The sequence below is a fragment of the Scyliorhinus torazame genome, chromosome 11 (assembly GCF_047496885.1).
Source record: "Scyliorhinus torazame isolate Kashiwa2021f chromosome 11, sScyTor2.1, whole genome shotgun sequence".
Taxonomy (NCBI): Eukaryota; Metazoa; Chordata; class Chondrichthyes; order Carcharhiniformes; family Scyliorhinidae; genus Scyliorhinus; species Scyliorhinus torazame.
The window spans coordinates 171,317,993-171,606,350 of record NC_092717.1 but is presented as its reverse complement, the minus strand read 5'-3'; positions in this window follow the sequence as shown (position 1 = coordinate 171,606,350).

Here is a 288,358-nt window from a genome sequence, read left to right as displayed (position 1 = left end):
ATGACTTGCCAATTTTTATACTCAATAAGTATAGCACCCTTCCATTGCTACAATCTGCCTTCAATGACTTAGCCAGTTCTGTATCCATCTTGCCAGCTCACATCTGATCCCATGTGACTTCACCTTTTGTACCAGTTTGCCATGAGGGACCTTGTCAAAGACCTTACTGAAGTCCATATAGACAACATCCACTGCTCCACCTGCATCAATCATCTTTGTGACCTCCTCGTAAAACTCTATCAAGTTAGTGAGACACAACCTCCCCTTCACCGAACCGTCGCTAATACGCCACTTGCTTCCAAATGGGAGTAGATCCTGTCTCAAAGAATTCTCTCCAGTAATTTCCCTACCACTGATGTAAGGCTCACCAGCCTGTAGTTCCCTGGATTATCCTTGCTACCCTTCTTAAACAAATAAACAATATTGGCTATTCTCCAGTCCTCCAGGACATCACCTGAAGACAGTGAGGATCCAAAGATTTCTGTCAAGGCCTCAGCAATTTCCTCTCTTGCCTCCTTCAGTATTCTGGGGTAGATCCCATCAGGCCCTGGGGACATATCCACCTTGATATTTTTCAAGACGCTCATCACTTCATCTTTTTGAATCTCAATGTGACCCAGGCTATCTGCACACCCTTCTCCAGACTCAACATCCACCACTTCCTTCTCTTTGGTGAATAATGGTGCAAAATATTCATTTAGTATCTTGCCCATTTCCTCTGGCTCCACACATAGATTCCCTCCCCTGTCCTTCAGTGGGCCAACCCTTTCCCTGGCTACCCTCTTGCTTTTTATGTATGTGTAAAAAGCCTTGGGATTTTCCTTAACCCGATTTGCCAATGGCTTTACGTGGCCCCTTTCGCTCTCCTGACTCCTTGCTTAAGTTCCTTCCTAACTTCCTTATATTCCTGTAGCCATCTGGCTATAAAATTGACACTTGCAAAGAATGCAGGGAAAATTGGACAATACCGAAAAAGCAAGCAGATGCAAGGTCTGTCTGTTGATTAGAGCTGTGTCTCTCAGACAGGACCGGTACTGCAGAACCATCTACATACTAATGAGCCATTCCCGGGAAAAAAAGGCAACATTTACGTAAACAATGCTAAGACAGACATCCCGGCGCCAGAGGAGACTAAAACAAAGCAGGCCAACGGCCACATAGGATACGCCCAGAAACTAGGGAACCCACCCCTCTATTGGAGGAAAATCGATAAGGACAATTGGGAAATGGACCAATTAATTGGGGCCAAGTTCAAGGCCCACCCAAAAGCGCGCAAAGCCCTTTTGGGGTACAAAAAGGATTCCCCAAGAGAGAATCGCTCTCTTGGCCTTGGCTCTCAGCGAGTAGAGTCCCGCCAAAGCTACACCAGACCAAGTAAGTTCCAAGTCAATGCATGCTACAAGATAGACGCTCCTAGTTGCTACCCTGTAAACAGCTCGACCCAGCAGCCTCAGAACCGAGCAACGGCCATTGTTCTTCTGACTGAGTGGGCACCCGAAGCGAAGTATAGGCTTTTAGTAATAGTGATAGTTTAGGTTGTAGAGTTTTTTGCATGAGTAGATTTGACTGTGTGTAAATAAATGTGCATTGCTTTTGAAATTACTAACTGGTGTATCGAGTCTTTGATCAGTATTCGGTTTTGAACCTTGTGGTAGTATCAAAAGATACCTGGCGACTCTTGAGCAAACGTAATTAAGCAGAGCCAAATTAAGGGACAACAGCAAGTTAGCAACATTTACTGGCGACATCTGATGGGACTCGATTTAGAAGTGGCCTAACCACTCCGAGAGAACCCAAAATTTGAATTGAGAATCCAACTGGAAACAGAAAAACCACAAGCGTAAGAACAGGACTGATCAAACCTCCGAGATTCGGAAGTGTGTTGATACATGCGTACTAACAGAGATATAAGGTAAACCTGAGAGATTTGGTTGCTTAAACTGTCGGGTGTTTTGTAGGCCGGAAATTAGCGTAAGCCGTACCCGTGTTTACATCACCACTTTATCACCCCCTGTTTCAAATTCAGTAGAGAACCTAGATAGAGAACATGGCAATGAAGGAAATAGAACGCCTTATGAACCCCCAGGAATTCGAGGTCTCAGCGACCAGTAGAGTAGGACAGTGTCCCGTTTGGGAAGATGAGATCAGGAAATATCTCAAAAGGAAAGGATGGCCCCTTTGGAGTGAATTTTGCGCCAATGACGAAACAGGTCCCGGGAGTATAGGACATACTTGGTGGGAGAACCTGTCAGAGCTCCACAAGAAGAGCTTAGGGAAAGCTCGCAAGCCGATGGCAATCGTTTCCTGTTTGGCACAATTGCGAGGCACAGAGGAGGTCGTTAGGACGCTCCATAGAGAGATAGAGGAGAGAGACAGAAGTAGTGAGGTAGACGTGAGCGAAGTAGAGAAGTAGAGAATAGAGATTTAAAAGAGCAGTTAGCAGCAAGAGACAGAGAGGTGGATGATGCCAAGGGGGCACACCAGTCTTGTATCGCGCATTTGAGTAGTTTCCAAACGCAATACGATAAGGCCTACCAGGACACGCAACGTGCGGTCTTGGTAAGACAAGCGACCGAGCAACAAGTTCAGAAATTGCAGAAACAGTGCAATGATCTTAAAGCAGCCTACGAGCACTCCATACTTCCACAACGGAACAAAGGCAGAGCTCCGTAGACCACGTAAAGTGCCGGAATCAAATTGCAGAATTCCAATCTCTGCTTTCCGTTCAAAATGGGTTTCAAAGCACATTTGGACCCCAATTAGATCAAGAAAACGGCCCCGATTGGCAGGAATTGAACGAGACTGCCCATAGATACATACATGGGACGTGTACACAGGAAAAACCCCAGAAAAGGAAAGCGCCCCAACCCCCAACCGAACAGGCAGAACACACCCCCATGAACCCTGTAACCACACACCGCAGGGCCACAGCAGAAGGAGATACATATTTCCTTTATACAACCCCGTTAACCATGACCTAATTACGGGAGGCGTGTGGAAAAATTACACCGTTCCTTCCCACATCAGACCCCCACCTATTTTTCGCGAAAGTCAAACAGCACTGGGGCTGTTTAGCACAGGGCTAAATCGCTGGCCTTGAAAGCAGACCGAGGCAGGCCAGCAGCATGGTTCGGTTCCCGTAACAGCCTCCCCGAACAGGCGCCGGAATGTGGCGACTAGGGGCTTTTCACAGTAACTTCATTTGAAGCCTACTTGTGACAATAAGCAATTTTCATTTCATTTCATTCATTTCAACCATGCACGGCCTGGACGAAAAGGAGCAAGTGAAGCTTACAGTTTTAAGCCTCGACCCTTCAGTCGTGGCAGCCCTTCCCGGCCCACAGAATGTAGGAGGAGGCACACTCCAAGAGATGCACACAGCGATCCTTGATGCGATCGGCTATAACAGAGGAGACCCCGTAGAAGGCCTAAATAAGTGTAGGCAAAAGAAAACAGAGCACCCCACAGCGTTTGCTGGACACTTGTGGATACACTTCAAAGCAGTTTTTGGAGAGTTAGCCCGCGCCCATTTGTCCCCAGATAATGCGGCCAAATGGACTCAAATCCTATTCTCTCACGCGACAGACGCAGGACAGAAAGCTTGCGCAAATTATGACCCCTCAGATGAGGCCGACAATGAAAAATGGGTTTTGAAGAGAATGTCCTGCGCTTGGGAGCAATCAGTCAAAAGCAAAACCGCATTTATAAAACCTGATGAAGAGCGGGCAGGTATGAATCCAGTTAAAGCGCACCAGAACCCTGCATGGGTAAATGAGGGCAGGAACAGCCCACCCCAGCCCAAAGCGCAAGAATGTTACAACTGTGGACAGTTAGGACACTTTGCACGAGAGTGCAACGTGTCCCAAAAGCAGCAGAGAAACCAACAGACAGGCACCCTTAACAGGAATAGGGCAAAGCCGATCCATAGCATTAGCGCCCGTTCAGTGAATGCAGACATGAACGGCACTGACTGACGGTGTTCGGGCTCCCCAACTTGGGTCTGCGACACCCTTTGGTACAAGTCCGGTAGACCGGTAGTGGCAGGCAAAGTTCGGGGACACCCCGTAGAATTTCTTTGGGACACAGGAGGGTCCCGCACCACACTCAATTCCTCCACAATGTTTCAGCGAGACACGTGGCCCACAACAGACACCATCACACTCAGCGGTTTTACAGGTCATTTACAACAGGGACACATCATAGCCCCTGTAACGATACAAATATGGAACGTCACAACTATGCACCCCGTAGTTTTGGTTGATCTGCCCCAGACAGCAGAACATATCCTTGGGATCGATTTCATGAGTCCCATAACCTTTCTTTTGACCCAGTTAACAAATGTGTTTGGAAAATGGCAAAGGCAGCACCAGCCCCCGCCACACTCACAGTAGGAGAGTACGTAAACAGGATTAGCTCAGTAGGAGACTTCTGGTTCGACTCTCGAGCCATTAGTGCAGACAAACAGGTTAGGGCAATCCTGCAGGAACACAAAGCGGCATTTTCACAGCACAAGCACGAGTGTGGCAAATTGGCTGGCTTTGGGAACATTACAGGTCTCAACCCTAAATCCCAGAAGCAGTATGGATTTCCCCAGGAAGCAGAGGGAGAAATCTCCAAAGTAATAGAGAGTTTGTTGGATCAAGGCGTACTCAGATCAGTAGCCTCCACAAACAACGCACCAAATTGGCCCGTCAGGAAACCGGATGGACCATGGCGACTGACCATTGATTACCGGGAACTGAACAAAGTAACCCCAGTAGCAGCCCACACTGTAGCCTCGAGTCCCGAGACCATGCTCAAACAGGGACTCCAGTCAAACTTATTTTCGGTTTTGGACATTAGTAACGACTTTTGGTCCATTCCATTGGCTAAAGTGTGCCAGTACAAATTCGCCTTTACATTCCAAGAGCAACAGTACACGTGGACGTGCCTTCCACAAGACTTCCACAACTCCCCCTCCATTTTCTACCGACAGCTAGCAAATGGATTAGCAAAATCTTCCCGCCCCGATTGTCTGGTCCAGTACGTAGACAAATTGTTACTACAGCCAGATACAAAGGGAGAGCACATTTCGCTTCTCGACGAACTCTTAGGACTCCTCAAAGAAATTAGTTGTAAAGTCAACCCCAAGAAGGCTCAGATTTTGAAAGAGAAAGTGATTTATTTGGGAACAGTGATCACACATGGTAAACGCGAGATCGAGCAAAAGAGAATTGACTCGATCGTCAAATTGTCCCTTCCCCACAATGTCTCAGCCCTCTGGTAATTTTTAGGACTGGTTGGCTACTGCCGAAACCATATTGGTTTCGCCACTAAGCAGCGCCCCTTTCTGAACTTCTCAAGAAGCAGGCACCTTGGGAATGGCTTCCACAGATGCCGTGGATGCTTTAAAAAGAGCACTCAGCACAGCCCCCGCATTACAGGTCCCAGATCCACTTTCCCCATACGCTATCGAAGTAGCAAGCACCGACCGAACCCTTTCGGCCGTGCTCCTCCAGGAACGCCATGACCAATTACGCCCCGTAGCATACGCCTCACGCGTGTTAGACCCAGTAGAGCAAGGATTTTCTGCCTGTGAAAGACACCTGCTCGCAGTTTTTGGGCAATACAATACTTCGCCTACATTACAGGACTCAACCCCATCACCATCCTCACAGAACACACCCCCAACACAGATATTGTTAGACGGCCGACTTAAGAACGGCACAGTCAGCCAAATCCGCGCAGCCCGTTGGACCCTTCTTTTACAGGGATGGGACATTGCAGTAAAAAGAACCAAAACCCACACCTTCCTTGCCGATAATTTGCAGTATGCAGGCACCCCTCATGAGTGTGAGATCATCACCACAAAACAGAACACAGGCTCATTTATTCCTAAAACACCTCCCAGGAATGCAGGTAGTACACCCCAGAGACCCCAGCCCACAGACACGTGCGCACCCCTGAAGATTTATGTGGATTTCTCCTCCACAGTGTTAAATGGAAAGAGAATTACCGGTTGCGGTATTTACGTAGAGAACGCGCAGGGACGCGCCCTAGATGAAATTGTATTAAAGTTGCCAGGACACTTAGTCTCACTGGCAGCAGAACTGGCAGCGATCGCATATATTGTAGACCACCCCGACTCGTTCCCGACCACAGCAGACATCTATTCGGACAGCTTGTATATATGCAATAGTTTGACAGAATTCCTACCCCTGTGGGAAACAAGAGGATTTGTTTCTGCGGACGGTAAATCCCTACCCTCAGCCCCATTACTCCGCCATATCTTAGAGACAGCGAAGGATAGAAAATACGGAATAATTAAGGTTCGCAGTCATCACCGTTCTTCCCCCCCATGTAATGTTAAAGCAAACGCCCTAGCGAAGGCAGACTCCAGGCATGGTTATTTTTGGAATCCCCCCGAAAGTACCCCAGCACACGCAGTTCAGGTCTCACAGACCAATCTTCAGGATCTAGCGAAGTCACAGAAAGAGGACGAGAAACTCAGGGAAGTTTTAAAGGGTACCTCCCCAGCCCCGTGTGATAAATACAAGAATGCAATAACCACACATGACGGTGTGATTTTAAAGGATGGCATTTATATAGTTCCCAGCCAGGACAGGAACCAGATCATTTGTCAGTTCCATGACAGTCATGGACAGAAAGGTATTGAACCCACCCTAGCCCACCTCAGACCGCTCTGCTGGTGGCCTGATTTAAAAGTCAATGTGACGCACTACATAGAGAATTGCTTGATCTGTGCCCAGAACAATCCGGACAGATACGCGAAAAAGGCTCAACTTAGTCATACCCGCCCCGTTAATGGACCCTGGACAAATCTCCAGATTGATTATATAGGACCCCTACCCCCATGCAGAAATGGTTACAAGTATGTGTTGCTGGTCATAGACACCTTCACAAAATGGGTGGAAGCTTTTCCATCGCGAACTAATACGGCCAAGACAACGGCTAAAATATTACCACACCACAGCTTTACCAGGTGGGGATTCCTCCGCAGTACAGAGTCCGATCAAGGCTCCCATTTCACAGGACGTGTAATGAAAAACGTCCTCATGATTTTCGTCATTCGACAAAAGTTTCACATTGCATACCACCCCCAGTCGAGTGGTATTGTAGAGAGGATGAATAGGACATTAAAAGCCATCTGCAGGAAAATGGTTCAACAGAATAACAGCACCTGGGATTCAGTTCTCCCATTTGCTTCAATGTTTATGAGGAACACGGTATCCACGTCCACAGGATACACCACCCACACCCTCATGACCGGACGCCCCATGAAAGGCACTGAGTATTTATTAGGACTGGATTTGGCCAGCCCTGCAGTCACAGCCCTCACACATAAAAATGCGGTTCAACAATTGATACAGAACATAAAGGCAGCCCAACTCGCAGCAGCTGTGAGACTTGGGACCAGGAAGAAACAGAGCAAGGCTTGTTTTGACAAAACAGTACACGCCACTGAGTTTGCAGTAGGGCGGCAAGTGATGCTTTCCCTATACAACCCCAGTTCATTCCTTCCCCTAAATTTTCCGGACCGTACTCCATTTCGGACAAAGTCAGCCCCTCGGTACATATCCCAGTGGTACATCTGCGTGGTTTCACATAAACCAGCTCAAGGCTTATGGCTCGCAGAATAGCCACATACACTACATCCTGCTCGCAGCAGCAGAGGATCACGCCCCGCCCACAGATGACGTTTTCCTACCCTCCCCCAACCAGCCCAGCCCGCCCTCAGACACGACTTCAACTCCACCCCCAGAGGCACGACTCCGCCTCTCCCTTCCTTCAACCAGCAGCGACAGTGACAGTGATAGCAATCACGATGACGATAGCCACAGCACATCATGTTACGATTATCCCCCTGTACCAGGCCCCACTCCCAGCGAATCCGAGCACGATTCCACTGACCCCTTCGAGATTACATATATCAAAGCCCCTGACCCAGACCCACCGCCCGACGATTACGGATTGAAACCTAGTAGCTCCAACCTTGACACACGATTCTGGCACCGAGACAATTTGTTCAGGCTCATCCGGAATGATGAGATGGACCCCAATTTGCCCCAAGCAGCTTTAACACGGTTACTACTGTCAAGAGTTTGGCAGCCGGGAGAAGATGATGACACAGAGTCTGACTCCCACCAAACAAATCCCTTTGCGACCCTGTTCGCTATTGAGCAGTGAGGTGTCCAGATGATGAAAAAAAAGGAACCGATGGAGAGACAAAGTGTCCTTTCTGATGGAACCTGCACCATGTTTGTTGAATGTTAGTGTTAATGCTAAGCGTTGTTTGTTAACTTGAAACTTTTCACGGCCCCACGTCACCACTCCTTTAACGCCCCCCGGCTGTTAATGGAACAAGTTTGTCCCCAGACAACAGTTCAGAGGAACTAGTTTGTCAACAGAAACCAGTTTAGAGGTACAAGTTTGTCGACAGACAACCATTCAGAGGAACTAGTTTGTCGACAGAACACTATTCACAGCTACTCTCCTGATTCGATCACAAGAGGCAGCCCCCCACGATGACCACATTCTTACCCATTCTTGCCGGTTGCTCAGGCAGTGTAGAAACAGCATTGGTCCCCGCCCTGCCTGAGGACCCCCCCCCCCCCCCCCCCCGGTCAGCTATGCTCGGATAGAGCATAAACGGCATTGACCACCGTCCTACCCGGGAATTCCACCCATTTCTTACCCGCCGTGGCCCATACGCACCCCATTTTGCCACTTTCAGTTCAAAATTCTTTTGTTTGGTTTTGGCAACCCTTCATTTACATCCTAAAACACTAGGATGTTAGATCGCACAGGCTGCGAGACAGCCCGCACTATGTCAGTATTTTTCTCGGATGTCATGTCCCAAATATTTGGTTTTTAAAAAAATGAGGGAGTCACAGATGGTGACCAATTATAAAGGGAAATTGGCAACAAAGGACAGACAGACAGACATATGAGATCTTAAGCAAGATAATAACAGATATTATGCTTGTGTTCACAGAACTCTGGAACCTCAGGAACCCCAGAGGAAGACAAAGAAGAGGACAGAAAGGCGGAAAGCTGAAGACGACCTCTATCATGTTCACCTAGATCTTAGCGGGATCCCTTCAGTTGCGCGCGGACGCTACCCCCCTGACCCCTACCATACAAGCCGTGAATGATTCCCACCCCTGCAATACACAGAACCCCGAGATAGCTAGCCCCGTGACAGCTAACAATACCCCAACCTGGTGTGATACGTTTATCACCTGGTACTCACTATCGTATGCAGTAGAAGTCCTCTTAGTACTGGCGATACTTTGCAGTGTCGTGCAGACACTTAGAGTCAGGAAAAGGCGAAAGAGAGCCTACCGCTCTCGCACCCCGGTATACAGGATTAGGTCCCCTATTTTCGGATTTCACCCGAACCCCTTGACATGAATTAAAGCGCATCCATTTCTCTTTACATGTATTCCGTTAAATAAAGAGATGTAAACCTCTGTGCCTGACTGCCAGGCCAGAGAAATTTGTGTGCTGCTATTTTGTACAGTTTGAGAGGTTATAGATTATTTTTGGATAGTTAATTGAGGATAGTTAGAGGTTCCAGTTTTTTATTTTTCTGTAATGCATGCATTAATGTCATAGCGCCCCGTAGAGTTTTATAAAAATGTATGTATTTTAAATGATTTAGGTAAAATTGTGTTTCATAGGATAGGCAGAGTAGAGCCTGATTCTGGGTGCCCCGTTTGGTCAGAGGACGAAGACGACGCAGTAATGTGATCCTTCATGCTTCGCGTTGAGGATCACAAGGAGGGTGTGTAGCCACCTGGGATGGCCATGTCCCGATTAAAAAATGGACACTTGCAAAGAATGCAGGGAAAATTGGACAATACCGAAAAATCAAGCAGATGCAAGGTCTGTCTGTTGATTAGAGCTGTGGCTCTCAGACAGGACCGGTACTGCAGAACCATTAATTGGAAACGGCCCAATTAATTGGGGCCATGTTCAAGGCCCACCCAAAAGTGCGCGAAGCCCTTTTGTGGTATAAAAAGGATTCCCCAAGAGAGAATCGCTCTCTTGGCCTTGGCTCTCAGCGAGGAGAGACCCGCCAAAGCTGCTCCAGACCAAGTAAGTTCCAAGTCAACGCACGCTACAAGATAGACGCTCCTAGTTGCTATCCTGTAAACAGCTCGACCCAGCAGCCTCAGAACCGAGCAACGGCCATTGTTCCTCTGACTGAGTGGGCACCCGAAGCTAAGTATAGGCTTTTAGTAATAGTGATAGTTTAGGTTGTAGAGTTTTATGCATGAGCAGATTTGACTGTGTGTAAATAAATGAGCATTGCTTTTGAACTTACTAACTGGTGTATCGAGTCTTTGATCAGTATTCGGTTTTGAACCTTGTGGCGGTATCAAAAGATACCTGGTGACTCTTGAGCAAACGTAATTAAACAGAGCCAAATTAAGAGACAACAGCAAGTTAGCAACATTCCACACAGGCGTTGTCTGTCCCCAGCCTTCTAGCCCTGATAAATGCCTCCTTTTTCTTTTTGACGAGGCCTACAATATCTCTTGTTATCCAAGGCTCCCGAAATTTGCCATATTTGTCCTTCTTCCACATAGGAAAATGCGAGTCCTGAATTCCTTTCAACTGACATTTGAAAGCTTCCCACATGTCAGATGTTGATTAACCTCCAAACATCCGCCCCCAATCTAGGTTCTTCAGTTCCCGCCTAATATTGTTATAATTAGCCTTCCCCCAATTTAGCTCATTCATCCTAGGACCACACTTATCCCTGTCCACCAGTACTTTACTTCAAAACGTACTGAATTGTGGTCACTGTTCCTGAAATGCTCCCCTACTGAAGCTTCTACCACCTGGCCGGGCTCATTCCCCAATACCAGGTTCAGTACAGCCCCTTCCCTAGTTGAATTATCTACATATTGTTTTAAGAAGCCCCCCTGGATGCTCCTTATAAACTTTGCCCCATCCAAGCCCTTAGCACTAAATGAGTCCCAGTCAATATTGGGGAAGTTAAAGTCTCCCATCACAACAATCCTGTTGCTTTTACTCCTTTCCAAATTCTGTCTACCTATTTGCTCCTCTATCTCCCGCGAGAGAAAGTATAGCCCTTTGACAATGTAATAGTGTGGGCATTGGTTAAGACAATCAGCAAATCACCTGGACCACCAAAGCATGGGCCTCTCCCGCTATTCACCCGGTGGGTTCACCACGGTGGGAAAATCATGCCCATGGTGTTCTGGTCAATACTGTCCCTCAATAAAAATCATAAAAAACTAATTTTCTGGTCATTATTTGTGGCAGCTTGTTGTGTACAAATTTGCTGTGGCATATCCTATGTTAACAGTGAGTACATTTCAGTCAGTATTTCGTTGGCTGGAGTGCACTTTGAGAGCTCTGGTGGTAATGAGTGGTGCTAAATGCAAATCTTCCTTCCTTCACCACTTCATGGCACTTGGCACACACTCCCAACTCCCGCTCATATTCTTTATCTTCTTCCAAGACAAATTGGCACCTAATACCTGCGAGAGGCAGGCAGCCATTGGAATTATTCCTACCTTTAAACTCTGATTTCTGTTTTTTACCCGAGAATTGGCAAAGCCAGTGTCATGTTGCCAGTGTCAGGTTAGTGATTGAACACTGACACTGTCTCTGCGTGAATAAACACACGGACACAACCTTCTACCTTCATTTTAATCTCAAGAGAGTAATGCCTGCCCACTCTTAGCTTCTGATATCTTTCCTCTAGATCCATTGCCCCAAAGCGGTTTGTCATCATTCTTCTACTCCTATACCTCCCACTGTTGTAGAGGGAACCAAAGTATCCACACTAACTGCACTTGTCAGTAAGCCACCAACCAGCAGGGCTTGGCACTCTATCGGTCAGTGACCAAGAAAACCACATATATCAGCATCAGGTCAGCAAAGTGTCAGTTGAAGAGTTTTGCCACCTGCTGGATGTTGGCTCAGTTGGCAGCACTTTCACACTGAATGAGAAGATTGCAGGTTTAAGTCTCAGTCTGGATGAGACATTAAACTAAGGCCCGATCTATCCTCTCAGGTACATGCAAAAGATCCCATGACATCCTGTTGAAGAAGAGCAGGGGAGTTGTCCCTGCTGTCCTGCCTAATATTTATCTCTCAATCAACATTACAGAAAGCGGGTTATCTGCTTGGTATTAAGTACCTGTTTGTAGGAGCATGCTGTGTACAAAATGGCTGCCAGGTTTCCTGTGTTACAACTGGGACCACACTTCAACCATTCTTCATTGGCTGTCACATGCTTTGGGATCTCCTGAGGACATGAAATTCACTTTGTAAATGCAAGTCTTTCTTTTTTTCACTTGCTAACAGTCCGTAGTATAGGCATAGTACTGCCTGTGCTAAGTAAGGTCACTATCACCCTCAACATTGCTGCTTCAAACTAGAACTTCTACCTCAGCCATTGTGCTGGCCACACATGTTTCAAACAGGACTGATGTATCAGTCAACGCTTTCTTCTAATTTTCTGTTAAAGAGCACGACTGGGTAGACTGTATTGGTTCAGTTTAAGCACACTACCAGATTTGAGGAAGTACAGAAAGTAGTTAATGTGATCAACATTAGGCGTTGTTCTCCATCTCTGTCACTACTACTTGGTACTCTCCATCTGTGTGCTGGAACTCACTTTGTCCTAACCCCTCAAGCCCATTCACTGCATCCTCTAGGATATACGATACCTGCAAACTCTGATGAGCAGGACGCAGTGTACTGTGATATGTTTCAAGTTGAGTGCCACTGACAGTGCACTCTGCTGCTGTCCCAGGCCGATCATGACAGGAAAGTGACAAACATTCAAATGCTACCTGCATTAGATGTGAATTGTATAGTAATTGAGTAATTGATTGTTTTCAGGTGGTGGATATTAGCTGGGAATTGCTTTTGGCTCCTATGTATAACATGGAAAGATGTATTAGCTATTAGCCATTGTACACATGCTGCCCCAGAAAGAGCTGTCCAGTCTAATCTCCCTCTGCAGTTCTTGGTCTGAAGCACTGTATGTTACGGGATCCCAAGAGCATACACAATTATTTTTATAACTGCAATGAGGGTTTGTGTCTCTGCTACATTTTCAGGCAGTGAATTGAAGACCTCCAGCATCCTCTAGGTTAGTGTTCCTCAAACTTTTTTTCCGGGGACCCATTTTTACCAACCCGGCTGAACTTCGCGACCCTTGCCGGCCGACCTTCGCGACCCACGCCGGCCGACCTTCGCGACCCACGCCAGCCGACCTTCACGACCTGTGGTATTATCAGGTATTGCAGTACCCAAGAGGCTGAAGACCATTGGTTAAACCTAGGAGATTACCATTGGCTGTTTGGTATGTAGCTCCGCCCTGACAGGCAGGGTATAAGAACCGGTGCCGTCCCAGCCGCCCTCATTCTGTACCGAAGCTGCTGGGGAACAGTTCTAGTCTATTAAAGCCATCAGTTATGTTATTACCTCGTCTTTAGTCGTAATTGATCGTGCATCAATTTAATAGACGACACTTAAGCTGAAAGGATGGATCTCCGAATCAAGCCGGAGTGTCTACAACTCAGCCCCCACACAGAGAACTCGGCGGCGATATTTAAGCACTGGCTGGCGTGCTTTAAAGGCTACCTCGAGACGGCCGTAGGCACACCCTCAGGAGAACAGAATCTGCATCTCCTGCACTCAAGGGTAAGCCCTGGGATCTACACCCTCATCGAGGAGGTGGAGGACTTCGATGCTGCGATCGAACTGTTAAAAGGACATTACATACGCCCTGTAAATCAGGTCTATGCACGACACCTGCTTGCAACTAGACTGCAAAGCCCCGGGGAATCGTTGGAGGAGTTCTACCGTGCACTACTGGTGCTGGGCAGAAACTGTGGCTGCCCGCAAGTTTCGGGGAGCGAGCACACGGAACTCCTGATCCGGGATGCCTTTGGTGCAGGTATTGAGCTCCACAGAGATCCGCCAAAGACTCTTAGAAAAAGACAACCTGGGACTTAGAGAGGCATGGGCCCTGGCAGGGTCCATGGATGTTGCCTCCAGAAACGGGCAGTCCAAGCGCCCGACCGCGCGGCGTCCCACTGGGCTGCGTAGCATCCCGCAGCAGCAGCCCCTCAGACCTTCCCTGTGTCTCTGCAGGCCTGCGCTGTAAGACGGCCCGCTAACTCAGTCGGGCCCCGCTGTTTCTTCTGCGGGCAGACGAAGCACCCCAGCCAGCGCTGCCCGGACTGCACCTCCACCTGCAAAGGGTGCGGCACGAAGGGCCATTTTGTGGGGTCTGCCAGGCTCGAGCCGTGGCCGCGGTCTCCAGCGACTCCGGATCGCCGCGGCAACCTTCCCTTCAGGCCCCAGGTGGCCAGCACTCACCGCCACCCCCCTATCCTATGGCCACGTGCAACCCACAGGCACGGCCATCTTGCCCCTCGGACACCACGATGGACGGATGGGCGCCGCCATTTTGTCCATCCCCGCCGCCATTTTGTCCATCCCCAACCACCATGTGCGACCCATGGGAGACGCCATCTTGGATGGGGCCCCAGGCCCCCAGCGCGGCCGACTACACACTGCCTGATCAGAACCCGCAACTACTTCATCTGGCCTCGGTGACTCTGGACCAAAATCGACCTCGGACACTCGCAACAGCAACGACGACGGTGTTCATCAACGGCCACGAGACGTCTTGCCTGATTGACTCTGGGAGCACGGAAAGCTTTATACATCCTGATACGGTAAGGCGCTGTTCACTTGTTACCCACCCTGTAAACCAAAGAATCTCCCTGGCCTCCTGGTCACACTCGGTGGAGATAAAGGGGTTCTGCCGAGAAAACCTCACTGTCCAAGGCAGGAAATTCAACAAGTTTCGCCTTTATGTCCTGCCGCATCTCTGCGCGGCTACACTCCTGGGGTTGGACTTCCAATGTAACTTGCAAAGCCTGACCTTCAAATTCGGCGGCCCTATACCCCCCTTTACTGTCTGCGGCCTTGTGACCCTTAAGGTCGACCCGCCTTCCCTGTTTGCGAACCTCACCCCGGATTGCAAACCCGTCGCCACCAGGCGCAGACGGTACAGTGCCCAGGACCGGACCTTTATCAGGTCAGAGGTCCAAAGGCTACTGAGGGAAGGGGTCATTGAGGCTAGCAACAGTCCCTGGAGAGCTCAGGTAGTGGTGGTAAAGACCGGGGAGAAACATAGGATGGTCATTGACTCCACTCAGACCATCAACAGGTTTACGCAGCTGGATGCGTACCCTCTCCCCCGCATATCCGACCTGGTAAACAGGATCGCGCAATACAAGGTCTTCTCCACGGTGGATCTCAAGTCTGCCTACCATCAGCTACCCCTCCGTACTAGTGACCGCAAATACACTGCCTTCGAAGCAGATGGGTGGCTCTATCAATTATTAAGGGTTCCCTTTGGTGTCACTAATGGGGTCTTGGTCTTCCAACGCGAGATGGACCGAATGGTTGACCGGTACGGTTTACGCGCAATGTTCCCGTATCTTGATAACGTCACCATCTGCGGCCATGACCAGCAGGACCACGACACCAACCTCCGAAAATTCCTCCAGACCGCGAAAATCCTTAACTTAACGTATAATAAGGATAAATGCGTGTTTAGCACCAACCGCCTAGCCATCCTCGGCTACGTAGTGCGAAACGGAGTTATAGGCCCCGACCCTGAACACATGCGCCCCCTCATGGAGTTTCCCCTCCCTCACTGCCCGAAGGCCCTGAAGCGCTGCCTCGCATTTTTCAGTTATTACGCCCAGTGGGTCCCTAACTACGCAGACAAAGCCCGACCCCGAATCCAGTCCACAACCTTCCCCCTGTCGACGGTGGCCTGCCAGGCCTTCAGCCGCATCGAAGTAGACATTGCAAAGGCCACGATGCGCACCATTGACGAGTCCCTCCTCTTCCAGGTCGAGAGCGATGCGTCCGACGTAGCTCTGGCCGCCACCCTTAACCAAGCGGGCAGACCCGTGGCCTTCTTCTCCCGTACCCTCCATGCTTCTGAAATTCGCCATTCCCCGGTTGAAAAAGAGGCACAAGCCATAGTAGAAGCTGTGTGACATTGGCGGCATTACCTGGCCGGCAGGAGATTCACTCTCCTCACTGACCAACGGTCGGTGGGGTTCATGTTCGATAATGCACAGCGGGGCAAGATAAAAAACGACAAGATCTTGCGGTGGAGGATAGAACTCTCCACCTACAACTACGAGATCTTGTATCGTCCCGGGAAGCTAAACGAGCCTCCTGATGCCCTGTCCCGCGGCACATGTGCCACCGCACAAGTGGACCGCCACCGAGTCCTCCACGAGGACCTCTGCCACCCGGGGGTCACTCGTTTCTTCCACTTCATTAAGACCTACAACCTGCCCTACTCCATCGAGGAGGTCAGGACAGTCACCAGGGACTGCCAAATCTGCGCGGAGTGCAAACCGCACTTCTACCGGCCAGAGGGGGCGCACCTGATAAAGGCTTCCCATCCCTTTGAACGCCTCAGCGTGGACTTCAAAGGCCCCCTCCCCTCCACCGACCACAACACGTACTTTCTTAACGTGATTGACGAGTACTCCCGGTTCCCATTCGCCATCCCCTGCTCAGACATGACCGCATCCACCGTCAGATACCCTCCAGGGTATCTTTACATTGTTCGGTTTCCCCGCGTAAATACACTATGATAGGGGGTCCTCCTTTATGAGCGACGAACTGCGTCAATTCCTGCTCAACAGGGGTATTGCCTCAAGCAGGATGACCAGTTACAACCCCCAGGGAAATGGGCAGGTAGAGAGGGAGAACGGGACGGTCTGGAAGACCATTCTACTGACCCTACGATCCAGAAATCTCCCAGTCTCCCGCTGGCAAGAAGTCCTCTCGGAGGCCCTCCACGCCATCCGGGCTCTGCTCTGTACCACTACCAACCAGACACCTCATGAATGTCTCCTTGTCTTCCCCAGCAAGTCCTCCTCCGGGACCTCGCTCCCAACCTGGCTAGCAACAACCGGACCCATCCTGCTTCGGAAGCACGTGCGGGCGCACAAGTCGGACCCGTTGGTCGAGAGGGTCCACCTGCTGCATGCCAACCCCCAGTACGCCTACGTGGCGTTCCCTGACGGCAGGCAAGATATGGTCTCCCCTTAGGCTCATCTGTTCCAAAGAAAATTATCCTAACCTATACAATCTTTGCTCATGGTTGAAATTCACCTTTCCTGGCAACTTTCTCGTGAACCTCTTCAGTGCCCTCTATGGTGTGATCACACCCTACTTATAATGTAGTACAGATCTTTACACAATACACCAGCTATGGACCGGGATTCTCCCTTTTGGCGACTAAGTACCCACGCCCGCCAGAAAACGGGCGAGAATCACTCCGGACTTTTTCTTTGAAAGTCCGGGGTGATTCTCCGTTTTCCAGAGGGCCAGCAGAGCCCCGGCGTGCGCCCCGCAGCTCTGGGTGACGGCGGAGCCCTGCTGTCCAGACCTCGCGGCTGTGCATGCGCATGGCGGCTGCAAGCGGGTCCACGCATGCGCGCAGCGACCCACCTCAGCACGGGCGCCGCCCACCTGGCGGAGCCACATAGCCGGCCCACGCGGAGTAAGGTATGTCCCCCACAGATCACAATCGGGGGCCACCGATCGGCGGGCCTGGCCACCCCTGAGGCCCCCCCCGGAGTCAGATACCCCCCGCCCCTCACTAGGACCGCCACCGCGGCCGTGGGTCCGAGCTCCCGCCCGGTGATACCAGATGTAAACCACGCTGGCAGGAGTTCGGCTGGTCGACCGCGGAGAATTGCTGCGGGGGCCTGTTCCAATGGCCCCCGACCGGCGCCGTGTCGACCGTGCATGCGCGACTGGCAGGTCCGCGGAGAATCGCGGAAGCGCCGTTGTGCCTGATTTCCAGCGTGAATGGCTATTCTCCACCCCCGCGCCAGGCGCGATTCCGGTGTGGAGGGTCGGAGAACCCTTCCCAGGATCTAACTAGTGCTTTACACAGTCCTCGTATAACTTATGAGCTAGACCTCTGACAATAAAGAAAGCATTCCACATGCCTACTGAACCACCTTCCCAATTATCCTGCTAACGTCAGGGAGCTGCTGGCATACACTGCAAGGTCCCTCTGTTCCTCGATTCTTCTCAGAATCCTACCATTTATTGCCTATTCCCTTGCCTTGTTCGTCTTCCCAAATGCATTATCTCACTTCCCTGGATTGAATTTGATTTGCCATTTTTCATCTCTATGAACCACATGGTCAATTTACATAATATCTGCAAGCTTGTTATTTATTTTCTCCACATTTAAGTCTGATTTAGAGCATGGAAGACACAAGAGCCTGTACTGCGCAGTGCAGAATCCCACTGGAAACAACCTTTCAGTCACAAAAAATACCTGTCAACATTACCCTTTGCTTCCTGTCAGCAAGCCAATTTTGGATCCAATTTGCCACTTTCCCTTGGATCTCATGAGCTTTCTATTTGCTGATGAGTCTGCCACATGGGACTTTGTCAAAAGCTTTGTCAAGATCCACATAGACTATATCAAATGCTGTACCCTCATTGATCTTCCCTGTTACTTAAAAAAAATCAATCAAGTGAGTCAGACACAACCTTCCCTTAAACAGATGTTGACTGTTTTTGATTAATCCTTACCCCTATAAATGACAATTTATACTATCGCTCACAATTTCTTCTGATAATTTGTCCACCGCTGATGTTAGGCTAACAGGCTTGTAATTATTCAGGCTATTCCTGCCTCACTTTATAAACAATGGTGTACAATGCTAGCTGTCCTCCAGTTGTCTGGCACCTCCCCTGTCGTCAAAGAGTGTTTTGAAAATAATGGTCAGAGCTTTGGCTATTTCCTCCCTTATTCCGATTAGCAGCATGGGATATATTTCATCCAAGCCTGGCGATTTATCAACTTTGACGGGTGCTAAGCACCTTAATCATAGATCATAGAATGTACAGTGCAGAAGGAGGCCATTCGGCCCATCGAGTCTGCACCGGCTCTTGGAAAGAGCACCCCACCCAAGGTCAACACCTCCACCCTATCCCCATAACCCAGTAACCCCACCCAACACTAAGGACAATTTTGGAAACTAAGGGCAATTTATCATGGCCAATCCACCTAACCTGCACATCTTTGGACTGTGGGAGGAAACCGGAGCACCCGGAGGAAACCCATGCACACACGGGGAGGATGTGCAGACTCCGCACAGACAGTGACCCAAGCCGGAATCGAACCTGGGACCCTGGAGCTGTGAAGCAATTGTGCTACCCACAATGCTACCGTGCTGCCCACGTTTCCTCCCTCTCTGTTTATCCCATTCAATATTTCACACTCCTTAACTACAGTGTCTGCTGTGTCTCTCTCTTTTGTGAAAATAGATGTAAAGTATTTATTAAGAACCATGGCCATAATTAAAAATCTTGCACCTTTTTGGTCTCTAATTGTCCTGACTTAATTCCTTGGCTGTTCTATTTTGCTTCAAGTTCCCTGGTTGTTCCTCAAATTAATTTTTAAAAATAAATTTAGAGTACCCAATTCTTTTTTCCCAATTAAGGGGCAATTTAGTGTGGCCAATCCACCTACCATGCACATTTTTTTGAGACCTACACAGAAATGGGGAGAATGTGAAAACTCCACACGGACAGTGACCAGGGACTGGGATTAAACCCAGGTCCTCGGTGCTGCGAGATAGCAGTGCTAACCACTGCACCACCGTGCTGCCCTGTTCCTCAATTTACGAGCCAATGATTTTCATGCTCTTTCTTGAATTGTAAGATTTTATATGTGACATGCAAGAAAGTTAAGTTTTTTAACTGTAAGTTGCTTATTTAGCTGACCTCTGTCATCTTCTGAAATCTTTCGCCATTATCACACACAAAGGGTTGATATTTGAGCACGCGATAACCGTCAGTGTAAACGGAGTGTGAGTTGTGGGGAGGGGAGAGGTGGGCGTGAAGGGGAGGAGGGTTTTGCTGCTCGTAGGCCCTAGAGGGCCTTCATTATTGTGGACCACAAGGCCTCCCAGGAGTCGGGTCCCTGGTGTGGTGTTTGCACTTCTCGAGTCCCCCTGGGGTTTACACAATGTTTCCTCGGAAGGTTTGCCTTCCTGAGTGGAACTGGAAGTGGGTGGGAGGAGGTGAAACCACAAGGTTAGCATAGTGGCAAGCCTTCCCCTGAGAGTAGAGGTTCCACCCTTCCCTGAGATCTGCCAGTGATTCAGAGGTTGCTTTGCTGGCAGTGCCAGTGGAAGCTATATCAGCTGCCAATAATGCACCCAGGATTGCCAAGGGACTGCAGGCTAAAGGTGAGTGTGGACACTATGGAGGTCATGGGGGTGGGGGAGTGGGGGGAGAGGGGTTTGTAGTGAGGGCAGGGCGAAGCCTTTTAGCAGGCCCTCTCTTCTCGATACCTGATCTCTCAATCCTGCAGGGCTTGCCTTTTGGCCTTCCTACATGGCAACTCCCTTAACGCCACAATGGAATACCCATGACAGCAGGATTAGGCACTTCCACCACCTGGGAGCTTTCCCATAGGCAGACAGAGAGGCTGATCTGTCTCAATTAGGGCTGATTTTTCAGGGTTGCTGGCCTATTACCAGTGGCATAGCAGTCCACCATGTTAGCTGCCATTCCAATTAAAGTGGCATCTCTGCAACAGGCCGATGGGGTGGCAGCATCATTGGAATTGGGGATGCCCAAAGAGTGGTCCTCAAGCCTGAAAGGCAGCCGCTGGGGACCCAGTGATCGAACCGGAAGGCTTTTCCTCAGATCCAAGCGGCTTACCGCCTTCACCACTTCGATTATTAATTTAATTTAATGTCTCCAAGGGCATGCCAATGTTGAGATGCTGTTGAGGTTTCCTACCTGCCTCACCCATGCCCACCTCACCCAATGGTTCTGCTGAAGTTTCACAGTTCTGGTGTTCTGATTGGTCTGGTAGCATTAGGAACCAGCACCCACTCCTTAATAAGATGGTGAGCACAGAGGCAGCCAATTAGGAAGCAATCTGCAGCAATGTAACAAAGCTGGTCTTGGTTCTGGCAAATGCAAGCTTGGAACCCAAAGCACACGGAAAGTTTCTGCCCAAGTAACCTGCAGAGGGATGTAGATAGGTAAAGTGCATGGGCATGAAGTTGGCGAATGGATTATAATCTGGGAACATGGGAGGTTATTCATTTTGGTATGAAGAATGCAAAAGCAAAATGCTGTTTATATTGAGATAAACTACAGAATGCTGCAGGTGAGTGGGATCTGGGCACCCTCATACATGAAATACAAAATGACAGCAGGTCAGTAGGAAGACAAATAGAATAATGACCTTTTCTTGCAAGGGAGATTGAGTATAAAAGCAAAGAAGTCTTGCGACAACTGTGCAGGGCATTGGTGAGACCACACAGAGAACTGCTGACAGTTTTGGCTCTTTATTTAAGGAGGGATATACTTGCTTGGAGGCAGATCAGACAAGATTCGCTTCATTCATTCCAGGGATGAAGAAGTTTTCTTATGAGGAAAGCGTGAGCAGACTGGGCCTACACTCATTTGGTGATCTCATTAAAATATATAAGGGCCTGAATTCTCCAGCTATTGGGATTCACTTTTCCCACTGACAGTGCATCCCCGCCCACGGGTTTTCCAGCGGCGTGAGGTGGCTTCAATGGGAAATCCCATTGACAAGCAGTGGGAAGATAGAATCCTGCCACCAGCGAACGGTGCACTATCGAGAAACACACGGCTGGGGGACCGGAGTATCCAGCGCACAAGATTCCGAAGGAACTTTATAGAATAGTGCCGAGCGGATTGTTCCTCTTTGAGGGGAATCTAGAACTAGAGAGCATAGTTTCAGAATAAGGGGAAAACCATTTGAAACAGAGGTGAGGGAGGAGGAATTTCTTCTCAGAGTAAAATGAATTTTTTGAATTCTTTGCCAAACGAGCAGTGGAAATTCAGCCATTGAATATATTTAAGGCTGAGTTGGACAGTTTATTTATTTACAAGTCAAAGGCCATGGGGGTGTAGACAGAAAAGTGTGGAACTGAGGCCAAGACTCAAGAGGCCGTATGGCCTACTCCTCCACATATTTTTTATGTTACATTCTTATGTTCTTATCTGTTTCAATATCCTGCGGGTAATGCACGCAGCATTGAACCTGAGCACCACAACACTATCCAAGCATTTACCTTCAATGGTTAAATCACATTAAAATTCTTTCAGCATCCCACAAGGGCTCAGCCACATTGGATAATCCATTCACACATCAATCATGTTCCTTATGCCTGGGTCAATGTTTGCAAGGAGCATATTGAATTTATTAAAATAAGCTGGCATAAAACTTCAACAAGGTCAGTTGTTTGCATTCAATGTATTCTATGCACAATTTACTTATTACAATGCTATAGCAGTAATACTTTTAATGTCAATAATATATATTGGAACTATTGTGAAGGTTGCCTCCCCTGAGCAACACCACCCACTTCAAATGTAAGGCATCCCTTTCCATCTATAAGTAGTTAGTGGTTGGGCCAAATTGTATGTCTCCATGTTGTATCTTCTATGCACATGAGTAAAACATATCCCAGTGAGTACTAATAAAACCATTGTAGAGTTGGCATTACTGAGGCAGGCAGTGCTTTGCTTCTCCATTCAATACTTTCGATGTTGCCATTGTTTTTAAGGGCTACAGTGAAGTCTGAAGGTACCTCCTCTCCCTGGAACTTTGGCAAATGCACCAAAAAAATAAGGTTTAATTTAATGTGAGCTTGGAACTTATGCTATTTATATTGTCAAACCAAAGCAAAATTATGCTGGTAGCTTTATGGTTAATAAATATTATGCAATAACTAAGCTCCCTTACAGTTCAGACTCAATGGACAGAATTGGGCAGCATGATAGCATAGCGGTTAGCACTATGGCTTCACAGTGCTAGGGTCCCAAGTTTGATTCCTGGCTTGGGTCGCTGGCTGCGCAGATTCTGCACGTTCTCCCCGTGCTTGATTGGGTTTCCTCCGGATGCTCCGGTTTCCTTCCCCAAGTCCTGAAAGACGGGCTTGTTAGGTGAATTGGACATTCTGAATTCTCCTTCTGTGTGCCTGAACTGGCGCCGGAATGTGGTGACTAGTAGCTTTTCACAGTAACTTCATTGCACTGTTAATGTAAGCCTACTTGTGGTAATAAAGATTATTATTATTATTAATTCAATGGGCTCCCATTGATGGGTTTGCGGGTGAGGTGACCAGTAAAATCCCCCCTAAACTGTCTGCAATTTTTTTCTATTTATTCGTGGGATTTGGGTGTCTTTGGCTAGCATTTATTGCCCATCCCTAATTGCCCTTGAGAAGGTCGTGGTTAACTGCCTTCTTGAACCCTGTCATACACGACACCTGTCCGGAGGGAGTTCCAGGATTTTGACGCAGCAACTTTGAGCCAGGGAAACCTCCAGGCGATGGTGTTCCCATGTTCCCATGGTGATGTTCCCTGCTGCCCTTGTCCAACTAAATGGTAGCAGTTAGGTTGCTACCTAAGGAGCCTTGGTGAGTTCCTGCAGTGCATCTTGTAGATGGTACACACTGCTGCCATTGTTCATCAGTGGTGGAGGGGTTGAATGTCTGTGGAAGGAGTGGCAATCAATGTGGCTGCTTTGTCCTGGATGTCAAGAAGATGTCAAGCTTCTTGAATGTTGTTTGAGCTGAACTCATCCAGGCAAATGGGGAGTATTCCATCACACTCCTGACTTGTGCCTTGTGGGCAGACGTTGGGAGTCAGGAGGTGAATTACTCACAACAGGATTTCTAGCCTCGGACCTGTTCTTGTAGACACAGTATTTTTATAGGTATTGCAGTTCAGTTTCTGGTCAATGATAACCCCCAAGATGTTGATAGTGGCGGACTGAGCCATGGTAATGCCATTGAATGTCAAGGGGCGGTAGTTAGATTCCCTAATTCTCTCTTATTGGAGATGGTCATTGTCTGGCACTTGCGTGACACTGACACTGACACTGATATGGCACTGACATGTTACTTGTCTTGCTGCATTTGGACATGGACTGCTTCAGTGTCTGAGGAGTTGTGAATCGTGCTGAATATTGTGCAGTCATCAATAGACATCCCCACTTCTGACCGTATGGTGGAGGGAGGGTCATTGATAATGGTTGGGTCTCGGACACTTGCAAGTAGAAGTGTTTCACTACCAGCAATCTTACGGGGAGTAGCTAAGGTCTAGGTTGGCCAAACCTCTCTTGCTCTGTTAAAGCCTTTAAGTGGCTAATGAATGAGCTGCTTCCCACCCTGGCAGCAATTGTGAGACTGGAGAGAAGAGTTCAGCGATGGCTGGGAAGCCTGGCGGATTAACTAATTAAACATAGGGCTCGATTTAATGGAAAGAAAACAGTCCCGTTTTGGGCCCGTTTAGCGAGGTCTTTCTCAGCACCTGCAAACCAGAGAACGCCCCTGCTATTAAATGGGACTCTGTTTTTTGGGGGCTTTGGCGAGGAATGCCCTGCCAAGACCAAAATTACATTAATTTCCTGCAATTTAAAAATGCTGTCCCAGTCTCTCGACCCCCCCATCATGGCCTCCGGATCCCCTCAATGCCCCAACTTACCGATTCGGGGGCCTTAGGCATGGGCATCCTGACATCTAGGCACCTTGGAACTGCCAGAGGCAACTGAAAGTGCCCCTGTGAGCCTGAAAGTGCCACCTGAGCACCCTGGCAGTGCCAACTTGGCACTGTCAGGATGCCAGGCTGGCGATACCAGGATGCCCAGGTGGCAGTGCCAAGGTGCCAGGCTGGCAATACCAGCCTCTGTTCACCAGGGAGACTCTCTCATGTACTGTTACACCCGGTCGACTTTTGTGGACACTGGTGCTAAATGGTGCCATTATATGGTCTCCCAGGACCGGGTATTTGATCCTGGGCCTTGGGAGACTCCAGCGTAGACACATTTAAGTGAAGTTAACTGCTCACCTAAATATGCAAATCTGGATCCTGAGCAGTGAGGGCGAGATCCAGATCGCGACATCTTGTGAGATCGTTAGATATCGTGAGGCCTCCCAAGTGGTGTAAATGTCACGATATTTAATGACTCCATTGCATCACCGAGCGGGCACGACAAGGCCGCACGATTACGGCCATAAAATCTACCAGAAAAGTGAATGCCAATAATAATCTTTTGTAGCTAATTCATTTTGGGCAGCACGGTAGCACAGTGTTTGCACTATTGCTTCACAGTTCCAGGGTCCCAGCTTCAATTCCTGACTTGGGTCACTGTCTGTGCAGAGTCTGCACGTTCTCCCCGTGTCTGTGTGGGTTTCCTCCGAGTGCTCTGGTTTCCTCCCACAGTCCAAAGATGTGCAGGTTACGTGGATTGGCCATGCTAAATTGCCCCTTAGTGCCCTAAAGGATGCGGGTTATGGGGATAGGGTGGAGGGGTAAGTAGGGTGCTCTTTCCAAGGGTCAGTGCAGTCTTGATAGGTCGAATGGCCTCCTTCTGCACTGACGATTCAATGAAGATTTTAAAGAAGTTACTTGCCTTTCTAGTATTATGCTATAATTTTTTTCAATATTATAAACTGTAGCAAATATAAGTTAATTGATCGGTCGTTGACCTTCGTGATATGCATCAATGCTCATTACAGATTAAAATCATCTGTTTTGATTCAGTAGCCAGATACAGGATGACAGCAATTAGAAACTTGGTGCAGTCTTTTCATCAGATTACTCCAGACTTCCTTGTCAACTTGATTGATCAGAGCCTTGCAACCAGTCATATACTGGTTGACAGAGGACTAATAATCTTTTGTCTTTTTGAATGGTTCATTTTGAATTGTTGCACGATATGAATCAGCATTCTACATTCCCACTAAGCATTCAATCCATGCAGATTGTTAAGAAAATATGCAGAGAAAGCTTTCAGAAGCACCAAGAAATTTAAATCAATGGAAGAAGGTGCTGTTGTGTCATGTGACCAGCGCACCTCAAACACAATACACCCAAACTTTCAAAAGATATTATTTTTCCATGGGGCTTTTTTACTTCTATCTGACCCCCCTCATGCAGCAAAGGCAAGTAATTCAACCTTGAGAATTGTCTGCTACTGTTAACACAACTGTTGGATGACTCGCCAAGAGGAGGTATGATCGGTGAAGGGTAAGGCAGTTAATGTCCATTTTTATCTTCATTGAGATGAATTACTTCCACAACACACACCTGCTGATTTCTGGCTGAAAATCGAGTGAAACATATTGAAACTACAGCAGAAGGATCCAATTCATATCTTTGAAGAGGAATGTGCATGGGATGGAGTTACAGGACTGACTGCAAAGAAAATCCAACATCTTTCAATTTTTCCAAAAAGATTCAAAAATGAAAGATATGGACGCATTTTCACAATCGTTTCAGAAAAGCATCTTCTTATTGACATTGTGGGGAAGGTAAATGAAAGAATGGCTGATGACAATATCATCATGAATTCTAATTTGAAGCTTGGCTCTGCAGCCGTTTGCACTGAACTTTGCTACCTTCCTTTGTACTGTATAAGCATTACTGTTTTACTAACGTTTGTGGTTTTAGCTTTTGTTACACACAGAGTTCAGTTATAGGACATTTATTATGCAAATATTCTGCCTACAACAAGTCCCAGTGTTCGTTTAGCATGAAAAAGTCAATAATGTGATTGCTTGCACAGTACCATCCATTAAAAATGCTAGTGTTTTTTTTAAACAATTCTTTGATGACTTTATCTGATAGAGTCTTGGCACCAGTCAAGTTACAGTACCATCCTGAATCCCAGAGGCCCTCAGATTAATGGTTGTAGCTTTCTGTTGTCGTGAGCTAATACTGTTTTACAGAATGTACTCACACATCTGGTGTGCCACTGTTCCCCACTTGGCTCTCATGCCAAGCTTTCAGTCTGCAGCAGCAAAATCTCTCACCAGTGCCTAGTTAACTGTTTCCATCAAGGGAACAAGAGAGAGCTGGCTACTAAAACCCGAAGTGCCCGCTGGATGTCACTGTAGTCGTCCTTATTTTTGCTTCTCTGGAGTAATCCCATTTTACACGGAAACATTAAACTTGAGCAATAACTGTAAAATACTCACAGTTCTTAAATACAGGGCTATTTGCATAGGTCTTCTCTCAACTACTTTAATTACACTTTCTGCTATAACTTTAACTTGAGAGCTTTAAATGCCAAATAGTAAAGCAAGCAAGGCAACAGTCTTGAAACTCTGGCCTAGACCAAAGGAAAGAAGGCCGCTGGATTTTGTGGTCAGCAGAGAAGCAACTGTTTTGTCACTGACCTCCAAGAAAAGCAGTACAGAAAAATCGAGTGATCCCTGTGACATACGGAGTTCCCCTCCCAAAATTACTTTGAAGCTGGCCCAGTGTAAGAGGATTTCTGGGCCTCATCGTGATGTTATCAAGCAAAGCAAACAGCCAATCATATTGAGGTATTCTTACAGGTAGTTCTTAGCACTGATGATCCTTCACTTCGTATTAAATTTTACAGACAGGAAGATAAATATTTGAGGGTTACATTATTAGATACAATCTAAAACATGTTGGGCACGATTCTCTGCTCCCGCGCCATTTCAGAGAATCGCCTGGGTCGCCAAATTTTCCCGTGACGCCGGTCCGACGCCCTCCTGCGATTCACGGAAGCGGCCAGATCGGCACAATCGCGTTTTGCGCGGCGCGGTCCAGTGAATCGCCCAAGACAGCCAAAATGGCGATTCACCGGTACCCCCGCGATTCTCAGTGCCGGATGGCCTGCCCAAAACGGCGGGTTCCCCCTGGCGCCGTCCACACCTGGTCGCTGCCGACGGGAACAGCGTGGAAACGCTGGGGGGGGGGGCCTGCGCAGGGGGGGGGGGGGGGGGATGAGGGATCCTGCACCGGGAGGGTGGCTCAAATGGGTCTGGCCCGCGATCAGTGCCAACCGATCGTCAGGCCGGCCTCTCTGAAGGAGGACCTCCTTTCTTCCACAGCCCCGCAAGATCCGTCGGACATCTTCTTGCAGGGCTGACTCGGGGAGGACGGCAACCAAGCATGCGCGGGTGAAACCAGTTATGTGGCGCCGGCCGCGTTCTGTATATGGCGCCGCATTTACGGGGCGCCAAGGCCTGGCACGCGTAAATGACGCGGCGCCACTCCTAGCCCATTGTCAGGCCCTGAATCGGTCGGGATAGGGGCCGTTTCACGCTGTCGTGAACCTCGACGGCGTTCACGACGCCGCAAACACTCTGTCTCCATTTCAGAGAATCGCGCCCGTTGACTTTTTTTAAAATCATGGAATTAAACAGATTGGAAAAAATTGGCATTACACAAGTTTAAAAATTAGTTATCAGTGCCTTGAGTAGGGCCTTCAGCGGTAGTCATGACTCAGTATGTTGTTAAAATCTCAGTTACACCTCATTAACAAGGTATAACATTTTAAAGGATTCTTAACAATGAGAGTACAAGGGCAGCATGGTGGCGCAGTGGGTTAGCCCTGCTGCCTCACAACGCCAAGGTCCCAGGTTCAGTCCCGGCTCTGGGTCACTGTCTGTGTGGAGTTTGCACATTCGCCCCGTGTTTGCATGGGTTTCGCCCCCACAACCCAAAGATGTGCAGGGTAGGTGGATTGGCCACGCTAAATTGTCCCTTAATTGGAAAAAATGAATTGGGTACTCTAAATTTTAAAAAAACAATGAGAGTACTGCATGAAAAGGGACGTTCCTGTCAGTTCAGTGATTCTAATTGTTTGCAGTCTGCAGGGGCTTCAACCGCAAACCTATGGAGAAGCATCGAATCAGTGGCAGCAACGTTCGGATTCCACTTGTGGAATCTTTAGAGGCTCCTGTCAGTTTCAGGTGAGTAATGATGGCAAATGTTGACAGTTTCACCATCATTACCCACTTCAACATTCAGGACCAAAAACTTAGATCTATATAGCCCATTTCATAACCTCAGGATATCCCACAGCACTTCACAGCAACTGAAGTTGTTTTGAAGTATAGTTGCTGTTTCGTAATGTAAGGAATGCAGCTGCCAATTTATGCACAGTGCTAATAGCAATGTGAACATGAGCAGACAATCTGTTTGTGTGGTGTTGATTGAGGGATAAATATTGGTCAGAACTCCAGGGATATCTCTCTTGCTCTTCTACAAAAGAGTGGCTGAGGACCTTTAATATCCACTCCAGTGGGCAGCTGAGGCCTCAGTCTAACATCTCATCTCAAAGGTGACACCGTCTGATAGCGCAGCGCTCCTTCATTACTGCTCTGTATGGAACATCAGCGACTTTTCAAACAATTCATTTATGGGATGTGGGCGTTGCTGGTTAGGCCAGCATTTATTGTCCATCCCTAGTTATTAAAGCATGGCTGCCATACAGGGAGGAGAATGGAGAGTTGGTCACCTGTAGCCCGAAGTTTGGTCAAAACCTGGTTCCATTTGGATTTCCTCCATTTTTCTTTTGCCTGTAGTGTAACTCCCACATCCAGGGAGCGCGAGTCCTGCTGGGACCAGTATAAAACCTTCAAAACTTCAACAGGGAAAAGTAATTGACCCCAGAGGGAATCGGTTATCTTTCTCAAGACATCTGCTTGCTCCATTGGGAACAAGAGACTAGAGAGGCCACTTCCCCTCAGGATCGTTTTGGTGTGCACGCTGGTATCGCAGAACCATGGCACCACTACAAATTCTGGCCTGTGGTTCAGGATGTTCCACAGATATGCAGATGATCCTCCTCTGGAGTGGCTGGAACTCTGCTCCACCTTATTTGCTCTGGAGGGCCAGGCCATCAGGAATTTCAGCACTGTTGCTTGGTGCTCAGCCCTGCCATATCTGTATTTTAAGAACGTAAGCTGGAGCGAGTCAAATTTGTGAACGTCAGATTGGATTTTGGAACACTTTGTGTCTGGCCATCAATATTGCAGACATTGTAAGGGATCTCTTTTGACATCAAATTAAATTTTGCTTCAGACCCCATTTCAAACGGATATTTATAATAAGAAGCAAAGTATGAAAAATTATGTTTAAAAAAAACTACAGAACATGAAGAACAATCTTTTTGTTGTGGTGATTGATCACTGAAGCATGTTGTATTAGTGTGCTTCTATTTTACATTTCTTAAAAGTATCCAGATCACTACACTATTGCATGCATGGGTACCTCTAAATATTTTGTCATACAAGCTGGGGTAAGCCTGCAATATCTTTGGAATAGTAAATTTCATGTCTTGCCTCCCTAATGCCTCATTCTGTACACGGTCTGGAACATTTGTTCCCATTTCCAATTAGTAAAATATCCATGTGGTTTATGATTGGGGTGATGGATCTGTCGGTGAGCAATGGAGGCGATTTCTCATCTCCTCTGCATTCCCATAGGCATGCAGCATTTGACAGATTGGACATAAGTACCACGGAGGAGTCTGACACAGATGGTGTAATTAGAAAATGCGAAGTGAGGGTGTGAAATGTATCTTTGATCAGCACCTTCTTGCCAGATTGTCATCTTTGTTAATATTAAGCAGTTTCTCAGATATTAAAAAAAAACAGCCTTGAGGTAGAATATGTACAATTGTGATATGCTTTTGAGACTTGTGTTCATTATGACAGCTGATTATTTTAACGAGTCTAAAAAAAGTTAGTAATTAATCTTATGCTTTCTGGTAAATATTACGGCACGAATACCATAGATGTCAATGTACAAGTTTACCTTTGAAGCCTCCAAAATATTTTTAAAAATCAAGGGGGTGACCGAGTGCAACACGTGAATGGTTGGTGTGGGTGGTCGCTGATTGAAATATGAAAAGAAAAACAGTGGTAATTCATATTAAATGAATGTAGTATAATCTATTGAATAAACAAATTGTGCCAAGATACCTTTAACCGCAGTGAAAGCATTTAAAAACTTGTCAAGTTCATTTTCTTTGGGATCCGACACAAAGAGTTAAACAAATTCATTCTGAGTCACTTTGACTATGGCAGCATCATAAAGATGTTTCAGAATCATCTTTCCACAACAAATCATCTTCCTCTCTATGTGTTGAATTAGATATTCTACATCATATGACAGTTTTTGCTCTAACACCATCCCAAAATTTTATGACAGACCTCACAAATCATCAAGTGGGACAACACACATATATCCATTAATTCTGAATTTCTTTGGAAATGAACTACCTATTCCATCTGGTGCAAACATGACCCTTCAATGGTTTGTTGAGGGACACCACTGAGATTGAAGTATAGACATTAGACCACATAACTGCAATGTGGGTGTTATTTCTTCACAGGCACCTCTTAATCTAATCTGGTCAATGGGATTTGAACACCTCTCATACTGATAATTTGCATTTTTTACATAGGCCATTTTTTTCCTAGTCCACAAATTACTGATCCATAACTTCACTCCATCGTCATCCACAGAACCGTAGAATTTCTACAATGCAGAAGGAGGCCTTTCGGCCCATCAAATCTGCACCGACACTCTGAAAGAGCACCCTACACAAGCTCACTCCCCTGTCCTATCCCCATAACCCCACCTAACCTGCACATCTTTGGACACTAAGGAGTAATTTAACATGACCAATCCACCTAACCTGCACAACATTTTGATTGTGGGTGGAAGCCGGAGCATCCGGAGGAAACCCACACAGACACAGGGAAAACGTGCAAACTCCACACAGATGGTCATCCAAGGCCAAAATTGAACCATCTGTTTGCACGAAAGGTCTTGTTGGAAATTTGATTTTCAGTATGGTTTTATGTTTGAAAATTACAATAAGCTTTGATTTCATTCTGATGGCCATGAAAGTTAGTACCACCATGAAAGTTGTCTTCTCATGCTCTATTGTTTTCACTAGAACTGCTTTCAAATCTTTCCATGTCAGTCGGTTAGCTGCACATGTTGAAATTTAACCATGTTGCCCAGTTGGTATAATGAATACCTATGTTTTTGCCATAGTCTGATGATGAACTGCTGGAAACTGGTAAATTACGGGCTTTCGGCAGTCACTGAGCGATCTTGGTCTTCTGCCTTACCACTAGGCACATTGTAGCTGAAAAGCCGAGTATATACGACTTATAAATTGAGTATTTACAAAAACATTAAATTTGGGGCCAGGAAAATAGGGTTGTCTTATTTGCTGGATCAACTTATGCTCCGCAATCTATACTAATTGAAATAGAAGTTAGGGAATACATTAGTGAATATATTTCAGACCAAATCCACAGCATATAAAACTGGAAATGTATATTAATGTTCCCGCCCCCTTGAAATCTATATATTTCCTTTGGCTTGTCACTTCCAGCACTTGGCAATCACGTTTTAATATTTACTTCCTCCAAATATTTTTGAAAAATAAATGGCGGGCCACATTTTTAGATATTTCAGTATGTAATTAACATTATAACATTCTGATTTGGCTCTTCTCTCTTGTAATTGCTTAAGGGTGGGGAAGATGCATGAGGATGTTTTTCCCTCTGCTGTACTGGGTAGTGAGCAGCTTTTTGTCAAAATAAGCCATTAGCTATAATGGCATGTAGGTGTAATGGAATGTGCTTTAAACATCTGTGCTGAGAGCAGGGGAGAAATTGCCGCATGCAGACCTGGGCCTTTGGGGAGCATGATTAAGGACTGCTTCAGAGAACTTGAGATCTGGCATGGGATGCAAAAAAATGAAGAAAGAAAATAGTGCTAATAGAATTATAGGCACTCTGCAGGGAGAAGATAAAATGTAGCATTTTTGCTGTGAATGTGATGTTGTTTCCACTGCAAAAATCTTTTGCGAAGTAGATGATCTTTCTCATTTCAACATAGTATGTTGAAGTCCACATGATGCTGAATAGTGTTTAATAAAGAAAATAAATTGATCAAATTGTGAATCCTATATTCGTAATACTAATGTACCTGCATTGTCAGTAATTTATTATAGAATTTTATTCGGAAACAATGCATGTATTCTTTGTTGAATACCACAATCTAAAGTACAATTACCTCATCAAATCTTCTAGACATGAAACGGAGGATTGATTAATTCGTAATTTCCATACTGTAGAATATGGTATGCCAACTGCTGTATGTATTCTTTAATGCACAATCATTTTTCATTAATAGATTTACAAAACAGTGATAGCAATGAGAAGAATAGAATATTGTTTACAAACATAGGGAAGGGATATAAATTGCTGAGCAGAATTTTTAAATGATCTGATCTAAGCTTATAAGTAATATCGATATGAGCGAGACAGAGAGAGACAGAGACAGAAAGAAAGAGATGGAAGGCATTGTTGCATACATCCTATGGGTGTGGAGATAGCCATTTCATTATTTAATTAATGCCAGATGCTTTATTATTGCTTTTTATTTTTTTAAATATAAATGTAGGCTACCCAATTATTTTTTTTTCCCAATTAAGGGACAATTTAGCGTGGCCAATCCACCTAAGCTGCACATCTTTGGGTTGTGGGGGTGAAACCCACGCAGACACGGGGAGAATGTGCAAACTCCACATGGACAGTTACGCAGAGCCGGGATTCAAACCCAGGTCCTCAGCGTTGCAGTCCCTGTGCTAACCACTGCGCCACGTGCCTCCCCTACTATTGCTTTTTATTTGTTGTCAAAATAATTCTGCTACCGAGAGCCAGAATTATTGTCAGAAAATTAAAAAGAAAATGTTTTGTCACAAAAGATAACAATAGCGCATAGTTTTCAGATCAAATCTACCTGCCCATTTTAATTTATTTTTCACTTTGCCTGTATTTGATCAAATCTGTAATTATTTATTTGCTATATGGCTGATTACTATGCAATGTCAGCAATAATAAAATAAATCTGTCCAACAAGTTGTTTTGGTTATTTGATAAAACTGTAGCACTATTTTAAGCATCAATATAAAATATATGTCCCATTTATAATAATCTCAGTTTCAACAATGTATTAAGGGAATGTGTGAAGTTTCTGTTATTATAAATCCCATTTCTCTTTTATTACCAACAGCAGCACAGGGAACGGTAACATTTGAGCCTGTCAGCGGATTCTCCGTCCCTGAGACGAAGTGTTGACGCTGGGGTAGAATTTGTGGATGACTATGACAGCAAAATTGGCACTGCACTTGGACCAATTACATGACCGTTGAGGGGCTACCGCCGGCGGCGCCATGTAGAACACAATCGATTCCAATGAGAAACGGTGCTGGATTCGCCGGGTCCTGGATTGACACTCCGGAGGCTGACAAGCTGCAGCCACATATGAAAATCGCTTATTGTCACAAGTAGGCTTCAAATTAAGTTACTCTGAAAAGCCCCTAGTCGCCACATTCCGGTGCCTGTTCGGGGAGGCTGTTACAGGAATTGAACCGTGCTGCTGGCCTGCCTTGGTCTGCTTTCAAAGCCAGCGATTTAGCCCTGTGCCAAACAGCCCCTTACACACTTAACTCTCCACACACACTCATACCAGCCAACAAGATGGCGGCAAGATGCTTCTGTTGTCTCCCTCCCCCCCGCCTCTGACCTCAGCCACAACCAGAACCACGAGTGTCAACCAGCGATGAGGACAAAACCGACATTGAGACACTCTGGAACGCGAGTACGGGGATGACATTGACTTTCCGTCACAGCTGGCTCCTACACCCTCCACCATCCCAGAAACACTCACCTTGGTTGGGGACTTTAGTGAAGAAACTCCTGGGACACAATTTGATGTGCATTACACACATGCTTCAGCATAGCAAGTGGAGGTAAGAAGTCCCAGGGGGGTGGATTGTCAGAGGGTAGGCCGGACCCAGGGATTAGCTGCCGTCCAGACTGGTTTTAGGCTTCTGGAACAGATAGTCCTATCAATTGTGAAGATGCAGTCAGAGCCAGGGACTACATGAGGGGTTGTCAACGAGTCCTGGCACCTGCAATTGCAGTTGGAGGAGTCCAACCGCATCCAGAAGCTGGAGCTGGTGCCGGCCATGTTTGGATTGGATTGGATTTGTTTATTGTCACGCGTACCGAGGTACAGTGAAAAGTATTTTTCTGTGAGCAGCGCAACAGATCATTAAGTACATGGGAAGAAAAGGGAATAAAAGAAAATCCATAACGGCAACACAACATATACAATACAGAGGGAGATTGCGCAGTCACTGGCTGATGTAACACAGAACCAAATGGTGGTGGGACAGTTGCAGCGTGATGTGGCACAATCCCAGACAGAGGTGGTCCACTCCCTGTTCTCCATGGCCACGACCCTGGTTGCGATGACAGCGGGCCTCCAGGACTGACAGCAGTAGATGACAGGGAGCCTTAAGGGTTAGCTCCGCTAGCATCACAACCCGATGAAGTAGCCAGGGGGCCATCGAACACCCCGAGGGCGGAGGAGGAAATGGGGCCTGTGCCTGTGACCCCCGCAGAGAAGGTGCCTGAACATCGCAGCACCTCAGACTCCCCTCTCCTGTCCCTGGTGCATCATATGGGGAGTGGGCAGAACAGGGCGTCACCACTCCATCTGGGGCACCTGAGCAACAGCCGGGCCCATCCAGGCTCTGTCGCCCCAGAGGGCGGCCGCCAAAGGGGACCCAGGTCACATGGCAGGAATCACAGCACGCCGCCTCCACTCCTGATGTACTGCCTAGGGATCCACCTAGACATAGCCTGAGGATCCATGAGGTCAGAAAAGTAGACACCAGTTAAGTTGGCACGGGTGCAGGGCATGGTACAGCGTTAGGGGCTAGGGTACAAACCAATATATATTTGTTCACATTAAACAACTGTGCACAACATTATAACCTGCCCTGAGTCCACGTGGAGTCATATCGATTCAGCTTTAATCAGATAGAACTGTATCCAGCAGCGAAGTTACAGAAGTGAAGACTGCTGGGGACGGCACTGGTTCTTATACCCTGCCTCTCATGTCGGGGCTATGTACATTGCCCAATGGTAGACCCCGCGGTCTAGCCAATGGTTATTCCTCTCTCTGGTACCGAAATAACTGGTATTACCACATTCACCCCCTGTTTAAAAAAATGAGCCAGTGGGGTGATGGCCAGTATTGCTGTTGCCTTTTTCTGGTAGGACCAGGTATAGAACATAGAACATAGAACAATACAGCGCAGTACAGGCCCTTCGGCCCACGATGTTGCACCGAAACAAAAGCCATCTAACCTACACTATGCCATTATCATCCAGATGTTTATCCAATAAACTTTTAAATGCCCTCAATGTTGGCGAGTTCACTACTGTAGCAGGTAGGGCATTCCACGGCCTCTTTGCATAAAGAACCTACCTCTGACCTCTGTCCTATATCTATTACCCCTCAGTTTAAAGTTATGTCCCCTCGTGCCAGCCATTTCCATCCGCGGGAGAAGGCTCTCACTGTCCACCCTATCCAACCCCTGATCATTTTGTATGCCTCTATTAATTCTCCTCTTAACCTTCTTCTCTCTAACGAAAACAACCTCAAGTCCATTAGCTTTTCCTCATAAGATTTTCCCTCCATACCAGGCAACATCCTGGTAAATCTCCTCTGCACCCGCTCCAAAGCTTCCACGTCCTTCCTATAATGAGGTGACCAGAACTGTACGCAATACTCCAAACGCGGCCGTACCAGAGTTTTGTACAGCTGCAACATGACCTCATGACTCCGGAACTCAATCCTTCTACCAATAAAGGCCAATACTCCATAGGCCTTCTTCACAACCCTATCAACCTGGGTGGCAACTTTCAGGGATCTATGTACATGGACACCGAGATCCCTCTGCTCATCCACACTTCCAAGAACTTTACCATTAGCCAAATATTCCGCATTCCTGTTATTCCTTCCAAAGTGAATCACCTCACACGTCTTTACATTAAATTCCATTTGCCACCTCTCAGCCCAGCTCTGCAGCTTATCTATGTCCCTCTGTAACCTGCAACATCCTTCCGCACTGTCGGCAACACCACCGACTTTAGTGTCGTCTGCAAATTTACTCACCCACCCTTCTGCGCCCACCTCTAGGTCATCTATAAAAATGACAAACAGCAACGGCCCCAGAACAGGGGCGTCATTCTCCGCCGGCGGGGGTCTCCGTTTTGCCGGCACCGGGGGTTTCCCGACGGCGTGGGGCTGCCCCACAATGGGAAACCCCATTGACCGGCCGGTGTTACGGAGACTCCTGCCGGCCGGTCGGCGCAGAAATGTGGCGGGGCGGGTAGGAGAATTTCGCCCATGATCCTTGTGGTACGCCACTTGTAACTGAACTCCATCTTGAACATTTCCCATCAACCACCACCCTCTGTCTTCTTTCAGCTAGCCAATTTCTGATCCACATGTCTCTGCTCCCCTTTTTGAACAAAGGGACCACATTTGCTGTCCTCCAGTCCTCCGGCACTATTCCTGTAGCCAATGATGACATAAAAATCAAAGCCAAAGGTCCAGCAATCTCTTCCCTGGCCTCCCAGAGAATCCTAGGATAAATCCCATCAGGTCCCGGGGACTTATCTATTTTCAGCCTGTCCAGAATTGCCAACACCTCTTCCCTACATACCTCAATGCCATCTATTCTATTAGCCTGGGGCTCAGCATTCTCCTCCACAACATTATCTTTTTCCTGAGTGAATACTGACGAAAAATATTCATTTAGTATCTCGCCTATCTCTTCAGACTCCACACACAATTTCCCATCCCTGTCCTTGACTGGTCCTACTCTTTCCCTAGTCATTCGCTTATTCCTGACATACCTATTGAAAGCTTTTGGGTTTTCCTTGATCCTTCCTGCCAAATACTTCTCATGTCCCCTCCTTGCTCGTCTTAGCTCTCTCTTTAGATCCTTCCTCGCTACCTTGTAACTATCCATCGCCCCAACTGAAACTTCACACCTCATCTTCACATAGGCCTCCTTCTTCCTCTTAACAAGAGATTCCACTTCCTTGGTAAACCACGGTTCCCTCGCTCGACGCCTTCCTCCCTGCCTGACCGGTACATACTTATCAAGAACACGCAGTCGCTGATCCTTGAACAAGCCCCACTTATCCAGTGTGCCCAACACTTGCAGCCTACTTCTCCACCTTATCCCCCCCCCCAAGTCACGTCTAATGGCATCATAATTGCCCTTCCCCCAGCTATAACTCTTGCCCTGCGGTGTATACTTATCCCTTTCCATCATTAACGTAAACGTCACCGAATTGTGGTCACTGTCCCCAAAGTGCTCTCCTACCTCCAAATCCAACACCTGGCCTGGTTCATTACCCAAAACCAAATCCAACGTGGCCTCTCCTCTTGTTGGCCTGTCAACATATTGTTTCAGGAAACCCTCCTGCACACACTGTACAAAAAACGACCCATCTATTGTACTCGAACTATATCTTTTCCAGTCAATATTTGAAAAGTTAAAGTCTCCCATAATAACTACCCTGTTACTTTCGCTCTTATCCAGAATCATCTTCGCCATCCTTTCCCCTACATCCCTAGAACTATTAGGAGGCCTATAAAAAACTCCCAACAGGGTGACCTCTCCTTTCCTGTTTCTAACTTCAGCCCATACTACCTCGGAAGAAGAGTCCCCATCTAGTTTCCTCTCCGCCACCGTAATACTGCTCTTGACTAGCAGCGCCACACCACCCCCTCTTTTGCCTCCTTCTCTGAGCTTACTAAAACACCTAAACCCCGGAACCTGCAACATCCATTCCTGTCCCTGCTCTATCCATGTCTCCGAAATGGCCACAACATCGAAGTCCCAGGTACCAACCCATGCTGCCAGTTCCCAGGTACCATGCTATCGAGGGTTGCGGAGAAAGTTCTTGCGTTGTTAATTCTTCTTCATGGTGCTGCAATCAGACGATCGGGCGGCCTGGTCATCCTACTGGAGCGTTTAAGTTTCGGCGGCGATCCTGGTGAGGGCCCCGGCAGTAGTGACTCCGGGAACGTGGTGTCTTCCTCCCAGGCAGTTTCGTCACCCCTAGTCGGCGCTGTAAGTTCGAAAGATGGGCAGAAGGAAGGGGTGCCTGGTCCCGGAGGGAGACCATATCTTGGCGTCCGTCGGGGAATGCTATGTAGGCGTACTGGGGGTTGGCATGCAGCAGGTGGACCCTTTTGACCAGCGGGTCCGACTTGTGCGCCCTTTCATGTTTCCGCAGCAGAACAGTTCCAGGTGTTGCTAGCCAGGTTGGGAGCGACGTCCCCGAGGAGGACTTCCTGGGGAAAACAAGGAGACGTTCATGAGGTGCCTGGTTCGTGGTAGTACACAGCAGTGACCAGATGGAGTGCAGGGCCACTGGGAGGACTTCTTGCCAGTGGGAGACTGGGAGGTTCCTGGACCGAAGGGCCAGCAGGACGGTCTTCCAGACCGTTCCGTTCTCTCTTTCTACCTGCCCGTTTCCCCGGGGGTTGTAGCTGGTCGTCCTGCTCGAGGCGATGCCTTTGCTAAGCAAGAACTGGCTCAGCTCGTCGCTCACAAAGAGGACCCCCTATCACTGTGTATGTATGCGGGGAAACCGAACAGTGTAAAAATAGTTTGGAGTGCCTTGAGGACGGTGGTTGTGGTCATATCCGGGCAGGTGATGGCGAATGGGAACCGGGAGTACTCATCAATCACATTAAGGAAGTACGTGTTGCGGTCGGTGGAGGGGAGGGGGCCTTTGAAGTCCATGCTGAGGCGTTCAAAGGGATGGGAAGCCTTGATCAGATGCGCCCTCTCTGGTCGGTAGAAGTGCGGTTTGCACTCCACGCAGATTTGGCAATTCCTGGTCGCTGTCCTGACCTCCTTGATGGAGTAAGGCAGGTTCTGGGACTTAACGAAATAGAAGAACCGGGTGACTCCCGGGTGGCAGAGGTCCTCGTGGAGGGCTCTGAGGCGGTCTACTTGCGCGGTGGCACAAGTGCCGCGGGATAGGGCATCAGGAGGCTCGTTCAGCTTCCCGGGACGATACAAGATCTCGTAATTGAAGGTGGAGAGTTCGATCCTCCACCGCAAGATCTTGTCGTTCGTGATCTTGCCCCGCTGTGCATTATCGAACATGAAGGCCACCGACCGTTGGTCCATGAGGAGAGTGAATCTCCTGCCGGCCAGGTAATGCCTCCAGTGCCGCACAGCTTCCACTATGGCCTGGGCCTCCTTTTCGACCGAGGAGTGGCGAATTTCGGAAGCATGGAGAGTGCGGGGAAGAAAGCCATGGGCCTGCCTGCTTGGTTGAGGGTGGCGGCCAGAGCTATGTCAGACGCGTCGCTCTCGACCTGGAAGGGGAGGGACTCGTCGATGGCGCGCATCGTGGCATTTGCGATGTCCACTTTGATGCGGCAGAAGGCATGGCGGGCCTCCGTCGACAGGGGGAAGGTCGTGGATTGGATTAGGGGTCGGGCCTTGTCGGCGTAATTAGGGACCCATTGTGCATAGTAGCTAAAGAAGCCGAGGCAGCGCTTTAGGGCCTTGGGGCAGTGAGGGAGTGGGAACTCCATGAGGGGGCGCATGCGTTCGGGGTCGGGGCCGATGACTCCATTTCGCACTACGTAGCCGAGGATGGCGAGACGGTCGGTGCTAAACACGCACTTCTCCTTATTGTAGGTCAGATTCAGGAGGTGCGCGGTCTGGAGAAATTTACGGAGGTTGGTGTCGTGGTCCTGCTGGTCATGGCCGCAGATGGTGACGTTGTCAAGATACGGGAACATTGCGTGTAAGCCGTACCGGTCAACCATTCGGTCCATCTCACGCTGGAAGACCGAGACCCCGTTTGTGACACCGAAGGGAACCCTTAAAAAGTGGTAGAGCCGCCCATCTGCTTCGAAGGCAGTGTACTGGCGGTCACTAGTACGGAGGGGTAGCTGGTGGTAGGCAGACTTGAGATCCACCGTGGAGAAGACCTTGTATTGCGCAATCCTGTTTACCAGGTCGGCTATACGGGGGAGAGGGTACGCGTCCAGCTGCGTAAATCTGTTGATGGTCTGGCTGTAGTCTATGACCATCCTATGCTTCTCCCCGGTCTTTACCACCACTACTTGAGCCCTCCAGGGGCTGTTGCTCGCTTCGATGACCCCTTCCTTCAGCAGCCTTTGGACCTCGGACCTGATGAAGGTCCTGTCCTGGGCACTGTACCGTCTGCTCCTGGTGGCGACGGGTTTGCAATCCGGGGTGAGGTTCGCAAATAGGGAAGGCGGGTCGACCTTAAGGGTCGCGAGGCCGCAAACAGTAAGGGGGGTATAGGGCCGCCAAATTTAAAAGTAAGGCTTTGTAGGTGGCACTGGAAATCCAGTCCCAGAAGGATGTCTGCGCAGAGTTGCGGCAGCAGTATAGGCGGAAATTGTGGAATTCCCTGCCTTGGACGGTGAGGTTCGTGAGGCAGAACCAGTTTATCTACACCGCATGTGACCCGGAGGCCAGGGAGATCCTCTGTTGGGTGGTGTAGGTGACCAGAGAACAGCGCCTTACCATGTCGGGGTGGACAAAACTCTCCGTGCTCCCGGAGTCGATGAGGCATGACATCACGTGGCCGTTGATGCTGATCGTCGTGGTGGCCTTTGCTAGTGTTCGGGGCCGACTCTGGTCCAGGGTGACGGAGGCCAGCTGCAGCAAGGAGTGAAGGTCGGGCAGCGCATTGTCAGCCGTGTTGGGGGCTTGAGGCCCCATCCAAGATGATGCTGTCCATGGCTCGCACATTGGGTCCGGGGACTCCAAGGATGGTGGCGGGGAGGGACAAAATGGCGGCGCACTCTGCTCCCACGAGGCGGAGGCCAGCTGCAACAAAGGGTTTTGGTCGGGCAGCGCGTAGCCAGCCGCGCTAGGGGCTTGAGGCCCTATCCAAGATGGCGCGGCCATGGATCGCACGTGGAGTCCAGGGACTCGGAAGATGGCGGCGGGGAGGAGCAAACTGGCGGAGGTGGGCCTTGGACGGCCGGGACCCGCCAGAAAGACTGCGCCCGTGGGTCGGCCGTGGCCCTAGGGCAGGGGGTGGAGGTGAGCGCTGGAGTGGGGCGTGCCGCTGCGTTTTGGGAGGTGGGCGCTGGCCGGTCGGGGCCTGGAGCGGGGCGTGCTGCGTCGTTCCGGGTGCGCAGAAGACCGCGGCCACGGGGCGGGGTGGGGAGAGGTGGGCGGTCGGGGCCTGGAGCTGCGGCGTTTTGGGCGGGGAGGAGTAAACTAGCGGCGAATGCTGCTCCAGTGTGACGGAGGCCAGCTGCAGCGAGGGGTTTTGGCCCGGCAGCGCATAGCCAGCCGCGCTGGGGGCTTGAGGCCCCGTCCAGGATGGCGCCGGCCAGGGGTCGCCCGTGGAGTTCGGGGACGGAGACCCCGACGATTGGGTCGGCGAGGGACCAAATGGCTGCGCGTACTCCTCCAGCGTGATTGCCGTGGAGAAGAAAGGCTGTGGCAGCAACGCTGCCTGGCAGGGCAAAAACTGCGGTGCGCGTTGGGCCGGCGGGGCTGGGAAAAGGGAGTGCGGCGGTGGGCCTGGAACGGTCGGGGCGTGGAGGAATGGCTGTGGTTCTGCGGCGGGCGGCTGGAGGAATGGCTGAGGGTAGTCGCTGGACACCGCGTTCACCGCGCGGGCGCAGCAGACTGCAGCATAGTGGCCTTTCTTGCCGCACCCTTTGCAGGTGACAGTGCGGGCCGGGCAGCGCGCGCGCGGGTGATTCGCCAGGCTGCAGAAGAAGCAGCGTTGGCCGGCGGCGGTAGCGGGGCGCCTTGCCGCGCAGGCCTGCAGAGTTTGCGGGTAAGTCTGGGGGTTAGGCGGGTAATTCGGGGGGGCTGCCGCGGCGGGGTGCCACGCAGCCCAGGGGGCGTACTCCAGGGCGTTTCTGTACGCCACGTCCATAGACCCTGCCAGGGCCCGGGCCTCGGCAGGGCCCAGCGTCTCCATTTCGAGCAGCCTTCGGCGAATATCGGGGGATATCATACCTGCCACAAAGGCGTCTCGAATTAAAGGTTTGGAGTGCTCGTTCGCCGTCACCGCTGGGCAGCCGCAGTTTTGGCCCAGCACGATCAGCGCCCTGTAGAAATCTTCTAGTGTCTCATCTGGGCTCTGCCATCTCGTTGCCAGCAGGTGACGGGCGTAGACCTGATTAAGTGGACGAATGTAGTGTCCTTCCAGCAGTTCCATGGCTTTATCATAGTTCGCCGCTCCTTCGATCAGGGGGTAGATCGCCGGGCTGACCCGCGAGCATAGGAGGTGTATTTTCTGCCTTTCCATGGGGGTGTCGGCAGCCGTCTCGAGGTAGCTCTGGAAGCATGCCAGCCAATGCTTAAAAATCTCGGTGGAGTTTTCCGCGTGCGGGCTGAGCTGAAGGCACGCCGGCTTGATGCGGAGATCCATCCTTCAAAAGTACTTATCTGATTAAATTGATGCACAATCAATACGCTTGCGTCCACGTGGAGTCATATCTATTCAGCTTTAATCAGAAAGAACTGTTCCCAGCAGCGAAGTTACAGAGGTGAAGGCTGCTGGGGACGGCACTGGTTCTTATACCCCGCCTCTCAGGACGGGGCTATGTACATTGCCCAATGGTAGACCCTGCGGTCTAGCCAATGGTTATTCCTCTCTCTGGTACCGCAATACCTGGTATTACCACAATGGAGCCTGTGCCTGTGACCCCCCCGCAGGGAAGGAGCAACAGCCGGGCCCATCCAGGCTCTGTCGCCCCAGAGGTCGGCCGCCAAAGGGGACCCAGGTCACATGGCAGGAATCACAGCACACCGCCTCCACTCCTGATGTACTGCCTAGGGATCCACCTAGACATAGCCTGAGGATCCATGAGGTCAGAAAAGTAGACACCAGTTAAGTTGGCACGGGTGCAGGGCATGGTACAGCGTTAGGGGCTAGGGTACAAACCGATATATATTTGTTCACATTAAACAACTGTGCACAACATTATAACCTGCCCTGGTGCTCTGTGAGAAGGGTGTGAGGGATGGGCTGCGCTGGGCCGGCCAGAGAGCGGGGCGCAGGGTGGGAGGAGGAGGAATTGATGGATATTGTGTGTGGGATTGGCCCGGGGACAACAGTTCAGCCAGGGCACACCGCTCCGGTGTCCCTCCATCCCCCCCTCCCCCCTGTTCTCCGTCCCCGGTCCCCTTTCCCCCTCCTCCGTCCCCCGTCCCCATCCACCATCCCCCACCTCTGCCGCTCCAGGGATTCAATGGGATGTGTGATGGAATGGCCAGCTCGCATGCAGGAATCACCCAGGTGGACGGTGGAAAGTGCCACCATGGGCAGGAGACAGACGTTGTCAAATGATGCGGAGCACTGGAGCTCATCACCGAGCGGGTTACCATTATCCTCCATCCCATGGGTCAGACCCGCTGTTACTGCCAATCCAGGGGCTGCACCCCTGATTGAGGCGAGTAGGAATCACGGAGGGGGTTGCAAGCAGAGGAGGGGGTAGCCAGGGGTTGGGCAGGGTGGGGTGCTGGAGGTGGGATGTGGTGTCCGTGCCCCTGGCCAGTCCCCACCCCCCCGCCCTCAGTCGGTGAACCTGGAGGCGATTAGAATGTATTGTGCGTGTTGGCTCAGGCGCACATGTTAAGAAGCCTCCTGTGTCTGCTCGGGCCCCATGTCATACCCGCCCTTGCCCTTCCCTGCATTCTCTTTGTCAGATGAGGACTGGCATTCATTCTCCTCCTCCATCTGCTGCGCGATGTTGTGGAGGACGCAGCAGGCCACCACAATGTGGAAGACTCTCATCGCGTTATAATGGAGGGCCCCTCCAGAGCAGTCCAGGCACCTGAACCGTACCTTCAGGATGCCGACGCATTGCTCGATCACACCCCTGTTGGGGCATGAATGTCATTGTATGAATTTCCACGTCGGTCTGTGGCCTCCGGATAGGCATCATCGGCCACAACCACAGCAGTTAACCCTTGTCACTCAAGAGCCACCCACTCCAGCCAATGCAGGGTGGGGGGGAGCAAGCCTCAAAGATGTCAGGAACTGTCGAGTGTGCCAGGATGAAGCCGTCGTGCGCACTGCCGGGTATCGGGCACAGATGTATATGACGCGCATGATGGTCACGCACCAGCTGCGCGCTGATCGAGGGAACCCCTTTTGGTTTGTGAGGAGCGACCTGTCATCTGCAGGTGCTTGTAGGGAGACATGTATCCCATCAATCACCGCCTGGACCGGCGCATCTCAGCGATGGCAGCAAACCCCACTGTTCGGCCATTCTGGTGGGCTAGGTCCACATTGAAATGGATGTATTGTGCCAACTGGACATATAGGGCCTCCGTGATGGCGTGGATTCACCTGTGCACCAAGCTCTGTGAGATTCTGGACAGTTCCCCACTCAGCGCCTGGAAGGACCACGTGGTGTAAACGTTCAGGGTGACCGCCACTTGACAGCCACTGGGAGTGGGTGTCCTCCCCATTCGCCCACGGTGCCAGTGCGCCATGATCTGGCAGATATGTCGCATTGTTCTCCTGCTCAGCTACAGCCTTCGACAGCATGCCCGGTCTGGCAGGTCCTAGAATGACAGGCATTGCTGGTACATGTGAGTCCTCACGCGGCGCCTCCTTTGCACCTCCTCCCCGGCCTGTCGGATGGCCGACTCTTTATCCTCACCGGCTGGCTCCTGTTTCTCTGGGACATGCTCTGCTGCTGCAGCATCCACCCCCTGGAGCAGCTCCAACTCGTAGTACATCACCCAAGGCTGCAGTGACTGGGAGGAAGACCACTATTGCTGGTTGAATTTCAATTTCTTATATAAGCAGGGGGTGAAGGGCAGACATGTTCGCATGGTGTGTACCCCGTGCTCAACCAAGTCCAACGGGTTACATGGTGGTCCCAGTTGGCACTGCGGACCCTGACCCTGCATGTCCCCCCTCCTCCCCCATTTCTGCACCCCGGGCCCCATCGTGAGTGGGGGCTGGGTGTGGGGATGGTGAGTGGGGGATGGTGTGCGGTGATGGTGAGGTGAGTGGGGCTGTGGTGCGGGGTGGTGAGGTGAGTAGGGCTGGGGTGTAGAGGTAGTGAGGTGAGAGGGGGCTGGGTATGGGGGTGCTGAGGTGAGTGGGGGCTGGGTATGAGGGTGGTGAGGTGAGTGGGGGCTGTGGTGCGGGGTGGTGAGGTGAGTGGGGGCTGGGTATGGGGGTGGTGAGGTGAATGGCGACTGGGTGTGGGGTGGTGAGGTGAGTGGGGGCTGGGGTGTAGAGGTAGTGAGGTGAGTGGGGGCTGGGTATGGGGGTGGTGAGGTGAGTGGGGGCTGTGGTGCGGGGTGGTGAGGTGAGTGGGGGCTGGGGTGTAGAGATGGTGAGGTGAGTGGGGGCTGGGTATGGGGGTGGTGAGGTGAGTGGGGGCTGGGTGCGGGGTGGTGAGGTGAGTGGGGGCTGGGTGCGGGGGTGGTGAGTGGGGGCTGGGTGCGGGGGTGGTGAGGTGAGTGGGGGCTGGGTATGGGGGTGGTGAGGTGAGTGGGGGCTGGGTGCGGGGTGGTGAGGTGAGTGGGGACTGGGTACGGGGGTAGTGAGGTGAGTGGGGGCTGGGTGCGGGGGTGGTGAGTGGGGGCTGGATATGGGGGTGGTGAGGTGAATGGCGACTGGGTGTGGGGTGGTGAGGTGAGTGGCGGCTGGTTGCGGGAGTGGTGAGGTGAGTGGGGGCTGGGGTGTAGAGGTAGTGAGGTGAGTGGGGGCTGGGTACGGGGGTGGTGGGGGCTGGGTATGGGGGTGGTGAGGTGAGTGGGGGCTGTGGTACGGGGTGGTGAGGTGAGTGGGGGCTGGGGTGTAGAGATGGTGAGGTGAGTGGGGGCTGGGCGCGGGGGTGGTGAGGTGAGTGGGGGCTGGGTGCGGGGGTGGTGAGGTTAGTGGGGGCTGGGTACGGGGTGGTGAGGTGAGTGGGGGCTGGGTATGGGGTGGTGAGGTGAGTGGGGACTGTGGTGCGGGGTGGTGAGGTGAGTGGGGGCTGTGGTGCGAGGTGGTGAGGTGAGTGGGGGCTGGGTACGGGGGTGGTGGGGTGAATGGGGGCTGGGTGCGGGGTGGTGAGGTGAGTGGGGGCTGGGTACTGGAGTGGTAGGGTGAGTGGGGGCTGGGTTGTAGAGGTGATGAGGTGAGTGGGGGCTGTGGTGCGGGGTAGTGAGGTGAGTGGGGGCTGTGGTGCGGGGTGGTGAGGTGAGTGGGGGCTGTGGGGCGGGGTGGTGAGGTGAGTGGGGGCTGTGGTGCGGGGGTGGTGAGGTGAGTGGGTGCTGGGTACGGGGGTGGTGAGGTGATTGGGGACTGTGGTGCGGGGGTGGTGAGGTGAGTGGGGGCTGGGTACGGGGGTGGTGAGGTGATTGGGGACTGTGGTGCGGGGTGGTGAGGTGAGTGGGGGCTGTGGTGCGGGGTGGTGAGGTGAGTGGGGGCTGCGGTGCGGGGGTGGTGAGGTGAGTGGGGGCTGTGGTGCGGGGGTGGTGAGGTGCGTGGGGACTGTGGTGCGGGGTGGTGAGGTGAGTGGGGGCTGTGGTGCGGGGTGGTGAGGTGAGTGGGGGCTGTGGTGCGGGGTGGTGAGGTGAGTGGGGGCTGTGGTGCAGGGTGGTGACGTGCGTGGGGGCTGGGTACTGGAGTGGTAGGGTGAGTGGGGGCTGGGTTGTAGAGGTGATGAGGTGAGTGGGGGCTGTGGTGCGGGGTAGTGAGGTGAGTGGGGGCTGTGGTGCGGGGTGGTGAGGTGAGTGGGGGCTGTGGTGCGGGGGTGGTGAGGTGCGTGGGGGCTGTGGTGCGGGGTGGTGAGGTGCGTGGGGGCTGGGTACTGGAGTGGTAGGGTGAGTGGGGGCTGGGTTGTAGAGGTGATGAGGCGAGTGGGGGCTGTGGTGCGGGGTAGTGAGGTGAGTGGGGGCTGTGGTGCGGGGTGGTGAGGTGAGTGGGGGCTGTGGTGCGGGGTGGTGAGGTGAGTGGGGGCTGTGGTGCGGGGGTAGTGAGGTGCGTGGGGGCTGTGGTGCGGGGTAGTGAGGTGAGTGGGGGCTGTGGTGCGGGGTGGTGAGGTGAGTGGGGGCTGTGGTGCGGGGTGGTGAGGTGAGTGGGGGCTGTGGTGCGGGGGTGGTGAGGTGCGTGGGGGCTGGGTACTGGAGTGGTAGGGTGAGTGGGGGCTGGGTTGTAGAGGTGATGAGTTGAGTGGGGGCTGGGTATGGGGGTGTTGAGGTGAGTGGGGGCTGGGTATGGGGGTGGTGAGGTGAGTGGGGACAGTGGTGCGGGGTGGTTAGGTGAGCGGGGACTGTGGTGCGGGGTGGTGAGGTGAGTGGCGACTGGGTGCGGGGTGGTGAGGTGAGTGGGGACTGTGGTGCGGGGTGGTGAGGTGAGTGGCGACTGGGTGCGGGGTGGTGAGGTGAGCGGGGACTGTGGTGCAGGGTGGTGAGGTGAGTGGGGGCTGGGTATGGGGGTGGTTAGGTGAGCGGGGACTGTGGTGCAGGGTGGTGAGGTGAGTGGCGACTGGGTGCGGGGTGGTGAGGTGAGTGGGGACTGTGGTACGGGGTGGTGAGGTGAGTCGGGGCTGTGGTGTGGGGTGGTGAGGTGAGTGGGGGCTGGGTATGGGGGTGTTGAGGTCAGTGGGGGCTGGGTGCGGGGTGGTGAGGTGAGTGGGGACTGGGTACAGGGGTGGTGAAGTGAGTGGGGGCTGGGTGCGGGGGTGGTGAGTTGAGTGGGCGCTGTGGTGCGGGGTGGTGATGTGAGTGGGGGCTGGGTACGGGGTGGTGAGGTGAGTGGGGGCTGGGTATGGGGGTGGTGAGGTGAGTGGGGGCTGTGGTGCGGGGTGGTGAGGTGAGTGGGGGCTGTGGTGCGGGGGTGGTGAGGTGAGTGGGGGATGTGATGCGGGGGTGGTGAGGTGAGTGGGTTCTGGGGTATAGAGGTGGTGAGGTGAGTGGGGGCTGTGGTGCAGGGTGGTGAGGTGAGTGGGGGCTGTGGTGCGGGGGTGGTGAGGTGAGTGGGGGCTGGATACGGGTTGGTGAGGTGAGTGGGGGCTGGGTACTGGGGTGGTGAGGTGATTGGGGACTGTGGTGCGGGGGTGGTGAGGTGAGTGGGGGCTGTGGTGCGGGGTGGTGAGGTGAGTGGGGGCTGGGTACGGGGGTGGTGAGGTGAGTGGGGGCTGTGGTGCGGGGTGGTGAGGTGAGTGGGGGCTGGGTACGGGGGTGGTGAGGTGAGTGGGGGCTGTGGTGCGGGGTGGTGAGGTGAGTGGGGGCTCTGGTGCGGGGTGGTGAGGTGAGTGGGGGCTCTGGTGCGGGGTGGTGAGGTGAGTGGGGGCTGGGTGCGGGGTGGTGAGGTGAGTGGGGGCTGTGGTGCGGGGGTGGTGAGGTGAGTGGGGGCTGGGTGCGGGGGTGGTGAGGTGAGTGGGGGCTGGGTGCGGGGTGGTGAGGTGAGTGGAGGCTGGGTGCGGGGTGGTGAGGTGAGTGGGGGCTGTGGTGCGGGGTGGTGAGTGGGGACTTGGAGCTTCGTAGTGCTCGGAGAAGTTACAGAGGTAGATCGGGATGAGAGCAATTTGGAAACAAGGATGAGAATTTTAATAGTAGGCGTTGCCCAATCGGGGACCAATGTGGGTCAGCAAGCATCGTGATGAAGGATGAACAGAAAATGGGTTGAATTATGATACAAGTTGTGGATGTCTTTAAGTTTGTGCAGAGAGAAATTAATAATAAATAAATAAAATAATAAAATTTGGGAGTTAACCAGGTGTGTTGGAATACTCAGGTTCTACAAAGACATAGAACATAGAACGATACAGCGCAGTACAGGCCCTTCGGCCCACGATTTTGCACCGACATGGGAAGTCAAAAAACAAAAGCCATCTAACCTACACTATGCCATTAGCATCCATATGCTTATCCAATAAACTTTTAAATGCCCTCAATGTTGGCGAGTTCACTACTGTAGCAGGTAGGGCATTCCACGGCCTCTTTGCATAAAGAACCTACCTCTGACCTCTGTCCTATATCTATTACCCCTCAGTTTAAAGTTATGTCCCCTCGTGCCAGCCATTTCCATCCGCGGGAGAAGGCTCTCACTGTCCACCCTATCCAACCCCTGATCATTTTGTATGCCTCTATTAATTCTCCTCTTAACCTTCTTCTCTCTAACGAAAACAACCTCAAGTCCATTAGCTTTTCCTCATAAGATTTTCCCTCCATACCAGGCAACATCCTGGTAAATCTCCTCTGCACCCGCTCCAAAGCTTCCACGTCCTTCCTATAATGAGGTGACCAGAACTGTACGCAATACTCCAAACGCGGCCGTACCAGAGTTTTGTACAGCTGCAACATGACCTCATGACTCCGGAACTCAATCCTTCTACCAATAAAGGCCAACACTCCATAGGCCTTCTTCACAACCCTATCAACCTGGGTGGCAACTTTCAGGGATCTATGTACATGGACACCGAGATCCCTCTGCTCATCCACACTTCCAAGAACTTTACCATTAGCCAAATATTCCGCATTCCTGTTATTCCTTCCAAAGTGAATCACCTCACACGTCTTTACATTAAATTCCATTTGCCACCTCTCAGCCCAGCTCTGCAGCTTATCTATGTCCCTCTGTAACCTGCAACATCCTTCCGCACTGTCGGCAACACCACCGACTTTAGTGTCGTCTGCAAATTTACTCACCCACCCTTCTGCGCCCACCTCTAGGTCATCTATAAAAATGACAAACAGCAACGGCCCCAGAACAGGGGCGTCATTCTCCGCCGGCGGGAGTCTCCGTTTTGCCGGCACCGGGGGGTTTCCCGACGGCGTGGGGCTGCCCCACAATGGGAAACCCCATTGACCGGCCGGTGTTACGGAGACTCCTGCCGGCCGGTCGGCGCAGAAATGTGGCGGGGCGGGTAGGAGAATTTCGCCCATGATCCTTGTGGTACGCCACTTGTAACTGAACTCCATCTTGAACATTTCCCATCAACCACCACCCTCTGTCTTCTTTCAGCTAGCCAATTTCTGATCCACATCTCTAAATCACCCTCAATCCCCAGCCTCCGTATTTTCTGCAATAGCCTACCGTGGGGAACCTTATCAAACGCTTTACTGAAATCCATATACACCACATCAACTGCTCTACCCTCGTCTACCTGTTCAGTCACCTTCTCAAAGAACTCGATAAGGTTTGTGAGGCATGACCTACCCTTCACAAAGCATTCTGACTATCCCTAATCATATTATTCCTATCTAGATGCTTATAAATCTTGTCTCTTATAATCCCCTCCAAGACTTTACCCACACCAGACGTGAGGCTCACCGGTCTATAATTGCCGGGGTTGTCTCTTCTCCCCTTCTTGAACAAAGGGACCACATTTGCTATCCTCCAGTCCTCTGGCACTATTCCTGTAGCCAATGATGACATAAAAATCAAGGCCAAAGGCTCAGCAATCTCTTCCCTGGCTTCCCAGAGAATCCTAGGATAAATCCCATCAGGCCCCGGGGACTTATCTATTTTCAGCCTGCCCAGAATTGCCAACACCTCTTCCCTTCGTACCTCAATGCCATCTATTCTCATAGCCTGGGTCTCAGCATTCTCCTCCACAACATTCTCTTTTTCCTGAGTGAATACTGACGAAAAATATTAATTTAGTATCTCGCCTATCTCTTCAGACTCCACACACAACTTCCAATCCCTGTCCTTGACTGGCCCTACTCTTACCCTAGTCATTCTTTTATTCCTGACATACCTATTGAAAGCTTTTGGGTTTTCCTTGATTCTACCTGCCAAATACTTCTCATGTCCCCTCCTTGCTCGTCTTAGCTCTCTCTTTAGATCCTTCCTCACTACCTTGTAACTATCAAGCGCCCCAGCTGAAACTTCACACCTCACCTTCACATAGGCCTCCTTCTTCCTCTTAACAAGAGATTCCACTTCTTTGGTAAACCACGGTTCCCTCGCTCGACGCCTTCCTCCCTGCCTGACCGTACTTATCAAGAACACGCAATAGCTGTTCCTTGAACAAGCTCCACATATCCAGTGTGCCCAACACTTGCAGCCTACTTCTCCAACCTATCCCCCCCAAGTCATGTCTAATGGCATCATAATTGCCCTTCCCCCAGCTATAACTCTTGCCCTGCGGGGTATACTTATCCCTTTCCATCACAAACGTAAACGTCACCGAATTGTGGTCACTGTCCCCAAAGTGCTCACCTACCTCCAAATCTAACACCTGGCCTGGTTCATTACCCAAAACCAAATCCAATGTGGCCTCTCCTCTTGTTGGCCTGTCAACATATTGTGGCAGGAAGCCCTCCTGCACACATTGTACAAAAAACGACCCATCTAATGTACTCGAACTATATCTTTTCCAGTCAATATTTGGAAAGTTAAAGTCTCCCATAATAACTACCCTGTTACTTTCGCTCTTATCCAGAATCATCTTCGCCATCCTTTCCTCTACATCCCTAGAACTATTTGGAGGCCTATAGAAAACTCCCAACAGGGTGACCTCTCCTTTCCTGTTTCTAACCTCAGCCCATACTACCTCGGAAGAAGAGTCCCCATCTAGCATCCTCTCCGCCATCGTAATACTGTTCTTGACTAGCAGCGCCACACCTCCCCCTCTTTTGCCTCCTTCTCTGAGCTTACTAAAACACCTAAACCCCGGAACCTGCAACAACCATTCCTGTCCCTGCTCTATCCATGTCTCCGAAATGGCCACAACATCGAAGTCCCAGGTACCAACCCATGCTGCCAGTTCCCCTACCTTATTTCGTATACTCCTGGCATTGAAGTAGACACACTTCAAACCACCTACCTGAACACTGGCCCCCTCCTGCGACGTCAAATCTGTGCTCCTGACCTCTGTACTCTCAATCTCTCGTACCCTAAAACTACAATCCAGGTTCCCATGCCCCTGCTGCATTAGTTTAAACCCCCCCAAAGAGCACTAACAAATCTTCCCCCCAGGATATTTTTGCCCCTCAGCTTCAGATGTAGACCATCCTGTGTGTAGAGGTCCCACCTTCCCCAGAAAGAGCCCCAGTTATCCAGAAATCTGAATCCCTCCCGCCTGCACCATCCCTGTAGCCACGTGTTTAATTGCTCTCTCTCCCTATTCCTCATCTCATTATCACGTGGCACGGGCAACAACCCAGAGATAACAACTCTGTTTATTCTCGTTCTGAGCTTCCATCCTAGCTCCCTGAAAGCCTGCCTGACAGCCTTGTCCCCTTTCCTACCTATGTCGTTAGTGCCAATGTGGACCACGACTTGGGGCTGCTCCCCCTCCCCCATAAGGACCCGGAAAACACGATCCGAAACATCACGTACCCTTGCACCTGGGAGGCAACATACCAAACGTGAGTCTCTCTCGCTCCCACAAAATCTCCTATCTGTGCCCCTGACTATCGAGTCCCCAATTACTAATGCTCTGCTCCTCTCCCCCCTTCCCTTCTGAGCAACAGGGACAGACTCCGTGCCAGAGGCCCATACCCCATGGCTTACCCCTGGTAAGTCCCCCCCCCCCCCCCCACAAGTATCCAAAGCGATATACTTGTTACTCAGGGGAACGACCGCAGGGAATCCCTGCGCTGACTGCTTCTTCCCAGTCCCTCATACAGTTACCCACCTACCTCCAATCTTTGGTGTAACTAATTCCCTGAAGCTGCTATCTATGACCCCCTCTGCCTCCCGGATGATCCGAAGTTCATCCAACTCCAGCTCCAGTTCCCTAACTCGGTCTTGGAGGAGCTGGAGATGGCTGCAGTTCCTGCAGGTAAAATCAGCAGGGACACTAACGGCATCCCTCACCTCAAACATCCTGCATGAGGAACATTGCACTCCCTTCCCTGCCATCCCTCTAACCTCCAACCAAGATCTGGTTAATAAATTTTTAAAAATATATAATAATAATATAATATGGCACTTACCTCACACCAATGGGTCTTATTATTAGGTTAGAGGAGAAGGGTGGGTGGGAAACACTACACATGTAGTGTCTCGGGTTTCCTCTCCACCAGAATTTATTGGTTGGGGGTGAAGGAGGGGAGGGGGGGGGGGGGGCTTCCTAGAAGGTCGAACTTCCGGTTCCCGCCTTATATAAAAAAATTATAAATAAAACAGAAAAGAAGAGCAGAAACGGGACCAGGTAAGGGTTTTTTAAGTAAATACTCACCTCCCAGAAGGCCCCTGCGCACCGCTCCCGCCGAAATTCAAAGGGCTGCTCCTATAAAGGTAAGGGTTTTTAAAGTAAATACTCACCTCCCAGAAGGCCCCTACGTACCGCTCCCGCCGAAATTCTAAGGGCTAAGGATGAGGGTCTTCGTGGAGCTGACAGTTAAACATTATTTTGTTGGTTCCCTCTGGACACACCTGTATCTAAATAGGCCCTTACATTTTGATAAACAACAGATGTGATTTTCTGGCTCCTCCATCAATACAAGCTGATTTCCCACATCTGACCGTCTCGCAGTCACAGACTACTGTCACTGACCACTGAGCAACTCTAAGGTTCTGCCTTAGGGCCACTATGGCTCTGACGAAGAGCAGACAGGGAGATGTTGCTGAAAACAGTGGGACTGGTGGCCTGAAGTGCATATGTTTTAATGCAAGAAGTACAACAGGTAAGGCAGATTAACTTAGAGCTTGGATTAGTACTTGGAACTATGATGTTGTTGCCATTACAGAGACCTGGTTGAGGGAAGAACAGGATTGGCAGTTAAACATTCCAGGATGTAGATGTTTCAGGCGGGATAGAGGAGGAGGTAAAAGGGCGGAGGAGCTGCACTACTGCTTAGGGAGAATATCACAGCTGTACTGCAGGAGGAAACCTCAGAGGGCAGTGAGGCTATATGGGTAGAGATCAGCAATAAGAAGGGTGCAGTCACAATGTTGGGGGTTTACTACAGGCTACCCAACAGCCAGCAGTAGATAGAGGAGCAGAAAGGTAGACAGATTTTGGAAAGGAGTAAAAGCAACAGGGATGTTGTGATGGGAGACTTTAACATCCCCAATATTGACTGGGACTAGTCCAACTAGGGAAAGGGCTGTACTGGACCTGGTATTGGGGAATGAGCCCGGCCAGGTGGTAGAGGTTTCAGTAGGGGAGCATTTCGGGAACAGTGACCACAATTCAGTAAGTTTTTAAGTGCTGGTGGACAAGGTTAAGAGTGGTCCTTGAGTGAATGTGCTAAATTGCGGGAAGGCTAATTATAACAATATCAGGCGGGAACTGAAGAACATAGATTGGGGGCAGATGTTTGAGGATAAATCTGCATCTGGCATATGGGAGGCTTTCAAATGTCAGTTGCAAGGAATTCAAGACCGGCATGTTCCTGTGAGGAAAATGGATAAATATGGCAAATTTTGCGATCCTTCGATAACGAGGGATATTGTAGGCCTCGTCAGAAAGAAAAAGGAGGCATTTGTCAGGGCCAGAAGGCTGGGAACAGATGAAGCCTGTGTGGAATATAAGGAAAGTAGGAAGGAATTTAAGCAAGGAGTCAGGAGAGCTAAAAGGGTTCACGAAAAGTCATTGGCAAATAGGGTTAAGGAAAATCCCAAGGCTTTATACACGTACATAAAAAGCAAGAGGGTAGCCAGGGAAAGGGTTGGCCCACTGAAGGACAGGGGAGGGAATCTATGTGTGGAGCCAAAGAAAATGGGCGAGGTACTAAATGAATACTTTGCATCAGTATTCACCAAAGAGAAGGAATTGGTGGATGTTGAGTCTGGAGGACGGTGTGTAGATAGCCTGGGTCACATTGAGACCAAAAAGACGAGATGTTGGGCGTCTTGCAAAATATTAAGGTGGATAAGTCCCTAGGGCCTGATGGGATCTACCCCAGAACACTGAAGGAGGCAAGAGAGAAAATTGCTGAGGCCTTGACAGAAATCTTTGGATCCTCACTGTCTTCAGGTGATGTCCCGGAGGACTGGAGAATAGCCAATGTTGTTCCTTTGTTTAAGAAGGGTAGTAAGGATAATCCAGGGAACTACAGGCCGGTGAGCCTTATGTCAGTGGTAGGGAAATTACTGGAGAGAATTCTTCGAGACAGGATTTACTCCCATTTGGAAGCAAGGGGTCGTATTGGCGAGAGGCAGCACGGTTTTGTGAAGGGGAGGTCGTGTCTCACTAACTTGATAGAGTTTTTCGAGGAGATCACAAAGATGATTGATGCAGGTAGGGCAGTGGATGTTGTCAATATGGACTTCAGTAAGGCCTTTTACAAGGTCCCTCATGGCAGATTAGTACAAAAGGTGAAGTCACACGGGATCAGAGGTGAGCTGGCAAGATGGATACAGAACTGGCTAAGTCATAGAAGTCAGAGAGTAGCAATGGAAGTGTGCTTTTATGATTGGAGGGCTGTGACTAGTGGTGTTCCGCAGGGATCAGTGCTGGGACCTTTGCTGTTCGTAGTATATATAAATGATTTGGAGGAAAATGTCACTGGTCTGATTAGTAAGTTTGCAGACGACACAAAGGTTGGTGGAATTGCGGATAGCGATGAGGACTGTCGGAGGATACAGCAGGATTTAGATTGTTTGGAGACTTGGGCAGAGAGATGGCAGATGGAGTTTAATCCGGACAAATGTGAGGTGATGCGTTTTGGAAGGTCTAATACAGGTAGGGAATATATAGTGAATGGTAGAACCCTCAACAGTCAGAAAGATCTTGGTGTACAGGTCCACAGGTCACTGAAAGGGGCAACACAGGTGGAGAAGGTAGTCAAGAAGGCATACGGCATGCTTGCCTTCATTGGCCAGGGCATTGAGTATAAAAATTGGCAAGTCATGTTGCAGCTGTATAGAACCTTAGTTAGGCCACACTTGAAGTATACTGTTCAATTCTGGTTGCCACACTACCAGGAGGATGTGGAGGCTTTAGAGAGGGTGCAGAAGAGATTTACCAGGATGTTGCCTGGTATGGAGGGCATTAGCTATAAGGAGAGGTTGAATAAACTTGGTTTGTTCCCACTGGAACGAAGAAGGCTGAGGAGCGACCTGATAGTGGTCTACAAAATTATGAGGGGCATAGACAGAGTGGATAGTCAGAGACTTTTTCCCAGGGTAGAGGGGTCAATTACTAGGGGGTACAGGTTTAAGGTGCGAGGGGCAAGGTTTAGAGGAGATGGCGAGGCACGTTTTTTGCACAGGGGGTAGTGGGTGCCTGGAACTCGCTGCCGGAGGAGGTGGTGGAAGCAGGGACGATAATGATGTTTAAGGGGCATCTTGACAAATACATGAATAGGATGAGAATAGAGGGATACGGACCCCGGAAGTGTAGAAGATTTTAGTTTAGACGGGCAGCATGGTCGGCGCAGGCTTGGAGGGCCGAAGGACCTGTTATTGTGCTGTACTTTTCTTTGATCTTTGCTCTAATCTCAGGGGAGTGACTGCCTCCTGGAACAAAGTGTCCAGGTAAATCCCCCACTCCCTGATGCTCCGTAATGTCTGTCATAATATACACCAGTATATCATGGTGCAGACACACACACACTGATGGACACACAGCAAGACCAATCAACACACACAACACCGCAGCCAAACACCAACAACAACAAAGAACAACAAAGAAATGTACAGCACAGGAACAGGCCCTTCGGCCCGCCAAGCCCGTGCCGACCATGCTGCCCGACTAAACTACAATCTTCTACACTTCCTGGGTCCGTATCCCTCTATTCCCATCCTATTCATGTATTTGTCAAGACTATCCACTCTGTCTATGCCCCTCATAATTTTGTATACCTCTATCAGGTCTCCCCTCAACCTCCTTCGTTCCAGTGAGAACAAACCGAGTTTATTCAACCGCTCCTCATAGCTAATGCCCTCCATACCAGGCAACATTCTGGTAAATCTCTTCTGCACCCTCTCTAAAGCCTCCACATCCTTCTGGTAGTGTGGCGACCAGAATTGAACACTATACTCCAAGTGTGGCCTAACTAAGGTTCTATACAGCTGAAACATGACTTGCCAATTCTTATACTCAATGCCCCGGCCAATGAAGGCAAGCATGCCGTATGCCTTCTGGACTACCTTCTCCACCTGTGTTGCCCCTTTCAATGACCTGTGGACCTGTACTCCTAGATCTCTTTGACTTTCAATACCCTTGAGGGTTCTACCATTCACTGTATATTCCCTACCTGCATTAGACCTTCCAAAATGCATTACCTCACATTTGTCCGGATTAAACTCCATCTGCCATCTCTCTGCCCAAGTCTCCAAACAATCTAAATCCTGCTGTATCCTCTGACAGTCCTCATCGCTATCTGCAATTCCACCAACCTTTGTGTCGTCTGCAAACTTACTAATCAGACCAGTTACATTTTCCTCAAAATCATTTATATATGCTACAAAGAGCAAAGGTCCCTTTTGTAAGGGCCACGAAGAATCCAGCACGAGTTTTAAGGATACAAAATAATAACGTTTATTTACTACAACAATATATAAATAACAGTAGCAGTAACTTCCCTTGCTACCTTCTTCTTCCTGCTGGTTCCTGAACTGGCCAGCTTATTTATACTAGGAGTTTCTCCGCCCCCCTCATTGGGGAAGTTCATACTCCCATAGGATTGTGGGATAGTCATTAGTCCCCAGCCAATCGTAAGTAGGCAGGTTATAACATCCCTCCCCCCCAAAGTCCAAGGAATCCACCGAAGACCCTGGCGAAGGAAGGCGTCGAACGCGTTTGGCCGCAGGCCGGACGCCATTTGCACGTGGTGCTAGATCAGGCGGCATATAACGAGACGGAGACCGGCGCTTCCGTGATGAACGGCGCGGTTGTACATCCACGGCCTGTGGACCCACGGATTCCCCCTCTGATTCATCCTGTGTCTCCATCTCGGAGTCAGAGTCTGCTGCCTCCGTCATGTCAGCGTCTCTATCTCCATTCGGTCCCGTAACGACCTGCGCAGGCTTCGAGTGAGGCACCAGTGGAAGATTTTGAGGACTACCATCCCTTGTCTCTGGTCTTTGCCGCTGTTGAACTGAGCTCCGGGGGCGGGGAATCTTTTGAGGGGATGATCTTCTGGACCGGACGTGGTCTCCATGTTTTCGCTGGAGACGACCCTGGGCTTGCACTTGGTATGATATAGGGCCCGTTTGGCGAAAGATTACACCAGGAACCCATTGGGCACCACCAGCAAAATTCCGCACGAATACTGGGTCACCGGGCGCAAACTGCCAAATCGGACGATGCCGAGACAATCCCAGTCCCTGCCGTTCTTGTGTGCGGCGTACTTTTGCGCCAATGTCCGGGAAGACCATACTAAGGCGGGTGCGAAGTCTTCGGCCCATTAGGAGTTCTGCGGGAGCTACCCCAGTCACTGCATGGGGGGTGGTCCTGTACGTAAACAAAAAACGAGCCAGTCTCGTGTCCATTGATCCGGAAGACTGCTTCTTTAGGCCTCTTTTGAATGTCTGCACTCCGCGCTCTGCCAACCCATTTGAAGCCGGGTGGTAAGGGGCAGTGCGGATATGGCGGATGCCGTTCATCTTTGTAAACCTAGCAAACTCCTCACTCGTGAATGGAGTGCCATTATCCGTGACCAGCACCTCGGGGAGGCCATGCGTACTAAATGATCAAGGCATCTTTTCAATTGTTGCGCAGGACGTTGTCCCCTGCATCTTATGCACCTCCAGCCATTTGGACTGGGCGTCAATTAGTAGAAGGAACATGGATCCCTGAAAAGGGCCTGCGAAATCTGCATGTAAGCGTGCCCAAGGCCGCCCTGGCCATTCCCAGTGATGTAGGGGCGCGGCCGGCGGAAGCTTCTGATGCTCCTGGCAAATGGAGCAGTTTTGGGCCACCTTCTCAATGTCGGTGTCGAGGCCTGGCCACCAGACATAACTCCGGGCCAACATTTTCACCTTGGTCACGCCCGGATGCCCATTGTGCAAGTCTGATAATATCAGCTCCTGGCCTTTTTCCGGGACAATCACACGCGTCCCCCACAAGAGAATGCCGTCTTCCACGCTGAACTCTGACAGCTTGAAGAAAAATGCCCGCAACTCGCCTGGGAGCTGTCTATGCTGCCCACCATACAGGACTACGTGCCGAACCTTTGACAAGACTGGCTCTGTCTGGGTCCACTCACAGATCTGTGATGCCGTGACAGGCAAGGTGTCCATAACATTTAGGGTTGCAACCACCTCACCGGTTGTGGGGGTCGACATGGGACCGGTCGATAAAGGCAATCGGCTCAGTGCGTCGGCATTGGCTATCTGCGTGCCTGGTTTGTGCTCCAGAGAATACTCATATGCAGCAAGCAACAAAGCCCAGCGCTGGATCCGTGCAGAAGCAATGGGCGGTATTGGCTTATCCTCTCTGAAGAGTCCCAGCAGGGGCTTATGATCAGTCACGATAGTGAAATGGCGGCCGTACACATACTGGTGGAAGCGTTTCACCGCGAAAACCACTGCCAGGCCCTCCTTCTCGATCTGCGCATACTTTTTCTCCTCTGCAGTCAATGTGCGGGAGGCGAAAGCTATCTGTCGCTCGGCCCCGTTCTCCATCTTGTGGGACAGGACAGCCCCAATACCATACGGGGATGCATCACATGTGACGAGCAAAGGCTTTCCCGGATCATAGTGGGTTAGTAACCCAGACGACGACAATTGTTGCTTTACCCGCCGGAAACCGGTTTCTTGCGGCTGACCCCAAACCCAGGTGTGATTTTTCTTTAGCAACAGGTGCAAGGGGGCCAGCGTAGTTGCCAGATTGGGGAGGAACTTCCTGTAATAGTTTATGAGACCGAGAAAAGAACGAATATGCGAAGTGTCAGTCGGGGTGGGGGCATGTTGAATTGCACGCACCTTCTCTGCGACGGGGTGCAGACCCTCGCGGTCCACCCGATAACCTAGGTAGACTACTTCTTTTGCCTGAAATACGCACTTTGTGTGACGTAAACGGACTCCAGCCTCCGAAAGGCGTCTAAGGACAGCCTCCAGATTTTCCAAATGCTCTTGCTCCGACGTCCCTGTAATCAACACGTCATCTAGGTAGACAGCCACACGTGGTAAACCTCTCAAAATGCCGTCCATAACACGTTGAAAAATTGCGCAGGCAGAGGATACTCCAAAGGGCAACCGTGTATATTCATACAGGCCCCGGTGTGTGTTAATTGTTGCATATGGTCGGGAGGCAGGGTCCAGCTCCAACTGCAGGTAGGCGTGACTCATATCTAATTTTGTGAATGAGAGTCCACCTGCAAGTTTCGCGTAGAGATCCTCTATGCGAGGCATTGGGTATCGGTCGAGTCGGGAAACTGTAAGTTTATAGTCGCCACACAAGCGAATTGTGGCATCTGGCTTCATTACTGGTACAATTGGTGCTGCCAAGTCAGCAAAACGGACGGGCCTGATAATACCCAAACTCTCCAAACGAGTGAGCTCCCCTTCTACCTTCTCGAGCAAAGCGTAAGGCACTGGGCGCGCCCGGAAATAGCGCGGCGTGGCTCCTGGTTCAACTTGGATACGGGCTACGGCCCCTTTTATTTTCCCCAAACCAGGCTGGAATACCTCTGGGTATCGTCCTAGCACCTCAGTCAACCCTCCAGAAACTGTTTGGAGGATGTGCTGCCATTGCAACCGCAAATGGCGCAACCAGTCCCGACCCAACAGGCTGGGCCCATGGCCACGCACTACGATAAGTGGGAAATGCCCCTCCTGGCATCCATAGACAACAGGGGTCATTGTAGTTCCTGCAATGTCCAGTGGTTCCCCCGTGTAGGTGGCCAACCTGGCCTGTGAGTCAGTTAATGTAAGGGTCTGTATACCCTGCTTGATGCGGTCGAATGTCCTCTGGGCGATCACGGAGACCGCTGCGCCAGTATCCAACTCCATCTCCAGCGGGTGGCCATTGACCCGTACTGTCACCTTAATGGGGGCCACACGGGGAGCTGCCACACAATGCAGCGGCAGGCAGTCGTCCTCCGTCTCCACGTCCTCAGGAGTGGTCGCCGCAGGTTCATCCACATGGAAGGTACGGCCTCTGGGCTGGTCCCAGTTACGGCCCCTGGGCTGGTCCCAGTTTCGGTCGGAACGAAGGCGCCTCTGGCGTCCCCAGGACCGCCGTCAGCGACTGGGTCGGCGCCTACAAGTCTGACACGGACATGGCTCCTCATCAATTGGCTCTGGAGAAGGCTCCCTTCGGGGAGGAATGTCCGATGGCCACTGGCGTCGGTCCGGTCGTTGCCTCGCCCAAGGTACCGCAGGAGTGCGGGGGGACGTTTTTGGGCGGAAAGGGTTTCGCCCCAAGGCATGCACTTCCATTCCCTGTAGCTCCTGTACTCCTCGCTCTGCGCTCTCTCGGGACAAGACTATTTGTATTGTCTGTTGAAAAGTCAATGTTGGCTCCGCTAACAACTTTCTCTGGGTGGCCGCATTGTTAATACCGCAAACCAAACGGTCGCGTAACATTTCTGACAAGGTCTCACCATAGTCACAGTATTCCGCAATCCCGCGTAGCCTGGATAAAAAAAATCGGCAAGGGATTCTCCAGGGGTCCTCTCAGTGGTATTAAACCGGTAACGCTGGACTATCGTGGACGGGGTTCGGTTAAAGTGTTGCCCCACTATATTCACAAGTTCGTCAAACGTTTTGGTGTCCGGCGCAGCTGGGTACGTAAGGCTCCTAATCACCCCAAACGTATGCGGCCCGCAGGCGGTGAGCAATATGACCACCTGGCGCTCGTTTTCAGTGATATTGTTTGCCCGGAAATAGTAACACATCCGTTGTGTGTACTGGTTCCAGCTTTCCAGCGCAGCATCAAAAACATCCAAACGTCTGTACAGAGGCATGGTATAATAGAAAACAACTTCCAACCTGTAGCCAACAAAAATCCAGGGAGGTGGCTTCAGCAGTGTAAACAGCTATTCACTTTTACCTTCGTCGCCAGTTTTGTAAGGGCCACGAAGAATCCAACACGAGTTTTAAGGATACAAAATAATAATGTTTATTTACTATAACAATATATACATAACAGTAGCAGTAACTTCCCTTGCTACCTTCTCCTTCCTGCTGGTTCCTGAACTGGCCAGCTTATTTATACTATTGGGGAAATTCATACTCCCATAGGATTGTGGGATAGTCATTAGTCCCCAGCCAATCGTAAGTAGGCAGGTTATAACAGTCCCAGCACTGATCCCTGTGGAACACCACTGGTCACAGCCCTCCAGTTAGAAAAACATCCTTCCATTGCTACTCTCTGCCTTCTATGGCCTAGCCAGTTCTGCCTAACCAGTTAGAGCACACTCACTATAAAGACAGGGGGCATCAGAGTTCCCGCTCATTCGGGATGCAGCCTCCTAGAAGGACAGAGCTTACAGCTTACTGCACAGATCGTCACCATGTGCTGAGTGCATAGACTGGTTAGGACAGGCATAGGTCTTTAGTTTAATCTAACATCGTGTTAACCCACAGTGAAAGTATGTTAAACAGTTTCTAACTTAATAAAATAAACTATTTTAAGTGTTGGTGGCCTGTATGTGTCCCACGGATCCAGAGCACCCAACACAACAATGTCTGCAACCTCATCTCCAGCTCACCATATCTGAACCGAGTTGTTAAAGCTGGAAACACTTTCTGCAGATATGGTTGTCTGGGATTGCAGTGCATTCCACAGAATCCTGTATGCGGCAGTCACAACACACCATCACCAGCCCTGCCATTTATGTCCAACCCTATTTATTTAATTAGTTGATGAGGTAATTATTTATACAGTTAAAGTAATATTAAGTCGCACTCACCTAGCTTGGAGACAAAGGAAGAAAACTCACCCACTCCAATACATGAATAGGATGGGAATAGAGGGATACAGACCCCGGAAGTGTAGAAGATTTTAGTTTAGACGGGCAGCATGGTCGTCGCAGGCTTGGAGGGCCGAAGGGCCTGTTCCTGTGCTGTACGTTTCTTTGTTCTTTGTTCTTTGCTGGAGGCTGAATAGAAGTAGAAAAAGGTCCACCTCTTTCCCTATTAGCACCAAGTTCCCAACTACGCACTCGGCATAATTTAATGGAAAAAGTTCTAAGTGTCAGTTAGGGCACGATTGGCTGGGTGTTTCCTGATGGCCGTGTTGGCAAGGGTGTGGCCTATATTTAACGGCACTTAGTGTGGAAAATGAGCCTCCACAAGCATCACACCATTTCTGTGTCCCTCGCCATCCGATTCGCCAGACTTGCGCCTCAGCAGCTCTCCGCTAACAAGAGGGAGCTCTTTTAAACGTTCCCTCATAACTCACTCCCAGCCAACACACAAGCATGGCACCATACAGACCTGCTACCCGATGCCGGCTTGGCCAGGCTTCTGGATGCCATGGATGTGGGGTACATCTTGTTCCTCCAAGGGGGTTGGCGGGCCAGCAGCAGGGCTGCCAATACTGCCTGGGTGGCAGTGGCAACGACCGTCAGTTCTGGTAGCGTGAGCAGGAGGACCACCGCACAGTGCAGGAAGAATACCAATCAACTCCAGTGGCCGCAGGGGTAAGGTAACAGGTCAGCGGCTGGCACCGCGCACCTCCCCCACATCCGATCGCTGTGATTGTGCCCCATCACACCCTTCCACCCACCAGCATAAACACTCCATGTCCAGATACGGTTCCACACATGCCACCTGCCACAGACCCCTCTTGCACGCGGCTCACAATGCCGTCTCTCTGTCCCCGCAGGCGACGTTAGCCTGTAAAAGGTGCTAAAGGGCACATAGGGGAGGTCCCGGGGGTGGGTTCAACGATTACGGGATTACAGGGGTCCCGGGGGGGGAGAGGGGGGGAGGGGATCCGGGGGGTGAGGGGCGGGGGGGGTTGTCCGGGGTGTCCCCTATTGTAGGGGTGTCTGTTGGGAGGTCCCCCTATTACAGGGGTCCCTGTCGGAGGGTCACCCTATTACAGCACGGGGCAGTACGGTAGCATTGTGGATAGCACAATTGCTTCACAGTTCCAGGGTCCCAGGTTCGATTCCGGCTTTGGTTACTGTCTGTGCAGAGTCTGCACATCCTCCCCGTGTGTGCGTGGGTTTTCTCCGGGTGCTCCGGTTTCCTCCCACAGTCCAAAGATGTGCAGGTTAGGTGGATTGGCCATGATAAATTGCCCTTAGTGTTGAGTGGGGTTACTGGGTTATGGGGATAGGGTGGAGATGTGGACTTGGGTAGGGTGCTCTTTCCAAGGGCTGGTGCAGACTCGATGGGCCGAATGGCCTCCTTCTGCACTGTAAATTCTATGATGATGATACAGGGGTGCCTGGGGAAATCCCCCTATTACAGGGTTCTCTGGCGGTGTGCCCCTATTATAGGGGTTCATGTGGGAAACTCATGGAGGTGTTTGCTCAAGAAGACATGGGCAAGCAGTACATTGTTGGGGGTGGGGATGTGGCCCTCAGATGGGTTTGGATGGTCTCTACCATCATAGCCCTGTCTTGGTGGAGCTCACGATGGGCCAAGGGGGCAAATGTTGCCCCTTGTCTCACCACGAGGTCCACCATGTTAGGTTCACGATTTCCGAGATCACAGGTGATCTGTGCCCTCGTGATTCCCAACCGTGGGTACCGGGGAATCACGGGAAGCCGGAGCATAGGGCGCCAGCGGGGGTTGGAGCACCGCATTTGAAATGGTGCCAGATCTTTCCCTGATGCCATTTTCCCATCCCATCGGTGAACGCATACCAGTCAGCCCGCGACAAAAATCCCGCCCATTAACCTTTTAATGCTCTTCAATTCTTCCCAATTCTCTTTCCATACCTAGAGGTGTGCTAAGGCAGACTTTCTACTGTTTCCATTACTAGTAATTCCTAGGACAGGTCACTAGCCTGTCACCAGGGGCTTGGAGCTTGATGGGCTCCACTCCACATCAAGCGTGGCAGACCAGGGGCTGGATTCCCCAATTTTGAGGCCATGTCTCCATGCCGGCGTGGGAACGGTGGCGTTTTACGACTGGAAAAATGGCGTAAAACGGTCAACGATCCTCCGTTTGGCTGGGGGCTAGCATCAAGGCAGTGTAGAGCACCCGGCTCTAGCTGCTGATACGGCCTGGAGAATTGCCCGCGAAATAGTGCCCCCCTCCCCTTTGGCCAGCTCGTGCACCCTGGACCACTCCCCAACAGTGCCCCCAGACCTTGGCAAAGTCCCCCCTGCCCGCGGATCGGCCCTCCCCTGACTGTGGCGGCACTGGTCTGAGTCCGCAACCACTACGCCGAATTCTCGGCGGATGCGACCACACGTGACTGACGCTGTCAGGAACTCGGCCGGTCGGGGGCGGAGTATCGGCAGATGGGCCTCAGGCTATGTCCTGAGGTCGTAGATACGGCACGTGGCATACTCGGAGAATCCCGCCCCAGGAATCTCTCCCGCTCTTACCACCAGCCATTGACGTGTTTGAAAAGATTTTGCAGGTTGACAAACTCACCCCATTTGGCCGCATTATGAACACACCTTCTTTGGCCATCAAGTCCTGGATGGGACTCGAATCTGGAGCATCTAGTTCAAATGCAGAGACTCGACCAATTGCACCAGCTCAGGTGATATAGAAGATTTTTTTAAATGCATTAGTTTCAGCAATTAAATGATTATATCAGTTGAGAATTATAAAATAAATGCAGCCACACCAAATGTTAGTCATCATTATATGTTCCAAAAAATAATTCTTGTTACAAGCTATTGTCATATACTTTTGCAAGAAAACCTGTATCTCTGAGTCACACAGGATAAAGAGTTAGAGTTGCTATAGATCCTGAAGTTTTGATTCCTAGTTTGGAGCAAGATATCTAAAAATTCACCTTGGAACCAATTCAAAGAAATCTAATTTAAAATTGTCAAGTGTCATTTTGCCCCTCCAAGAATCAACCTGATATCTTCAAACGATAATTCTTATTGCAGACTTGAAATCAAATCTTTCTCAAGCTCTGATCATGATCTGAGATTGGCCTGTTCCACGATTGAATTATGCAGCCAACTCTGAACTAAATATTAATGCTAAGAGCCACCCTTGGGGTTTTATCTGTTTGGCATTCGAGGAGAAAACTTGTCAGGCAGTTGCACAGAATACCACCTCTTTGATCAGCATTTTTTTCCCGGAGGAGAAAGTAATTTTAATAAAATAGATCTATCCAAATCCACTCCTAATTCTGATTTAGCTAAAACTTTCACTGACACTTTGCATCTTGAAGATATTTCTGGATTATTTCTGTGGTCCAAAGGAGAAAATAAATTTATTTTACAAAATGGATTAAACTATTGAATAATAATATATATTAGGATGCTGTCTACATTCGACATGACCTTTATGTGTGGTTCTCAAACATTCATTACACCTTTACGGATTTAGAATGTTACACGTCATTTTGAATAAGGTGCAGAAGGGGCGTATTTGATATGTTTTATCTTTAACAGTACGACACAATGAGGCGATTTTCTCAGTACATACTAATGATGGGGAACCTTACTCTCCACCAGTACTTACATTTCAATCATGGGCATTCTAGGTCCACTTGCCTGATGGATGCTGGCAGCAGACAGATTCCTTAGAGCCTGTGTGTACTAGAACATTTTGCATTATAGAAGCATTTAATTTTTAAAATCTTTATGATTAGAACCAAAATAAATAAAAATAGAATATTGTGGATAGTTGGATTTGAAGCATTGCTTACTCTGAAATTAGTTCAATCAATGTGAAGAGTTTGAAATCAAAGGCTGTGTTCTCTGTTTTTGGGACTATGTCCCCACGCCGTCGTAGAAACTGTGGACTTTCACGCCAGAAAAACTGGGGTGAACGGGCCACTTATTCCTAGTCCTGCAGAGGGCTAGAAGGGACCCGGCGTAAAACTAGAAGCTTTTGCTGCAGATACGAGCACCTGCACTTCCGGATCGGACGTTAAAAATAGACCCCCCGATCGGCCGCACGCCCGATCCTGACCACCTACCCGAACATTGCCCAGTCGCATCTCAGGCCCCCCTGCCCTCCCCCGACCAGGGCGGCCGCGGACTGAGTCCACAGCCGCCATGCTAGTATCCCGATCAGCAGGACCATATAAAATCCACGCCGTTGGGGCTTTGGCCAGTCGGGGGCGGGGCGGGCCTCCATCAATGGCCGCAGGTAGGTGCTTTGCGACGCTGCGTACTCTTTTTGGGGCCCGGAGAATTGGAGAACCGCTGCCGGTCCCGATTATGCGTTCCAAATTGGATTCTCTGCCCTGGCACAGGCTGCGATTTCGGCGTCGGGGTGCAGAGAATCCAGCCCCCTATCTTGGCTCCGAAATTGGTCATAAACTGGCAGTTACGTTGGTTCACTCAGGTTATTGCCCTCCAATATTGGTCTTGCCAAAGGTGAGAGGTGATTACATAATGCAAGTCGAAGCACAGAGTGAAAAATAAGGGCATAGACAGTCCTAGCTTCCAGTGACACCCTGTTCCCATCATTTGATTCATAAGAGGTAGGAAGTTCTGCTGCTTGTGAGGCAACCGGGAAAGGCCCAGAAATAATGGTAACCTGATAGAACTGGATTGTTATACTTCCCAGGAATTTTCGCCAGTCTTCCCCAGCATTACAACAGGAAAACCGATCAATCCCAAGGAACCTTGGGCTCTGAGCACCAACCGAATATGTCTTGATTTGTACCAGATAAAATATAGAATTATATAACAAATTGTTATTTTTGAAATTAATTATTTCCATGATCACTGCAGAATGCAGAAATTTGAACTGAATAAAGAACTGTTGAACAGAAAGGCATTTCAATATTTCACCTCCTTAGAAAAAGTGCTTAAGCAAGCAAGTTAGTTCCCATCAAAAGCAATGAAAATTCCTGAAATTTCTACGGAGGTTAATTGCAGCATACTTATCAGTCGAAAAGTGAGCAACTGTAGCTAGCTGTTTCAAATCACATACTGGATTTCCATAAAAAACAAATGGAAGAAGAGTATAGAAGAATGTAATTCAGTCTTCATTAATCAATAGTGAAATGATGAGTTACATTGAAAAGTAATAGCGAACCAGTGTCCAGCTAGGAGTTAATTATTTGAAAGTTATGATTCATCTAATAAAACTACTGTAATTGAAAAAACTTGTTGAAAATGTTCAGATAAAGACTTTGCTTCATATGCTTGTTAATAATTTATGTCAAATATTGTGACTGAAAATTAGTTTTCTGGAAGATCAAATTAGATTTACATTGTCCTGTTGATGAACAAATCATTTTGGCACCCGAGATGTATGCACATGGTGCTGCTTGCAATTTCTCTTCTTCTGCAATGCAGCCACGGTCAATTATAATCAGAATCAAGGCTTCAGTTTTGCAGATAATTAACTAACTGAAACAAGCTGCAGAACTATAGGAATCCTTGCATGGTGCCAATTCAACTCTTACATATACCAGTCGTTTCCCCTTGGTACTCCAAATGGACAAAAAAACCATGTTACTCCCTTTCATTTATATTATGATACAAATACATCAGTCCATTGTGGCTATAACAGATATGACATATGCTCACGTCCTCTATCTCTGCATGTATATTTTAAAACAAAATCATAATATATCGCCCACAGAGTGTTGCATCTTTCTATTTATTTGGCTCTGTAGCAATAATTCCCTGCATTAAGCTTTAGCTGCACAACTATTTCTTTTCATTCAATCAGAGGATATGGGTATTGCTCCCCATTCATAATTTCCCTTGAGAAGTTGATGGTGAGTCACCTACTTGAACGGCTGCAATCTATGCCGTCAAAGTGTCAACACAGTGCAGTTAGGCAGGGGATTCCAGGATTTTGACCAAGTGATGATGAAGCATTGGCAATATAGTTGCATGTCAATGTGTGACTTAGATGGGATCTTGTAGCTGGTCATGCTCCCATTCTCCCACTGTCCTTGTTCTTTTCAATGGTAGAAGTTGGAAGAGTCCTTCCTATTTATTTCCTTTTGTCCTTCCATTTGCAAGCAGCACCCATGTGCATACATCTCGGGTGGCTTTCATGCTAATCCAGTATGTGATTTGTTCCTTTGTTCCATTTCTTTTATTTAATTATTTAATTATTTGGGCTGTGAATCAATGATTGGAATGTGCCTTTAAGTAGAGAGAAGAAAGCAGAAGACCAAAAGTTTAAAACGGCCTGCCTGCCAGGATATTGTATTTTGAGGCAGTGTTTGGGAAAATGGAGAAGCCAGACTCTTTGGCACCAAGTGGCTGGGAGGAACCAGTTTTGGAGGGAATTAGTTTGATTGGTTAACTGGCAACCAATGGGTTTGTCAGGGACAGTGTACTTCCTGACAACAGTCAGTGATTGGTTCCTTCTGGGTGAAGTTTCTGAGAGAACCTTCCAGATGTGATCAAACCTCAGAAACGAAGGGAGCTGTTTTCTGTCTCTGCTACCGGCTGTCTGTCGGTGGAAGCGGAAGATCTTTTAAATGTATCAAAACCAGCAGCTTGTTGCTCTTCAAGGGCTGATTGTTTTGAAAGTAGTGAGTGTTTTGCATATCTTTTTCCTGTGAACCTGAACTGATGCTGAGTCTGCAGGGAAGGTAGACAACCTTGCCTGAGTAGATCATATCCAGCCTGGAAGAAGGGAAGTAAAAAACTGAAAGCCTGAACTTCAGAAAGACAATGACTGGAAGTCATCTCTATAAATCAAAGATTCCTATCCTTTTATTTTATTCATATTGTCTCTCCCTTTCCAGGATCCTTTCCACCTATGTGATTTGTTTGTGTGTGTGTGTAAAGAGTGGGGCAAGTTAGAAAGGGGTGGGGAGTTGGGAAATGGGTAGTAGATAGTCAGCTATATTTTCTGTCTGTTTAATTAAAGATACCGTTCATAATAAAAGGTTATTCATGTTTAAAAGTTACAAACTGTAGTTAATTGCAGTGTTTTTCAAACTTTTTTTCCCGGGACCCACTTTTACCAATCAGACGATCTTCAGGACCCATGCCGGCCGATCCTCAGGACCTATGTGAGCATATCTTCAGGACCCACACCAGCCGAACCCATGCCGGCTGATCTTCAGGATCCACACCGGCCAAACTTCAGGATGCACGCCAGCCGATTATCAGGACCCACACCGGCTGATCTAGAGGACCCACTCTGGTCGGTGATCATGAACCACGTTGGCCGATCTTCAGGACCCATGTTGGCTGATCTTCAGGACCCACATCGGCCGATCTTCAGGACCAACGTTGGCCGATCTTCAGGACCCATGCTGGCCGATCTTCAGGGCCCACACTATCCGATCTTCAGGACACACACTGTCCGATCTTACGGGACCCACACTGTCCGATCTTCTGGACCCACGCCAGCCGACCTTCATGGCCCACGCTGGCCGATGATCAGGACCCATGCCGGCTGACCTTCGCAGCTCAACATTGTTGATTTCCTTTAATGCGCCAGGTGAGTCTGATTGGTGCTCACAATCTCTTGCTTTGTCATTCAGTGTTACATTTCTGCTAAGGACTTCAGCTGACGATTTAAGTTCATGCTGAATCCTGTGAAAAAAATCAAAAGGTTTGTTCTCGAACTCGCCGTACTTAGTCTTCAAATGCCTTTGATGTTTTGAGGGTTTTAAACTTCCATCAGCCAGTACCTACTGTCATAATATGCACCTATGCTCATCATGAGGTAAAAGCAGGCAGTGACCGACACCCAGGTGAGCCAATCAACATACAGAACAGAACACGACCAATCACCAGACAACACCAGAGGGGGGCAGCCAACTATAAACCACACAAGGCATCAGCACTCTGCCTCCTTCCACTGGTGACAACTGTAGTGACAGTCAGGGTGTAGAAATCATTCAACACCTTATACATGTGGATCAGAGTTAGCCTGATCTAGATAGTTAATGTTAGTTTACTTAGAGTAGTAGAGAGTCAACCCACAGGCAGCTGTGTGCTTCATTACTGAAGTTCAAGAAATCTTATTGAACCAACGCCTATGTTTGGTGTATGCTTGATCATTTAACTGCATCGTGTTGCAGTCCGTGTTACCCCAGGGTGAATAACACAACATGATACCAGGTGTGGCTACTGCTTCTAAGTAATTTACCTTCGGAAATTCACTGACGACCAGAAACTGCCTTCCAGCAGCATGGAAAGATCCAGGCACCTCCACAGCTCCGGATCTCCGGGAACCTTGGCGCCAACTTTCAAGCAGAAATTCAGTCTATACCTTGAGGCCTCGGGCCTCGAAAGTGCGTCCGATGCCCGAAAAATCGCGCTGCTTCTGTCGACTGCGGGGACCAGGCCATCCAAATCTTCAATTCGATCACTTTTGCCGACGGTGAGGACAAGACCAAGTTCCAGACCGTCTTAGCTAAATTCGACAGTCACTGTGAGGTCGAGACGAATGAAAGCTTTGCGCGTTGTCTTCCAGCAGCGCCTTCATCGTAAGGATCAGCCTTTCCAGTCTTTTCTCACTCATCATCGCATTCTAGCGCAATCCTGCAACTACGGTGACACTGCTGACTCCCTCATCAGGGATCAGATCATGTTTGGCGTCCACTCCAATGCCCTACGGGAGCAGCTCCTAAAAATAAAAAATATGACCCTGCCAGTGGCCATCGAGACGTGCAAAGTTCACGAACCGGCGAAAAGTCGCTATTCCCGCCTGAAGTTGTCAGAGCAGGCCCAACTCGCCTCCCACGAGGCTGAGAGTGTACAGGCCATCGCCCGAATGCGGCGCCTGAGCATCGATGAAGGCGGCCATTTCGCGCGCTTTTCCAGGGGTCCCACGCATGCGCACCACGGTCGGGAGAACGAAGCGGCCAAAGACTACACTGCTCAGGTGCGAGCGGCGGCTGACTGCACTGCGCATGTGCGATGACACACCGAGTGTCACAACGTCGACTTGGTGACGTGCCCCAACTGTGGCACCACCCATTTAAAGTGGCAATGCCCTGCAAGAGGCAGGCGATGTCTCAACTGCAAGAAGCTTGGCCATTATGCGGCTTTGTGCAGGTCTGCACCTCCGATAGGGGGCCAGCGATCCCAGTTCCAATGCAGACGCGTTCGAAGTGTGCAGCAAAGGCTGCTGGATTTGGAACCTGATCCCATCACGGATCCAGAGGATGACTGCCCGGAGTCCCCATATCGAGTGGGCATCTTCGCCATGCATGATAAGGCCTCCTCGCATTCAGCAACACGCACACCCATCCTCAATGTGGATTATGCGGACAACTGTTCCATTCATGTACCTGACCCTGGATCACCTTCCAATGCTGCAAAAGGTGCAGCAGATCAGAACCCGGCAAAAGCTGACATATGATGCTCATGCTATTGATCTGCCCGTGCTCTCTCTGAAGGACGCTGTTTGTGTCAAGTTGCCTGGTGGAGGCTGGTCAGCTCCAGCTGTTGTTGTTCAACAGGCTGCTCCCAGGTCGATTGTGGTTCGCATGGCTGATGGATCTATTGTCAGACGCAACAGAAGGGCACTACGTAAACTTGCCTGCCCACCACCGGATCTCACATTCCCAGATGTCACTCTGCCTTTTCCGGACACCTTGCTCCACGAGGCCACCAATCTGGCTGCATGCCAACCTGTCAAGACACCATCATCCCCGCCTCCATCTCTAAGGCGGTCCACAAGAATCCGACGACAGCCCCAACGACTGGACTTATGAATAGTTCCTTTGTATATATACTGTTATGTTTCTGCACACTAGACATCTTACATGTACATATCCATTTACTCACCAAGTGCTGTATATAGTTACTTTTGTAAATATGTTGTTTCTGCTCTAAACAGCCGCCAAATTTTTTTAAAAGGGGGGATGTCATAATCATTCAACACCTTCTCGATGTGGATCAGAGCTAGCCTGGTCTAGATAGTTAATGTTAGTTTACTTAGAGTCGTGAAGAGTCAACCTACAGGCAGCAGTGTGCTTCGTTACTGAAGTTCAATATATCTTATTGAACCAACGCCCACGTTTGATGTATGCTTGATCATTTCACTGCATCGTGTTGCAGTCCGTGTTACCCCAGGGTGAATAACACGACACCTACCTGCATATAACACACATGGGCTTTGCATCCTGATTAGCATTGGCAAAATTAACAATGCAGTACCTCAAAAAATCATCTTTGTACTGCTTTGTTCCCGATTTCAGGTTTTTCTCAATGGGTTGTTCACCAGAGCCCTGGAGCTTTGGATACAGCTCACACTAGCACTGCTTTGCCCTGCTGTGGACTCTCTCCAGCAGCTTCAATTGAGAGATCCTGGCTTGTTTGTGTCTCTGGCCATCTTGCCCTTGTGACAAAATGATCCATCTTCAGTTCTTCACATAGTAATATTGCTTGCTTGTTGGCAGCTACAAAATGGAGGAATCTCTCCTCTGTGTCCAAAGCACGGACCTACAGGTCACGTGATGTCAGTGTACATGCCAGACACGTGATGTGCTCTCTGCCAACGCTTATGGTAGGAATACTCCAGCATTCGCATTTAAGGCGGCTGGCATTCTCAACTTAAAAGCATATAGCAGCCGACATTCTGAAAAGTCAGTTGTGGCCATTGGGCACATGTCCCATGATACTAATTGCACCGACCGGTCACTCCTTGACCCTCCCGACACCTGCCCGTGACCCACCTGAGTTTGAAAATCCCTGGTTTATTGAACTCAACCAAAGACTTTGGATATTTAAAAAAATCTAATTTCACTGATGGTGTGACTCTGGGTCAAGTGTGCTGGAATTGACTGCGCACTAGCCCAGTGTGTCATAACATAGGTCGGGAAGGGACTTGGCAAGTTGCTATAGTGCATCTTGAAGATGGTACACACTGCAGCCATGGTGTACTGCTTGTGAGTGTTTAAGATGGTAGACGGGATGCCAATCAAGTGAGCTGCTTTTTCCTGAATGGTTTCAAGCTTTTCATGTGTTGTTGGGACAATACCAGGCAAATGTAGAGTATTCCATTGCACCCTTGACTTGTGCTTTGTGGATGGTGAGCAGGCTTCAGGTAGTCAAAAGGTAAGATACTCACTGCAGAATTGCAACCTCTGATCTGTTCTTGTAGCTATGGTATTAATATGGCTGGTCTAAAGTTTCTGGTCAATGGTGGTGCCAGGATGTTGGCAGTAAGCTATCTATGATAGTAATGCCATTGTATATCATGGGGAGATGGTTGGACTCTTTCTTGTTGGAGACGGGCATTGTCTGGCACTTGTGTGGCACAAAATCCTTATTGCTACTTATCAAATATAAATATTGTCAAGGTCTTATTTCATAGAATTTACTGTGCAGAAGGAGGCTACTCGGCCCATTGAGTCTGCACGGGGTCTTGGAAAGAGCACCCCACTTAAACCCACACCTCCACCCTATCCCCGTAACCCAGTAGCCCCACCTCCCGTATCAGCCTCCCCGAACAGGTGCCGGAATGTGGCGACTAGGGGCTTTTCACAGTAACTTCATTTGAAGCCTATTTGTGACAATAAGCGATTTTCACTTTTTTCACCTAACCTAAGGGCAATTTAGCATGGCCAATCAACCGAACCCGCACATCTTTGGACTCTTGTGCATATGTGTATCTGGGCACAGACTACTTCATTACCTAAGGAGCCAAATAAAGACAGGGGGGAACCATAGGAATGCGCAACCCAGGGGGAAGGGGGGGGAAAGAGGAGAAAAGGCTGGAGAGACTGCCCCCTCCAATCACCAGGGAAACACAGCCGAAGTTGACAGGGGAAGAAAAGAAAGGGGGGGGAGGAAGGGGCGAGAAAGGGGGGACCCCCCCCAAAAGGGGGGGACCCCCCCCCAAAAGGGGGGACCCCCCAAAAAAAATACTGACCGGGGGGACAGAAGGGGGGGTGGGTGGGAGGGACAACTCGCCGAGCCACAGGGCGGCAGAATGTAAATAGGGGAAATTAAGGGAGGGACAAGGCAAACTTTTCTGTATAATACAGTAAATAAACACAGCCAACAATGTACATAACTGTTTATAAATTTTGAAAATAGCAATAAAAAGATTTCTAAAAAAAAATCTAAGGGGCCACAAATTATATTCAACACTGTTTAATCAGTGAACATGCAGACTTCTGGCCTTATGGTGGAGGACAGGTCAATAGTGAAGCAACCGAAGATGGTTAAACCAAGGAAACATGAGGAACTCATGCAGTATTGTCCTGGGTTGAGATGATTGGCTTCCAACAAGCAGTACCTTTGTGCGAGGTTTGACTCCAGGCTGCAGCAAATCTTTCACCTGATTCCCACTGACTTCAATTCTATGCGGACTCATTGATGCTAAACTTGATCAAATGCTGCTTTGATATATTGGGCAACCACTCTCACATCACCTTTAGAATTCAGTACTTTCATCTACGTTTGACCAAACTGTGTCAAGTTCTGGAGCCAGGTGGTCTTGGCAGAACCCAAACTGAGCATCAGCGAACAGGTTATTGGTCAGCGAATTCCCCTTGTTGGCACTGTTGACAATTTTCGGATGATTGCTGATGATTGAGGCTGATGGGGCAGTAATTGGCCAGGTTGGATTTTCCCTGTGTTTTGTGTGCGGAACATACCTGGGCAAATCTCTATATTGTTGGATAGTTGCCAGTGTTCTGTTCTTGAGCAGCTTGGTTTGAGCACGTCTTCGGCACTTTAGTGGCGATGGTGCCATCAGCCAATTTTGACATCTTATGGCAATAATAATAATAATCTTTATTGTCACAAGTAGGCTTACATTAACACTGCAATGAAGTTACTGTGAAAATCCCCTCGTTGCCACGTTCCGACGCCCGATCAAGTACACAGAGGGAGAATTCTGAATGTCCAATTCACCTAACAGCACCAGCGGGATTCTCCAATAATGGGGCTATGTCCCCACGCCGGCGTGAAAACCAGCGTCAACCAATCCGGCGTCCCCGTCCCCCGGAAGTGAGGAATTCTCCACTTTCTTGGGGGCTAGGTTGACGCTGGAGCGGTTCCCACAGCTCCAGCCGGTGCCAAAGTGCCGGCGCGAGTTCACGCATGTGTAGACCAGCTGGCGTGATCTCACGCATGCGCGGACCATCCGGCGTATTTCTACGCATGCGCGGGGGTTCCAGTGCCGGCCCCCGGGCAATATGGTGGAGCCCTACAGGGGCCCGGTGTGGAGGAAAGAAGGCCCCCACGGAACCAGCCGGCACGCAGATCAGCAGGCCCCGATCGCGGGCCAGGCCACTGTGGCCCCCCCCCCCCCCTCACAGGGTCGGATCCCCCCGGGGATTCTCCGACCCGGTGCAGGGTCAGAGAATCCCGGCCCACGTCTTTCGGGACTTATGGGAGAATTTGGCTGATGATTGGTTTCTGTGATGATAGCAGCCTCAGGAGGAGGCCAACATGGATTACCTCTCAACACTTCTTGAAGGTGAATGCAAATATTTCAGCCTTGTCTTTTGCTCACATCCGCTAATCTGCATCATCATTGAGGATGGGGATATTTGTGAAACATCCTCCTCATCTGATTAGTTGCATAATTGTCCAGCATCATTCATGATTGGATGTGGCAGGACTTTAGAACTTTGATCTGGTCCGTTGTTTGTGGGACGGCCTAACTCTCTCAAGCATGCCATTTCCACTGTTTCGCTTGTATGTTGGTCTGTGCTGTCGTTTTACTAGACTGGCATCTCATTTTTGGGTACACCTGGCACTGCTCCTGGCATGCCTTCTATGCTCCTCTTCAAACCAGCAAGGTACTTGCTGGTTTGTTGGTGTTAATGGTAGAGTGAGGGATATGCCAGGCCATGAGAGTTATGATGGAACACACTTCTCTGCTGCCGGCCCTCATGTTTTGAACTTTTCGATCTGTTCCAACTCAATCCTATGCTGCCTGGTGGTACTGTAATACAACATGATTGACAGTTTTCTGGGTGTGAAAACTGGACTTCTCGAACATACAACCATATAAAATAGGAACAGAAGTGCGCCATTCAGCCCCTTGAGCCTTGTCCACTATTGAATAAGATCATGATGTGGAGATGCCGGCGTTGGACTGGGGTGAGCACAGTACGAAGTCTTACAACACCAGGTTAAAGTCCAACAGGTTTGTTTCGATGTCACTAGCTTTCGGAGCGCTGCTCCTTCCTCAGGTGAATGAAGAGGTCTGTTCCAGAAACACATATATAGACAAATTCAAAGATGCCAAACAATGCTAGGAATGCGAGCATTAGCAGGTGATTAAATCTTTACAGATCCAGAGATGGGGTAACCCCAGGTTAAAGAGGTGTGAATTGTCTCAAGCCAGGACAGTTGGTAGGATTTTGCAGGCCAGATGGTGGGGGATGAATGTAATGTGACATGAATCCCAGGTCCCGGTTGAGGCCGCACTCATGTGTGCGGAACTTGGCTATAAGTTTCTGCTCGGCGATTCTGCGTTGTCGCGGGTCCTGAAGGCCGCCTTGGAGAACGCTTACCCGGAAATCATAGGCTGAATGCCCTTGACTGCTGAAGTGTTCCCCGACTGGAAGGGAACATTCCTGCCTGGTGATTGTTGCGCTATGTCCGTTCATTCGTTGTCACAGCGTCTGCATGGTCTCGCCAATGTACCACGCTTCGGGACATCCTTTCCTGCAGCGTATGAGGTAGACAACGTTGGCCGAGTCGCACGAGTATGTACCGCGTACCTGGTGGGTGGTGTTCTCACGTGTAATAGTGGTATCCATGTCGATGATCTGGCACGTCTTGCAGAGATTGCCATGACAGGGTTGTGTGGTGTCGTGGTCACTGTTCTGAAGACTGGGTAGTTTGCTGCAAACAATGGTTCGTTTGAGGTTGCGCGGTTGTTTGAAGGCAAGTAGTGGGGGTGTGGGGATGACCTTGGCAAGATGTTCATCGTCATCAATGACGTGTTGAAGGCTGTGAAGAAGATGACGTAGTTTCTCCGCTCCGGGGAAGTACTGGACGACGAAGGGTATTCTGTCGGTTGTGTCCCATGTTTGTCTTCTGAGGAGGTCGGTCCGGTTTTTCGCTGTGGCGCGTTGGAACTGTCGATCGATGAGTCGAGTGCCATATCCCGTTCGTACGAGGGCATCTTTCAACGTCTGTAGATGTCTGTTACGCTCCTCCTCGTCTGAGCAGATCCTGTGTATACGGAGCGCTTGTCCATAGGGGATGGCTTCTTTAATGTGTTTAGGGTGGAAGCTGGAGAAGTGGAGCATCATGAGGTTATCCGTGGGTTTGCGGTAAAGCGAAGTGCTGAGGTGACCGTCCTTGATGGAGACGAGTGTGTCCAAGAATGCAACTGATTTTGGAGAGTAGTCCATGATGAGTCTGATGGTTGGATGGAACTTATTAATGCCATCGTGTAGTCGTTTCAGTGATTCTTCGCCGTGGGTCCAAAGGAAAAAAATGTCATCGATGTATCTGGTGTATAACATCGGTTGAAGGTCCCGTGCGGTGAGTAGGTCCTGTTCAAACTTGTGCATGAAGATGTTGGCGTATTGGGGTGCGAATTTGGTCCCCATGGCTGTTCCGTGCGTCTGGATGAAGAACTTGTTGTCGAAGGTGAAGATGAATAAGATGAATAAGATCAGCCATGAATAAGATCATGGCTGATATGTTTATGTTTCGAGTTCTATATTCTAATCTGTTCCTACTTCCCTTGCATAAGAAGGCGGACAGAGCGATGTCATGGACAGAGGCATCTGCGACAGATAGAATGAATAAGACAAGTGGCTCTCTCACCACCTGCCTCAGGCCTTGTCTGGCAGGTATGTACAGGATTCAGTCAGCTCCATCAGCATTGGTGCTGCTGATACACTCTTTATGATGAACATTGAGGTTCCCCACCCAGATAGCATTTTGTGTCCTTGTTACCCTCAGTACTTCTTCCAAGTGGTGTTCCGTATGGAGAAGCACTGATTGGTTGAGGGAGGGTGGTAGGTGATAACCAGGAGGGGATTTCCTCACCTATATTAGATCTAATGTTGTGATCATAGTACGTACCAATACCTGTGTGATCTCTCACATTTTTCTTCTTGAACTTTTCCAGGAATGGCACAGAAATATATCATAATATTTGATGCATTGAGGCTCAGTTGTTTATGTTGTGATCCCTTGGGGGCCAAGGACTGTGCTCCATTTGATTCCCCCCTTACACAGCTGAGTATGAAATCTCCTGGTAATTGGGAGCAGGGTAGGGAAACTGCTCAGTATAAAAACCCTGACTTGGGTACAGGTCAGAGAGGATGGCCCTTCCAGGAGAGGAGTAGTTGGTGATTATGTGTATACCGTAATAAACCAATTGTTAATTTCTACACTCCCGTGTGTTCCTGTTGTCTCTCCCGTTCAAGTGCTACAGTTTACAAGAAAGACCTTTCTCTGATTTATAAAAACAAACAGCTAAAGAGATAATTGTCATAATATCCACTCATGTATATAATGAAGTGCAGACAGGCAGTGATTGACACACAGGACGACCAGTAAGCACACAACACAGTGCAGCCAATCACCAGACAGGACACCACCACTATAAAGCCAGAAGGCACTTGGTTGTGGTGAACCACTGTATTATGGGATGTAAGGTAGGACCTGCACTACAGGTTCACCGGTAGCCCCTGCCAGCTGGCAACGCCCACTAAGATCTGTATAAATATGCATGACCTCTATTGCCCTGCCATTTCGCCAGCTGCAGCAGGAGGCCACGCATCTGACTGCAATCTGACCCAATCTGCGTCTTTGTGCCATTGATTGCGCATCAATTTATTGCAGTCAGATTTTTTCCACAGAATGGACATCAGAATCAAACCACATCGCCTGCAGCTGGATCCGCACTCGCCTGACGCCAGAAAAGACTTTACTCACTGGCTAGCCTGTTTTGAGGCCTATATCAACGCTGCAGACCCTGCGCCAATGGAGGCTCAGAAGATAAACGTCATGTACTCCAGACTGAGCTCCAGCGTGTTCCCGTTGATCCAAGACGCCTCGAATTACGCGAAAGCAATGGCACTCCTTAAAGAACACTATGCTCAGAAGGCGAACACGCTCTTCGTCAGGCATGTACTCGCCACCCGCTCGCAACTACCTGCTGAGTCCATCGAAGACTTCTGGCGGGCCCTAATTCCGCTTGTCTGGGACTGTGACTGTCAGGCCGTCACGGCCGCTGAACACGCAAATCTCCTCACGCGCGATGCTTTCGTGACGAGGATTGCATCGGACCGCATCAGAGAACGATTCCTGGAAGGGGCCACGCTCGAACTAGCGGAGACAAAAACATTGGTGCACTCCATGACAGTTGCATCCCGTAATGTCGAGTCTTACCCCTCCCGCCGCGCTTCCCACCCTTCTACCCCTTCCTAACCCTCCTGGACCCCGCCGTCGGCCTCCTCAGCCGGGGCCCTGCCTTCCCAATACGCCTGCGCCGCATGTCGATCCACACACCCTGGGGGTCCCCGCTGCTACTTCTGCGGTCAGCAGAAGCACCCCCGCCAACACTGCCCGGCCCGCACTGCCGTTTGTAAATCCTGCAGTAAGAAGGGCCACTTTGCGGCTGTGTGCCAGGCCCGCGCAGTCACTGCGATCGCGCCTGCTATCGCCCCCTCCCCCACGCCAAATGCACAATGGGAGCCACCACCTTCTCCTCCTGGGGCCATGTGCGACCAATGGGCGCCGCCACCTTGTCTCCCTTCGGCCACATGCGCCCCATGGGCGCCGCCATCTTGTCCCGAACCCGCAATGTGCGCACCATGGGCACCGCCATTTTGTTCCCCACAGGGTCTCCGGATATCCCGACGACTACCCACAGCTCGCTTCGATGACGCTGGACCAATCTCGCCCGCACAACCTGGCCACCACGTCGACGATGGTGAAAATCAATGGCCACGTGACCTTGTGCCTGCTGGACTCTGGGAGCACCAAAAGCTTTGTACATCCAGATACGGTAAGGCACTGCTCCCTCGCCGTCCATCCTGCCAATTAAAGGATCTCCCTAGCCTCCGGATCCCACTCCGTCCCAATCCGAGGTTTCTGTCCAGTCACCCTCACTGTCCACGGCATAGAATTCAGTAACTGAGGCACGATCAATTTGACTGGAGACGAAGTTGAATTCAAACTGAGGCTTTATTAGTATCAGTGTGGCCTCCCACAGCAGCTGACGAAATGGCTGCGAGTTGGAGGCCACGCATATTTATAACCCGGCTCCTGGGCGGAGCTAGCATGCAGGGGCCCAGGTGAACCTGTAGTGCAGGTTCTACCGTACAACCCCTAATATCAGAACACAGTGGTTTACCACATTAACTTCCACCTCTATGTCCTTTCTAATCTTTGCGCTGCACTCTTGTCGGGCCTGGACTTCCAGTGCAATCTCCAGAGCCTCACCCTAAATTTGGCGGGCCCCTACCCGCCCTTACCGTTTGTGGCCTTGCGACCCTCAAGGTTGACCCCCCCTCCCTCTTTGCCAATCTAACTGCGGATTGCAAGCCCGTCGCCACCAGGAGCAGATGGTACAGCACCCAGGACAAGACCTTCATCAGGTCCGAAGTCCAGCGGCTGCTTAAGGAGGGTATTATCGAGGCCAGCAACAGCCCCAGGAGAGCCCAAGTGGTAGTGGTTAAAACTGGGGAGAAACATAGGATGGTCGTGGACTACAGCCAGACCATCACTAGGTACACGCAGCTCGACGCATACCCCCTCCCATGCATATCTGATATGGTCAATCAGATTGCGCAGTACCGGGTCTTCTCAACAATTTACCTGAAATCTGCCTACCACAAGCTCCCCATCCGGAAGTCGGACCATCCATACACTGCCTTCAAGGCGGACGGTCGCCTCTATCACTTCTTTAGGGTCCCTTTCGGCGTCACAAACGCGGTCTCGGTCTTCTAAAGGGAAATGGACCGAATGGTCGACCAGTACGGTTTGCGGGCCACCTTTCCGTACTTAGATAATGTCACCATCTGCGGCCATGACCAGCAGGACCACGATGCCAACCTCGATAAATTCCTCCGCACTGCCACTCTTCTCAACCTGACCTATAACAAAGAGAAGTGTGAGTTCAGCACGACCCGGTTAGCCATTCTCGGCTATGTAGTCCAAAATGGACTTCTCGGGCCCGACCCCGACCGCATGCGCCCCCTCATGGAGCTCCCCCTCCCCCACTGCCCTATGGCCCTCAGACGCTGCCTGGGGTTCTTTTCCTACTACGTCTAGTGGGTCCCAAACTATGCGGACAAGGCCCATTTCCCTCTCGCGGCCGAGGCACAACACGCTTTCGCCCGTATCAGAGCAGACATCGCCAAGGCCGGGACGTGCACAGTGGACGAGTCACTGCCTTTCCAAGTAGAAAGCGACGCTTCAGACGTCGCCCTTGCCGCCACTCTAAACCAGGCAGGCAGACCCGTGGCATTCTTTTCCCGCACCCTTCATGCCTCTGAAATTCGACACTCATCCGTCGAAAAGGAGGCTCAAGCTATCGTTGAAGCTGTGCGGCATTGCAGGCAATACCTGGCCGGCCGGAGATTCACTCTCCTCACTGACCAACGATCGGTAGCCTTCATTTTCAATAACACACAGAGGGGCAAGATCAAAAATGATAAAATCTTGTGGTGGAGAATCAAGCTCGCCACCTATAATTACGAGATTTTGTATCGCCCCGGTAAACTCAACGAACCTCCAGACGCACTCTCCCAAGGTACATGTGCCAGTGCACAAGTAGACCAACTCCGGGCCATACACGACAGCCTTTGTCACCAGGGTGTCACCCGATTGTACCATCTGGTCAAAGCTCGCAATCTGCCCTACTCCGTCGAGGAAGTAAGGACAGTCACCAGGGACTGACAGGTCTGTGCAGAGTGCAAGCCGCACTTCTACCGGCCGGACCGTGCGCGCCTGGTGAAAGCTTCCCGCCCCTTTGAATGCGTCAGCGTGGATTTCAAAGGGCCCCTCCCCTCCACCGATGAGTACTCCAGATTCCCCTTCACCATCCCATGCCCCGATATGACGTCTGCCACCGTCATCAAGGCCCTCAACACCATCTTCGCTCTGTTCGGTTTCCCTGCCTACATCCACAGTGACAGCGGATCCTCATTCATGAGCGATGAGCTGCGTCAGTTCCTGCTCAGCAGGTGTATAGCCTCCAGCAGGATGACCAGTTACAACCCCCGGGGAAACGGGCAAGTAGAACGGGAGAATGGGACGGTTTGGAGGGCCGTCCAGCTGGCCCTACGGTCCAGGAACCTCCCAGCCTCTCGCTGGCAGGAGGTCCTCCCTGACGCTCTGCACTCCATCCGGTCACTATTGTGCACCGCCACAAATAACACACCCCATGAACGTGTTTTTACCTTCCCCAGGAAGTCCACATTCAGGATGTCGATCCCGACTTGGCTCGCAGCTCCAGGACCGGTCCTTCTCCGTAGGCACGTCCGACTCCACAAGGTGGACCCCTTGGTGGACAGGGTTCAGCTGCTCCACGCCAACCCTCAATATGCCTACGTGGTGTTCCCCAACGACCGCCAAGATACGGTCTCACTCAGGGACCTGGCACCATCAGGTTCCACCCCAACACACTCCCCCACCCATGCCCCCCCCCCTCCTCCCACCACGCCGCCAATACTGACCCCACCAGACCACCCCCCCCCCCCCCTTCGCGCACAAGAGGACGAAGAGGATTTTGGCATACACCCGGAGTTCCCCGATGACTGGCCAGCATCAGCACCGCCACCACCGCCATCGGTACCACCGCCAGCACCGACTTCGCTGCCACCATTACACCGCTCCTAACGAAGCACCAAAGCACCGGATCGGCTGAACCTTTGACGGACTCCGGACCGTCAACATGGACTTTTTTTTTCCTTCATTTTTTTCCCCATTCTTAACACTGTACATAATTGCACTATGGGTATATAGTTTCACATCACCCCCGCCGGACTCATTTTTAACAGGGGGTGAATGTGGTGAACCACTGTATTATGGGATGTAAGGCAGGACCTGCACTACAGGTTCGCCGGTAGCCCCTTTTGGCTGGTTCCGCCCACTAAGATCTGTATAAATATGCATGACCTCCATTGCGCCAGCTGCAGCAGGAGGCCATGCACCTGACTGCAATAAAGCCACAGTTGTACCCAATCTGCATCTTTGTGCAATTGATTGCACATCATAGGTTTCCCGCTCTCTCTGGACCCAGCCACTGAGACAGTCAGAGTCCATGAGCTAGCACAGTGCAAACACCATGCGGTAGCTAGTAAGTCTGGTCAGGCTAGTACAAGGTCTCCAGTCAGTTCAGTATGGTGTCGACCCACAGTTAAATATGTATGTTAGTTCTATCGTTCAATAAAACCGTGTTGGATCTTCTACAGTGTTGGAAGTCTATTTCTCGCATCGCTGCATCATGTGCAGTCCACACCGAACCGACCTGCCTAACGCATCATGGTACTATGGAGTGATACTGAAAATTGACGGACCTACCTCGAGTGAATCAGCATTGGCCAGCAAGCAGCCATCTGGTGACATGGAAAACATCCAGCCTCCTCCACAGCTCCGCATCTCCGGCAACCTCGGCGCAAATTGGAAGCTCTTCAAGCTAAAGTTTCTCTGGTACATCGAGGCCTCCGAACTCGAAGCAGCATCGGATGCCAGGAAGATCGTGCTATTTCTCTCCACCGCGGGGGACCACGCCATCCACATCTACAACTCCTTCACGTTCGCTGACGGCGAACACAAAATGAAATTCAAAACAGTCTTGCTGAAGTTTGACAGCCACTGCGACATTGAGGTGAATGAGAGCTTTGAACGGTACGTTTTCCAGCAGAGGCTTCAGGGTAAGGATGAAGCTTTTCAGTCCTTCTTGACCCATCTCCGCATCCTAGCGCAGTCATGTAACTATGACTCGACGGCTGATTCCATGATCCGGGATCAGATCGTTTTCGGGGTCCACTCCGACTCCCTTTGGCAGCAGTTGACACTCTCTGTCGCTATCGAGACGTGCATTGTCCATGTGCATGCTAAGAATCGTTACTCCCACATCAGGGTGGCAGAAACTGCAAAGCTGGCCTCCCACGAGGCGGAATGAGTGCAGGCCATTGCACCAATGCAGGGCCTGAGCATCGCGGAGAGTGGCCATTTTGCGCGCTTTTCTCGGGTCCCTGCGCATGCGTGCCACGACCGAGTGGACGACAAGCCCGACTGCGCAGGTGCATACGTCGAGCAACCGCACTGCGCATGCGCGATAGCGCACGGAACGCGCTGACGTCGGCGTCATGACATGTCCGAATTGTGGCTCCGCCCACTTAAAGTGACAATGTCCGGCAAAAGGACGCCGGTGTCTACAGTGTGGCAAGCTTGGCCACTACACAGCCCTTTGCAGATCCGCTCCACCGCTCAGCAGCCAGCGATCCCAGCTGCGGCGCAGAAGTGTCCGCTCAATACAACAAGGCATGCCAGATTACAATCCGGACAGCCCAACTGACCCTGATGCTGAGTGCTAGTTATGATACCGGGTGGGCATCATAACTACATATGTGCTGCCTTCCACCACACCTACGCAATGCCTCTCGATCCTCAGCGTGGATCCCGACGACGAGTGGTCTGCTGTCCTCACAGTGAACAAGGGCCTCATCCGGTTCAAACTGGACACCGGCGCATCGGCGAACCTCATCTCGAAATCCGACCTCGACACCATCCGCGCCAAACCAAGCATTCTTCCACCGGCCTGCCAGCTCCTTGACTACAATGGCAACGCCATAGCTGCCAGTGGCTCGTGTCAACTGGGGATATCCAATAAGGCGATCAAGGCGATGCTGCGGTTTGAAATCGTTGGGCCTGACAGAGCATCTCTGTTCGGTGCTCGTGCCTGCAAGCTCCTGAACCTTGTTCAATGCGTCCGCACCATGTCAGCACCACCGGCGACGGCCTTGCCCAATGGAAACTTGCTCCCATACCGATACAAAATCCTGCTCAAGCCGAACGCCACCCCTGTAATTCATGCACCTCGCCGGGTGCCGGCGCCCCTCAAGGATCATCTGAAGAAGCAATTACAGGACCTCCAAGACCAGGGCATCATATCAAAGGTTACAGAGCCCACAGACTGGGTCAACTCCATGGTCTGCGTCAAGAAGCCGTCAGGGGAGATTCTCATTTGCATTGACCCTAAGGATCTAAACCGCAACATCATGCGGGAGCATTACCCGATACCAAAACGAGAAGAGTTGACCAGTGAGATGGCTCATGCAATTCTTTACGAAGCTTGACGCCTCCAAGGGCTTTTGGCAAATACAACTGGATGCGTCCAGTCGCAAGATGTGCATGTTCAACACCCCATTTGGTCATCACTGCTACAACCGGATGCCTTTTGGCATCATATCTGCCTCCGAAGTATTTCATCGCATCATGGAACAGATGATGGAGGGCATCGAGAGGGTGCAAGTGTACGTTGACAGTGTCATTATCTGGTCCACAACGCCCCAGGAACACATTGCTCGCCTCAAGAAGGTATTCCAAAGGATCCATGAACATGGTCTTCAGCTCAACAGGGCCAAGTGCTCATTTGGTCAATCGGAGATCAAATTCCTAGGTGACCACATCTCGCAGCATGGCGTACGGCCAGACGCTAACAAGGTCTCGGCGATCAATGCCATGAAGACCCCGGAGGACAAAAAGGCGGTCCTCCGCTTTCTCGGAATGGTCAACTTCCTCGGGAAATTCATTCCCAATATAGCATCCCACACCACGGCCCTCCGCCATCTCGTCAAAAAGTCGACGGGAATTCCAGTGGCTGCCCACGCATGAAGAGGAATGGCGCGAGCTGAAAGCGAAACTCACGACAGCTCCGGTCCTAGCATTCTTCGACCCAACTAAGGAAACCAAGATATCAACTGGTGCAAGTCAGGACGGCATTAGGGCGGTGCTCCTTCAGCGGGATGACTCCGCATCCTGGGCTCCAGTGGCATATGCCTCCAGGGCCATGACGCCCACTGAGCAACGGTATGCTCAGATTGAGAAGGAGTGTTTGGGCCTCCGAACAGGGATAGTCGAGTTCCACGACTATGTTTATGGCCTGCCGAAATTCACGGTAGAGACGGACCACAGGCCTCTAGTCCACATAATCCAGAAGGATTTAAACGACATGACCCCTCGGTTACAGGGTATTCTTCTAAAGCTACAGCGCTACAACTTCGAACTGGTCTACATGCCAGGTAAAGAGCTGATCTTTGCAGATGCCCTGTCCAGGTCCATTACCACACCGCAGGAACAAAGTGACTTTATCTGCCACATAGAAGCCTAAGTGCAGTTGTGTGCCTCGAACCTTCCGGCCGCCAATGAACGGGTGGTCCAAATTTGTGAGGAGACAGCCAAGGATCCTCTGTTGCAGCGCGTGATGCAGCACCTCAGCAATGGCTGGCAGAAGGGACAATGTCCCCAGTTCTATAACGTAAAAGACGACCTGACGGTGGTGGAGGGAATCCTTCTGAAACTCGACAGAATCGTAATTCCTCAGAGTATGCGTGCTATGGTGCTGGGCCAACTCCATGAGGGTCACCTCGGGGTCGAGAAATGCCGACGCAGAGCTCGGGAGGCAGTCTATTGGCCGGGCATCAGCCAGGACATTGTCGACACAGTCCTCAACTGCCCTACCTGTCAGAAGTTTCAACCAGCTCAACCCAAAGAAACGTTTCAGCAGCACGAGATTGTGACCTCTCCGTGGTCCAAAGTCGGTGTAGACCTTTTCCACGCCAAGGGGCGTGACTACTGGTCGACTACTTCTCCAGTTACCCAGAAGTAATGAAACTGTCCGACCTCACGTCGAAGGCGGTAATCAAAGCCTGCAAAGAAACGTTTGCCAGGCATGGGATACCGCTCACGGTAATGAGCGACAACGGTACTTGCTTTTACAGCCAGGAATGGTCTGACTTCTCTCAGTCCTACAACTTCCGTCATGTTACCTCCAGTCCCCACTACCCGCAGTCAAACGGGAAGGCCGAAAAAGGGGTCCACAGTGTAAAGCGGCTGCTGTGCAAAGCTGCAGATTCAGGCTCCGATTTTAACCTGGCGATGCTGGCATACAGGGCGACCCCACTGTCCACTGGATTGTCTCCAGCCCAGATGCTCATGAATCTCACTCTGAGGACCACAGTTCCAGCCATCCACGTTCCCGACCTTGACCACCTCACAGTCCTACAGAAAATGCAGCAGTCACGGGCCCAACAAAAAGCCACGCACGATGCCCAATCCACAGATCTGCCCGAGCTGGCCCCAACTGATCATGTTCACGTACAGCTGCCTGAGGGCGGCCGGTCAGCCACAGCTGTTGTGCTCAAACAAGTGGCCCCAAGATCATTCCTTGTCCGCATGGCTGATGGCTCCCTGCTACAGCGCAACAGACGGGCACTGCGAAGAGTTCCACGCCCACTACCTGACGGCGTGCCCCGCCGCCTATGATGCCTCCTCCGGACGTACCCGACCACGAGGCCACCGATCTACCAGCAATCCTGCCGGTCCACGGGCCCATCGCGATGCCTGCGACCCCGCCTCTCCAAGCGCAGGCGGCTCCAAATCCGCCTCTGCGGCGATCAACAAGAATTCGTCGCCCACCACAAAGACTAAATCTACAGACTGAACTTTTGATATTTTTGTGACTTCACCAATTGGACCTCTGTAAATATTGTTTTGTTTGCCATGTATCTGCACTGTCGCAACCTTCCTGTGTATATACGTTCGTTTAGACATCTTTCTGTATATAGTCAGGCACAAATATATATATATTTGTAAGCATCCACACCATAGTATTAATTTTTTTTTAAAGGGGGGAGACGTCATAATATCCACACACATGTATATAATGAAGGGCAGACAGGCAGTGATTGACACACAGGACGACCAGTAAACACACAGCACAGTGCAGCCAATCACCAGACAGGACACCACCACTAGGCCAGATGGCACTAGTTTCCCGCTCTCTCTGGACCCAGCCACTGAGACAGTCAGAGTCCATGAGCTAGCACAGTGCAAACACCAGTAAGTCTGGTCAGGCTAGTACAAGGTCTCCAGTCAGTTCAGTATAGTGTCGACCCACAGTTAAATATGTATGTTAGTTCTATTGTTCAATAAAACCGTGTTGGATCTTCTACAGTGTTAGAGGTCTGGGCCGGGATTCTCCCCTACCCGGCAGGGCGGGGGGTCCCAGCGGGATGGAGTGGCAGGAACCACTCCGGCGTCGGGCCGCCCCAAAGGTGCGGATTTCTCCACGCCAGCCGGGGCCGAAGGGACTCCGCCGGCCGGCGGAAGTCCGTGCAGGCGCGGGAGCGTCAACGGCTGCTGACGTCATCCCCGTGCATGCGCGGGGGGGAGTGGTCACTTCTGCATTGGCCATCGCGGAGGCTATGGCCGAGGTGGAAGGAAAAGAGTGCCCCCACGGCACAGGCCCGCCCGCGGATCGGTGGGCCCCGATCGCGGGCCAGGCCACCGTGGGGGCACCCCCCCGGGGCCAGATCACCAGCCCCCCCTAGGACCCCGGAGCCCGTCTGCGCCGGAAGTCCCGCCGGTAAGGTAGGTGGTTTGATTCACGCCGGCAGGATTGGCATGGTAGCAGCAGGACTTCGGCCCATCGCGAGCCGGAGAATCACCGGAGGAGGACCGCCAACCAGCGAGGCGCGATTCCCGCCCCCGCCGAATTTTTGGTGCCGGGAATCCAGCAGCCGGCGGGGGCGGGATTCACGCCGCCCCCCGGCGATTCTCCGACCCAATCCCACCCCAGTTTCTCGCATCGCTGCATCAAGTGCAGTTCACACCGAACCGACCTGCCTAACACATCAATAATGACGGTACAATTTGATGGATTAGGCAGGAAACTGTACTGGGGAGACGTTTTCAGCTTTTCTGCAAAATAATTGGATTGGTTCTTTAATGTCTACCTGAGTCTCCCGGGGGTGGATTTTACAGAGGGAACATATTGCTCCAGCACCCACCCCACCCCTAGTCGAAATGTCAAGGTTGAGCTTGTTGTCTTTAAAAAGGGCTGGCCTGCAATTGTAATATGCTGGGGCTGAATTTAGTGTGGGGCTTTTGTCCGCTTGAGGAAAGGAATTCATGCCCTCTGATTAGCTGGCAGCTGGATATCCCAGCCATGATAAGGTTTGGAGTACATCTTGGGAAACAAATTTTAACAGAAGATAACAAGGTGAGTGCTTTGATTTCCTGTGATCTACTCTACTCACTGACAGGGCATGATTCAATTCCCTTGCTTCATTGTGCAGAGGAGCAGCATTTTTCCACAGATGCCCCTGTGCTCACTGCCACTTTAAACAGTTGAGTAGCGAACAGCTGATTAATCAACAACTTCTCTTCTGATGCTGATTCAATCTTTTTTTTACTTGAGAACATAATTATTACTCATTGACAACTGTGAAAAAAAACTTGTTAAGTATGGAAAAACATGACTGACGTCTGAAGATCATCCATTTTAAATTACCAGCATGTTTAATCGGGATTTTTAACTTTCATTAATCTTTAGCCCGAAACAGACCCTCTGTAGAAAATGTTATTCTTTTATAGTACTGAACAAATAATATTGCATCAACTATCTGTCCTAGATCCGATTGATAGTCTGTTCTTTTGAAGTAGTTTTGCTGTGAAATTTTATCCTGTAACTGGCCATACACTTCTTTTTTAAATAAATTTAGAATACCCAATTCATTTTTCCAATTAACAGGCAATTTAGTGTGGCCAATTCACCTACCCTGTACACCTTTGGGTTGTGAGGGCGAAACCCACACGGGGAGACTGTGCAAACTCCACACGGACAGTGACCCAGGGCCAGGATCGAACCTGAGACCTCGGCACCGTGAGGCAGCAGTGCTAACCACTGCGCCACCATGCTGCCCCTGGCTACACACTTTTAAAAGCCACTGCCAGCCTCCTGGTCCTGGGTCAGCACACTCTCTCTTTCTCTCTTCCCTGATCACCACCGCTACTCCCACTCTCCCGGTTACCCCTTTCCAATGATCCTCTTCCAGGTAGCAAACAGGCTCCTCCACACCTGCCAATCCCATGTGTAGACTCACCTGCAATGCAGTGGTCTGATCTTCCAAGTTCTATTTTCCAGCAAGGTACGTGGAACACCTATCAGGTGCCTGTAGTTCGCTGATTTGATATTAATGAGGCCTGGGGCTCATAACTGTGACTTTAAAAAAATTAATTCTTGGGATGTTAGATTAGGTCGGCATTCATTCCCCATCCCTAATGCCCTTGAGAAGGTGGTAGTGAATTGCCATCTCGAACTGCTGCAGCCCATGTGATGTAGGTACACCCACGGTGCTGTCAGAGAGGGAGTTCCACGATTTTGACCCAGTGACAGTGAAGGACCAGCGATATATTTTAAAGTCAGGGTGGTGAGTTGTCTGGAAGGGATATTCCAAGTGCTGGGGTTCCCATATGTCTGCTGCCCTTGTCCTTCTAGATGGTGGTTGTTGTGGGTTTTGAAGGTGCTGTCTAAGGAGCCTTTGTGAGTTACAGCAATGCATCTTGTAGATGGTACTCACAGCTGCTACTGTGTGAGAGAGTGAATGTGTGTGGAAGGGTTGCCAATCAAGTGGGCTGCTTTGTCCTGGATGGTGTCAAACTTCTTGAGTGTTGTTGGAGCTGCACTCATCCAGGCAAGTGGAGAGCATTCCATTACACTCCTGGCTTGTGCCTTGTAGATGGTGGACAACTGGAGAGTTAGGGGTGAGTTACTCGCCGCAGGATTCCTAGCCTCTGACCTTCTCTTGTACCACAGTATTTATATGAATAGTCCAATTCAGTTTCTGGTTGATGGCAACCATCAGGATATTGACTTCTCTAAGAGCAGGCAGTAGTGTAGTGGTATTGTCACTGGACCAGAGACCCAGGTTACTGCTCCGGGGACCTGGGATCAGAATTTGAATTCAATAAAAATCTGGAATTAAATGTCTTTCTTTGACCACAAAACCATTGTTCATTGTAGTAAAGGACATCTATTTCATTAATGCACTTTAGAGAAGGGCATTTTCCATCCTTAACTGGCCTGACCTAGTCTACGCATGATACCAGCTCTACAGCAATATAGTTGACTCTAAAATGCCAAGGTCAATCAGCAGCCTGTCATAGTCATACTGATGGAATCATACCTGACAGACAATGTACCAGACACCTCCATCACAAACCTTGTCCGGTGCCACTGGCAGGACAGACCCAGCAGAGATGGCAGTGGCGCTATGATATATAGTCCGGAGGAAGTTCCGATGGGAGTCCTCAACGTCGACTCCAGACCCCATGAAGTCTCACGGCATCATATGGAAAATACCGGCAAGGAAACCACCTTCTGATTACCACGTACTTCCCTCCCTCTGCTGCTGAATCAGTACTCCTCCATGTTGAACACCACATGGAGGAAATAGTGATGGTGGCGAAGACAAATAATGTCGTCAGGCTGGGGGACCAAAAGTGGTGCAGTAGAACCACTGCAGACCGAGCTGGCTGAGTCCTAAAGGACATAGCTGCACGACTGGGTCTGTGAAAAGTGGTGAAGGAACAAACAAGAGGAAAAAATATACTTACCGCAGATACATCTGTCCATGTGAGTATTGGTAGGAGTGACCACCGACAATTCTTGTGAAGAAAAACTTTCCATCGTGTTGGGTGGCACTCCTACTATGATAAATAGGATCAATTCTGAACAGATCTAGTGACTCAAAGCTGGGCAACCTTGAGGCACTGTGGGCCATCAGCAGAATTATACTCAATCATAATATGTAACCTCATGGCCCGGCATGTCCCTCACTCTACCACTCATCACTCTTACCACCAAGCCAGGGGATCAATCTTGGTTCAATGAGGAGTGGAGGAGGGCATGCCAGAAGCAGCTCCAGGCATACCGAAAAATGAGATGTCAAGCTGGTGAAACTGCAACACAGGACTACTTGCGTGCCAAACGATATAATCAGAAAGTGCTTGACAGAGATAAGCGACTCCATAACCAATGGATCAGATCTAAGCTCTGCAACACAGCCACATCCTGTTGTGAATTGTGGTGGACAATTTGAGAACCCCCTGGAGGAGGAGGCTTGACAAATATCCCCGCCCTCATTGATGGAGGAGCCCAGCACATCTGTGCAAAAGACAAGGCTGAAGCATTTGCAACAATCTTCAGCCAGAAGTGCCGAGTGGATGATCCATCTCGGCCTCCTCCGGAGAATCCCAGCATCACAGATGTCAGTCTTCAGCCAATTAAATTCATTCCACATGATATCAAAAAATGGCTGAAGGCATTGGATACTGCAAAGACAATGGGCCCTGACAACACTCCAGCAATAGTATTGAAGACCTGAACTCCAGAATTTGCTGGGTCCCTAGCCAAACTATTCCAGTACAGCTACTATACTAAAATATGCTGGACCATGAGATAGCGATTGTGGTTAAATGCAATTCTGCTGCTGCTGGTGGCCCACAGTACCTCATGGATGCCAGGTTTTTTGTTGCCAAATCTGTTACATAGAACATTACAGTGCAGAAGGAGGCCATTCGGCCCATCAGGTCTGCACTGACCCACGTAAGCCCTCACTTCCACCCTATCCCCGTAATCCAATAACCCCTCCTAACCTTTTTGGACTATAAGGGCAATTTAGCATGGCCAATCCACCTAACCTGCACGTCTTTCTACTGTGAGAGGAAACCGGAGCACCCGGAGGAAACCCACGTAGACTCCACACAGACAGTGACCCAGCGGGGAATCAAACCTGGAACCCTGGTGCTGTGAAGCCACAGTGCTAACCACTGTGCTACCGTGCTGCCCTGTTCAACACTTATCCCATTTAGCAGAATGGGTGTGCCATACAACACAATGGGTATTAGCTCAGCACAAATACTTCACCTTCACAAGGACAGTGCAGTGGTCACCCCTACCTAATTCTGACCTTCACTTGACTTATTCCATTTAGCAGAGTGGGCATGTCATATAACACAATGGATATTAGCTCAGCACAAAGACTTCACCTTTACAAAGACAGTGCAGTGGTCACTCCTACCTATAATGTCAAGAGAAGGTCAGAGTGTAGGGCTTGGCAATGTAAAGTGTAAAATCACTCACTTGCCATATTCTCCTAAGGTCTTGGATCCTCTTGATGCACCGTCTCCAGTTTGGAGCACACATATGCTGCGAACTTCTTTGACCACTTCCATCCATGTCTGCTTAGTTGGAGAGCTTGTCCTCTTCCTCAAATCCCTGGAAAAAGTAGTCTGACTGCAGATCCTCAAATTCTACAGCAGGACCTCTAGGCATGAGTGAGAGACCTGAGAGCAGTCTGCCCTGGTCTCCTCACCATTCCTTTGGTAGCTGCAGTCTCAAACATCCATGTCTAGTTAATCTATTCTGGTCCATACCATGGTCTCTTTACTTAGACCTCCTTCCATAGATTTCATAGAATTTACAGTGCAGAAGGAGGCCATTTGGCCCATTGAGTCTGCACCGGCCCTTAAAAAGAGCACACTACTGAAGCCCGCGTATCTACCCTATCCCCGTAACCCAGTAACCGCCACTTAACATTATTATTTTTTTGGATACTAAGGGAAAATTAGCATGGCCAATCCACCTAACCCGCACATCTTTAGACTGTGGGAGGAAACCGGAGCACCCGGAGGAAACCCACACAAACACGGGGAGACTGTACAGACTCCACACAGACAGTGACCCAGCCGGGAATTGAACATGAGTCCCTGGAACTGTGAAGCAACTGTGCTAACCATTATGCTACCCTGCTGCCCTGAACATTAACAGGTCCAGAGTGTCATACTGATAACCAACCCTAAATGGTTGGAGAACCAGGAGACGAGGTGCTAATACCTTGGCTCAGTTAAACAGCCAGAGCAAAGCCCAGTGAATAGCTCAATGTGTATCAACCTGCCAGTAGTCCTGCTATTTTACCTCGGGCTAAGGTGAGAAAATTCTACCCAATGGTGCATTTGAATGTCAAAACCTACACTTTACATATTAAGAATTTATGGTATACTTATTCCTTGCAGTAGCCTCGCCATTGTTCTGTTAATTTAATTTAATTCCCAACTGAGATATTTGTTTGAGACAGTACATAGATGATAAAGGGTGCACTTTATAAGGTTTGTTCTGTATCCTAGAATAAATATCTAAGTATCATTTTAATGCAGTTTTGAATTTTTATCAGTAAAAATAAGATGAAGAAACATCAAGGCCACAATTTAGTGGCCTCGTTGAAACGCTCGATGCTCAAAACGCCTCATTTAAATATGCGTTTGAAGGAATTTCCCAGCGGACGTAACCTAGCACCTCAGAGACCTTGCCAGGGCTCCGTTTAGTACCGGTTTCCACAAACATGGACCAGTCATAATGGGACCTGGGAGGGTCTCCGAGGCCATTAGAGACCCCTGGGTGGTCGTGGGTAGGGCAGGGCGGCATCCTGCACTCCCTCTGGCACCTGGACACATTGGCACTGCCAGCCTCACACTATGGAAGTGCCACCCAAGCAGTGCTAAAGTACCCGTGTGCCAGTTTGGCATTGTCAGGGATCAGGCCCAAGGGAGAGGGGCCTTGTCAGGTGGAGGAGGGTGAGGGAGTGTTCCCATGGGCTTCCCCAATGTTGGGGAGGTCTAAACGGCGGGGGTGGGCTGAAAGGAGTGGGGGGGGTGGGAGATTGGGGCAGCCAGCCAAAATGGCGCCCTGATTTGCAAGGAGCCTTTCCTGCTGGGCTCACCAGCAGGAAATGACTCTGAGTGTAGCCTTGGCAGAGAGCAACTTCCCGAGGCCAAAAAAACACGGCAAAGTGCCTTTGAGTAGCAGGACGTTTTTCGCACTGCAGCCACCAAGAAACACTCGCTAAACGCGCCCAAAACCAGACATAGATTTTTTTTTCTGGTTGAACCGCGCCCCGGATTTAAAAACAAAAACCCAATCTAACTTACAAATGTAAACTTGAATATTCTTTGCATGAGATTTAGGAATGAACAATTTTTCATATGGAGCATGTTATCAACAACATGAGAGTAAACTGAGTTGATATTAAAGAGGAGGCAAAATGATTACATATCAAACTATTGCTGAAATTCCAGTTTCTGTTGAAATTGATGAACTCCAATGTCATGGGAGTTATAGACTTCTGAAATATCTGAGAATGTAATTATACTTGCAGCAATGCAAATCTAGCAACAAATGACATGAGCAGTAATGATCCTTTCATGTTGTTCAAGGCAGCCACCATAAAAGTTGTGAAGTTTATTAATGCAACTGTAATGTGCATAACTGTGGTTCAGAATGGTTCAGCAGCATCAACAGAGGCAATCTTATTTCAGCAATCAAAAGCTGCAAGTGCTCATGAAATCTCTAATAGAGCAGCAGAATTATATTTTTGGTAGAGAACCCAAACCCCCAGATATGCCATCAAGGATGCCGACATGGGAGATACTGAAGAGTGAGGAACTCTGTGTTAATGATTAGATGGACCTGCGCAGAACTGAGGACGAAAAGTTTAATTATTTGAGGGCACCAAGGAAAGCTATAATAACTTTGTAAAGTAGCAGCACAGGATTGATCAGCACATGGCACACAGTCACACATCAGTGCCAATTCCTGAAGTAAGTAGCAAGAAGGATGTTAGGATCATAGAGATACTTGATATCAGAGATGGGAGGTTATGGTTTAGAGATGGTCTGGAAGGTCCCTTAACAAGTTTGGGTGAGCTATGAGTGCCATGGATATAAAATGAATCGTGTTAACAACAGATACCATTAAAATGTATTATGGCATTTGTTGTATGAAGAACCCTTTTTAGGACATCCGTTAGATTGGATGAGCCCTGTCCCATCTAAGTTGTATTACTATACAACACTCATAATATGCGAGTGCTGCATTTAAACACGGAATAATTTAACTCAGGAAAACAGGTGTGTGATTGACTGGTCCCGTCCCACCTATTGGATGTCGCAAGGCATAACGGCCAACAGGAATCCTGGGAGAGTCCTCTCGCAGGATCTACCAGCCGCGTTCTGTCCCAATTCCAGCAGGATGCTGTTGTGTTATGCTGCTTCGGGTAACACAGGCTGCTACTTGATGCAGTCTTAACTAAAGGATGCTCCAGACTCTGAAATGAGCTCAACGTGTTTATTGAACTATTAACACAGTTCTCAAATGAGTTCGACTCTCTGCTAATCTAACTGCAGTAACTCAGTCTAACTGTACCAGCTTGCCCTAAGCCGCGTGCTGGGGTGTGATGCTGCTGATCAACCCTGTCTAACTCTCTAGATGTCTGTCTGTGGAAAGAGGCAGGGTGTGAGTGCCTCATCCCTTTTATAGTGTTTATGTCATGCCCCCTTGTGGTGATGCCACCTCTGAGTGTCCTGACTGGCCATTGGTTGTGTCCTATTCTAAGTGTTCATTGGTTGCATGTTTGCATATCAGGACAGATACGGCCGGTAAATTGTGCCCCTGTTTTCTTAAAAACATTATTAAATTACTCCAAGTTTAATTAAATTGCTCCAAATGGGTGGGCAGATGGGTAACCACTAGAAAGGGCAGCCAGTCAGTGCAGGAATCCCCTGTGGCTGTCACCTTTTCTGACAAGTACACCATTTTAGATACTGTTGTGGGGGGATGACCTATCGGGGGAAAACAACAGCAGCGGCCAGAGCAGTGGCACCACGGCTGGCTCTGTTGTTCAGCAGGGAGAGTCAAAGTTCAGAAGAGCAATAGTTATAGGGGACTCCATAGTAAGGGCACAGATAGGTGCTTCTGTGGTCATGAAAAGGACTCCAGGATCGTGTGTGGCCTCCCTGATGCCAGGGTCCAGGATGTCACTGAACGGCAGAGCATCTTGAAGGGGAAATGTGATAAGGCAGAGGTCATGGTACATGTTGGTACCAATGGCATAGGTAGAAAGAGGGATGATGTCTTGCATCAGGAATTCAGGATGCTAGGCTGCAGACTAAAAAGCAGGACCCCTCGGGTTGTAATCTCTGGATTACTCCCAGTGCCACGCGCGAGCGAGTATAGAAATAGGAGACTAGCACAGATGAATGCTTGGCTTAAGAGTTAGTGCAGGAGGGAGGGTATTAGATTCCTGAACCACTGCGACCATTTATGGGGAAGGTGGGACCTGTACAAGCGGGAGGGTCTACATCTGAACCAGATTGGGACTAACATTCTTGCTGGTGGTTTTTCTCGTGCTGTTGGGAGGAGTTTAAGCTAATTCGGTAGGGAGAAGGGTGCAGACTGTTAGCAGAATAGGGACACAGCATAAAACAGAAAAGCAATCAAGTCAGGGGGAATACAGTGGTAATAAGTTTCAGGAGAGTAAGACAAGGCTGAATGGCCTCCGGGTTCTCTGACAGTCCAAAGATGTGCAGGTTAGGTGAACTGGCCATGCTGAATGGCCCTTAGTTTAGGTGGGGTTATTGGGTTACGGGGAATGGGTGGAGGCGTGGGCTTAAGTAGGGTGCTCTTTCCAAAGGCTGGTACAGACTCGATTGGCCGAATGGCGTCCTTCTGCACTGTAAATTCTATCGGCGGGATGCTCCGTCCTGCCGGGCCACATTTTTGCCTCACCCCGCCGGTGGGATACTCCTTTACATCGGCTGGCCAATGTGTTCTCCCATTGTGGGGCAACCCCACGCCGACGGGATACCCCCGGGCTGCCGGCAAAACGGAGAATCCTGCCGGCGAGAATCCCGCCCTACGATTCTGTAATTTTATGATTCTAACAGCTGTTCCCCTTAGTTGAAGTGTCAGTTACAAGGGTACACAAGTTCAAGGTGAAGGGTGGGAGCTGCAGGGGGAATTTGAGGAAAAACATTTTTACCCAGAGGGTGGTGATGGTCTGGAACGCACTCCCTGGAAGGGTAATAGAAGGGGCTGTTTAGCACAGGGCTAAATCGCTGGCTTTGAAAGCAGACCAAGGCAGGCCAGCAGCACGGTTCAATTCCCGTAACAGCCTTCCCGAACAGGCGCCGGAATGTGGCGACTAGGGGCTTTTCACAGTAACTTCATTTGAAGCCTACTTGTGACAATAAGCGATTTTCATTTTTCATTTCATTTCATAGAGGCGGGTTGCCTCACATCCTTTAAAAAATATCTGGTTGAGCACTTGACACGTCATAACATTTGAGGTTATGGGCCAAGTGCTGGCAAATGGGATTAGGATTGGCAGATCAGGTGCCTTTCATGCGGTGATGCAGACTCGGTGGGCCAAAAGGTCTTTTTTGCACTGTATTTTTATGTGATTCTGTGGGATCCAGACCTGGTTAGGTCTCGCGAGACGCTTCAATCTCGATCATGCCCACAACGGGCGGGACCCAGACTCATGTAGCTAAAAGATCTTAAAAGCCCTTTTAAGTATGTCTACGCTGGAGTGAACGGACACCCGGCACCTACCAGCCTCATCGAGGAGAAACCAGCCAGGCACGTTTAACGCTGGTCCCCACAAATGGAAAACAGGTGGAACAGCACTTGGGTGGGGTCTCCCAGGTGATTAGAGGCTCCCGGTGGTCAGCTCTGGTCAATCTGGAACTGTTGGTGCCACCTGGGCACCTTGGCACTGCCAGTCTGACACCCTGGCAGTGCCACCAGGGTGCCACCCGGCACTACTATGGTGACCAGGAGGCATTGCCAGGCTAGCAGATGCACGGTCAAGGTGCAAGGTAGGTAGTGCCAAGATGCCAAGCTGGTATTTTGTCCGCACCGGGAAGGTCTGAGGTGCCCTGTTCATGTCAGGTGGGGTGCCCAAACATCCCCTTATTGGTGAGATGGGGCATTGGGGAGGGTCCGGGGGTCACGGTGGTGGGTCGAGAAGTTGGGGCACCTTTTAAAAATTCTACCTCAATCTTTTCCTGCACTGAGGAGCTTGGCTTGCCACAGCTCCTCAGTGCAGGAAATGATGCTAAGTGCGACCTTGGGAGGCATTCTCCGCCAAGGGCCAAAAGAGCAACAAAGTACCGTGAGATAGCGTGCCATGAACCGCCCTCCTAATACCACCCAGAATAGACTCAAATCGCGCCCCAGATATTTACTTACAGATATCGGATATACAGGTTTTCCAACAAAGTTGCTTTTTTGTATTATGGATAGAATGAAATCATTATTGATCAATAACTGATTGAAATCAAAACAGGATAATTTTGTACCACATCAATGAAAATAATTGATAAGCTCAGTTGTGGTAATTTAACCTACCCATACTGTGACCACTGACACTTTTAAACCCTTGAGTTAAATCTGTTCCAATGTTTAACACTAAGTCAGAAAAACATCAGGAGATAACCAGAGGGTTACTTACATTGCAAATCTCTATGCATCTCTCAGTGTTCGCCCATATCAGCAATCCTCTTTAAATGGCAGCTGCACTCTGTTCTCACTCTTGTCCCGGCCATTACTCCTTGACTTACCTTGGACTACTTCCCATTGTCACACAGTGGAGGTCATTCAATTCTAAGAAAAACAATTAATCTGGATTCCTTCCTATCTCTCAGTCTCCAATTCCCACTCCACAGAATATTTCCTGGACCGTTTGGCTGGCCTGGCAAGTGGCTGCGCATGCAGTGCAGCGTGAGGGTTGGATGAACAGCTCCCATGGCCCAGATGTGGCCCATAAGACCATAAGACATAGGAGCAGAAGTAGGTCATTCGGGCCATGGAATCTGCTCTGTTATTCAATGAAATTACGACTGATGTGATAATCCTCCAGTCCATTTTCTCGTCTTATCCCCCATAATCCTTGATTCCCTTACTGATTCAAAAGCTGTCCATCTCAACTTTGAACATACTAAATGACCCAGTCCTCTGCGGTAAAGAATTTCAAAGATTTGCTATCATTTGAGTTTAAAAGTTTCTCCTCATCTCTGTCTTAAATGGTCGAATGCATCCTCTGATATTATGCCCTCTGGTCCTTGACTCACCCACAAGGGGAAACAACCCCTCAGCAACTACTGTCAAGCTCACGAGACATGGTGTGCTCTCACCCCTTCTTTAGTTATTCTGAAGAGAAGAGAGAAACTGAGACTCCCTTAATTAGAACAGAGTAAATTTGTCAATTTTATTCAGGTCTTCAAAATTATAAAGGGTCTCAATAAGGTAAGCTGTCCTTATAGCAGAGAAGGTTAGAGCGAGGTTTAAAGAAGTGTTCAAAATGATGAGGGGTTTTGATAAGGGTAAATAAGAAGACATTGGTGGAAAATCTGTTTGTACAGTCACAAAGAGCACTGTTTGCCCTAAGGGCATTGGTCTAAGCAAGACTACATGAACACAGTTTTCCTTCCCCCCCCACTGGATCCACAGGAGGGTTCATTTTCACAAGAGATCACAGATATATAACTGGTAAAAGTACAAGAGGGAACATAGCACATTGCTATGATCTGTAATATGTTATGGTACCAGACCAGACCCCAATTGATGTTAGGAACCCAACAATTTTTGAATTTGTGAAACTATGAGGAAAGGAGACTTCTCCCCAGGAGTGATTCCACTGTCAAATAGGAATCTTTTATATGAAAACAAACTTTAATATTAACACAGTATTAACCACACTAAAGCAAAGAAAAATAGCTCAACAATTAATAGTTATGCAGTTCTTAAAAAAAACAGGGAAACACTTTAACTTTAACTTCTACCTTTTACCTTCTCTACTTCCAATTAAGCAATGCCCATTACAGATCAAAAGCCAATATAAATAAAGTTAGCAAGCACAGGGATATTTGCTGCAACATTGTGTAGAGATTTATTTTCAGAAAAGGAGAGATAGACCCTTTCAGGTACAAGCCTGAAATCGTTCTGTCCTGTCAAACTAAAGATCCTACGGCTAAAACTGCTTGCTATAGACCTGACTCCTCCTATTAACTACATAATCTCCATCCCATTCAGAAGTCCCAAGACCGGCTTATCTAAGTCTAAACAGATGTTTCAAATTATCTATTCTCTAGGGAATCTCCAGCAATTATAATAACGTTTCATAGGCATCTCTTTCAAACAAGTACATGGTTGGAATTAATGATTATCCCACTTTTACAACATCTTAACTGCACATTTTGCAGACACACCGCCTGCCTGTATCACAAAAACATTCCTGTAACAGGGCCCCACCGCTAGGATCGGCCAGCAGTGTCGCAAGAAGTGGGGAGGGGGGGGAAATGTTCAGGCTGCCTCCGGCCAGGCCCCCTAGTCAGCGAACCTGAAGGCGATTAGAGCGTTGCATGCATGATGGCCCCGACACACTCGTTGTGTGACCTCTTGTGCCTGCCCAAGTCCCATGCCCCTGCCCATCCTGGTTTTTCCCCACATCCTCCTCATCAGCCAAGGCCTGGAATTCATCCCCCTCCTCCATCATGTTGCCCTTCTGCTGTACAGTTGTGGAGGAAGCAACAGGCCACCACATAATGGGAGATTCTTCTCATGCTGTACTTTGGATATCTGTAGTTGAGTCCACAAACCTGACCTGCACCTTCAGGACATCGATGCACCGCTCAATCTCGGCCCTGGTCATGGCATACGCACTGCGACTCCTGTCCAGAATCGTCCTGTAGGGGCTACTGTGGGCATTGCCCTTGGGTGAGCTGCGTGATGCCCTGTTGGTGGGTTGTGGCCGTTTCTGGATGGGGGGGTTGGTGGGGTGGAAGTGGGTGGAGGGAGCGGTTACGTGGGTGGAGATGTGATGGAGGGAGGGGTTGGGGGGATGGGTGGGTGCACTCATATGGCCCAGTATTGCTCTAGGTAACTTTGGGACCCGGTCGGCAGTCAGGGGTTGCACAGCAATGTGGCTACCTTGCAGGCCGCGGCAATGGCGGTCCATTCCTGGACACACTGGTCCCGGGGCTCACCCCAACGCCATGGCCCTTCTCCTATACCCCCAGCCCTGCCAGGCACCCCTCGCCCCAGCCAGCCATGGCAGCTGCAGGACTGGCTGCCCATGGTTACACCTCTGGGAACATGCCTTACCTCTTCTCTCCCCCTCAGCAGCCACTGTGCCTGTTTCCTAATTTTTAAAACCACAAGTGAACCACGCTGTTGGTAATTCCTCCTGGCGGGAGCCCCAGAGGATACCGGGACGGGCCCGTTAATGATATGCCAACGGCGTTTATTGTACCTGCGGTGTGGAATGTATTCACACCACTGTTGAGGCACCGCAGCATGGAATTCTGTTGGGCACCTGCTACCAGCCCGATTTCCGGCTGTCATGTGATTCTCTGCTCAATCACATTTCCCGATTCTGGGGCGAAATTCTCCCCCAACGGCGGGATGTCCGCCGACTGGCGCCAAAGACGCCGCCAATCAGACGGGCATCGCGCCGGCCCAAAGGTGCGGAATGCTCCGCATCTTTGGCGGCCTAGCCCCAACATTGAGAGGCTAGGCCGACGCCGGAGGGATTTCCGCCCCGCCAGCTGGCGGAAATGGCGTTTGTTGCCCCGCCAGCTGGCGCGGAAATGCGGCACATGCGCGGGAGCGTCAGCGGCCGGTGTCAGTTTCCCGCGCATGCGCAGTGGGGAGAGTCTCTTCCGCCTCCGCCATGGTGGAGGCCGTAGCGGAGGCGGAAGGGAAAGAGTGCCCCCACGGCACAGGCCCGCCCGCGGATCGGTGGGCCCCGATCGCGGGCCAGGCCACCGTGGGGGCACCCCCCGGGGTCAGATCGCCCCGTGCCCCCCCCCCCAGGACCCCGGAGCCCGCCCACGCCGCCTGGTCCCGCCGGTAAATACCAGGTTTGATTTACGTCGGCGGGACAGGCAATTCCTGGGCGGGACTTCGGCCCATCCGGGCCGGAGAATCCAGCGGGGGGTCCCGCCAACCGGTGCGGCCCGATTCCCGCCCCTGCCCAATCTCCGGTACCGGAGACTTCGGCGGGGCGGGGGTGGGGTTCACGGCGGCCAACGGCCATTCTCCGACCCGGCGGGGGGTCGGAGAATGACGCCCCTGGTGTCAGCTGATGGAGAATCCTGCCCCTTGATTTTTTTGAATCCAAAAGAAGGTCAACCATGCAATAGGCTATGTTAGTCCCAACTCCCACCTCACTCCCAAAACATGCTTATGATAACCAAACAAATGGGAACCAAAGTGCAGAGCATCTTGGGGAATTGAAACACCGAACTCTTACCCTCAGGAGTTTGGTCCCCTTGGTTTACTAACTTTTTACAAAAATAAGTTTAAAGTATCCAATTCATTTTTTTCCAACTAAGGGGCAATTTAGTGTGGCCAATCCACGTACCCTGCACATCCTTGGGTCGTGGGGTCGAAACCCACACAAACACGGGGAGAATGTGTAAAATCCACACGGACAGTGCTTGGTTTACTAACTTGACCTTCTTTGGAAACTTCCTCAAGAATTCAAGAAATGATGCCAAGCCAATATTGTGCCCCATGCTGGTTGCATCTTTGTTCTCATATCAATTTGAAAAGCATCGTACAAGCCAGAGCCTATTCCAACATGCAATTATAAATGTAGAAACAAGTGCACAGAATGTTAGTGTAAATGTTCAACCAAAATATCTTCATCACATCTGCGTGCTTACTTTGCTTCTGTTAATGTTGTGTATTACAAATGATTTATACACCATGTTCACTTACAGAAAATGTTGTTTATAACCATAGATTTTCATGGGTAATTTCTAAAATATCAAAAATGGACAATAACCTTTTAAAATGCTGGAAGCTATGTCTGTGGCCTTTGAACAATAGGAGGTAATCTGGCAGGGAAATGTGTGGCTTGTTATCTCTAACGAGACACTGATGACTCCTGTGGGCTGCTCAGACCAAATTCAAAGGGAACTATACAAAGGCAATCTGCATTTCGGAACCCAGGCTGGCCAACCAGAGCCTCCTCATCTGCTAGGACAAAGGACCCTAAAACCATCCTTTCAAATATTTAATGGTTGGAACATTAACATTTTCAGGAACCCATGACAAAGGAATAAGTACCCTCTGCCATAGTGGAGGGGTGGGAGTCAATCTGGGGGAACCTTTAATATTGTCTTGTGGAGCTGCAAGACTCCATCTGCCATGTTTCTATCCACCCAGCAGGAGCACAGAAAATGGGATCTATTTCAACTGAAACGTCTGTATCGTCACATTTTAAATTTTTTTCATGGGAGGTGGGCATCGCTTGCAAAGCCAGCATTTGTTGCCCATTCTTATTACGTGCCACTGAAATGAATGGCTTGCTCGGCCATTTCAGAGTAAAGTTATGTTGGCCCGGAGTCACACATCGGCCAGACCAGGTAGGGACAGCAGATTTCCCTAAAAGGCCCAGATGGTGAACCACATGGGCTTTTACGACATTGGTTTCATGGTCAACATTGGACTTTTGATCCCAGATTTATTTTTTATTGAACTCAGGGGCGAAATTCTCCGGTATCGGCGCGATGTCCACCGACTGGCGCCCAAAATGGCGCAAATCAGTCGGGCATCACGCTGCCCCAAAGGTGCGGAATGCTCCGCATCTTTGGGGGCCGAGCTCCAACCTTAAGGGGCTAGGCCCGCGCCGGATGAATTTCCGCCCCGCCAGCTGGCGGAAAAGGCCTTTGGTGCCCCGCCAGCAGGCGCGGAAATGACATCTCCGGGCGGCGCATGCGCGGGAGCGTTAGCGGCCGCTGACGGCATTCCCGCGCATGCACAGCGGAGGGAGTCTCTTCCGCCTCTGCCATGGTGGAGACCGTGGTGAAGGCGGAAGGGAAAGAGTGCCCCCACGGCACAGGCCCGCCCGCGGATCGGTGGGCCCTGATCGCGGGCCAGGCCACCGTGGGGGCACCACCCTGGGCCAGATTGCCCCGCGCCCCCCCCAGGACCCCGGAGCCCGCCCGCGCCGCCTTGTCCCGCTGGTAAGGTAGGTGGTTTAATCTACGCCGGCGGGACAGGCATTTTAGCGGCGGGACTTCGGCCCATCCGGGCCAGAGAATCGCGGGGGGGGCCCGCCAACCGGTGCGGTGCGATTCCCGACCCCGCTGAATATCCGGTGGTGGAAAATTCAGCAACCGGCGGGAGCGGGATTCACGCCAGCCCCCGGCGATTCTCCGACCCGGCGGGGGGTCGGAGAATCTCGCCCCAGGTTCCCAGAACATTACCCTGGGTGACTGGAATATTAGTCCAGCTAATACCACTAAGCCACCATCTACCACCATACACCACTGCCTCCCCCCAAGTGTCGATTGCATCGTGGAAGCCATCTCTCTTTGCAAAAGTGAATTATTTCACATCAATTCCACCTGCTGATGACCGCTGCGAAGGAAACCATTGGACTCTGGACGCACGCAAAACAATAATAATTTACCTTTTAAATGTTTCTTTCTCTATCCCCCTCTTTTTAACATAGAATTTACATAGATTAACATAGAATTTACAGTGCAGAAGGAGGCCATTCGGCCCATCGAGACTGCACCAGCTCTTGGAAAGAGCACCCAAGGTCAACACCTCCACCCGATCCCCATAACCCAGTAACCCCACCCAACACTAAGGGCACTTTTGGACACTAAGGGCAATTTATCACGGCCAATCCACCTAACCTGCACATCTTTGGACTGTGGGAGGAAACCGGAGCACCCGGAGGAAACCCACGCACACACGGGGAGGATGTGCAGACTCCGCACAGACAGTGACCCAAGCCAGAATCGAACTCGGGACCCTGGAGCTGTGAAGCAATTGTGCTATCCACAATGCTAACGTGCTGCCCCACATTTTATTGTATGAATGCACATTGCAACCCTCCTCCCATGTTTGAATGTGTGCAAATAAGTGAGTTTACACTATCTCGAGTTTTCTTTGGGATTATGAATAGAAATTGGATCATACCAAAGTCAAGACTTTGGGAAAATACACCACTGCTTGGAAAGGGAGAAGTGAAAATCAAAACACCTTTCTGTCTACAGACTGGTGGTGAGAGAAGAAATCAGGGGTGTTTAAATTCATCCCGCTCCCATCCGTATCATTATATAAACAGTATCACAGGTATAAGCATTGATAGTTTATGCAAACAAATTATATTTTATATATATGCATTAAACACGGCTGTGAATAGTTAGTGCACATGGATTCATACATATTACATAAAAATAGAATTCTCACAGAGAAGATCATTCAGCTCATTTTATTTTTCGACTTGTGTTCAGGATGTGTGTGGCCCTGACAAGATTTCTTTATTGCCCATCACTTGTTGCCTTGAGGACATTAAGATGAATCTATTTTAAGGGGAAGCTGGCGGGGGCAATGTGGTAATATCACTGGACTACTAATCCAGAGACGTAATCTAATGCTCTGGGGAAAAGGGTTCAAATCCCACCATGGCAGTTGGTGGAATTTAAATTCAATTAATAAATCAGGAAGTAAGACCTGCTTAAATGGTAACCATGACAAACATTGTTGGTAAAAACCCATCTTTCCCCTTGAGGGAAAAAAATTTGCTATCCTTACTTGACCTGGCCTACATGTGGCTCCAGACCCAGAGCCATGGGAGTTAACAGTGACTATAGACCCCATGAAGTCTCATAACATCAAGTCAATCAGGGGCAGTTCAAGCTCCTGGTGCTTATCACCTAATACACCATACTGAACACCAATTGGAAAAAGCATTGACGGTAGCAAGGTCACATACTGTATTCTAAGTTGGGGACTTCAATATTCATCACCAAGAGTGGCTTTGTAGCATCACTACTGACCGAGCTGGCCAAGTCCTATAGGACATAACTGCTAGATTGGGATTTTAGAGGGGAAAACCTACTTGACCTCATCTTCAGCATTCCACTGTTGCAGATGCATCTGTCCACAACAGTAGTGATAGAAGTGACCATCATAATGTTCTTGTGGAGATAAAGCCCCATGTACACATTGAGGATACTCTCTATTGTGTTGTCTGGTGTTAAATGGGATAGAGATTGAACAGATCTAGCAACTGAAAACTGGGCATCCAAAGGTGCTGTGACTCATCAGCAGCAGAAGGTATTCAACTCCAATTGACAATCATAGAATTTACAGTGCAGAAGGAGGCTATTCGGCCCATCGAGTCTGTACCGGCCCTTGGAAAGAGCACCCTACCCATGCTCACACCTCCACCCCATCCCCACACCTCTATCCTATCCCCGTCACCCTAACTAACATTTTTTTGGGACACTAGAATAGCCAATCCACCTAACCTGCACATCTTTAGACTGTGGGAGGAAACCGGAGCACCCGGAGGAAACACACACAGACGCGGGGGAAACGTGCAGTCTCCGCACAGAGAGTGACCCAAGCTGGGAATCGAACTTGTGCTACCATGCTGCCCAATCTCTTGGCTTTGAATATTTCCCCTCTATCGGTAAGCCACAGGATCATCACTGGTTCAACGAGGATTGCAGGAGGGTATGTCACGAGTAGAACCAGGCATTCCTAAAAAAGATGAGGTGTCAACCTGGTGAAGCTATAGAAGGACCATTTGCATGTCGAACAGTGTAAGCAGCATACGATAGACAGAGCTAAGAGATCCCATAACCAACAAATCAGACCTCAGCTCTGCAGTCCTGCCACATCCAGTGATGAATGGTGGTTGATAATTAAACAAGTAATGGGAGAAGGATGCTCCACAAATATCCATATCCTCAATGATGGGGGATCCTAGCAAATGATTGCAAAAGATAAGGCTGAAACATTTGCAACCATCTTCAGCCAGAAGTGCTTAGTGGATGGTTTTGGCCTCCTCCAGAGGTCCTCAACATCAAAGTCTTCAGCCAATTCAATTCCTTCCACGTGATATCAAAAAAATGGCTGAATGCCTTGGAAACTGCAAAGGCTATGGGCCCTGAGAACACTCCAGCAATAGTGCTGAAGATGTGTGCACCAAAACTAGCCGTGTCCTGGCCAATCTGTTCCAGTATGAGTACAACACTAGTCTCTACCCGGCAATGTGAAAAATGGTCCAGTATGTCTTGTGCACAACAAGCAGGACAAAGCCACCTTGACCAATTAACTCTTAATCATCAGCCAAGTGATGGAAAGGATCATCAGTGCTATCAAGCAGCACTTGCTCAGCAATATCCTGCTCAGGGGCTGTTTAGCACAGGGCTAAATCGCTGGCTTTGGAAGCATGCCAGCAGCACGGTTCAATTCCCCTAACAGCCTCCCCGAACAGGTGCCGGAATGTGGCGACTAGGGACTTTTCACAGTAACTTCATTTTGAAGCCTACTTGTAACAAAAAGCAATTTTCATTTTCATTTCATTTCACTGATGCTCAGTTGGATTCCACCAGTGCTACTCACCGTGCTCATTACATCTTTGGTCCAAACATTAGAAAAAGGGCAGAACTTTAGAGGTGAGGTGAAGGTGAAATAAAAATATATGCTGCTGGAAAAACAAAGAAGGTCTGATAGCATGTGTGCAGAGAGAAACAGAGTTAATGTTTCAAGTCCATTTGTTTCTCGAGAAACTGATGTTAATTCTGTCCTGCTTTCCACAGTAGCTGTCAAACCTGTTGACATTTTCCAGAATTTTTTACGTTTATTCATATTTCCAGCTTCTGCAGTATTTTGCTTTGATTTTAATGAGGTGATAGGGAGTGCTTTTGAAAACAAGGCAGCATTTAACTGAATATGGCTGAATATGAGCAAACTTGGAGTCAATCAGAATCAGGGGGAAAACGTGTGACTGTTTGGAGTCATACCTAGCACAAAGGAAGATGGTTGTCTTTGTTGAAGGACAATTATTTCAGCTCCGAGACATCACTGCAAGGTCTGAACTGGGAATGTTCGTTGCTGATTGCTCAGCGCCAGTCGCAATTCCTCAGACACTGAAGCAGTCCATGCCCATATGCAGCAAGCTCTGGACAATATCCAGGATGGGCTGAGAAGTGGCAAAATAACATTTACACCACACAAATGGGAGGCAATGCCCATCTCCAACAAAAGAAAATCGAACCATTGCCCCTTGACATACAATGGCATTACTATCGCTGAATCCCTGCACTATCATCATCCTGTGGATGAATAAATAAAAAGTTATGTTAAGTTGCATAGGTCTGAAAGTAATATGTAGGCCAGACAATTCTCTTCTGTGAGGTAACCCAAAATCGTATCTTAATTCTTTCACTGGATGTGAGCGTCGTTGGCTTGGCCAGCATTTATTGTCCACCCCTAATTGCCGTTGAGAAGGTGGTGGTGGGTTGCCTTCTTGAATTGCTTCAGTCCATGTGGTATAGGTACACCCACTGTGCTATTAGGGAGGGAATTCCAGGATTTTAACCCAATAACAGTGAAGGAACGGTGATATATTTTCAAGTCAGGATGGTGAGAGGTGTAGCCATGTAAAATGGCTGCGTTCCGATTAATCTGGCCAAAACCCAGTTTAAAATGGCTAACCCGAAAGACTGCTGGGAAAAGCAGCCAAGAAGACACAAGCAGGCAGCTGCAGACAGGTTTGCATATTCAGCTCTGGGAACGTAGCCCAGATCGATACTCAGGGCTATCAACAGCCCATCAACCCAGGTATCCGCAGTTGCATTCAAGACTGTTTACACCTAATCTACTCAGACATCCACAGTTAAATCGGCTATCCCCGGGAACAATTGCAACATATTAGCAATTGAATACCGGGCCAGACCTGTCAGCGCCTGCAGTGGCCGAAGCAAAGACAGGTGAGCGACCACCCCCCGATCGAGGAATCGCCTCACCATTGGACACATCGACCCCAGAGACTGGGGACAGAATCCAATCACTTGGGACTCAAGGTCAAGGGCCGCCCCAGGAGGCGGGAAGCCCCTGGGCCCTATAAAAGTAAAGGTCCAAGTTCAGAACTCTCTCTCTCTCATCTTCGCCTGCTCGAGACCTTCGCAAGACCAGCCACCGTGTATCGTAAGTTTGAATCCAACGATCGCTATCTGGTAGAGACACCTAGCCACCGACCTGTAGCAGCCTTTTGAATCCCGCGGGCCAGATTTGATTGGACAAGCCATTCGTTTCCCTGACCTGGTGGGCTCTTCCTAAGTTAAGTATTGGCCAGTAGTGATAGGTTTGTTATATAGAAAGTAGTATTAGGGTATTAATATTGCTTGTTGTATATAATAAATGACCGTTGTTTTAATCCTTACTAAGCGGTGTGCTGTGTTATTAATCATAACCTGAACTTGAACCACGTGGTGGTATCATAAAGATACCTGGCGACTCATGAGCAAAGGTGACCTAAACAGAGCAAATAGACTAAAGCTAGAAAGAGCAACAGAGGCTAGGAGGGGAACCTCCAGGTGGTGGTGTTCCCATGTATCTGCTTCAAGGTGGTAGTGGTCATATGTTTAGAAGGTGCTATCTAAGGAACCCTGGTGAGTGCTGTAATGTATTTTGTATATGTACACACTGCTGCCACTGTGCATTGGTGGTGGAGGGTGCAAATGTTTGTGAAAGGGGTGCCAATCAAATAGGTTATTTTATCCTGGATGGTGTCAACTTCTTGAGTGTTGTTGGAGCAGCACTCATCCAGACAAGTAGAGTATTCCATCATACTCCCGAATTGTGCTTTGTGGGTGGTGGACAGGCTTTGGGGGGTCAAGAGATGTGTTCCTCACTGGCCTCTGATCTGCTCTTGCCATCACATTATTTATATGGCTGGTCCATTCAGTTTCATGCCAATGGTAAGCCCTTGGATGTTGATACTGGAGGATTCAGCAATGATGTTATTGAATGTCAAAGAGAGATAGTTGGATTCTCTCTTGTTGAAGATGCTCATGACTTGGCATTTGTGTGGCATGCATGTTATTTGTGATTTATCTGCCCAAGCCTGAATGTTGTCCAGGTTTTTCTGGAGATGGGCATGGACTGCTTCAATATCTGAGGAGTCATGAATGGTGCTAAACATTGTGCAATCATCAGAAAATATCCCCATTTCTCACCTTATGGTAGGGAGGGAAGGCCAATGATGAAGTAGTTGAAGATGCTTTGACCTAGGACGCTACCCTGAGGAACACCTGCAGTGTTGATTGACCCCCAACAACCACAACCATCTTCCTTTGTGCTCGGCATGACTCCAACAAGCACTCAGTCTTTGTCCTTCTTCCCATTGACTCCGGTTTTGCTCTGGCTCCGTGATGCCACACTTGGTCAACTGCTGCCTTGATGTCAAGAGCAATCACTCCCACATCACCTCTTGAGTTCAGCTCTTTTATCCATCTTTGTACCAAGGCTCTGATGAGGTCAAGGGGTGAGTGGGCGGAACCCAAACTGAGTGTCAGTGAGCAGGTTATTGGTGAGTGTCACCTGATAGCACTGTCAACAATACCGTTCATCAATTTACAGAAGTTCATGGGCTGGATTCTCTGGTTCTGGGGCTATGTCCCCACGCCGACGTGGGAACGACAAATGGCGTAAAACGGCCACCGATTCCCCGTTTTGCTGGGAGCTAGCATGCCGACAGCGTGGAGCACCCGGTTCTAGCTGCTGATACGGCCCAGAGAATTTCCGGGTCCGTGGCCGCGTATGCGCATGGCGGCAGCCTGCAGCAGCCGCGCCGTGCTACATGGCTCGTGGACCCGGCCCGTGAAATAGTGCCCCCCTTTGCCCGGCTCGCGCATCCTGGACCACCCCCCCTCAGTGTGCCCAGCCCCTAATTCAGTCTTCTCCTGCCCATTGATCAGCCCTCCCCTGACAGTGATGCATTGGACGGAGTCCGCGGCTGCCACGCTGAGTTCCCGACGCATGAGACCACACGCGACCGACGCCGCCGGGAACTCGGCTAGTCGGGGGCGGAGCATCGGGGGGGGGGGGCAGGCCTTAGGCAATGTCCTGAGGATGTCGCTATGGAGGGAGCAGAGCATCGCGAAAGCGGCATCCCCCCTCCCCTCGATTTGGTCGGAATCAGGTATTCACCAGCCGATCGCCGAACGCGATTTCAGCTTTGCCGATCGGAGAATCCCGCTCCATTTATGTTATAGTATTTTACCTGGTGCCCAATCCACAAATTACCAGACTCTACCGAATTCGTTTTTACATGGGGTGATTAGAACTAATGTCCTCTGTATTGATTGACCCACACTATCATAGATTATCATAGAATTTACAGTGCAGAAGGAGGCCATTCGGCCAATCGAGTCTGCACCGGCTCTTGGAAAGAGCACCCTACCCAAGGTCAACACCTCCACCCTATCCCCATAACCCAGTAACCCAACCCAACACTAAGGGCAATTTTGGACACTAAGGGCAATTTATCATGGCCAATCCACCTAACCTGCACATCTTTGGACTGTGGGAGGAAACCGGAGCACCCGGAGGAAACCCACGCACACACGGGGAGGATGTGCAGACTCCGCACAGACAGTGACCCAAGCCGGAATTGAACCTGGGACCCTGGAGCTGTGAAGCAATTGTGCTATCCACAATGCTACCGTGCTGCACTATAAATGTGCCCAGTATATGTGCTGATGTTAGCTTTTTAGGAGGAATTGTAAACTCTGTCAAGTCCATTCCAATAAGTATGTGAGGCATTTTCCCTGTCATTAAAGAGAGGCCTGGGAGAGGACTGGTTCTGAAGGAGTATTTAAAGAAGATTGTTTGCTGCTGTTGTATAATAGCAGCTACTGAAATGGTTCCAAAAATAGATGAATGAACCCCATTTTGGAAAGTAAAGCTGCCCAACAAATCATTAGCATTCCTACTGAGTTCTTCAACTCAAAAAGATAATCTTTAATATAGGTGGGAACTCTCTGGGGCCGGTAACCAGCAGCAAGAATCCCGATGGCTGGGTGAGTCTCCTGTAGCCACCTAAAATGGCTGATTCCCGATTAATTTGGCCAAACCCCGATGTAAAATGGCGAACTGAAAAGGCTGATGGGAAAATCAGCCAACAGGACACAAACGGACAGCTGCAGACAGAACAGTGTATTCGGCTCTGGGGAAGTCGGCCCAGACCGATACCTGCAACCATTAGCAGCACATCAACCCAGCCATCTGCAGTTTAATCGGCTATCCCCGGGAACAATTGCTACAAATTAGCAATTGAAAGCCAAGACAAAGAAAGGTGAACGACCACCCCCCGATCAAGGAATCGCCCCATTATTGGAGCATATCGAACCCAATGATTGGGACCAAGTCCAATCATTTGGGACCAGGGTCAAGGTCCGCCCCAAGAGGCAGGAAGCCCCTGGGAACTATAAAGATAGGGGCCAAGTTCAGATCGACCCTTCTTCTCCTACTCGCAACCTTCGAGACCCTTCGGCGAAAGAACAAGTAGGTCTTACTCCAGCGATCGCTACCAGAAAGGTGTTACAGACTATCGACCCGTACCAGCCTTTTTGAATCCCGCAGGCCAGACCCAATTCGATAAGCCATTCATTTCGCTGACCTGGTGGGCCATCACCAAAGTTAAGTATTGGCCTTTAGTGGTAGGTAATAGTCTAGAGGTAGTATTATTATATAAGTATTTATTGCTGTATATAATAAATGATCGTTGATTTAACATTTACTAAGCGGCGTACTGTATTATTAATCATTACTTGAGCTTGAACCACGTGGCGGTATCAGAAAGATACCTGGTGACTCGTGAACAAAGGTGACAGAATTAGAGCTAATAAAACTAAGGCTAATAAGAGCAACACTCCCTGCCTGCTCTGCCAGCCCTGACGAGGTTACCATCCAGAACTGGCAGGAAAATGCAAATGACATACCCAATTTGAATGTAATTATCGGGTAGGATACTCGATTCACCTGCCTCCTGGGATGATCCCCCCCCCACCCCCAGGCGAAAGTCCCGTTGGTGTGAATTGGTGCAAGTCCTCAGAAATGGGGACCTGGTGACTTTCACTCCGAGGGATGGAAGTGGAGTGAAGATCCACAAAATGGACACCACAAGAAACAAGGCTGCAAGGAGACAGCCATGCCACCAGTGTACACAGATTGGACACTCAGTGGGGGAATGTTGGAGTCGAGAAAATAAGTGCAAGAATTGTGGCAAAAAGGGCAATATTGCCAAAGAATGCTGGGCCCAGAAAACGTCACCTGCACCGTGGATGTGCAAGAAAAAAAAGACATCTAAACAGACTAGTCGTGTCTATAAATTAGTGGACTAAGCTCAGGACCACCCAGAAGACAACGCACTGGAGCAACTGCAGAGCTGGCATCTTGTCAGTGCGGGGTGATCAAAAACATTTCTGAGCATTCGCAAAACTTGATGGGCATCAATTTAAGATTGAAGTGGCTATGGGTGCAACTGTATTGTTAATATCTGAGACAATTTATGATCAAAGGTTGAAGCATCTGCCTTTAAAACCGTCAAATGTGATCCGAAGGACGTACACAGAAGTCGTACCATTAAAAGAATGTGTTATGGTGAATGTAGAAGTAAGTGGAGATATTCCTGCTTCATTTGGTAGAGCATGGCTGACTCAATGGGGGAGCAATAAAACTGGTGGAGTCCAAGAACAACCTATAACAACTCCTAGAGAAGTATGAGAAGGTGTTGGGAGATTCACTAGGCTCTGTGGCCAGAGCTGAAATGCAATTCAAAATCAAGCCAAGCAATACACCAAAATGTCTCAAAGCTGGAACCGCACCATACACCATCAGGCCAAAAGTTGACGAAGAACCAGAAAGACTGGCCCAAACAGGAGTAATTGAACCAGTTGCTACGAGTGATTGAGCAACACCAAAAGGTCCTGTACTGAAGCGCGATGGCTCAGTGAGAATATGTGGAGATTTTAAAACAACTATTCACATGGTATTGTGCGCAGATCACTATCCATTGTTGCTGATTGAAGACTTGTTTGCTGGACTGTTTGGAGGACAGATATTCAGCAAAATGTATTTATCATAGGCATATTTACAAATGAATGTGGCTACAAAATCGCAACCACTAATCACTAGCGTGGCGCATAAAGGTCTGTTATATTACAGAAGTCATCCCTTTGGAATAACATCTGCTCCTGCTCTTTTTCAGAGGTCCATGGATCAAATTCTGAGTGGACTAAATGGGGTGCAGAGTTATTTAGATGGCATTCTCATCACTGTTTCAAGTCAACAGGAACACTTGAAGAACTTGGAAGCTACTCTGAAATTATCATAGAATTTACAGTGCAGAAAGATGCCAATCGGCCCATCGAGTCTGCACCAACTCTTGGAAAGAGCACCCTACCCAAGGTCAACACCTCCACCCTATCTTGTTCTTTTAGAAGATTGTAGTTTAGTCGGGCAGCATGGTCGGCACGGGCTTGGAGGGCTGAAGGGACTGTTCCTGTTCTGTACATTTCTTTGTTCTTTGTTCTTTGTTCTTATCCCCATAACCCCACCCAACACTAAGGGCAATTTTGGACACTATGGGCAATTTATCATGGCCAATCCACCTAACCTGCACATCTTTGCACTGTGGGAGGAAACCGGAGCATCCGGAGGAAACCCACGCACACACGGGGAGGATGTGCAGACTCCGCACAGACAGTGACCCAAGCCGGAATCGAACCTGGGACCCTGGAGCTGTGAAGCAATTGTGCTATCCACAATGCTACCGTGATGCCCTCATGTATACAAGAGCATAATCTCTGAGTTAAAAAGGAAAGGTGCGACTTTTTCAAGACATCTATAAATTATTTGGGCCACATCATTGATATAGATGGCTTACACAAGGAGACGAAGAAGATCACAGCAATCTTGGAAGAACTATGTCCTCAAAAGCGGTGGGTATAAAGTAACTTACCTCGGGGATTCGTGGCCTTGTTTCCAGTGAGCAGTCTCAGAGGGCAGAGGTCTTGTTTCCAGGGTGCAGTCTCAGACAGCGGAGTGGTGAGTATAAAGTAACTTACCTCGGGGATTTGCGGCCTTGTTTCCAGGGAGCAGTCTCGGAGGGCGGAGGGCAGAGGCCTTGTTTCCAGGGAGCAGTATCAGACGGCGGAGCAGTGAGTATAAAGTAACTTACCTCGGGGATTTGTGGCCTTGTTCCCAGGGAGCAGTCTCAAAAGGCAGAGCCCTCGTTTCCAGGGAGCAGTCTTGGAGGGCGGAGGGGTGAGTTTAAAGTAACTTACCTCGGGTATTCGTGACCTTGTTTCCAGGGAGCAGTCTCGGAGGGTGGAGCGGTGAGTATAAAGTAACTTACTTCAGGGATTCGTGGCCTTGTTTCCAGGGAGCAGTCTTGGAGGGCAGAGGGCAGAGGTCTTGTTTCCAGGGTGCAGTCTCAGACAGCGGAGCGGTGAGTATAAAGTAACTTACCTTGGGGATTTGCGGCCTTGTTTCCAGGGAGTAGTCTCGGAGGACGGAGGGCAGAGGCCTTGTTTCCAGGGAGCAGTATCAGACAGCGGAGCAGTGAGTATAAAGTAACTTACCTCGGGGATTTGCGGCCTTGTTCCCAGGGAGCAGTCTCGAAAGGCAGAGCCCTCGTTTCCAGGGAGCAGTCTTGGAGGGCGGAGGGGTGAGTTTAAAGTAACTTACCTCGGGTATTCGTGACCTTGTTTCCAGGGAGCAGTCTCAGAGGGTGGAGCAGTGAGTATAAAGTAACTTACTTCAGGGATTCGTGGCCTTGTTTCCAGGGAGCAGTCTTGGAGGGCAGAGGCCATGTTTCCAGGAAGCAGTTTCGGAGAGCAGAGCGGTGAATATAAAGCAACTTACCTTGGGGATTCGCGGCCTTGTTTCCAGGGAGCAGTCTCAGAGGGCAGAGCGATGAGTATTAAGTAACTTACCTCAGGGATTTATGGCCTTGTTTCCAGAGAGCATTCTCGGTGGGCGGAGCGGTGAATATAAAGTAACTTACCTCGAGGATTCATGGCCTTGTTTTCAGGGAGCAGTCTTGGAGGGCAGAGGTCATGTTTCCAGGGAGCAGTTTCGGAGAGCAGAGCGGTGAATATAAAAGAACTTACCTCGGGGATTTACAGCCTTGTTTCCAGGGAGTAGTCTCGAAGAGCGGAGCGGTGAGTATAAAGTAACTTGTCCGGGGGATTTGCGGCCTTGTTTCCAGGGAGCAGTCTCGGAGAGCGGAGCGATGAGTATATAAACTTACCCCGGGGATTCTCGGCCTTGTTTCCATGGACCAGTCAGGCACCCGGGGATTCCACTGAGCTGATCAGAAACTGAACAGGTGATGTCACTGGAAAGCTGTGACTTGATTGGCTGGTAAGAAAACTGTGCTAAATTTGAATTAGAACAGTACAAAACTAATTAATAAACTAATTAACTGAGTAGAGATGGCTGGGCAGTTGACGTGCTGAAGCTGTATGATGTGGAAGCTGGCAAATCCCATTGCAGCTGCAGTGACACATCTGCAGTAAGTGTTGGTTGCTCGAGGAACTTCAGCTCAGAATTGATGAACTGGAGTCTGAAATTCCAACACTGCGGCACATCCGGAAGGGGGAGAGATTTCTGGATGCTTTGTTTCAGGAGGTGGTCACACCCTGTGGATTAAGTACCTCAAATTTGGTCAGTGGTCAGGGATATCAGGGTGTGACTGCAAGTGAGGCGGGTAGAGAGATTCTGAATTCAGAAACGGAGAAGTCTCAGCTCTTGACCTTGTCCAAGAGGTATGAGGGTACTTGCTCCCTGTATGGATGAGGAAAAGGGCTATAGGAAGGATGAGCTAGCAGACCACTGCACCGTGGTACAGGAGGCCATTCAAGCAGGGAGAGCAAAAAGACAAGTGGTCGTTGTAGGGGATTCTATAATTAGAGGGATAGATAACATCCTTTCTAAGCAGGATTGAGAGTCCCGAATTGTGTGTTGCCTGCCCGGTGCCAGGATGAGGGTCATCTCTCACCGACTTGAAAGGATATTTGAGCGGGAGGGGAAGGATCCAGTTGTTACACGGTAGCACAGTGGTTCACAGCACCAGGACCCCGGGTTCAATTACGGCTTGGGTCACTGTCTGTGCGGAGTCTGCTGTTCTCCTCATGTCTGCGTTTGTTTCCTCCCACAGTCCTCAAAGACGTGCTTTTTAGGTCAATTGGACATTCCGAATTCTCTCTCAGTGTACCCGAACCGGCGCCGGAGTGTGGCGACTCGGGGATTTTCACAATAACTTCATTGCAGTGTTAATGTAAGCCGACTTGTGACATCAATAAAGATTATTATTATTATTGTGGTCCACGTTGAGATAAACTACATAGGTAAGACTAGGAAAGAGGACCTGTTGGGGGATTATCAGGCACTAGGAACTAAATAAAAAAACAGATACATTGCTGATGAGTACCAAATACAAGATTCTGGACAGCCTTCCTTGAGACTGCGGTAAGGAACACAGTGCGAGGATAACCTGGAAATGCCCCAATCGGAAAACTCAAACTATATGATGTGGGCGTAGAGGACCCAGAATGCTGAAAGAATGCACTTTCTTTTCACGCTAATGGCACAGAAGGTGATAACCAACATAAGTTAATCCTTCTGTCTAGTTGTGGATCCCTGACGTTCAGCATCATTAAGAGCTTGAAGTATCGGCAGCCCTGAGCTCATAAACCTTTAACAAACTGGTAGAATAGAGCTAGTGACAAACCACTATGGCCGAAGGCCATTGATAATTCTCCAGCGTTACAAATTTAACACACCTGGAAGCACCCTGGAGAATCTGTGATGGAATTCCTGACCAGGTTTATGATACTGGCAGAACACTATGAGTATGGGCCATGCTTTCCTCAGATGCTACAGGACTGATTGGTGCGGGATAAGCAACGTCACAACACAGAGAAAGCTACTTGCAGAACTCATCTTTGACCTTAAAATAATCATAGAACTGCCGTTGTCCCTGGAAAATGCTGAGAAGCGGCCCAGGAACTGCAAGGATCAATAGATGGTAGCGTGTTCAGCTTGAAGCGATCTCTGTATAAGAAGACCAGTTTCCCTGTTGAAAGCACTCACATACCCCACCCACTGCCTGTTCACCACTCAGTCATGGCAATCAAGAATATGGATGGATTGCTGGAATAATCTCTGGAATATTAGGGAAGTTCCCCCAGAGGGGACCTTGGAGTGGAGTAGGGACAGGTTAAAGATGTCCGCGAACACAGCTGTCAGCTGGTCCGCACAGTCTCTGAGTGCACGACCAGGTATCCCGTCCGGACTCGTCGCCTTCTGAGGGTTCACTTTCACGAAGGCCGATCTGACTTCAGAAGCTGTGATGGTGGGTATGGTGTGTTGTAGGCTGCTGGGGCACTCGACAGCGGATCATTGGTTTACTGCTCGAACCGAGCATCGAATGCATTGAGTTCATCGGGGAGGGGTGCGCTGCTGCTGGAGATACTGCGTGGCTTCGCTTTGTAGCCCGTTATGTTGATTACGCCTTGCCACAACCGCCAAGAGTCTGTAACGCTAGTCTGTGACTCTAGCTTGGTCTGATAGTCTCTCTTGGCATCTCGGATGGCTTTGCGGAGGTCATATCTGGATTTCTTGTATAGGTCAGGGTCGCCTGACTCGAACGCCTCAGACCTGTCCTTCAGTAGGGAGTCAACCTCTCGATTGAGCCATGGCTTTCGGTTGGGGAACGTACATACTGCTTTCTTTCGCACGCAGTCGTCCACACATTTGCTGATGAAGTCTATGACGGTGGTGGCATACTCATTAAAGTTGTTTGCTGAGTTCTTAAATATGGACCAGTCCACTGTCTCTAAGCAGTCACGTAGGAGCTCTCCTGTTTCCTCGGACCAGCACTGCATGACCTTCTTAGCGGGATTCTCCCGATTGAGTTTCTGCTTGTATGCCGGAAGAAGGAGCACCGTCTTGTGGTCTGATTTTTCAAAGTGCGACTGGGGGATGGAACGGTAGCGCCCTTGATTTTTGAGTAGCAGTGGTCAAGAGTGTTGTCGCCCCTGGTGGGACAGATGTGCTGGTGGAATTTTGGCAGTTTACTCTTGAGGTTGGCCTTGTTGAGGTTCCCAGCCACGATGTACAAGGCCTCTGGGTGTTCTGTTTCGTAGTTGTTTATAACTGAGTACAGTTCATCCAGCACCTTCTCCACTTCTGCCTGGAATGGGATGTAGACCGCTGTGATAATGGCTGAAGTGAATTCACATGGAAGATAGTATGGGTGGCACTTCACGGTCAGGTTTTCCGGGTCCGGGGAGCATTAAGTCGCCAGGGTCGTCACATCCACGCACCAGGAGGAGTTGATGAGGAGGCAAACCCCTCCACCCTTCGCTTTGCCTGATGATGCCGTGCGGTCTGCCCGGTGAATTGAGAAGCCTTCAGGTTGTATGGCACAGTCCGGTGAGGCGGGGGTGAGCCATGTCTCTGTGAAACAGAACACACAGCAGTCTCTTACTTCCCTCTGACAGATAAGTCTGGCGTTAAGCTCATCCATTTTGTTTTTGATCGCTTGTATGTTTGCCAGGAGTTTGCTGGGAAGAGGAGTCTTGAAATCGTGTTGCTTCAGTCTCACCTGCAGACCGCTGCGTTTCCCTCACTTCCTCAGTCGGCGGCTGCGGCTGGATGGTCCCGGGATCTGATGCGAAAAGTCTGCCCTTGTGGAAGGTAGGTGGTTGCGTCTGGTGGGGGCCGGGGTGCTGGCGGGGACCAGGGCCCTCTCTATTGAAGGGTCGGAGGTATTTTCCTTGTCTGCCGGGGGTCCCAATGTCCATGGGCGGGGGGCCTATAACTTCATTTTGAAATCGGGGAATCCTGTTTCAGTTTCGGTCACACCTCCCCAGCTGGTTGTGTAATCCTAGCCAACACTTTGAAATTGCAGAGTCCCATTTGACCTGGCTAGAAAAGGCAGCTGGGAAAGCAGCGAGTTTCACGTTGTTCCTCACGCCTGATCCAGCACTCTGTGCAATTTGCAGAAAATGCCACCCGTAATCTGTGAACACGAGAGTAACTGCCAGCTAATTATAAAAATAAAGTGTAATCTAGGTAAATCTGGGAAGGCAATCTTTCAATAATTCCAAAATCTGTATTGCTTTCCTTTTCTGTATTGTGCCTGGCATAGATCGGGGTTAACCTTCCTCACACAGGACAACAACTGAATAAATAGTTCAACAGTCAGCCCAACAATATTTGTGTTAAAGGTGAAGTAAACGGTGTCATTGGCAGATTTTTAAAAAGTTAACCCGTAAAGATAAAGATTTCCTTTTACACAGTGCTCCGCCCATCTCAAAGTGCTTCACATACAATCAATTACTTTGAAATGCTATGACAGTTGTTAATATCCACAGTATACATTTCCCGATGCAGCACAGAATTCCATGATTAATTGGCCCTGTCTACCACTGTACAGTTTAATCAATTAATGCGTTATTTATTGATCTTTTTTCTTGTGTCTCCTGCTGTCTTCTACTCCCGTTCAATTTCAACAAGAACAAATGTGGAAAGATTTTGAAGGGCCAGGTCGATTCTGACTTATCCGCCATTGGAAATTATTTAATGAGATAGTGTGAAAAATACTCTCCTATGATTATTTGAATATTCAAATAATTGTTGATCACATGTAAAAGCAAAGTTGGGATTGATGCAGCAAGCATTCATACTGCACGTCGTTTGTATTCCTTCCACTGTATTGTCTAGCCTTTAATTAAATAATTTTTATTCTTTAGGCTTTCACAGTTTCCAAAGAATTATGCCATACATTTCATGTGAATTATCATCCAATACTCCGTGAGAACTCCAATTAGACATAAAATATAATTTTTTTAATTGTCAAAGGCTTTATTAATTGTAGAGATATCTACGCCGAGACATTCATCAGTGATGTGCCACTGGAGTTGGTACAAAAGATGCTGGAGGCCTTCAGAAGGGTGTCTGCAGTGTTTTCAGCCAATTCTGACATAATGTGTGTGTTGTCCCATGCTGGGAATGGTGCTAATATGGGCACATAACGTATGCACTGGAAGAATTGCAAATGGCCAGGTCGTGACATCAAAAAGCCAGGGAGATTTGACACGTTTTTGAAACTTGCATTGTGCGGGTTCACTGAGGGCATTCACTATTCAATCATGGCTGAACTTGTGTCCAGCTGTAATAGGGACCAAGCATTATTTAAAAGGATGGCCATTCAACTTACAGGTAAGGTGATTTTAGAGTAACTTCTACAATTGTAATGTTTGTGGAAGCACTGTGGAGTGTTTCTGGAGATGTTGTGGTGAGTGCTGTATTTTACAAGGCATGTTGCTGCTGCGTCGACACAGGGAGGGCAGAGGTTTAGGTGACCTGGTCACAGAAAGGCTGTAGCAGGTATGGCGGTTGTAGTTGCTGTTGTGTTATTCACCCTGGGGTAACACGGACTGCAACAGGATGCAGATGAACGGTAAAGCATACACCAAACGTAGGTGTCGGTTCAATACGATTTATTGAGCTTCTGTAACAATGCACACAGCTGGCTGTGGGTTGATATTCGACTACTCTAAGTGTACTAACTCTAACTTACTCGACCAGGCTAGCTCTGATCCACATGTAGAAGGTGCTGACTGATATATACACCCTGACTGTCACTACAGTTGTCACCAGTGGAAAGAGGCGGAGTGCTGATTCCTCGTGTGTTTTATAGTTGGAAGCCCCCCTCTGGTGTTCTGTCTGGTGATTGTTGTGTTCTTTCCTGTATGTTGATTGGTTAACCTGGGTGTCTGTCACTGCTTGTTTTTACCTCATGATGTGCATGGGTGCATATTATGACATTCCCCCTTTTAAAAAAAAAAATTGTCTCTTGCTTAGAGCATTTCCGACATATTTACAGATATAACTATTTACAGCAAATGGCGAGTGAAGGCATGTGTACATGTAATGTGTCTAGCGTGCAGATACAGAACAATATGTACAAAGGAAATATTTATAAGTCCAATCTCTGGGGCTGGCGTCAGATCCTTATCGACCGCCTGAGAGGTGGAGGTGGGGACGACGGCGCCTTGACAGGTGGGATCGCTGCCAGATTGGTGGCCTCGTGGAGCGAGGTGTCCGGAAAAGGCATAACGACAGCTGGGAACGTAAGATCCGGTGGTGGGCAGGCAAGTTTGCATAGTGCCCTTCTGTTGCGCCTGACAATGGATCCATCAGCCATGTGATCCACGAACGACCTGGGAGCAGCCTGTCGAACAACAACAGTTGGAGCTGACCACCTCCACCAGGCAACTTGATGCGAACAGCATCTTCCAGAGAGAGCACAGGCAAATCAGTAGCATGAGCATCGTATGTCAGCTTTTGCCGGTTTCTGAGTTGCTGCACCTTTTGCAGCACTGGGAGGTTATCCAGGTCAGGTAAATGAATGGCCGGAACAGTCGTCCTCTGGATCCGTGGTGTTACCAGGTTCTGAATACAGCAGCTCTTGCTGCACACTTCGAACACGTTAGCATTGGAACTGGGATCGCTGGCCCACGATCGGAGGTGCAGACCTGCAGAAGGCTGCATAATGGCCAGGCTTCCCACAATTTAAACATTGCCTGCCTCTTGCAGGGCATTGCTGCGTTAAGTGGGCAGTGCCGCAGTTCAGGCACGTCATGACATTAACGTCGTAATGCTCCGTGCGTCGTCACACATGCGCAGTGCGGTCAGCCACCGCTCCCACTTGCGCAGTGTGGTATTCGGCCGCTTCATTCTCCCATCCGTGGTGCGCATGCGTGGGACGGGGGCCCGGGAAAAGCCAGTGAAATGGCCGTCTTCGTCGATGCTAAGGCGCCGCATTCGGGAAATGGCCTGTACACTCTCTGCCTCGTGGGAGGCAAGTTGCTCCTGTTCTGCCGATTTAATGCGGGAATAGCGACTTTTCGCCTGTTCATGCACTTTACACGTCTTGATGGCTACTGGCAGGGTCATGTTTTTTATTTTTAGGAGCTGCTCCCGCAGGGCGTCGGAGTGGACCCCAAACACAATCTGATCCCTGATGAGAGAATCAGCCGTGTTATCATAGTTGCAGGATTGCGCTAATATGCGGGGATAAATTAGAAAGGATTGAAAAGGCTCATCCTTACCCTACGGTGTTGCTGGAAGACATAGCGCTCAAAGCACTCGATCATTTCGATTTCACAGTGACTGTCGAATTTGGCTAACACGGTCGGGAACTTGGTCTTGTCCTCGCCTTCGGCAAAAGTGAGCGAATTGAAGATTTGGATGGCCCACGCAGTCGATAGGAGCAGCGCGATTTTTCTGGCATCCGACGCATCCTCGAGGCCCGAGGCCTCAATGTATAGACTGAATACATTGAGCAGCCCTTTGGATTTCGGCGGCAGCGGTGCGCAGGGGCCTTCTGGGAGGTGAGTAGTGTGTTTAAAAACCTTACCTTTACAGGAGCAGCCCTTTGGATTTCGGCGGCAGCGGTGCGCAGGGGCCTTCTGGGAGGTGAGTAGTGTGTTTAAAAACCTTACCTTTACAGGAGCAGCCCTTTGGATTTCGGCGGCAGCGGTGCGCAGGGGCCTTCTGGGAGGTGAGTAGTGAGTTTAAAAGCTCTTACCTTTACAGGAGCAGCCCTTTGGATTTCGGCGGCAGCGGTGCGCAGGGGCCTTCTGGGAGGTGAGTAGTGTGTTTAAAAACCTTACCTTTACAGGAGCAGCCCTTTGGATTTCGGCGGCAGCGGTGCGCAGGGGCCTTCTGGGAGGTGAGTAGTGAGTTTAAAAGCTCTTACCTTTACAGGAGCAGCCCTTTGGATTTCGGCGGCAGCGGTGCGCAGGGGCCTTCTGGGAGGTGAGTAGTGTGTTTAAAAACCTTACCTTTACAGGAGCAGCCCTTTGGATTTCGGCGGCAGCGGTGCGCAGGGGCCTTCTGGGAGGTGAGTAGTGAGTTTAAAAGCTCTTACCTTTACAGGAGCAGCCCTTTGGATTTCGGCGGCAGCGGTGCACAGGGGCCTTCTGGGAGGTGAGTAGTGAGTTTAAAAGCTCTTACCTTTACAGGAGCAGCCCTTTGGATTTCGGCGGCAGCGGTGCGCAGGGGCCTTCTGGGAGGTGAGTAGTGTGTTTAAAAACCTTACCTTTACAGGAGCAGCCCTTTGGATTTCGGCGGCAGCGGTGCGCAGGGGCCTTCTGGGAGGTGAGTAGTGAGTTTAAAAGCTCTTACCTTTACAGGAGCAGCCCTTTGGATTTCGGCGGCAGCGGTGCGCAGGGGCCTTCTGGGAGGTGAGTAGTGTGTTTAAAAACCTTACCTTTACAGGAGCAGCCCTTTGGATTTCGGCGGCAGCGGTGCGCAGGGGCCTTCTGGGAGGTGAGTAGTGAGTTTAAAAGCTCTTACCTTTACAGGAGCAGCCCTTTGGATTTCGGCGGCAGCGGTGCGCAGGGGCCTTCTGGGAGGTGAGTAGTGTGTTTAAAAACCTTACCTTTACAGGAGCAGCCCTTTGGATTTCGGCGGCAGCGGTGCGCAGGGGCCTTCTGGGAGGTGAGTAGTGTGTTTAAAAACCTTACCTTTACAGGAGCAGCCCTTTGGATTTCGGCGGCAGCGGTGCGCAGGGGCCTTCTGGGAGGTGAGTAGTGAGTTTAAAAGCTCTTACCTTTACAGGAGCAGCCCTTTGGATTTCGGCGGCAGCGGTGCGCAGGGGCCTTCTGGGAGGTGAGTAGTGTGTTTAAAAACCTTACCTTTACGGGAGCAGCCCTTTGGATTTCGACGGGAACCGGAAGTTCGACCTCTGGCAAGTTTCCCCCCCCCCCCCCAACCAATAAATTCTGGTGGAGAGGAAACCCGAGACACTACACGTGTAGTGTCTCCCACCCACCCTCCTCCTCTAACCTAATAATAAGACCCATTGGTGTAAGGTAAGTGCCATATTATATTATTATATTATTAGCATTGTGCAGGTCAAGGATTGGAGGTGGAGGAGCAGTCTCTGTCAGCGAGAGAACCTGAGAACATCTCAGAAGGTAAGCAAGTGATTTTTACTTTTATACCTTTTTTTCAAATTGTGTGTGTCGGGGGGAAACTGAAGTGACATCACAGAAAAGCTGTGACCTGAGTGGCTGGTTGGGATTCTAACCTAAATTTTTTTGAGTATTTGGGAACTAATTAAACATAATAACTTAATTATAATTTAGAGGATATCTAAGCCAGAGATCGCAGAATATTATAGTTAGCTATCGCATTTCTATTAGAAATCTAGTGCTAGGAAACAGATAGTTGACAGTAACTTTGTAATTTAAAAAAAAAAGTATTTAAAAAAAAAAAAAGACAAATTTTAATTTTAATTAATTGACGCAATGTCAGTTAGAGGGGTGCTGTGCTCTGACTGTGAGATGTGGCAGGTCCGGGAGGCTTCCAGCGTCCCGGATGGCTTCATCTGCAGAAAGTGCACCCAACTGCAGCTCCTCACAGACCGCATGGTTCGGTTGGAGCAGCAATTGGATGCACTTAGGAGCATGCAGGTGGCGGAAAGCGTCATAGATCGCAGTTATGTAAGTGTGGTCACACCCAAGGTGCAGGCAGAGAAATGGGTGACCACCAGAAAGGGCAGGCAGTCAGTGCAGGAATCCCCTGTGGTTGTCCCCCTCTCGAACAGATATACCCCTTTGGATACTGTCGGGGGGGATAGCCTATCAGGGGAAAACAGCAGCAGCCAGAGCAGTGGCACCACGGCTGGCTCTGATGTTCAGAAGGGAGGGTCAAAGCGCAGAAGAGTAATAGTTATAGGGGACTCTATAGTCAGGGGCACAGATAGGCGCTTCTGTGGACGTGAAAGAGACTCCAGGATGGTATGTTGCCTCCCTGGTGCCAGGGTCCAGGATGTCTCCGAACGGGTAGAGGGAATCCTGAAGGGGGAGGGCAAACAGGCAGAGGTCGTTGTACATATTGGTACTAACGACATAGGCAGGAAGGGGCATGAGGTCCTGCAGCAGGAGTTCAGGGAGCTAGGCAGAAAGTTAAAAGACAGGACCTCGAGGGTTGTAATCTCGGGATTACTCCCTGTGCCACGTGCCAGTGAGGCTAGAAATAGGAAGATAGAGCAGACAAACACGTGGCTAAACAGCTGGTGTAGGAGGGAGGGTTTCTGTTATCTGGACCACTGGGAGCTCTTCCGGGGCAGGTGTGACCTGTATAAGATGGACGGGTTGCATCTAAAGCGGAGAGGCATAAATATCCTGGCCGCGAGATTTGCTAGTGTCACACGGGAGGGTTTAAACTAGTATGGCAGGGGGGTGGGCACGGGAGCAATAGGTCAGAAGGTGAGAGCATTGAGGGAGAACTAGGGAATAGGGACAGTGTGGCTCTGAGGCAGAGCAGACGGGGAGAAGTTGCTGAACACAGCGGGTCTGGTGGCCTGAAGTGCATATGTTTTAATGCAAGGAGCATTACGGGTAAGGCAGATGAACTTAGAGCTTGGATTACTACTTGGAACTATGATGTTGTTGCCATTACAGAGACCTGGTTGAGGGAAGGGCAGGATTGGCAGCTAAACGTTCCAGGATTTAGATGTTTCAGGCGGGATAGAGGGGGATGTAAAAGGGGAGGCGGAGTTGCGCTACTTGTTCAGGAGAGTATCACAGCTATACAGCGAGAGGACACCTCAGAGGGCAGTGAGGCTATATGGGTAGAGATCAGGAATAAGAAGGGTGCAGTCACAATGTTGGGGGTATACTACAGGCCTCCCAACAGCCAGCGGGAGATAGAGGAGCAGATAGGTAGACAGATTTTGGAAAAGAGTAAAAACAACAGGGTTGTGGTGATGGGAGACTTCAACTTCCCCAATATTGACTGGGACTCACTTAGTGCCAGGGGCTTAGACGGGGCGGAGTTTGTAAGGAGCATCCAGGAGGGCTTCTTAAAACAATATGTAAACAGTCCAACTAGGGAAGGGGCGGTACTGGACCTGGTATTGGGGAATGAGCCCGGCCAGGTGGTAGATGTTTCAGTAGGGGAGCATTTCGGTAACAGTGACCACAATTCAGTAAGTTTTAAAGTACTGGTGGACAAGGATAAGAGTGGTCCGAGGATGAATGTGCTAAATTGGGGGAAGGCTAATTATAACAATATTAGGCGGGAACTGAAGAACATAGATTGGGGGCGGATGTTGAGGGCAAATCAACATCTGACATGTGGGAGGCTTTCAAGTGTCAGTTGAAAGGAATACAGGACAGGCATGTTCCTGTGAGGAAGAAAGATAAATACGGCAATTTTCGGGAACCTTGGATGACGAGTGATATTGTAGGCCTCGTCAAAAAGAAAAAGGAGGCATTTGTCAGGGCTAAAAGGCTGGGAACAGACGAAGCCTGTGTGGCATATAAGGAAAGTAGGAAGGAACTTAAGCAAGGAGTCAGGAGGGCTAGAAGGGGTCATGAAAAGTCTTTGGCAAATAGGGTTAAGGAAAATCCCAAGGCTTTTTACACTTACATAAAAAGCAAGAGGGTAGCCAGGGAAAGGGTTGGCCCACTGAAGGATAGGCAAGGGAATCTATGTGTGGAGCCAGAGGAAATGGGCGAGGTACGAAATGAATACTTTGCATCAGTATTCACCAAAGAGAAGGAATTGGTAGATGTTGAGTCTGGAGAAGGGGGTGTAGATAGCCTGGGTCACATTGTGATCCAAAAAGACGAGGTGTTGGGTGTCTTAAAAAATATTAAGGTAGATAAGTCCCCAGGGCCGGATGGGATCTACCCCAGAATACTGAAGGAGGCTGGAGAGGAAATTGCTGAGGCCTTGACAGAAATCTTTGGATCCTCGCTGTCTTCAGGGGATGTCCCGGAGGACTGGAGAATAGCCAATGTTGTTCCTCTGTTTAAGAAGGGTGGCAGGGATAATCCCGGGAACTACAGGCCGGTGAGCCTTACTTCAGTGGTAGGGAAATTACTGGAGAGAATTCTTCGAGACAGGATCTACTCCCATTTGGAAGCAAATGGACGTATTAGTGAGAGGCAGCACGGTTTTGTGAAGGGGAGGTCGTGTCTCACTAACTTGATAGAGTTTTTCGAGGAGGTCACTAAGATGATTGATGCAGGTAGGGCAGTAGATGTTGTCTATATGGACTTCAGTAAGGCCTTTGACAAGGTCCCTCATGGTAGACTAGTACAAAAGGTGAAGTCACACGGGATCAGGGGTGAACTGGCAAGGTGGATACAGAACTGGCTAGGCCATAGAAGGCAGAGGGTAGCAATGGAGGGATGCTTTTCTAATTGGAGGGCTGTGACCAGTGGTGTTCCACAGGGATCAGTGCTGGGACCTTTGCTCTTTGTAGTATATATAAATGATTTGGAGGAAAATGTAACTGGTCTGATTAGTAAGTTTGCAGACGACACAAAGGTTGGTGGAATTGCGGATAGCGATGAGGACTGTCTGAGGATACAGCAGGATTTAGATTGTCTGGAGACTTGGGCGGAGAGATGGCAGATGGAGTTTAACCTGGACAAATGTGAGGTAATGCATTTTGGAAGGGCTAATGCAGGTAGGGAATATACAGTGAATGGTAGAACCCTCAAGAGTATTGAAAGTCAAAGAGATCTAGGAGTACAGGTCCACAGATCACTGAAAGGGGCTACACAGGTGGAGAAGGTAGTCAAGAAGGCATACGGCATGCTTGCCTTCATTGGCCGGGGCATTGAGTATAAGAATTGGCAAGTCATGTTGCAGCTGTATAGAACCTTAGTTAGGCCACACTTGGAGTATAGTGTTTTATTCTGGTCGCCACACTACCAGAAGGATGTGGAGGCTTTAGAGAGGGTGCAGAAGAGATTTACCAGAATGTTGCCTGGTATGGAGGGCATAAGCTATGAGGAGCGATTGAATAAACTCGGTTTGTTCTCACTGGAACGAAGGAGGTTGAGGGGCGACCTGATAGAGGTATACAAAATTATGAGGGGCATAGACAGAGTGGATAGTCAGAGGCTTTTCCCCAGGGTAGAGGGGTCAATTACTAGGGGGCATAGGTTTAAGGTGAGAGGGGCAAAGTTTAGAGTAGATGTACGAGGCAAGTTTTTTTACGCAGAGGGTAGTGGGTGCCTGGAACTCACTACCGGAGGAGGTAGTGGAGGCAGGGACGATAGGGACATTTAAGGGGCATCTTGACAAATATATGAATAGGATGGGAATAGAAGGATACGGACCCAGGAAGTGTAGAAGATTGTAGTTTAGTCGGGCAGTATGGTCGGCACGGGCTTGGAGGGCCGAAGGGCCTGTTCCTGTGCTGTACATTTCTTTGTTCTTTGTTCTTTGAATTTCTGCTTGAAGACCCGCCAGTTGGCGCCGAGATTTCCGGAGGTCCGGAGCTGTGGAGGGGCCTGGATCTTCTCCATGCCGCTGGAAGGCACTTGCTGGTCGTCACTGAATTATTCAAGGTAAATTACTTCGATGAAGTAGACTCCTGGTATCATGTTGTGTTATTCACCCTGGGGTAACATGGATCATGGATATCAATTCCATTTTCCACCCGTTTCCCTTTTCCATGTGAGACCAAAAATCTGGAGCACCCACAACCCTCTAGGGTAGATAATTCCAAATAGTCAGAACCCTTTGAACAAAGTAATTTCTTCTCATCTGAGTCCTAAAGGACCACCCAATGAAGAGAATGGGAGCAAATAGCGAGGGTGTCAATGTCAGGAGTCTGGCCCACCAAGAAGTTCTCACACTGGTCAAAGCCTGTACATTTGTCTTCACAGGACACCTCCTAACCACCGCAACACCAATTTCTCACCAACGTCTCATGCTGCCCAATGAAGCACATGCCCATCACTCACCCATCATCATTCCCTCATACGCAGGACTCAGTTTGAACATTTAGATACTCCACCTCACACTCGCACACCTGACACCTGAAGATGCTCCCATATGGTGAATATCCAATCATGATCCCCCCCCACCCCCCAAGGAAAAGAGGGGCTGGACTCTCCATCGGCAGTATCCTCCGTTTCGCCAGCAGGGCACTCATGCCTGCGGATTTCCCTGCCGGGACAGAGGATCCCACTGCTGGTGGGGGTGCACCGCCCAAGGAAATGGGTGCGGAGGGGCGGAGAATCCTACCCGAGATCTCTTTTTCCCAGTCCGCCTCCACCACCAAGGCTTCCAGCGCCTCATCCCTGAAACCAGGAGACTTTCCTTTTTCCTCATCTCCATTTGTGCAGCTTCTGATTTCAGTCAATGTCAGTAAAGGCAGACAGCAGCAGCACTCTGCCAATGAGTGCAGCTCCCCTTTCAGAGAAGAAGGATTTCTTGAAGGGGGTCAGGCGAACTCCATCACATATCTTCAATGCATACTGCTGAGCCTCCTGCTGAGCAATCAGCCAGCAAACAGTACAAGTCCCACTTGACCTAACACTGTAATCATTTTGATGAGGAGGCAACAGAAAGTTCATTTGTGGACTTCCTCAGTGTGGTGAGGCACGGGTTGTCTGTCTTTGTAATCTACATGCCTGAAATGGGTCTAATGACATTTTTGAGCCTCTAACTTTTGAAGTAAAATGTACTTTCTTTACGTGATTGGATTTTGAAAGACTTATGGAAAACAAATACAAGAGGGACATCTGAAGATGCTCCCATATGGTGAATATCCATATTTTACAGATGTGTGAGATCTAAGGGTCAATTTAACAAATATGCACTACCAGTAAGAGCCTTAACCATCAGGAGTGCACATCAGGTGATCAAATGGTTGCCATTAACTCTAATGAATGGAAAATTGTAAGGATTGTGCTTGTGATTTCTTGATTACATATTTTTGGTGTTTGATACCCACTGGCAATGAATATTTGTAAAGTCGTGCATTTAAACGCAATCAGAATACATGTTCTCACCACAGGGAGAAAGCATCTTATATGATTATTGCAAGTTTTGGAAAATAATCTCTGGTAAATAAATGACAGAAATCACATTAATTTAGTTGAGGTTAAAAAGAAATGGCACTGAGTACTTTTAGAATATAGATTTTTTTAAAGTTTACAATGTCTTCTTACTTTTTGCTGCTCAATTGTCCAATATATCTACTACAGCAGAGAGACTGCATGTATTGTTTGATAAGAACTACAGGCAGTGCTAAAAGGTAGCAGGGGTTTTTATGGCACTAGTGTTTCTTGCTATAAGCTCCTGCTGTCTGGCAGATGGAGAATTTGATACACCTGTTTATATACAAAATAAATCATTCTCCTCGAGATTGCTTTAGTGTGCAGTTCTTTACAAGAGAATTTTTTAAAATTAGCTCCTTACTGCTGTCTATCCTGGCTTGTATTATCAAATGTTTGAATAAAGTTACATTTGTAACCCAACTTAAGCCTTAGTAAAATGAGCTGTGAGATTTACGAAATGCAACATAACAATTTGGATCAGTAGCATTTAAATAACGCATTCAATCATTTTAATATTGAATCTTACCAGGGAGAAAAATGCATTTGAATACACCTGCCCTATTCCACCTATGAATAGTAAGTGTTCAGAAAAAGACCCAGGGGCTGATTCTCTGGCCGTGATGCACCCAGCATAAATCCAGGGAGAATAGTGAAACAGCCCCTAAACAGGATTTGCGTCGGGCGCCAGTTTCCCATTCTCCATTGGATAAAAGTCCATTGTGGTGCAGATATTAGGAGGTCAAGATTATTTCCTAAAATATAATCAGAAAATGGTGAAAAAACTCAACTGGTCAGGTAGTATCTGTAGAGAGATTCAGAGTTTTGGGGCTGAATTTTCCAAGCCTCATGGAGGCAGTGGGGGTTTTGGGGCCAGGGAAATAAGGGGGGCTGCTTCAGGACACTCCCCAATGTATTCCTCCTCCAGGGCACTCTCCCACAGTGGACCTGGGACCAAGATTGGTTGTGCAACAAAAGCAGGCAGCCAATTGGAGCAGTTAAGGCCTCATTCAAGGACCATTTTTGCAACGGTGCCGGTATTTTCCTGCTGTCGGGAACAACCCTCTGCCATGTGTGAAGGCCACAAATTCAAAAAGGTGGTTTCTTGGCAACAGGCTGGATTGCTATTGGGGTGGAAGAATTCATGCCTCACTAATAGGGCTGTGGGAATAAAAGGCTGCAACTTTGTCTAGCATTACATCTACAGAGAGACTCTACCCCACCTACCACACTGATTTAAATGGCAGTTGTAGTGCTCTAGTGTTGTCTGAAGGTAGGTGAAGAGGTACACTCACTTCAGTGCTCTACCTTGGAGTCCATGGCACCTGGTCCCCGCTTTTTGTTGAATGGTTCCCAGGTGACCTCCTGCTTTGGGGTGGGGGGGAGGTGGGGGAAGGCATTGAATCCCTGGAGGCTGCTGCATTCAACTTTAATCTCACTAATGTATTCAAATGAATGTAAATGATGTGTGATCACGCTCTCGCCCTTTCTGGGATAAATCCTGATTATGCCAGCTGGAGGAAGCCAGGAGAATGGGAAACTGTTTGGCGCCCAACGCAAATCCTGTTTAGGGGCTCTCCCACTATTCTTCCCGCATAGCGGGATTTATGCTGGGTGCATCACGGCCAGAGAATCAGCCCCTTGGCTTTTTTCTGAACACTTACTATTCATAGGTGGAATGGGGCAGGTGTATTCAAATACCCTTTCCTCCCTGTATGATTCACTACTCGTACAATAGTCATCCACATTTCAAAACAAGGCTCTAACCTGCTGCAATATGAATGCATTTCAAAGTCTTCTTGCTAAAAAAGTTTCAGCCTCCAGATAATGAGTTCTGGAGCAGGTGCCGCAGGTGAATGAAATGAAAATTACTTATTGTCACAAGTAGGCTTCAATGAAGTTACTGTGAAAAGCCCCTAGTCGCCACATCATGGCACCTTTTCGGGGAGGCTGGTACTGGAATTGAACCGTGCTGCTGACCTGCCTTGGTCTGCTTTAAAAGCCAGCGATTTAGCCCAGTGTGCTGTGACCAAATTCCAGTCTGTCCCATCTGTCACTAATTGGGCATGCTGCCCACCCTTTCTCTGCGTAGTTGGCCAGCTACTGTCGGGTGACCATTAATTGGCTGCTCGACAGATCATTACTTTCAAAGAAGGGGATAATAGTCAATGATCCACAAATTTCTGGTTAAGTAAGCCACTCACTATCGAGCAGTATAAAATTCAGGCCCTGGAATGGGAATTGAACACACAACATGACTTGGACTTGAGAATGTTACCAACTAAACTATGACTGACAAGAAGATAAGCGATGAGGAAGTACCAGACTAGTTAGGAGGGATGAGAGATAATCTGGCACCATACTTTCTGGAGGCTGAATTGTCCAAAGTTAGAAACAATGGGCGCAATCTACCGGCCTCGTTGCCCTGAACGGGGGTGCAATGCAGCCGGTAGATGCCAGGAGAGACCTCCCCCGGGCCTAAGCGGATCTCATGAGACTTTGGAATCTGGATCCCTCCCACAAAGTGCGGGATCCAGTCTCGCAGAGTGATGTCGACTTAGAAGCTGACTTACCTCTGCCTTCGCTGAATTGAACAGACACCTGGCATCTACGTGCCTCGCTGAGGAGACCCCAACTGGACGCCATTCAGTACTGGTACCCGCAAAAGGGAAGCAGGCAGTCTCTCCGACAATTGAAGGCCCCCGGGTGGTCAGCGCCCAGGCAGGGTGCCACCAGGGCATTGCTGGTGCTATCGAGACACGTTGACACTGCCAGCCTGGTAGTACCAGGTTTCCAGATGGTACGCCACACTGCCAGGCTGGCAGGGGCATTGCCATGGTGCCAGGCTGGCGATGCCAAGCTGGCATTGTGCCCACAACAGGGCTGGGCCCAGGGGTGCCCTGCCCATTTGTGGTGGGGTGCAGAGGGCCAGGGGACCCCCCCCCCACCAAGTGAGTTGGGGCATTGAGGGGGTCCGGGGGTTGCTTCCGGGGGGTTGTGATGGATGCTATTTAAAAATGGCATCCCAATCTCTTCCTATACTGATTTACTCCGCTCATTGGCGCTCCTCAGTGCAGGAAATGAGGGCACAAAAACAAGACAGAGTGCCAGTAGATAGTGGGGTCATTGCCGGAGCTACAGATGCTAGGAACAACCTCGTAATCCCGCCCAGAACGGCACTTTGATTTATTTTGGTTAGATTACGCTCAATGTTTAAAGATTGCTGCAGAAGTGGAAAGTGATTCAATGTAATGATTCAGTTCCTCTGCCACTTCTTTGTTTCCTATTATTACTTCTCCAGCCACATTTTCCAGTGGTCCAATGTCTATTTCTGCCTCTCTCTTACCTTTTATATATTGAAAAAAACTCTTCCTATCTTCTTTTATATTACTAGCTAGCTTGCACTCATATTTCATCTTCTTCTCCCTTATTGCTTTTTTAGTTGTCCTCTGCTCGCTTTTAAAGGCTTCCCAATCCTCTGGCTTCCCACTAAATCTCGCCACTTTGTATGCTTTTTCTTTTGCTTTTATGCTGTCCTTGACTTCCCTTGTCAGCCATGGATGCCTCGTCCTCCCCTTAGCATGTTTTTTCTCCTCCTTCGGATGACTTTCTGTTGTGCCTCCCTAATAACCCCCAAAAACTCCTGCCATTGCTTTCCCACTGTCTTCCCTGCTAGACTCCCTTTCCAATCAACTTGGTCAGCTCCTCCCTCATGTCTTTGTAGTTACCCTCATTTAATTTTAATACCCTTACATCTGATTCCAGCTTCTCCTTCTCAAACTACAAGGTAAATTCCATCATATTGTGGTCACTGCACCCCTAGTTATACGATTCGCCAGGATTCTGGTCCCATAATGATTCAGATGAAGACCGTCCCATTGGAACAGGTCCCCTCTCCCCAGTACTGATGCCAATTAAAACCAATTCCTTCCACACCCGTCTTTGAGTCACGCATTTACCTCTTTAATCTTATTGACCCTGTGCCACTTAGCTCATGGCTCTGGTAGTAATCCAGAGATTATTACCTTTATGCATGTGCTTTTTAATTTAGCGCCTAGCTGTTCATATTCCTTTAGCAGAACCTCTATTCCTGTTCTACCTATGCTGTTGGCACCTACGTGGACCACAACAACTGGATCTTTACCCTCCCACTCCAAGTTGCTCTGAAGCCCAGTTGAGATATCCCGAACCTGAGCACCAGGCAGGCAACACAACCTTCAGGATTCTCAATCCTAATCACAAAGAACGTTGTTGATGCCTCTAACTATACTCTCCCCAATTACGACTACATTTCTTTTTTCTCCCCCCACTTGAATGGCTCCCTGTACCACGGCGGAGTGGTCAGTTTGCTCATCCTCCCTACAGTCACCGTTCCCATCCACTCAGGGAGCAAGAATCTCAAACTTGTTGAACATGTTCAGGGGCTGAAGATCCTGCAACCCTACCTCCTGGATCCCTCTACCTGCCTCATTTACAGCCGCACCCTCCTGTCCCTGACCACTGGCCAAATTCAAAGGGCGGGATTCTCTCAGCCCACGCCAGGTCGGAGGATCGCCGGGCCGGGTGCGATTCGCGCGATGCCGCCCCGACGCCTGTCTGCCGATTCTCCGGTGACCGGAGAATCGGTGCCATTGGCGCCGGCACGGTCAGCGTGGCAGCGATTCTCCACCCGGGATGGGCCGAGTGGCCGCCCAAAAAAGGCCGAGTCCCGCCGGCGCCGTTCACATCTGGCCTTACCCGATGGGACCTCGGCATCCATCCTGTCTCGGGTGATCTGGTGAAGGGGGGGGGATGTCCGACCCAGGATGGGAATAGAGGGATACGGACCCAGGAAGTGTAGAAGAATGTAGTTTTGTCGGGCAGCATGGTCGGCGCGGGCTTCGAGGGCCGAAGGGCCTGTTCCTGTGCTGTACATTTCTTTGTTCTTTGTTCTTTGTTGTTCAGGAGTGGCCACCACTGTGGCCTGGCCCGCGGTCAGGGCATACCGATCGGCAGGCCAGCCTCTCATGGTGCGGGCCGCTTTTGCTCTGTGCCGGCCCCTGTAGCCCTGCACCATATTCCATGTTGCATCGTGGCTGGCGCAGAGAAGGACGCTACCGCGCATGTGCGCATTCACGCGGGTCGCAGTGCGCATGCGCAGATCCGCGGTGCCCATTTGACGCCGGTATCGGCAGCTGGAGCGGCGTGGGTCACTCCAGTGCCGTGCTTGCCTCCTGTAGAGCAGAGGACCCGTACACATAGCGGTCCGTGAAGCTGTTGTTAAACTCTCCAGTTTTTACGACGGCGTCAACTCTCTGCCTTCAGATGGGAGAATCCAGCCCAAGATATATAATCTAAGTTGCAGTATAAGAACCACACTGTTGTTTCAGTTGCGACTGGAAATTTGTGGAGATTCTAAATCCCTGTGCTATTCAAAATCACCCAACAATGCACCGATAGAGGGAGACGCCAGGACTTTGAGTCACAATTGAGGGAAGGGAAGTTGTCTCCATGCTGTTTTCAGCCAACTCCAAGTCTGTTCTATCACTTTGCTGGAGCAGAGAAGTGATGGCTGGTAGTTTTTGAAGCTTTCTTTTTTAGCCATGTTGAAATGAGAAGAGCTTATGGGTGGGTATGCATCGTGTTTTACTGATCTGCACGATCTATATAACACCAGCAACTGGACGAAGCTCAAATTGAAACAAAATGATTATTTAATAATAATCTTTATTGCCACACTTAGGCTTACATTAACACTGCAATGAAGCTACTGTGAAAAGCCCAAGTCGCCACAGTCCGGTGCCTGTTCGGGTACATGGAGTACATCGGGCAGGGGCTAAACAGCTGGTTTGTAATACAGAACAAGGTCAGCAGCGCGGGTTCAATTCCCGTAGCAGCCTCCCTGAACAGGCGACGGAATGTGGTGACTAGGGGCTTTTCACAGAAACTTCAGTGAAGCCTACTTGTGACAATAAGCGATTATTATTATTATGGAGGGAGAATTCAGAATGTCCAAATTACCTAACAGCATGTCTTTCGGGACTTGTGGGAGGAAACCGGAGCAGCCGGAAGAAACCCTCGAAGAAACGGGGAGAACGCACAGACAGTGACCCAAGTGAGAATCGAACCTGAGACCCTGCCGTTGTGAAGCAGTAGTGCTAATCATTTTGCTACCGTGCCATTTATATACTGGCTGCTAAACATATATCAAACAGCTTCTGATACCAATCTGGTATTTCTTTCCAAAATGGAAGAATTTAAACTTCTAGTCCTGGAATTTATTTTGACATTCATACCCAGTATCTTCTTATCCGTAACAGCTCACACAACATGCAGCCAACATCTGGGGCGGGATTCTCCGACCCCCCCCGCCGGGTCAGAAAATCGTTGGGGGGCGGCGTGAATCCCACCCCAGCCGGCCGCCGAGTTCTCCGCGCCAGAGATTCGCCGGGGGCGGGAATCGCGCCGTGCCGGTCGGCGGGCCCCACCCGGCGATTCTCCGGCCCACGATGGGCCGAAGTTCCGCTGCTGTCATACCAGTCCGCCGGTGGGAATTAAACCACCCCTCTTACCGGCAGGATTGGCGGCGTGGGCGGGCTCCGGGGTCCTGGGGGGGGGCGCGGGGCGATTTGGCCCCGGGGATGCCCAACGGTGGCCTGGCCCGCAATTGGGGCCCACCGATCCGCGGGCGGGCCTGTGTCGTGGGGGCACTCTTTTCCCTCCGCCTCGGCCATGGCCGACGCGGAGGTGACGCCCCCCTGCGCATGCGCGGGGATGACATCAGCGCCGCTGACGCTCCCGCGCGGAGACTTCCGCCGGCCGACGGAGTCCCTTCGGCCCCAGCTGGCATGGCGCCAAAGGCCTTTCCTGCCAGCCGGCGGCGCGCCAACCACTCCGGCGTGGGCCTCGCCCCTCAAGGTGAGGGCTTGGCCCCGAAAGATGCGGAGAAATCCGCATCTTTGGGGTGGCCCGACGCCGGAATGGTTCCCGCCACTCCATCCTGCCGGGACCCCTCGCCCCGCCGGATAGGGGAGAATCCAGGCCCATCATTCTGATATTCTGACAACCAGAAGGCTGCCCATATCAGAGTACCATTTTCAAAGGTCTCTTGAAGTCAGAACCTATGGATAGTGTGGAGGGGGTTGAATTTCCATTGGGTTTTCTACTCATCTCGTGAACCGTGGGTGGCACGGTAGCACAGTGGCTAGCACTGTTGCTTCACAGCACCAGGGTCCTAGGTTCAATTCCTGGCGTCGGTCATTGTCTGTGTGGAGACTGCATATTCTCCTCGTGCCTGCGTGAGTTTCCTCCGGGTGATCCGGTTTCCTCCCACAAGTCCCGAAAGACGTGCTGTTAGGTAATTTGGACATTCTGAATTCTCCCTCTGTGTACCCGAACAAGGGCCGGAATGTGGAGGCTAGGGGCTTCTCACAGTAACTTCATTGCTGTGTTAATGTAAGCCTACTTGTGACAATAAAGATTAGTTTTATAACTTCAGTAAGAAGTCTTACAACACCAGGTTAAAGTCCAGCAGGTTTGTTTTGAATCACTAGCTTTCGGAGTGTTGCTCCTTCCTCAGGTTCATTCACCTGAGGAAGGATCTGTGCTCCGAAAGTTAGTGATTCCAAACAAACCTGTTGGACTTTAACCTGGTGTTGTGAGACTTCTTACTGTGCTCACCCCAGTCCAACGCCAGCATCTCCCCATTATAACTTGCGCGGAATAGGAGAAACAGTCGCGTTCGTGAACACCCCGGGAGAAATCCTTTAGTCCATAATGATGTTAAAAATCATTGATTGTGGCCATAATGCACATGATTTCAAGATAGTTAGGAATCCATGATAGTAAAACCTTTTGGGGAATGAGGGGGATGGGGGGGTGGGGGTGGTGACACTGGCATTATAATGGAACCCTTGAACATAGCTTTGTTGCTCACTAGTGTCTCATGGGAAATTGATAACATTCACTTTTTTACGTTGCAAACCACTATGGATTGACTAGTGCTGCTGATGTCATCAACGTTTTCCTGGAAATGACCGAAGGCAATACATTGAAGACAGTAATTACCTTGACTGCCACTGGCGGTACAATGCCCTCCCGAGAATGTGGTTGCAGATTGTTCTGCACCATGTTCCACAGCATTGATTTTGTCTTCCTGTCAAATCTAAACTTCCAACGGCATTGCTTCTTTGTGAAGTCCAAATCCAATATATACAGCAGCTATTCTTCTGTAATAAACCTTCCCCCCTCTGTCATGTAAACAGTTCTACATAGAACATAGAACATTAGAGCGCAGTACAGGCCCTTCGGCCCTCGATGTTGCGCTGACCTGTGAAATGCCCTTAGTGTTGGCGAGTCCACTCCTGTTGCAGGCAGGGCATTCCACGCCCTTACTACTCTCTGAGTAAAGAACCTACCTCTGACATCTGTCCTATATCTATCTCCTCTCAATTTAAAGCTATTTCCCCTCGTGCGAGACATCACCATCTGAGGAAAAAGGCTCTCACTGTCCACCCTATCCAATCCTCTGATCATCTTGTATGCCTCAATTAAGTCACCTCTTAACCTTCTCCTCTCTAACAAAAATAGCTTCAAGTCCTTCAGCCTTTCCTCATAAGATCTTCCCTCCATACCAGGCAACATTCTGGTATCTCTCCTCTGCACCCACTCCAATGCTTCCACGTCCTTCCTATAATGCGGCGACCAGAATTGCACGCAATACTCCAAATGCAGCCATACCAGAGTTTTGTACAGCTGCAACATGACCTCATGGCTCCGAAACTCAATCCCACTACCAATAAAAGCTACCACACCGTATGCCTTCTTAACAACCCTCTCAACCTGGGTGGCAACTTTCAGGGATCTATGTACATGGACACCAAGATCACTCTGCTCATCCACACTGCCAAGAATCCTACCATTAGCCCAGTACTCTGCCTTCCTGTTATTCCTTCCAAAATGAATCACCTCACACTTTTCTCCATTAAACTCCATTTGCCACCTCTCAGCCCAGCTCTGCAGCTTATCTATGTCCCTCTGTAACTTGTAACATCCTTCCGCACTGTCCACAACTCCACCGACTTTAGTGTCATCTGCAAATTTACTCACCCATCCTTCTACTCTCCAGGTCATTTATAAAAATGACAAACAGCAGTTGCCCCAAAGCAGATCCTTGTGGTACACCACTAGTAACTGGACTCCAGTCTGAACATTTCCCATCAACCACCACCCTTTGCCTTCTTCCAGCGAACCAATTTCTGATCCAAACTGCGAAATCACCCTGAATCCCATGCATCCGTATTTTCTGTAGTAGCCTATCGTGGGGAACCTGTTCAAACGCTTTACTGAAATTCATATACACCACATCAACTGCTTTACCCTCATCCACCTCTTTGGTCACCTTCTCAAAGAACTCAATAAGGTTTGTGAGGCACGACCTACCCTTCACAAAACCGTGTTGACTATCTGTAATCAAATTATTCCTTTCCAGATGATTATACATCCTATCTCTTATAAACCTTTCCAAGGTTTTGCCCACAACAGAAGTAAGGCTCACTGGTCTATAGTTACCTGGGTTGTCTCTACTCCCCTTCTTGAACAAGGGGACAACATTTGCAATCCTCCAGTCTTCTGGCACTATTCCTGTAGACAAAGATGACTTAAAGATCAAAGCCAAAGGCTCAGCAATCTCCTCCCTAGCTTCCCAGAGAATCCTAGGATAAATCCCATCTGGCCCAGGGCGCTTATCTATTTTCACACTTTCCAAAATTGCTAACACCTCCTCCTTATGAACCTCAAGCCCTTCTAGTCTAGTAGAATCTCAGATCTCAGTATTCTCCTCGACAACATTGTCTTTTTTCTGTGTGAATACTGACGAAAAATATTCATTTCGCACCTCTCCTATCTCGGACTCCAAGCACAACTTCCCACTACTGTCCTTGACTGGCCCTACTCTTACCCTAGTCATTCGTTTATTCCTGACATATCTATAGAAAGCTTTAAGGTTATCCTTGATCCGACCTGCCAAAGACTTCTCATGTCCCCTCCTGGCTCTTCTTAGCTCTCTCTTTAGGTCCTTCCTAGCTAACTTGTAACACTTGAGCACCCTAACTGAACCTTCATGTCTCATCTTTACATAAGCCTCCTTCTTCCTCTTGACAAGTGTTTCGACTGCTTTAGTAAACCACAGTTCCCTTGCTCGACCACTTCCTCCCTGCCTGACAGGTACATACTTATCAAGGACACGCAGTAGCTGTTCCTTGAACAAGCTCCACGTTTCCATTGTGCCCATCCCCTGCAGTTTTCCTCTCCATTCGATGCATCCTAAGTCTTGCCTCATCGCATCTTAATTGCCTTTCCCCCAGATATAACTCTTGCCCTGCGGTATATACCTGTCCCTTTCCCTCTCCGAAATGGCCACAACATCGAAGTCCCAGGTACTAACCCACCTTATTCCGGATGCTCCTGGCATTGAAGAAGACACACTTTAAACCACCTTCCTGCCTGCCGGTACACTCCTGCAACTTTGAAATCTTACTCATGACCTCACTACCCCCAATCTCCTGTATACTGGAGCTACAATTCAGGTTCCCAAGCCCCTGCTGAACTAGCTTAAACCCTCCCGAAGAGCATTAGCAAATTTTCCCCCCAAGATATTAGTACCCCTCTGGTCCAAGTGTAGACCATCCCGTTTGTAGAGGGCCCGCCGACCCCAGAATGAGCCCCAATTATCCAGAAATCTGAAACCCTCCCTCCTGCACCATCCCTGTAGCCACGTGTTCAACTCCTCTCTCTCCCTATTCCTTGTCTCGCTATCACGTGGCACGGATAACAACCCAGAGATAATAACTCTGTCCTAGATCTAAGTTTCCACCCTAGCTCCCTGAATTCCTGCCTTACATCCCTATCCCTTTTGCTTCCTATGTCGTTGGTACCTATGTGGACCACGACTTGGGGCTGCTCCCCCTCCCCCTTAAGGATCCCGAAAACACGATCCGAGACATCACGGGCCCTGGCACCTGGGAGCAACACACCAACCGCGAGTTTCTCTCGTTCCCACAGAATCTCCTATCTATCCCCCTAACTATGGAGTCTCCAATGACTAATGCTCTACTCCTCTCCTCCCGTCCCTTCTGAGAAACAGGGACAGACTCTATGCCAGAGCCCTGTACCCCTTGGCTTACCCCTGGTAAGCCCCACCCCCCCCCCAACATTATCCAAAGCGGGAGACTTGTTACTAATGGGAACGACCACGGGGGATCCCTGTACTGACTGCTTCCTCCCAGCCCCTCTCACCATCACCCATCTATCTTTATTCTTCGGAGTAACTACATCCCTGAAGCTTCAATCTATGACCACCTCTGCCTCCCGAATGATCCGAAGTTCATCCAGCTCCAGCTCCAGTTCCGTAACGCGGTTTCTGAGGAGCTGGAGAAGGGTGCACTTCCCACAGATGAAATCAGCAGGGACACTGACGGCGTCCCTCACCTCAAACATTCTGCAGGACGAACATTGCACTATCTTCTCTGCCATCCCCTCTAGATAAAAAAAGAACAAGAAAGAAAGAGCTTACCTGTTATTCAGTCCCCTTCTCAGCAAGCACTCACTCAGCAACCTCTGCGCCCTGCACGATAACACCTGAGGGAAAATAAAAGAAAAAAAACTGCTTACCAGTCACCAGCCAATCCCTTACCTGCAGGCTGTGACTTCACGGTTCAACTTCTTTCTACTTCTACCTGCCCTCGAGCCTTCCTCTTGATCTTTACAGCAGTTGTTTTTTTTTTTGGTTAGAGGAGGCGGTAGGGAGGGAAACACTGAAGAACTGTTTCTGGTTTAAGTGTCACTTGACAACAGCTCCTCCACAAACCACCTTCAAGTTAGGGTGAGCACAACAGACGTATACAAACTGCCCCTGCAACAGCCAATCAGCATCTCCGTTCTACTGCCCTCTGCTGGATGCTTGTCTTCACATGAACAGCTGGGGTCTCTTGCTCAGGTACACCTTCAAGTTAGGGTGAGCACAACAGACATATGCAAATTGCCCCCGCAACAGCCAATCAGCAGCTCTGCTCTACTGCCCTCTGCTAGATGCTTGTCTTCACTTGAACAGCTAGGGTCTCTTGCTCAGGTACACCTTCAGGTTAGGGTGAGCACAACAGAAGTATGCAAATTGCCCCTGCAACAGCCAATCAGCAGCTCTTCTCTACTGCCCTCTGCTAGATGCTTGTCTTCACTTGAACAGCTAGGGTCTCTTGCTCAGGTACACCTTCAAGCTAAGGTGAGCACAACAGACGTATGCAAATTGCCCCCGCAACAGCCAATCAGCAGCTCTGCTCTACTGCCCTCTGCTGGATGCTTGTCTTCTATCCTCTTTTTCCAAATAATACAAGTGCCCACATTCCCATTTTCAAATAGGGATGGTGAATGTGCACGACTTCCAGGTAACAGCAACCCATGGTGCCCACATCCTATTGAGAGGACTGGCCTTAAGAGATTTCGCGTCTCATTTGCCAGGTACAATTGAAGTTGGTTTCTGTCTCTTAAAATTGTTACACATTATGAAATGTGATGCTGCCTTGCCGAATTCCCTGTTTAAATGGGCATTTTCTGCCTGCGACCTGCAGACAGGAAATATAAAGGAAAGTTGGCACACAGGCCCTGATGACATGAATTTAAAGAAATCAATGTAATTTGCATTAGGACGCTTCTTTTGAGTTCTTATAATTTCCACCTAAACTGTGACTGAAAGTATTCAGGAAGCACAAGTAATACAGAGACTGAGCACAAAGGGATATCCACTGCTTTGCTTCTATATTGGGTCCTAGAAATTGGCATGTTCAGACCACGGTGAAAAGTAAGTTAAGCATCATGCTCTTTGATTCCCGTTCCAACTCCTTCCTCGTTAGCAATTAACTTTGATTTCTTTCATTTCAAAACTGGTATTCAGAGAGTCCAAGTAAACACTCTTAAACCCCTCTTTCCCTCCTACTTTTTATTGCAATTGCTGTGCATGTTTTTACAATCAAATAAAGATTCGAATTGATACTTTCTGTTATGAAATCTCTGTCGCAGAAAGGATTCTTCAATCTGGTTCAAGAGATACAATGCTTGTCCTACACACACAAGTCTTAAATTCCCTGAAGAGATTGTTCTGCTGCTTTGGCTGTCTAATGATTACTAATCACAGTCTAAAAGCCCACGGAAAGTCTGTGGGCAAATGTAGGTGCAATGAGCAGTGAGCACTGCCTTTGACAGTGCAATCCAGGCCATTATAGCAAACAGACTGATTATAGGTTACAATCCAGATTTTCTCAAGTATAAGACTGTGGGAGAGACATTGGTGCAGTGGTATTGTCACTGGCCAAGTAATCCAAAGACCCAGAGTAATGCTCTGAGGACGAGGGTTCAACTCATTTTTTGAGAGAATTCCACCCACACTCTAAAATTAAACTGGAAAAAGGATTTACCAGTTGAATTCTCACTTTGAACAAAATTCCCAAATAGACTCACTCGGTCTCTGTCTCATTCAGGCAAAATCCCCCATTATCATGTGCCCTTACTGATGCTGGGGACCTCAGGAGGAGGCCGAGATAGATAACTCGCTTGGCACTTCTGGCCAAAGATGGTTGCAAATGCTTCAGCCTTGTCTTTTACACTGATGCGCAGGGCTGCCCCAGCAATGATGATGAGGATCTTTGTGGATTTCTGCCAGCTGTTAGCTGTTTAATGTTCCATCATCATTCACAACTGGATGTGACAGGACTGCCGAGCTTAGATCTGATTCCTTAGTTGTGGCATCCCTTAGCTCTGTCTATTGCCTACTGCTGCCACTGTCTGGCATGCAAATAGTCCTCTGCTGTAGTTTCACCAAGCTGTTGGTGCAGACGTGATGAGCCAAGTGGCCTTTTTTCTGGACCACAAATGTTTTATGATTCTGTGTCACCTCAATTTCAGGTATACCTAATCTGCTCCTGGCATGTTTTCCTGCAGTTTTTATTGCAATAACGATTGAGACATCTGCTGCGGATCATGATAAAAGCATTTGCCCTTGTCGCCCTCGTCAGGCTGTAGATCCTGGCTGAACTAAACTCTTCACAGACTTGAGAGAATCTGTTCATTTGAATGCATGTGCTCCACATCCCAATATAGTTTCAGAACTGGCAAATCTACAGTTGACATGATGGGCGGGATTCTCAACCCCACTGCACCAGTTTTTTGTTGTGGTGCACCCCCACCGGCAGCGGGAGTCTCCCATTGTGGGCAGCCGCACGCCGTCGAGAAATTCCCCGGCGTGGGTGCGCTGCCAGCACAAAGGAAAATCCCGACAGCGGAGAATCCAGCCTGTAGTTCTTAATCTGGCAGCTGCAAGAGAAATGCTGTGAGGAAAGGAGATCACTACACATTACCTTCAGGATCTCACCAAGACACTTGACCACATGAACAGAGGTGGTCTTTATGCGCTTCTGGAGAAATTTGGCTGCCCACCAAAGCTTCTCAATGTGATCTCCTCTTTATGAGAACGTGATGGGTAATGGCAGCTATGATGGGGCAACATTGGATTACATACAGAATCGCAGTGGGTCAAACAGGGTTGTGTCCTGGCCCTGACCCTCTTTGGCATATTCTAGGCTTTGCTGCTGACATATGCCTTCATTTCATCTGCTGGGGGGGGTCTATTTATATACAGAAAGCTGATCGGCCTTGCTCGCTTGAAATCCAAGACAAAGATGCCTAAAATTGCTCTCCACTGACAAAGCCACACAAACGTTCCATTTTAGCAATACATGAGCAGGCTGTCTCACACTTGTTTGGTTTGGTTTGAACATCAGCATCAGGAAGATGAATGTCATGGTCCAGGATGTTACCATATCACCACCTATCAGCATTGACAATGTAAAGTTGGAGGATGTTGATAGTTTTATGTATCTCAGCTCCACAATCACCAGCAATCTGTCACTTGATGCTGAAATCAACACTCACATTGCAAAAGCTGAGTAGAGAATGTGGAACAACAGCGACCTGACTGACAACACTAAACTGTGAGTATACCAACCCTGTATCCTGAGCACACTCCTCTATAGTGGTGAGACCTGGATAAAAATACTGAGTTGGAGAAAAAGCTGAACAGTTTCCTCTTTTATTAACTCAGACGTATCCTTGGCAGTCAAGATTACCAACTCAGACATTCTGGCGCATGTTAATTCCATCAGCATACATTCATTACGAAGCCAACGGTGTCTGCGCTGACTTTGCCAAGTTCATCAGATGGACGACAAGCGTAAACCCAAAGATCTTCTGAGCAGTGGACCTGTCAATGGGTCACAACCGCCTGGGTGCCCATACCAACACTACGAATACACCTGCAAGCAAGATAGGAAGGAAGCAAACATTGACAACAACAATTGGGAGCCAGTCACAGCTGGCCATTGCCTCTGGGTGGTGACTGTTTGTGAGAGCATTGGAAAAGGCGAGCAGAAATGAAAAGCCCAGCTGGCCGAGAAGAGGCCCCAGAGAAAACATAAACCAGTGAATTGTGCACCTTCTCAACCAGAGAAAGGTGCCCACTGTCAGAGCACATGTGGCAGAGAATGCCACACCAGCTTGAGCTCCTGAGTCACAGCAGGTAATGCTTATCACAGGTTTGAGTTGACCATCACAGTGTAAATTATTACTCTAAGAGACAGAAGGTTGCCACAGTGACAGTGGCACCTGCTCATGTTGTTGTTCTATTCTGCTGGAGGAATTCTGACGTTAAGGTTTGTAGATTTATAAATCAAACATAAAATACATAACTAAATAAAAGGACATCTTTTAGCTGGTTAAATGTAAGACTGCTCCAACAAATTTAGCATTTCAGCCTCTCATATGGTGAAAAGGTGATTTGTAGTCTTCAAAGTCTTAAATGTGAACCTTTATTGAAGACAAATATCTGACATGCACATTTTCCAAAGCTTTATTAATAGCACAGCATACAAAAACAATGATGAAAACATTTAGCTTGTGTCCTCCAATGAAGGTAGAATATTTGTTTTTCTTTCATCATGTTGAGCCCATGTTGTTAGGGGCAAAGCATGGATAGAGAATTGGCTGAGTGGCAGAAGGCAGAGAGTGGGGACAAAGGGGTCCTTTTCAAGATGGCAGCCGGTGACTAGTGGTGTTCGCAGGGTTCAATGTTGGGACCACAACTATTCACTCCTGCACCTATTTTCTATGATTCTATGTTTAACACGTTAACTATTAAGTACGGCTCCAGTAGCTTCCTACAGGATCTTCTCTAGTCGTGTTTGACTGGCCAACTCTATTTATACAAAGACATAAGAACGTAAGAACTAGGAGCAGGAGTAGGCCATCTGGCCCCTCAAGCCTGCTCCGCCATTCAATAAGATCATGGCAAATCTTTTTGTGGACTCAGCTCCACTTACCCTCACCATAACCCTTAATTCCTTTACTGTTCAAAAATCTACCTATCTTTGCCTTAAAACCATTCAACAAGGTAGCCTCAACTGCTTCATTGGGCAGGGATTTCCACAGATCCACAACCCTTAGGGTGAAGCTCATATTCTTCCATCGGGCAGGAGATACAAAAGTCTGAGAACATGCACGAACAGATTCAAAAACAGCTTCTTCCCCACTGTTACCAGACTCCTAAACAACCCTCTTATGGACTGACCTCATTAACACTACACCCCTGTATGCTTCACCCAATGCCGGTGTTATGTAGTTACATTGTGTACCTTGTGTTGTCCTATTTTTTTTTTCTTTTCTTTTCATGTACTTAATGATCTGCTGAGCGGCTCGCAGAAAAATACTTTTCACTGTACCTCAGTACACTTGACAATAAACAAAATCGAATCCAATCCAATTCTGCAAGCTCCATGGGGTGGTGGATCATCCATACCCTGTAAGATGTGTGCGGGTTATAACAAGTAACCACATAGAACAAAATCCTAACAACCTTCGGAAAAATTCAACGCACATCTAACAGATTGGCAACTTTTGTTAAGTTGAAAAGTTAAAAGAAGGAAGAAGTGTCAAATAAAACTAAAATCAAGGGAATCACAAGATGGAAATCACAAGTTGGAAGCGCAATACAGGATCTCAACATTTCGAGAACAGGAGCATAGCATCACATCCCAACTTCCTGATTGGCAAAGTGCACATTATGTTGCATGAGTTAGTTTAAGAAGAATTCTTCTATCTGGCACTCCAGAATGAGAAGGGCTGAAGTGATCTTTGTTGCCATTAGTAATACCATCCCTATGTTACAAGGTTGGATGCAGATGTCCTTGCAGCAGATGACAAAGCTTTGCTATTGACTTCTTACGAAGTTGAAGCCTGTGGAGGCAGCTGTCCTCAGTCATTGTCAGGTCGTTGTGCCAAAACCTGCAGTTATGCTTGATGGCAGGTATAGCCATTGTCACTTAGATGCCCGCTGATCTCACTGATGTGACTTAATTCATCCTTCACCATTGCATCTCTGAATTATGATATTTAGGATGCATCCAAACCAATCCCCATGTTTAACATACCTTCCCATGAAAACTGAGGAAGTATGTTCTTGCTATGGAGGGAGTGCAGCGAAGGTTTACCAGGCTGATTCGTGGAATGGCATGACTGTCATATGAGAAGAGATTAAGGCGATTAGGATTATATTCATTGGCGTTTAGAAGATTGAGAGGGGATTTCATTGAAACTTATAAAATTCTAACAAGATTAGACAAGGTACATTCAGAAAGAATGTTCCCGATGGTGGGGGAGTCCAGAACTAGGGGTCATAATTCGAGGATAAGGTGTAAACCTTTTAGGACTGAGGGGAAGATAAATTTCTTCACAGAGAGTGGTGAATCACTCAAATTCACTACCACAGAAAGTAGTTGATGCCAAAATGTGTGTGATACCAAGAAGAAATTCGATGTAACTTTTGTGGCTGAAGGGATCAAAGGATATGGGGGGAAGGCGGGATCAGGGTATTGAATTCGATGATCAGCCATGATCATAATGAATGGTGGCGCAGGCTCGAAGGGCTGAATGGCCTCCTCCTGCTTCTATTTTCTATGTATGTTTCTATGTAAACTGCCACTCAATCTTGTAACTTGCCTCTGACTTCAGCCAAAGAAGATAGTACAAAACCCTTCTCATGTGCCTTAGACATGACCAACAATCTGTCCTGGTCCACCACATCGATGCTACGACCAAGAAAGCACAACAATGCCTATACTTCCTCAGGAAATTAAGGAAATTCAGCATATTCACATTGATTCTTACCAATTTCTATAGATGCACCATAGAAAGCGTCTTATCAGGCTGCATCACAGCGTGGTATGGCAATTGCTCAACCCAAGACCGTAAGAAACTAGAGAGTTGTGAACACAGTCCAATCCGTCACATGAACCCGCTTCCCATCCATTGACTCTGTCCACATCTCCTGCTGCCTTGGGTAAGCAGACAGCATAATCAAAGACCCCTCCCACCTGGGTTATTTTCTCTTTCAACCTCTTCAATCAGATAGAAGATACGTAAGTTTGAGAACATGCATGAATAGATTCAAAAACAGCTTCTTCCTTGCTGTTACCAGACTCCTGAATGATCCACTTATGGACTGAACTGATCTTATGGACTGAACTGATCTTATGGACTGAACTGAACTTATGGACTGAACTGATCTTTCTACACATCTTCTCTATAGTTGTAGCACTATATACCATATATTTCATCCACTGTCTATGTTTATGTAAGCCATGATGTGGAGATGCCGGCATTGGACTGGGGTGAGCACAGTAAGAAGCCTTACAACACCAGGTTAAAGTCCAACAGGTTTGTTTCAAATCACTAGCTTTCGGAGCGCAGCTCCTTCCTCAGGTGAATGTGAGGAAGGAGCAGTGCTTCAAAAGCTAGTGATTTGAAACAAACCTGCTGGACCTTAACCTGGTGTTGTAAGACTTCTTACTATGTTTATGTATTTTCATTATGCATCCTCATGTATTTATCGTATGTTCTAAGTTTTCATGTATGGACGATCGGCCTAGACTGTCCACAGAACAAAATGTTTCACTGTTCCTCGGTACACCTGACAATAAATCTAATCTTTTCATTTGTTCGTTACAGTAAATTATTTCCCTTCAGTCTATTTTCAAGTGATTTAATAGGCAACATAGACTTTCTGGGAAATTTAAAATCAACTGTATCATGAAAGATACAGAAAAATTAGTCCACAAATAAAACTCCAAATTTTAATTTCATTAAATTACAAAAATATTGAAAAAAACTCTTGTAATACAAGAGCATAGAAAAAGTACTACAAATATTGTACCAGAAATTAAATCCAAAGCATATCATTCCAGAGTTTCATTGCACATGTCGGAGGGTGTCTTATTGTAATGGTTAATGTCCCCTCAGCAGTATCGCAAGTGAATGGGACTTTTGCTTGAAGGTGGGACAGCTGGCCATGTACAATCAGACGGTGACCAACCAATCAGCTATGCACAGTCGAGGGGCGTAGCGAATTTTGTAGCAGGGGTCAGGCAGGATCCCACTCTTAACGGCCAAAGGTCTGGGTTTCAAGTTTAAATATCACCCAGACAGGCATCCACTCCCTCCAAGCCAGTAGTATAATTCTGCCTGTTTGAGAGGAGGACTTTGAACTAGAAATGCTGCCACTTCTGTTATCATCATTGTGGGTCTTAGATTTGGTTGTACTTGACTAGGATTGAGAGAGACTGCAGGAGGCATGGCTGTTCGAAAACTTGAACTTTATAAAACATTCTTCAAACTATATACAGGACAAGGTTGAGCATGAGGCTTCACCAGTGAGCCTACCAGCAGCAAATGCAGAGAGAAGTCAACCTGTATTTCGCTGAATATTTTAACTGCATTTTTCAAACAGCCGAGCAGTCAGCCAGTCGGGGCTGCACTGGATAGGCTGGGATGTCAGTTTAATTTGACACCAGGGCACCTTGTGTTCTTTTACCAACATCTTGCAGTCAGGTTCAGGAGGAGGAATCTTTGTTTAGTTCTGAGAATTAACAGGAGGGAATGTTTTGAATTGACAGTGCAGCCCTCCCTCAGCATCCAACTACATTATGCATAACCTCCTGGCTCAGGAGCCATGCTACTGATCTAGGGCTGATACCTACTACTAACTGAGGCCAGGTATTGACTTCATATTTTTGCAATAATGGGCCCTAGATATTAAACTGACATGTGCTGTTCCAGAAACTAGTGATCACAATTCCAAAATGAACCAAGTATCTCTACTTGCTCCAGAAAGGGCTAAGGACATGGGAAAAGAAGCATGGGTTACTTCAGTCGAAGATATGACATTAAATAGGATGCTGAAGTGAATAAGGACCAGAAGTTAAATAATTAATAAGCAGATGGTGTTATACATCGGAACTTGTGCTATTAATGTGGGGAATGTTGTCATGGGGTTCAAGTGGGAGCATTGTCATCTGAATGTTGTCACCCTCTCCTGAGCATTGACATTTACTGAAATATTTGTCCATTGGTCATTTAATTGGTGGCTGCAATATCTCTCATTGCACCAGGATGATTGTAACAGATACATGCCAACGGGGACACTGCGGAACTGTAGCCTTACCCCTGTTACTTTCAACAAACATCAAATTGCAGTCACGTCCATGAAAAACCCAACATGAAGTAAAAATAAATCCCAATATGGGGGACAGAGGACACTGAGTTTAATGATCATATCTGTCGTGTGATATGAATTGTGACAAAATACAAAGTTTAAATACAAATCAGTATCAGCTGCAAATATATTGTAGGATCACATTACAGGGGGAAATGCAACCTTGACAAGGCTGATGGTGTCTTGGAGCGGTTTACCTGTAACTCAATGCGCATTTTTGCATATGTCCTAATTGTTCCCAGCCATTGTTTCCTGGATTGTATCAACTCTGTGTATGTTATTGAAACTGGGGTTAAATTAGCCCTCAAAGGGCTAATGAGGAGAAACAGGCATTGCTGCAGTCAGATGGTCCGCCAGATACTGTCCATGGTCCTGACGCTCAATTTACAAGAATCTCACCAATTTCTAGGGGTAAGTCACACAGACAAATCCCCTTATAAATGCACAGCAAACTGCTGCAGACCATCAAGATGTAACAAGCTTTGCCTGTAGGAGAAATGGAAGCCAAAATGTCTCCGATAATGCAGAGCATCAGCCTAGGGGTCATTTCAAAGAGACAGTCCAGGCCAGGGGTGAAGGGTGTCGGTCAGCCTTCAGCCAACGACTGGGATCATCTAAGGACAGTGGTGGACCTCAGGAACCCAGGCTCTCTACAGTGAGAGGGAAGCTGAAAGTGCCTACAAGAGCCAGAAGGCTTGGGTCAGAGTGTCAATTCTGCTGATTGATTGGCTTCTTTATCCCAAACTTGTGGAGACCACTTCTAGTATTCCCATTAACGCTAGCTGAGATCACCTACTTCAGAACAGGCCAGGCATTGAGCCTTGGAACTGCCTAGCTTGTAAAACTTAGAAATCTACTGGACAATCCACTTGCCCAGAGGAGACCTCGTAAATAATGTTAATTTGCAACTCATTCATTTTGGGGCCCCAGTGTTGTTTGGGGAGCCCCGTGCCATTACTGTGTGTTTCATTGTAAATCCACCATAGGTAGCACAACTGTACCAAGGTGATATCATCACCTTTTTTCAGCAAAACCTTCACCACCCTTGCTTGTTGTTCAGCATCTCTATTAGTTTGCGAGTAAGCTACTCATGTGGACACTACTCATGTGGACAATCCCAGGTTTCTGGGAACTGTTTAAAACATTCATTGGCAAACTACGAACCATTGTCTGAAATGACTAGGTCTGGAATGCCAGGCATGATAAAAAATGTGTTTAGTAACATAATGACAACTTCCAAGGTGGGACCATGCAAACACTTAACCTCAATCCATCTGAAGTAATAGTCAACAACTAGGAGGAATGTCTTCCCTTCAAACTCAAGAATATCCTTTCCCACGGTCTGAATGGAGATAAGGACACCATCAGTGCTCCTGGTGATGAATTGAATAGATGATGCAGCTCAAAATCATTTAGTTGAATGATTTTGAGATTCTTGGCCACCATGTTGAATTATGTACTTTAGGACGGCACTTTATAATATTCTGGTGTCCCTAAAGTATTCTCTGAAGAATCTCAAATCTGAGGACTCTAGGTTTGACCAAACTCTGATCATATATCAACAGGTTATCCAGAACATTGGGGTGTCTTTTTTGCTTGAATTATTGCTTCAGGCTGAGATTATTTGGAATGTTTTCTGGCCATACTTTGATGCCGTATTCCGTATATCCTTCATCTGCTTTATGCCTTTTGAATTTCATTTAATCGCTGCGTTATTGCTGATAGAAACCTTGTTGCCAATGAAGTAAAGAACAAAATTTATGTGCTCCTGTTCAAGCTTGTCTCTCTTGTTCTTGTGCTCAAAGTTGTCGATCCATTTCTTGCTTGATGCAAGTTATCCTTCCTGCTATTCTACTTGTGATTCTTTCACCTGCAGTTCATGGGAAATCTTTTTCTTGGTTTTCTCAATGCTTTCATTTGCTTCTGTTAGGTTCTGGTGCTCCAACTTCACAACAGTTGTTTCAATCTTTTCAAAATGTCTAAATTCATTTGGAAATTATGTCCTGAATTCTTTCAGTTGTCTTAGCTTCCCAATTCTTCTACTTTATAGGTGCTTTGTAGATCTGCACAAGCTTTTCAACTTAACAGTGAACACTCTTGATTTTGGATCATGTACACATTTTCTGTGATATCAATTCCTTTGTACTGAAGTGTAGCAGTTGCATGTCCTTCAGTTTAATACTTCCTGACCGTGGAGTTGTACAATTAATGGATGGAGGAATTCTTGCTTTAGCTACATTTTTTTGTCTGAACGAACTGAAACTCCTGCACCAGTGTCTAATTTGAAGTTGGGCAGCACGGTGACACAGTGGTTAGCACTGCTGCCTCACAGCTCCAGGGTCCCAGGTTCAATTGCGGCCTTGGGTGATTGTCTGTGTGGAGTTTGCACTTTCTCCCCGTGTCTGCGTGGCTTCCCTCCGGGTACTCCGGTTTGAAATGAAATGAAATGAAAATTGCTTATTGTCACAAGTAGGCTTCAAATGAAGTTACTGTGAAAAGCCCCTAGTCGCCACATTCTGGCCCCTGTTCGGGGAGGCTGGTACGGGAATTGAACCGTGATGCTGGCCTGCCTTGGTCTGCTATAAAAGCCAGCTATTTAGCCCAGTGTGCTAAACCAGCCCCTCCCACAGTCCAAAGATGTGCAGGTTAGGTGGATTGGCCATGCTACATTGTCCCTCAGTGTCAAAAAGGTTAGGTTGGGCAATAGGGATAGGGTGGAGGTGTGGGCTTAAGTAGGGTTCTTTTTTCAAGGGCCAGTGCAGACTCGATGGTCCGAATGGCCTCCTTCTGCATTGTAAATTCTAAGTTTGCTTTATGCCTGTTGACCATAATGTCTGAGCTCCAATAGTTCCCAACAGATTCTGTAATTTCTCTTGAGAACAACACTTCACTGTCTTTTGCATCTTCAATTTCTCAAATGCTACTTGCTTTAATTGGTCTTTTCTTAAATTTCTGAGTAAGGAGCTTTTTGCTGCAGCATACAGCTTTGAGATGTCCTCTGCCCTTAGAGGGATCGCACTCTGACATTTTTGGGAGGACAATCTTCATCCTGATGCAGCTTTTTCCAGTGAAAATATGATAAACACTCCGCTCTTTCCTTGTTTTTTGAGTAAGTACCCTGTTACTTCTGTGTCCTACAAACTGCACTGCTCCATGAAATCTCCCCAGCACCTCAAATGAATACACAATTTTGCTTTCTCACTTTTGCTTGCCTTGTTAACTGCATGGCCTTTGGTAGCATGAAATCCTTCATCAACTGTAGAAAATCTGATAATGTTTCCTCTAAGACTCCTGCAACAATATGATCCTGGATTAATTCATCTTTCAGAACTCCACATTTGTAATTCACACCCAGTCAACATAAATCTTTAATGAAGGAATCTATACTCTCTCCTGGTCTTTGTTTACAACAACTGAAATTTACTCCTATGATTGTGTTCCTTCTTAAGCTGAAATATGCATTAAATGCTTTTATAACCACTTTATCTGTCGCCATCTCTTGGTTTATACCCTGACTGACCATTACATTGTCTGTACTACCATCTATGATGTAGAGATGGATTCTGACCTGCCCTTTGCTAGGCTTCTTTTCTCATCCAAAGCTGTTCTATACCTGGAAACCCTACAACACCAGGTTTGACACTTCTCGACTTGATCCGGGCTTTCCATTTGTTCAAAGCACTCAGGGTAGGATTTGCTCCACTGCATTTCTTCACTCTAGCCTTTCTTCATGGTTAGTATCAGTAGGACAGCTAGAGGGAAGGCTATTGGTAAATTTTAACTTTTATTAAACATTCTTGTAACTATATGCTGGTGAGGGCTTATCATGAGACTTCACACAGAACAATCCCTCAGCATACTCGCATGTGATCTTTCACAATTGATGCTGTAGACTATTTAAATTAACACTTTACAATGCACCAATCCCTCCCCACCTGTCACTCTCAGCTCCCTGGAGCTGCAAACAATCACCCTGCACCCTCCCTTAGTCTCAGAAACACAGACTTTTACGATGCAGAAAGAGGCCATTCGGCCCATCGTGTCTGCACCAACTCTTCAAAAGAGCATTACGACTTTGTGCCATTCTCCTGCCTTTTCCCCATACTCTTGCACACTGTTTATATTCAAATAATCTTCCAATGCCCTCTTGAATGCCTTGATTGACCCTCCCTCCACCAGCGTTCCTATCAGCGTATTTCAGACTAGAACCGCTCGTTATGTGAAAAATCTTTTTCTCCCATCACATTTGCTTCTTTTGCAAATCACTTTAAATCTGTGCCCTCTCATTCACAATCCTTTTATGAGTGGGGACAATTTCTTCCTGTCCACTCTGTCTAGCTCCCTCATGATTTTGAACATCTCTATTAAATCTCCTCTTAACCTTCTCCTCTCCAAGGAGAACAGTCACAACATCTCCAATCCATCCTCATAGCTGAAATTTCTCATCTGTGGAATCCTTCTTGTAACACTCTTCTGCACTCTCTCCAATGTGTTCACATCCTTCTCAGAGGCTAAATGAACAGTACACAATACTCCAGCTGAGGTCTAACTAGCACCTTGTATAAGTTCAGCATAACCTTGTTGCTCTTGTTATCTATACCCCTATTAATAAAGCCCAGAATAATATATGCTTTATTAACTGCTCTCTCCACCTGTACTTCCATCTTCAATGATATACATATATGTATATACACCCAGGTCCCTCTGCTCCTGCACACCATTAAGATATGTGACCCTATTATATTGTCTCTGCATGTTCGGAGTGGCACAGTGGCCAGCACTGCTGCCTCATAGCACCAGAGACCTGGGTTCAGTTCTGACATTGGGTTACTGTGTGGAGTTTGCCATTCTCCTCGTTTCTGTGTGGGTTTCCTTTGGGTGCACTGGTTTCCTCTCACAGTCCAAAGATGTGCAGGTTAGATGGATTGGCTGAGCTAAATTGGCCCTCAGTGTCCCAAAATGTGTAGATTAGGTGGGGTTATGGGGTTTCGGGGATAGGGCAGGGGAATCAGGCTGCCCTTTCAGAGGGTCGGTGCAGACCCGATGGGCTGAATGACCTCCTTCTGCATTGTAGGAATTAAATTGTTCTTCCTCCCAAAATGCCTCATATTACAATTCTCCTCATTGAACTTTATCTGCCACCTAGCTACCCACTCCACTCTCATGTTTTGTGTCATCCACAAAACTTCTAAATTGTCCCCTGCACACCAAGATCCAGATCATTAATATATTTCAGGAAAGACAAGGATCCCAATACTGCCCCCTGGGGAACACGACCACAAAGGTACTGTCTGTTTCCTATAACTCAGTCAATGTTGCATCCGTTTTGCTACTGCCCTTTTTAATCCATGGGCTGTAACATTTCTCACAAGTCTGTTGTGTGGCACTGCATAGAATGCCCTTTGAAAGTCCATGTACATCACATCAACAGAATTACCCTTATCGACTCTGCTGCCACATCAAAAAAATTTAGCAAGTTGAGTAAAAATGACTTCCCTTTGGAAATTCATGCTGGCTCTTCCTAATCAACCAACATTTTCACATGTGACTCCTAATTCTCTCCCGAGTATTTTTTTCTAGAAGTTTCCCCATCATCAAAGTTAAACTGTCTGGTGTGTGATCGCTGGGCTTATCCAGCGTACAACTGGTTTGCAACTCTCCAGTCCTCTGGCCACTCCACTGAGTCTAGGGAAGACTGAAATCGTACGTGCATTCCCCAACCGGAAACGATGGGTTTAACCAGGAGATTCACTCCCTACTGAAGTACAGGTCTGAGGGGTTCAAGATCAGTGACCGTCACCTATACAAAGCCATCAGGATCTCCAAGAGACAAGCTAGAGTCCCAGACTAACGACATAAAACTTGTTGACTGTGGCAACCTTAAACAATATAACGGGCCATAAAAAAGCAAAGCCGAGTCAAATCTCTGGCAATAGAGTATCCCTCCTCAATGAACTCAATGCATTCTATGCTCGCTTCGAGCAGGAAGCCAATGAGCCCATGTTACCTTCCCCAACAGCCTCAGACACACCTATACTGACCGTCACAGCCTCAGAAGTTAGATCGGCGTTCTCGAAAGTGAACCCATGGAAAGCAACAGGTCCTGACGGAATCCCTGGTCGTGCACTCATATCCTGCACGGACCAACTGGCAGATGTGTTTGCAGATATCTTCAACCTCTCCCGACTCCATTCCGACGTTCCCACCTGCTTCAAGAAGACCATTATCATACCAGTGCCAAAGAAGAACCAGGTCAATATGCCTCAACGATGACCGACCAATGGCCCTGACATCTATTATTATGAAGTGCTTCAAGAGGTTAGTCATGAGACACATCAACTCCAACCTTCCAGATTGTCTTGATTCACTGCAATTCGCATACTGTTACAACCGGTCCACAGCAGATGATATCTCCCTGGCCCTACACTCATCCCTGGAGCATCTTGAAAAATGGACACATACCTCAGACTCCTATTCATTGACTGCAGCTCTGCCTTCAACACCATAGTCTCAGCCAACCTCCTGAGGTGCCACGGTGGCACAGGGGGTAGCACTGTTGCTTCACAGCTCCAGTGTCCCAGGTTCGATTCACAGCTTGGGTCACTGTCTGTGCGGAGTCTGTACGTTCTCCCTGTGTCTACGTGGGTTTCCTCCTGGTGCTCCGGTTTCCTCCCGCAAGTCCCGAAATATGTGCTGTTAGGTAAATTGGACATTCTGAATTCTCCTTCCGTGTACCCGAACAGGCGCCGGAATGTGGCGACTCGGGGCTTTTCACAGTAACTTCATTGTAGTGTTCATATAAGCCTACTTGTGACAGTAGCGATTATTATTATGCTATTATATCCAAACTTCAAAACTTTCAGGACTCGCCTCCTCCCTCTGCAACTGGATGTTCATCTTCCTGACCCACCGACTGCAATCAATAAGGATAAACAACGACACCACCTCCACGATAGTCCTCAATACGAGGGCCCCGCAAAGCTACGTACATTTTGTTTTTGTACATTTAGAGTACCCAATTCATTTTTATAATTAAGGGGCAACTTAGCGTGGCCAATCCACCTACCCTGCACATCTTTGGCTTGTGGGGGCAAAACCCATGCAAACATGGGGCGAATGTGCAAACCCCACACAGACAGTGACCCAGAGCCAGGATCGAACCTGGGACCTCGGCGCCGTGAGGCAGCAATGCTAACCACTGTGCCACTGTGCTGCCCTAAGGCTGCGTACTTAGCCCACTACTATACAGACACGACTGTGTGGCAAAATGTGGTCCAACTCCATCTACAAGTTTGCTGATGACACGACCGAATGGGTCGGATCTCAAACAATGATGAGTCAGAGTACAGGAGGGAGATAGAGAACTTAGTGGCATGGTGCAATGACAACAATCTCTCCCTCAATATCAGAAAAACTAAGGAGCTGGTCATCGACTTCAGGAAGCGAAGTGTCGTCCATGCCCCTGACAGTTCCAATGGTGCCGAGGTGGAGACAGTTGACAGCTTCAAATTCCTAGGTTGAAATATGACCAACAATCTGTCCTGGTCCACCCACGTCGATGCTACGACCAAGAAAGCACAACAGCACCTATACTTCCTCGGGAAATTAAGGAAATTTGGCATTACTCTTAACAATTTTACAGATCTAGCTTGAAAGCATCCTATCTGACTGCATTACAGCCAGGTATGGCAACTGCTCAGCCGAGACTGTAAGAAACTACAGAGAGTCGTGAATACAGCCCAGTCCATAATGCAAGCCCACATCCCATCCATTGACTCTCTACACCTCCCGTTGCCTTGGGAAAGAATCAAAGATACCTCCCTCCTGGGTTATTCTCTCTTCCAATCTCTTCCATTGGGCAGAAGATACAGAGATTTGAGAGCATGCACCAATAGATTCAAAAGCAGGAACTTTGGTGTGTTGCTGCAGTGCATCTTGTAGATGGTACGCATGGCTGCCACTGTTCATCGGTGGTGGAGGGTTTGAATGTTTGTGGAAGGAGGAGCAATCAATCACCATGGGGTGTCAAGGATACCCTGGATGGTGTTGAGTTTCTTGAGTGTTGTTGGAGCTGCACTCATCCAGGCAAGTGGAGAGTATTTCATTACACTCCTGACTTGTGCCTTGTAGATGGCGGACGAGCTTTCGGGGGTCAGAAGTTGAGTTACTCGTCATAGGATTCCTGGCCTTTGACCTGTTTGGTAGCCACAGTAGTAATATGGCTAGTCCAGTTCAGTTTCTGATCAATGGTAATCCCCAGGATGTTGGAAATGGGGGATTCAGCGATGGTAAAGCCATTGAATGTCAAAGGGTGATGGTTAGATCCTCTCTTGTCGGAGATGGTCATTGCCTGGCATTTGTGTGGCGGGTATTGTCCTGGTCTTGCTGCATTTGGACATGGACTGCTTCATTATCTGAGGAGTCACAAATGGTGCTAAATGTTGTGCAGTCACCTGCGAACATCCCCACCCTGCCCTTATGAATGCCCTTGACCTGCGAACAACCCCACCCTGCTCAGACGAGGAGGAGCGTAACAGCCATCTACAGACATTGAAAGATGCCCTCGTACGAACAGGATATGGCACTCGACTCATCGATCGACAGTTCCAACGTGCCACAGCGAAAAACCACACCGACCTCCTCAGAAGACAAACATGGGACACAACCGATAGAATACCCTTCGTCGTCCAGTACTTCCCCGGAGCGGAGAAACTACGTCATCTTCTTCACAGCCTTCAACACGTCATTGATGACGATGAACATCTTGCCAAGGTCATCCCCACACCCCCAATACTTGCCTTCAAACAACCGAGCAACCTCAAACGAACCATTGTTTGCAGCAAACTACCCAGCCTTCAGAACAGTGACCACGACACCACACAACCCTGCCATGGCAATCTCTGCAAGACGTGCCAGATCATCGACATGGATACCACTATTACATGTGAGAACACCACCCACCAGGTACACGGTACATACTCGTGCGACTCGGCCAACGTTGTCTACCTCATACGCTGCAGGAAAGGATGTCCCGAAGCGTGGTACATTGGCGAGACCATGCAGACGCTGCGACAACGAATGAACGGACATCGCGCAACAATCACCAGGCAGGAATGTTCCCTTCCAGTCGGGGAACACTTCAGCAGTCAAGGGCATTCAGCCTCTGATCTCCGGGTAAGCGTTCTCCAAGGCGGCCTTCAGGACCCGTGACAACGCAGAATCGCCGAGCAGAAACTTATAGCCAAGTTCCGCACACATGAGTGCGGCCTCAACCGGGACCTGGGATTCATGTCGCATTACATTCATCCCCCACCATCTGGCCTGCGAAATCCTACCAACTGTCCTGGCTTGAGACAATTCACACCTCTTTAACCTGGGGTTACCCCATCTCTGGATCTGTAAAGATTTAATCACCTGCTAATGCTCGCATTCCTAGCATTGTTTGGCATCTTTGAATTTGTCTATATATGTGTTTCTGGAACATACCTCTTCATTCACCTGAGGAAGGAGCAGCACTCCGAAAGCTAGTGACATCGAAACAAACCTGTTGGACTTTAACCTGGTGTTGTAAGACTTCTTACTGTGCTCACCCCAGTCCAATGCCGGCGTCTCCACACCATGCCCTTATGATGGAAGAGAGGTCATTGATGAAGCAGCTGAAGATGGTTGGGCCTCAGACACTACCCTGAGAAACTCCTGCAGTGATGTCCTGGAGCTGAGATGATTGACTGCCAACCACCACAACCATTTTCCTTTGTGCCAGGTATGACTCCAACCACTGGAGAGCTTTCCCCCCGATTCCCATTTACTCGAGTTTAGCTGGAGCTCCTTGATGCCATACTTGATCAGCCGCTGCCCTGATGTCAGGAGCAGTCCCTCTCATCCCACCAACTGATAATTTTAAATTGTCATCAGTATAAGTTTTACCGCACTCAGGATTATTTAACAATCAATTGCAGAATCACATTTAATGTTGAACTTGAAGCTTTGAGTTTTGCGAGCATGGGCTAGTTGGGTACGATCAGTACCTTGCCTGTTGCGAACAGCGGAAGTGATGCTTAAACCACCTGTCTATGGGACATACGGCCTACATACCTAGCTTCACACCAGCACTGACATTCATATCCCACATTATTCAAAACAACTTTTTCTCTGAAACAAAAACAGAAAATGCTGGTCAATCTCAGCAAGTCTGACAGCATCAGTGGAGAGAGAAGAGCTAACATTTCAAGTCTGGATGACTTTGCTAAAGCTGGAGAGAACTGGAAATTGGGTGAGAATTATATTGTAGTGTGGGGGGGGGGGGAGGGGGAGGAGCAGTGGACTGGATAGAGGGCCAGCGATAGGTGGAGGTTAGGGAGAGATTGCTAATGATGTCATGGATAAAAAGACAACAGGAACGTAACTGGTGGTGATCATGGCTAAGAATGTGCTGACAGTGGCACATTAAGAGTTCAGAATGTGTTCATGGCACAAGGAAGGTAAGAAGTGTGTCAAGGGACAACCTGCAACAAGGAACAGATTGCCCAGGTGGGATGAGGTGGGGAGGGGGAGATAGTGGTGCGGGAAAAACAGATTGATTGAAGAAATGAAAATGAATTGATAGAAGTAAACATGGGGTACAGGTGGAGGAGAGAGTTCACAGTCTGAAGTTTTTGAACTCAATGTTAAGTCCAGGATGCTGTAATGTGCCTAATCAGAAAATAAGGTACTGTTCCTGCAGTGTGTTGGGCTTCACTGAGACAAGGACAGACATGTGGATGTGAGAGCAGAACGGTGTGTTGAAATGGCAAGCAACAGAAGGGTCTGGGTCCTGCTTGTCGACGGTTCAAAGGTGTTCTGCAAAGCAGTCACCCAGTGTGTGTTTAGTCTCTCTAATGTGGAGTAAACCGCATTGCGAGCAGCAAATGCAGTAGACCAGATTGAAGAAAGGGGCATGTGAAGTGCCGCTTCATCTGAAAAGAGTGTTTTGGCCATTGGATGGGGAGCATGGAGGAGATCACATGGGACGGTGCGGTGGGAAGAGGGTGAAGTGTTGGGGTTGATGGAGGAGTGGACCAGAGTATCCCAGAGGGAACAGTCCCTGTGGAATGCTGACAGGTGGAGTGAGGAGAAGATGTCTTTGCTGGTGTCATCATGCTGGAGTTGGCGGAACTGGCAGAGGATGATACTTTGAATGCGAAAACTGGTGGGTTGAATAATTAGGTAAAGGGGGACCTTATCCTCATTCTGGGAGGGAAGGGAAGGGTGAGAGCAGAGATGTGGAAGATGGGTAGGGCACTGTTAAGAGCCCTGTCAACCACAATGGCTGGGAAACTACTATTAAGGAAGAAGGAAGATATGTCAGCAACATTTTGGAAAGTGCCATCATTGGTAGAGATGCGATGGAGGCGAAGGAACAGGGAAAATGGGATGGAGTTGTTACTGAATTTGGAGCATGAAGAGCTATAGTTGAGGTAGCTGTGGGAGTCGGTGGGCTTGTAATGGATACTGGTAGAGATTCTATCCCCAGAAACGGTGATAGAGAAGTCAAGGAAGGGAAGGGAGATGCCGGAGATGGACCATATGATAGAATAGTGAAAATTGGAAGGGAAATTGATAGCTTTTTCCAAGTCCAGGTGGGAAAAGGAAATGGCACTGATACAGTAATCAATGTACCGATCAGGGCAGCACGGTGGTGCAGTGGTTAGCTTTGCTGCCTCATGGTGCCGAGGTCCCAGGTTCTATCCCAGCTCTGGGTCACTGTCCGTGTGGAGTTTGCAGATTCTCCCCGTGTTTGCGTGGGTTTCGCCCCCACAACCCAAAGATGTGCAGGGTAGGTAGATTGCCCCTTCATTGGAAAAAATGAATTCGGCACTCTAAATTTATTTTTAAAAATCAATGTACCGATAAAAGTGTCGTGGGAGGAGGCCAGAGTAAAACTGGAAAAAGGCATTTTCACATACCCCTAAAGATGCAGCAGAACTGGGTGCCTTACAGGTACCCATAGACACGGCTTTGTTTTGGAGGAAGTGAGACAAGTTAAAGGAGAAATTGTTCAGTGGGAGGACAAGTTCTGCCAGACAGAGGAGATTGGTGATGGATTGGGATTGTTCAGGCCTCTGTTTGAGGAAGAAGCGGAGAGTCCTCTGAGCACCCTGGTGGAGAATGGAGGCAGAGAGGGATTGGACATTCATGGTGAAGAGGAGGCGGCTAGGGACGGGGAACTGGAAGTTGTTGACATAATGTATGGCATTAGAGGAATCACAGATGTAGTTGGGAAGTGACTGGACAAGATGAGAGGGCATGGAGTCAAGATAGGAATAAATTACTTCAGTGGAGCAGTGTCTTGAGTTCAATGTCTTGACTGTCAGTGGTAAATACCACTTGTGGTGCTACTGCATAGTAGCAATGTGAAACAGCTAGCTTCACCTGTTGCTCAAATTTTTGACATACCTCTTGAGTTGGACTGGGCACTTTTGGGTCGCAAAGTGGGGGCCTTAGGCCCATTCATGGATTTGTGCAATATATAGCGGGCATGAAATTATCAAGCTCACCATTTTCTCGCAGGACAGCTTTGATGCACCTTATTTCAGCATCAAACATGCATGGAGAGCAAATGACTCAGGTCCTATTCATAAGGTTGCCGATAAGGCCAATCTTACAGCAGGTGGAACTGTAGAAATCCCAATGAGTATATTGATTCATGAAGGTAGTCAAAATAATCATAAGTGTGCTAAGAATTATGCTGACAATGAATTTATGATTATCAGTTGGGCTTGCACTGTGATGCATTTACAGGTTCTAGAACCTACATTTATTAATACACACGGCCCTGCTCTTTGGAGACAGAAAGAACATGTACAAATATTGAGCCTTTTTCGATTCAACTAAATAGGCAACAGCCATTCTCTGGTTCATTCTCCAGAGCAGTGCATTGACCAATTGGAATCAACCTGCCTGGTTTGAATTTAAATAAAACTTGGCAGTTAACTATCAGTGATCAGTTTACTGGTGCGTTCCCCATGGCAATATCTCTACTAATATGAATCTGCTTGCCATTTGGTACTTTTGCAAATTGTCCTGATGAGTACAAGATGAAAAGCTTTGACAACATGTACCATTTTACAGCAACACTTAAGGTACAATTTAACCTGGCGACCACGTGTTTTATTGAGAATGCATGACATGCTAGTGCATTAAAAATAGGTTCTGTCGCTTGCCGTCAAGCACCACAATCAGCCACCAACCTATTTTCCAACTTTCATCCCGTCATTAAGAGTTGACATTTCACCTCACGCACAATTAAGTGCTCCCGCCTGCCTCTGTTCCCACTCCTGGGAGCCTCACTAGATTCTACCCTGAGTTTCCTCCACACACATACAAAATGGTTTCAGCAAATAAAATGAGTGCAATATCTGTGCAAAAGTCATAAAACCATATTTGGTATAATTTGAATATTGTTGAATGATTTCTGGGACCTTAATGAGACTGAAGTACTCTAGCGTACAAAATCCAGTCAGGTGGAACCATATCTAATGCCTCTTCACTTCTTTTTCAGTCACCCGGCACCTGCTCTGCACCTGCAGAAGCAGGGAAGATGGCCTGAAAATCTATTCCCCAGTACCTAACATCATTTGGCTTCTTTCTAAAACTGTTCTATTTCCTCTTGAGGTAATTTTGTGCTGTTCGTGTTTTAATGTTTTGGCTGCCTTACTTGTGCATATTGTGTTTGCATTTCTATCTGAATCCTGGTTCACAGCATCTTCCCATTTTATATATATTGCTTACTTAAAAATATACTCTCACCATTTTGGCATGTAGATTACCATGTGTGCCATGTGGAAATTGTTACATTTTAGACTATTAACTGCCAAGTGTTGTCACTTCCGGAAAATGAAAGATGTAGTTTACTCGTCTACTTCTGACGACAGTTTTTTTTTAAATTGATTTGGCTGAAAGGTTTGTTGTCGAGCTTCATAATGGAGTTTGGATCAGGTTCCTTGATTGCCCTTTCTTGTAAACAACCTACATGCAAGTTCATTAAAAATTAAAGTGTGCTGGTGTCTATTAATGTTGTCGGACAGTTGAAATATGTCTGATAGATTTATTCTGCTATAAAGGAGCCATATCCCACTGTCTCCTGGGACACACTCCAGCTGTTTCGACTATAATTCCATCACTGGCAGAAATGGTTTGGGCAGACCTCTCTGAAATGTCTTCATTTCTGCTTTCCCTATAAATTGCAAATGAGGCCTTTTGTAATAATGTTAAAATATGCATGTAGAGGAATTAAGGTACCTTCGGGTCAGTAGCAAAGTCTCGAGAAGGGGGTCACTGAAAGCAAGGAGCAGCTGGCAGATGCAACGCAAAACTTACTTAGCCAGGGATTGTTGATTTTTTTTTATATTTGAGAAGAACCACGTTTTAATGGTTAATGGTGTCTGTATAAATCTTATTCAAAAGAATGTGTTTGAAATAGGCTTCTTTGTGCTGCAGTTTTGCTTATTCTTATACCATTTGATCCTATGTTCTGCCACAAAGCCTGCTGGGGGGATTATCATTTCTCGTTTGTTCTTTCAATGCACCCATCCTACTATTACCAATTTTTTTGAAAAATAAGATCAAACTGATGATGTATATTCTAAGATTCAAACAGACTGTTTCCAACGGGTTCACGTTCCCTATTAATACTATTCCCATTCAGTGTTGCATGGAAATAATGTAGGAGCAAAATGATATTTTTTATTATTGTGAGGTATATTCAACTTTCAGTTGTTTTTAATGCCATGAACATCTATGCAATAATTTTAGAAGATTAATTCTGAGGCTGAACACCACCCATAATTCGTTCATTCTGGGGGTCAGATGGGCAGCTGCAAAAACTGCTCTGCTAATTATAAGGATTCGGCATTCGTTAATAGAATCTTTCTCTGCAAACGGCAGATGTGTGTTCACTCATGCAGATTATTAATTCCTGCTTTGCCTCAGCTGCAGTTTCTGCTGTGTTGAGTAGAATCCACTGATAGAACTGTCAGTTATCAGCAGAGTGATGCTGCCAGCGAGTGAGAGAAACTGAGAAAGGGCGAAAAAAAATCATTTAATCACAGGTGTGCCTAAGCTAGAATTTACCTCTCCTCTTTCCATTCAGTCCAAAACAATTAAACTTCAATTTTAGAATTCATTAATCTGTAAGAAACGTTACGAGAACTAATTTATGCCTGTCAGAGGCAATGGACAGAAAGTAATATGAAGGTAATTGCAACAAAAAAAATCCCAGTACCCTACTGATCATATGCTTTTATTAACAAACATTTGATCTGGCATTTATAATTAAACTCAATTAAAAATAACAATGGTCATCTATGACATTAAGCATCCATATACAGCATATCCTTAACTCTTATCTATGTAAATTTAATTAATTAAATCAAAATGCAACATTTTTGTTATTTTTCAAAAGGATCTGGGTAATATTGGCAAGATGCTATTATTGCTGATGCCGAGTTAAGAGTCAGAATAAATCATTTGCAGGCCAGAATCAGAAAGAGAGCAGCAGGATATTGGTGAATTATTGTGTATTCATGACAATCCAGTAGTTTACATAGTTATTTTCTGGCAGCAGACCACAAATAATCAGACTTATTTGGTGGAATCTTGTGGAGGTGACAGGGATCTGGACCATTGGCTTTAGAGCTGATGGAAATTCCAATGTTGCCTCTTTCCGAGAAGGTCAGCCACATCTTGTGCGCTCAGGCCGTGGTGGGCCTTCACAGGGGATCAAGGGTCGGAGGTCCTGCCCACCAAGTGCTGCAACCAATCAGAGGCCTGCAGCTCTTCTGTACTGAGTAATGCCATTGGGGAGGTGGTGGCTGCTGCAGGTACTACGCCTACCTAAAGCCTTGGATTGAGGAGTGATCCAGGCACAGGTGAGTGATTGGACGACGGTGTCATAGGAAGGGGCTTGTGGGGGAGGGGGAGAGCCCTTTGGAAAAGGCACATCTTCACTTTCAGTGGCCTTCCCTTCCTGAGGCCGGGTGACTGGATCTGGCACTGAGTGCTTGTGAACGAGGGACCTTCCCTGGGAGATTTGAAGTAAACACGTTTGCTGATCATATTCCCTGTTTTTGTGAGCCCCACCGCCCCCCTCGCCCCCTTTGAGGTAATACCAGCATTAGTGGGATGAGGCATTTGAGTGGCACTAATTTTCCGAGTGGCACTTAATAGGATGGGCATTCCCCTAAGGAGGCATTGCAGAGTTCTCAACTGCTCTCCAGTTAACCATTGAGACCCCCACCGCCTCCACAAGATTCCTCCCTCTGTCTACGTGAGCATCAACGTTGTAGCATGTTCAAATCTCCAAACATTTACTTAAAATAAATAGAAAATAATGTTTTTGTGGATTGAATATTATCAAGATATGCTGTCGTACTTGCATATACATTTTCCCCTAAATAGCACACCAAACCTTCAAAATCTAATACAAAGAGTAAAAGATTCTGTTAATGACTGGAAAATTCTTATCCTGCAATTTAACATAATAACCCTTCAAGTTGCTCACTGGTGCTGTTATTATTACTTTAATTTTTCTTAACTAATTACCCTTTGAAAATAACCCCTTTACAATTCCCCTGTCTCTTCAATGACACCAGAGTCAAAGCAACTCATTTATTGACTAACAGTTCACAAAGTATAGTATGAATGATATTCTCTTGCTCCATTTCGCATTGTATCATTAAAGAAGTCATTGCATTTCTCTAGGATTGTTAAAAAATTATATCGCAATTGGAACAATTATAATGATGTTCTCAATAAATGTATCTGCAATTAACTTATATAGAGACAGGTAACAAGAGAACACTTTATTTTAATTTCTCCTGAATTTAACACTCCTCCAAAAATAATTATTTTGTATCTGATAATAAAAAGTTGATACTAAAAGGTATTCATTGAACTCTACTTGTCAAATAAATTCTAATTCACTCAAAACCAGATACTTTTGGAGCAATGGAAGACAAATAGTAGCAAATCTTCATAAGGAAACACATTAATTGCCTTGTGTAAAGTAGAAAGACAGAATGATAATAAATAGGGCAAATGATAATGAGATATCTTTTCTCATAAAAATCACAGAAATAAACTGACTATATATTTCTAGTAAAGTAATATATCACTGACACTGCCAATAGAGATGCGACAGTTTATGAGAAGTTGGAAATGGTACCTCGCTGGAAGGTAAATAATTAGGCATTTTTGTCCTTTTGTTCCAGACGGCAGAAAGTGCATCCTTTTTCTTTGCGGTAAAGTGCATTCGCAGTTTTCATAGCAGAAATATTTAGTTGCTTGCTTTGGCATTTTGGATCTTCCTAACTGTATTGTGAATGGAAAGGTGTGATAGTTCAACAGTTTCTGAATAGGAAGCAAAGAACAATCAGAACGAGTTGCTCTGGTCTAAACTGCTGCCATGCAACTTGTAATATGTGCCATTGGCACAAACCTTGGAATAAGACACCTATCCTTTTGGCTCATGGGAATTGGTGCACAGCACAAGGTGACCAAAAATGAGAGCAGATAGACAACAGACCATAAAAGAGACACTTGATAAAGATACTTCTAAAATCAAGAAAATCTAATCGGAGCGCTAAAAATCCTCTATCCATGACCCAGGTAGTTATCCTGGATTATGTCCACGAGTACGCTCTAATGTAGGTGCTGCCAAAGTATATGATGTCATCAGGAAAGCACCTGATTTCCACAGGGCCAGCAGAATGAAAGGCATGACAAATGGCACTCCATTATTTGTGGGCCTGTGGGAGAGGAGAAACCTTCCCGCACCTGCTGCCTCCCATTCCCACCAATATGGAAACATTTTTTGTGCTCTCCTAATAAAATAAATGAATTACCTTTAGCACTTCCTACAATGGTTCACTTGCAACTTTCTGGAGGCCAGTACACTTAATCTGATCAGCTGGGGAGAAACTCATATACTAGTCTTTAAACATATACCAAGTTCCATCAGGGCCAAAGTACATAGGGAGGTCCTGCCCTTCCATGCATGTGGCCTTGTTTGAAACATGCAGAGCCCCTAAACAAGGCAACTGGAAATTCTTATTCAAAGCCATGACCTGTTGTATGTAAGGCCCAGAGGAATTTCAGTCATTCCAGTAGCATCTAGTCAGAGTTAATGCAAGGGTAAGTTTGGACCCAACATCTTAAAATAAGCTAATAGATCTAATATAAAATTTCTTTAGCCTTTGCTTTTTGAATTGAAGTCAAATAACTTGTGCAATTACATTTACAAATTCTATTTATGTTATCCTTAGAAGATTACAAAAGGCAAAAATTAAATTTATTTTCCCCTGTCAAGTTATTCATAAGCTGGCATTAAACGTTACCATTTTTTTCATACTTTTTATAAAGAATAACATTTTAAACAATCAGAAGACATGTATTATTTATGTAGATTAACCAGCAGCTGAATGTGTTACGAACAGTCATTTTTGGCATTAATGCACATTTTTCAATAGTCACAGCGCATGATTATAATTGGTGTACAAAATAAATAACTGCTTGGGAATATTTTTCTTACATACAAAATACATAATGCAACTTTTGTTTTCTGATTTTCAGCCTAGACTGGAATCAGACATCCTTCATTAATGTTCCATTTTGAAGCAAAAGCACGCTTACCAGAGGACTAGTTATGGCTTGCACTAATTTACCATAAAATTGATTATCTTTCCATCTTTTGTTTCTACAGTGGGAGACTGCACTAGTCGCTCCTTTTGTTTTCTCCACTAACTAGCTCCATGGGGTAGGATGTTTTGAAATGTGGATCCTTTGCCAGGGATTTGTCAACACACATCCCTAAATGAGGGAAAACTGCTTGTTTTTTTCCTACCTCCATCTGTCTGTTTATTCATGTTCTGAAAGAAAACTTAATTCTCATATGACTGAGTCAGTGAAAATCACTCTTACCTTACTAACTACAACAGCAAGGTAGTGTTCAAAGCAGCAATGCCTTACAGTATGATTGTGTTGTGTTGTAAATACATGATGTAAAATGTATCTAAGAAACCAATGATTGATGTTCATGGTTTTGGCTACATATAGTATGGCTTCTGAGAAAACTATGCTGTAAAGCCACTTGTTATAGATTGGAAAGTAATGATGTCCCCGTGTGCACTTGATCTTATATTAAATATAAAATTCAGTATGTGCAAAATTTCAATTTATCTTGAAAATGTAATGGGTTTACTATCATCTAATTAGCAAAGGCCGAGAAGTTCTTTCAGTTGCAGTTATGAGGATGTTATTTTTATTAGCAAGTTTAAATGTGAACTTTTGGATTATTTTCCTGTCACTATATATCTTGAATATGTATATTTAATATTGTGATAGTCTTTGAAAATTAGCCAAGCCTCGACTACACCCCATAAAATTTAAACTCATAGAAGGTTTGGAAGTAGCAATTTTCTATTATACAGCCATGTAGTAGCAAAAACAATGATTATTGATTGGGAACCAGTTTCACAAATGGTGTACTTGACTGTTATTGGTTCACATATCTCCCAGGGCTGGGGTGGCAGCTGTCAGCTGGTCCTTGTAGACACGCTCCTTTCCATCTGCACTGCTATATTAGCAGGGTCACAAGGGGTTTAACCCTCCCTGGATCTCAAGGGGACAATAACATACTAGTTGATTTGGCTGTGAAGTTATACGTATGATTAATAGATGGGATAACTGGTTCTTGCTCTGTTAAAGCACTTTAGGAGCAATTATCCAGTTTGATCCAAGCAGATTATGAAACAGATAACCACATAACATTACAATTGCAGTAGCAGCCAAGAGTTTGGCAGAACCCACTGTCTAGTTTGTCCTATGGTTAAATGGAGTGTTTTGGTTGATTAGTGGGTGTGTTTTACAGGAACATTGATAATGAACCATATAATTTTATTTTCATCACAAATGAGTCTTATTTGTCACGTGCTGTATGGTTTGCTAATCGTCTCAAAATGTTGCATCACATAATGAGTGATTAGCTGTTGGCAGAATTTTTTATTGTTCACTAAAAATCTTGGCATGCTCAGCCTGTACTGAATAATTTAGTGTGCAAAAAAGTTGGCAGCTAGAGTGACAGAATGCGCTCTGAAATAAGTAGCAACTGCTATCTAAATTCTTTGTGTAACACCACTGCAGTGAAAAAGCGAGTAAGCATTGTTTGCAATTGTTGTCTATGATTGCCTCAGACATTTAACAAAATTATTATTCTCTCCCCTATTTCCTGGAATGATTTGCCCACAATTTTAATTATATATTCATCATCAGTAGATACACTAACTAAAATCAATTAGCCACGTTGTTTTGAAAATTTTGGTCAGGCAAAAAGCCATTAAAATGTTGTTGTTTCTCGGCTTGTAGTAATATCTTCAAATCTTACTAATCTGCGCACATTTGAAGATAAAATGGTAGTTTTGAAGATTTGTCATATTAGTCAATTAGCAGCTGATGATAAAATGTGAGAGATCCAGAAACAGTACAATGACTCCTGTGGGTTCATTTCAGTGTGTGTTCAAACTTGTAATATGTAATGTTAACTATTAGTTTTCCACAAGATGCAATCTTGTAGTTATCATGTAATCTAAGCTGTTTGGTATGTTATTGCTTTATAACCTTAATGAAGATAGGTTTCCTCGCACATGGCATTTACATTACACATGTTCCAACAAAATTACAAGAGTAGATTATAGGACATATTTTCCTCACAGCATTTGAGCGTAAGGAATCACATGGGCAGAGCACATAGCGAAAGATTGGTTGCAGAGGATAAGGCGCACTTGTAATGGATTCCACTCATCTTTTAGCCTATTTAAATTAATGGATTGAAAATCAGCTGGGCTCTGTTGCAAACACGAACATTTTCACCATTCAGTCTTCCCCTATGTTCTCCATCCAGGCAATCCTTTAGGCCCATACCCTCTAACATAACATCTGTCCGAAGTTCATTCCTCTTAATTTGATGTTGCTTACTTTGAATTATCTTAATTGGATATTTTGTCCAAGTATAGAAGGGCTTCTGTGCAGCTTTATTTAAATTGCTTAACTGGATAATTCTTTTTTTTTCAATGAAAATTACTTTGAATCCACTTTTATTGAGCAACCGATAACCTAATGTGTGAAATCATAGTCAAGATGGCAAAATGCTTTACGTGTTGTAATTTCCTTCACTTTGAAAGGGCATAAAGCAATAGACCTTAAACATGTTGTCAAGGTGTAAAACTAGTGGTGTAGAAACTTTTATAGAAACTGCCCTATTTTCATTTCCATTGATCTACCCTATAGGCTAGGGCGTCTTACAAGGCAGTGCCATGTCATGAGGTTGAAGTGTTACAAACAGTGAAGGCCAAGGTATAATAATTTATCGGTGTCACCTAAATCTTTCATTCAAGCCACACACTCTAGCCCCTTATATAGGTAGAGTTTGGAAAAGAGGAATCATTCTGTGCTCATCAAGTTTATTTTTTTGCCATCAGTAGGTGTTATGGTGCATAGTGACAGATGGTTGACATCTGTGGTCAAATCATGTGATTAGAACTGCTGTTCTTTTATATGACATGGCTTAAATTCTGTGATATCAGGTTCAATTTGGCTGCATGATTTAAACTAGTCTACCCAGTATATATTGCAATAATGTTCCATCTGTGTCATGCAGTTTTATATGCTGAATATGTTTGAAGAACAGACGTAAGAAAGCAAAATGCTTGTTCAGATTTCATTACTCTCCATCATTTACTTGCCTAACACTGTCTCATCATAAAACAACTAAACATCAAAAATAATCCAAAACAACAGTAGTGGTAAATTAACCTTCATACAAGATTTGGAAGATTATCAGTATTGATATTTCCCCCTGTGTATGTCGTAAAAAGAGATTGTTTTCACAAATGGTATACTGGACTGTTGTTGACTTAAATCTCCTTCAGGGCAAGATTGGCAATAGTCAGATTCTTCACTGAAGTGATTTTACTCTTGACCTAATCCCAAGTAAAAAAATGTAATTACGATTAGATTGAAATCTTAGATATATTCAAACCTAGGAAGGTGATTCTTTTAGTATCTTACCATGCTACCATTAAACACATAGACAAACTAAGCCAATATTCCATCTAAATTATGTCTTAACATAGACAAGATGCATTTCCAGATGTAAAATTTATAATCATCTTTATTGTCACAAGTAGGCTCACTTTAACACTGCAATGAAGTTACTGTGAAAAGCTACATTCCAGCACCTGAGGGAGAATTCAGCATGTCCAAATTACCTACAGTACATCTTACGGAACTTGTGGAAGGAAACCAGAACACCCGGAGGAAACCCATGCAGACACGGGGAGAATGTGCAGATTCCACACAGACAGTGACCCAAGCAGGAATCAAACCTGGGACCCTGGTGCTGTGAAGCAACAGTGCCAACCACTGTGCTACTGTGCCACCACGATGTAAGAAGGTTTTCAATAATTGATTGATAACCTGAAATAGTATTATTATGAGTTTTGAAATAATTGTCCAATACAAACAGAGATTACAAGTTTCTGACATCTGTTTTCACCATTACAAATGGATTGGAAAGGCTGTTGCTAATTAAATTCATTATCTGGAGGATTGGGAGAAGGTGACCCAACTAAAGTGGGCAAGCGTGCACTCCTTCACACGTAAGGGGCCTATGATCCTGTCAACTATAAATCTAGCTCACAGCTGGTGTTAATGGCATGATTGAATTGAGACCGAGCAAAGGGACAGCAATGTGGATAGTCTTCTGGTTGAGACTATTTTTAAGCTATTGGTTAAGAAATTGAATGAATGGGTTGGATAAGTCACAGTTACAAAAATCTCAGGAAATAAATGTGAGGGAGGAGGCAAACAGAGCCACAGTGTCATAGCTGGGCTGACAGAGGAATAGTATCTACAGAGGTTGTGATTCTCCAGGGAAGCAATTACTAAAATATGTCAAATGATACCCCAGAAGACTTGAGAATCTGCTCTCTGACGAGAAATATAAACAAGAAATGTTTATATTTGTTAAGGTCACAGCTGCAGTGATTTCACTTTTGCTGCTGCATCATTCCAGTCACTAACGCAAATATAGTCAGAAGAACCTGTAACGTGGAACAAAGGCCAAGGTAGTGATTTAGAAGCTTTTCCTTTTTTGCTTTCCAAATTTATCGGAACGAACCTTCTGTTCTAAAAGCATTGTCTTCTCCTATAAAACCTCAGGTATTTCTTCTTATTCTTTTGGCGCATAACTCCCTATTGTCTCCTTCTCATAGCAAGTGCCACACCAAATGGATTGTTTAGGACATCTTGGGCGGGATTCTCCTCTACCTGGTGAGGCGGGCCATACCGCCGCCGAGGAGTGGCATGAACCACTCCGGCGTCAGGCCGCCCTGAAGGTGCGGAATCCTTCAGGGGCTAGGCCGGTACCGGCGGTGTTGGCGCTGCGCCAGCCGAAGGGCTTTCGCCGGCTGCCGCAAGTTGGCGCATGCACAGGAGCGCCAGTGTGAGCTGGCGTCATCCCAGCGCATGCGCAGAGGGGTCCTCCGCACCAGCCATGGCGGAGGTTGACAGCAGCCGACGCGGAGGGAAAGAGTGCCCCCATGGCACAGGCCCGCCCGAGGATCGGTGGGCCCCGATCGCGGGCCAGGCCACCGTGGGGGCACCCCCCCGGGGCCAGATCCCCCCGCACCTCCCCGAGGACTCTGCAGGTCGCCCGCAGATCCAGGTCCCACCGCTACGGACCTGGTTTGATTTACGCCGGTGGGGCCGACCGAAAACGGGCAGCCGCTCGGCCCATCGCGGGGCGGAGAATCGCTGGGGGTGGGGCACTGCCAACGGCCCCCGACCGCACAACGTGATTCCCGCCCCCGCCGAAAAATCGGCGCTGGAGAACTCGGCAGCCGGCGTCGGAGCGGCAGGGTGGAATTCACGCAGCCCCCCCCCCCGGCGATTCTCCGGCCCGGCGGGGGGTCGGAGAATCCCGCCCCTTAGCTTCTGATTGCACAATTTGACACATGGAGAATACAGATTTCATCATAGCCTTCAGAAAGAAACTAGTTAGATACTTGAAGGAGAAAAATTTGTAGCGATATGAGAAAGAATGAGGAGTGGGACTGACAGGATTGATTTTCAAAAAAGTCAGGGCAGACTTGATGGGCTGACTGAATCTTTCTGAGCTGTACCATTCTATGATTATATGCCCTCCCCCATCCCTTTCTCTTCCTTTTCTATTCATCTCCCCTTCATTTCCCTTTCCTTCCTCCTTTAATTTCCATCCTTATTTCCCTTTTCCTCCGACACTCCCCTCCCTGTTGGTTCATTGTCCATCTCCACTTCTCTCTCTTGTCATACATAACTATTTCACTCCTCTTCACCAGTGCCATGCATTTGTTTCTTCCCTCACTCAGCCCTTTTCCTCAGGGCACCAGCCAGGTCCTGCTACTGGTAATGGTAAGGATTAAGGCCATCGCAAAGTGCAGGAAAAATCGTCTGTTGATTCACCTTCTCCAGTATGCAGTATATCAGTGTCAAGGCTTTTATTACAATGGCAATTGGGTAGAAATGCTGTATTCATGCTGAGTTTGTAAGCAACCTGATATTATGTTCACCAGGGCTAGAACCAAGTCATGGATTCATCATGATATCATCAACCAATCTGTGGTCAGAACAGTCAACAGTATGCTAATAATTTACCCGCACTTCCTTTCTATAAAATCTTTGTTATAATTTTGTTTTTTCTTTATTATAAGTACCTATACTACATTGATAATGGAAACTGTGGCATGGTAGCACTGTGGTTAGCCAGTGTCAGGTTCGAATCCCAACTTGGGTCATTGTCTGTGCAGAATCTGCACGTTCTCTATGTTGTCTGCGTGGGTTTCCTCCGGGTGCTCCGGCTTCCTCCCACAAGTCCCGAAAGATGTGCTGTTGGGTAATTTGGACATTCTGAATTATCCCTCAGTGCACTGAACAGGCGCTGGAATGTGGCGTCTAGGGGCTTTTCAGAGTAACTTCATTGCAGTGTTAATGTAAGCCTACTTGTGACAATAAAAGATTATTATATTATTATTATATAAACATATCATGGCATGCTGTAATTATACTTGCCTGCTCGTGGTGGTTTTATGTACTTCAGCACTGCAACTTTCAGTTCCTTGGGTTCTACTGCAATGAAAGATCTGTGTTCCAAACACCGCTCTGCCTCTCCAATTGCTGTAACATTTGATATTTGTTTAACCATAATAATTTCAAATATATTATGGAAAACTGAAAACAGAATGTATGAGTTAAAATGGAACTAAATTATGAGAGTTTGCCATGGTCTACTTTATCCCTTGCCCCTAACCCTACTTCACCTGAAGACACACATGATTTTGACTAAACACTTACAACAGAGATTGATCTGAATCTATCTTCTGTTTGACAATGCCCTTGGCCTATCCTGACTCATGCTTTCTTCAAGTAAGCTTCTTCACTGGCTATGTAGTAGTTCACTGGGACATGGTGGGTGTCAGAAAAAAGCTGGAGTCCAAACATATACCTGTAAGGGAACCCAGTCAGTTATTGTTTTATCTAAAAAAATGGATCGGAAATCAGGCAGGTTCCTTTACAGGTATATGCACCAACCCAACTAATTTTCTAATAATCACAGTACCCAGGTGGTCCAATGAATCTGGATATAGATGTGCCTCAGAAGAAAGACAAGTGTAGATAGCTTGCATGTCAAATTTCACAGACTTCTTCATGTTAGGTCCTGTAAGGAAGGTAATAGTAATAAAATAAACAATGATAGGTGACAGCATGTTTTTAACTTGATTTGCAAGGAACATTTCATGGGCTGGATTCTCCGATTCTGGGGCTATGTCCCCACGCTGGTGTGGGAACGGTGTCGTTTTACGCCAAAACAAATGGCGCAAAACGGCCACAGATACCCCGTTTTGCTGGGGGCTAGCATGCCGGCAGCGTAGAGGACCCGGCTCTAGCTGATGATACGCCCCGGAGAATTTCTAGGCCTGTGGCCGCGCATGCGCATGGCGGCAGCCTGCAGCAGCTGTACCGTGCTACATGGCGGAGGCAGCTCGCCAATCCGGCCCGCAAAATACTGCCCCCCTTCAGTCGGCTCACGTGCCCCGGACAACCCCCCACAGTGCCCCCACCCGTGAATAATGTCCCCCCTGCCCGCAGATCGGCTCTCCCCCGACTGTGGCAGTGCTGGACTTAGTCCGCAGCTGCCACGGCGAGTTCCCGACGGATGGTACCACATGAGCACGCCGCTTTGGAGGGGGCAGTGCATCGCAAAACCGGCGGGAACTTTGGTTCTCCGGCCGATCGGTGAACGCGATTTCAGCGTCGGCGACCGGAGTACCCAGCCCCATATCTTGCTGGTGCATAAGGAAGACTGGCTGACAGAGGTAAAGGCACTCAGTAGGATTTTTTGCCACCTGTCTCCCTTTCAAATAGTTTTAGGGCAAATAAATCTGCAGTAAAGTGATCATGAACTTATTTTGTGTGAAGGCAAGGACATGGTCGTGCTATAGTTATGTTACTAGACTAACAGTTCAGAGAATAAGTTCAAATCTCACAATGACAGTTTGAAACTTGAATTCTGTTACAACTAAACCTGAAAACTAAACTATGAAATTATTTCTGCTCCTCTTCAGTCCTGAAGAAGATTTGCACAGATGCAAAACGTTAACCCTGTTTCTCTCTCCACACACACTGCCAAATTTGCTGAGTCTTTCCAACATGTTGTTTCTTTGAAAGTAATAGATGGTTGTTCAAATTCAACTGGTTAAATAATGTTCTTAAGGAAAGCTAGCCCTATCCATTTTGGCCAATGTGATATCAGTCCCATATTAATGTCATTGACTAGCGTGGGTGAAGTTGCCTAACATGCTACTCAGTTTTAGGAAGGTAGCCCACCACCATCTTCACATAACAACTAGGGATGGACATTAAATGCTGGCCTTTTTTGTAATGGTTGCATCATGTCAATGAGTGGAAAAAAATATGTACATGGGCTTTGTAAGTTATGCTGTAACTACATTCAAAATTCCTTCAGACTTCTGGTGGAGAAAATGAAAACATAATCATTACATTAAATTTTCATGCTGCTGGGTCCTTCCAAGTCACCTACAATGACATGCCAAATCAGCCAAGTAAAGCCCTTGCTACAAGAAGCAACAGGATTATCACTGTTTCCATGGAAAGGAGTCACATAACCTTTTCCAAGTGAAAATGCTGAGAACAGCAACTAGGCATTCCTAGTTCCACTTAGATTCTATCATCATCACTTTGTACTTATACTGCATCTTCTTTTAATATGTTATTTCAATGATGTAACCATTTAGTATAAATGTCTTATGGAGGATGTGAGAGAATGAACATATCAGGGTAATCTGCAGAAGCTTCATTCCAATTATCAAGTAAATTTACAGAAATCGCCCTGATGTTAAAATTAGATTTAGCATGTCACTATGTATGGATTCACAATCACATTTTTTCACAGTAACTGAAGGAAAAAGAGGCAGAAATAGTTTTTGCTTTTGTTTTGGGCTATTATGTGTCTTTGAAGGACAGAGGTATGCCATAGGTGTAGGTTAGAGATTTGAATATGTGATGGCAGGAAAACTAAACTCTTGACTAGATGTGCACCTGCCTTGCACTGATCCAACCACATATTATAATATAAGGGTCGCTCATTTATTTACACAATCTTCCAGCATTATTGCATCAAAACTCTTGGTACATCACTTCGATCAGAAGGTGACGTACCTTGTAAAAGCCGATCCAAGGGGAGAAATTGATGGAGCAGGCCTCCAAAATAAACCTGCTCCTTTCATGAATACTTCTGCAGACATGTATCCCTTTCATGAATATGAGTGCCAGAGCAGCCTTGATGGAGGTAGGGATATTTAATGTTTTCTTGCCTTTGCACTGTACCTGGGAGCAAGTGAAACAAAGTAAACCTAATGTCTAACCTCAAAGAAATGCTTCATAACACCTTGTACTGTCCATTCTTCAAGTGACAAACACTAACGCCAATATATTCACTCTGGACAGCCAGCGTGAGTTCTGGAAGGAAGCACATGGTGAAGAACACAGTATAATTGAGGACTGGTGGGTTTGCTGATGCCATAATCTCCTGTGTAGAGCCACAGCGCATGTTCTCCTTCAGCTGCTGTGCCCAACAATTAGGACCTTGCAGGATCTGCAGTTTGGTAGCCAGCATCAGTACTTCATGCAGTCACTTGTGATTGCGTAAAGATGTCTGAAAACTTTGCAGGCTTTGCTAAGGATGTCAAAAAACTTCATGACTAACTAACGGTCAATAGCATAACCAAGATGCTTCCTGAACGTTGGCTGATAATACTCACAGCTGTTCAGGGATGTGATTAAAAAAAAGTGGACCAAGCAATGTGGACTGTGAGGCACTTTTTTTGGCAATTATTAGGTCCAATACTAGTGATAAAATAGCTGTGAAAAATAGATGCTTTGGCAATTTCAACACAAGAAAGATATGCTTCACTCACCATGGGGCGAAATTCTCCATTATCGGCGGAAAGTCCGCCGATCGGCGCAAAAAACGGCGCAAATCCCACTTGCGTCACGTCATAAAAATGAGCCGATAGTCTGCGGCCCGAAATGGGCTAGCAGCGACGTAATGGGATCCGCGCTTGCGCAGTGGTTCACGCCGTGCAGCGTCATACGCGCTGCACGGCGTGACGGCTCATAAGGCCGCGCAGCTCCCCCCCACCCGACCGGAACAGCCGACCGCAACACCCGACTTGATGGCTGGCCGTCGCTCAGCCCCGAGGTTCGAGTCACGCGATGTGGAGGCGCTCCTGGACACGGTGGAGCAGAGGAGGGACGCCCTGTATACCGGGCACGGAAGCAGAGTTGCCCCACGCCACAGCCGGCGTCTGTGGAAGGAGGTGGCAGAGGCCGTCACCGCTGTGGCCCTAACACCACGGACAGGCACCCAGTGCCACAAGAAGGTGAACGACCTCGTCAGAGCAGGCAGGGTGAGCCTCCCCCATATCCCCCATATCCCCCCCTCCCCATATCCCCCCTCCCCCATATCCCCCATATCCCCCATATCCCCCCTCCCCCATATCCCCCCTCCCCCATATCCCCCCATATCCCCCCTCCCCATATCCCCCATATCCCCCCCCATATCCCCCCTCCCCCATATCCCCCCCCATATCCCCCATATCCCCCCTCCCCCATATCCCCCCTCCCCCATATCCCGCCTCCCCCATATCCCCCCTCCCCATATCCCCCATATCCCCCCTCCCCCATATCCCCCCCTCCCCCATATCCCCCATATCCCCCCTCCCCCATATCCCCCATATCCCCAAGTGAATCCAGCCCTAACCTTAACCTCTGCAATGCACGCGCAACCGATGGCGTGCATTCATATACCTGCCTAACACTGTTGCCTTTTACCCCTGCCACCAGCCCCCCCCCCACAGGAGAAGCGCGCACACAACAATAGGGAGCATGTGAGGACTGGAGGAGGGCCCGCTGATGAGAGGCCACTGACCGTACACGAGGAAAGGGCCCTGGAACTGGCTGGCGGACCTGAGGACCGGGAGGTTGCTGATGCAGAGGTCGGGGCCCCACGAGCAAGTGAGCCACCAACAGCCCGTCCCCATATCCCCCCTCCCCTATATCCCCCTCCCCCGTATCACCTGATCACTGCCTGATGTCTAACCATGCATGCTTCATTGTGTATCGCAGGACCAAACGTTCAGGCACCCATCCCCGCAGATGCACACCGCCCGCAGGATGCCCCTCGGAGACCACGGGAGACGGAGAGACCCACACCCTCCAGCATGCGACGCCCGCAGGATGCCCCTCGGAGACCACGGGAGACGGAGAGACCTGGACCCTCTAGCATGCGACGCCCGCAGGATGCCCCTCGCACACCACGGGAGACGGAGAGACCAGCACCCTCCAGCATGCGACGCCCGCAGGATGCCCCTCGGAGACCACGGGAGACGGAGAGACCCGGACCCTCCAGCATGCGACGCCCGCAGGATGCCCCTCGCACACCACGGGAGACGGAGAGACCTGGAGCAACAGGGAGACGACACCCCCGTCACGTGCGGGAACGACCACCCAGCGATGAGGGGGGCAGCCACAGGCCCCCGTCACATCCGAGCCAGGACACCACTACCCAGGACACCACTATCCAGGACACCCCTACCCGGGGCACCGCTACCCAGGACACCCCTACCCGGGACAGCACTACCCAGGACACCCCTACCCGGGACACCACTACCCAGGACACCCCTACCCGGGACAGCACTACCCGGGACAGCACTACCCGGGACAGCACTACCCGGGACAGCACTACCCAGGACACCCCTACCCGGGAAGACGAAATACCGGACAGTGACTCAGAGTGGATGGGTGGGGACGAACCCCCACCCCAAAGTGCCATGGACTCAGAGTGGGACGAAGAGCACGACACAACGCCACTGCTGTCACCAACAACCTCCACCATCGCAGAAACACTCACCATGGTTGGGCACTTTAGTGATGAGGCGTCTGGTACACTCACTGGTGCGCACAACACAGCCGTCCCGGTACAGCAGGTGGAGGTAGGAGCAGCAGAGGGACCGGGCGGTCGGAGGGCAGCCCAGGCCAAGCGAACATCTGCCGCCCAGATGGATCCCGGGTTCCTGCAGTTACCACACCCACACATAGATCCGATGCAACCACCGACACGGAAACGAGCGAATAGGGTGACGGGTGGCTTGCGGCGGCTGCGGTCGCAGGTGGAGGAGTCCACCCGCGTCCAGGAGCTGGGAGTGGTCCCGGACATGCGTGCCACCCAGGCTGACACCGCACGGGTGGCGTCCGCGGTGGAGGCAATGGGTGCGACGGTGTCAGACATGGGGAACGGTTTGCGAGGCCTGGGGCCTTCCGTGCAGGCGGCGTCTGTGGCCCAGGAAATGGCTGCCCTCTCACAGGAGGCCATGAGCCAGTGCCAGCGCCAGATGGCAGAGGCGCTCAACGCCATGGCCCAGTCTCAGCAGGCCATGGCCCAGTCTCAGCAGGCCATGGCCCAGTCTCAGCAGGCCATAGCCCAGTCTCTGCAGGCCATGGCCCAGTCTCTGCAGGCCATGGCCCAGTCTCAGCAGGCCATCGCTGAGGGCATCGGCGGCAGTGGCCATGTGCGAGCTGGCGTCGCACTGTCGCAGACAGGGTACACAACCCCCTGGGCTCCATGGCTGCAAACCTGCAGACCCCTGTCGATACCAGCACGGGCCTCCAGGACTGGCAGCGCCAGATGTCGGGGGCGCGTCGGATGGCCAGTCCGTTCGCATCCCCCACCCATGTAGAGGCCTGGGGGCCATCGGGCACCCCGAGGGAGGAGGAGGTGGTGTGGTCCGTCCCGGCTCCCTCTGTAGGGGAGGTCCCGGTACACCGCGACACCTCGGACTCCCCCCTTCCGTCCCAGGTACATCGGGTGGGCAACGGGCAGGACAGGCTGGCAGCTTGCCATCCCAGTCGCCCGGGCCGCAGCCTGGCCCATCTAGGCCAGGACGCCCGAGGAAACGGCCGCCAAAGGGATCCAGTGTCAGAGGGCAGGAATCACAGGAGTCCACCTCCAGTTCTGCTGTACCGTCTGGGGAACCACGTAGACGTCGTCAAAGGGCCCGTAAGGCCAAACAATTAGACACTGAGTAAGTTGGCACGGGTGCAGGGCACAGATGAGTTTTAGGGGCTAGGGCACGTGCATGAACTCCTTTGGTTATTAAAGTCAATGTTACACCTACCGAAGCTGCCTTTGTGCTCTGTCCAAAGTGTGCGGGCGTGTCATGTACGTTGAGCGCAAGTGTGTGTGTGAGGGGTGGTCTTACCTCAGCCCCAGGTGAGTCTGCCCCCTTCCCCCTGGGCCGCCATCAACATCCCCCGGGCAGAGGACGGGACCGTGCGCTGCAGTGTCACAGCCGCATGCAGGGATGGTCCGGGTGGATGGTGGTACTGTGGCCATGGGTCAGACATAGTCCAACGATGTAGAGCCAGGAGCTCATCGGAGGCGGGCTGTCATCATCTTCCATGGCCTGCGATAGACACGCGTCCACCCGCAACTGGGTGAGCCCGGCCCGTTGTGCCGCCGGTGGATCGGCAATTGGGGGTGGGGGGGTGGTGTGCATGCGGGTGGGGTGTGTGGAGTTGGGGAGGGGGGTGAGGGTGCTGGGTGGGTGGATGGGTGGGGGGTGTGGGTGGTCGGCTGTTGTCATAGTGTGCGGTCTGTGGCCATACTACCCGATTCCCACGCCCATCTAGTCAGTGAAGCGGGCGTCTATCAGTCTGTCCCGTGCCCGCTGGGCCAGCCGGTAACGGTGGACAGCCACCCGCCTGTGTCTACCCCGTCTGCCCTGACCATTGCCCCCATCCCCCTCATCTGGGAGGACTGGGCCTCTTCCTGCTGCTCCTCCACTCCGCCCTCCTCTGCCTGCGGCACATCGCCCCTCTGCTGGTCTATGTTGTGCAGGACGCAGCACACCACAATGATGTGGCCGACCCTATCTGACCGATACTGGAGGGCGCCCCCAGAGAGGTCCAGGCACCTGAAACGCATCTTCAGCACGCCAAAGCACCTCTCGATCACTCCCCTTGTCGCTACATGGGCATCATTGTAGCGGTTCTCCGCCTCATTGCGTGGCCTCCGTATAGGCGTCATCAGCCACGATCGCAATGGGTAGCCCCTGTCGCCCAGCAACCAGCCCCTCAGCCGGGGATGGCGTCCCTCGTACATGCCGGGGATGGATGACCGCGACAACACGAATGAGTCGTGTACACTGCCTGGGTGATGGGCGCAGACGTGCAGGATCATCATGCAGTGGTCGCAGACCACCTGTACATAAATTGAATAGGTCCCCTTCCTATTAGTGAACACGGCCCTGTTATCCGCAGGTGGCCGCACGACGACGCGCATCCCATCGATCGCGCCCTGGACCATGGGGAACCCGGCAACGGCAGAGAAGTCCACGGCCCGGGCATCTTGGCTGGCCCGGTCCACGGGGAAGCGGATGTAGCGGTGCGCCATGGCATATAGGGCATCTGTCACTGCCCGGATGCACCGATGCACCGATGTCTGCGATATGCCGGACAGGTCCCCACTCGGTGCCTGGAATGACCCCGTTGCATAAAAGTTCAGGGCCACCGTAACCTTGACGGACACGGGGAGAGGGTGTCCCCCGCCAGTGCCACGCGGTGACAGGTGTGCCAGCAGGTGGCAGATGTGTGCCACGGTTTCCCGGCTCATCCGGAGTCTCCTCCTGCATTCCCGGTCCGTGAGGTCCTGGTATGACTGCCGGGGCCGGTACACACGGGGCGCCCTCGGGTGCCTCCGTTGCCGTGGGGCCGCGACGTCCTCCTCCCCCTCCTCGTCCTGTCGGTCAGGTGTCCCTCCAGCCTGGGCGGCTGCCGCCTGCCCCTCTGCGGCAGCCTGCGCCGCCTCTCTGGCACGCTCCTCCTCCTCCTCCTCCTCCTCCTCCTCATCCAGGGCAACATAGACATGAGCGGCTGCCACCACGGCGGCCAACATCACTGGATGGTCTGAAAACATGACGGCCTGGTGGGGGGGAGGGGAACGACGACATGTCATCATTGCCCATATCCCCTCCTCCCCCCAGCCAGGTGGCATGGACCGCATGGGTCCAACTGTTGGAGGCTGGCACCTGGCCAGGTGGACCAACTCATTTGCCCTCCCATCACCCACCCCGGCACGGACCCCCCCCCCCCCAACCCCCAACCTCCACCCCAGCACGGACCCCCCCCTAACCCCCAACCTCCACCCCGGCACGGACCCCCTCCCCAACCTCCACCCCAGCACGGACCCCCCCCTAACCCCCAACCTCCACCCCAGCACGGACCCCCCCTCCCAACCTGCACCCCGGCACGGACCCCCCCCCCAACCTCCACCCCAGCACGGACCCCCCCCAACCTCCACCCCGGCACGGACCCCAACCCCCAACCTCCACCCCGGCACGGACCCCCTCCCAACCTCCACCCCGGCATGGACCCCCTCCCCAACCCCCAACCTCCACCCCGGCACGGACCCCCTCCCGGCACTCCCCCGGAGCCCAGCCTACTCTAACCACCACCCCCCCCCCCCCCCCGCCGCACACACACACAAGCCAAGACACACCTCTCCTCACGCAATCAGTCTGCGGCCACGCCATTTCCTGCCCAGAGCCAACCCCCCAGGCCGTCACTCACCTCCTCGCTGGTCGGCGTGAGCCTGGAGCACCGGGCCACGCCGATGAAAAGGAGGTTTGATTGACGTCGACGTGAACGGTCATCACGTCGACGGGACTTCGGCCCATCCGGAAGGGAGAATATCGGCAGGCCGAAAATCGGCTGCCTTGCGCAGACCCGTGACATTCTCCGCGGCAGCGGCGCCATTAACGCCCCGCCGACTTTTCTCCCTTCGGAGACTTCGGCGGGGGCGGGGGCGGGATTCACGGCGGCCAACGGCCATTCTCCGACCCTCTGGGGGGTCGGAGAATGACGCCCCAGGCTTCTGTAATTATGTATGAAGTGTAGGCTCATCAGTAACCATTTTTCTTTATTAATTCTTACAATATGATTGGCGTTGGCAAAGCTGTATTTACTAAATAAAATTGAAATCATTTCAATCTTGAAGAACATTTTGGACACGATCGAACCAAATTTCAACAGAGTTCTATGACGAGCGTGTTTAGCCAGGTGTTTCCTCGCACTTGCAGCGCTGAGAAACACCATGGCCCAGATTCTCCCGGTCGGAGAATACCGGGGGGATGGGGGGGCACGGTTCCGCCCCGACGCCGACTCACCGAGTCTCCGGCGGCAATTCTCGGGCGTCCACAGAATTGCCGCCGCGCCAGTCGGGGGCCATTGAAAGCGCCCCCCCCCCCCCCGGCGATTCTCCGGGCCCCAACGGGTCGAGTGGCTGCCGAGTTCGGCCGAGTCCCACCGGCGGTGCGTCACGTATGGTCCCACACGGCGGGACCTGGAAGTTCTGTGTGTGGGGGCTGTCCTGGTGGGGTGGCGGGGGGATCTGACCCCGGGAAGGGCATCCACTTTGGCCTGGCCCGCGATCAGGGCCTACCGATCGGCGGGCGGGCTGGTTTCGTGGGAGCCTATGTTCCTCCGCGCCGGGCCCCTGTAGGGCTCCGCCATATTGCCCGGGGGCCGCCGCGGAGACAGGAACCTACGCGCATGTGCAGAATCACGCCGGCCATGGCGCACAGCGTGGACTCACGCTGGCCGTAGCGCACCGGCTGGAGCTGCGGGGGCCACTCCAGCGCCGACCTAGCCCCTTAGGAAGGGGAGCATACCGGAAAATTGAGGACTGTTGACGCCGGAGTGGTTCACGCCACTTTTCACGCGGGCGCCAGAACTTGGCTGCGGGATTAGAGAATCCCGGCCCATGTTATCTATCGGGGCTTTGTTGCAATTCAAGGCCTCAGCAGGCAATGAGCTCCACTCGCTGGAACTCCTCAGTGCAGGAAGAGATCGGGATGCCATTTTTAAATGCTGTCCCAACCTCTTGTCCCCTGACACAGCTCCAGGCCCCCAGAAAGCCCCAACGTACCTATGAGGGGGTCCTCCGGCCCCTGCACACCACACCTCACAAGGGCAGGGCACTCCCAGGCCTGAACCCCGCCACGGGAAAAATGCCAGCCTGGTACCATTGAACCTTAGTACAAGAGACACGTTAAAACACAAAAGGAAGCCATTCAGTCTATCTTATCCATGCCAGCACGAGGACACCCAGGTGCCCATTCTAATCCCAACTTCCTGCATTGATCCATAGCCTTGTAGCTTAGAGCACTTAAGGTGCAGATCCAGGTACTTTTTTAAAAAGTTTACGGTCTCTGTTTCCACCACCAACTCAGGCAGCGAATTCCAGACTCCCACTATCCTCTGCATAATAAATCTTTCTTCCTGTCCCCTCTACACCTTCTGTCTCTTATCTTGAATCTATGTCGTTGGTTCTAGAATTCTCCACCAAAGGAAACAATTTTACCCTGTCCACTCTGTCCCTTCCCTCATAATTTTGTACATCTCAGGGCAGCATGGTGGCGCAGTGGTTAGCATTGCTGCCTCACGGCGCCGAGGTCCCAAGTTCAAACCCGGCTCTGGCTCACTGTCCATGTGGAGTTTGCACATTCTCCCCGTTTTTGCGTGGGTTACGCCCCCACAACCCAAAGATGTGCAGGGTAGGTGGATTGACCACGTTAAATTGCTCCTTAATTGGAAAAAATGAATTGGGTACACTAAACTTATAGATACATAGAAGATAGGAGCAGTATGAGGCCTTTTGGCCCTTCAAGCCTGCTCCACCGTTCATCACGACCATGGCTGATCATCCAACTCAATAGTCTAATCCTGCTTTCTCCCCATAGCCTTTGGTCCCATTCTCCTCAAGTGCTATATCTAGCCGACGCTTGAAAATATTCAATGTTTTAGCATCAACTACTTCCTGTGGTAATGAATTCTCCAGGCACACCACTCTTTAGGTGAAGAAATATCTCGTTATATCTGTCCGAAATGGTTTACCCTGAATCCTCAGACTGTGACCCCTGGTTCTGGACACACCCATCATTGGTAACATCATCCCTGCATCTGCCCCGTATAGTCCTGTTAAAATTTTATAAGTCCCTGAGATCTCTCCTCATTCTTCTGAACTCCAGGCCGAACAATCCCAACCTAGTCAATCTCTCCTCATATGACAGTCCCGCCATCCCTGGAATCAGTCTGGTAAACCTTCGCTGCACTCCCTCGAGAGCAAGAACATCCTTCCTCAGGTAAGGAGACCAAACTGCACACAATACTCCAGGTGTGGCCTCACCAAGGCCCTGTATAATTGCAGCAACACATCCCTGCTTCTATTCTCGAAACGTCTCGCAATGAAGGCCAACATACCATTAGCCTTCTTTACCGCCTTCTGCACCTGCATGTTTACCTTCGGCGACTGGTACACAAGGACACCCAGTTCCCGCTGCACACTCCCCTTTCCCAATTTACAGCCATTCAGGTAGTAATCTGCCTTCCTGTTTTTGCTTCCAAAGTGAATAACCTCACACTTATCCAAATTATACTGCATCTGCCATTGATTTGCCCACTCGCCCAATCTGTCCAGATCATGCTGTAGGATCTCTGCATCCTCGTCACAATTCACCCTCACACCGAACTTGGTATCATCTGCAAACTTTGAGATGTTACATTTTGTTCCCTCATCCAAATCATTAATATATATTGTTAATAGCTGGGGGTCTCAGCACCAATCCCTGTGGTGTCCCACTAGTTACTGCCTGCCAATTTGAAAAGGAGCCATTAATCCCTATTCTTTGTTTCCTCTCTGCTAATTAGTTTTCTATCCACCTCAAAACATTTCCCAAATCCCACGTGCTTTAATTTTGCACAATAATCACTGATGCGGGACTTTGTCAAACGCCTTTTGAAAGTTCAAATATACCACATCTACTGGTTCCCCCTTGTCAACTGTACTGGTTACATCTTCAAAGAATTCCAACAGATTTGTCAAGCATGATTTTCCCTTCATAAATCCATGCTGACTCTGACTGATCCTGCCACTGCTTTCTAAATGTTCCGCATAAAGTCCTTGATAATGAATTCAAGCATTTTCCCCACTACCGATGTTAGGCTTACTGGTCTATAATTGCCTGCTTTCTCTCTACCTCCCTTTTTGAATATTGGAGTGACGTGAGCTACCCTCCAATCTGCAGGGACAGTTCCAGAGTTTATAGAATCCCGGAAGATGACCAGCAATGCACCCACTATTTGCAGAGTCACCTCCTTAAACACTCTGGGATGCAAATTCTCAGGCCCGAGGGATTTATCCACCTTCAATCCCATCAATTTTCCCAGCACCATTTCTCTACTAATGTTGATCTCCCTCAGTTCTTCCCTCTCACTAAACCTTTCATTCTCCAACATTTCAGTTATCTGGGGCGAGATTCTCCGACCCTCCGCCGGGTCGGAGAATCGCCGGGGGCTGGCGTGAATCCCGCCCCCGCCGGTTGCCAAATTCTCCGGCACCGGAGATTCGGCGGGGGCGGGAATCGCGCTGCGCCGGTTGGTGGGCACTCCCCCGCGATTCTCCGGCCCGGATGGCCGAAGTCCCGCCGCTAAAACGCCTGTCCCGCCGGCGTAGATTAAACCACCTACCTTACTGGCGGGACAAGATGGCGCGGGCGGGCTCTGGGGTCCTGGGGGGAGCGCGGGGCGATCTGGCCCCGGGGGGGGCCCCCAAGGTGGCCTGGCCCGCGATCGGGGCCCACCGATCCACGGGCGGGCCTGTGCTGTGGGGGCACTCTTTCCCTTCCGGCTTCGCCAAGGTCTCCACCATGGCGGAGGCGGAAGATACTCCCTCCACTGCGCATGCGCGGGAATGCCGTCAGCGGCCGCTTACGCTCCCGCGCATGCGCCGCCCGGAGATGTCATTTCTGCGCCAGCTGGCGGGGCACCAAAGGCCTTTCCCGCCAGCTGGCATTCCGCACCTTTGGGGCGGCGTGATGCCCGACTGATTTGCGCCGTTTTGGGCGCCAATCGGCGGACATCGCGCCGATACCGGAGAATTTCACCCCTGATTTGTGTCCTCTTTTGTGAAGACAGAACCAAAATATGTATTCAATTGCTCAGCCATTTCCTTGTCCCATATTATGCATTCCCCTGTTTCTGTCTGCAGGGAGCCTACATTTCTCTTTACCAATCTCTTTCTCTTCACATATCTACAGGAACTCTTAGGGGGCGATTCTCTGAGTCGCGCTCCGGGCCGGAGAATCTCCGCAACCGCGCCACAACGCCCCGACGCCGCCGCGCGATTTGCCGAGGTGCGGAGAATCGGTGCCATTTGCGCCAGCGTGTTTGACGCGGCACCGGCCGCGGGCCACTGTAATCAGCGGGGCAGCCGGTTCTCCGGCCCGAGTGGGCCGAGCGGCCGCGCGGATATGACAGAGTCCCGACGGCGCCATTCACCCCTGGTCGCTGCCAGCGGGAACTCTGCGCGAAGGGTCGGGGACGGCCTGTGGCGTGGGGAAAAGCGCTCCTTCACCAGGGGGGGGCCTCCGATGGGGTCTGGCCCGCGATTGTGACCCACCGATCGGCGGGCCGGCCTCTTCACCCCCCCGGGCTTACTTTGTTGCGCGGCCGGCCCCTGAATCCCCACGCATGTTGCGTCGGGGCCGACGCACTGAAGAAGTCCCCCGTGCATGCGCAGGTTGCCGCGGCCCAACTGCGCATGCGCGGGTTGGCGCAGTGCCTATTTGCGCCGGGAAGGGAGGCTGGAGCAGCATGAACCGCTCCAGCACCGTGCTGGCCCCCTGTGGGGGACAGAATCGGTCATCCCCATGCCCGTTTCACGCCATCGTGGAACGCGACGGCGTTCACGACGGCGTGAACACTTCGTCTCCATTTTGGAGAATCGCCCCCTTAGTGTCAGTCTTTATGTTCCCTGCAAACGTCCTTTCGTACTGTACTTTCTCCTTCTTAATAACATAGAACATAGACCATACAGTGCAGAAGGAGGCCATTCGGCCCATCGAATCTGCACCAACCCACTTAAGCCCTCACTTCCACCCTATCCCCATAACCCAATAACCCCTCCTAACCTTTTTGGTCACTAAGGCAATTTATCATGACCAATCCACCTAACCTGCACGTCTTTGTCTTGTAGGGGCGAAACCCACGCAAACACGGGGAGAATGTGCAAATCCACACGGACAGTAACCCAGAGCCGGGATCGAACTGGGACCTCGGCACCGTGAGGCAGCAATGCTAACCACTGCGCCACCGTGCTGCCCTTCACTCTCCATCTTGATAAAAAATTCTATCATGTTATGGTTGCTCATTCCCAAGGGGTCTCATACAGCCAGATTGGCAATAATTCCCTTCTCATTACACAGTACCCAACATAAGATGGCCTGCTCTCCAGTTGGTTCCTCCATATATTGGTCAAGGAAACCATCCCGTATACATCCAGGAATTCCTCCTCTATGGCATTGTGGCTAATTTGATTTGCCCAATCTATGTGAAGATTAAAATCACCCATGATCACCGATATTCCCTTATTTCATGCATCTCTAATTTTGTGTTTAATGCCATTCCCAACCTCACCACTGCAGTTTGGGGATACATATATGACACCCACTAATGTTTTATAATGTTTCATTTAAAATAATAATAATTTTGTACATCTCAGTTAAGTCACCCCTCAACCTTCTTTGTTCCAAGGAAAATAATGCCAACCTATCCAATCTCTCCTCATAGCTACACTCTTCGAGCCCTGGCAACATTCTTGTAAACCTCTTCTGAAATCTCTCCAGAGCAATTACGTCCTTCCTGTAATGTGGTGACCAGAACTGCACACAATACACAAGTTGTGGCCTCATCAAAGTTTTATACAATTCCATCATTTATGTACTGTATCTCTGCCAATGAAGGAGAGCATTCCATAAGCTTTTTTTTACTACCTTGTCGAGTTGAACAGCTGCTTATAGGGACCCGTGTATTTGTACACCAAGATCGCTCACTTCATCCAACCGTCTTACTATATTCCCATTTATTGTGTACTCCCTATAACTGTTTGGCCTCCCAAAATGCATGACCTCACATTTTTCTGTATTAAATTCCATCTGCCACTTAGTTAGTTAGTTCAAAGTCAATGCTTATTTATTTACACACACAGCTAACATCTACTCATGCACAAAACGCTTCAGACTATACTGCTGAAGCCTATACTTAGCTTCGGGCGCCCACTCAGTCAGAGGAACAATGGCCGTTGTTCGGATCTAAGGCTGGTGGGGTCGAAGTGGTGAAGAGGAACAGCTAAGGTCATCCGTCTGGTAGCGAGCGTTGACCTTGGACTTACTTGCTTCTGGTGCAGCTGGTGGACGGGTCTCTCCGCTGTGAGAGCCAAGTCCAAGAGAGCGATTCTCTCTTAGGGGGCTCCTTCTTATACCCAAAGGGGCTTCGCGCTCTTTTGGGCAGGCCTTGAACTTGGCCCCAATGAATTGGGCCGTTTTTCGATCATTCCTATTGATTTCATCCAATAAAGGGTCTCCTCTGGCGTCGGGGTGTCTGCTTTAGTATCGGTTACTCAAATGTTACTCTTTTGTTCCCGGAGATGGGCTATTAGTAGGCTAATGGGCCTACAGTTTTGGTCTTGTCTGGGAGCTGCGGCTCCAATATATAGACAAGCTCTGAACCTGCTTGTTTTCTCAGCATTGTCCATTTCCCCTGCAATCTATGCAAAGTGTCCATTTTGTAATCGGGAAGTGGCCATCCCAGATGGCTACAATATAATTAATGAGAGCCACCCCTTATCCAACAGCCTCTTGACATTCAGTGGCCTCCCCAGCAAGTCATCACGCTGGCGCCGATTAGTACTCCTTTTAAAAAACATGACCCTGGTGGAAGGGCTTCTGTGGGGAGCCGAGGAGGTGAGTAGCCATCTTTGCTCACAGGGAAACAGCCCGGGGATGCTGGACTTGCCACCCCAGTGCTCGGCGAGGGGTGGGTGACCCTCGGCTGGGAGTGGGGGACCCTCCACAGGGGAGGGCGGGGGGCAACCGCATGCGGCACCGGCATGCCAACCCCTGGATCATGTGTACCTGTTCCAGGAGCCACCCTTTTCCCTGCCTGTCTGCCCCAATGACCACACATGAACCCCAGACTTTCAAGGCCTCTGGCCGTGAGGCTGAAGGCTATTGTTAATAGGGAATTGGCAATCGTGGTTAAGTGAGCACTGCACACAACCCAACTGGATTCCTGTGGGTAGGTGGGCCATGTAGCATGTGGGAGTCATTGCCTAGCATCCCAATCACACCTTGATGCCTGGACACTGCACCTGAACATTGCGGGAGGCAACACCACCCATGCAGCAGCCAACATCTGAACATCCGGGGGTTGGTTCACAACTCCGGGGACATGTCCACGGCCGGAGGTTGGGTGCCACGGGGAGAGGGAGACGCCTGGCGAAACAGGCCAAGGGTTCGGAGGTCGGCCTGAATTGCAGAAGAAAGTGACAGATGCACCATACTAGTTATGTACAAAGGCGTTTATTGTGTCTAACAATTCCTCACCCACCCGATGGTGCCGCCTCCATCACACACCCTACCTAGCCCCCCCCCCCCCCCCCCCCACCCTCCCACCCCCTCCCCTGGCGTTCTCATTGATCCTCAATATGCTTTGGCTTCCGAGCTCAACCACTATTTTTTTTAAATTTAGAGTACCCAATTATTTTTTTCCAAAAAGGGGCAGCATGGTAGCATTGTGGATAGCACAATTGCTTCACAGCTCCAGGGTCCCAGGTTCACTTCCGGCTTGGGTCACTGTCTGTGCGGAGTCTGCACGTCCTCCCCGTGTGTGCGTGGGTTTTCTCCGGGCGCTCCGGTTTCCTCCCACAGTCCAAAGATGTGCAGGTTAGGTGGATTGGCCATGATAAATTGCCCTTAGTGTCCAAAATTGCCCTTAGTGTTGGGTGGGATTACTGGGTTATGGGGATAGGGTGGAGGTGTTGACCTTGGGTAGGGTGCTCTTTCCAAGAGCCGGTGCAGACTCGATGGGCCAAATGGCCCCCTTCTGCACTGTAAATTCTATGAAAAATTAAGGGGCAATTTAGCTTGGCCAATCCACCTACCCTGCACATCTTTGGGCTGTGGGGGTGAAACCCACGCAGACACGGAGAGGATGCGCAAACTCCACACGGACAGCGACCCAGGGCCGGGATTCGAACCCAGGTCCTCAGCGCTGTAGGCAGCAATGCTAACCATTGTGCTACATGCCACCTAGCTCTACCACTATTTCTAGGTGTCTCCCCAGCATACATATCTGAGGTGAAGGCAGGCAGCTGCTTACCATGTCCTGTGGCTTTCGATGCCTCTGGCGGGCATCTTCTAAGGCCGGAGGACTCCGGCACACTTGTCGGCGGCAGCATGCGCAGCTGTGCTTCCCTGTCCCGTGTGCTGGCTGCGAGACGTGGCCTCATCAGAGGGGTGGAACTCTGGGAACTGGTGGCCACCCTCGCTACTCTATGGGACGAGTCCAGATTGGCACCCAGCGCCTCCTCCTCCCGCTCGGTGCCCATAGAGCCCTGGATTCACATTGGGAAGGTGGGCCAGCTGGTTCGAGCCCCGGCTGCCGCTGCGTCAGCTGGGTCTGCCAGCCCTTGCGGTTCCCCAATGTAGGCACCATTGTGCCAATGGGGCGGGTCCAGATTAGGGCAGCACGGTAGCACAAGTGGATAGCACTGTGGCTTCACAGCACCAGGGTCCCAGGTTCGATTCCCCGCTGGGTCACCATCTGTGCGGTGTCTGCACATTCTCCCCGTGTCTGCGTGGGTTTCCTCTGGGTGCTCCGGTTTCCTCCCACAGTCCAATGACGTGCAGGTTAAGGAAATTGGGCATGATAAATTGCCCTTAGTGACCAAAAAGGTTAGGAGGGGTTATTGGGTTACGGGGATAGGGTGGAGGTGAGGGCTTAAGTGGGTCGGTGCAGACTCGATGGGCCGAATGGCCTCCTTCTGCACTGTATGTTGTATGTTCTATGTTCTAATGACCTCGGTGATGCTCCTCAGTGAATGGGTCATGCTCTGCAATGCCTACCTGTGACTGGGACAAGCACCCCAGAGCCTCGGCCATTCCCATCTGAGAGCGGGACATGACCCGCTGAACCTTATCAAGGCCAGCTGGCACTGGATACCAGTCCTCCTGGTCACACTCTCGGCACTGCTGCCGCCACCTCGCCACAGGCAGCACTGGCTGCCCTATGGCTGACTCTCCATGACTCTCGGGGGAACATCCTTCCTGGCCTCCACTGAGTCTAGCAGCCTCCACAGATCTGTATCCCCGAATCGTGGAGCCAGTCTCCTGGGAACCATTGTTGCGAGCTGACTGGGGTTGGCTGAATAAGTGCAGCTTAAATGCGGGGAGCTGGCCAGTGCGGTGCCGGCGAATCAGCTGATGAGCCTTCATTTGCAGCGAGAAGCCTGTGAGGCTTCGTTAACAGGACCAATTAACGTTGAATTGCATTGTGGGCCTCAATGGGATGAGCACCGGGAAGCTCGTGGCAGTTCCTGCTCACTACAACACTTTGAAATGGTTCCGGAGAATCGCGAAACCTCCACCCCTGTCCCCCTCTCGGTCAATCTTTGCATCATCTGCAAATTTCCCAATCGTGCCCCCCACATCCATGTCCAAATCATTAATATAAAACACAATCAGTAAAGGTCTCAACACCGAGCCCTGTAGAACACCATTTGCAAGGGCAGCCATCGACCATTACCCATTGTTTCCTGGGTCAATTGTTTCATTTTGTTTGCGGCACCATTACTAGCATCAATGAATTTCCAAGTGAGAGTCCTCGGGCTGGGTTTTTGTGGAATCATGGAGACTCTGCAGATCTTCAAAATAGCAGGCAGGACCCAGATCTGGAAGTCTCATCACTATTTCTGACAAATCCTATTTTTGCCGGCAGGGGAACAAGAGGCAGTGCTGAGTTCAAAAAGACACCATTTTTGAAGCTGTGTGGGAATCAAAACTTTATGGAGGAGATGTAAATACTTGGGAATGGCAGGTAGGTATGCAGAACTATCAAGATATCAAGTTGTTTAAATCTCAACCCCTTTAAAAATTAAAAAAAGCAGCCTGACCATGACAAAATCTCTTCCCGCAGTTACACGAGCTGTTTGTTGACATTATCCCAAGGGTTATAATTATTAATGCGTGGTTGCTTTCCTTCAATTAGCACAGCAAAGGCTGTCATGGGCTGGCAGGTTGGGTTGGAAGTTCACAGTTTGATTGACAGCTCAAAATGTTATTAAAGGAATAACTGACCTTGATGTGGGGTTATGAATACAACCTTTTGCTTTGATAGAGGATTAAGTACTTGAGTGGTACTTAACGTTTTGAATGGGCTTTCATGAATAGGAGTGTTTTTTTAATATTATGAAGGCTGTAATAAATATTTAAATCTTTATTTTATCTCATCTCAACATGGCCCTTGTGCTCTGCCCAAGATGGATGCTTGGTGATTTGGCATGAGGGTGCTGAAGGAAAAAGAGTGGTGGGCAGTGGGAATAGGTTGACATCAGTCAGTATTAAGTTGACATTTTGTATGATATGCCATGGGATGGGTGGGAGGCACAAATTGGCATTAAGTTGCCATTGGAGCAGGTGGGGGCATGAGCTGGCATGGAGACTATAAGGGGCCATGGTGAATGACGTTCATTTCTTTCATTGAACCCCAAGGTAAATTGCATGCTTGATTTCACTGGGCTTGACGTTAGGCCTCTCAGATTGCAGGGGAAACATAAAATGGTATGTAATTCTGTAACAATGATAGATCAGCCAAAGGCTAGGTAAGTCCATGCATGCCTCTAGAAGTATGCAGACCTTTCACTATCCCTTTAAAGTTTGGTTACGGTGCACTAAGGTCAACCCATGGTAAATGTACTGCTCTCCCTCACTTGGTGACCTCCCAGCTCCAGTTTGAGTAGAGGGTGGGAGATCACTATGAATAATCCATTAGGATTGATTCCAGAAAATCTACAGGAACTCTTTGAGCATTCCACTTACTGTGCTGCAGTACCACCACGTTAGCTCAACAAACAAAAAATATGCACGACTAGTCATAACTAACTCCACATATTCCTGTCAAATTAAAATACAACAAAATTCATCAGTGGGGACTAATTTTAATTGCCCTTGTCATCTTGCAAGAATTCCATGATTTCAAGTTAAAATGCTCCATGACTTTGATTATCTCATTGGATTCATAATGAAAGCATTAAATCACATAAAAGGTACCATTGGGCTTGAGGAAATTATAAATAATGTTATATAAAATACAATATAGACTGTATATCTGATGTTTCACAACCTATATAAAATGGCCAACACAGAGTCTTCGGGACATTTACTGGCAGAAAACCAAACAGATGAGTGTAGATTGTCATCTCCAACAGAAAATCCCTGTCAGAAATACTTTATCGGCATCCTTTTTCTTCGTATTAATCCTTCTATAGAAATAGTATCAAATATTTAAGAATCAATTAACCACAAATGATAAATCTTCAAAGAATGCTTGGAATTACATTAATGAAAAGATCAACTGAAAATCCCTGATTTATTTTATTTCTTTCGAATGCACATCAGTCACACTCCATTATGGAATCAAATATACAGTAACACTGAAAATATAAAAAGCTGTAGTTAAAAGAGTAGATGAGTGGAACACCCAAGGCTGAGTTTTCGTTCCTGAGTTATTAAATTTCCTCACACTTTTCCTACCCCACTCAGGAGAAGGTGCCTCGAATGATTGATTTTTCATTCCTGTGAGGGGGGTACTAACTGGAGTTAGACCTCTGGAAACCATGCAGAGGCAACCATATGGGCTGCTGGGTGCTTGGTGGGTTAATCAAAAAAGCCTCCCTGAGGGCTCTGGAACTTCATCCCAGTTGACCCCTCATATGCTCCATGTCAACCTATTTCTCCCTAACCCCATCCCATAGTCCTTCGTACTCTCCATGTCACTCTATGTCCTTCTATCCACTCCTCATTGATGTTTATAATCCCATGCCAACTCAGTGCCAATTCATGCCAACTAATGCACCCAACCACCACCCTTTGCCTTTACACCCTCCATTTCAACTCACCCAGTACCCACCATGAGTGGCACTCAGGCACCATGCTGAGATTAAATTAAATAAAATTCTAATTCTCCAATACAGACTTTTTTTCTCTCCTGCGTCTAGTTACATGAGGCAAACAAAGCATACACTTCTTGGGTGGGAATTTCCACTCCCCTCATGATGTGGATTGCGGTGGTGGAGGTGGCGAGCCTTCGGCTGGCAACAGGATCTTACGGTCGCAACAGAGTCGATGGGATTTTTCAATTGTTCGCACCCTCCGCTGGCGGGGTATTCATGGTCGGGGTGGCAGGTGGAGGGGATCGGCGGTGGTGCGACCAGAAGATTCCATTTGTTGGAAATGTTGAAAAATCCAGCTGAATGTCTATTTCCGTCGCTAGTCTTTTCTGGGACAGTTGCTCGCCTGTTGCCACAAGCTACAGTTTGAGGGGTGCAACCCTACATCAAGCATTGCTGATCAGTTTACTCTCCTGCTCTTATTGCTTGCTGTAGGTGTTCTGAAAGGATTTACAGGCTGATGGTCAGCCAGTTTGGCTGAGTTATGAATGCACGTTCCATTGCCATAATGCTCTAAAGTGAAGATTAAACACAAAGCTTCTGGCTGAAAGATAGGAACATTACCACTGAAACTCCAGACCTTCTTATTACAGACTTCATGTATTAAAGGAAACATTCTCATTGATAAAAGCCCACTCAATACATTTAAATTCCTTCAAGTACCCAATCCCCTGTTAAAACAAATATTTATATTTGTAGCTTCACATCTAATGTAGAGGCAGGCGGCTAATCTCTTTATGACCATTGGCGGTGTAAATTAAATTGTAAATTAATAGCCGACCAAACTGTGATAATGATAGGGGGCGAAATTCTCCGGTGTCGGCGCGATGTCCGCTGACTGGCACCCAAAATGGCGCAAATCAGTCGGGCATCGCGCCGCCCCAAAGGTCCGGAATGCTCCGCATCATTGGAGGCCGAACCCCAACCTTAAGTGGCTAGGCCTGCGCCGGATGAATTTCCGCCCCGTCAGCTGGCGGAAAAGGCCTTTGGTGCCCCGCCAGCTGGCGCGGAACTGACATCTCCGGGCGGCGCATACGCGGGAGCGTCAGCGGCCGCTGACGGCATTCCCACGCATGCGCAGTGGAGGGAGTCTCTTCCGCCTCCGCCATGGTGGAGACCGTGGCGAAGGCAGAAGGGAAAGAGTGCCCCCATGGCACAGGCCCGCCCGCGGATCGGTGGACCCCGATCGCGGGCCAGGCCACCGTGGGGGCACCCCCTGGGGCCAGATCGCCTGACGCCCCCCCCAGGACCCCGGAGCCCGCCCGCGCCACCTTGTCCCACCGGTAAGGTAGGTGGTTTAATCTACGCCGGCGGGACAGGCATTTTAGCGGCGGGACTTCGGCCCATCCGGGCTGGAGAATCGCGGGGGGGGGGGCCCACCAACCGGCGCGGCACGATTCCCGCCCCCGCCGGATATCCGGTGGTGGAGAATTCGGCAACCGGCGGGGGCGGGATTCACGCCAGCCCCCGGCGATTCTCCAACCCCGCGGGGGTCGGAGAATCTCGCCCAGGGTGTGGAACCAGTCTGGGAAAGTAATAATATAGCAACTATTCATTTTGAAATTGTAAGCTGCAATGTTCTTCAACTGCAGGCAGGCTTTTTAATTTCAAAATTTAAAGGACAAACTGATTTAAATGACTTGACAGCCCAACAATTGCACAGACCTTCTTCAATTTTTGAGCACAATTTTGTGCACTCTTAACAATCCCAAAGGGATAGCTGATTTCTCCCAAAAGGTTTCTCTCCAAATAATTCCAGCAACCGTAACCATTTCCTCAACTGTATAAAACCCAGGAGTCACGTTTCACCAGGGTGACCAAAATTACTCCTGTTTTGTGGCAGCTACACCTTTGAATGTTTAGCTGCCTCTGTAAACCGTGCATCTGTGAAAAATGTCCTGCCCCTATTTCTTACCCAGCGAAAATGGTGGGTGGCGGATTTGGAGACAGGACCTCTAGATTCGAGGCTCCCACATTTTGGCTAAGGTTCGGGGCCATTCTGGCTTTCAAGCCCAATGAAGAAAAGAGCATGGCTGAAAACCCTGACGTTAGATTGATAACTTTGTGTTCTTGTACAAACAGGTTCTACTTTTGGATAATTGACAGTAAAAATATTTACCTGGATTACAACTAAAGTGAAAATGCTTGGTTTTACTTCAATAGCTTTAACTAATTCAAAGTTTTCTCCAATTGAGGAGTTCAATATGTTCACATGGAGAGACATTCCAAAATGATTTGTTTACTTTTAATGCGCTCTTTGATGAGCATTTTGAAAAATTTGATGTCCAGTACTCTTAATCCAAATTTGTTTACTATAGACTAATATATATTCAGGACATAAGTACAAGAAGGAAAATGATTGCGATCATCCAAATTTTAATCTCTTAAAGCCAAATGAAAAAACACCAGACCTAAAGGTTCTCCTTCACCTAAAGATTTCTCCAAGCAAGCAGTATTCCAGAGAAGAAAATCTTTCATTTTAGTAAAGCAGAAGAACTCTTACTTTTATTATATATTTTTGTTCAGCACCAGATCCATCCAAATTAATTGACTCCCCCTTGATCGCATGTGCCAGATTACACTGTTTTTTGTGTACGGGAAAGCACTGAATTTATTGATTTATTTAAACTTGCAGTAAGGCATAACAGTTTTGCCTGTCGTCACTGGCTGGGCTGTCTTACACTTTGTATGTGAAAGTTAAGCTATTTTTCCCCAAAACTACAAAAAGAAGAAATTTGGATTTGGATTTTGTTTATTGTCATGTGTACCGAGGTACAGTGAAAAGTATTTTTCTGTGAGCAGCTCAACAGATCATTAAGTTCATGAAAAGAAAAGAAAATATGTAATAAGACAGTGTGAGGGTATAGAGGAGTACACAGTGACTTACTCGTCGAGAAAACTGCATCAGTGATGCAGCTGAAAGTTCAAATTTTTTATCACTTTTATTGATCAGGCTAGTATTTAAAATCACCACTTCAAAAAGCTCTGTATTGTACTACATATTGGGGTCAATTGTATGCGTGAACATTCTTATAGGGAAGATGGAGATGAGGAGAATATTTTTCTTCACAGAGTTGATAATCTGGTATTCTCTTCCTCAGAAAACAGTTGAGGCTGCGTCAATAAATTTAGCCAAGGCTGGGTTAGATAGATTTTTGATGGACAAGGAATTCCAGGATTAGGGGAGCAGACAGGAAAGTGGATTTGAGGCCACAATCAGATTATCCGTGGTTTTATCGAGTGGCAGAGCAGGCTTGATGTTATCACAGAGCCTTCAGCTTTATGATCTCTGTAGAGACCATTAACTTTTAAAAAGCAATGTCAATTTCCAGTTACCAGTTGACAGAATGACCTGACGAGATCTCATGTTTTAAAACTTTAACTGTAACAAATGACTAAAACCACCATTGACGAAACTCTATTTTCATTTTGTAAGTAACTTATACTTTAAAGTACAGAAAGGAACATTCTCCTTACATATGTATCGCATAACTCACCACAGAATTATGGTCCTTGTGGCAAACAGTCAGCAGTTCCTCACAGGTTCCAATGGTAAATTCACGTGACTGTCTCCAGGTGACGTCACCCACTTGAATCTGGCTGTGATAGCTTGCAAAGTTAATCGTTTTTTTATCTCCACTGAACACGAAGAAACTTTGCTGTCTGTTTTTGATAATCCATGATTTCTAGGGAAGCCGATAGCCTGATATCAAAAATGGCGTACTTGCCCTCTGCCCAATGTCAACATGAAACATACTAATCTTGCTAATCATCTATCTTTGATCCAAAATCCCTTTCATCTTAGAAGTAAACAGACAGTATACAGCACAATTATTTACATTGGCTTATTTAAATATGAATATCTGGATCACGCCCAGTGAGGGCATGATTAAGATTGCGCGGGATTTAGCGAGTTGAGTGACTCGCGATTAGCTCAACGCCCAGCACAAAACCCATTTTGGGCCAATCCCACATTGCAGCTGGGCATCGGGATCAGCGGGAAAATCAAGCCCGAAATTTCACAATATTTCCATGTCCTTACTTAAAAGATGGTACAATTGATTCAGCCTGAGACACTTTGCCAACAAGAATAATTCTGAATCCCGATAGTCCGTCTGGTTATTGAATACCAGCTAGTGTTTATTATACACTCAGAAGAGATTCTCTGACATAATGTTTTTTACTCTCTGAATTTTGTATATCCTTCCCAGGTTTTTGAATGGCTAAATCTGCAAAATAATTTTTCAGTCAGGCAAACATCCAAGTCATCTTTTCTCCGTTTAAACTTTTTTAAACTTTAAACAAAAATTATGGTTGTCCTTTTCTGCTTTAAGAATCTTTGCTGATTATTTGTAGAATCATAGAATCCTTACAGTGCAGAAGGAGGCCATTCAGCCCATCAAGTCTACACCAACCCTCTGAAAGAGCACTCTATCTAAACCCGCTCACCCACCCTATCCTCATAACCCCATACACTGACCAACCCACCTAACCTGCACATATTTGGACTCTGGGAGAAACCGGAGCAGCCGGAGGGAACACACGCAGACATGGGGAGAACATACAAACTCCACACAGACAGTCACCCGAGGCTGGAATCAAACCCGGGCCCTTGGCACTGTGAGGCAACTGTGCTAATCACTGTCTCACAATGCCGTCGAACAACAACTCTTGATAATCTTTTTATTTCGCTCTCACAGTTTGGGGCACTCTTTCTGTTTCTCATCTTTCCATTTAGTTTTTTATGTTCTTATGTTCTAAGAAAGAACTATTCTGTCTAATTCCACCTTCCAGCTCTTGGTGTGCAGCTCTGTAGGTAACAGCACCTCAGCGCAAATCTGCAGTACTTGATTAATAAGAGGATTTCTTGATTAATAAGGGAACCAGGGGTTACGGGGTGAAGGCAGGAGAATGGGGATGAGGAACATATCAGCCATGATTGAATGGTGGAGCAGACTCGATGGGCTGAATGGCCTAATTCTGCTCCTACATCTTATGGTCTTGGTATGAGGTTTAGTCATAGAGGCCGACAGCACAAAAAAGCCCCTTCGGCCGGTCAAAAACAAAAACCTAACTATTCAAATCCTATTTTCCTACAGTTCGCCGATAGCCTTGTAGGCCTTGGCACTGCAAGTGCATATCTAAATATTTCTTAAGTGTTATGAGGCTCTCTGCCTCCACCACCCTTTCAGGCAGCGTGTTCCAGACCCCATCACCCTTTGGGTTAAAATTAATTCTGTCTCTCAGAATTGCTTCCAATTGTTTCCCCACCAATGAGGTTAGGCTGACTGGGCTGTAGGGACCTGGTTTATCCTTTCCTCCCTTCTTGAATAATGGTACCATATTGGTTCACCTTCAGTCATCCAGTACCTCTCCTGTGGCCAGAGAGGAATTGAAAATTATTGTCAGCGCCCCTGCTTTTTCCTTCCTTGCCTCACTCAGCAGCCAGGGATACATTTCATCTTGCCCTGGAGTTTCAAGAATTCCGCTCCCTCTATGGCCATCCCAGTTGATGTTGGGGAATTTGAAATCCCCCACTATCACTACCCTATTACTTTTACACTTCTCTGAAATTTTCCTACATATATGTTCTTTTATTTCACTTGGACTGTGAGGGGGCCTATAGAACACTCCCAGCAATGTGATTACTCCTTTTTGTTTGTTACATTCTACCCATATGGCTCCATTTGAAGAGGCTTCTAAGATGTTGGGTGTCATTCTCCGACCCCCCAGCGGGTCGGAGAATGGCCGTTGGCCGCCGTGAATCCCGCCCCCGCCGGTTGCCGAAGTCTCCGAAGGGAGAAAAGTCGGCGGGGAGTTAATGGCGCCGCTGACGCCGGAGAATGGCACGGGTCTGCGCAAGGCAGCCGATTTTCGGACTGCCGATATTCTCCCTTCCGGATGGGCCGAAGTCCCGTCGACGTGATGACCGTTCACGTCGACGTGAATCAAACCTCCTTTTCATCGGCGTGACCCGGTGCTCCAGGCTCACGCCGACCAGCGTGGAGGTGAGTGACGGCCTGGGGGGTTGGCTCTGGGCAGGCAATGGCGTGGCCGCAGTCTGATTGCGTGAGGAGAGGTGTGTCTCGGGTTGTGTGTGTGTGTGTGCGGCGGGGGGGGGGGTGGTTAGAGTAGGCTGGGCTCCGGGGGAGTGCCGGGAGGGGGTCCGTGCCGGGGAGGAGGATGGGGGGTCCGTGCCGGGGAAGAGGTTGGGGGGGTCCGTGCCGGGGAGGGGGATGGGGGGTCCATGCCGGGGAGGAGGTTGGGGTCCGTGCCGGGGAGGGGGATGGGGGGTCCGGGCCGGGGAGGGGGATGGGGGGTCCGTGCCGGGGAGGAGGTTGGGGTCCGTGCCGGGGAGGGGGATGGGGGGTCCGGGCTGGGGAGGGGGATGGGGGAGTCCGTGCCGGGGAGGGGGATGGGGGGGTCCGTGCCGGGGAGGAGGTTGGGGGGGTCCGTGCCGGGGAGGGGGATGGGGGGTCCGTGCCGGGGAGGAGGTTGGGGTCCATGCCGGGGAGGGGGATGGGGGGTCTGGGCCGGGGAGGGGAATGGGGGGTCCGTGCCGGGGAGGAGGTTGGGGTCTGTGCCGGGGAGGGGGATGGGGGGTCTGGGCCGGGGAGGGGGATGGGGGGTCCGTGCCGGGGAGGAGGTTGGGGGGTCCGTGCCGGGGAGGAGGTTGGGGGGGTCCGTGCCGGGGAGGAGGTTGGGGGGGCCCGTGCTGGGGAGGGGGATGGGGGGTCTGTGCCGGGGAGGAGGTTGGGGTCCGTGCCGGGGAGGGGGATGGGGGGTCCGGGCCGGGGAGGGGGATGGGGGGTCCGTGCCGGGGAGGAGTTTGGGGTCCGTGCCGGGGAGGAGGTTGGGGGGGTTCCGTGCCGGGGAGGGGGATGGGGGGTCCATGCCCAGGAGGAGTTTGGGGTCCGTGCCGGGAGGGGGAATGGGGGGTCCGGGCCGGGGAGGGGGATGGGGGGGTCCGTGCCGGGGAGGAGGTTGGGGTCCGTGCCGGGGAGGGCGATGGGGGGTCTGGGCCGGGGAGGGGGATGGGGGGGTCCGTGCCGGGGAAGGGGGGTGCAAGGGCAAGTGAGTTGGTCCACCTGGCCAGGTGCCAGCCTCCAACAGTTGGACCCATGCGGTCCATGCCACCTGGCCGGGGGGAAGGAGGGGATATGGGCAATGATGACATGTCGTGTCCCCCCCCCCCCCCCCACCAGGCCGTCATGTTTTCCGATCATCCAGCGATGTTGGCCGCCTTGGCGGCAGCCGCTAATGTCCGTGTTGCCCTGGATGAGGAGGAGGAGGAGGAGGAGCGTGCCAGAGAGGCGGCGCAGGCTGCCGCAGAGGGGCAGGCAGCAGCCACCCAGGCGCCGCCTGCACGGAAAGCCCCAGGCCTCGCAAACCGTTCCCCATGTCTGACACCGTCGCACCCATTGCCTCCACCGCGGACGCCACCCATGCGGTGTCGGCCTGGGTGGCACGCATGACCTGCACCACTTCCAGCTCCTGGACGTGGGTGGACTCCTCCACCTGCGACTGCAGCCACCGCAAGCCGGCCGTCACCCTCTTCGCTCGTCTCCGGGTTGGTGGTTGCATCGGATCTTTGTGTGGGTGTGGTAACTCCAGGAACCCGGGATCCATCTGGGCGGCAGATGTTCGCTTGGGCTGGGCTGCCCTCCGACCGCCCGGCCCCTCTGCTGTTCCTACCTCCACCTGCTGTAACGGGACGGCTGTGTTGTGCGCACCAGTGAGTGTACCAGACGCCTCATCACTAAAGTGCCCAACCGAGGTGAGTGTTTCTGCGATGGTGGAGGGTGTTGGTGACAGCAGTGGCGTTGTGTCGTGCTCTTCGTCCCACTCTGAGTCCATGGCAATTTGGGGTGGGGGTTCGTCTCCACCCATCTACTCTGAGTCACTGTCCGGTATTTCGTCTTCCTGGGTAGTGCTGTCCCGGGTAGGGGTGTCCTGGGTAGTGCTGTCCCGGGTAGGGGTGTCCTGGGCAGTGCTGTCCCGGGTAGTGGTGTCCTGGGTAGTGGTGTCCTGGGTAGTCGTGTCCTGGGTAGTGATGTCCTGGGTAGTGGTGTCCTGGGTAGTGGTGTCCTGGCTCGGATGTGACGGGGGCCTGTGGCTGCCCCCCTCGTCGCTGGGTGGTCGCTCCCGCACGTGACGGGGGTGTCGTCTCCCTGTTGCTCCAGGTCTCTCCGTCTCCCGTGGTGTGCGAGGGGCATCCTGCGGGCGTCGCATGCTGGAGGGTCCGGGTCTCTCTGTCTCCCGTGGCCTCCGAGGGGCATCCTGCGGCGGTCTGCATCTGCGGGGATGGGTGCCTGGACGTTTGGTCCTGCGATACACAATGAAGCATGCATGGTTAGACACGCAGGCAGTGATCAGGTGATATGGGGGAGGGGGATATAGGGGAGGGGGGATATGGGGATGGGCTGTCGGTGGCTCACTTGCTAGTACGCCCCCGACCTCTGCATCAGCAACCTCCCGGTCCTCAGGTCCGCCAGCCAGTTCCAGGGCCCTTTCCTCGTGTTCGGTCAGTGGCCTCTCATCAGCGGGGCCTCCTCCAGTCCTCACATGCTCCCTATTGTTGTGTGCGCGCTTCTCCTGTGGGGGGGGGGGGTGGGTGGGGGTGGTGGCAGGGGTAAAAGGCAACACTGTTAGGCAGGTATATGAATGCACGCCATCGGTTGCGCGTGCATTGCAGAGGTTAAGGTTAGGGCTGGATTCACTTGGGGATATGGGGGATATGGGGGAGGGGGGGATATGGGGAGGGGGGATATGGGGGAGGGGGGATATGGGGAGGGGGGATATGGGGGAGGGGGGATATGGGGGATATGTGGGATATGGGGGAGGGGGATATGGGGAGGGGGGATATGGGGAGGGGGGATATGGGGGAGGGGGGATATGGGGAGGGGGATATGGGGGAGGGGGGATATGGGGGAGGGGGGATATGGGGGAGGGGGGATATGGGGAGGGGGATATGGGGGAGGGGGGATATGGGGGAGGGGGGATATGGGGGAGGGGGGATATGGGGAGGGGGGATATGGGGGAGGGGGGATATGGGGGAGGGGGGATATGGGGAGGGGGGATATGGGGAGGGGGATATGGGGGAGGGGGGATATGGGAGAGGGGGGATATGGGGGAGGGGGATATGGGGAGGGGGTATATGGGGGAGGGGGGATATGGGGGAGGGGGGATATGGGGGAGGGGGGATATGGGGGATATGAGGGTGGGGGATATGGGGGAGGGGGGATATGGGGAGGCTCACCCTGCCTGCTCTGACGAGGTCGTTCACCTTCTTGTGGCACTGGGTGCCTGTCCGTGGGGTCAGGGCCACAGCGGTGACAGCCTCTGCCACTTCCCTCCACAGACGCCGGCTGTGGCGTGGGGCAACTCTGCGGCCGTGCCCGGGATACAGGGCGTCCCTCCTCTGCTCCACCGCGTCCAGGAGCGCCTCCACATCCCGTGACTCGAACCTCGGGGCTGAGCGGCGGCCAGCCATCCAGTCGGGTGTTGCGGTCGGGTGTTCCGGTCGGGTGGGGGGGAGCAGCGCGGCCTTATGAGCCGTCACGCCGTGCGGCGCGTATGACGCTGCACGACGTGAACCACGTGCACAAGCGCGGATCCCGTTACGTCTCTGCTAGCCCATTTCGGGCCGGAGAATTTCAACCCATTTTTCCGACGTGACGCAAGTCGGATTTGTGCCGTTTTTTGCGCCAATCGGCGGACTTTGCGCCGATAACGGAGAATTTCGCCCGTTGTTCCTGATCAAAATTGCAACACCCCTTTTCTTTTTCATCATTCCCTATCTCGCCTGAAGAGCATGGGGCGGATTCCCTAGTCGCCAATGCCGATATCGCGTTCGGTAATCAGCTGGAGAATCAAAGTTTCCGACCAAATCGGGGGCGGCCACCGAGATGCGCACCCCCTCCAAAGTAGTGCACTCTCCGAGTACACTGTGCGACGTATCGATGGCCTCAGAACATTGCCTGAGGCTGGCCCCCGATGCTCTGCCCCTGACCGGCTGATTTCCCGACGGCGTGGGTCTCTCATGGTCTCATCCGTTGGGAACTCGGCGTGGTGTCTGCGGACTCAGTCCAGCGCCTCCACAGTCAGGGGAGGGCCGATCCGCGGGCAAGTGGGACTTTACCAGGGCCTGGGGGCACTATGGGGTGCGTGAGCCTGCCAAAGGGGGGCACTATTTTGCAGGCTGGGTCCACGAGCGGCTGGCACCATGTTGCATGGCGCGGCCGCTGCAGGCCGCCGCTGTGCGCATACGCAGTCATGGACCCGGCAATTCTCTCGGCCGTATCGTCAGCTAGAATCGGGTGCTCTACACTGCCTTGATGCTTGCCCCCAGCCAAATTGTTTTTGTCATAAAACACCACCGTTCCCACGCCGGCATGGGGACATTGCCTCAAAACCAGAGAATCCAGCCCCATGTATCCTGGAATATTGAGCCTTCAATCCTGCCCTCTCTTAACCATGTCTCAGTGACAGCAATTACATCATATTGCCATGTTTTATGCTCTCAATTCATCTGCCTTGTTTGTCAGACTCCTTGCACTAAAATAAATACCATTGAATCTTCCCAAACTTCCTTGTGATTAACTGATCCAGACATTCTGTGCCTGCCTGACTCATTTGATGTCTCTTCTAATTTTGGCTGTGCATCTATTCCTGCTGAACCTTCTCTCAGGATCCCAGTCCCCTGCCAAATTAGTTTAAACCCTCCTCAACAGCACTAGCAAACCTCCCTGCAAAGACACTGGTCCCATGTCGGTTCAGGTGCAATCTGTCCACCTTATGTAAGTCCCACCATCTCCCAAAATGGTCCCAATGTCCCAGAAATCTAAAGCCTTCCCTCCTGCACCACTCTCCAGCCACGCATTCATCTGGACTAACCTCCTATTTCTATACTCACTAGCACATGGCACCAAAGGTAATCCAGAGATTACTAGCTCCTGGGTCCTGTTTTTTTAATCTACTCCCTAGCTTCCTAAATTCTGATTGCAGGACCTCATCCCCTTTTCTATTTATATTGTTGGTGCCAATGTGTACCACGATATTTGTCTGTTTATCCTCCCCTTCAGTATGCCCTGCAGCCACTCAGTGACATCCCTGACCCTTCCAATTCTTTCCAAGAAAGAGCTACAGCTTCGGCATTTTGGAGTTTCATTTTCCACACCAAACCGTTAATGTGGTCCTGTCATCCCACTTCCCCAGCATCAGCTACAAACAAGTCCTTTTGCTTCAAAGTGCTGTCTTTCTTTGGTTGTCCATCAGCCTGGAGCACTGCTGCTGTGTTTTGATGCCTGTGACTTAGTATCTGCAAGCAAGTTCAAAGCAGATGGAGTCAGTTTGTTCGCATTGACTTTAACCCTTTGCTGCCAGTTGAAGTGTTCAAGGGATCTTCACTCTCAGACATCTGAGCTTTTCATTCCTTGGCCACAGCTTTTGTCACAACGGTACTTTCTACAGTAGGATCACAAATAGTTTCTGATGCTTTGAGAATATTGTCAATTTCAGTAGGCTTTCCCCCCACCCCAGGAGATGGCAGCACCTTATCCCCCGCAAGGTCATTTTCTAGTATGGCGCGAAGGTGAGGGTCCACCGCCCCCACCCAGCTGACCTGTCACGCGTGGGTTGTTAATGTTAGACAGAATGATCCTTCCCTCCCACTGACCACATGTCCATTCCCCCATAGGATCTCCAGCCGATGGTTCCAGCCCGTCTGGGGTAGTCCCCCCACCTGACTCCCAAGAGAACACCTCGGAGAGGTGCTCTGAGGAGACCACCATCAATGTATAACAACTGTCAACCCCACCCTCCACCAGCGGAGAGACACTCACCTCGGTGGGTGAAAGTAGTGGACAGGCTTCTGGGGCACAATCTGGTGAGCACCAAACAGTTGCTGATGCATATCAGGAAGAGGCAGGAATGTCATGGGGAGACAGAAGTCGAAGGTCTGCTGGATTCCAAGACCAAGCTGGGTCCCAGTCAAATGCTGAGCCTCTGGACCAGGTTGATAAGGTGAGATTCAGAGGGGGAGTCAGCAACACTCCAGCAGGTCTATAGTCGATTGGAGCTGTCCCAATGGCTACGGGCGTAGGAGATGACATCAGCGATACTTGGCATCGAGGCCAAGACTGCTAGGTTGGCGTCCTCAGTGGAGATCCTGATGCACAATGTCAGCAAAATGAGTGGTGGCGTCCAAGCCGTGGCTCTGTCAAAGACGGATATGGCTGTGATCCTCGGCAGCATGTCCGAGTCGCTGGGGCTCCTGTCCCAGTCCCAGGTGACCCTTTCTGAGGTGCTGAGGAGCATGTCTCAATCTCAGGAGGGCATTACAGAGGCACTCCAGAGCATAGGTGGACCTTGCCGGGGCAATCCAGAGCATGTCCCAGTCACTGAGGAGCATCACTGAGGGTGTTGACACCATGGTGCACACATTGGGGAGCCTCCAAGGCTGACTGGGCCAGATGGTGCAGGGGCATCCGGAGCTCAATCAAGCTGCCTCTCCATCCCGAGCTGACCCCCAGGGCCCTACGGGCACCAGCCGGGAGGAAGGGATGCTGGATGCCAACCCAAAGCTTCCCTATGGGGTGACGATGGCGGCCAACAGCTCCCCAAGTTCCCCCTCCTGACTATGACTGTCTCAGAGTCAGCCTCCAGAACAGGGTGGCATGGTGAGGCATGTGCCACCGGCAAGTGGACTGAGGCCCTCCGGATCCAGGGTCCCCAGAGGATGCCCGCCAGGAGCATCAAAGGCCATAGGGTGCGGGAGGTGCCTCCACCCCTAATGTGCATCCTAGGGTCTCACCTACATGTAGCAACAGAGTATGGAAGGCTAATCAGGTCGAAGATGACAGAGAGGGCACTAGGGGGGAAATGAGGGGGGTGGAGATTGGCGGAGAGGAGGAGTGGGAAGGGGGAGGGGGCTTGGGGAAGTTGGTATCATAATTGTTACATTAAAGCACGTTGCACCTGAGACATATGAAGCCTCTGACCTGTTATTCGGCAATGCAGGCCGACCTCCAAACCCCTGCCCCACCCCTCCGGCATGGCGTTCCTGGATTCCCCCCCCCTACTTAAGACGTACCATGTGCAGGTGATGGGTGTGAGCGCACACTCAGCAGGAAGACAGGAGTCAGACTATGGCATAGATTGAGGAGCGCCAGAGCTCAACTCATAGCAGGTTGTCATCACCCTCCAGCCTTTGACAGTGACCTGCTGACAGTGCTGACACAGGCCCATTACCCTGAAGTGATGTAACATAGACTCTGGGACGGTGGTTGGGTGGAATGGGGGGGAGGCAGGGGGGAGGGAATGGGTGGGGGGAGGGACGGGGGAACGGTTGTGGTGGGATGGTGGGTGGGTAAGGGGAAGAAGAGATGAGACGACGGACAAAGCCATGTCCGTTGAAAGGGGGTGTGGTAAGGCCTGAAAAGAGTGCGTCCTCAGTGACCCCATAGCGGGATGTCCTCGCTTGGGGGCACGTGGGGTAGTGCTCATGTGTGAGGGGTGTGGGGCATCCTCAAGCTCATTTAGAAAGCGGAGCACCATTTCAAAAATCTCTGAGGAGTCGGTCCAGCCAGTGAGTTCAGCTCCCAGTGATGGGAACAATTTGAAGGGCGAGATCTACTGGCCACATTGTGCCTGAATGGGGGTGCAAGGCAGCCGGTAGATGCCAGGAGAGGCCACCCCCGAGATTCCTGAGAGCCCGAGAAATCGTCATCGGGTTAGGAACTGAATTACCTCTGCCTTCGCTGGATCGAATGGTCAGCCGGCATCTACTGCCCTCACCAAGGAGACCTCAGCCGTTCACCATTCAGTACTGGTCCTCACAAATGGGAACCAGGTGGAACAGTACCTGGGAGGGGCTCCCATGTGTTCAGAGGTCCTCGGGTGGCCGGGCACCTTGACATTGCCAGCCTAGAACTCTGACAGTGCCACCTGATTGCCATCCTGGCACACAAAACTGGGCTGGCAGGGACACTGCCAGAGTGCTAGGCTGGCTTTGTGCCCACGCCGGGGATCCAGCCCGGGTGTGCCCCGCCCATATGTGGTGGGGTGCGCGGGGACCCAAGGACCCCTTGACAGGTGAACTGGAGTGTTGGGGAGATCCGGGGGTTATGTCGAGGAGGTCATGAAATTGGGCCGCCATTTAAAAATGGCGTCCCGATCCCTTCCGGCACTGAAGAGCTCCTCAGTGTAGCAAATGCAGTTAAGTGCGGCATTGGTGCCCACCGGGTCATGAGACTAAGACAGAGTTAGAGAATGGGGTTGTTCTTGGCATTTCAAGTGCTGAGATGACCCTGCTAATCCCACCTAGAACCGCACTCTGTTTTATTTATTTTTTCATAGAATGTACAGTGCAGAAGGAGGCCATTCGGCCCATCGAGTCTGCACCGGCTCTTAGAAAGAGCACCCTACCCAAGGTCAACACCTCCATCCTATCCCCATAACCCAGTAACCCCACCCAACACTAAGGGCAATTTTGGACACTAAGGGCAATTTATCATGGCCAATCCACCTAACCTGCACATCTTTGCACATCTATAGGGGCTGTTTAGCACACTGGGCTAAATCGCTGGCTTTCAAAGCAGACGAAGGCAGGCGAGCAGCACGGTTCAATTTCCGTAACAGCCTCCCCGAACAGGCGCCGGAATGTGGCGACTTGGGGCTTTTCACAGTAACTTCATTTGAAGCCTACTTGTGACAATAAGCGATTATCATTATCATCATTTTGGACTGTGGGAGGAAACCGGAGCACTCAGAGAAAACCCATGCAGACACGGGGAGAACGTGCAGGCTCCGCACAGATAGTGACCCAAGCCGGAATCGAACCTGGGACCCTGGAGCTGTGAAGCAATTGTGCTAGCCACAATGCTACCATGCTGCCCTTTAGATGAGATAATAATAATAGTCTTTATTATTGTCACAAATAGGCCGACATTAACACTGCAATGAAGTTACTGTGAAAATCCCCGAGTCGCCACATTCTGGCGCCAATTCGGGCCACAGAGGGAGAATTCAGAATATCCAATTCACTTAGCAGCACATCATTTGGGACTTGTGGGAGGAAACCGGAGCACTCAGAGGAAACCCATGCAGACACAGGGAAACATGCAGACTCTGCACAGACAGTGACCCAAGTGGGAATAGAACCTGGGACCCTGGCGCTGTAAAGGAACAGTGCTAACCATTGTGTTACCGTGCCGCTTAAGTGTGGGCTAGCCCAGGAGAAACTCCCCAAGGCCCGAAAAAGGACTAATTGTGGTTAGATAGCGGTGGTGAACTTGCCGACGGAGTCGTGGGGAAACTACCAGCCAAACCCACCTAGAATGACACTTAGAAACATTTCCGTTAGATCGCGCCCTATAATGTGTATGTTGAAATTGGTGCTTATTGATATTTATTGTTTTACTGCGATCAGTTTAAGTAAAATAAAGCTAACCTATTTTTGCTAAACTCAAGAAAGGTGTCCTATTGGTTCTTTTACATCACAGCACATAACTATTTAAGTATTCACTGAATTGGCAAAAAACAAATCAACCAAAACAAACAAAAAACCTGTTGTGGGCAAACGAAGAGAGGGCAAAGAGGGGAACTATTTGATCCCCTCCTCTCCTGATCAGAAACAAGACATCTCCTCTAGCATTGCCACTCACAACTGTGACTTTCACCTTGCTCCTGAAGACCAGCACATTCTGTCCCATGTGATGGGAGGATGCGAAGGAAGATATGTGACCTCCTCTAATCAGGGGTTCTACTGCACTGTTTGCATGCAAAACGTGTGAATAGGAGGTGGAGTCAAGAATGCTGTGATTTTAGAGGAGTGAGTGTAAGCAAGAGATTGAGTATTGTGAGACTGGAAATATTGGTGGGATGAGCAGAGAGTGAAAGAACACCATTCTTACCATGACAATGCATGTCCTGCATTACCACGATTGTACATTTTGGGAACTGTGCTCCCGGCTGAAACTTCCTCTAGAATCACTCCCCACTTTCATCAGATCTGTTTCTCGGCCGACTTCCTGCTTTCTGAGGGCAACAGGCTCGTCTTTGTCCTATCCACTACCTGCACCAGAACCTCCATTGCCGCATCAGTGAACTTGGGGGCCAAATCTGCAAGTCTTGCAGCCATTTGTTTGTTCAGAGATTTTCCTCCTTGTCTGCACCAGGATACACCTCCCCTTCAAGAGGTGCTGCCTGTCTTTAAGTAGCATCAGTGATGCCCCACTTCCCACCCACCTCATCCAGGCATGTAGAAAATGGATAGAGTGGGTGGTGCTGAATGTACACCTGATTATTTATATTGAGCTGTCAGCAGCAAATGAACTGACAGTGCACACCAATCCATCTACATGTCCATTTTTGGGCATGATCACATTTTTTGGTCAACTCTTCATACTTTGCAGCATCCCTCAGTGCTTCATCTCAGCTGAGACTGTGTACTGAAATACAGGGGCTGGACACTCCAAAAATGGGGCTATGTCCCCAAGCCAGCGTTTTATTTTTTATTTTTTTTAAATAAATTTAGAGTACACAATTCATTTTTTCCAATTAGGGGACAATTTAGCATGGCCAATCCACCTAGCCTGCACAACTTTGGGTTGTGGGGGCGAAACCCATGCAAACACGGGGAGAATGTGCAAACTCCAGACGGACAGTGACCCAGAGCCGGGATCGAACCTGGAACTTCGGTGCCATAAGGCAGCAGTGCTACTCACTGCTCAGTGCTGCCCCCACTCTTGACTTTCCTTAAAAAGGTCAAGAGCGATTCTCTTACCTGCAGGGACCTGCCAGGGCCCCAGCGTGCTTCTCACAGCTCTACTGTGGATATGGGTCCCCGCACTTCCGGTCGGGAGTCCGTGCATGCGCACGGCGGCGGCTTGCAGCGGCCGTGCCGTGCGCGATGGCGGACTGGGACCTAGAACTGATATCAAGAATGTAGCCACCCCCCCCCCCCCCCCCAGATGGCGCGCGCCCGTGGATCCGAGCTGCCCGATCGCTGCCCTGGCCGCCCATGAGGCCCCCCACGGTGAGTCGGCAGCCGGCACCCGAGGTCCCCGACAGCCGATACGTGGTTAGAACCACGCCGTTGGGAACTCAGCCAGTTTTGCTCGGAGAATCTGTCAATGGCCCCCCAGCTGCGCCGCGTAATCCGCGGGCGTCCGATTCTCCGGGGACTAGAGAATCGCGGGAGCGGCGCTGGCTACGATTTCCGCATAAAGATCGATTCTCCGGGCCAAATGCGATTTTGCCGCGGGGCTGCGGAGAATCCCGCCTCTCGTATGTGTTTGAACCAATAGCCTCCTGATTCAGAGGCAATCTTGTGACTGGGTCAAGCTGATCTTCAGCAGTCAAAGCTGGTTGTACCTTGGGGGTTTGATACCAGTACTCTACAGCGGTCAGGTTCAGGAGGCATACAACAACTGTACTTATAAGTTCAGTGTCCAATGTCGCCAGCACTGGTGTTACATACGCTCAATAATAAACTGCAGTGCACATTCCCATTTCTCCATTGCAGGAGTTATGTGCAAAGGTAGCACTGCAGGTCGGTCCACTGCATTCTTCGAAACCACCCAGATGAGTTATTAGTGCCGTGTGCAAGGAAGCAAGTGAGTGAACAATATCATTTTCTGTTTTTAACACTCTCCTTTTGAAAGCATTGGTCTGTAACCTTATAAAACATAGCAGGAGCATGCAGCATGCTGGGATTCTGTTCTATACTCAATATTGTCTCATCAACCATCACCACTGCTGCTCCTTATCACTGATCAGTACTTCATCTTCTGCATCCTCATCAATATCTACATCTCTTGTAGTGACTTTAACTGCTCTGGTGTCTACTTCAAGTAAGAAGAATTACTGTGCTCAATTATGTGGCGCTCTCTAGGTGCAGCTGGTGGTTCGCTAGGTTTTCTCCTCCTATGTGAAGAGAGCAGATGGCATATTATGAATAGATAAACTCATTTTGGGTACTGCATGTAATTGCATACATTATTATGCACTTGTGTACAATCAATGTGTATGAATATAGTTGTGTAACAAATGATGCAAGTCATAGATTATCTGATTAACATGGCACATACTATTAGTTCACTATTCTCCAACCTCCAACAGATCAGATGGCTCCCCAATTCATTCTCCATAGTTTTTTCCTCAGGTGGTGTGAGCGCCTTCGTATCTGGAGGTTCCATTCTTTTATTAAGGGCAAGCATTCCTTTAAGCATAATAGCAATGGGGATTGAAACCTAGGGGGTGCATTTCATGTGAGGTTTGTCAGGAAAGTAGCAGAGTCACAACGAAAACAGTGTTAAGTAATATTTCAGTAACTATAGAAATTATTTTCTGCAGTACATTCACTTGCTAATCTTGGCATGTACCATTTATTTCATGTTACCCTGCTATTTTCAATTCAAACATTCTTCTCAACATTTCTCTGTGCCAATACAGCATTTTTCATTAAGTAGCACTTTACGATATGCATATATATCTTGTGCTCCTGTCCAACAATGTCAAAGCCTTGCCGTAGTTCCTCATTTTAACTTGTGCAGCTTTTTCTGGAGCACCTGTCAAATTCTCTGAGTTGTAGAGAGCGCACTGAAGCTGTCATGCTTGCTCAAGCATGCTCAGAGGTGTCCTCCACCATCTAAATTACGCCTGTAATTGCACACGCTACAGTTGGATTTTCAGAATTGTCCAGATACTAGGGCTAAAATGTTTCATTAGCTGTTGCAAAAGGTTCATGATGACTGGCAGCTGCTTTCTAATTGCCATTTACAAACACATTTGGTCGTTAACACTCCCCAGGCTTCTCATGTTTTTAATTGGTATTTCATTAAAATGGTTGAGCCCCACCCACCTCCACCCCTGCCCAACATTTTGAAACTTTTTTCTGATCAGGACAATGTTTATACCCAGGCAAATTATTTTGTTCATGTAGGAATGTATGCGCCATTTCATAACTGAAAATATCAAGCAGGGCAAAGGACTTTCATTTAATCTACAGTTAAATATATTTGATGCATAGATGGTTGTAGTTGGAGGATTAAATTTGTAAAATAAAATACTCTTTTGGCAGAAGTCTCCTATTTTTACCCCAGTTTTCATATTTTGGCCTCCTAGGCACACCCACGTGACAAAATCCTCTGGACAATCATGGGTGTCTTACGATTGGAGGGAGACAAAAATAAAAGGTTAAATTTGCAGAATAGATGTCATATTGTGGTAACTTCAAAATGTTTTCTTGATTAATATGATTGTTGCGTTGAATTTCAATGGATGATTCATTCATTTTAAAAGGGAAAACAGCATGTTAGCCCTGACCAGATGTTCTCTGCACTTTGTTAAATTAGTCTGGGAAAAGAATGGTACTCGTACTGTTAGGAGCAAATATCCTTTCCAATCAAACACTAGGTGTCTTGTCAGTTTCTGCACAAGGGCCATTGGAGCATGAGAAGCTTTTTAATAGAGTATCCAGATCTTCATCATAAATCAGTCATTGGATAAGTGAGTCTTTTAAAGAATTAGCTGGAATTGTTCAGTTTGATGAATTTCATATTGCAAAGAAGGTTTAATGATCGGTTCATGAAAGGTCACTGTTCCTCTTTCTAGCCCAGGGGCACATTTCAATTAATGCGCAGTTTCAGGATTCCACTTAGTAATACACAGAGTATGAGTTGACACAGAATTACGAACTGTTACTGTAGGTATTGATTTGCTTTAGGCTCTGGGGTACTACCTTGAAGGTATCAAAGAAAGCAGAGTTCTGTGTCAGCTCGACTGCATTGCCATCGCATCATGACATAGTTGTACCTTTGTGAAGCTTTTTATTCCCTACTGATGTCAGCGTGGTCAGTATCCAGTCACATGCAGATCTTCCAGCTGACACTCAGGGGATGCAAAGTAAAGTATGGAGACAGCTGGTGTCCTAGTCTGCTGTCTTTCTTGCATTCCTTTTTTTGCCTCCTCCTTGTGACCTTTGGCAGAGTTAAGTGCCTGCTGTTTTTTGGCTGGCATATGCCTTAGCCCAAACATATGACAGGTCCAAATGAATTACACTGCTGATTGCTGCATGATCTTCTTTGTACAGTGTGTGTGCAAAACAACAATAATTTCCAACTGCAGTGTGTAGGTCACTGCTCACAGAACTCACCACTGTTACTGAGTCACCTTCATCACAACATTTCACATTATGTTGAAAAAATAGTTTAAAGGATTGACTTAATCATTTGGTAAGAAAGTTTTTACAATTATAAGGTTCATGAGTTTAGAATGTCTTGGGGCTGCAGCTTTAAGTTTAGGATAAATGAAGGGGATTGTGCGGTCTGTTGCTTACAAAAAGGAAATGGGGCTGGATTTTATGGGGCGGTGTGTTGGGGGCAGACGGCTTAACCTTTCTGGAAGTAAATTCGATATGGAGCAGACCCGTTTCATTCCTGCCCAGCCCACAACCATAATGCGTTCCAGGGGGATGGCAGCGATGGTGGGGACAGCGCACCCTACGATCCACAGAGAGCAGCCCCCGAAGGTAGAACCCCTTTCCTTCCCACCCTTCCAAGAATTTATTTTTTAAAATCAAGCTGTCCACTCCAATCTGATTGCCCAAGCCAAACATTATATGGCATCAGCAGCACATTATCAGGGTCCGTTGGCTTGGTAACATGCCTAATCGATTCTTGAATACCTATTTAAATATGGTGAATGAGCTGCCAATTCTGGCACCCGGCCCCCACCCTGTATTATTGTGATGAGCTTGGAGGTGAGTGGGAAGGAAGGAGGTGCGATGACATCCACCTCATTTTGCGTGTCCCATGCCAAAAACACAGCCAGTATGAGCACTAAACTGCAGCCCATAGTTTCAGTCCATTTTTTTAGTCATTTGTTACAGTAAAAGCTTTAAAACATGAAATTCTGTCATTCTGTCAACTAATAATTGGAAGTTCGAATCTCTTTAAAAGTTATCTGTCTCTATAGAGATTGTAACATAGTATTCATTTTACAGAAGGTGTGCCAGCAGGAGAAAAACATTAATTCAATAGATACTTTAAAACAGATTTTGAGAATTGTCTGACATGCAGATTGTGGAAGTTGATGGTTTACGGAATGTATTTATTATAGAACCGATACTAAGAGTATATTGTGGTATATCAGAACATTATAATGAAAGAGTATTTGTTGAACACAGCTTATTGTTCTCAACAACAGAATGTACATTTATTTTTTAAGTTATCAAATTTTGTTTTAGGGTCGTACTGTTACCGTTATTTTCCATAGATGGCATCGGTTTTTCTTTTAGGTCACGAATATTATCCCATGTGGATCCTGCTTCGTGACATTAATTGACTATTTGACACTATTTAATGCTCAGTGCCTAATGCCTAAGCAATGGAGAGACAAGTCATTTTTTCAACAAATAATTTAGAGTGAGGGATGTCAAACTCTCTTTACGTTTGCAATTTTAAAAAATAATAAAGATTAACAGTTTTTGTGATGAAGGTCCCAAAAATGTACACTTTCAAAATGACTGAGCAATCCCTATTTGAAAGACATGTCCCACAGATTAAGGTGACATATCTTTATTTTCATAAAAAACCTCAACACAGCATCGTGTTTACATATTTCTGTATTTACGTCGAAGTGAAATGTTCAGTTCTGGGTAATGACAGAGGAGCTGTGCAAGATATTCTTTGGGTAGCAGCTTTCTACCAACTGATTTAGATGATGTAGAGAGACATTTAAACTTTATTGTGCTCATTAATTCCATTTTGCACACTCCACATTGCTGGCTGTGTATAATTAAATCTGTATGATTGGCCTTTTATTCATCATACCCTCCATCAGTTTAATTATAGTGGATACTGTTCTGTCATATAAGAGCTACAGTGAAACACAATTTATCTGTCATATTCAGGGTATTCTTTAAAGGGGCCTGCTAGCTTCTTCAGGTATCTGTCACTCAGATTTACTGTGCGATGTGGTAATACGGGCCATAATACTTCATTTGTCAACTTTATTGTTCAGCTCAGTTGGATGTGGCTTGTGAATATGACCAGGACGGATCATCTTAACCCCTTGCTCTGACACAGACTGATTTATTGGGTCCAACAACATTCATTCATATGTTGTTGATAACAGAGCATCTGGTTAGAATTTTAGACATTTAAACAATACAGAATAGAAAGTACTGTTATCAATATTAGTGGTTAATCCGAAGGTGTTCATATGGCATTAATCTCCTATAATAATGGAGGTGCTAACCCATCTGTTAACAATCATGTTAAACAGCAGATAGAGAATTTTCATATCAATCATTAGCGTTCACTGGTCAATATCAGCAATAGCACTGGCAATTTCTAACGCATTCACCCTCTTCCTTTTTCTCTAGATTCACTTTCCATTAATTTAGCTTTTCTTATTATTTGTAAATAATATGAATAAGAAATAAAATGTGGGCATCGGTGGCAAAAAAAGTATTTGTTGTCCATCCCCAATGTCTTTGAGAAGTGGTGGTAAGCCACCATCTTGAACTGCTGCTTTTCATGTGATGTAGGTACACCCACTGTGCTGTTAGGAAGGAAGTTCCAGGATTTTGATCCAGTGACAATGCAGGAACAGCAGTATATTTTCAAGTCAGAACGGTGTAGAGAGAAACAACATGTGTGGTTTTCCCATGCATCTGCTCTCCTTGTTCTTCTAGGTAGTAGAGCAGGTTTGGAAGGTGCTTTCGATGGGGTATTGGCGAGCTGCTGCACATTAATGCCACTGTGGACCATGTTTAGAAGTGGTGCTGATCAAGAGGGCTATTTTGTCCTGAATGGTGGCAAACTGCTTGAGTGTTGTTGAAGCAGCACTCAGTCTATGCAATGAAGAGTATTCCATCACACTCCTGACTTAAGCCTTGTAGATGGTGGACAGGCTTGGGGAGTGAGGGGTGAATTACTCATCACAGAATTCCTTGCTTTTGGTCTGATCTTGTAGCCACAGTATTTATATGAATGATCAAGTTAGGTTGCTGGTCAACGGTAACACACGATGTGGATGATGTCAAGTAGTTTTGAAGTTGACAATTGTCGAACTCACAATGTTAAATTCCAACTTCAATCTTTTTGCCAATCAGTGATAAATGTCATAAACTTTGCTAATCTCCTTACATACATGCATGGATGCTGAAAGTAAAATGGTTCTCCCTGTCATTTTTTCAGATCTAGGCGTTTAACATTAAAGCTTCACTATCACTTAGTTTCACAAGTCTTAATTTATTAGGTCCCACAGAAATATGCTAACTCTAGCTTTCAGCTTCTATTCAATGTTAGCAATTTGGCCTTTGAGTTTGAAGGCCAGTGTTTCATTCCCACTCGAGAGACTTGTCTACACTGGCACTACAATACAGTGCTGAGGGAGTGCTTTCAGATAAGGCGTGAAACAGAAACGCTAGCCCAGATTTTCGCCATGACGGAGTGCCTCTCTGCCTTGGCAAAAATAATGGAGCTGCCCAAAAATCTGAATTCCCAGCCTTAAACACGACACTTCCCATTTTTGCGGGGGCAGTAATGGGGTTAGGGTGCATTACATACATGCTTGTTTTACAGAGGCAACTACCCAGTTAAATCAGCAGCTGACTACACTGAAGTGGAATTTTGTTAACCTTGGAGTAGAAACCTGAAATGTGCAGATTAGAGCAGGTAAGAGTTTGTGGATTCAACTGGAAAGCCAGGGTACGTACCCCTTGAGGGAGGTAATGTACTACTTTTGATCTGGTCCTGGGATACCTTTGATGGAGGTCATGTGCCCTTGGGGTAAGCGCAGGTGCCCTTGGGGTAGGTGCAGGTGCCGTTTCGGGAAAGTAGGGTTAAAAGTATAAATGTGCATAAAAAGTGCATAACCTTATTACTATGAAGCTCATTTGAATAGTTAACAGTTGTCAAAAACAAGTTTCACAACTGTCTGAAACACTTGTCAAGAGGAACTTTGAAAGGGACCTGTCAAAAATGTCAGGAGGTCCTTCAAAAGTGCCAAGAGGATCTATCAAAGGGAGCTGACAAGAGGGTCTGTCAAAATAGTCAAGAGGACCTGTTAAGGGGACTTGTCAAAGGGACCTGTCAATATCAAGGGACCTGTAAAAAGAGCTATCAAGTTGTTATGGCATTTAAAAGTCCTGCACTTTAAATCTGTGAAAAAATGTCCAGAGTGTTAAAAATGGATTGCTCACAATTTCACTATGGCTGTTGACATAAACCTGAAGGTTTCCATTGCTGAATTAGTACTCTGTAACTGATTTCATAACCATCTATTATCACAGGAGAGTGTCTCCCATTTCACCATTTTTTTGAGAACTACAGATGGTTATAGACTCTTTGAAGTGGGACTATGAATTCCAATGCTTTTTGTTAAAAGGGATTGTGTACGTGAATGAAATACTTTCTGTTATCAGGCTTTATTTAGTTGAAGGAATGTAAATGTTGTCAATGTTTTTTAATGAATGAGAATGCTTTTCAATACAGTGAAGCCTGCAATAGGTACGTCAAATTTTATTTTATATAAATTAATTTTATCTCACCTCCGCATGTGAAGTGGGGACTGCCCATGGTATATTTTAGGTGAGTTGGCATGGTAGTTGTAAGGTCAAATGGTGGTGGGTGGGGGACATGTGTTCGCAGTAAGTTGGCATAGGGGCTATAAAAAGCCAGGGTGGGTGGGGGGTTGTGTGGAGGGGCATACCTAGACTCGGATACCAACAAGGCCATAGGGGTGTGGGGGGGGCATACCGTGACATGGGGCATGAGTGACCATCGGGGGAATACAAAGGCATGATGTCATAAGAGGCCATTGGGGTGAGTAAGGGGCCATAGCATGGTATGGGAGCATGAAAGGTCATGGGCTAGCATGGATGGGACATTGGGAGTGTTTGGAATGGTTGAGCAGTGAGGGTTGGAGGGATGTTTCATGTTTTATTTTTTATTTAAGAAGTTTGGACACAGTGCCAGATCCCAAGGCAGACCTTCCGACCAGCCCACCTTCACACCCGGAAGCCCCCTTAATTCTTCCTTGGGTCATCTCCGTCCCGCCCAACACCGACTTGTCACCAAGCTCACATCCTGAGACTGAAAATTCAATGACCGGGCAGCCATTATTAAAGTTTGAATTCGCATACCTGGTAATTTCCTCCCAAGAGTAAAAGTCTGAGCATTTGTTTAGCTTCTTCAGGGAAGTAAAAGAATTCTATCATCAGGTGAAGTAGAGCAGGGTAATACTCCTGCTGGCCTGGCCAATAACACAACCAACTACCAACTCTGCTGTAGAGAACCTTAGTTAGGCCACACTTGGAGTATAGTGTTCAATTCTGGTCGCCACACTACCAGAAGGATGTGGAGGCTTTAGAGAGGGTGCAGAAGAGATTTACCAGAATGTTGCCTGGTATGGAGGGCATAAGCTATGAGGAGCGATTGAATAAACTCGGTTTGTTCTCACTGGAACGAAGGAGGTTGAGGGGCGACCTGATAGAGGTATACAAAATTATGAGGGGCATAGACAGAGTGGATAGTCAGAGGCTTTTCCCCAGGGTAGAGGGGTCAATTACTAGGGGGCATAGGTTTAAGGTGAGAGGGGCAAAGTTTAGAGTAGATGTACGAGGCAAGTTTTTTACGCAGAGGGTAGTGGGTGCCTGGAACTCACTACCGGAGGAGGTAGTGGAAGCAGGGACGATAGGGACATTTAAGGGGCATCTTGACAAATATATGAATAGGATGGGAATAGAAGGATACGGACCCAGGAAGTGTAGAAGATTGTAGTTTAGTCGGGCAGCATGGTCGGCACGGGCTTGGAGGGCCGAAGGGCCTGTTCCTGTGCTGTACATTTCTTTGTTCTTTGTTCTTTGTACAAACAGAGGTTATCTGCTCATTTCCTCATTCTTGTTTATGGCACCTTTCTGAGCACACAATAGGTGTCATATTTTTCCACATTGGAACACTAAGCAGAGTTTTACGGTTTACTGTAGGCATGTTTTCAGGTAAGGATGGGAAGCTTGTAAAATTCCGTGGGTGCCTTTCCTGGCGCCTACTCTTCTGCTCCCTACCTGGCTACAATTTAAGAGGTGGCGGGCAAGATGGGTAAGCCTTACCCTTGTGTCAATTGAGGCCTTTAAGTTGCCAATTAATGGCTGTTTAAAGGTCACTTCCTGCCCATCCATAATTTCTCAGCCGGCACAAAGAGTTTTGCAATGGGTCAGCAGCCCATCATGTCAGCCTACTTTGGCCTCGGGCAGGAAAAGGGGGTGATGCCCTCTTCATGTCCCTCCCAGGGTCGGATTCGCCACACCCCTTCAACCTCCCCCAATGACCGCTCTCCACTTGATCTGTGTACCTTGGTCCCTTCTCCACTTCCATATGGAGCCTCCTACCCCAATAATGTCAAGAACCCAATAAATAACAGTCATTCTGCTGCTGGTTCTTCTTCCTCAGGGTCTGGTTGCAATTCCAGCAGTGGCCACAACTCTTGATGGCACGACTGGGAGCAGAGAGCTGCCAGTCAATCTGATTGGCCAAAGTTCACGGAGGCATGAATTCTGCCCCGGGTGGGGACAGAAGGCCTAACTCAAGTTAATTAACGTTCTTAAATGGCTGTAGGGCAGCCTACTAGAGCAGGGGTGACTATTACTGTGAGTTATCCAACAAGGAGGCAGGAAAGCCTATCATCTGTAAAATTCTGCCCACTGACTGTAAAGTACTTGATTATCTATCAAGCATTATGGGACATCCTGAGGTTTTTCTTCCTATTGGTATTTCCAAAAACAACACCATGGGCTGCCACTGTTTATCATATTTAACCTTATAACCTCTGATTACAAAATTATTTGTCAAGAAACCTATGTTTTTTTTTACAAAAATGCTGCACGAAAATGGTTGCAATTATTGAATGTATTTATAACAGCATTCGTTTCAGTATTGTACAGCTCTATATCATTTGTTGACGTTAATTATATTAACATGTTTCTTTTTGTGCCTTAACAAACAACTGTTTCAAGTATGGCTGTTAGATGTATGGTCCTCTGACATTTTAATTCATCATTTACTTTGATAACACTAAAAGTGAATCCAGATTTAGGATCTTGATGCAGAACTGGTACTTTCCAGTGACTTGCATACAAATGAGCAGAATACTGGGAACCCTTTAAATTTGCACATGGAAGATTTTATTCTAAGATAGCAGCTTATATTTGATACTAAAGTCTATCCTTCTACTATAAGCAACCATGTATTAATTTAAAATGTTTAGCTTACCTGATGTTAAGTTATGGCTGTTAATTTCTGTTCAATGTATTTATTCTGTAAAAGACGACAATTATCTAAGCAATGCGATGTAGATTATAAGAAGAGATACATGAAAAAGGTTTTGTTTGCGACTAGCAGTTTGAAAAGCTTATATTTCAAGTTCATTGTACTGTATTGAATTATGACCACGCAGACAACATCTGGACTCAAGGTGGAGCAGGGTATGGCACCAAGCCAGGGTAGAAGAAGCTGAACCTCACTGAATCAGTGAGACCTCATGGATGTAAACAAAAGCAGGATGCATCCTGGGTGTGGATGTTTCCAAACTATCCAGAAATATCACTCATGCCACCTTAAGAGAGTGGCACCGGCAATGACTGTCAAACCCATCATTCCAGGCCAGAACAGTGCAGCAAATATTCAATGGGCACACCAGAGCTGGCAAGGTAACTTAATGAACACTTTTTCGTTCATTGTTGCCCACCCTGTGCACCAGCACCTTCTTCACCCTCTTAAAGCAACACTTTCACATCTCTTCACAAAGTGCTCTCGATAGCTTTAACTCAGTGTGTTAAACTCCCAGCCGTTCACACACCAAGTACTTAGATACACAATCCAGAAAACCAGTTAACATTTTAATAGCTTCACATGCCCATATCATTTACTTTGGCTCTCCAATGCTACTTGGCACCCTCATCTTTTTCTGTTTCCTTAATTCCAGGGGAATATTGGTCAGCCACTCCTACCCATGTACCTTCCATTTCTTCAGATATATCACAGTAACAATAAGGGTGGATAGTAGAGGAGGCCAATGTTGAGGTGGAGCTCAAGAATTATTTCTCAGATGCCATCCAAAGATTTGTCTTTTTTCTCTGTTGATGAATGCATAAAGCCACAAGATGATGGAATTGTAGCTACTTTCTGAATAATAGGATATGGCATGGAGGACCCACTTTACTGGCAATTGAGCGAGTGGCATTATTTTATTTTTAGATGATTGTGTGGGTATTCTGTGTCCCTCAATTAATGATTTATTGCTCGGCCATGCTGAGCACCACTTGGATAAAACACTGAGGTTAGCAAGGGCATAAGATGTGCTCTGGGGACGAGATTTCATTGTTCATCACCAAGAATGGCCTGATATCACCACGACTAATAAAGGACGTATCTTCCAGACTGGGCCTGTGACAGGTATTGAGAGAAACAACACAACGGGAAAAACCTATTTGACAAAGTTCCCACCAATCTACCTGTCACAAATGCATCTGTCCATGAGAGTATTGCTAATAGTGGGCACAGCATTCACTAGTGAAGAGAAATTCCATCTTTGCACTGTGGATACCACCATGTTGTGTAGCACAATCACCATGCCAAATGGAGTAGATTGAGAATGATATAGCAGCTAAATCAGGACATCCATGATGTTCTGTGGGCTACCAGCAGCAGAAATAATCTGTAACCTTGTGGCTTAGCATATCCCACAATCTACCATTACCGAGGGACGAACCTGGGTTAAATGATGACGAAATGAATTCATGGCAGAAGTGCCCAGAATCCATAAAAATGATTGGCGGGGTTGTCTGACCCCGGGCCGGGTCGGAGAATCGACGGGCAATTCACGTGACGCCGCTCTGACGCCGATCCGCTGATTCTCCGGCGCCAGCTCTGTCGGCGCGGCGCTGGTCAGGGGTGGCTCTACATGGCCCCCCCCGGTGGTTCTCCGCGCATGATGGGCCGAGTGGCCGCCGAGGTAGGCTGAGTCCCGCCGGCGCCATTCACATGTGGTCCTACCCAGCAGGACCTCGCCGTTCATCCTGCGGGGCCAGCCTGGTGGGGGGGCGGGGGGGGGGGGAGGGCGATCCGACCCTGGGAGAGGGGGGGGCCTCCACCGTGGCCTGGCCCGCGATCAGGGCCTACCAATCAGTGGGCTGGCCTCTCCTGGTGGGAGCCTATATTCCTCTGTGCCGGGCCCCTGTAGCTCTCCGCCATGTTGCGTCAGGGCCGGTTGCGGAGAAGGAAACTAGTGTGCATGCGCGAGTTCGCGCTGGTCGTAACGCACATGCGCAAATCCATGCCGGCCGTAGCGTGCATGCGCAAACTCGCAATGCCTATTTGACGCCAGTATCGGTAGCTGGAGCTGCATGAGTCATTCCAGTGCCGTGCTGGCCCTCTGTAGGGCGTAGGACTGCTGATCATGGGGGCCGATTGACGCCGTCTTAAAACGTGACGGCGTTTACGATGGCGTCAACACTTAGCCTCAGGATCAGAGAATCCCACCTGTTGTGCCAGCTTGGTGAAACTGTAACACAGGATAAACAGTGGCTAAGTGATCCCACTATTAATGGAACAGATCAATTGTTGATTATATTGTTTTACAGAATGTGGTTGACGCTAGCTAGTCTAGCATTTATTGCCCATCCCTAATTGCCCAGAAGAAGATGGTGCTGCCGTCTTGAACTACTGAAGTCCATGTGGTATAGGTACATCCACAGTGCTGTTAGGAAAGGAGTTCCAGGATGTTGATCCAGTGACACTGAAGGAACGGCGAGATATTTCCAAATGAACAGTGTGTGGCTTGGAATGGAACATACAGGCTGTGTTCCCATCCATCAACTTCCCTGTCCTTCTTGGTGGTAGACATCACAGGTTTGCATGATGCTGTTAACAGAGCCTTGGTAAGTTCCTATAGTGTATCTTGCAGATGGTACAGATGGCTGCCACTGTGAGTCCATGATGGATGGAGTGAATGTTTGTGGAAGGGGTGCCTATCAAGTAGGCTGCTTTGCCCTGGATAATGTTGAGCTTTATGATTGTTGTTGGAGCTGCACTCATCCAGGCAAGTGGGGAGTATTCCATCATAATCCTGACTTGTGCCTTATAGATGGTGAACAGGTTTTGGGAGTCGCCAGTTGAGTTATTGGCCACAGAATTCCCAGCCTGTGGCCTGCACTTGTAGCCATAGTTTTTATATGGCAGATCCAGTTCAATTTCTGGTCAATGATGGGATTCTGGCAAAAATAAAGTTGAAGCATTTACAACAACCTTCAATCAGAAGTGGCAAGTGGATGAAACATCTCGGCCTCCTTCTGAGGTCACTACCACCACAATGACAGTCTTCAGTCAATTTGATGCACTCCACATGATATCAAGAAATAACTGAAGGCACTTGATACTGCAAATACTGCATGGGCCCTGACAACATTCCGGCAATAGTACTGAAGACTTGTGCTCCAGAACTTTCCATGCCCCGAGCCAAGCTGTTCGTGTTTTAAAATAAATTTAGAGTACCCAATTCAATTTTTCCAATTAAGGGGCAATTTAACGTGGCCAATCCACCTACCCTGCACATCTTCGGGTTATGGGGGCAAAACCCACACAAACACGGGGAGAATGTGCAAACTCCACACGGACAGTGACCCAGAGCCGGGATCGAACCTGGGACCTCGGCGCCGTGAGGCAGCAGTGCTAAACACTGCTACCGTGCTGCCAAGCCAAGCTGTTCTAGCACAACATAGTGAATTGCCTAGCTACGTCCTGCAGCCAATTTTTTTAAATATCCGTTCATGGGACGTGGGAGTCGCAGGCTGTGTTAGCATTTATTGCCCATCCCTAATTGCCCTTGAGGGAGCAGTTATGCACCAACCACATTGCTGTGGGTCTGGAGTCACATGTAGGCCAGACCAGACCAGGTCTCGTGAACCAGATGGGTTTTTACGACAATCGACAGTGGTTTCATGGTCACCATTAGATTTAATTCCAGATTTTTAATGAATTCAAATTTCACTATCTGCAGTGGTAGGATTCGAACCCTGGGTCCCCAGAGCACAACTTTGGGTCCCTGGGTTATTAGTTCAAGAACAATACCATTACGCCACAGCTTCCCTATATAATATATTACTGCCCAATCATTCTAGTCGCAATCATCAGTAAGGTGATGGAAAGGGTTATCAATAGTGCAATCAAGTGGCACTTGCTCAGCAAAAACGTGCTCACTGATGCGTAATTTAAGTTCCACCAGTGCCACTCAGCTTCTGACGTTATTACAGCATTGGTTCAAACAAGGATAAAAGAGTTGAACTCTAGAGGTGAGGTGAAATCCCTGTCCTTGATACGAAGGTAGCAGTTGACCGAGTATGGCATCAAGAGGTCCCAGCAAAACTGGAGTTAATGGGAACCAAGGGGAAAACTCTGTGCTGGTGGAATCATACCTGGCACAAAGGATAATTGTGGTTGTTGGATTTCAAGCATCCCAGCTCCAGGGCTTCACTGCAGAGTTCCTCAGGGTCGTATCAAAGGTCAAACAACCTTCAGCTACTTCATCTATGACCTTCCTCCCCTCATAAGCTCAGCAGTGGGGATTTTCGCTGATGATTGCGTAATGTTCAGCACCATTCATGACTCCTCAGATATTAATGCAGTTCATGTCCAACTCAGCAAGATCTGGGTAATATCCAGCCTTGGCTTAACAAGTAGTTTGCAACATTTGCACCACACAAGTGCCAGGCAATGACTATCTCCACCAAAAGATAATCTAACTTTTGTCCATTGAGATTCAACAGCATTACCATCACTGAATCCCCCACTATCATTATCCTGGAGGTTATCAGTTACCATAAACTGAGATGGACTAGCCATATAAATACTGTGGCTACAAGAGAAGGTCAGAGGCTAGGAATCCTGTGACGAGGACCTCATCTTCTAATTCCCCAAAGCCTGTCAACCATTTACAAGGCACAAGTCAGGAGTGTGATGGAATACTCTCCCCTTGCCTGAATGAGGGCAGCACCAACAACACTCAAGAAGGTCAATGCCATCCACAACAAAGCAGTCCACTTGATTGACTTACCATCCACAAACATTCCTTCCCTCCAGTGTGTAGATGCACTGCAAGAACTCACCAAGGTTCCTTAGACAGCATCTTCTAAACCCATGACTGCTACCATCTAGAAGGCCAAGGGCAGCAAGTGCTTGGGGACACCATTATCTGGAGGTTCCCTCGAAGTCATTTACCATCCTGACTTGGAAATCCATTGCCGTTCCTTCATTGTCTCTTGCTCAGTATCCTGGAACTCTCTCCCTAACAGTACTGTGGAGCTACCTATACCGCAAGGTCTGCAGTGGTACAAGTAAGCAGAGCTCACCACCACCTTCTCAAAGGGAATTAGGGATGGGAAATAAATACTGGCCTAACCAGCGTAGCCCATTAATGAATGAAAAAAACTCCCTCCCACATTGTGTTATGAATGGTCGTGGACAATTAAACAATTAATTGAAGGTGGAGACTCCATGAACATCCTCATCTTCAATGATGGCAGGGTATACACATAAGGTGTCGCAACAAAGGCTACTTCACAAAATAAGAGCTCATGTCTAATGAGTAATATAGTATCAAGGATAAAGATCAAGACTGACAGGAAGCAGAGAGTAGCGATAAACTGGTCATTTTTGAGTTGACAAACTGCAACTAGTGGAGTGCCACAGGGATTAATGTTGGGGTCTTAACCATTTACAATCTATATCATTGTCTTGGATGAAGGGATCAAATGTATGGTTGTTAAATTTGCTGATGATACAAAGGTAGATGGAAATAAATTGTGAGCAGGATATAAAGAGGGATTTTAATAGATTCAGTGAGTGAGAAAAATAATTGGCAGATGCAGTATGAAGTGGAAATATGCGAACTCATCTACTTTAGCAGAAAGAAAGAAAAGCAGAATATTATTTACAGAGAGAGAGATTGCAGATGAAATGAAATGAAATGCAAATCGCTTATTGTCACAAGTAGGCTTCAAATGAAGTTACTGTGAAAAGCCCCTAGTCGCCACATTCCGGCGCCTGTTCGGGGAGGCTGGTACGGGAACAGATCTCTGTTGGTAAAGAGGGATCTGAATGTCCTGATACATGTATCACAAAAGGTTAGTATGCAGGTATAGCAAGTGATTAGCAAGACAAATGGGATGTTGTTGTTTATTGAAAGGGGAATGGAATATAGATATAAGGAAGTTTTGCAACTGGTGAGACCAAGAGCATGGGTGAGATAACATTTGGAATACTGTGCACAGTTTTGGTCTCGTTACTTGTGCACAGAACACAGAAGGTTCACGCAACTGATTATAGAATTGAAGTGTTGTCTTATGAGGAAAGATTGGATGGGTTGCTCTCATATCCATTGGAGTTTAGAAGAATGTGGGTGACCTTACTGAAGCATAAAAGATCCTGAGGGGAACATAAGAATTAGGACCAGAAGCAGGCAAATCAGCCCCTCGAGCCTGCTCCGACATTCAATCAGATGATGGCTGGCCTTTTCCTGGTCTCAAATCCACCTTCCTACATGGTCCCCATATCCCTTTAACCATTTTTTAAAATCAGAAATATATCTATCTCCTTCTTGAAGCTATTTAATGACTCAGATTCCACCGTACTATGGGGCAACAAGTTCCACAAATTCACCACCCTCTGCCCGAAGTAGTTCCTCCTCATCTCAGTTCTAAATCTACTGCCTATATCTGTGATCTCTCATTCTAGATTTCCCCACAAGGGGGACATTTGGTCTGTTTACTTTATCACCACTTTTTGTATTTTATATACCTTGATCAGATCCCCTCTCATCCTCCTAAACTCCAGCGAGTATAAGCCCAAACTGTTTAATCTCTCCTCACACGGCAACCCCTTCATCCCCGGAATATATCTGGTGAATGTCCTCTGAACTACTTCCAATGCCACCACATCCTTCCTCAAATAAGGAGAACAAAACTGGACAAAATAATCCATTGTGGTCTCACCAACACCCTATACAATTAAAACAACACTTCTCTACTTTTATACTCCAGTTCTTTGGCAATAAATGCTAGCATTCCATTTGTCTTTTTAATACCATGCTGTGGATTAGATATGGTGGATCTTTAGAAGATGTTTCCCATTGTGGGGGATTAGAACCAGGGGCACAGTTTAACAAAGAGACCTCCTATTTAAGGTGAAGATTAGGGGAGATTTTATTATCTCAGAGGGTCATTAATCTGTGGAATTCTCTTCCTCAGAGAGCAGGCTGAATCATTGAATATTTTTAAGGCCGAGTTAGATAGATTCTTAAATAAAAACAGTAAGTGCTGGAAAAACCTGATGGGTCTGACAGCATCTGTGGAGAGAGAAACATAGCTAACGTTTTGAGTCCAATAGGACTCTTGTTCAGAACCCGAGCCAGTGGTGGTGTTCCAAAGAAGAGTCATACTAGATTTGAAACATTAACTCTGCAATCATCGGCCAGAAGTGCCAAGTAGACAATCCAACTAAGCCTCCTCCTGGGGTGCCCTGCATCGCAGATACCAGTCTTCAACAATTAGATTTGCTCCACGTGATATAAAGAAACAGTTGGGTACTCTGGCTCCAGCAAAGGCCATGGGCCTTCACAATACCCTGATTGTGGTGTTGAAGACTAGTGTTCTAACCAAGCAGTTCGAACATTGCCTTCTATGCAACAACGTGGAAAATTGCACAGGTATGTCCTGTCAACGGAGAGAAGGATAATACCTAACACCACTGTGAGTGCATTTACACCACAAGGACTGCAGCGGCTGCACTATCTTCTCAAGGGCAATTAGAGATGGGTAATAAATGCTGGCCTTACCAATGATGCCCACACCCCATGAATGAATTAAAACATAAATCAAAGGAGTAGATTGTATTTGCACATTAAAATAGCCATATGAAAATTTTGATTGCAACATTTTATATGGTGTGCTATCTTTTTCAATCTGCAGCTGTGTTTCCTAATTTACGAGCAATTTCATTCTGACCGATTGAGTTTGTGAACTGTTGAGCCTCTGCCTATCCCCAGACACAATGTGGTGGAAATTATCAACTAATATGGCAACCAGATAATCTTGCAGTCAAAAAGCTCCATTCTCTCAGAACCCTCACTTGGCCCAATAACAATAGGTGCTATGATTACATTTTTGAATATGGAAATTTATTAAGCAATTTCAACTCCTCAAAGGGCCAAATACTAACTTAATGTGGAGGGTGTTGATTACTGACATCCAATGTTACTTATTTCTGAATATTTTTATTGGGTTCACAGTGAGAGCTTGAAAAAAATGTTCTCTGATAAATTAAGACCTTAAACAGCCTAACAGGGTATTCAAATCAAACTCTTTTTGGAGACTGCCAGTAAGACACTTTGGGCCCTGTTACTAATGTCCTCCACGCTTGCTGGCAAGGCAAGTTAAAAAAAATATCAGGAAACATGGTTGCAAATTTGAAGAGGTGACATCGATCCCCAAGGATCCAGGGCTTAAGTGAAAAATAATTGTGCATTTGAGACTTGCTGGTGTCTCATATCCCCAGCCCTGCGAAACATGCTATTGAAAATGTCTAGTTTTATGTTACATGCCCTCCTCGAAATGTTTTAATCATGGGCACCTAGTTTTCTAACTTTGATGCTCTGTTTCCATTAGCTTGGGAACTTCTAGTGGCTCTTAGTTCCCTCCAACAGTATTCCTTCACTTATCATCTAACACCATCTAATCTTTTAATTAGGATTCCACTCTGCATTCAGAGAATCTTTTAGGTTTACATGTCCTTAGTACTCAGAATCACCAGCACTCTCACCAGTGCAATGTTTGAATCAATACATCTTAATCATCAAAATGCCCTTCATTTATCTTATTTATTTCAGTTCTTCAAAGGTAGTGGCCTGAAGTTCCCACTCAATTGTGATTTTTTTTGTGCAGTTCATCATAAATCATTGAAACTAGTCAAAGGATCACAGAATTTCAAGTGCATCTAACACAAGTACAGTTTCTATGACCTTCTTTCGCTCATTTATAAGCATCATGCTGGAAATGGGTACCACCCTCAAAACTGGCCACACCCCATATGGATAAATTACCATGGTGATTTTCTGTTAATTGTGCCCATTCACAGGTTTTCAGGAAGACTGAAGATTTAGGCACACGAGGCTAATAAGAATGTTTCCTAAGCTTTTGATTTGTAAAATTTACAAGTTATGGACTGCTGTGCATCAAAATAACTAGTAAGAGGAAACTTAAACCTCACCCTGTATATTGTTTTATAAAATATATGCGGTTGGCCTCGTGGCTATTTCTAATGTTTTAAAAACTGGACAAAGGTCTTTGAAAATGGCTGACGCCATGGGCGAGATTCTCCACTCCCGCGCCGGTTGGGAGAATCGCCTGGGCCGCCAAAATTTCCCGGGACACCGGTCTGCCACCCTCCCGCGATTCTCCCAAGCGGCGGGAACGGCCCCGTCGAGTTCCGCGGGCCGCAGGCCGGAGAATCGCCGGAGACACCCAAAATGGCACCCCCGCTATTCTCAGGCCCGGATGGGCCGAGCGGCCAGCCCAAAACAGCGGGTTCTCCCCGACGCCGTCCACACCTGGTCGCTGCCGTCGGGAACAGCGTGGGAATGCTGGGGGTGCAGCCTGCGGCGGGGGGGGGGATCCTGCACCGGGGGTACCTCAAATGTGGGATGGCCCGCGATCGGTGCCCACCGATCGTCTGGCCGTCCTCTCTGAAGGAGGACCTCCTTCCTTCCGTGGCCCCGCAAGATCCGTTCGCCATCTTCTTGCGGGGCGGACCCGGAGAGGATGGCAACCATGCATGCGCGGGTTGGCGCTGGCCAACCCGCGCATGCGCGGGTGACGTCAGTTATGCGGCGCCGGCCGCATCATGTATGCGGCACCGCCATTGCGCGGCGACAAGATCTGGCGCGTGTAGATGACGCAGCCCCGCTCCTAGCCCATTATCGGGCCCTGAATCGGTCGGGATAGGGGCTGTTTCGCGCCGTCGTGAACCTCGCCGCCGTTCACGACGGCGTGGGCACTTCGGCGCGTGAGTGGAGAATCCCACCCTATGTCTGTCTAGGACCCTCGAACAAAAGGATCTACTTGCCAGTGTCAAAGAAACTTGCACCTCCATAGAATCCCTACAGTGCAGAAGGAAGCCATGCAGTCCATTGAGCCTGGACTGACCCCCTGAAGGAGTGCCCTACCTAGCCCTACTCCCCCGCCCTATCCCAGTAACCCCACCTAAATGTTGGACACTAAGGGGCAATTTAGCATGGCCAATCGACCTAACCTGCACACCTTTGGATTGTGGGAGGAAACTGGAGCACCCAGAGGATCCCATGCAGACAAGGGGAGAATGTGCGAACTCCACACAGTCACCCAAGGTTGAAATCGAACCCGGGTCCCTGATGCTGTTGCACTGCTAACCATTGTGCCACCATACCTCTGTGGGTTGCACAGACCAAATCCAAAGAGAATTGTACAAAGGCCATCTGCATTTCATACACAGGTTAACCAATCAGAATCTACTCATCTGCTCAGACAAATAGCTCCTTTCAAGTCTTAATGGTAAATACATTTAACCATTTCAGGTGCCAATATGATGGATACTCGTCCCTTGTGAAAGACAATGTGGAGAGGGGAAGTCATGTGACATGGACCTCTCGCTGGTGGAACCAGTTATATTGCCCTTGCTGTACTCCAAACTCAGGCTGCTATATTGCCACTTAACTTGCAGCATCAAAGAAAAGGAGCACCGTCAGGTTAAATACCTGTTCCCATCTACAGTGGGCTGGATTCTATGCAGCCCCGCGCTGAAATCGCGTTTGGCCCGGGGGTGGAGAATCCGATTTCATGCCAAAATCAGGCCCAGCGCCCGTCCGGCGATTCTCCGGGCTCCGAAAATCGGCGTGTTTGTGGAGTATGCCGCGCAGCTGGGGAGCCATTGCCAGAGGCCTGCCCAACGATCCTCTGCTCCCGACCAGCATGGTTCTAACGACCTATTGCCGGTCGGGCCTCCCGCGTGGCGGCTGCGGACACAGTCCGCGGCCGCTCTGGCGGGGGGGGGGGGAGGGATCGGACACTTGGAGGGGGCCTTTTGGGTGGCCGGGGGACAGATCGGGCTGGTCGGATCTTCGGGCACACGGCCGATCAGGAGGGGGTTACATTTTGCAGCTGCATCTCGGCTCGGCTGCTGGAGGCCGCCGCCGTGCACATGCGTGGACTCAAAACCGGAAGTGTGGGAGCCCGTATCCGCAGCTAAAGCTGCATGTATCACTCTGGGTCTCTGCTAGCCCCCTGCAGGTGAGTGATTGGCTTATCATTTTTTTCAGGAAACTCCAGGGTGAAACGCCAGCGTTTTTATGCCGGTGTGGGGACGTAGTCCCATTTTGGGAGAATCCAGCCCAGTGTTTCTACTGGAATTGCTGTACCCTCATCTACAAGACTGATTCATTTCTGCATGTCTATCTCATTATGTGAAGGCAACACCACTGGAATAGTGATTTATATCACATTGATTTTTATTCCTCCGACATCTATGAAGGAATACCTTATTGGAATTTGATTCTGGACTCTTGACCCACATGAAACAATCTTTTCCCTGTGATATCCTAATTGTAAATCCTTATTTTCTCTTTTATTGTATGAATGCAAAGGAGGCAATGTTGCTACTCTCCTCTCATGGTTTGAGTGTGTGCAAATAAACTAATCCTTTGAGTTTATTCTATCTCGAGTTTGCTGTGGGGTCATTAATAGAAAATAGGATCACACCAAAACTGAAGTGTTGGGAAATACACCATTGTTTATAAAGGAAGAAGCAAATCCAAACACCTTTCTGTTTCCATACAGGTGATGAGAGGAGAAATTATTACTGTTCCCCTTCCTGTCAGTAACAGTAGTAAACAGTTCAGTAAATCCTTTTCAAGTTATTTTCAGTCATTTCTAAGATCAGGGGCGAAATTCTCCGTTATCGGCGGAAAGTCCGCCGATCGGCGCAAAAAACGGCGCAAATCCGACTTGCGTCACGTCGGAAAAATGGGTCGATAGTCTCCGGCCCGAAACGGGCTAGCAGCGACGTAACGGGATCCGCGCTTGCGCAGTGGTTCACGCCGTGCAGCGCCATACGCGCTGCACGGCGTGACGGCTCATAAGGCCGCGCTGCTCCCCCCACCCGACCGGAACACCCGACCGCAACACCCGACTGGATGGCTGGCCGTCGCTCAGCCCCGAGGTTCGAGTCACGCGAAGTGGAGGCGCTCCTGGACGTGGTGGAGCAGAGGAGGGACGCCCTGTATCCCGGGCACGACCGCAGAGTTGCCCCACGCCACAGCCGGCGTCTGTGGAGGGAAGTGGCAGAGGCCGTCACCGCTGTGGCCCTGACACCACGGACAGGCACCCAGTGCCACAAGAAGGTGAACGACCTCGTCAGAGCAGGCAGGGTGAGCCTCCCGTATATCCCCCCCTCCCCATATCTCCCCCTCCCCCATATCCACCCTCCCCATATCCCCCCCTCCCCCATATCCCCCCTCCCCCATATCCCCCCACCCCCATATCCCCCCTCCCCCATATCCCCCATATCCCACCCTCCCCCATATTCCCCATATCCCCCCTCCCCATATCCCCATATCCCCTCTTCCCCCATATCCCCCCTCCCCCATATCCCCCATATCCCCCATATCCCCCTCCCCCATATCCCCCATCCCCCATACCCCCTCCCCATATCCCCCATATCCCCCCTCCCCCATATCCCCCATATCCCCCCTCCCCCATATCCCCCCTCCCCATATCCCCCCATCCCCCATATCCCCCCTCCCCCATATCACCCCTCCCCATATCCCCCATACCCCCCTCCCCATATCTCCCATATCCCCCCTCCCCCATATCCCCATATCCCCCATATCCCCCCTCCCCCATATCCCCCATATCCCCCTCCCCATTAGCCCCCATATCCCCCATATCCCCCCTCCCCCATATCACCCATATCCCCCCTCCCCCATATCCCACATATCCCCCCTCCCCCATATCCCCCATATCCCCCCCTCCCCCTTATCCCCCCTCCCCCATATCCCCCATATCCCCCCTCCCCCATATCCCCCATATCCCCAAGTGAATCCAGCCCTAACCTTAACCTCTGCAATGCACGCGCAACCGATGGCGTGCATTCATATACCTGCCTAACACTGTTGCCTTTTACCCCTGCCCCCCCCCCCCACAGGAGAAGCGTGCACACAACAATAGGGAGCATGTGAGGACTGGAGGAGGGCCCGCTGATGAGAGGCCACTGACCGTACACGAGGAAAGTGCCCTGGAACTGGCTGGCGGACATGAGGACCGGGAGGTTGCTGATGCAGAGGTCGGGGGCGTCCTAGCGAGTGAGCCACCGACAGCCCGTCCCCATATCCCCCCTCCCCTATATCCCCCTCCCCCGTATCACCTGATCACTGCCTGATGTCTAACCATGCATGCTTCATTGTGTATCGCAGGACCAAACGTCCAGGCACCCATCCCCGCAGATGCAGACTGCCCGCAGGATGCCCCTTGGAGACCACAGGAGACGGAGAGACCCGCACCCTCCAGCATGCGACGCCTGCAGGATGCCCCTCGGAGACCACAGGAGACGGAGAGACCCGCACCCTCCAGCATGCGACGCCTGCAGGATGCCCCTCGGAGACCACGGGAGACGGAGAGACCCGGACCCTCCAGCATGCGACGCCCGCAGGATGCCCCTCGCACACCACGGGAGACGGAGAGACCTGGAGCAACAGGGAGACGACACCCCCGTCACGTGCGGGAGCGACCACCCAGCGACGAGGGGGGCAGCCACAGGCCCCCGTCACATCCGAGCCAGGACACCACTACCCAGGACAGCACTACCCAGGACACCACTACCCAGGACACCACTACCCAGGACACCCCTACCCGGGACAGCACTACCCAGGAAGACAAAATACCGGACAGTGACTCAGAGTGGATGGGTGGAGACGAACCCCCATCCCAAAGTGCCATGGACTCAGAGTGGGACGAAGAGCACGACACAACGCCACTGCTGTCACTAACACCCTCCACCATCGCAGAAACACTCACCACGGTTGGGCACTTTAGTGATGAGGCGTCTGGTACACTCACTGGTGCGCACAACACAGCCGTCCCGGTACAGCAGGTGGAGGTAGGAGCAGCAGAGGGACCGGGCGGTCGGAGGGCAGCCCAGGCCAAGCGAACATCTGCCGCCCAGATGGATCCCGGGTTCCTGCAGTTACGACACCCACACATAGATCCGATGCAACCACCGACCCGGAGACGAGCGAAGAGGGTGACGGGCGGCTTGCGGCGGCTGCGGTCGCAGGTGGAGGAGTCCACCCGCGTCCAGGAGCTGGGAGTGATGCCGGTCATGCGTGCCACCCAGGCCGACACCGCACGGGTGGCGTCCGCGGTGGAGGCAATGGGTGCGACGGTGTCAGACATGGGGAACGGTTTGCGAGGCCTGGGGCCTTCCGTGCAGGCGGTGTCTGTGGCCCAGGAAATGGCTGCCCTCTCACAGGAGGCCATGAGCCAGTGCCAGCGCCAGATGGCAGAGGCGCTCAACGCCATAGCCCAGTCTCAGCAGGCCATGGCCCAGTCTCTGCAGGCCATGGCCCAGTCTCTGCAGGCCATCGCTGAGGGCATCGGCGCCAGTGGCCATGTGCGAGCCGGCGTCGCACTGTCACAGACAGGGTTTGCCAACCCCCTGGGCTCCATGGCTGCAAACCTGCAGACCCCTGTCGATACCAGCACAGGCCTCCAGGACTGGCAGCGCCAGATGTCGGGGGGGCGTCGGATGGCCAGTCCGTTCGCATCCCCCACCCATGTAGAGGCCTGGGGGTCATCGGGCACCCTGAGGGAGGAGGAGGTGGAGCGGTCCGTCCCGGCTCCCTCTGTAGGGGAGGTCCCGGTACACCGCGACACCTCGGACTCCCCCCCTTCCGTCCCAGGTGCATCGGGTGGGCAACGGGCAGGACAGGCTGGCAGTTCGCCATCCCAGTCGCCCGGGCCACAGCTTGGCCCATCTAGGCCAGGACGCCCCAGGAAACGGCCGCCAAAGGGATCCAGTGTCAGAGGGCAGGAATCACAGGAGTCCACCTCCATTTCTGCTGTACCGTCTGGGGAACCACGTAGACGTAGTCAAAGGGCCCATAAGGCCAAACAATTAGACACTGAGTAAGTTGGCACGGGTGCAGGGCACAGATGAGTTTTAGGGGCTAGGGCACGTGCATGAACTCCTTTGGTTATTAAAGTCAATGTTACACCTACAGAAGCTGCCTTTGTGCTCTGTCCAAAGTGTGCGGGGGTGTCATGTACGTTGAGCGCAAGTGTGTGTGTGAGGGGTGGTCTTACCTCAGCCCCAGGTGAGTCTGCCCCCTTCCCCCTGGGCCGCCATCAACATCCCCCGGGCAGAGGACGGGACCGTGCGCTGCAGTGTCACAGCCGCATGCAGGGATGGTCCGGGTGGATGGTGGTACTGTGGCCATGGGTCAGACATAGTCCAACGATGTAGAGCCAGGAGCTCATCGCAGGGCGGGTTGTCATCATCCTCCATGGCCTGCGATAGACACGTGTCCACCCGCAAATGTGAGAGCCCGGCCCGTTGTGCCGCAGGTGGATCGGCAATGGGGGGGGGGGGGGTGGTGGTGTGCATGCGGGTGGGGTGGGTGGTGTTGGGGAGGGGGGTGAGGGTGCTGGGTGGGTGGATGGGTGGGGGGTGTGGGTGGTCGGCTGTTGCCATGGTGTGCGGTCTGTGGCCATACTACCCAATTCCCACGCCCATCTAGTCATTGAAGCGGGCGTCTATCAGTCTGTCCCGTGCCCGCTGGGCCAGCCGGTAATGGTGGACAGCCACCCACCTGTGTCTACCCCGTCTGCCCTGACCATTGCCCCCATCCCCCTCATCTGGGGAGGACTGGGCCTCTTCCTGCTGCTCCTCCACTCCACCCTCCTCTGCCTGCGGCACATCGCCCCTCTGCTGGGCTATATTGTGCAGGACGCAGCACACCACAATGATGCGGCCGACCCTATCTGACCGATACTGGAAGGCGCCCCCAGAGAGGTCCAGGCACCTGAAACGCATCTTCAGCACGCCAAAGCACCTCTCGATCACTCCCCTTGTCGCTACATGGGCATCATTGTAGCGGTTCTCCGCCTCATTGCGTGGCCTCCGTATAGGCGTCATCAGCCACGATCGCAATGGGTAGCCCTTGTCGCCCAGCAACCAGCCCCTCAGCCAGGGATGGCTTCCCTCGTACATGCCGGGGATGGATGACCGCGACAACACGAATGAGTCGTGTACACTGCCTGGGTGACGGGCGCAGACGTGCAGGATCATCATGCGGTGGTCGCAGACCACCTGTACGTTCATCGAATAGGTCCCCTTCCTATTAGTGAACACGGCCCTGTTATCTGCAGGTGGCCGCACGGCGACGTGCATCCCATCGATCGCGCCCTGGACCATGGGGAACCCGGCCACGGCAGAGAAGCCCACGGCCCGGGCATCTTGGCTGGCCCGGTCCACGGGGAAGCGGATGTAGCGGTGCGCCATGGCATATAGGGCATCTGTCACTGCCCGGATGCACCGGTGCACCGATGTCTGCGATATGCCGGACAGGTCCCCACTCGGTGCCTGGAATGACCCCGTTGCATAAAAGTTCAGGGCCACCGTAACCTTGACGGACACGGGGAGAGGGTGTCCCCCGCCAGTGCCACGCGGTGACAGGTGTGCCAGCAGGTGGCAGATGTGTGCCACGGTTTCCCGGCTCATCCGGAGTCTCCTCCTGCATTCCCGGTCCGTGAGGTCCTGGTATGACTGCCGGGGCCGGTACACACGGGGCGCCCTCGGGTGCCTCCGTTGCCGTGGGGCCGCGACGTCCTCCTCCCCCTCCTCGTCCTGTCGGTCAGGTGTCCCTCCAGCCTGGGCGGCTGCCGCCTGCCCCTCTGCGGCAGCCTGCGCCGCCTCTCTGGCACGCTCCTCCTCCTCCTCCTCATCCAGGGCAACATAGACATGAGCAGCTGCCACCACGGCGGCCAACATCGCTGGATGATCTAAAAACATGATGGCCTGGTGGGGGGGAGGTGAACGACGACATGCCATCATTGCCCATATCCCCTCCTCCCCCCAGCCAGGTGGCATGGACCGCATGGGTCCAACTGTTGGAGGCTGGCACCTGGCCAGGTGGACCAACTCACTTGCCCTCCCATCCCCCTCCTCGGCACGGACCCCCCCAACCTCCACCCCAGCACGGACCCCCCCCCCCAACCTCCACCCCAGGACGGACCCCCCCCAACCTCCACCCCAGCACGGACCCCCCCCAACCTCCACCCCAGCACGGACCCCCCCCAACCTCCACCCCGGCACGGACCCCCCCCCCCAACCTCCACCCCGGCATGGACCCCCCCCCAACCTCCACCCCGGCACGGACCCCTACCCCAACCTCCACCCCGGCACGGACCCCCTCCCGGCACTCCCCCGGAGCCCAGCCTACTCTAACCACCCCCCCCCCCCCGCCGCACACACACACACACAACCCGAGACACACCTCTCCTCACGCATTCAGACTGCGGCCACGCCATTGCCTGACCAGAGCCAACCCCCCAGGCCGTCACTCACCTCCACGCTGGTTGGCGTGAGCCTGGTGCACCGGGTCACGCCGATGAAAAGGAGGTTTAATTTACGTCGACGTGAACGGTCATCACGTCGACGGGACTTCGGCCCATCCAGAAGGGAGAACATCGGCAGGCCGAAAATCGGCTGCCTTGCGCAGACCCGTGACATTCTCCGCGGCAGCGGCGCCATTAACGCCCCGCCGACTTTTCTCCCTTCGGAGACTTCGGCAACCGGCGGGGGCGGGATTCACGGCGGCCAACGGCCATTCTCCGACCTGCTGGGGGGTCGGAGAATGACGCCCCAGGTTACAGATGGCCGACTAGACACACCGATTGAAAATACTTTTTTTTGTGATGAGCCCATTTCCAACTGTAGTAATCAGACTACATCAATTTGTCATTCTTTAATCTATTGATTAATATTTTAAAAATCATTTAAAAAAAATTACACAGCCCTATTTCACTGGTTTATGGCAGATTTGTGTTCAGTGAGATGAAAGTGGGTTTGAGTGGAAACTTTGGGAAAACCTTCCCGGAAACTGGCACAATTTTGGGCAGAACTTGCACTAAGGTGGCCAATTGAGATCAAAATGGAAACTCTGAGCCAGGTTCTTCGGGCCTTGTATATGTGACTGATAGCCAACTCCTTTCACTTTCAATAGCTTTAATGTGAAATTCATCTCTCAGCATCCTTGATCTGACTGTGGCCTCTTCCTTCAAATGAAACACCCACATCTCCATTTGTATTCAACTGTTAACAAGAAGCTTTAGTTTCTACTTTTGTGCCAAACACTTTGTTTCTTCTCTGGAACTCTTAACTCTGTACAATACGCAAACCGATTCAAGACTTGAATGCTCCATGCCAAAACTTCCAATTTGGAACATCAGAGGGGAAAGCTCCCTTTTGGCATCATGGATTCATAAAGTAAATAAACTAGGGCCAATGATGCACTCCATGCTCACTGTGCATGTAGATGAGCTAATCTTGCCAGCTACCATGAGCTCAGTTTATTAGCATAATTTCTTGGCAGTTTGGGCATGTCAGTCGTGGTATTCCAGGGTTGCAATTCCAGCCACCAGTAAGCAGTGAAGGGCTGCTGCCTGTCCATTGTGCACTGGGCAATTTTCCAACTTATGCAGGGACATTGGACATGGGTACCTTGGGCCCAGGATTTCTGGGGAGGGGCTATGTGGATAAAATGCATTTTTTCTCTCAGAGCAAGGCCTTTTCTAGGACCCTGTTCCAAATTAGCAGAGTGCAGCTGAACATATTATGGGCAGCTGCCTAATGTAAATCAAAGTATGTGGTCTAATGAACCTTGCAGAGATTTCCAGCCCCCATTGCACTCACGGCCTATATCGGAGTGCACTAGGCATCTGAGGTGGATTGTAGGCCTCAGGTCTTTCATGCTTGAGAATACAGAGAGCAGGTGCCCAATGTGTTTCAGTGAATTATATCAGCTGCTCTATATGACGATTAAAGTGTCAAAATGTGACATAACAGGAATGGAAAATCAAACTTTAAAGAATGTGTGGGTTTGAGAGCAGCAGCATGGTTTAAAGTGCTGACATTGACAGCATGTCAGGAAGCCCACTTCAATCTGTTGATTTCTGGATTTAAGTACAGCACATTCAGCTACATACAAGACACCACCTCTGGGGAGGCAAATTGCCAACTGAAGTATGTTCAGAGGTAATTGACAGCTATTTTAAAAGGGATTTTCATTTTTAACTGTGGGTGCACAGGCTGCCTAGGCTACCTGAATTCACCACTGAAAAAAGCAAGGTTGTGGTGATGTGCATCAATGTAAATACATGTAGGCTAGCTAGACACTAGAGGGAGCACCAAAGACATCACACACACACTCAACCAATAGATCAGGTAGATAGGACACAACCAAATGGACATTCACGATACACACGGAGGTGATATGACCACAGGGGGGCATTACACCAACCCATATATAAAGGACACCACACACATGATCTGCCTCTTTCCAGTGGAGACAGTCAGTGAATAGAGACACAGGGTTGATTCAATATTACACCCACCACGTGGATTGCAGCAACTGGTTAGTCAGTCTGGGTAGCTATAGTAGGATTAGCAGTAGTGTCGAACCCGAGTAATAGAAGTGTAAATAGGTTAATAAACGTGTTGAAGTTATCTCCACGTCTGAACCTTCCTTTGTCAAGTGCACCACAAGGAAGCCGCCTATGTTACACCTACAACATAACAAATCAATAGTGACAATTGAATAAATTACTGGCAAATAATACCAGAACTACGGAGATCCCTTGCCTGCTTCCTTGCCTGGGTGAAAGGTTTTTGCTTAGAGTACTTGTTCTGAGAGTTTTCTTTCACTACTTTGGAACTGATTTCTACAACTTTGGACTTTTGAGCATCTGATCTCCACTTTCCATCTGTAACATATCAGGTGAGCATGGGTGCTGCTATGCTGCTTTACATTGGGTTTCAGATACAGACTTAGATGAGCAACAGTAAGAGCAGCAACAGACCTAACACTCCACAGGAGATTGGGAATAAGCACAAAGGTGCAGTTTGCAGGAGACAATACCAGCAATAGAGAATGTATCAGGTCATTTATAGCAAAGAAGGAGGCCATTTAGTCCATTGAGGTTATGCCAACTCTCTATGGAGCGAACCAGTTAGTCCAATACCCACACTTTATCTGCAGGTTTATTTGCTTCAATCTCCATTCAATTTCCTTTCTGCTTCCATCACCCACATGGGCAGCAAGTTCCAGGTCATTACTATTCACTGCATAGGAAAGGTCTTCTTCACATTCCCCCTGCCTCTTTTGCCCCAAAGTTTAAATTTAAATCCCCTCTCAATATGCCATGTCATCTTCAAAGACCTGTGTACATGTACCCTCCATTCCTGCAAGTTTTTAGAACTGTATCATTGAGTCTATATTATCTCTCCCTTTCCTTTCTGTCTAAGTGCATCATCTTACACTTCTAAATATTAAATTCCAACTGTGTAATTATCTTTCCAAGGCCAGTCTACCAGTAGCTTACAGTTTAATTAAAGGAACAAAAAAGGCCACTGCCGTATCTCAGAGCACATGAGTCCAAGTACGGGAATCTACAGGCCCGGGTTGAAGCAGCGGGTTTTGAGCTCCTGCTGCTCATTCCCCATGGGGCGAGCTCTCGCCCGTTTAACAAGTTAATTCATATTCCATGAAGCCCACGGGGAAAACTATTGACGATCCCCCGAGGTAAAAATCTGCCACCATCGCTGCCCATTCTGCTCGTCTTTTTAAAAAATTTGTCCATGGGATGTGGGCGTCACTGGCCGGGCCAGCATTTATTGCCCATCCCCGAGAGTATTTAAGAGTCAACCACATTGCTGTGGATCTGAAGCCACATGTAGATTGGACCAGGTAAGGACGACATATTTCCTGCCCTAAAGGACATTAGTGAACCAGATGGGGTTTTACGACAATCGACAATTGTTTCATGGTCATCATTAGACTTTTAATTTGAAATTTTTATTGATCCTCAGACGTCAGAGCATTACCCTGGGCCTCTTGATCGCTAGTCCAGCGACAATACAACTACGCCACCGCCTCCCCAAATTGGCACACTAATTGACTGCAACAAGGCATCAATAGAAATGGGCTGCTTTGTCTTGGTTGTTGTCAAGTTTCTTGAGTGTTGTTGGAGCTGCACCCATCCAGGCAAGTGGAGAGTATTACATCGCATTCCTGATGTGTGCCTTGTAGATGGTAAACAGACTTTGTTAGTGAGGAGGTGAGTTTCTCATCACATATTTCCCAACTCTTGTAGCTACAGTAATTATATGGCTAGTCCAGTTCAATTTCTGGTCAATGTTGATAGTGGGGGATTCAGTGATGATACTGTAATTGAATGTCATGAGGCAATGGTTAGATTCTCTCTTGACATTTGGTATTGTACGTTGACTGGTTTCTGGTAAGTTCTAATGTAAAATACAATTCAGGTATGCCCAGACACCCCCATGGAATTTCACTACTTCTGATGTCAGGAACTACTTAGAAAAGATTTACTGTAAACACATTTGCATTTCTATCAGTATTTGCATTTCTACCCCTCGACCAGAAACAGAAAGTCTACTGGGACAATAGCTATTTGGGAAGTTGCTTTCCTGTCCCAACAAGATGGATAATGGCTCATTCAGAAGGTATTGGCAGGGACATTATATGCCATGGGACAATAGCTCCAATCAGTCCAGACAAGCTATACAAACACATTCTGAAATAATTCTGGGAGAAAGGCCATGTGACTTTGATAACCATTTTCTGAATCTCTTGCAGAGATTTCCATGGCAGGGTTGTGTGGTGTTGTGGTTGCTGTTCTGAAGGCTGGGTAGTTTGCTGCAAACACTGGTTTGTTTGATGTTGCGCGGTTGTTTGAACCCCCCCCCCCCACTACTTGCCTTCAAACAACCGCGCAACCTCAAACAAACCATTGTTTGCAGCAAACTACCCAGCCTTCAGAACAGCGACCACGACACCACACAACCCTGCCATGACAATCTCTGCAAGACGTGCCAGATCATCGACATGAGTACCACCATTACATGTGAGAACAGCACCCACCAGGTACGCGGTACATACTCGTGCGACTCGGCCAATGTTGTCTACCTCATACGCTGCAGGAATGGATGTCCCGAAGCGTGGTACATTGGCGAGACCATGCATACGCTGCGACAACGGATGAACGGACATCGCACGACAATCGCCGGGCAGGAATGTTCCCTTCCAGTCTGGGAACACTTCAGCAGTCAAGGGCATTCAGCCTCTAATCTCCGGGTAAGTATTCTTCAAGGCGGCCTCCAGGACGTGCGACAACGCAGAATCGCCGAACAGAAACTTATTGCTAAGTTTCACACACATGAGTACGGTCTCAACCGGGACCTTGGATTCACGTCGCATTACATTCACCCCCCACCATTTGGCCTGGGCTTGCGAAATCCTACCTACTGTCCACGCTTGAGACAATTCACACCTCTTTAACCTGGTATTACCCCTCTCTCTGGATCTGTAAAGACTTAATAACCTGCAAATGCTCGCATTTAGAGTATCGTCTTGCATCTTTGACTTTGTCCATATATATGTTTCTGGAGACTATCTCTTCATTCACCTGAGGAAGGAGCAGTGCTCCGAAAACTAGTGATTTAAAACAAACCTGTTGGACTTTAACCTGGTGTTGTAAGACTTCCTCCAGAGATAGTGAAGTTTAATCAAAAGGAACCTCATATGCAAAAAATCATCGACTTCTAGAAAAGACAGATTACATTTTTAAAGAGAAATTGTCTCCGACAATTACAGTTTTACATGGTCTTCAACTCCTAAAATATCAAGACCACTGTGGAGAAACATCTGCTACAGTCAAAGACTCACAAACAGTGAACTATCTTTTTTTTTACCTTTGAACTTTAATTTGGCTGAGAAAGTAATTACCTACTGTAGAGTTTGTAATTCTGCATGCTGTGTGTGTGCATGTGCTGTGAAGGTTGAAAGTGCAAATTTACGTTTTGAAGTGATCTGTATATCTGCAGGTATGTAAGGGGTTAATATCTGTAAGTAAGTGCTAGATAACCACTAGATGGCAGTACCAGATATATGTATATAAGTTACACTCAGAGAGTTCCCGTATCAGGAGTGACTAGTGAACAGAGTGTGAGATATAAAGCTGAGTGAACAGGTGTAGTTAAACATTATATATACTTAATCTTATTTATCTAATCTACAGTTATAGTTGTAGAAGAGTGAACAAACTCATAGTTAATTTATAAACGTTACTCAATAAACAGTATTTGCTTTATTTGAAAACCTTGAGTGTCACTGAACATCAAGCATACGACCATCCTGGCAGTAAGCAAATGAAAAACAAGATATTACTATACGTAATATAACACATTTTAAAAAAATTTATTTCCATAAGGATGGGCTTTAATGCAAAAACTAACCCTTTGTGTTTTAAACTCAAGAAAACTGGCCAGACTAGTTTATTTGCAATCAGAACATAAATAGTACCAAGTCTTACAACACCAGGTTAAAGTCCAACAGGTTTGTTTCGATGTCACTAGCTTTCGGAGCGCTGCTCCTTCCTCAGGTGAATGAAGAGGTCTGTTCCAGAAACACATATATAGACAAATTCAAAGATGCCAAACAATGCTAGGAATGCGAGCATTAGCAGGTGATTAAATCTTTACAGATCCAGAGATGGGGTAACCCCAGGTTAAAGAGGTGTGAATTGTCTCAAGCCAGGACAGTTGGTAGGATTTCGCAGGCCAGATGGTGGGGGATGAATGTAATGTGACATGAATCCCAGGTCCCGGTTGAGGCCGCACTCATGAGTGCGGAACTTGGCTATAAGTTTCTGCTCAGCGATTCTGCGTTGTCGCGGGTCCTGAAGGCCGCCTTGGAGAACGCTTACCCGGAGATCAGAGGCTGAATGCCCTTGACTGCTGAAGTGTTTACCGACTGGAAGGGAACATTCCTGCCTGGTGATTGTTGTGCGATGTCCGTTCATTCGTTGTCGCAGCGTCTGCATGGTCTCGCCAATGTACCACGCTTCGGGGCATCCTTTCCTGCAGCGTATGAGGTAGACAACGTTGGCCGAGTCGCACGAGTATGTACCGCGTACCTGGTGGGTGGTGTTCTCACGTGTAATAGTGGTATCCATGTCGATGATCTGGCACGTCTTGCAGAGATTGCCATGACAGGGTTGTGTGGTGTCGTGGTCACTGTTCTGAAGACAGGGTAGTTTGCTGCACACAATGGTTCGTTTGAGGTTGCGCGGTTGTTTGAAGGCAAGTAGTGGGGGTGTGGGGATGACCTTGGCAAGATGTTCATCGTCATCAATGACGTGTTGAAGGCTGTGAAGAAGATGACGTAGTTTCTCCGCTCCGGGGAAGTATTGGACGACGAAGGGTATTCTGTCGGTTGTGTCCCATGTTTGTCTTCTGAGGAGGTCGGTCCGGTTTTTCGCTGTGGCGCGTTGGAACTGTCGATCGATGAGTCGAGTGCCATATCCCGTTCGTACGAGGGCATCTTTCAACGTCTGTAGATGTCTGTTACGCTCCTCCTCGTCTGGGCAGATCCTGTGTATACGGAGCGCTTGTCCATAGGGGATGGCTTCTTTAATGTGTTTAGGGTGGAAGCTGGAGAAGTGGAGCATCATGAGGTTATCCGTGGGTTTGCGGTAAAGCGAAGTGCTGAGGTGACCGTCCTTGATGGAGACGGGTGTGTCCAAGAATGCAACTGATTTTGGAGAGTAGTCCATGGTGAGTCTGATGGTTGGATGGAACTTATTAATGTCATTGTGTAGTCGTTTCAGTGATTCTTCGCCGTGGGTCCAAAGGAAAAAAATGTCATCGATGTATCTGGTGTATAACATCGGTTGAAGGTCCTGTGCCGTGAGTAGGTCCTGTTCAAACTTGTGCATGAAGATGTTGGCGTATTGGGGTGCGAATTTGGTCCCCATGGCTGTTCCGTGCGTCTGGATGAAGAACTTGTTGTCGAAGGTGAAGACGTTGTGATCCAGAATGAAGCGGATGAGTTGCAGAATTGCGTCTGGAGATTGGCAGTTGTCGGTGTTGAGTACGGAGGCTGTTGCAGCAATGCCGTCGTCATGGGGGATGCTGGTGTAGAGTGCCGAGACGTCCATTGTGACGAGGAATGTTCCTGGTTCAACTGGTCCATGGGTGCTGAGTTTCTGTAGGAAGTCCGTCGTGTCGCGACAGAAGCTGGGTGTACCTTGTACGATGGGTTTCAAGATGCCCTCGATGTAGCCAGAGAGGTTCTCACACAGGGTCCCATTGCCTGAAACGATAGGGCGGCCTGGTGTGTTGGCCTTCTGTATTTTTGGGAGGCAGTAGAGATCTCCAATGCGGGGAGTACGTGGGATGAGAGCACGTAGGGTGCTCTGAAGATCTGGATCCAAGGTCTTGATCAGTCTGTTAAGTTGGCGGATGTGGTCCTTGGTCGGATCTGCGGGTAACTGTCTGTAGTGTTCTTGGTTGTTCAGTTGTCGGTATACTTCTTTGCAGTAGTCCGTTCTGTTCAGTACGACAGTGGCCCCTTTGTCTGCTGGTTTGATGATGATGCTGTGGTTGGTCTTGAGAGCGCGGATGTCATTGCGTTGTGCTTGGGTGACGTTTGGGGTTGTCTTGTGAATGCGACTGATGAATCTGGCATTGACGCGACTCCTGACGGCTTGAGCATACATGTCGAGTCTAAGGCAGCGGCCTTCCGGAGGGGTCCAATTCGACTCTTTCCTCTTCGGTTGCCGCACCGCAGATCTCTCGGTCTGCTGTTCCGGTTCATTGGTAGTCTGCTTGGGTTCGCTGTTGGCCTCTTGGGGTCTGTGGAAGAATTCCCGGAGCCTCATTCGCCTGATGAATTCCTCCGTGTCTGCCGCGAGACTGATGGGGTCCATTTTGGTGGTGGTGCAGAAATTAAGCCCTCTGCTGAGGACTTCGATTTCGTCTGGTTGAAGGGTGTAGTCTGACAAGTTGACAATAGATTTCCCTGAATTGTTTTCTACTGTGACACCGGGGGTGGCTTGGTTGCTGCCGGTGGTGATGCCAAGTTTCTCAAGCTTTCTGTTCTTGGTATGCATATAGGTGGCATAGTATTGTTGTCTCATCTGTTTGGCGGTGTTCCGCAGCTGGTCTGCTGCATCCTGAACGCAAGTTGAGAATATGGCCTCTATCTTGGTTTCCAGGTTGCGTCGTCTGCTGCAGAGCTGGCGGGCGAGGTGGTTGAGGAGTGTGAGAGAGGTGCGACGGCAGAGTCTCTCAGCGAAGTCTGTGTTGTAGGTCGACTTGAGTGGGTTTGTGATCTGTAGCCCTTTCGGGATCTTGTCTGCTTTCTTGCATCTTTGTAGAAACTTAATGTCAGTGTCTACATGCACGATCTTCCTGGAGATCCTCTCCACTTTGAGCCGGCAGTTTGCGGTGTCAATGGTAGCCATGATGTGGAGATGCCGGCGTTGGACTGGGGTGAGCACAGTACGAAGTCTTACAACACCAGGTTAAAGTCCAACAGGTTTGTTTCGATGTCACTAGCTTTCGGAGCGCTGCTCCTTCCTCAGGTGAATGAAGAGGTCTGTTCCAGAAACACATATATAGACAAATTCAAAGATGCCAAACAATGCTAGGAATGCGAGCATTAGCAGGTGATTAAATCTTTACAGATCCAGAGATGGGGTAACCCCAGGTTAAAGAGGTGTGAATTGTCTCAAGCCAGGACAGTTGGTAGGATTTCGCAGGCCAGATGGTGGGGGATGAATGTAATGTGACATGAATCCCAGGTCCCGGTTGAGGCCGCACTCATGTGTGCGGAACTTGGCTATAAGTTTCTGCTCGGCGATTCTGCGTTGTCGCGGGTCCTGAAGGCCGCCTTGGAGAACGCTTACCCGGAGATCAGAGGCTGAATGCCCTTGACTGCTGAAGTGTTCCCCGACTGGAAGGAAACATTCCTGCCTGGTGATTGTTGCGCGATGTCCGTTCATTCGTTGTCGCAGCGTCTGCATGGTCTCGCCAATGTACCACGCTTCGGGACATCCTTTCCTGCAGCGTATGAGGTAGACAACGTTGGCCGAGTCGCACGAGTATGTACCGCGTACCTGGTGGGTGGTGTTCTCACGTGTAATAGTGGTATCCATGTCGATGATCTGGCACGTCTTGCAGAGATTGCTATGACAGGGTTGTGTGGTGTCGTGGTCACTGTTCTGAAGACTGGGTAGTTTGCTGCACACAATGGTTCGTTTGAGGTTGCGCGGTTGTTTGAAGGCAAGTAGTGGGGATGTGGGGATGACCTTGGCAAGATGTTCATCGTCATCAATGACGTGTTGAAGGCTGTGAAGAAGATGACGTAGTTTCTCCGCTCCGGGGAAGTACTGGACGACGAAGGGTATTCTGTCGGTTGTGTCCCATGTTTGTCTTCTGAGGAGGTCGGTCCGGTTTTTCGCTGCGGCGCTTTGGAACTGTCGATCGATGAGTCGAGTGCCATATCCCGTTCGTACGAGGGCATCTTTCAACGTCTGTAGATGTCTGTTACGCTCCTCCTCGTCTGAGCAGATCCTGTGTATACGGAGCGCTTGTCCATAGGGGATGGCTTCTTTAATGTGTTTAGGGTGGAAGCTGGAGAAGTGGAGCATCATGAGGTTATCCGTGGGTTTGCGGTAAAGCGAAGTGCTGAGGTGACCGTCCTTGATGGAGACGAGTGTGTCCAAGAATGCAACTGATTTTGGAGAGTAGTCCATGATGAGTCTGATGGTTGGATGGAACTTATTAATGTCATTGTGTAGTCGTTTCAGTGATTCTTCGCCGTGGGTCCAAAGGAAAAAAATGTCATCGATGTATCTGGTGTATAACATCGGTTGAAGGTCCCGTGCGGTGAGTAGGTCCTGTTCAAACTTGTGCATGAAGATGTTGGCCAACCATCAGACTCACCATGGACTACTCTCCAAAATCAGTTGCATTCTTGGACACACTCGTCTCCATCAAGGACGGTCACCTCAGCACTTCACTTTACCGCAAACCCACGGATAACCTCATGATGCTCCACTTCTCCAGCTTCCACCCTAAACACATTAAAGAAGCCATCCCCTATGGACAAGCGCTCCGTATACACAGGATCTGCTCAGACGAGGAGGAGCGTAACAGACATCTACAGACGTTGAAAGATGCCCTCGTACGAACGGGATATGGCACTCGACTCATCGATCGAAAGTTCCAACGCGCCACAGCGAAAAACCGGACCGACCTCCTCAGAAGACAAACATGGGACACAACCGACAGAATACCCTTCGTCGTCCAGTACTTCCCCGGAGCGGAGAAACTACGTCATCTTCTTCACAGCCTTCAACACATCATTGATGACGATGAACATCTTGCCAAGGTCATCCCCACACCCCCACTACTTGCCTTCAAACAACCGCGCAACCTCAAACGAACCATTGTGTGCAGCAAACTACCCAGTCTTCAGAACAGTGACCACGACACCACACAACCCTGTCATGGCAATCTCTGCAAGACGTGCCAGATCATCGACATGGATACCACTATTACACGTGAGAACACCACCCACCAGGTACGCGGTACATACTCGTGCGACTCGGCCAACGTTGTCTACCTCATACGCTGCAGGAAAGGATGTCCCGAAGTGTGGTACATTGGCGAGACCATGCAGACGCTGCGACAACGAATGAACGGACATCGCACAACAATCACCAGGCAGGAATGTTCCCTTCCAGTCGGGGAACACTTCAGCAGTCAAGGGCATTCAGCCTCTGATCTCCGGGTAAGCGTTCTCCAAGGCGGCCTTCAGGACCCGCGACAATGCAGAATCGCCGAGCAGAAATTTATAGCCAAGTTCCGCACACATGAGTGCGGCCTCAACCAGGACCTGGGATTCATGTCACATTACATTCATCCCCCACCATCTGGCCTGCGAAATCCTACCAACTGTCCTGGCTTGAGACAATTCACACCTCTTTAACCTGGGGTTACCCCATCTCTGGATCTGTAAAGATTTAATCACCTGCTAATGCTCGCATTCCTAGCATTGTTTGGCATCTTTGAATTTGTCTAAATATGTGTTTCTGGAACAGACCTCTTCATTCACCTGAGGAAGGAGCAGCGCTCCGAAAGCTAGTGACATCGAAACAAACCTGTTGGACTTTAAACTGGTGTTGTAAGACTTCGTACTGTGCTCACCCCAGTCCAACGCCGGCATCTCCACATCAGAACATAAATAGTTAAGCACAGACAGTGAATAAATACATTCACCCTCACTAAGTTCAAAACAAAACCCTGTTGCCGTCAGACCTGGAGTGGTAAACTCGTCATGTAATTGTAACAAGTGTCATCCTCACTGCTTGCCATTTCTCCAGGTTTGGTATCATCAGCAAATGTTGAGCTTTTACACTGTTTTCATTCCAATATCCAAGAGGATATAGCCAAATGGTCAGCTGAATATGTTTGAATTCATGCAGTGGCTCGGGGTCTTGTATCAGGTTATCACAGACATTTGCAGCCTACAGGAAGAAGACCTGCTACTAAGTGAACTTAACTTACCAGTGACCATCCAAGAGACCACCATAATCAACTTCTTTGCCTCAGGCTCCTTTCAGGGATCTGCAGGAAATATAGGTTATATTTTGCAGTTAGCCACCGACAAATGCATGACATAGGTGATGGCTGCTATGTTTACCAGTCTAGACAATTATGTAAAATCTTGCACTGATGAATCCAGTCAGAATGCAGGCCTTTCAAGCTCTGAATGCTGCACACTTGGACTGTTTGGGACCTCTACGCACTTTTGCTGTAGTTGATCTGCAACCACAAAAAGCTAATGTCTGCCAGGTTCCCAGGAAGCTCCCATAATGCATTTGGCCTGCGCCAAGTCCCCCACCAGCTGAACTCCTCTCATTTTGGAACAAGGTTTCAAGCTAGTTGGTTGAAGACCAGAGCTACCAACTTTAAACATGGCTGATGACACTCCTAAAGAGACCAAGCAATGAAATCCAAGAATGTTACAATCAAAGCCATATGATGATGAACAATTTCAGAGAGCAAACAAGATGGGCTTCAGGGGCGAAATTCTCCGGAAACGGCGCGATGTCCGCCGACTGGCGCCCAAAACGGCGCAAATCAGTCGGGCATCGCGCCGCCCCAAAGGTGCGGAATGCTCCGCATCTTTGGGGGCCAAGCCCCAACCTTAAGGGGCGAGGTCGGCGCCGGATGAATTTCCGCCCCGCCAGCTGGCGGAAAAGGCCTTTGGTGCCCCGCCAGCTGACGCGGAAATGACATCTCCGGGCGGTGCATGCGCGGGAGCGTTAGCGGCCGCTGACGGCATTCCCGCGCATGCGCATTGGAGGGAGTCTCTTCTGCCTCCGCCATGGTGGAGACCGTGGCGAAGGCGGAAGGAAAAGTGTGCCCCCACGGCACAGGTCCGCCCGCGGATCGGTGGGCCCCGATCGCGGGCCAGGCCACAGTGGGGGCACCCCCCAGGACCCCGGAGCCCGCCCGCACAGCCTTGTCCCGCCGGTAAGGTAGGTGGTTTAATCTACGCCGGTGGGACAGGCATTTTAGCGGCGGGTCTTCGGCCCATCCGACCGGAGAATCGCGCGGGGGGGCCCGCCAACCGGCGCGATTCCAGCCCCCGCCGAATATCCGGTGCCGGAGACTTCGGCAACTGGCGGGGGCGGGATTCACGCCAGCCCCCGGCGATTCTCCGACCCGGCGGGGGGTCGGAGAATCTCATCCCAGGTGTCTGGCCAGATCTGGAACTGTCCTTCAAAATTAACTAGCCAAAGTCTTGAAAAATGGTTATGGGGTGCTGCTGTCTTCACAATATAGTGCTGCAGGAAGATTGCTCCCGCAGGAGGAACAAGGTCAGTACCTCTTGGGAGGTGGAGGAACTGGAGGAGGAAGAACATGCTATAGCCATGGCACCAGTGACAGTGTAGATTATAGAATAGAATTTACAGTGCAGAAGGAGGCCATTCGGCCCATCGAGTCTGCACTGGCTCTTGGAAAGAGCACCCTACCCAAGGTCAACACCTCCACCCTATCCCCATAACCCAGTAACCCCACCCAACACTAAGGGCAATTTTGGACACTAAGGACAATTTATCATGGCCAATCCACCTAACCTGCACATCTTAGGACTGTGGGAGGAAACCGGAAAACCCGGAGGAAACCCACGCACACACGGGGAGGATGTGCAGACTCCGCACAGACAGTGACCCAAGCTGGAATCGAACCGAGGCCCTGGAGCTGTGAAGCAATTGTGCTATCCACAATGCTACCGTGCTGCCCTTGAAATAAATTATCTTTATTGTCACAAGTAGGCTTACATTAACACTGCAATGAAGTTACTATGAAAAGCCCCACGTCGCCACATTCCGATGCCTGTTTGGGTACACAGAGGGAGAATTCAGAATTCTCAGCTGGTATGGGAATTAGATACTGGTGAGATTCAACTAGGTTACACAGGTGCAGCTACACGCTGAACTCACTTACCCCTCAATGCCCAGACCCACTCCCCTAATACAGAACAGTCTTGCAATCAACAAAGCATCCCTTTCACAGGCAGACACCCATTGCTTGGTTTTAAGTCCTATTTTACCTTTCATCATAGGTGAGGCGGCCACTTACCCAGGCAGCAAACAAAAATGTTGCAGAAAAGTGGTGCAAGCAATTAATCTTTCTGGGGCTCAAAAAAGAAGCAGAAACTTAACAAGATGGATTGTACAACACACACTTGCATGTACCCTTTGCAATACAAATCTTTTGTTTCCTTTTTTATGATATTTCTTTGTGGCACAACCCCTGTAGCTTCAGCAAATGTAAGTACAGGCTCCTCAGATGCCCTTTCTACCTGTTAAGATGCTCTTGGGTGATGTCCGCTGCACTTCAGTACCCTTGTGGAGCCTGCCGAAGAGAAGCAGAGTTAACATTTCAGGTCGATGACCCTTCATTGGAACTGAGAAATGTTAGAAATATAATAGATTTCAACAAGAAGTGGATGGGAAAAGGGACAGAAGGAAGGTCTGCGAGAAGGTGGAGGACAGGATAGATAAAGGCCGGGATTTTCTGGCCTTGCCACTGGTGTGCATCATTGCGGGTGGGACAGGAAAATTTGGAGAGCCGTTGACCTTTAACCAGAAAATCCCAGTCTAAATGACAGGGTCCAAGGGAATGGTTGTGGGGCAAGAAAATAAATAAAGAAACAAAAGACGTGCTTAGAAACGCGTGCTGCTATCTGAACGCAAAAATAAGAGAAAAACCAAAACGTGCAAGGAAAAGACGACAAAATGGGAGCCAGAGTTTAGGGACTGAAATTGTTGAATTCAATGTTGCGTTTAGAAAGCTGTCAAGTGCCTTCGCGAAAGATGAGGTACTTTCCCTCAAGTTTGCGTTGAAGCTCACTGGAACACTGCAGCAGGACAATTAAAACGGCAAGCTACCGGAAGCTCAGGGTCATGCTTGCGGACTGAATGGAGTGTTACAATCCCCATATCCCCATGGGGTTCCGATAAACAAAATAGCCAAATGTACAGATCTGCCCCCAAATTTAAGAAACTACCAACCACATTTCACTTTTTGTAACATTTTCTTGAACGCAAATCAGGATCAAAATAAACTGAGCATGAATCAACAGGCAGATCATGGTTGGTAGAAACTGAGTATTGGACATGGAATAGTGGATAAAACAAAAACAATCTCAGTCCAGCTCGCCTGTTTGGTCCCAGTTTCATAACATAAGAACATAAGAACTAGGAGCAGGAGTAGGCGATCTGGCCCCTTGGGCCTGCTCCGCCATTCAATGAGATCATGGCTGATCTTTTGTGGATTCAGCTCCACTTTCCCGCCTGGACACCATACCCTTTATTCCTTTATTCTTCAAAAAACTATCAATCTTTATCTTGAAAACATTTAATGAAGGAGCCTCAACTCCTTCACTGGGCAGGGAATTCCATAGATTCACAACCCTTTGGGTGAAGAAGTTCCTCCTCAGCTCAGTCCTAAATCTATTTCCCCTTATTTTGAGGCTATGCCCCCCCGAGTTCTGCTTTCACCCGCCAGTGGAAACAACCTCCCCACATCTATCCTATCTATTCCCTTTATAATTTTATATGTTTCTATAAGATCCCCCCGCATCCTTCTAAATTCCGAGTCCAGTCCAGTCTACTCAACCTCTCCTCATAATCCAACCCCCTCAACTCTGGGACTAACCTAGTGAATCTCCTCTGCACACCCTCCAGTGCCAGTACATCCTTTCTCAGGTAAGAAGACCAAAACTGAACACAATACTCCAGGTGTGGCCTCACTAACACCTTATACAGTTGCAGCATAACCTCCTTCGTCTTAAATTTCATCCCTCTAGCAATGAAGGACAAAACTCCATTCGCCTTCTTAATCACCTGTTGCATCTGTTTCAGCCATATAGCCCTTCTAAATATCTTAATAAACATCTTAAAGACCTGAAACATCATGGCACTTATATTTGAAAAAGACTCCTCCAATCTCCATACAAGCCGGCACAATGCAGCAGGAAAATCTGACACTACTTCACAAAATGCTTGCTGCTCCAAAATTATCCTCATCATCAATGGTCCCTAAGGCTCAATATCGCTGACCAGCTAAGCAGAGCTTGGAATATTCTGTCCCTACAATATGGATTCCCCTCTGCTGTCCCTGTCTCCACCACCCGCTCACTTGTGATGTGTACAACACCAGGTGAAAACCCAAATGATCCTTCTTACTGGTTGCATAAAATGTATGTATCAGAGCTGGTGCATGATCTTCCCAAATCCTGTGACATGGCACCAGCAGACTGTGTGATCTCTGAATTGTCTTTATCCTCCTTCTGTGGGACATTTGATGAGCCTGTGGGGGATTAAAGATGTACACAGATCACGGGCGAAATTCTACCCAAACGGCGCGATGTCCGCCGACTGGCGCCCAAAAGGGCGGCAATCAAATGGGCATCGCGCCGCCCCAAAGGTGCGGAATGCTCCGCATCTTTGGGGGCCGAGCCCCAACATTGAGGGGCTAGGCCGGCGCCGGAGGGATTTCCGCCCCGCCAGCTGGCGGAAACGGCCTTTGTTGCCTCGCCAGCTGGCGCGGAAATGACATGTCAGGGTGGCGCATGTGCGGGAGCGTTAGCGGCCGCTGACAGATTCCCGCGCATGCGCAGTGGAGGGAGTCTCTTCTGCCTCCACCATGGTGGAGACCGTGGCGGAGGCGGAAGGGAAAGAGTGCCCCCATGGCACAGGCCCGCCCGCGGATCGGTGGGCCCCGATCGCGGGCCAGGCCACCGTGGGGGCACCCCTCGGGGCCAGATCGGCCCGCGCCCCCCCCACAGGACCCCGGAGCCCGCCCACGCCGCCTTGTCCCGCCGGTAAATAGGTACTCTAATTTACGCCGGCGGGACAGGCAATTTATCGACGGGACTTCGGCCCATCCAGGCCGGAGAATCGAGCCGGGGGGCCCGCCAACCGGTGCGGCCCGATTCCCGCCCCCGCCGACCTTGGTACCGGAGACTTTGGCAACCAGCGGGGGCGGGATTCACGGCGGCCAACGGCCATTCTCCGACCCGCTGGGGGGTCGGAGAATGACGCCCGTACACATTTCACTGGCTTCTGACATCTGGTCAGTTTGAGTGAGTATTGTGTGGCATGTGGCTGTGTGATAAATAATACTGTCAGACGATGCTGGAAGGCCCTCATTTCCCCATCTGTGGCAGCCAGGCGCCAAGTCTCAGCTTATCTCCAGGGCCTCCTCCTCTGCAGCTGTCGCCATCGAGATGCCAGGAGGGCCACGTTTAGTGCTCCTCCTCTTCTTGCTCTATGAGTAAGAGTGAAGGAATGTGTCCAGCAGATGGATAGATAACATTTGTTGAGGGTGAGTGTTAATTGTGAGATTGATGGAGGACCAGCTCCAGTTCTCTGCTTCTCCCTGTTGTTTTGGATTCTCTTCTCCTGCAAGGAGGGAAAGAAGAGACCAATGAGCGAGAGTAATATTGTGTTCTAGATGGAGATCATTTCTTAAGGCTGAGTAAAGTGGAGAGGAGGACATTGCATTAGGAGGAGGGTGTGTGTTGATAGTGGCTGAACAAAGAGGATGTGAGGAATTGGCGAGGGATGGGCCCACTTGCAAGTTAAGTTGTGTGAGGAGCACAGGAGCAGGGGAATGCAGAGTGAATGGGGTAATAAGCATAAGAACATAAGAAACAAGAGCAGGAGAAGACCATACCAATACAGCCTGTCAAGCTGCTCTGCAATTCAATATGATCGTGGCTGACATTGGGGTTCAAATCTACTTACCCGTCCATTCACGATGGCCCTTGATTCCCTAGGAAGCCCCAAATCTGTCTTTCTCAGTGTTAATTATATTCAAATATGGCACATCCACAACATTCTGGGGTAGAGAATTCCACCGATTCACAATCCTTTGAGTGAAGGATTTTCTCCTCATCTCAGTTCTAAATGATCTCCCCATTATCCTAAGTCTTTTCCCCATCGTTTTAGATTCCCCAGTCAAGCACCTTCACAATCTGGAAATTTGAATGAGATCACTTCTCATTCTTCTGAACTCCAAAGAATATAGACACAATTTATTCAGCCTCTCATGATAGGACAATCCTCTCATCCCAGGGACCAATCTAGGAACCTATGCTGTTCAGTTTCTCATGCAAGTATATCTTTCCTAAAATATGGAGACAAAAATTGCATGCAGTATTCCAGGTATGGCCTCACCAAAGCCCTGTTTAATTGTAATAACACTTATTTATTCTTGCACTCCAACCCAATTGCCAACATATCATTTGTTTTCCTAATTTCTTGCTGTACCTGTATGCTAACCTTTTATGTTTCTTATTCCGGAGCACTCCTAACATCAACATTTACACATTCCATGTATTTTAAAACATGCATTGTTTTATTATTTTTACAACCAAGGTAAATAACCTCGCAAATCCCCAAATTATAATCCATCTGCCACCTTGTTTCCTTCTTACTTAACATTTCGATATCTCTTGTAGCCTCTTTGTATCTGCCTCACAGCTTGCATTCTGATCAAACTTAGTATTATCAGAAAACTTAGAAACTTTACAATCTGCCTCTTGGTCTAAGTTATTAATACCATTGCCTGTCCCTTGATTCGAGGATGATGACTACTCAGGGTAGCAAATTTCTGCTGTTGTTCTTCATGTGACTGAACAGACCGATAGCTGACCTGCAAATATTTTGGCACATGGGGCAGGATGTTCCACGAGATAGTGATTTATGGAGCACAGGATTTTCTTCCTTTTCTTTCCTTCTCAAAGGCGATGATCCCATAGGATGCAGTTGTTCAGCCAGGAGAAAGTCGAAAGTTTATTTTCAGGGTTCCATTTGTAATCCCCTTCCCATTTTGGGGAGCATAGGGTATTCTGAAGAGGATTGTTTAGTCACAGATTTGTTGCCGAAAGACATTTACTGGTTCCCCTTTATCTACCCTACTTGTTAAGCCATCAAAAAACTCTAAAGAGGATTCGCTTTCATAAAATCATGTGGAGCTGCTCTAATAACACTGCACATCTGGGTGCCTTGTCATGACTTCCTTCATAATAGATTCGAGAATTTCCCAACAACGTTTGTCGGGCTAACTGGCCAGTAGTTCACTGTTTTCGCTCACCCTCATTTCTTGAATAGTTGTGTTACATTTGCGAACTTCCAATCTGCTAGGGCAATTCCCAAATCAAAGGAATTTTGGAAAATGACAGCCAATGCAACAGCTATCTCTTTTAGAACACTAGGTTGCAGGCCATTGGGTCCAGGGGATTATTCAGAATTTAGTCCCTTGAGTTTTTCCAGTACTTTTCCTCTGCTACTATTAATCACATTAATTTCCTTACTCTTTTTGGCCCCTAGGTTACCCTTTGTATTTGGTGTTACTTGTGTTTTCTATTGTGAAGACAGACATAAAATATTTGTTCAATGTCCCTGCTATCTCCTCATTCCCCATGATCATTTCTCCTGTCTCTGCTTCAAAGGCACCAACATTTACTTTAGCTACTGTCTTCCTTTTTATATATGAGTAAAATATTTTTTTAAACTATTTTATATGCCTGCCTAACTTAATTTCAGGTTCTATTTTTTTCATTTTTACCAATTTTTGGTGGCCCTTTCCTCATTTCTAAAACACTTGCAATCCTCAGGCTTACTACTTTGGTTTACAACATTATAAATCTCTTCTTTTAATCTAACATTATCCTTAACCTCTTTAATAAGTCACTGATGGATCCTTTTCACTGAGCTTTTGTTTCCCAATCAAATGTATTTTTGTTGAACGTTTTTAATTTATAATAATAATCGCTTATTGTCACAAGTAGGCTTCAATGAAGTTACTGTGAAAAGCTCCTAGTCACCAAATTCTGGCGCCTGTTCGGTGAGGCCGGTACGGGAATTGAACCCGCACTGCTGGCCTTATTCTGCATTACAAGCCAGCTGTTTAGCCCACTGTGCTAAACCAATGTTTCAATGGTTTCAATTGTTTCAATGATGCCAATTGTTTATTTACTTGTTTATTTATTTACCTCCAATCCCTTTTAGCCTATTTATCCAATCAACTTTAGCCTGCTCTCCCCTCATAGCCATGTAATTGGCTTTGTTTAAGATGCTTGTTTGCGACTGGGGTATGTAATTTTTCAATTTAATGTAAAATTCAATTGTATTATGATCACTAATTACCAGTGGATCTTTTAACTATGACACTATGAATGACCCTATCTCATTGCGCAATACTACATCTAAATTAGCTAATAAATCTCTACCCATACTGATTCTACTTCCTGAATTTCTGAGACAATAAGCTGTCTCACTAATGCCCTTTTATTGTAGTTTGCTGTCCTATACAGGTGTCATATTGAAAATGCACCCAACATCACTGATCCTTGATTGAAAAAAGAAAGTGGACCCCCTGAAAATGCAGATAGATCTCTGGGGCCACTCTGAGGCCAAAGGTTAGACCTGATAAATGATCTCCAGGAACATTCTGAGGCTGAAAGATGGACTTCCTCCAGGACACTGAGTCTGGAGGATCGACTTGTAGATGCTCTCCCTTCACCCACTACTGTGGTGTTCTGGGGTCCAGGGTTGCCATCAGCCTCTGCCTTGAACTCCAGAGATAGCCCCAAGTACTGTTCAGGTGAGTCCCAACATCTGCATGCCACATTGTTCCAAAAGTGTTTCGCGTGGCGTATTTCCCTGCTGGCACTGTGGGAAGTCAAACCATGAGTAGGTTGCAAATGAGTTTCACGCCAGCCTCCAATGGGTTTCTCTATCTGCCATGGTGGGCATCAGCAGAAGATCCCGCTGTAAATTCATACCGGTCCAAAACAGCTTTTTGAGCTTCCTGCCGAATTCTACTTCAACCCCCCTGGGAGAATTTTGGGTGCAACTGGGTGTTTTGCACTGTAATCTGTGTATTCTGAGTGTCTGTAGTAGAAATTCGATCCAAATCATTTATCTCTATTTTTTCACTGGTTCATCTATCTTACTGTGGATGCGTAGTGCATTCAGATAAATAGCTTCAATTTCATTTTTTACCACTGTACCCTGGATGGACTTGATGCACTATTACTGTTAAACTCTCAGTCCCTTCCTTTCCCACTCAGCTTGTTTTTACCCGTATTGATATACTTTTATATTGCCTCAACTTTTAGCTTTGGATTTCTAATTCTCTCTTCACCCAAAGACTCCTCCACCCCTGTTAGATTAAAGTCATTTTTCCCTACTCTGACCATGTTTGCTAGTGCACTCTTATCTTTGTATAGTTTGCCCCTCCCTTTCACACACTGGTTCCCATTGCAAGGACCCTTCTTGTTGATTCTTTTATTTCCCATTTCTTTTACTTTATCATCATTTTTGATCGATGGATATTTAATGTACATATACTTTTAAGTGAAGCAGAGGAAGTGAGGAACTCAAAATTAGCAAATTAATACACTGTGCTATGAAGATTCAGCTTTTGAACAGAAGAACTCAGACTTTCTGGCACCTGAGAGATCGAAGCAATTTGGTTCGATTGGTTGTCTGGTAGCCAATGGATTGGCCAAAGACCATATTCTGCCGGGCGACAGACAGTGATTGGGAACTGCCAGGTGGGATATTTTCAGCGGACCCAAGAAGAGAAGAGAAAGGTCCTGAATGCTGAGAAAAGAAACTGCAAGTTGCTCTCTTGCTCTCTTCCTCAAAAAAAGGTTTCCTGCCGGCTAGTTTCTGAATCTGCTGAGACGTCTAGAAATTCTGATGAATATACAGTGAAAACCATTACAGACTGAAAGAAAAGACCTCATCAAACATAAGGCCAACCTAAAAGAATCAAAATGGAAGACATCCATTTGAAACAGAGCCTTTTATCCTTTCATATTATTCATTTCTTTACACTTCTCTTTCCCCTGTGTGCTTGTCTGTCTTGTGTTTTTGTAGCGGGTGGGGTAAGTTAAAGAAGGGGGTTAGAAATTAGATAATAGTTAACCAGTTGTATATACTGCCTATTTAATTATAGTTATTGTTATTAAAAAAAAGTTTATTGTGTTTCAATTTACAAACCTGGTGACTGTAATTATTGGGGAGCCAAAAACCAAAGACCTCGGGTATTTTCTAAGAATTAACAGTTAATTTCAATTGTGTTGTGACTCTGGGTCAAGTGGGCTGGAACTAACCGCACACCAGCCCAGGGTGCCGTAACAGCATTACTTGTAACGCTATCATGCATTACCTGTAACACTATCATGCATATTGCATCCTATCTCTTTAGCTTTCTTATTCTCCCCACACATGAATCCCATTGCCAATTTTTAGTTTAAAACCCTCTCTATCGTCCATAAGACATAGGAGCAGAAGTAGGCCATTCAACCCATCAGTCTGCTGGACCATTCAATGAGATCATGACTGATATAGTTTGAGGCATATGACTTGCCAGGGCAATTCCAGTCTGGTTCACCTTCAAAAAGTCACCCCAGCAATACTACTGCTTCTTTCCCCAGTACTGGTGCCAGTGCTTGTGAATTGAAACCTATTGCTCTCACACCAGTCTTTGAGACATGCATTGAATGTTCTGCTCTTATTTACCAATGCCAATTTGCTTGTAGCTCAGGTAGTAATCCAGAGATTATTACCTTTGTGATTCTGGGGGAGGCACGGTGGTGCAGTGGTTAGCACTGCTGCCTCACATTGCTGAGGACCCGGGTTCGATGCCGGCCCTGGGTCACTGTTCGTATAGAGTTTGCACAATCTCCCCGTGTCTGCGTGGGTCTCACTCCCACAACACAAAGATGTGCAGGGTAGGTGGGTTAGCCATGCTAAATTGCCCTTAATTGGAAAAACAAATTGGGTACTCTAAATTTATTTTAAAAAAACCTTTGTGATTCTTCTTTTTAATTTGGCCCCTGGCTACTCATACTCCCTCAGCAGAACCTCATTCATAGTCCTACCTATCTTGTTGGTGCCCACATGTACGAGGACAAGTAAGACAGTATGGGTGCATAGTGGTTCGCATGAGGGACCCGGGTTCGATTATGACCTTTGGCGGCTGTGTTACAGTTTGCACATTCTCCCCGTGTCTGCGTGGTTTCTTCCGGGTGCACACCCTCCTGTCCCTGACATGGACCAAATCAGAAAGGCCTGGCCTAAGGAATATGACAGACTGCTGGAACAGGTAGCTCTCCCCCTTCCTGATGCACCACAGCGTCTGAAGCTCGGACTCCAGCTTATCCACTCTGAGGTGAAGTTCCTCAAGCTGCAGACATTGCAGATGTGGTTGTCATGGATCATACCCAGTGTCCACCTACACAAACACACTACGGCTGCAACACATCACCTGTCCTGTCATTTTTATTGTGTTTTATTTTACTAATTAGATTTCAAATTTAGAAATATCACTAAACTGCTATCTGTAGTTACATTAAGTAGTTTAATTAACTAAACTATAAATTTCATCCAATACTTATATATTCCCAGTACTGGTTTAAACTACTACCCCGGTTTAGAGGGCTAAAATCTTAAGACTCGCCAACCAATCATCTATTTGCTCATCTAATTAATGCCTTTGAACACTCACCAACTACTGCAGACTGAAAAAAAGCATAAAAAGCCCTATCATCTTCCCCTTCTGCGCAGAATACCCAACAGCACCAAATTTCCCAAATAGTACCTGTTCTTCGTCATCTCCACTCCATGCTCTGATATCAGGCTGTGGTTGAATGTGTCGTACTCAGTTTTCCTGCCCTGTTCAAGCCATTAAACCACTTCTGGCACTAAATCTAGGAGCATGGCATTACACTCCTGCTGCTAACAGCAGTTAGCCTGCATTGAGTAACTCACCTCCTGACTCCCCAAAGTCTGTCCGCCATCTGTCCACCAGATCTGGAGTATGATGGAATCCTCTCCTTTGCCAGAATGAGTGCAGCTCCAAGAATTCCTCAAAACCATCCAGATAAATCAGCAATTGGCACCCCAACCACATCTTATACATTCACTACCTCCACCACCAACACACAGTGGTAAGTGTGTGTCTTTTTCAAGATGCATTTCAGCAGTTTGCCAAAGCTCCTTGGACAGTACCTTGCAAACCCATAACCTGTACCATGTAGATTAACAATAAGGGCGACAGATACTTGGGAACACAACAATCCAACACAATCATGAGGATAGAAGCAGGAATCAGAAAGAATAGCTTGGGGTGACGTGATCCTGGAGTTCACAGCTGGAAGGGATAGCCTGGATCAAGGTCCGATCGTGAGATGGAAGATTGGTAAGGAGAAATTTCTTCACCCAGTGACTGGTGAATCTGTGGAATTCACTACCACAGAAAGTAGTTGAGGCCAAAACGTTGTGTAATTTCAAGAAGGAATTACGTATAGCTCTTGGAGCTAAAGGGTTCAAGGGATATGGGGGGAAGGCAGGATCAGGGTATTGAACTTGATGATCAGCCATGATCATAATGAATGTCGGAGCAGACTCGAAGGGCCGAACGGCCTCCTCCCACTTCTGTTTTCTATATTTTTATGTTAATTGGGAACACCACAACCAGCAAGTTCCCCTTCAAACCACGCACCATTTTGACTTGGAACTATATCGGCATTCTGTCACTGTTTCTGGGTCAAAATCTTCGAACTCCCTTCGGAAACGGACTGTGTATCTAGCTACAGCACATGGACTGTGGCAATTTAAGAAGGCAGCTCATCACCACCTTCTCAAAGGCAATTAGTATGGACATGCAAACGATGCTCACAGCCCATGAGTAAATAAAATAAATATTCAACCTTGCCTTCTTGTTCTTTTAGAAAGAATTCTTTCTTCTATCGACAGGGAATAGAGTCATTCTCCACGCTCTTGCACACCACAGCATCGGATCTAGGATGACATCTCTACAGCAAGGAGCAGCTTTACCACACTGGGATGAGTTTGTTGTGTCCTCTGCTTCCCCATCGCCACAATTCTTCAATTATCTTTGTAGTGTCCCTTTAACTGGTGGAAATGATATAGACTCGGGCATGCCATCATTGTAGTACAAGGGTCTGACATAGAAAGGATAAAAGTGGGACTGGTTACAGTACAGCCTGCAATGTGATGTAAAGGAACACATGACCAGAGCCTAGAGGGCAGTCTTGTACTGGACAGAGGTGTGTGTAGAGGAAAGCAAGGAGACAGCTCCTACCTTAGACCTTAGACTGGATATATAAGACCAGAAGACCTTGGAGCAGAATGAGGCCACTCGGCCCATCGTGTCTTCTCCGCCATTCAATCATGGCTGATATTTTTATCATCCACAATTCTCCTGCCTTTTCCCCATAACCCCTGATCCCCTTAATAATCATGAACCTATCCATCTCTGTCTTAAAGACACTAAGTGATTTGGCCTCCACAGCCTTATGCGGCAAAGAGTCCCACAGATTCACCATCATCTGGCTGAAGAAATTCCTCCTCATCTGTTTTAAAGGATCGTCCCTTTAGTATGAGATAGTACCATTTGGTTCTAGTTTTATCTACTAGTGGAAACATCCTCTCTATGTCCACGCTATCCAGGCCTCACAGTATTCTGCAAGTTTCAATAAGATCCTCCCTCATCCTTCTGAACTCCAACGAGTACAGACCCAGAGTCCTCAACTGTTCCTCATATGACAAGCTCTTCATTCCAGGGATCATTCTTGTGCACCTCCTCTGGCCCCTTTCCAAGGCCAGCACACCCTCCCTTAGGTACGGGGCCAAAGGCCTTCAGGAAATCTAAATAAATCATGTCCACTGGTTCTCCTTTATCCAACTTACTTGTTACCTCCTCAAAGAACTCTAACAGATTTGTTAGACATGATCTCCCCTTGGCAAAACCGTGCTGACTCAGTTCTATTTTATCATGCACTTCCAAGTACTCCACGATCTCATCTTTAATAATTGGCTCTAAAATCTTACCAATGATCGAAGTCAGGCTAACCGGACTATAATTTCCCATTTTCAGCCTCCCTCCCTTCTTAAACAGGGGTGTTACATTAGCCATTTTCCAGTCCTCTGGAAGCCAGCCTGCCTCCAGTGATTCTTGAAAGATCACCACCAATGCCTCCACAATCTCCTCAGCTATCTCTTTTAGAACCCTGGGGTGTAGTCCATCTGGTCCAGGTTATTTATCCACCTTCAGACCTTTCAGTTTCCCCAGAACCTTCTCCTTAGTGATGCCCACTACACTCACCTATGGCCCTTGATACTTCTGGAGCTCTGGCATCCCACTGGTGCCTTCCACCGTGAAGACTGATGCAAAGTAACTATTCAGTTTCTTTGCCATTTCTTTGTTTCCTATTATTACTTCTCCAGTCACATTTTCCAGTGGTCCAATGTCTATGTTTGCCTCTCTCTTACCTTATATGTATTGAAAAAAAATCTTCCTATCTTCTTTTATATTACTAGCTAGCTTGCACTCATATTTCATCTTCTTCCCCCTTATTGCTTTTTTAGTTGTCCTCTGCTCACTTAAAAAAAAAATTGAGAGTACCCAATTTATTTTTTCCAATTAAGGGCCAATTTAGTGTGGCCAATCCACCTACCCTCACATCTTTTGGTTGTGGGGGAAAAACCCACGCAAACATGGGTAGAATGTGCAAACTCCACACGGACAGTGACCCAGAGCCGGGATCGAACCTGGGACCTCGGCGCCGTGAGGCAGCAGTGCTATCCATTACATCACTGTGGTGCCCCTCTGCTCACTTTTAAAGGTTTCCCAATCCTCTGGCTTCCCACTAATCCTCGCCATTTTGTATGCTTTTTCTTTTGCCTTTATGCAGTCCTTGACTTCCCTCATCAGCCATGGATGCCTCAACCTCCCCTTGGCATGTTTCCTCCTCCTTTGGATGAATTTCCGTTGTGCATCCCGAATAAACTCCAAAATTGAACTGCATGCTAGCACAGTGATTAGCACTGTTGCTTCACAGCGCCAGGGTCCCAGGTTCGATTCCCGGCTTAGGTAACTGTCTGTGCGGAGTCTGCACGTTCTCCACGTGTCTGCGTGGGTTTCTTCCGGGTGCTCCGGTTATGAGTAGTAAACACTTGACCACTCAATTATACAAGACTAGAAACCTTTTCATGAGACCTAACGAACTACACACAACATCATACAACAATCATCAGTCCTGCCCATGTTAATTGGTCAGGAAACCTGAAAGGTAAATGCAATGCAGTTGCTGTTGCTGGGTTATAGGGTAACTGCAAAACATGCTTTAGATTTGTTTGGTTTCCCTGTCTGCTACTGGGGTTACCCACTCCTGGCATGTCATCAAATTAAAATGCCCCCCCAAGTAATACCAATGGTTCAGATCAGTTAATAGTTTAAATGACCAAAGCTTTGCATTTAAGATCCAGATTGTCGATTGTAAAGACTTAGAAATGGGTGTCTATTATTTCAGTTGAACATTCCAACAAAATGTGTTCCATGCAAGATTTTTTTTTAACTGAATGCGTTGTGTTGTACACATACAACAAATCTGCTCTCAATTCTATTTTAATTTTTCTGGATCATTTTAGTTTAAAGAATTCCTGTGGTGTAGTCAAGGAAAATTGGCATGTTGGGTGGATTAGCCTAACACTTGTTACTCGGCAGGTCCTGAATCTCAATTGTACACACTTCTGTCTAATGCTTTGAGAGGTCTGCTGATAACACTTCTCTTCCAAGGAGCGTACAAGCACCTTAAGACCATAGTCAATCAGAAAGCCAGGCCCTTAATCGAGAATTCAATTGACTGCTCAATTTACAAGCTCAACAAGAACCTGTTTTGCAGCAAAACCTTTGAGACAGGATTCTCCGTTTCTGAAACTACGTGTTGATGCTGGCGCGGTATTTGTGAACTTTCACAACAGCAAAACTGGTGCCACACCTGGATCGATTCCGCTACTGTAAAGTGGCTAGCACTGGTGTCACATGGAACACAATCGATTCTAATGAGAAAAGTTGCTGGATTCGCTGGATTCGCCGGATTCACCGGTTTTGCGATTGACACTCAGGAGGCTGACAAGCTGCAGCCAAAGATACACATTGCACTCCCCACAGACACCATCCCAGCCAACAAGATGGCAGTGAGGAGAGCAGCTTCATGCTACACTGACGCTGGGCTGGAGACCCTCCTGCACGCGGTGGAGGTGAGGAGGATGATCCGGTACCCTGGCCAGCTGCTTGCATTCGGCGTGCCTGGGCACAGGTGGCCAGCGCCACCAGCAACACCGTCCGGACCTGCCAGCAGTGCCGGAAGAAACTGTACAAGGGGCAGCATGCTCCTTCACTGCTCCAGGGTCCCAGGTACGATTCCCGGCTTGGGTCACTGTCTGTGCGGAGTCTGCACGTTCTCCCCATGTGTGCGTGGGTTTCCTCCGGGTGCTCCGGTTTCTTCCCAGAGTCCAAACATGTGTCGGTTAGGTGGATTGGCTATGCTAAATTGCCCTTAGTGTCCAAAATAGGTTAGATGGGGTTACGGGGATAGGGTGGAGGTGTGGGAATAGGGTGGAGGTATGGGCTTAAGTAGGGTGCTCTTTCCAAGGGCCGGTGTAGACTCGATGGGCCGAATGGTCTCCTTTAAGCTGCAAATTCTATCACTTCTATGAATTCTACAATCTCCTCAGGGCAGCCAGGGTGAGTAGGCAGCACTGTGCCCCTGGCACCAGCCTCTGACCCACACACCTGTAACCTGGCACCTCCCCAACCTGGAGGGCAACTTAACACCCACCCTGCCCCACATGGCCGTACCCATACCAGCCACCATTGCCGGGTGCCCTGGCCACTGAGGCCACCAGCTACCCACCCACTTGGGTGCATGAGTTGGACAGCCTAATACTGTCATTTCCTGTTCCCCCCCACCCCCCAGGAGAAGGCTGTGCAAAATCGCCGGGAGCGGGAGAAGACAAGAGGGGACCGCCGGACCTGCGGCCCCTCATCGTGGCTGAGCAGAGGGCGCTGGATGTGGTCAGCGGCCTGAAGGTACGGGAGGTCACTGAAATGGGACACTGATGAGTTGCAGTTCCCTGTGACACGTGTTCCAACCACCCCCCCCACCCTCCCACCACCCTCACGCCCACACCATATCAGCTCCACACTACCCACACCCCAACACCACTCTCACCCCTACACAGGGGGAGGTATGAACACCCAAGGTGGATGGATGGTCGGAGGGCAGGCTGACCCAAGGAACTAGCTGTTGTCCAGAAGGATATCGAGCTTCTGGAGCAAACAGTCCCCTCCTGTCCTTGGTGCATCTGGTGGGCAGCAGGCAAAACGGGGTGGCATCATGCCACCTGGGACACCTGAGCAGCAGCCGGGCCCCAGAAGATGCCTGCCAATGGGGACTCAGGTCATAGGACAGGAATCACAGCAGGCCGCCTCCACTCCTGTACCATCTGGGGAACCACCTAGGTGAGGGTTAGGGCCTGTAAGGCCACGAAGTTAGACACGAGTTAAGTTGGCATGGGTGAAGGGCACAGTTTAGTTATGGGGCTAGGGCACAAATCTGTAAATATTCATTCACATAAACACCTGTTCACACTGTTACAACCTGTCTTGGTGGCCTGTTAGATGGGTGTGAGGTGTGGGCTGGTCTGGGCTGGCCGGGGGGAGGAGGTGGGTGTGGGCGGAGTTTTGGGGGGTGAATGGGTGGGCCCTGTGGGTGGCCTGGGCTTCCCACCCTCCTCCGACCGTCCCCACCATTGTCATCCCAGGGATACGATGGGACCATGTGATGGAATGGCCAGCTCACATACAGGGATCACCAGGTGGATGGTAGGAAGGGCTAACATGGGCAGGAGTCAGCCATTGTCATATGATGTGGCGCACCAGAGTTCACCGCAGAGTGGGTTGTCATCATCCTCCATTCCATGGACCAGACCCGCTGTTACTGCCAACCCGAGGCCCACACCCCGTAGTGTGACAGGCATATATCACGAAGGGAGTTGCCGGCCGGGGTTGAATGGTGGGGGGAGTGAGGTGGTGTGGGGGTGGGATGCGGTGTCCGTTCCCCTGGCCAGTCCCCCCTTCCCCCCCCAGTCAGTGAATCTATAGACCTGGAGCCAATCAGAGCATCCCATTTGCATGGGCCCTGGCGCACACGTCTTGCGGCCTCCCATGCCTCTCTGGGTCCCATGACTGCTCATCCTCACCCTTCCCCGCATCCTCCTCGTCGGACAAGGCCTGGCATTCATCGCCCTCCTTCAACACATCATACCTCTGCTGTGCGATGTTGTGGAGGTCACAACAGACACCACGATGCGGGTGACCCTCTCAGCTTCACACTGGAGGCCCCCTCCAGAGCTGTCCAAGCACCTGCTGAAGCACCGCTCGATCACACTCCTGATCGCTGCATGGGCTTCAGTGTAGTGGGTCTCAGCATCAGTCTGTGGCCTCCGGATAGGTATGATCAGCACTGGATAACTCCTGTCGCCTAGGAACTAACCCCCGAGTTGGGAGGTGCCTCTAGAACATGTCAGGAATCACCGAGTGTGCCAGGATGAGGGCGTCGTGCACATTGCCGGGTATCGGGTGCAGATGTGCATGACGCGCAGTGGATGGTGCTCGTAGGGGGACGTGCATCCCTTCGACCACCTCCTGGATCTGGGGCATACCGGCGATGGTGGTGAATCCCGCTGTGTGGGCTTGGTCCATGTTGAAGTGAATGTATTGAGCCGCCTGTGCATACAGGGCCTCCGTGACAGCACAGATGCACCTGTGCACTGAAGTCTGTGAGACCCCGGACAGGTTCCCACTTGGCACCTGGCAGGATCCCGTCGCGTAAAAGTTCAGGGCGACCCTCATCTTGACGGCCGCTGGGAGCGGGCGTCCTCCCTCATACCCCCACGGTGCCAGATGCACTATCATCTGGCAGATATGCCACACTGTTTCTCTGCTCAGCTGGAGACTTCGACGGCATACCCGGTCCGGCAGGTCCTCAAATGACAGGTGCTGCCAGTTTACACGAGGCCTCACGTGGCGCCTCCTTGGCGCCTTCTCCTACTCAGCCTGCTGGCGGCTCGCTCTCCATCCTAGGCGTCTGCCATCTGTCCCTCTGCAGCACGCTTCGCTGCTGCCTGCTCCACTGATGCAGCTTCCTCTTCCTCGAGCAGTGCCAGCTCGTACAACCTCAGGGCATCCCCTAGGGCTGTGGCGACTAGCAGGAAGGCCATCATTGCTGGTTGAATTCCAATATCCATTGTCTGCAGGGGGTGAAAGGCTGACATGGTAGCATGGTATGCACCCCCGTGCCCAAACTGCCCCACTTGGCGGGCTCTGCTCCTACATCTCCCATCCCACCCCCATCGCCGCACTCCTGGCCCCGCGGTGGCCGGCACCGTGGGGGCCTCTGGCCCTGGCACCCATCCCTGATGCCAGGGATACCATCGGCTGGCACTGCCCTCGCTAGGGGTATGCTCCGCTGCCCCTGTAGTGGCTACTGTGGTTGTTAGCCTGGGTGGGCCGCCAGTGAATGGCGTCCAGGTGGGGGGTGGGCTGTGGCTGGAGGGGTGGGGGTTGCTGGAGGGGGGTGCGTGGGGGGAACCTACAGAACCAGGGGCCGAGGTGGGTGGTCATTGGATGCGCAGCAAGTTGCCCGCGGTAATGGCGGTCCGTGCCTGTGCGCCGCCCCAGTCCTGTGGGGGGGTCACCCCGGCCACTCGGCCATCCCCCCTCCCCCGGGCCTGGCAGGGCCCCCCCACTCCAGCCAGCCCAGTCAATGTCCAGCCCGGCAGCCCCATTTGCTCCTCTCTGTGCCCTACCTCCTCTCTCTCGCAGCAGCCACCACGCCGGTTTCACAATTTTTGAAAGCACAAATGAACCGCGCCATCAGGAACTACTCGGCCCATCGGAGGAGGAGAATGGCGGAGGCCCCGGAGAATACAAGGTCGGGCCTGCTGTTGATATGAAAACGGTGTTTACTGTATGTGCGTTCCGGTATGCATTGACGCCACTGTCGAAGCAATGGATAATCGCGATTTGCCATCAAATCGGCACCCATGCGATTTTGGCATCGGAACCTATCTCCGCCCAATCGAGTTCTCGATTTCAGCATCGGCAAATGGAGAATCCCGCCCCTGGTATTTCAAAAAAATTGTATGATATGTTTTTCTTTGATTAAACATTCTGGTTAATTTTATGAACTTCATTAATATATTATGATTAATTTTCGACAAAAGGACAAACACTTCAAAATTATTCAAGCTGCCAATTGAAATAAAATGGTGGCTGTGTTAATCTGAGAAAAAGTGTCATTAACATTTATCTGCAATCTGAATATAACTGTACAATATTTGCATAATCTGGAACTGTGGATACAATAATATTTCCATGGTTACTGCATCATTACCATATTATCAGCTATTCAGGCCAGGAATTGAAGATGCACATAACCTTATCTTTTACACTGCAAATCAGGAGTAGGATTAGGCCATTCAGCCCCTCGAGTCTGCTCCGACATTCAATAAAATCATGGTGTGGGAAATAGTCAGCTGCCACTTGCATTGTTGAGCTTCCACAGCACAACAAAAAAACATAGGCATTATAAACTGTAAGAAAAATAAAAACCAGCCAAGGATACTTCTGGAATGGAGTCACAAGAACACAAGAATTAGAAGCAGGATTAGGCCAAGAAGGCCCATCTTGCTTGCCCCACCATTCAATACAATCATGGCTGTTGTATGCCAGCCTCAGCTCCTTTTCTGTGCCATTTCCTCATAGCCCTCTATTCCGCGATCTATCAAATATTTATCTACCTCTACTTGAAATACTTCTAGTGATCCAGCCTTCACCACTCTCCGGGGCTGAGAATCAGAGAACAGGGCAGGAGACGATCAGAGAAGTTAGCAGTTGGGAGATCGTAAGGACTGGGGAGAACAAAGTAGAAAGGTCGAGGATGTGGGGGAAGGTTGAAAGTTTCTGGGAGATATCAGAGGCGCAGTCATGAGGATAGAAGTAGGAATCAGAAAGAATGGGTTGGGGTGACATGATCCGTGAGATCATGGTTGGAAGGGATAGTCTGGATCAAGGTCCGATCATGAGATGGAAGACTGGTGGTAAGGAGAGGGAGAAGCTGATTGGTGGGGTGGTGGCAAGATCAGGCTGGATTGGTGAAATGTTATGAAGCACTTCTGCTCTTTTTGACCCACAAGCAATGCTGGAAGACATTTGTCTGCTTGATCCAACAGCTATCTTTAGCTGCTGAATTTCCGAAACCTAGCTGGCTAGTATAGAATTTGAAATGTGAGGGACACAGCTACATATTTAAATAAAGAGCCTGTCTCCTGGGAGTGGGTTTGTTGTTTATCCTGCCTCTCTGAAAATGAAAGTGCACAGGTTCAAAATGGCTCATTACTATGATTCCAGTGTGCAATCAGTGGTAAATGTACCGCTGAATGGCTACATGTCTGAACAGAATTTGCTAAATCATAAGAGGCTTGCATGAGTTCAAGATAGCCTTCATCTCTGAAAAGGTAGATGTCTTCTGTCTGCAGTAGGTGCTGGAAGTGGCTGGGGAAGCATGTCTGAGCAGAGGAACACTTAAATATGGTGCAATGGGAGAGAGCATGTTCCAAGGTTCTCTGGTGCAACGCTGAGATCTTAGTGCAGGACATGGACAGGAGGACAGAGGTTTCCTATCCACTGAAGACCAGGAGGTTCGGCACTGCAAAAGCAGTGGGAGAAGATAACCAATGCAGTCGATGTCGACAGTATAGGTGGATACAGACTCACATAGTTGGTCAAGGTTAGTGAATGCATCTTCAAATGTGTTGTCCTTACAAATGAACCAGTTGACTCACATACTCTTCAATTTACCACCACCCGATCATTCTCTTACAAACAAGCTCTATCAACCTCAACTTGCATCACCTACACTGCAGCTGTTGGGGTGGCCCTGCCTACGAGCACTCGGACAGGCAAGTGGAAGACAGGCAGAAAGGGGATGCACAAAGGTGGCTAATAAACTTTTGTGTGGAATATTGGATGGTTTAATTGATAAACGTTAGTTCATAATGGGCGGAAATTTCTGCTCCGGAGACTAAGAGCAGTGGTAGGCAAGATTAAAACGAGTTCCCTGCTGATCAGCGGGTCGGGAAATTACACCAGATCTTGGGCGGGATTTTTCCCGGCGGGATTCTCCATTTTGCCAGCGCCTGGGGGTTTCCCGGCGGTGTGGGGCTGCATCACAGTGGGAAACCCCATTGACTGGCTGGGTAACGGAGAATCCCGCCGGCAGGTCGGGGCCAAAATGTGGCGTGGCGGGGCGGAGAATCCAGGCCTTATGTTTGGAAGCATATTAATTATGCACCGGTGAGTCACTCCCCAAATTGATTTGCCATAACCTAATGGGGTCAAAGGTCCTGACACCATTTATAAACGCTCGTTGAACACACACATTTGGAGGAACTTTACAGCCCTGCCAAGCGAGGGCGAGTGTCAGAAAAAGTATCAGTTGTTCAAAGGGCCATTGACTTCAGCTGGACCAGACAATCCCATTGGCAGGAGGAGATGTAAAATTCTGCCCATTATTCTCTGCAGAATAGCTGTGTGATTACCAAGGCTGAGATGGCTCCAATGAAAAAGAAGGTTCAGCTGTGACTTCCTCGAGGCTCTTATTCATGATGTGCACCAGCATCAAAGTGTCCTCTAACTGAGGGATGGTTGCAGGAATTCCGCCAACCTCACCTCATTGGCCTGGGAGGTAGTTGTGAAGGAGGTCAGTTTTTCAGGTACCCCCCTGACCCCCCCACCCCGAGAAATGCCAACCAGTGCAGGAAGAGGATGAATGCACCACCAGGGAAAGTCATCATTTAGCTCACTCTATACGCACTCAGGGCATCACTCAGCAAGACAGTGTGGATTAATCCCCCCATGAGTTAATTGCATTCCGGCTTTCATAGTGAGTGACATGCAATGTTGTATTCAACCTGCTTATTAACTAAATCAATCTTCTCTCTCTCTTACAGGCAGCAGCAGGACCAGACAGACCAGCCCAAGCAACACAAGCCCCACTCCCCAGGTCACCTCAAAGGAGGTTTCTGAGGAGCCATTTGAAGAAGACCCATCACAGCATTCACCTGCACCCTCCACCAGTGCAGAGTCACACACCCTTTGTCATCGTTCTAGATTAGACTTGGGGTCATCTCACTGACATATTGCCACAGCATGCAGAGGCAGTGACACTCTAGGTCTCTGACACTCAGAGGACTGCTGGATAAAAGCCATCCACTGAGTTCAAGACAGATGATGAGCCTCTGGAAGTGACCATCACAATCATGCTGGAGATACAAAGAAAAGCAATGGAACATCAGGCACAGTTGTGAGAGGTAGTCAACAGACTGGAGAGAAGGATGGAGGAGTCTGTCTGCATTGCGGCTCTGACATGTGAGTGCCTTGAGGTCTCCATGAGAAGGTTAATGGTTTCCTTGGAGATCTTTGTCTAGCAGGTTCTCCCAGATTTGTACTCGGATTTTCTAATTGGATGGATCCATCAGTGGATTGGCAAGAGGGGGACATGGCACATTGACTTCCCTCCTGGCACCCATTTTCCTCAAGGAATCAGGCAGGGGCCCAAGACACTCATAGAGAGGAGGGTCAGCTGCTGGTCAGTCATTCTCACCTCTTGAGTTATGCTCTTTGTCTATGTTTGGAACAAATCTGTTAAGAGGTGAGGAGGTGAGTGGCCCTGGCAGAACCCAAACTGAGAGCAGGTTATTACTGAGTAAATGCCGGTTGTCATCAACATCTTCTATCTTGATGATCAAGAGTAGACTGTGGGAGTTGTAATTGGCCGAGTTGAATTTGGCTTGCATTTGGTGGACAGGCCATACAAGATAGAAACTTAACACATGGGGAATCTACAAGTAATTATACCGTGGGCTGAATTTGCAGTGGGACATAGAGGCGGGAAGACAAGCCCATAATTTCCCACTTCAAGCCAGCATGTTGGCCTGCCTCTGGGCAATTTTCATTGAGGCTGAATCAGGCGTGGTTAAGAGAGTATGGTTACGGACTTCCGGTGGCGCATACTTGGTGACTCCCGCTCTGGCCGGGCTTTTGGACCTTTTCCCCCGACTTTTTCGTGGCTTTGAGTTCTGATTTTGATAGTGCGGGCATTTAAGCACTGGCTCCACACAGTGGTGCATGGAATGGAGAACCCCAAGGGATCGTAAGGGAAGAAATAGAAAGATAAACAAGGGCTGGGTAGAGTGGCTGCTGAAGCTAACATGGCCGAGGTTCGGACCCCTGCTGCAACGGCCCAGCCATCGAGGGAGGAGCTGATGCAGGTCATCCAAGAGGGCTTCGCCAGACAGAAACGAGATTGTCTCAACCCAATAAAGGAGTCGGTCGATCGATCGGATGGAACGTAGGCTGGATGCCCAGGATCAGACGATCCAGAAGTTGGAGAAAGCGCTGGTGGACCAGGAGAAGCACCAAATGGTGGTCGAGCTGGCGGTGGGAATGCTGAAGGATCAGCAGAAAAGGCTGTTAGAAAAAGTGGAAGAGCTGGAGAACAGTGCGCGCCGACAGAATTTGAGAATTGTCGGTCTCCCTGAAGGGGCTGAGGGGACGGATGTGGGCGCTTTTGTGGTAAATATGTTCCAGAAGCTTCTGGGGGAGGGGCTTTTCCCTGACCGTTGGAGGTGGACAGGGCGTACAGGGCGATGGCAAGGAAGCCACGGCCGGGGGACCCCCCAAGGGCGATGGTGGTTCGGTTCCACAGATGTTTGGATAAAGAGTGTGTCCTCCAGTGGGCCAAACGGACCAGGAGCTGCAAGTGGGACAATAGTATACTGCGTGTCTATCAGGACCTGAGCGTGGAGGTGGCCAGAAGGAGGGCAGGCTTCAGGCAGGTGAAGGAGATCCTGTTCAAGAAGAAAGTGAAGTTCGGGCTCCTCTACCCGGCGCGCCTCTGGGTCACTCATGAGGACCAGCATCATTACTTCGAATCGCCTGAAGAGGCGATGGATTTTGCCAAGAAGAAGGGTCTGGTGCAGAACTGAGAACTTTTTTGGCTTAAGCGGTGGTATCTTTCTCTTTTTTTTTGAATGATGTATACATGGCTTGATTGTTGCCCTTTTTTTTTGTCTTTGAAGTTTGGGTGAAGATGGGGAGCAAAAGATATTCTGTTTTTGTTGGTTTTTTCGGTGTTTTGATGGGGATGGTTGGTGGGGGCTTTAAAAAAAATTTGTATTACTTTAAATTGTATTATCGAGGGGTTTTCTTGTGGAGGTCTCTTTGGCTGTCTCCTATGGTAATTAGGAGATTGTTCGGTTTTGGTTTGATGCAGGAAGCGGTTTCGATGGGCGGGGGGAGGGGAGTAGGGAATAGTCCACGGAAGCACAGTGGGGGGGGGGTGTATTGGTTCAATACAGGGCAGGGATTGGGTTATAGGGTGATGTTGCTGGGGGGTGGGGGTGGGGGGGGAGTTACTCTGCTGACGAGGGAGGGACCTGGGTTCGGGACGGAAAGGAGGTCGGGGGTGAGGGCTACCTGGAGGCGGGCAGATGGCGGCGCAGCACATAGGCGGGGGGGGCGGGCCCAGAAAGGGAGATGGCTGATCGGCTGGGGGTGGGGGCATGGTGCTCCCCAACCAGGCTGATCACCTGGAATGTTAGAGGGCTGAATGGGCCGGTCAAGAGGGCCCGTGTGTTCGCGCACCTGAGGGCTCTGAAGGCGGACATGATGATGTTGCAGGAGACACACCTGAGTGGTGGATCAAGTTAGGCTGAGGAAGGCTGGGCCAGTCAGGTCTTCCATTCGCGGCTGGTTACCAAGACGAGAGAGGTGGCGATTTTAATTAATAAGTGGGTGCAATTGCAGGCAGGCAGTATAGGTTTGGACGGGGAGAGCCGTTATAAAGAACAAAGAACAAAGAAATGTACAGCACAGGAACAGGCCCTTCGGCCCTCCAAGCCCGTGCCGGCCATGCTGCCCGACTAAACTACAATCTCCTACACTTCCTGGGTCCGTATCCCTCTATTCCCATCCTATTCATGTATTTGTCAAGATGCCCTTAAATGTCACTATCGTCCCTGCTTCCACCACCTCCTCCGGTAGGGAGTTCCAGGCACCCACTACCCTCTGCGTAAAAAACTTGCCTCGTACATCTACTCTAAACCTTGCCCCTCTCACCTTAAACCTATGCCCCCTAGTAATTGACCCCTCTACCCCGGGGAAAAGCCTCTGACTATCCACTCTGTCTATGCCCCTCATAATTTTGTAGACCTCTATCAGGTCGCCCCTCAACCTCCTTCGTTCCAGTGAGAACAAACCGAGTTTATTCAACCGCTCCTCATAGCTAATGCCCTCCATACCAGGCAACATTCTGGTAAATCTCTTCTGCACCCTTTCTAAAGCCTCCACATCCTTCTGGTAGTGCGGCGACCAGAATTGAACGCTATACTCCAAGTGTGGTCTAACTGAGGTTCTATACAGCTGCAACATGACTTGCCAATTCTTATACTCAATGCCCCGGCCAATGAAGGCAAGCATGCCGTATGCCTTCTTGACTACCTTCTCCACCTGTGTTGCCCCTTTCAGTGACCTGTGGACCTGTACTCCTAGATCTCTTTGACTTTCAATACTCTTGAGGGTTTTACCATTCACTGTATATTCCCTACCTGCGTTAGACCTTCCAAAATGCATTACCTCACATTTGTCCGGATTAAACTCCATCTGCCATCTCTCTGCCCAAGTCTCCAAACAATCTAAATCCTGTTGTATCCTCTGACAGTCCTCATCGCTATCCGCAATTCCACCAACCTTTGTGTCGTCTGCAAACTTACGAATCAGACCAGTTACATTTTCCTCCAAATCATTTATATATACTACGAACTGCAAAGGTCCCAGCACTGATCCCATAATACATAACAGTTATGTTATGGTGAGCGCTAAGCTGGAGGGGAGGAAGGTAGTATTGGTTAATGTCTATGCGCCGAACTGGGATGATGTTGAATTCATCAAGAGGGTGCTGGGGAAGATACCGGATCTGGACTCGCACAAGCTGGTGATGGGAGGGGATTTTAATACGGTTATCAACCCCGGCTTGAACCGGTCGTGCTCGAAAACGGGGATGGTGCCAGCGATGGCAAAGGAGCTGATAGGGTTCATGGAGCAGATGGGGGGGATTGACCCACGGAGGTTTAGGCAGCCAACGGCTAGGGAATTTTCTTTCTACTCGCATGTACATGAAGTGTATTCCCGGATCGATTTTTTCATTTTGAGTGGGGATCTGCTGTCGGGGGTGGTGGACTCGGGATACTCGGCCATCACTATTTCGGACCATGCCCCACACTGGGTGGAACTGCAGGCCAGTGAGGAGAGCTTCCAACGCCTGCAGTGGTGATTGGACGTGGGCTTGTTGGTGAACGAGGCGATGTGCGAGAGAGTAGGGAAGTGCATGCAGGACTACCTGCAGGTCAATGACACAGGGGAAGTCTCAACAGCGGTGGTCTGGGAAGCGCTGAAGGCAGTGGTGAGAGGGGAGTTAATTTCAATCCGAGCTCATAGGGACAGGACGGACAGGGCAGAGACGGACCGACTGATCAAGGAGACCCTACGGGTAGACAGGAGATATGCGGTGACCCCATGGGGCGGAACTGTTAAGGGAGTGCTGGAGGCTGCAGGCTGAGTTTGGGGTACTGTCCACAGGCAAGGCAGTGGAGCAGCTTAGAAAGGCGAGGGGGGCGCTGTATGAATATGGAGAGAAGGCTAGCAGAACGCTGGCATGGCAGTTGAGGGAGAGGGAGGCGGTCAGGGGAATTGATAAGATGGTCAACGGAGATGAGAACCTGGTAGGGGACTCGGCTGAGCTAAACAGGGCGTTTAGTGACTTTTATAGTGGACTCTATCGCTCGGTACCCCCCACGGAGCCCGAGGAGGTTAAACACTTTCTGGACGGGTTGACTTTCCCAAGGGTGGATAGGGAGCTGGTGGGCGAGTTGGGGGTTCCAATTAGGGCCGAAGAAATATCTGAGGGCTTGAAGGCGATGCAGTCGGGTAAAGCTCCGGGGCCAGATGGGTTCCCAGTGGAATTTTACAAGAGATTTTCGGGGATATTAGGGCCGTTGCTGGTTAAGGTTTTTAACGAGGCGAGGGATAGAGGGGTGCTGCCCCCGACGATGTCACAGGCCACCATCTCGTTAATATTGAAGCGGGACAAGAACCCGGAGCTATGAGGATCCTATAGGCTGATCTTGTTGCTTAATGTGGACGCTAAGTTGCTGGCCAAGGTGTTGGCCTCCAGGATTGAAGATTGTGTACCGGAGGCGATTACGGAGGACCAAACCGGATTTGTCAAGGGTAGGCAGTTGATAGCCTATATAAGAAGGCTGCGTAATGTGATTATGATGCCCCCGGAGAGAAGGGACGTTGAGGTAGTTGTGGTCATGGGCGGGGAGAAGGCGTTTGACCGGGTAGAATGGGACTATGGGAGGTGCTGGAATGGTTTGGGTTTGGTAGGGGCTTTATCGACTGGGTCAGGCTGTTGTACCAGGCCCTGGAAGCCAGTGTAATGACGAATAAGATGACCTCGGATTATTTTAGGCTGCACCGGGGAACAAGACAGGGATGTCCCCTCTCCCCTCTGTTGATTGCGTTAGCCATAGAACCGCTGGCAGTTTCTCTGAGAGCTTCTAGGGTCTGGAAAGGGCTGGTTAGGCGGGGGGGGGGGGGGGGGGGGGGGGGGGGCATAGGGTATTGCTGTATGCGGATGACTTACTTCTATATGTAGCAGATCCAGGGCCAGGGATGAGGGAGATTATGGCGATTCTGGGGGAATCGGCCGGTTTTAGGGATACAAATTGAATATGATGAAGAGTGAGATGTTTGTCGTCCAGGCAAGAGGTCAGGAGGGCCAGCTGGGGGAGATACCGTTCAGGTTAGTGGGAGACAATTTTAGATATCTAGGGATACAAGTGGCGCGCGACTAGGGCCGATTACATAAGTTGAACTTGTCCCGGCTATTTGAGCAGATGAGGGGCGAGTTTCAGAGATGGAATGCGCTCCCGCTGTCACTGGCAGGGAGGGTGCAGTCGATTAAGGTGACGATATTGCCGAGATTTTTATTTGTGTTCCAATGCCTCCCGATTTCCATCCCGCGGTCCTTTTTTAATAGGGTCAACAAAATTATTTGGGGCTTTGTTTGGGCGGGTAAGTCCCCACGAGTGAAAAAAGTGACGCTCGAGAGGAATCGGGGGGAGGGGGGGCTGGCCCTGCCAAATTTTAGTAATTATTACTGGGCGGCCAATATTGCGATGATGAGGAAGTGGGTAGTGGGGACGGGGGCGGCTTGGGAGCGGATGGAGGCAACCTCATGCAGGGGCACCAGCTTGAGGGCGCTGATAACGGCCCTGTTGCTGTTCCCGCCGGCGAGATATTCTGCCTGTCCCATGGCGGCCCTGAGGATCTGGGGTCAGTGGAGGAGGTACGTTGGTGCAGTGGGTGCATTGGTTTGGTCCCCAATATGTGACAACCATCAGTTCGCTCCTGGGAGCTTGGATGGGGGATTTTGGGTATGGCAAAGGGCAGGAATTGAGAAGATGGGGGACCTGTTTCTGGAAGGGAGCTTCCCCAGCTTGAGGAGAAGTTCGGGCTGGCAGCAGGGGATGATTTTAGATATCTTCAGGTGCGGAACTTTCTGCGCAGGCAGGTATCATCCTTCCCACTCCTGCTACTAAGAGGGATTCAAGAAAGGGTAGTGTCTAGGGGATGTGTGGGGGAGGGGAGTGTCTCGGACATTTACAAAGAATTAATGGGGGCAGAGGAGACGCATATAGAAGAGCTGAAGCATAAGTGGGAGGAGGAACTGGGGGGTGAGATGGAAGACGGCCTATGGTCGGAGGCGCTGAGAAGGGTCAACGCGACCGCTACATGCGCAAGGCTCAGCTTGATCCAATTTAAGATGGTGCACCGGGCGCACATGGCAGCGACCCGGATGAGTAAATTTTTTGGGGTGGAAGACAAGTGTTGTAGGTGTGTGGGTGGACCAGCGAACCATGTCCACATGTTCTGGGCATGCCCCAAAATTAGGGGGTATTGGCAGGGGTTCGCGGATGTCAAGTCCAGGGTATTGAAGACAGGGGTGGAAATGAGTCCAGGGGTAGCGATCTTTGGGGTGTTGGAAGACCCAGGTGTTCAGGAGGAGAGAGAAGCAGATGTACTGGCCTTTTCCTCCTTGGTAGCTCAGCGACAGATATTACTGGCTTGGAAGGAGTCTAGGCCTCCGAAGTCAGAGGCCTGGTTAACTGACATAGCGAGCTTTCTCGGCCTGGAAAAGTTCAAGTTGGCCTTGAGAGGGTCGGTGTCAGGGTTCGCCCGGAGGTGGCAACCATTCATTGACTTCTTTGCGGAGAATTAATCATCAGCAGGGTGCGGGGGGGGGGGGGGGGGGGGGGGGTGTTCGGGTAGTATAGAGTAGGGGGTTAAATAGGCGGGCCTTGGAGGGACGGATGTCAGCGGTTGCTTTTTGATTATAGTTCTTTGTACTCTATTGTTTTTGTACTGTGGTTGTTTGTTATGCCAAAAATTGTTTGTTAAAAAAAAAGAATACGGTTACCCGTCCACCAGTCAATTAGTAGCCAATTAGACCAACTAAATGACAACTGAAGGTACTTGTCAGAAGTCATCTGGAATTTTCTAGGTGATTGGCTGAGGCAGAAGACTGGCCGATGAATTGAAGTGGCCTCCTGGCTGCAGACTGGGGTCATCAATGCTTCATGGAATTTAATTCCACCCACCTGGGATTGCCAGAGTGTGACCACAGGCCATCATATATGCCACTCCACAATGGCGGTACAACCACTTCTTATTTTTAATCTATGAAAGATTCTTCAGCGCCTGCTCTCCACCTTGAGGCACACTCTAGTTCCCTTACCTATACCAACTGCTCCCATTTCTGATGGCAGTGCTGCTGATGCTTCAGTGTTGGAGTGTTTCCTATTTGGCCTCCAACCTTGACAGCCTACCCTCCATTCTTAATT